This window comes from Leucopleurus acutus, assembly GCF_964270905.1.
Source record: "Leucopleurus acutus genome assembly, chromosome: 15".
Classification (NCBI taxonomy): domain Eukaryota; kingdom Metazoa; phylum Chordata; class Mammalia; order Artiodactyla; family Delphinidae; genus Leucopleurus; species Leucopleurus acutus.
The window spans coordinates 2,806,617-3,093,159 of NC_139157.1; the positions used below are offsets into that span (position 1 = coordinate 2,806,617).

Below are 286,543 nucleotides of genomic sequence, written 5' to 3' on the forward strand. Positions count from 1 at the left end.
GGGTGGCCATGCACCCGGTGAAACTCTGCCACAGTCCAACCTACATGACTTTGACGTAAACTCTGGCCTCATTCTCTTTCTTTGCTCTAGAGTTTATTCATGACATCGGGGTACCCTGTAACTCATATGAGTTTTTCTGGGGGCTTTTGTGTGTTTCGTTTTTTACTTTACCTTCCTCCCAGGCAACACCGTCCCCTCTTTGGCTGATGTATTAGTCAGGCTTCTCCCCAGAAACAGAACTAATAGGAGATACATACATATATATATATATATATATATATACACACACACACACACACACACACACACACACACAGCGAGAGAAAGAGAGAGAGAGAGAGACAGAAGGGGATTTACTACAAGAAATTGGCTCATGTGATTACGAAGGCTGACAAGTCCCATGTCTGCAGTCAGAGCTGGAGACCCAGGAGAACCAGTGGTATACGTTCCAGTCTGAAAGCTGGCAGCCTTGACACCCAGGAAGAGCCATTGTTCCTGTTTGAGTTCAAAGGCAGGAAAAGGCTGATATCCCGGCTCCAGGGCAGCCGGGCAGGTGGAAGTCTCTCATGTTTGTTGCACTCAGGCCTTCAGCTGATGGGATGAGGCCTCCCCACATTAGGGAAGGCCATCTGCTTCACCCCGTCTGCCGGTTCAGATGTTAACCTCGTGCAAAAACTTCCCCACAAACGTGCCCAGAATAACGTGTGACCAAATTCTGGGCTTCCTCTGACCCAGTCAAGTTGACACATAAAATTAACCATCCCAGGTGATTAGCAGATGGTAGGGCATTTGCTACGATAAGGAAAGATGGAGGAGCCGTTTGTGTTCCTGGCTGAGTCAGGGGAAAATGATGAGTTCAGTCTGGACGTGTTACTTGAGTCTCCAGGGAGATCGTGGAGTTACAGTTTCCAGCAGCGAGTGGATACGTTTGTCTGAAGCTTGGTAGATAAGCCTGGGACGGAGATAAGAATGGAGATACCACGTGAGTATCAGTGGTGTGTCTCTGGCTAGCCACCCTGCCAGGTCTCTGACCATCACCTTTGCCCTCTCGGCTTTGTCTGCCCGTCATCTGGCCCATCCCCAGTCCAGCTGATGCTCCCGCCGACGAGATCTCCACGGGCCTGCTGTTCACCACGCCCTGGCCCAGCCCCACCCGTCTGCTTCCTGCAGGTGTGCCCGCACCTCTTACCCTTCTTTTCCAGCTCTTCCTGGATCAGAGTCAGTTACCACACAGGGTGTAAAACCGGAGAAAAACATTCTAATTAAAGCCCCTTAGTGGCCCCTTGCACTCAGGACAGAACCTAAAGTTCTGGAGAGGAAGGCGGGCCCCCGTCCTCCCTGGAGGCCCCTTCTCACGGGCGTTGAGTACACCAGGCTGTCTCAAGCTCGGGGGCTGTTCACGTGGGGTTGGCTGTGTTTTGATCAGGACTCCGTATTCTTTGTGTGGGTGGTTCTCTTCCCTTTTTTCTTCGCCAGGATAATACCTAACTCACCCTTTGCTTTTCACTTTCCCTGGGGCTCCCCTGTCTCTCTGGCCTGGGATGAGGCCCTCCTGTTGCCTGTTCCCATGACAGCCGTACATGCACAGTTAACTATGTTGTCATTTGTTCCGTGACTGCCCCCCCACCAGAAGGCCAGCTCCGTGAAGCCAGCCTCTCCCTGTTCACCACTGCGTCTCCAGAGGTTATTTCACAAGCCTCAGGGATTAATACTGATTTCCTGAATAAATGGCTGTTGCGAGCAGAATTGCGTAAACACGTAACACACTGATCCCATTGGTAGCTAAGACCAAGCTGGAGGAAAGGTGAAGTCATGAGGTGATGGAACCAGAGTCCAGACATTCTCTCCTGACGACCATGTGTTTCAGCTGTTGACGGGGGACACACCTCAAAGCTGGGATTTTCTGAGCAGCCTGATGTGTTAATGTGAGTTAATTCACGGTATCGTCTATCTTGATAGAGAAGGAGAGTCATTAATTCCTTTCAGAAATGTTATTGCAGTATTAAACAATCCCCATAACTCTTAAATTTGCCTGTGTAACCGTAGACATGTATACACAGGCATTTCATTTCAGAAATATTTACTGAGCAGGCAGGCTACTAGTGGGCTGTGCAATCAGTGACCACTCTCACAACAGGCCCAGAAGTGTGTAAGTGGAGGCCCTCCTATCCCGTATTTTAAAACATTTAAAAGTTGTAAGTAAAACATGTTATCTGTTCCCACCTCAACAAATAGTTGCCAAACACCAAAATTTCAAAAAATAAGTTTAAAACTATGCGTTATCTAGGATTGAAAATCAATAAAATACCCATAATGACTAAATTTAAATATTCATGTCTGGTTGGTGACAGGCTAATGACAGTTGGGTGAGTAATAAAATTAAAGCATACATAATGTACAAAATATGTTATTCCATACATTTTATTTTTCTTCCCTTAAGTTCAGCAAAATTAACTAATTATGCTGTTGTAATCAGGTTTTTCACACACACTGTGCTTTATGAGCAGTAATGTCAACTTACATAACCTTTTTTGAGTCAGCATACTTAACTTTTTATTCATTTAATTTTAGAAAACTTTAATTCTGCCAAAAGCAACTGAAATCATCCATAAAATTCTTTAAGGCGTATTTAGCTTTAGATATAAACTGAGAATTTTGTATATCCTGCTCCACCTTTGTAATGAGGTCTCATAACTTTGTTATCAGAAAAAATTTTACAAAACGTTGTATTTCATCACATAAATTGATGTCACTCATATTGCTGTTTTTACCGTTTCTTAGAGGAGCCTCTGGTTCTCTTAGAGGAGCCTCTGGTTCTCTTAGAGGAGCCTCTGGTTCCACACAGTGGAGGTGAAAGAGTCAGCAGCACGTTCATGCGTGTGTACGGATGCTTAGGGGAACAGGTACACGTTCAGGAAGGATGTGAATTGTTGAATATTGTAAAGTCTTCCTCAGCTGCCCCTCGCAAGTTTTGCAGATCCCACAGTGCTTCTTAAATCGTGCATCGGCACGTGAAGAGAAGCGAGAAAACGTGCAGGTGGCACCAGTGGGAAGGACATCCACAGTGAGAGCGGGCTTGACTCGCCTTCTCTAGCTCGGTGCGGCCCGTCCACACCCGCGCCGTGGACCGTGTCCGTCTGTCTGTCTGTCTGTCTCCCCCGGGGGTGGTGATGCTGCAGGAACCCAGGGGATGCGCAGCACCCGCCGGGGGGCCGAGGCTGGCGATACAAAGATAGGGCGGAGAGACGGGTCAGTGTGGGGAAGAGAAACCACTTCCCCTTTTCTGTCCTGCGTCACTGGGTGGAGGACGTGCCGTCGCTGGGACCATGTCCTGCGCAAGCAGGGAGGGGGTGGGGAAGGAGTTCCGCGTGGATGTCCGGAACTGCGTTGCCTGCTGGACGCCCAGAGGACCTGTTCAGCGGGTGGTAGGTGCCGGGTTCTGCAGCTCAGGAGTAGGTGTCGGCTCGAGACCTCGCTTGGATCTTGCAGTCTGTGCGTGATGTTTAGAGCCGTGGGTAGAAGCCAGCCCCGCCTACCTGGGGCCTGGAATTACAGCCTCAGCGACAACAGCCAACAGTGTCCCCTGCCATTTACCCTGGCCACACACATCGCAGATAATGGGAGGTGGAGGCCCACGCGGCCAGCCTTGGCACTGGCAGTTTCAAAGATCTTTTCATTTGATCAGGAACTCCATCCTCATCTCTTCCATGTTACTGGAAATCTCTGCACAGTGCAACAGTTACCGAGTCTAGTCACCACGATGCTGACTTCACTGTACTGGAAGACGATGGGTGGACAGAGGGGTGATTCCCAGCGACATGGGAAAAAAAGCAGACGAAATTCTCCTGCTCTTCTGAGACCCAGGTGATCGCTTCACCAGGAAACAAACACGTGGTTTCTGTGTAGCTCTGATCTGCCCGGTGGAATTCTTTCCCAAGCCTTTAGTCTCCACGTGGTAGATAAACGACGTGTGGGCAGTGGAGAGCATTTGGACGGGCCTCCCTGGGAGATCTATGGGCACAAAGGTACTCTCTACCTTCTTGTTAAAGATGATCCTTGTTAAAGAAATGTCCGAGGAACAGCAAATCCAGGTAACGCACGATAGAGACATTTCTTGATTTTGTCATTCAGCAGAATGGTGAGACTCATAATTAAGTGAGGGAAGAATGTCCTCGCAGGGAGGACGGAGAGACACTTGTAACTAAGGTCATGTGAACTGAGGTTCCGGCCCCATCGCTCAGCAAACCAGGCCAGTAACCTTTGACTAAGAGGTGTGTCAGCCAGAGCGTGATGGGTGGAGTTTCTTTTGTACGAATTGCCCTTATTTTGCTACTTCCCCCCAAAGTTGCTAATCCCAATTCAGCCGCTCTTGGGAAAGCACAGAACAAAAATCGAGCGTCTGTGGCAGGGATTTGAAGTTGGTGGGCGTGCTGTACTAACGGGGAAACAGAACAACGCCGCCTCGCCGCTGTAGACTTTTTGAACGACAGCATTACAGAACTGCTGGGACCATTGTGTGAATAATCTGAGTCTACGTTAGCTACTCGTGGCTACAGATTGGGAGAGAGGTTCTGATTTAGGACCGTAAGGAGAACAGCCTGGACACGAGGAACAGAGAATCCTCTTTGTGGCTTTGTGGTCAAGCTGTGTGGCCTCGGACATAGTTCTCCCAGTGTTAAATTTCTTCCGGAGAGGACCTGCCCAGGGTGCAAGGAGGTCAGAGTTTCAAAATGACATCAACAGAGTCTCCAAGAAAAAAAACGCATAAAAACAATATCAACAATGCCGTTAAGAATCCCTTTCTCGGAGACCACTTTGCAGCCTTCCAGGTGAGCGGAGGGACCACAGCACTGCACGTGGCCGTGAGGCCGATGCCCGCGGCTCTGTGCCGCCCTGTCACCTTTTGGCTGCACGACAGTGGCTGGCTCAAGACAGGCAGGCTTGCAGCAGAACAGGTGGCCAAGCTTGGAAAGCTTGCCACCCACGGAAATAGCAGACCCTATATTAAGTAAATGACCCCAAGGCGCTCGATTAAGTCAGTTACCAAAAGTGGTTCTGACTTACCCTCGCCCCAAGGAAGCGGGGCTGTGTCCTCGCCCCCTTTTCGGGTGACGAACCTGCCCGAATGTTTACAAACTTCTCCTGGAGGTTTGCTCTCTGACACATGGATGAGTAAGAGCCTCGATGCCTGGAGAGGAAGGCTGCTTGGTTCCCCGGCCATAACTGACGTCATTTCTCATTAGGGGTCATGCTCTCCTGCCTCCACCAAGCCTTCTCCAGATTCTGTGGGGCACTGTTAGTAAGTACCTTGGCTTACGTTTCTAGAGCCCTCTGGAGTGTGCAGGGCTTTCTTTTCAACACGGTCCCCAGTCCTATGTGGAAGTCAGCTGGCCAGTCACTTAGGTAGTGATTTTTTCAAAGTCATGCATGACATTTTGTAACCCTTTCCCCCCCCCCCCCTTATTTTCGTTAATGTCAGACTTCGAGTATGATTTTTTAAACATTCACTTTTCTCATTTTTGTCTTCATTTGGGTCCCATCTCGTTCTCTTTTATTTCTGTTTGCCTTTCAGTTTGGGCTCGCAGAAGCGCCCCTTTCTGCAGAGCAGGCGCTCTTTCTCCTGTTACTTAATCTTGTTCTTGAGTTTGCTGACGTTCATGTTGCCCCGTGTGTCTCTGCACAGGTTCTGCTCGCAGGGCTGCGTGCCTACGGGGGACATCCCTGTGGTTTCTTTACAGTGAGGGATGATTTCAGTTTATCTGAAGCCTCAGTACTAGCCCGTGGGAGAGCGGTGTTTTCTTTTCTGTTTCTCTCGTACTTCTTCTCTCCATCTTTCCTTTGTCTTTTTCTCCTGATTTTATTCTACTTTCCTCCCTATACTTCCTTCCCTAAGGCAGCAGGTGCTGCTGGGAGGGTGACGGTCAGCCGGGAGGTGGGATCCTTGTCCTGGGCCTGGTCTGTGGGACTTTGTCTCAAGGACCCTCACTCCCATCTCTCTGTTACCCCTCTAGAATGTTGTCCGATTTAATTGCATCTTTGCTAATTTGTAGTTCTTTCCCCCCAACACGGGATACCCTGTCCCGTTACTGATCCCAGATAAAGGGGATGATTTTAATGGACGGACAGTGCTTCACTGAGCATCGAGAATGCTGCCGCGGCCTGTGGCCTGGGCAGCTTCCTTCCAGCCGCGGCCTGTGGCCTGGGCAGCTTCCTTCCAGCCGCGGCCTGTGGCCTGGGCAGCTTCCTTCCAGCCGCGGCCTGTGGCCTGGGCAGCTTCCTTCCAGCCTACTGTGCTTCTTGCCCTTCTTCTCTAGTCTGTGGATAAGTAAATAATTACCTGAGTAAATGCCTGAGATGTACTGAGCACTGTTCTTTGGAATGTGCCTTCGGTCCTTTTGAGGATAAGCTGTTTAGATAGGGGTCCTTAGAAACCATTCCATCCCTTGTGTGTCACGCACATGGTGGTGTGAATGGAGGGTGCAGACAGAATCCGGAGTCCGGTGTGTGCCGTGGTTAGGAAAGCCTCACGGAGAGGGTCAGGCCTCGCTGGGCCCTGCAGGGTTGAAGGCGTCCAGAGGGGACACTGGCTGAGAGCCCTGCGCCCTGGAGGCCTGGGGATGGGGGGTGCAACGTGGGAGCGATGAGTGCAGCGGGCCACGGGGAGAGGGAGGCGTCTGAGCGGCTGGCCCAGAGCAGAGGTGTCTGGGGACGTTGGCCGGGCAGGTGTCACGCTGGACCGCTCTGTGTCCCGGAGCAGGTTTGATTAGTTGCTCTGGTTACATCGTACACATTTGTGTGAGAGCCTCGGACAGAGGCCTCTGCGGCTCCAACAGTGGAGCTAACGACGGGTGTGGAGCTGGGAGGTGACCAAGGGCAGGGGCGTCCTGACCGGGACTGTTGCATCTGGGGGTCAGGGATGTACAGCTTCTCGCCTTTATCTTCCCCCCTCCACTCCCACCATGGACTTACCCTGGACAGGCCACCTCCTGGGGCCCTCGTGGGAAGGGATGTAGTCAGGACCCCTGGCTCCGCCAGCAAGATCGGGGACCTCGGAGATGCTGGTGGTCCCACTCCAACTTCCTGTCAGTCAACTTGGAGGCAGAATACCAACCTGGCGGGTGGCTTCACCGTTCACGGCCTCCTTCTGCAGTGTGGGGCGCCCTCCCAGCAAATTGCCCCGGGATCTGGGCTCAGCCCCGGGCAGTGAAGGCCCGGCAGGTGCCGGCTTCCTGAGTTAAGGTGGACAGTTTTGTTCAGAGGTGCCAAATATTTGTGTAGGGACTGTGTGGGGGGCACTTATTTAAATGAACTTATTTACAAAACAGAAAGAGACAGATGTAGAAAACAAATTTATGGTTACCAGAGGGGAAAGGGGGGAGGGATAAATTAGGAGTCTGGGATTAACATATACACATGACTGTATATAAAATAGATGAAGAACACGGACCTACTGTACAGCGCAGGGAACTCTATTCAGTATTTTGTAATACCTATAAAGGAAAAGAATCTGAAAAAGAATGGATATATGTATGTATAAATGAATCACTTTGCTGTAGATCTGAAACTCATGTGATACTGTAAATCAACTGTACTTCAGTTTAAAAAAATGGTTGTTGGATATTGTCTAATGCCTGTTAGCATCCAAGGATCTGAAAACAATAAACGCACAAGGCGGCTATAGCAGCTGAAATGGTTGCATCTACTGCCCACGCCTGTCCTGTGGGGTCCGTCCAGCTGGTCCAGGGCTGCGGCGGCAGCAGGAACGTTCTGACCCGGGAGGAGCACTCTGGGACCTAAGTGGTGGGACTGGCGCGGCTCAAACCCGACCTCCTCCCCTTGGCATCCTTTACTCGCTCATCCAAGGAGATGGTTACTGTTTTTCACATGGTGCCTGTATTTTTGCTCTTTTCGTCAGACTGGGGGGACACACGCACACATACCCGCGGCGGGGCGCTCAGAGGTCTGCGTCAGAGGTTTCCTTGAAATTGTCACCATCTCTGCTCTCAATCCCAGGTGCCCAGGTTTGAGTGTCTCTTCCTGTGAATTCGGACACGAATTCTGCTTGCAGAAGGGGAACCAGTCCTTCTACAGTAGAAGAAACAGTGTAAATTCATACAGAAGCGTGAGGGACCTGGGGTTGGGAAACCAGTGGTTTATGGCATGAGGTTTTTAGGGCAGCAGCCTTGAGTACCCAGAGTGAGGTCTGGGGGCCGGCACTGATCCCGGCTGGTCTTACACGGAGCCGAGAGGAAGGTGGCTAATTTAGAGGCTGCCTTTGGGTGGAGCCTGGTTACGTTTAAGTGGTTTCAGTTGTCTGGACTGAAGAAAGGGAAAGGTATCTCTACTCAGCTGAAGTGCTTCACTTCCATTCAGAGGACGGCCAGGCAGAGGCCCTTTCTCAGGAAATGTGGTCATTTGACAGAAACGGCCAAGGTGAAAAGCAGGCCCGTTAGGCAGCTGCGTCTTGGAGAAACAGATGCTGCCCGAGCCCCGTGGGCAAAGGGACCCTTTCTCCCCAGAAGGAGCTGAGCCCGGCGACTACTGGGGAAAGGCGGCCTGAGATAGTGATGGGAAGGGACAGCACCCCGTGGCGTCACGGACGGAGGTACACGCACCTCTGGGCTGCGTCTGCCCTCCACGTGCTGGCAAATGCGCTCCTTGTTTCCCGAGCCCGGGCTCTGCTCCCCGATGAGTGAGCTTTTCTGAGCAGGGGGGACGGTGCAGATGAGGAGAAGGGAAGGTTCCGGGCCAGGAGAGGCGGGCGCGCCATGAGTCGGGGTCTTGGGGGCAGCGGTTGGGATCTGCTGGAGGGACGGCTGCCGTCAGGGCACAGCGTGTGCTGGGGCAGGTGGACGGCCTGGGGTTCATTCCTTTCTGTGTCCCTGGAGTCGCACTCTGTCTGTACACCCCGTGGATTTGGGGGTCTTCCTTTGTCTTTGGCCTCCACCTTGAAGGGGTTCCCTTTGCACCGTGAGCCCTTACCTGCTTACTGGGGGTTACACCGAGGTTTTCTTGATGGTCATGACTTCCTGGGGCTCCGGTGTGCGTGGGTGTGCAGGTGTGTGCACATATGCATGGGGGCTGACCTGTGGCTCACACTCCCTGATCCCTGCGCTGGTCCATTTCCTCTCCACCTTTCAGCTCCGACCTTGCTCCCATAGCTGCCATGACAGATATGTTCTCACCCCGGGTCTCTCCCTAATTCACCGACTCCGTGATATTAACAAAGCCAGTCAAACTCTTTGGACCTTAGGTTTTAAATCTGGAAAGTGAAGTTGGGGTAGAATCCAGGGTCCTTATTTTTATTGATGGATCGTTGATTTAGAATATTCTGTTAGATCTGGGGGTACAGCATAGTGATTTGGGTTTTTTGCAGATTATATTCCAGTATAGGTTATTACAAGATATCAGGTATAATTCCCTGTGCTATGCAATAGGTCCTCGTTGCTTAGGGATCTAAAATTCTCACTCCCCGATTAAAAGTTTGCCAAGTGCATCCCCCCTAATAATTCATTTACTCTTCGTAATTCTTGGGGCCCCCCCCTGCACAGTTACTATCCCATTTTACAGGGGAGGAAACTGAGGTGCTTATATGTGAGTATGTTGGTGGGTATAAAGCTGCCCCAAGCTCTCCTTGCATTCAGGATCGCGTCGGGCAGCTGACCTGGGCGTTTGCTCAGCCCCGCACACACCTGTGGTTCTCCTCTGTCACCCCGGCTCCACTCGGCCAGCCTCACCCACACCTTCCCCTGCCCAGGTGTCACGTCACTGTGTGCCCTTGATTAGCTGTTTCTTCCCTAGAAATTTATCAGTGGTGATGAATTGCTTCTGCCGTTTCCTGAGTTTCCATGAGTGGACGTGGTGAGCCTACCCAAGTGCTGGCCTGGGCCGCGGGGTCCTCATCGCTGGCCTCTCCGGGAGCCCTGCCCTCCGCAGGGGTGTGGCTCGCGTGTGGGAACATGACCCCCTAGCGGGGACCTTGGGGGTGAGAGAGCAGAGCCTCCCCCCTCTGGCCCCGGGCCCCTGTGGCGTAGTGGGTCCACCAGGTGCAGACGCAGACTCAGCTCCTTTTCAGATCGCCCGGGATGTCCCAATGTGCAGCTTTTTTGGGGAGCAGGGAAGACAGGCCCAAGGTTCTGGGGGGCAGGTGGAGAAGGAGAAAGACTACACCCACCGTCTCACAGGAAACCCAGAAATCCTGCGGCATCTTCTACCTCCAGACACCCCCGCCCTGCCCGGGCCTTCCCGCCCCCAACACACAGCCTTCCCACCCAAGCCCAGGCCCAGCGGCCCCTGCTCGAATCCCGCCCCCACCTCCCCCCTTCCCCCTCCCTCCTCTCCCCTATCTCCCTGCCATCAAGTTCCCGTCCCACCCGACCGGGAAGCAGAGCTACTCTGCTTGCCCAGCTCTTCCCAAGCTGGGAGGTCCGGACTGGTGATGAACCCCTCCGGCCGACGGAACCCTCCCAGTGCAGGCCGGAGCCTTGGTCGTGAGCACACACGCAGTGCGAGAGCAGTTCTGGGGAACACGGTTACTCGCGGCTGTGCTCACTGTCTGACAAACCCTGATAGCGTCTCACACAGGGCGGTGTCCGCGAGCCACTGCCGCTTGCGCAGAGACGGTGCTGGGCCTTCTTTAAACATTCCCAAATTTAATTTGTTTGAACATTCTGTGTTTGCTGTTCAGCACAGAAAATCAAAGTCTAACAAGCTCCATCTGGGCAAATATAGATGATTGGAGACATGCAATCCAAATAATGCGGTGAGCTGTCTTCATGGAGAAACAAATACGACGGCATCAGATGGACACCAGCAGTTTTGTAAAATTTCTTAGCAAACTCTTCTTCCTCGAAACCACCTGTTGTTCTTCAGTTTTAGTGGCAGGAAATTCCACTGCCTCTGCGGGTCTGGCCCTGACTCCCAAGCCCCTGGAGGGATGCCCCAGGACAGGAAGGGGCTGCTGCCACACTTTCAGGAATGAGTATTTCAACAGCACCAATTTACCCTCCATAAGAGTGGATTATACCGTCAAGCCCTTGAGCATGTAACTGTCCAGCGCAGTTCACAGCTTCACGTTCCCCGTCTGAACGCTGGGCCTGAAGCGGGTGCCTGCCTCTCAGCCCGAGGTCAAGGTCAGGTGAGGTCAGGCAGGGCCAGCGGTCACCTCTGCTCTGCATACGGTAGGCGCTAAGCACGCGGAGCTGTTGTGATTAGGGGCTATCACGTTGTCAGAGATGGTGGAAGCAGGAGGGGGGAGGGGGGACCACGTGGCTGCGCTTCCGTTTCTCTGGCCTCGAGCCGTTGTGGGCAGAAGTGCAGGTGGCCAGAGACTTGGCCCGTTTCCCCTCCTCCACGTGGGTTGTTCCAACAGCACGGGGAAGGGCTGCTGTACCCGTGACCTGCAGCTGCATCTCGCACTGGACTTGGTCCTTCCCGGCTTGTCCTGGGGCCTGACTCTGCCACCACTGATGAAGGAGCCCCACGAAGACGAATGAGCCCCCACCGCAGAGACACGAAGATGAACACAGGGCCCCCAGCTGGACTGAAAGCATTGCCACAGGTGTTGTGGAAAGGCAGATGAAAGACGTGTAATCTAGGGCAGTCAAGGCAGGCTTCCTGGAAGAAGTGGCGAGTTCCACAGGAGAAACAGGCTGGGCCAGGGGAGGCAGAAAGGAGGGCACACAGGCTGGGGCACAAAGGGCTGGGGGTGCGCCTGAGTCTGCAGGCAGAGGACAGGCTGCAGGGCGAGGTGTGTGCTGGGCGGGGTTTATCCTGAATGACCCGAAGGTAGAGAGGAGGGCAGAGGCTGAGGGTCTTTCCACTCTGGATCCAGTAGCTGAGGCAGGAGGGGCGAGGGCACGGTGATGGAAGTGACCAGGGCGTCATCGTCCCCGCAGCCCTCAGAGTCCCTCCGTCCTCGCGCCCGTGCATTTGTGCCAGTGCTTAAAGCCTCTGTGAGCATCTTCACACTGCTGCCTGCTGCAAGGGGCTAAGCAGGAGGCCCTGGCGGGCCGGAGGCTGCTGCCCAGCACCTGCATCTCCCCGCCCCCAGTATCTTTTTTGGGAAACAAATCGAGCTGTTTGGGGGAAAGTGTTTGATAAACGTTCATGCTGAGAGGTGAAGCTGATGAGGGCTTGTGGGGTCCCTGGGCCCTCTGGGGCAGGCAGCCGCGAGACCCCAGCTCTGCCTGGGAGGGTTACACAGCTGGATGACAAGACCTCCTAATAGACTCACTCGTCCCCCTAGTTTGTTGCCGGACGTGTGGGACTGATGGTGCAAGGTGGGGTTCGGGCTCTGGAACCCTTTGCTGTGAACCCCAGTGGGCTCTGGGTCTCGGTGCAGGAGAAGCTCGCGGGGAGCAGAGGGGACATTGTGTCGCTGGATGCCTGCGGCCGGTCTGGGTCTGACCCCGAGAGGCCAGGTGGCGGCCGACGCTCCCCAGACCCCTCTCTGGCTCACAGTCTGTGGCTGGTGTGGGGACCGGCTCCGCCGTCTAAGCCGTGGGTTTCCACCCCTCAGGGTTCAAGGCTCTGGATACATTCTCCCTCTGTGCTTCTTAATCCGAGATGCTCTGGGGGCATTTCTGTGTATATAGTGATTTTCCTGACAGGGACGCACTGCCGGGAAAAGGGACCTTTATTGATTAATGGAGGGAACTGTTTTAGTCCTGGATCATCCTTCGACGAATCACTGATTTATTGCAAATGAAACTCGACATTACGTGACCACATAAGTAATTAGGTAATTACTTTAAAACTTCAAAACTAATCGTCCACACTGGGACCAGTTGAAATATTTCTGGTCTCTGGGACAGAGGGAATGTGGCCTGTAGATTGTAATGGACTCCGAGAGGCAGACGTTTTGTTGCTATTTACTTGTTGCTGGATTTGGAGAATATTGTGTCCTTTCTTGCCTTTTCAATGTTTTCTCCTAATTAAGAGAACATAAGTGCGTATCATTTCTAAATTAAAACCTTCTGAGGCTCTAGACGTCTGCAATCTGCAGTAGTGTGCCTGTGCAGAGACCCTGTGTTAACTGCGATTGAGGATGCATTGGCTTCTGTGTTCAGCTTTGCCTCTGTGGCCAGGGTGCTGACAGAGGCCCTCCTGGGAGCTCCTGCCCTGTGGGTGACGCTGGCCTTGGGGTGAGGTGGGAGTCCCTTCCGACAGGAGTGCAGCTCAGTGACCTCAGGGCTGTCTTCACCAGACCAGCGACTGGACCACATGTCCACCTGCTGCCTGACCTTCCTTCCTATCATCCCTCATTTAATTTTCTCATTTACTTTTTCACTTTTTAAATAGAGTGATGTGGCTGTAAAGAACATGATGATAAAAGTTAGGACTCGAATGACTAAAGGTCTTACAAGGAACATCAGTTACAGAGGGAATGCAAGTCTTAGGACGCCATGGAAGCACGGCTGTGTTTTTACTTCAAGTGGGAGGTCAAAGCACATTCTGAGGACAGACAGACAGACAGACAAGGCAGTGGTTTCACTGGGTGGGGGTTGGAGGCTTATTTTTGGTTTCCACTTTCGTTTCAGAGTGTCTGATGAATCATCTTGTTCTAGGTATGAAACAACCCCTGTCTCCTTTGTGTCACTGTATTTTTCTCAGCAGACTCTGGGGGAGCCTCAGAGCCTCCACCCCCTCTGGAGCTCGCCCTCCACGCCTCGTCCCCACTCTCCCAGCCTGGCCTGTACAGGGCCAGCACTTTGCGGGCTGCGGGAGCTCTGGGCTCCGATGGAGCGAGGTGAGCGGACGTGCCCTGCTTTGACGGTGTGAGCTGGGTGTCAGCCCCGAGCACTAATATTCATTGTCTTACAGTGGCCTTTCAACACCAGGGCTGAAGGAAGAGCTAAGTGGTGCATGTGCCTTTATTTATTATTTTAAATATTTTTTTATAATATTATTTTATTTATTTTTGGCTGTGTTGGGTCTTCATTGCTGCGCGTGGACTTTCTGTAGTTGCGGCAAGCAGGAACTACTCTTCGTTGCAGTGCACGGGCTTCTCTCGTTGCAGAGCACGGGCTCTAGGCACGCAGGCTTCAGTAGTTGCGGCATGCGGGCTCAGTAGTTGTGGCTCGCAGGCTCTAGAGTGCAGGCTCAGTAGTTGTGGTGCATGGGCTTAGTTGCTCCGTGGCACGTGGGATCTTCCCGGACCGGGGCTCGAACCCGTGTCTCCTGCATTGGCAGGCGGATTCTTAACCACTGAGCCACCAGGTAAGTCCCTGTGCCTTTAATTTTAATTGAGCTTTTATGTTCCCCAATTCATTAATGAAGGAAAAGGAGAAGCTGGTACATTTTATTGCCTATAATTATTCAGTGGAAGTTTATTTTGAAACGTATTCCTTGGGTAAATTGCCCACAGGTTAAATGTAAAAGCCGCCTCTGAAAACCCTCAGAACTCTCCTTAAGGATGAGCAAAATTTCACAATAAACAGTATATCGTGTAGGCCATTTTTCTTTTATAGTCTTATTTATCGTCCTAAGATTTAACCCTAAGCCCCCATCCTGAGAGAGAATGGCCTGGTGGGGGCTGAGAGACATGCAGAGGGAATTGCGTACAGGGTTCCCTCCCAGGACCGCTAGCCAGGGGCCCTGGGGGGTCGGCGGGATCAGCATCCTGGGGGATGTGTCGGGGGTGTCAGGGCCCCAGCCCCAGCTCCTGGGGGTCAAGATGGGACGTTTGTCTCTGAGAGAGAGGCCCCCAGGAGCAAATCTGGAGCAGAAACTGAGCAGAAGCGCAGTTCTGGGACCTGGGATCTCGTGAGGAGGGGACTGAGGCTGGGAGCCACCCAGGCACGGTCTCCCCTTCGATGGCCCAGAGTCCCAGGTGCAACCAGCAGAAAGAAGGCTCGGCCTTCCTGGGTTCAGGCCAGCGCCAGGAGGCAGGCGCGAGAGAAGACCCGAGGGCGGTCCTGCCGGGTGAGGGTGCCGAGCGGGCTTGCCGATAGGGTTGTCCTCTGTGTCCAGACAGAGCTTGGACCTGGGACTTGGCTTCCAGCGGGGCAGGGATTCCGTGTGTACTGTTGCCTCCCAGGCCGTCGGGTTTGCCTCATCTTGCTGGGGTGATGAGGGTCATTTGTATTAGGGATGGTGAAAGTCAAGCCCACCGTGCGGCCCACTGATCCTTTCTGCCTTGGAGTGTGGTGTCTATTTCTGGCCCTCGGATGATTCTTCAGAGTGCGGTGTTCTAAGCTGTGGAGTCTTGCTTATACGTCTTCGAGTTTTTCCGGATCTGGGTGATATTTCGTGGAAAGGAGTCTTTTGCTCCTGCTCTCACGTTCACTCCCGTTTTCCTTCTGGTTCTTTTCTTTGACTCCCCTCCTGTCTTTGGTCTTAACTGCGGAACAAAGACTTACTTAGAGCAGAAACGGAGAAGAAGAGACAGAGGAGACAAGGGACTGATGGGGAAGAGAGCACACTCCCGATTCTGGATCTGCTCAGGCGGCCCACAGGCAGGCCTCCCAGAATAAAAGACGAGAACGGCCGTGAGGCGGGAGCACTTCTGACTTAACATCTGGCTGAGACTTGACCTGCGTTGCTGGTTGCAGAATGTCTCCTTTTACATTTATGTCCTGTTTTTGACTATGTCCTGCATGTTTTCTCAGCTTTTCTTAACTTGCATTGTCTTAAATGGCAAATCTAAGTGAAAATATTTAGAGCCATCTCTCCGTATCCGCCGGAGATTGTTCCACAGCCCTCGCGGATACCAGAATTGGTGGATGCTCAAGTCCGTTATCTGAAATGGTGTAAGATTTGCACGTAACCTACATGCACCGTCTGCCATAATACTGTAAATCATCTCTAGATTGCCTATAGTACTTAATACAGTGTGAGTGCTCTGTAAATAGTCGTAAGTACAGTGTAAATGCTCTGTAAATAGTCGTAAGTACAGTGTGAATGCTATGTAAATACTGGCCAACACTCTGCAAATTCAAGTTTTGTTTTTTGGAATTTTCTGTAATTTTTTTTCAAGTATTTTTAATCCACGGTGGGTTGAATCCAAGGATGCAGAATCCGTGGATATGGAGGGTAGACTGTACTACTTTTTTGTTGTGTTGGGACTTAAAAAGCAACATCTCCCACTTACTTGTTTTTTTGTTTGCAGTTTTATTCTCAAGACTTACTATTTTCTTAGGTATTTGTGCTGCTAGTTGGTCAAGCCAGGTTTTGCGATGTGAACTAAATCCTGTAGAATTAATATTTGTGGTTAAAAAAATTATGGTTTTATGTACTAATGGAAGTGATCCAAAATTTATTCTAGTAAATAATAAATTCACTTCCGGGATACACATCTAAATCTGCACAGTTCCTAGAGTTTTAAACTCTGTTGCCACACTTTAGAAATTCATTTGCGGTCACCGAATATTTCCTATGTACTTGTGTGTTAAATATGGTGAGCAAGGTGGGCAGGGGCTGCAGCAGAAGATGCAGAAATTGGAATGATGGATAACCAGCAAGGACCTACTATATAGCACAGCGAACTATACTCAATATTTTGCAATGAGCTTTAAGGGAAAAGAATCTGAAAAAGAATTGATACGTGTATACATAACCGAATCACTTCACTGTACACCTGAAACTAACACAACATTGTAAATGAACTATACTTCAATTGAAAAAGGAAAGAAAAGAAAAAACCACACTTTGAGCCTTTTGGGCCGCTTCCCAGCTGGAGTCTGATGCAGGTCTCCTGGCCTCTTTGAAGCTCAGTCTCTCACCTTGCCTCACAGCCATCCCTCCCCTGGGTACGAGTCATGAATCACAGTAATTCCCACGTATCGGGTGAGGTATGAGAACATCTGCAGAAACGATCTTACCTGTTGGGAAAGATGTTACTGCATCATCCTCACCTTCAGTCTTAGGAGAACCAACGTTTCTTATGTGAAACAAAGGAGAGAAGAAATGAAGGCAGAAACTTGTGTCTTTGCTGAAATTGCTTTTAAGTAAAATAAACTTGGAGAAGACTTCGAGCTAACTTCTTGTGGGATTCATCTTCCTTTGTTCCGTGGACTCTCGGGGCGTCTTGAAGACTGTAGCTGTGGACGGATTTGATCCCACAGGTGGAGGCTGATGGCACATTCAAGGGGGTGAGGAGATGCTCTGAACAATGGAGCAGCCTTTCTAGGGAGCAGAGAGGATCTGAGGCCCTGAGAGCAGCCGAGTGGAGGGAAGTAAGGTGAAACGGGGGGGGGGCTGAGGACGCGGCCCCCCACGGTGGGAGACTGTGGTGAGACGTTACGGAGCCTGGCGGCCGTGTGTCCCTGAGCTGGGCTGGCCAGGGGGACACCGCACAAGTGCGGTTCAGTGTAGAAAGTTAGTTCTGTATTTGCTCAGGGTCCCAGCTACGTCTGAGCACACCGGCTTTAAAGGTGGCTTATTCCATGCTGCTCTGGGAGTGGTTTTGGTATTAGAAGCTTTTTAAAAGCCATGACCTCTACAAATAATGTACAACCACAGTCATTCGCTTGAGAGGTTAAGTCCCTTCCTGCAAGCACATATAGAAGAAAAGAGTTGAACAGACCTCCATGGATGTGTCACCACAGTTATATAATTTCAAAAATTATCAGGGAAAAGCCAGTCTTACTTTATGTATGCATCTACCCTCTCTGCCTGCCCCCACTCCAGATTATTTTGAGACAAATCGTAGTCATCATATAATTTAGTCCGACAATATCCTCCCTCAATTTTTTAAGTGGCAAAAATTAAGTAGCACCAATACGTACTTAAGGTTGGTAGATGAACTTGATGTGGACAGGTTTATTATTATTTTTAAATTCTCTACGGTGAGATCTCGTACCTCCTCCTGTGTGTGCCTCTTGCTGGTCCCCATTTCTCAGTACCAGGAGGTCCCACCTCCTGTGTGTAAAATCCAGCCGAGTTGGGTCTCCGGGGAGGGGAGCCAGCACTGACCCAGCTCCCTGGGGGAGTTGTTGAGATTTCCAGAAGTTCTGTCTTTATACATTTTCAAAATAGGCAAACAGCTACACGGAAATTCCCCTAAGTTTGGTAGCATTGAGTCCATTTGCGACAGGAGAGTCTTCCCCCAACAGTAAGTGATCGGTCAAAGCGTGGAGGCAACGGGAAAAATAGTTCATTCGTGATGATCAGCCATGACCGTGCTCGGTGGTGCAGGTAACATGCAAAGGTGTGAACTGCCGGAGTTTGAATCTGACTGGGAGTGAGCGTGTAGACTCTCAGTGGTGTTCACACCAGAAGTTCAAACGTGTTATCAGGCGGGGGTCCACAGAGTCTGCTCCCGGTGGGCATGGCACGGGGGCGCCCCCGGAGGGGCTGCGCAGAAGAAAGCAGGAACATCTGGGGCCTCTACCTGCTCGGGTGGGTGAGATCTTACCTTCATGACTGTAAATGAGAACGAGGGATTAGAAAGTGTGAGACAGATGCGGAGCCACTGAGGATTTCAGGAGCAAAAGGGCAGGGATGGAATTCACTTCAGGAGACTAATCTGCCCCGTTTTATAGGGGAGACCAGGGAAGGGCTGTTTCAGAACTTCAGGAGAGAAGAGACGGATAAGGATGGTCTGAAGCTGGTCCACCCTGGAGCTGTCATCTGTGAGCAGTAAATTCCTGTATCGAGGCAAAGCCAGTTTGCACTCGGCTTTCTGTCCTTACCTGGAGAGAAAACAAGACAGTGACCTCAGAGAAGCAAAGAGAGCTCGGGGAACAGATGAGACCTTAAAACCCGAGAGATCTGAGAACATACGGCACTAAAGCCATGACTAAACGGGATGGGATGAAGAAGGAGTAATCGAGGGAGAAGAAAGCATTCTTTTAGACTTAAAACATATTTGCTGGGCTTCCCTGGTGGCGCAGTGGTTGAGAGTCCGCCTGCCGATGCAGGGGACGCGGTTTCGTGCCCCGGTCCGGGAAGATCCCACATGCCGCGGAGCGGCTGGGCCCATGAGCCATGGCCGCTGAGCCTGCGCGTCCGGAGCCTGTGCTCCGCAACGGGAGAGGCCACAGCAGCGAGAGGCCCACGTACCACAAACAAAAACAAAAACAAAAACATATTTGCTGAAAAAAACCCCAGAAATAGTGGGGAAATGCTGACGAATTCTTCTAGTACGAAGGAAAAAGACACAGAAAATATGATTGAAAAGAGAAGAAAGTTCCTTAGATCTTCATCTGTCATGGCGGTGAGTCCGTCACGTTCTTAACTCACCAGGGAGGAAGGGACCCGGTCTGTCATTGTTCACACCCGCGGAGGGAACCACCCAGAAGGGCTGAAACCAGGACCAGGTGACACAGGGGCTTATGAACTGAGGGGAACCACAGGGTGACTCGGGAGCAGGGCTGGGAGGGATTGAAGGTGCCGGGGTTGGGGTGGGGGGTGCGGGTCCCCTCCCCTCCCCAGGGAACAAGTGAGGGGCAAGGTTCCACAGGCCTGCCCGGGGCTCTCTGCTTCCTCCTGAGTCCTTTTAAAATGAGGAGGTGGGTGCTGATACCCACCGGGCGCTTGTCTGTCTGCGAGCTGGGCGGGCCAGTGCAGAGCCCAGGCTGAGGGCCCTGGAAGCGGGAGGAGGACCTCTGGAACCTCAGGGCCTGACTTCGTTGTTGCAGCAGATACTGTTCATGTATCTGTGTTAGTGTCAGAAATATGTTGTAGAAACACGAGTTGAGACAGTTTGCTTTGGGATCATGGTGTTTATTTCTGGTTCACTTCCCACTTCTCTCAAGTAGGAGCTCTGTCTGCAAATAAGTCGTGAGCGCCTCCCTAGATTTCCTGTTCTGTGCTTCCTAATTCCCAGATGCTCAACTCAGCCGCCCCCCTGCAGAGGCATCAGCCCGTTGTTCTGTGTCCAGCGGGCTTTGCAGCCGGCTGTCCCCTCAGACCCAAGGCGCTGACAGCTGGTCATCTCCCTCCCTCCCCGGGACTGGACGGAAACGCAGTGTTCCCCTCGCTACCTGCTGCCCGCTGCCTGGCCCGGCAGGGTTCCCGCTGAGGGCCCATCCGCCTGTGTGTTCAAAGCACTGTTGTCCTTAATCAGAGGCAACAAATCTTCAAATAAGAGCTTTCCTGTTTCGCAGAGATAACTTCCTGAACGCGTTACATTGCTTTCCTTTTAAAAATAATCTGTTTATTGCCACGGATGACTATAAAAGAGGAGCTCTCGACATTTCCTGTTTTTGGACTCTGCAGGGATGTGAGAGCACTGGTACCCATGTTCTTTATCAGGAAGAAGAACTCTTTCCCCCAAGACAGCACCTCCCCTCGGTGCCCGCGGACTCTCTGCGGACAGGAGTTTTCCCAGCGCACGTCGCCAAGGGCGGGAGTCCTCGGGCTCTTTTTTGTTTATCGGATGGCAACCTTTGTGAACAAGCACATTAGGACCAGTGACAAATCAAGGCTATTTTTAGTGCAAACGGGGAGGAAACGGTGCCCGCCTCGGAAGCCTGGCTGCAGCCTGCTCACCCTGTGTGTGCCCTCGGCCAGCGCGCACCCCGCCCAGCATACCTGCAGGTGCTGCAGAGCTGGGGTCGGCTGGGGACTCAAGGAGCCCCTCCAGGAGGGTCCCTGGCGGGTGACCAGGCGGCCAGGGCACACCAGGCCGTGGGCTCCGTGCGCTGCTCGCCGGCGTCGGCAAAGGGGGACGAGGCTCCGGCTCCGGGGAGCAGTGCTCCCCAAGGCCTTTCCCAGCGCAGAGCCCAGCTCTCAGGCCAACTGCCTGGGGCCCTAGACGTGTGTGTGTGCAGAGGAGGGAGGCTGAGCACGGGGCGGGGGGCACGGAGGGGCCCAGGTCCCACGGGACTGTCCTGATAGTAAGCATGTGTCTGACGGGGAGGTGGAAGGAGGTGGGGAGGGCGGGAGGAGGGCTGTCCGGGGCTGGACCCCCTCCGGCCCCTTTCCCGTGGCTCCCAAAGCCGGGGGCACAGGAGACTGTGAGGCCTGCTTCTGCGAAGGCTTTGGCACAAGGTGAGCCTTTGTCCCTCATCCGACAAGGCTTCCCTCTTGAGAGGCAAGAACTTCCTGTCTCTACACACGGAGTCCGAAGGCTTCCCGGGACGGGAGGGGAGGCCGCGTGTCCCGAGATGCTCTGGTGTCTGACGAACTGACCCCGTCTGAGACCGTGTCCTGGTAAAATGCTCGCGACCGTCAGAATCGCAACAGACGGTTTAGAGGACTGAGCAGTTTCTGCATTTTTCTTGTCTGGGATCATGGAAAAGATGCAGAGAGATCTGATGAAAGTGAAATATCCCCCTGTCTCCACTGCACTCAAAGAACCAAGATAGAGATTTGAAAATTTCCCACCTCTTACTAGCCGAGCGTTCAAAGGGGGAATTCAGGAAATACTGGGATTTAGTACCTGTGGGTTAATTAATTGCCTGTTGTCTGGTGTGTGACACTAACAGATGAGTGTCGCCAGCTGACTGTTCTTACCTGCCCTGAATTTTGGAGGAACGTCGCTTGGGTTCCGGAGGCCTGCGGCGCTCTCGCCGGTGTGTCCCCTCTTCCGTCCTGCGCCCGCTGTGGCAGGACCTCCTTCTGCGGATCTCTGTGTGCCTTTAGTCTCCACTGATTATATCTCAAAACCATTTTCTTCTTTGTTTTTATGTATTCTCTCCAGACAGACGTCAGAATATACACACAACCTGTAATCCCTCAGCTGGTAGGACCCTCCAGAGACTCAGGGACTGTGTACGTGGCTTGTAAGTCAGGATGGGGTGGGCAGGGGCTGCGTCTGGCAGGAAGGCTGATTTCAGACCTTCAGCGTCTCCCCCTCCACCGAGCATCGACCTTTCTGATTCTGCCCCGTCTCCCTGTAAATCTGAGCCTTGGAGAACTCTCATCCCGATTCAGACCTCGGAGGCTGCTGGTTCACAGATGTGAATTAGAAAATCCAGCTCCCCCTGAGATTCCCAGCGTGGGCTGGTCCAGCCCTGACTCTGGCTTGCTGGGCAACGTCTCCCATTCAGCCTGTGTCTTCGCCCAGGCTTTGCATTTCTCCCTTCACTCGGTTGATCTCAGAGCCTAGAGGTGAAGGCGGATGCTGGTGAAGCTGACGTAGCATCCTGAGGCTGTGTGATGCCTTTTCCCAGCATGACAGCTTAGCTGGGCTGCTACCACTGAGCGTGAGTGTCTGTCTTCTGATGTTGAGGAGAGTCATGCTCTGGGGCGGCTGTCCCTCCACCGTCCACACACCACTGGGGGTGACACCACCTGCCTGGGGAATTCACATCCGGTAATCACAGCTGTTAATAAGAAATGCCTTCTACCTGATGCAGCTGCGGATTGGTGCGTTGTGTCCAGTTTTGCGTCGAGGTGGTTACCAGACACACCTGCTCTAACGCGCTCCGCTTAGGTGGGACTAGAGGGATGGATGAGATATGCTCCCTCTACCCGAGTTGTACTTCACTTAAACCTGTCTGACCTTTTACTCTGTGGTGCGCTGGCAAAAAGGGAATCAGGAAAATTGCATGTAAGTAACACTTTGGACACTTAGTGGAATTGTAGAGCAATGCCTTTCATTCCTACCGTCTGTAGGAACTATAAGTTGTCACATTTCAATGGTGACAAGTAAAATTTTGGATAAAAGGCTCTCGGAGGTGAGGATCACACTGTGACATGGTACACAGTTGCCTGGTTTACCTTGGCAAATCTTGATGAATTAGTGCATAAGATTATGCTTATGTTTAAAGAGGAATAAGCATTAGAAACTAATCATCTCAAAGTCTGGGAGTCGAGCCACGTTATCTCAGGGTTAAGTAGTATGTTTCAGCTTTTTACTCCCTGTATTAAGTACCTTTTAATGGTTAGCAATGTACCCCAAAACTTATCGGCATTAAAAAAACAAGCATTTTTTAATGCCTGTGGCCAGGGCTGTGGTCTCACCTGAAGGCCTGACTGGTGGGGAATTGCTTCCACGCTCGCTCACGAGGCTGTTGGCCTCCGTCCCTCGCTATATGGGCCGTTCCGCAGGTCTGAGTTACAGCATGGCAGCTGGCTTCCCCCAGGGCGAGCCGTCCAAGGGGTAACGAGGAAGCACCGGGACGGAAGCCACAGTCTTTCTGTAACTTACATCCCGTCACTTCCGCTGTATTCTGCGTGTTGAAAGCAAGTTACTGGGTCCAGCTGGAATTCAAGGGGAGGGGATTGTACAAGCGGGTGAATGCCAGGGGGCAAGGATCATTTGGGACATTTCGGAGGCTGCCCAGGACACTGCTTCTTAAGACAGGAATTATTCATTTCCTGGGGAAAGAGGAGAGAAAGCAAGATCACAGCTAACCTCTTCCTTCCGTATTATTTTGGTTCTTTTTGCTGGAGAAGAGGATGATTATTGCTATTATTTTGTCAGCGTTGTGAGAATCCTCAAGGGCGTGAGACTGGAAAAGAAGGATCGCTCCTGAATCACAAATTCTATAACAAAGTTCAGATCTTATGAAGGGTTAATATTCACTGTTGCCTAGATCTTTCTGTAGTCGGCATGAATTTCTTCTACAGTAATAGCATGGATATAAGAAATGCCATTTAAAAAAATCCCTTTAAACCCATTTAGTCTGCTCTGAGTCTGTTCCCCCCAAACTAGCAAAGGCGGCCCAGAAATTCAGTCCTGTCCTTGTTCTCTTCTTCTTTGCGTTTTCCCGTCCCAAGCCCCGTCAGGAAACTCCATGGCATTCTTAAACAAGCAGGAGGGCACGTGGGGAGGACTCTCGTCTCCAGTCAGACCCGGCGGAGAAGCGCAGCTCGCTTCCCCCAGGGCAGAGAGTGCGACAGGGAAGCCCCATCACACGAGTGTCACGTCAGCCAGCGGCCCACCAACCAGAGCAAGTCATGGGCCGAACTCAGCATCTCAGGGTGGAGTGGCTGCCAGTGGCGTGGCAGAGCGCAGGCTCCGTGGGCGGGCGAAGAATTGGGGCGTTGGTGCCAGTTACCCTCCTGGTTAGTGACACTGGGAAGGCCGTCCTGAGGACGGGACTTGAGCGACGGCACTGACTGGGAAAGAATATTCTCTGTTTTAAATTAAGGTGGTGGTGCTTTGCTTTGCACGTCTGTGAGCTCGGTCCGTGTGAGCCACCCGGAAGGGCTGAGGTTCTGCGCCTGCACGTGCGAGGGCAGCCCCAGACCTGGTGACGGCCGGGCCACCCTCCCAAGGAGGATGTTCTTGAGTGTCTTTAGATCTCGGTCTTTATATTAAACACTTCTTGTTAAAATAACTGGTGTGGTTTCTAGTGTCCTGATCAGCCCTGAGTCGTCCACATGCCGAGACTGTGCCCGGCTGCAAGGAAGGTCGTGTTTGGATGCTCTGTGACTTGGGGATGCAAACGGCCACAGTCAGGCTGGAAGCAGCGTGTTCTCGGTGCTGAGTCAGCCTGTGAACTTAGGGGCGAAGTTCAAAGGGCCCCTAAGCGCGGAGGAAATTCGGAGGGATTTGTGACCGTGCTTTTCCGTTCTGGGCTGTAGGCGGCCTCCTCACTCTGTTTTCTGCAGTTTGTCCAAATGCTCCAGTAACGCTTCATCATTGCTCCATGGTCTCACATTCCAGGATCAGCCCCCCAAATTTGTGTTTGCCCCTCTGGCCTTCCAGGACCCCCATGCTCCCGTGCGCTGTCTGCTTCCATCAGGGAGATTTTGTTCAGTGGGGAGGTTACTCACTTCCCGAACTTCTCCTGGGCTCCCACGAAAGATCCTGTATTGTTTATACCAAGTACTCTGGATCCCGCATCCAGATCTTCCGAATTTCGTCATATTCAAAGTATGTAACCAGTGGCGTTACAAGTGTGTTTCCCCCAAGGGTTGTTTATGATGTTCTGTTTACCCGGCCACTGTCTTCAGCATATGTTTCTGCATCTTCACAACAGGCAGGATTGCAGTGAGCTCTTTTTGACCCATCCAGGTGGTCCAGAGTGGGAAATTTTGAAAGCTGCTGTCGATAAAGAACTGTGCATTCTTCTGATACATTTTGTTGACTAAATGACATGAAACCTGGCCGGTGTGCCTGTTCTGTGAAGAGGTCTGACAGTTCAGATTTTACACAGATACATGCAACACCAAAAAGTTTCAGTATGAATTATAAATTCAACTATGGTTCGATCGTGTTAAAACAAAAGAGCAGGACAACAAGCTGTTTTCATTGAGTTTATATCTGCAGCAGTTTTTCATCCTCACATTAAAGCATTTTTAATTGTGGTAAACGACACGTAACGTAAAATTTACCGTCCTGACCACTTCTCAGTGTCCGGCTTAGCGCGATTCAGTGCGTTCGTATTGTTGTACAGGCATGATCACCACCCATCTCCTCACGCATCTCTTTCTCACGCGGACCTGAAACTCTGCACCTATTAAACAGTAACTCCCATCTCCCTCCCCCGGCCCCTGGCACCCATCCTTCTACCAATACTTTCTGTCTCTGAAGCTGGGGACTGTCAGTAATTGTCCTTTGTGACTGACTGACTTCACTGAGCATAAGGTCTGTCTTCAGGGTTCATCCATGTTGTAGCCGGTGGCAGAATGTATTTCCTTTTTAAGACTGAACAACACTCCACTGTATGCATGGACCACATTTTGTTTATCCACTCAACTGTTGATGGACGTGAGTTGCTTCCCCCTTTTGGCAATTGTCAATAATGCTGCTATGAATGTGGGTGTGCAGATGTCTCTTTGGGACTCTGCTTTCAATTCTTTGGGGTAATATATCCAGAAGTGGGATTTCTGGATCATATAATAATTCTATGTTTAATTTTTTGAGTACCTGCCATACTGTTTCCAGAGCAGCTGTACCATTTTATATCCCCACCAACTGTACACAAGAGTTCTGATTTCTCTACATCCTCACCAACACTTGTTATTTCCTGTGTTTTTTTTTTCTTTATTATAGCCATTCTAGTAGGTGTGAGGTGGTATTTTCAAAGTGGCTTTGATTTGGATTTCCCTAATGATTAACAGTGTTGAGCATCTTTTCATGTGCTTGTTAGCCATTGGTATATCTTCTTTGGAAAATTCATCCTCATGTTTGACAAATGAAAACAAAATATATTGGCATTTTAAAATGGTACTTTATAGCACTTCTACAGATGAGACAAATGTCCGATTCAGATACCTGACTGACCATTTAACCAAATGGAACATTATTGACATCAGCAGGAAGAGGGATTGGTTTAGAAACCATCAACAACATTTAAAGAGTGCCCCTGTGGCCTGTGTCCCCGGGAAGATGCCACATGACCTGCTGTCTCTCTGACATATAGGAGAACGTGCAGAGCCTAGTGGACGCGGGTGACCCAGGCGTGCCTTATAGAGCGAGTCTCCAAGTTTAGAGCTTTTGCCAAGGTCAGGAACTTCTGACAAGGGTTCAGCCTTTTTCTTCTGTCATTTCTGGATCCCTCAGCTGGAAGAAGATTGCCTTTCGGTAACTCTTCTATTTTGGGATCGCTAATCACTGCTCTTCTCAGCTCACAGGCCCACGGGAGGATGAAGTGGACGATAAGCCCCCTTGATGTTTCCCGCTTTGATGTAAGCCGTGCGCGTGTAATCTGGCTCAGCACGCTGACTCAAGGCAGATTCTCAGGACTGTGAATTTCTTCTCTGAATTTCCCCGCAGCGGCAGCTGGGCCGCGCCAGCCAAGCGGGGTCACCTGCTCTGTTCTGAGCCGCTCCTGCTTCTGCAAAGGTCCCTGATTTCTCCCTCCCTCAGCTTCCTTCTTGGTGACGTGGGGACAGGAAACCAAATTCGTCCCCAGGCGAAGCTCGGAACGAGTTCTGAGGGATGCGCTTTTCGTTCCACCCTGGGTTTTGGTCGGGGCTTTGCTTCCAGCTCGCTGGGTGATCTTAGAAAGTAACTTCCTGCCTCTGGTCTTGTTCTGAATGAGGGGTGCACCAGCTCTGGGGTCTCCCAGAGTGTAAACGTGACTCTGAGTGTTTCCGTGCTTGTGCTTGGTTTCTGTACTTGATTCTTTCCTGAACTGCGATTGTCTGCACGAATGGGGACGGCCACCTGGAGGTTTCCCAGAGGAGAGGGTGGAACTGAGCTCCCGGAGGTTTTGTCTGACCACTGCTGCAATAGAGCCTTCGTTAGGTTTGGTAGACGCACAGGAGAAAGCCCAGTGCCAGTTGCAAAAGGTTTTTTTTTTTTTTTTTTTCTTGTTTGTTTGTTTTTGCAGTACGTGGGCCTCTCACTGTTGGGGCCCCTCCCGTTGCGGAGCACAGGCTCCGCGGCCATGGCTTACGGGCCCAGCCGCTCCGCGGCATGTGAGATCTTCCCCGACCGAGGCACGAACCCGTGTCCCCTGCATCGGCAGGCGGACTGTCAACCACTGCGCCACCAGGGAAGCCCTGCAAAATGTTTTATAACATACTTTGATTCCTTTAAGCCTTTACTTTGTATTCTTAACACCAATTTAGGGACGCTGCGACTTGAGTGCCCTGGAAATTCAACCACGGTGTGTGTGCCTCACAACAGATCCCCAGGGATCTCCTTCACCTGCCTCAGCGTCATCCGGGGCCGTTTCTCTGTGCACCTGCCCTGTAGAGTTTGTTCTGTTTGCAAAGCAGAACCCACCTGAACATCTCAGCAGCTGTGAGACTGCAGGCTGGTTTTATTTAGTGTTGATCTTCTGAGTATAAATGGATGCACTTAAGAGGTGTACTGCTTTTCCTTCCTGGAGAATCCCATAAACAAATGTCTCTTTTCAGCACTCTGGTAGCTTCCACACTCCCCATGTTTCCAATGATCTAGAACTCTTCTCCTTTATTAAAAAAGAAATATTTTTGAAAGCTATTTCAAATACAGATAGATGGCTATACCAAAATTTGGTAATAGATGGTTCTATAAAATCGTTCTTACATGCATTCTTCACATTTATTAATCATGTGCTGTGGGCCAGGTAGCTAGGTATTTCGATAGACTCAGGTCTCAGTAGAGCACAACTGGGACATGCAGGCCTCGTGGGTGGACGGTTCATGGGCTAACTGCTGTGGCTTCACGTTCAATGCCGTGATAAGAAACAAATGAAGTACTTTGTGCCAGCCGGCGAGGTGCCTGTCGAGGCAGGGCACCAAACCACCCTGTGTAGATGAGTCGGGAGAACAGCAGGACAGGCGGACGTGATGGCATGAGCAAAGGCCCTGAGGCACAGAGGAGAGTGGGCCTTGGAGACGCGCACCAGTTGTTGGAGGAGGTGGTGCCGAAAACAGAAGCTAGAATGTCAGCTAAAATAATACCCACAAAGCGCCACGTGGGACATGCATGTCTGAGCCCACGGGACAGGAATCTGGGAGAGCGACGTGCTCAGACTTAGGCAGGCAGATTGGAGGGAGGAGGGTATTTAACGAGGTCACTGTGCTTTTCAGGGAAGAGCTGGAGAGCTGCAGAGGAATGCGGATGAGAATTCAAGACATTTACGGTAGTAACATTATCTTATTGGCATAAAAATATTGGGCCCTCTAGCTGACGTTTATTAAACTAAGGATTAAAATAGGGCCATTATTCTCAACAGGATATGGAATCCCATAGCCTCATTTGTGGAAACATGCTACAGGCTTGTGAGGTAGAAATGACCCCGGCTGTACCGGGGAGGAGGTGAGGGTCCAGAGGCGTCCAGAGCTTTTGCCAAGGTCGCGCCGCTGTGTGGCTGAACCACGACTGGACCTTCGTAACTGGTTATAATTTCTATTCATTTACCATCTTTTTTTTAGTATGTATGCCTGCTGTTTGATATAGAAGAAGCCAAAAAGCTAGGCTGTATTGAATTTTGTATGTGGATAGTGGGGATAGAGGGGAGAGTTCACGCTCCAGACATCCACAGGCCTGTGGAAGTTCTGCTGGAAATTCCAGCAGCTAATTTTGGGTACATACACTTTGGCCAGAAGGAACCATGCTGTAGCCTTAAGTAAAAGATTGATTTGCAAAGTTTGACACGGCCTGCTTGAATTGGTGATCAACCAATGATTAGTAAGATTTTTTTTTTTTTTTTTTGCGATATGCGGACCTCTCACTGCTGTGGCCTCTCCCGTTGCGGAGCACAGGCTCTGGACACGCAGGCCCAGCGGCCACGGCTCACGGGCCCAGCTGCTCCGTGGCACGTGGGATCTTCCCGGACCGGGGGCACGAACCCGTGTCCCCTGCATCGGCAGGTGGACTCTCAACCACTGCGCCACCAGGGAAGCCCCTAGTAAGATATTTTTAAACATCCACTTGGTCTTTACCATTTTGTTGTCATGTTGACCCAGTGCTGGTATCGGACCGTCTGGCTCTCCCCAGGTCTAAACCCAGAGCGAACACTCTCGCCTTAAAGATCTTCCTGAGGCTGATGGCTTGGATTGTTGCTGCCACTGTTCAGTCACGGGGGTGACCGTGAAGCAGTGACCCTTTCACCCTGCCTTCCCCTGCCAAGCACGGCCAGCATGACTGTGCAGCCCAGAGGAAGCAGAAACGCCAAGGTGAGCCCAGGTGCCCACCTCGTCCACCACAACCACTGGGGCACCCAGAACTCTGGAGAGCCACAGCTACTGTCTCTCTGCATTAGCCAGCCCAGCCGGGAGTTCAGAGACCTTGCCCTGCAGTCCGCATGGGACAGTCCCTCGAGGACTTCCTGTGCTTTTCCCACCCTGGTGCTGGGTCGCGAGCGCACAGCAGAGCGGAGATCAAAGCAGCATGACTGCAGTGTCGTTGATCCATACGTGGTAACACAGTCAGGACCGTCCAGCCTGAACTGATAGCCGTGGAGGGAAATGAATGGGACGCCCGTTGACAGGTGTAGGAGTCCCGTTGATACACCTGTTGGCACGGTGGGCTTCCAGAGGGGCTCCGCCATGGACAGGAAGTGTCCTCTCATCCTCCCACATCCTAAGCCTGTGTGTCCAGTTTTTCCTTACACAGCTGCGTAGGCGACAGAGAAGAGTGCGTAAGACAAGACAAGCCGGGCATCTTTGGTGATCGTGTGGCCGCGATTTGGGGTTCAGACGCTGGCTCTTGATCTCAGAAAGCAAACTGGTAGCGAGCTGTGAGGACACACCTGGAAATCGGTCCCAGCTCGAGGTTTGCTTCTGGTGCTCTTCTGCACGTGCTGTTGTGTGGATGGCATTGGACCCAAGTTCAAGAGCCTGGGCTGCGTCCCCAGATGGTCTTAAATGTACCGGGGTCCTTAAGCCTCGGGTTCCTCACGTGCAAAATAAGACATTTGACGAAAGCAGTGGGTCCCAGCCTTCTAATCATCTTTGTCCTTATGTTTCCATGTTTTCTAAGACTTTTGTATCAAAACTAATAAGCAAAATATATTTTCAGAGAACTTTTATTATTCAGACACACGACTGCCAAATTCTGATCAGGATAAGTCAACCAGCGGTACCGTGCCAAGTAGCTGTAACTGTAGCCAAAAGCGTGGAGACTTCTCTCTTTTGTCAGTTTTATCATGGGAAAAAGTTTTATAAGAGACTTTTCAAAATTTGAAAATCTGGGAGCACGATTACTGTTTAAGAAGGCCCACAGGGATCCCAAGAATAACATTCTTTGTCAGGTTTCTAAAGCTTCTTCTGGTGTCAAAATTCTATGATTGAGGGACTTCTGTGGCGGTCCGGTGGTTAAGACTCCACGCTTCCACTGTAGGGGGTGCGGGTTTGATCCCTGGTCCGGGAACTAAGATCCCACATGCCACGCAGAGCAGCCAAAAAAAAAAAAAAAAAAAAATTCTGTGATCAGTGCAAAAAAACCCAAAAGACCTTATTATTTTCAAAACAAATTTTAACACAGCAGGTTCTTGTTAGTTATCCATTTTATACATATTAGTGTATATATGTCAATCCCAAAAGGCCTTATTTTTTTGTTGTTGTTTTGTTTTTGTTTTTTTTTGAGGTACGCAGGCCTCTCACCGCTGTGACCTCTTCCGCCGCGGAGCACAGGCTCCGGACGCGCGGGCTCAGTGGCCACGGCCCACGGGCCCAGCCGCTCCGCGGCATGTGGGATCTTCCCAGACCGGGGCACGAACCCGTGTCCCCTGCATCGGCAGGCGGACTCCCAACCACTGCGCCACCAGGGAAGCCCAAAGCCCTTATTTTTTAGAGCGGTTTTAGATCACAGCAAGGCTGAGAGGAAGGTGCAGAGGTTTTCGATATGCCCACTGCCTTCAGTCATGTACAGCCTCCTCCATTGGTAGCATCCGCATCAGTGTAAGCTGATGGACTTCCATCGACACACTGTACTCACCAAAGTCCACAGTGTACCAGTTACCCAGAGTCCATAGCCCACTGGGGTTCACTCTCGGTGTTGCAGTCTATTAAAATTAGTAAAATTTTCAAGGTATAAAGATAAACTCGATGGACGAATGGGCAGAGAAGAGGTGGTACGTATGTACAGTGGCATGTTGCTCAGCTATAGAGAGGAACACAGTTGGGTCATCTGTAGAGACGTGGATGGAGCTAGAGGCTGTCATGCAGAGCGAAGTAAGTCGGAAAGAGAAAAACAAATATCATATATTAACGCATATATGTGGAACCTAGAAAAATGGTGCAGATGAACCGGTTTGCAGGGCAGAAATAGAGACACAGATGCAGAGAACAAACGTATGGACACCAAGGGGGGAAAGTGGCGGGGGGAGGTGGTGGTGGTGGGATGAACTGGGAGATTGGGATTGACACGTATACACTGATGTGTATAAAATGGATAACTAATAAGAACCTGCTGTATAAAATAAATAAAAAAAATTAAAAAAAATTAAAAAATAATAAACTCATTACTGTTATACTTTGGGGAAGGATGAAGCCAAAATGGAAAAGGAAAAGTTGACTTTTGTGTAGGCACCACTGTCTCAGGCCCAACGTTATGAAATTGGGGAATGAAGTCCTTATTCTGGAAAGTAAGGGGGTCAAATGAGGACCGCATCCCCTCATCGCATCTCTCTGCCTAACCCGTGCGCTCGGCGCCCGCGGCGGGAGGGCCTCCGTGCAGGGGACCGGACGCCAGGGCGGGCGGGGAAGCCCAGGCTGCTAGGGGTGGGTCTCGTCCAGCTGGAGACACGCCAGTGAGCGAAACCGTGGAGGTGGGAGGAACGCCGGGCGAGAAAGAGTGGAGAAAGGCGGCCGTGGACGAGGCGAGGCGAGCAGCCTCCCAGAGGAAGCTGTGCTGAGCCGAGGCTGGTGGCAGGGCCTCCAGGGAGTGGACGGGTTCCCAGGAGGTGCAGGTGGAACGTGGCGACTTGAGACCTGCGAGAACTCAGACTCCCCAGAGCGTGAGTGGTGAGGGGAGTTGAGTCTGGGAAGGAAGGTGGGATGCGGGTTTGGGAGACGCCTCCTAGATGGCAACGCAGTACAGGGTTCAGGTGGGGGCGGAGAAGAGCCGGGGCCAGGGAGGCTGGGGGCCTGGAAAGCAGACGGGGACAGCCTGTTTGCAGTCAGTGCGGGTGTCCAGAGCTGGGTATGTGTTTCGTAAGGCTCAGAGACCTCCCTGCAGAGTTACTTTCCCTTAAACCCCGGGAGAAAGTAAGGAAGGCGCCGGCCCACGGGGGCGGCTGCAGCAGCATCACCGACCAGGCTGGTGAGGCCGCCAGCTCAGGCGGGGACCAGGCCTGGCCGCGGCCGCTCTGTGCCCTCGGGCTGCGCTTGAAGGGCTCACAGAGGCCACAGCGCCGCTCTCAGGCTCCCGATGCTTCTGTCGGCAGGACCGTGGACTCAGAACACCAAGCGGCACACTTTGCAGAGGGAGGAAAGGATGGTGAGATGCCTACCCTGTGACCTGTCGGAAGGAGTGTCGTGGCTGGAGCCCAGGGCTCTCTGTGTCCCGGGAGCAGCGCCATCAGCTCCCAGCCCCGCAGGCTGGCTCACGAGGCCGTGACGGTTGGTGAAGCCCGTGGCGCGTGCCCTGTCTGTCAGGACAGACACCGCCACACAGCATCGAAGGGACACCTGCTTAGCAGCGTGATTCCGTGACCAAATCCTGGCAACTCCCCTCTTCCTGACAACCCTCTCAATCCCACCAGCTCAAAGTCTTCGATCTTTGGCTGAAATTTGGCTTTAAAATCAGATCAGGATTTGAACTCTGATTTTGTATTCGCTAACTGCGAAGTGACTTATTTGCTCTTACTCTCAACTTCCAAATCTGCGAAATGGAGCCTCTGCCCCTGGGGTGGTCATGAGGATTATGTGATTTAAGGAGAGTGAAGCCTGCCGTTTGCACCCCAGATCTAGGAGATGCTGTCAGTTGTAACGTCTCCTCTTTTTCTAGTCCAGCCACCGTGGAATAATCTCTCACAAATACCACGTAACAGGCCATTTTCTTTTTCTGTAGGTTCTAAAATATAATATACAAAATTGTAATTTTAATTTAGAAATAGACAAAATTTTGGCAATTGAATGTGACTCAGCCTAATAATTTGTTTATTATACCATTCAAGATTCTTTACCGATGGCTTTGCAATTCCTATTCTTAAACAAACAAGTAAAACACGATGAAACAAAATAAAACAAAAGGGGGTGTATGTGCGTAAGTATTTGTGTATGTGTGTGTGTGTGTGTGTGTGTGTGTGTGTGTATTAATCTCTCAAGGACAGACCCTTTAAAGCATCGTTTAAAGTTCACATTTGATACTGCGTACCTGTATGAGTGGTTCTAAGAACATTTTATTCGTAAGTGAATATCCCAGACGTTGGCCGTGACTCTTGTCTCTTAAACTGTGTTTATTTTCCATTTGCTGGTGGCACTGGGCTTTGTAGGAAGAGGCATAATGCCTTGTTTGTTGCCAAGGTTTACTCAGAGGGACGGCCAGTAGAGACAAAAACAGAAACATCATGGTGATGTTCATTATGGCCTTGGAAGCTGAACAGAACAAGGGAAATTAAATCAAGTCCAAGCGTGATGCTAAAGAGAGTGGCCTGCGCCATTTGCTACGTGCAGATGGACAAGTAAGATACTAAGAGTTCTAACGAGTTTCCTCTATAAAGAGAAAGTTTACAAAGCATTTTCACCCATTACTGAACTTTCCAGAAAACCTATGAGTTGGGTAGAGCTTGTCCTGTTTTACGGGTAATAGAACTGAGACATCTCTCGTCCGAGTAGTCTGCTTAAAGACCCACAGCTGACGGATCACCAGCTCAGAGCTTAAAGGCGGCCTGGACAGGGAATCTTCTGCCGTTCCCTGGTACTGAATTCCTCCCTTTCAGCAGTGAATGGGTACAGCGCCACATGCCGGTTTCCTGGGCGCTCAAGCCAGTCGCCGTGGCCGTGTTCCCGGTCTGTCTTCGGGGACTCTCTTCCCCCCTGCCACCCCCTCCTCCAAAGCCCTTTCAGGAGGAGGTGAGGACCTCCAGCACCTGCTTCTTATCCAGGTGCTGTTCTAGGTGATCCAGGTTCCTTGAAGGACAGTGGGAATCATTATTCTAACCATCCAGAAAAGAAGGTACTCCTTTTGGAGCAACAAAGGGGGTGCCCCTTTCATGCCCCCCATCCTTTGGGGCATCCTTGGAGCACCCCTCAACATGGTGGGGAAGCCACCTGGTCTCTGCATTTTCAGGGGTGAACTCTGGGTTTTGGGGGTGAGGTGGGCAGCAGGGGCTCTGAGCATCACAGCTGCAGACTGCAAGGCCCTCCTACTCCCCCAGAGCTGTCTTTACAGACAGCATCAGTAGCTCCCCGGTGAAGCCTAGCGTGTCAGAGGAAAGATTTCATTCTTACGGGCAAGTCCAGAGAGGACGGTTATCCATCGGTTTTTGTTTCTTGACACTGTTTCAGTTCAGATCCCTGGTGGGGAAGCAGCGGACATGCGAGTTTTCTGTTAATGTACTATTCTCCTCCGGCTGCCATAGCAAAGTGCCTCAGACTGGGCGGATAAAACAGCAGACGTTTATTTCTCGAAGTTCCAGAGGCTGCAAGTCCAAGACCAAGATGTCGGCAGGGTTGGTTTCTTCTGAGGCCTCTCTCCTCCGCTTGCCGTCGGCCACCTTCCTGTTGCCCCTCCTCATGGCCATCCCTCTGTACAACAGCATCCCTGGTGTCTGGGCCCAGATTTCCTCTTCTTATAAGGACACCGGTCAGATGGGGTCAGGGCCCACCCTCGGGGCCTCATTTTAACTTAATCACCTCTTTAAAGGCTCTATCTCCAAATACAGTCACAGTCTGAGGTCCTGAGAGTTAGAACTTCAACATCTGAATTTGAGAGATGGGTACAATTAAGCCCATAACAGTTACTTTTGTTTAATGGGTTGTGATGAAATGTTGGATTTATACGCAAAATCCGAGAGCCCAGGTATGTGCTACACGGGTCACATTTCTGTGCCCCCAACACTGTGTCTGGTTACACTCACATGCATTCAGTGATGTCGCTGTGTTCAGCTTATTTTCTGTTTGCTTCCACATTTACACTGAGTGCAGTGAGCCAGGCAGGCACAGATGGTTCTGCATGAGGATGGGCTGGTTCCAGACGGAATATTTGTTCACCTGTTGTGCTTACATTAAGAAATCAGTCTTCTCTTTTGTATTTCATTTTTGGTCTCTTTCCATATTTCTGCATGCCCGGACCTGGTGTTAATGGATTGGTGCTGATACATAAACAACCCCTCATAATGCTAAGGGACGCTTTCCAAATATGGAAACAGGGAGGTTGGGCTTGCAGGCAGAGCTGTTCCTACAGCCCCACCCCCGAAAGCAGGCAACTCACTGGAGTCCTGTCATCTGCCATCTGACGAGTCTCTGTATCCCTGGAGCCAGCCATCTCTCACCACTCCTGCATCAGATGTGGCCACTGCCTGCCAACTGAGAGCTAAATTACCTCCCCCCAAAGCCTTCACCCCAACGTTGCATCACATATTAGAATGGCAACATCCCAGAAAGAGGAGGACCAAAGAATTAAATTCATGTGAAGCATTGAATTGTACAGCAGTGATAATCTTAAAAGAGAAAAGAGTAATTTGGTAAAATCTAAGGTGTTTGTAATTTTAAGATAGTAAATAGTTAGAAATATTTGTAAGATGGTAAAGAAAACCTGTCTTCTTCACATAAGGCAGCACTATTAAGTCAGGAACAAGGCAAGGATTCCCACAAACCCCACGAAGAGGGGGGTGAGGTGCTGCACGGGGTGAAACAGCCTGAGGTAGTTCTTTAATACTTAGTGTGTAATGGAAGAATCCTCAAAATTGGGGGAGGTATATACAATCAATAAGTCATGTTGGAAAGTTGAGTATGAGTCATGAAGACCCTCACTTTATTATGTGCTCCGAAACCAACTCCAGACGGGCTATAGTTAAAGAGAAATTACTAAATCATAAAGAAATGAAAATATGGTTGAGTATTTAACTGATCTCAGAATGGGTAAGGGCTTTCAAAGCATATAATGGAAAGGGAGGAAAAAAATCTCACAAAAAGACATCATTTGATTTGACTTACTAAAATATTGAGAACTGAATAATTTGATATTATATGCTAAATTTTATAAATAAGATGATAAAGCAATAGACTAGGAAAATATATATACCCAAACTTTGATAAAGGGCTAATTCCTTAATATATAAAGAACTCTTGGAAAATAGTGAGAAAATACTAACTTGCCAATAGAAAAAATGGGCCAATGATATGCATATACTTTACAAAATAAAAAAATACAGCTGCCAAATTTTTTAAACATTACTGTACTGAAAAAAATGCAAAATAAAATAGTAAACAATTTAAAATATATTTATTTGGCTGCGTCAGGTCTTAGTTGCGGCACATGGGATCTTCGTTGCAGCACGCGGGCTTCTCTAGTTGTGGCGCACAGGCTCCAGAGCACACGGGCTCAGTAATTGCGGTGCGTGGGCTTAGTTGCCCCACGTCATGTGGGATCTTAGTTCCCTGACCAGGGATTGAACCCACGTCCCCTGCATTGGAAGGCGGATTCTTAACCCCTGGACCACCAGGGAAGTCCCAATAAACGATTTTTGACCTTGCAAATGGGCACTTTTTTAAGGGCAGTACTTACTACTGGTAGGTGTTCTCTGAGTGATGTGGTTTAACTCTGCTGCGGAGCGTGAACTGATTCAGCTTTTGGAAAACAACTTGAGATATGTATTATTAACCTCAAAATTTTTGTGATTTTTAACTCAGTATTCCAACTTGTAGGAAAATATTCTAAGAAAATAAGACGTTAATTAATGATTTATGCTCAAGAATACTCCTTGCAGTATTATTTTTAACTTAAGAAATATAACAGTGGGGAAGTGATCAAACTGCACTACCCCATATCATGATACTATGATGAAACCATTAGAAAGCCTGTGGAAATGCCTGTTACACAGTCAGGCTTGAAAACTGAATGTTCTGTAAAGCCTTAGTTTGGTGGGTGTTCTATTATACGCTCTCATGTCACCCAAATTGTTCTTTGCGACACTTGACCTTTTGTGATTAAACCATTAATTGTGAAAATAATTGTTTGTGCTTTTCCAGATAGAATTTATGCCCCTGAGGTAGGAACTGTGTTTATTTTAGTTGTACCCCCAGGAAGGATATTCCCAGCATGCTGTGTTGTGTGTTAGGCAGGCACTCAAATATTTGTTCAATAATCTCTCTCTTTCTCTCTGGCAGACACACACACACACACGCACACGCACACACAGAGTGAGATGCAGGCAGACTCACACCCACACATTGGAAGAGAATATACCAAAATAATAGTACTGTTATATAAGTAAGATTCTTTACTTTAAAAAACATGCCATTATGTTTCCATCCACTTTATGAAACAATTACCCATTATAAGTACTGTGAAGGAATTAAGAGAGTGAAATGCCTTAGTTCTCCTAGTGGGAAATACTAATGCACTGCACTTATCTAGTGCTTTCCAGTTTATAAAACCAATTTTTGAATATTCTTAATTTCCCTTGATTCCTTTGATTCACCCACTAAGAGCAAACATCCCCCCGTGTTCCCACTAAGGAGATGGGGTCCAGGAGGTGCTATCCCTGGTCACATGGTTGGTGTGGGAGCCAGAGGACAGCAGGACAGGGGCTGGAGAGTGAGGCCGCTGAGTCTGGACACTCACCCCGGTGCAGTCCCATCACTGCCTCGGGGACCAGCGGCACTGAACCACCCTCCTCCTTCCACCCAAGTCCCTGGAATTAATAATCCACTACACTTGCAGGAAGTGAAATGCACATTCATGGCCCTAGTCCCCGTTTAGGAAGAAGAAAACAAAACTTGGAAGCAAGCACTTTCTTTGCAGGGTAGTGAAGAGAAAGAAGGAAACCCACCACCCCTGAATAACCTCAGCTCTGTCCTTCTGCAGAGCCGGTGAGCTTTCTGCGGCTGGCATCACCCGGAGATGTCCTAGGACTGTCAGGGCCAGCAGGGAACAGCTGGGGGAGATTTGTAGTGCAATTAGTTTTCTCGACCAGTATTTAAAATAACGACTTAATGAGTGATCCAACATAATTTTAAATTTGATTTTTAATTCATAGGGCTGACGTTGTCTTCATATATTTACCATATTTAACTTGTTTTTCTTCCTGCTGCATTAGCACTTCCTTTCAGACATCTGTCCAATTTGTATCTTCAGCTGATGACTCCGTGGTCCCCGTGTAAGTGCCACGAAGGCCCCTGGCAGTGAAATTGCTTTATGGTCACGTGCGGTGGGGCTGAGGAGGGAAGGACAGATGGCCACATGAATGGGGGAGTTCACTGGGGGGGGCAGATATGATCCTGGAGGGGCTGGAGGTTGGTACTTGTCAGGGGGCAGATTTGGCGGTCTTCGTTCCAGGGTATTTAATTATCCGGTTAAATGTCAGGGATGTTACATCAGGGCTACGAGGCGTGTTCCCAGCACGTCCCCCCTCTTTGTCCGAGCACTCCTGTGTCACGCGCTGACACGCGTGTTGCACGGGGCAGACAGGAAACGGGGCAGAGTCGGCTGAGCTACCCTGCGTCGACGCCTCGCTGCTTCCCCGTCTCGGGCGCAGCCTCTGCTCCGAGAACACACTGCTGGTCCACGTCCAAGGACTCACGGCCGGAGTCTGTCCACTCCAGCCCCCAAGGACAAGTTCCAGCCACAGCTCCTACTCTCTTGTCTTGTCCTCTGCTGTCGGGGACGGGGAAGTCTAGGGTCTTGCGTTGCCGGGATTTACCTGGCACAGCAAGCCCCCTGGAGATGCTGGAGGTCAGGATCGCCCACGTGAAAGCCACAGCCGAAGCACGTGGGGAAGCCCGGCGGATCCCACTTTGGTGGGTTTCGTGGCTGTTTCTGTGTCTTCTGCTCCCAGAGCCCCTGGATGATTCTGTTGAGGTGTCAAGGTGCATCCTCAGGTTGATGATGGCCTCTTTGTCTAAAAGACCTTCAGCACATAATTTGAAAGTAGCCTCTGACCCAGGATGCTGACCTGCCCTGATGCGTGTCATGTCTGAAGCCAGCATAACGTGAAGAGTCCGCGAGCTGCAGCGGCAGAGGGTGTGTGATGCTGCCTGGGCGGGGCTCGGATGGAGCCTGGCCCCAAGTCTTCAGTTTAAACTCCCGCGGCCTCGGTCACCTGTGTACCACGGGCTGTCGGGAAAATTAGGGAGAATCTACATGAGCTCTTAGCAGGGTGATGGGCGCAGAGTAGACGCTCAGTGTTGACACCTGTGGTTAATCCGGGGCAACCTTCCTCATTGCTCCCCGTCTGTCACCAATGATACTCGAGTCAGAAATCAGCCCTGGCTGAGAAGAGTCAGTTCATCCCAGCTCACCTTCGGCTGAGCTGCACCTAAGTTTCCGTTCTCTGTTATAAGACGTCTCATATGTATTTGCATGGCTTCTTGCCTCAAAACCTGCTTTTCCCCATGTCCTTTAGGGACGAAACCTGCTTAAGTGTGAGGCTTTGCCGCTCTCCAGTTCCTCCCCCGACACCCTTCTGCACATCCTGGCTCGGAAAGGATGCGGCTCTGCGTGTGCTTTCCGTCGTGTGGTCCTTTGCTGGAAGCTCCACACAGCCTTCCTGCAGTTCCCCAGAGGTTAGTCTTTTGTTACAGGAAATGAGGAATATTACGGTTATGCATATTTGAGCCTCATCTATGCCATCATTTGGTGAACTTAATTTTTTTTATCATTAAAACGTATTTGTCTCTCCTAGTGTCTATTTAAAGCTTCCCTAAAGTTTTCTTTTTTTAGAAAATCAGCAACGGTGGGACAAACTATTTAGCATCTAGCATTTACCCAACACAAGGACACTTGTCCTGTCACCCAGCCTTACTCATTGTTCTGTTTCTTTAAACTGGAAGTGACACCCTCGCCCAGGTGGTGGATTTCACATCCCGTGATGACTTTTAAAAAATTTTATTGAAGTATAGTTGATTTACAATGTTGTGTTTAATTTCTGCTGAACAGCAAAATGATTCAGTTACACACACACACACACACACACACACACACACATACACACATATATATTCATTCTTGTTTATATCCTTTTCCTTTATCGTTTATCACACGATATTGAATATAGTTCCCTGTGCTATACAGTAGGACCTTGTTGTTTATCCATTCTATATATACTAGTTTGCATCTGGTAACTCCAAACTCCCACTGCATCCCTCCCCCATCCCCTCTCCCCCTTGGCAACCATTAAGTCTGTCCTCCAGGTCCGTGAGTCTGTTTTGTTTCATAGATACATTCATCTGTGTTGTATTTTAGATTCCACATATAAGCGGTATCATAAGGTATCTGTCGTTCTCTTTCTGACTTAGTTTGCTTAGAATGATAATCTCTAGGTAGATCCATGTGGCTGCAAATGCCATTGTTTCATTCTTTTTAATGGCTGAGTAATATTCCGTTGTATATAGGTACCACATCTTCTTTATCCATTCCGCTGTTGATGGACACTTAGGTCGCTTCCACGTTTCGGCTATTGTGAGCAGTGCTGCTATGAACATAGGGGTGCATATATCTTTTCAAATTACGGTTTTGTCTGGATATATGCCCAGGAGTGGGATTGCTGGATCACATGGCAACTCTATTTTTAGTTTTTTGAGGAAACTTCATGCTGTTTTCCATAGTGGCTGCACCAATTTACATTCCCACCAATAATGTATGAGAGTTCCCTTTTCGCCCCACCCTCTCCAGCATTTGTTATTTGTAGACTTTTTAAGGATGGCCATTCTGACTGGTGTGAGGGGGTACCTCGTAGTTTCAATTTGCAATTCTCTAATAATTAACGGCGATCAGCATCTTTTCATATGCCTATGGGCCATCTGTATGTCTTCTTTGGGGAAATGTCCATTTAGGTCTTCTGCCCACTGGTGATGACGTGGTTCCTGGGGCTCAGGGACCAATGACGCTGCTTTTTAGCCTCGAGCCCACCTTCCATCTCTTATCTCATTGGCTCATCCCCTCTCCCAACTAGGTGGTTATTCCCATTTTGTAGGTGAGAAAGCAGAAACTCGGAAGGCGGAAGGCTCTTGCCCAAGGCCATGAAGGGAGTTAGTGACTCAGATCCTGGTCCTAAGAACAGGGCAGCTGTCCTGTCCTCTTTTTTCGGTCAGGGTCTCACCAAACCCAGATGCTGACAAGAGTAGCTTTGTTGGTTGAGCACCGTCTGTTACCAGGACATTTACCCGAACCATCGGCTATCGGTCAACAGCTCTTGGGAGGGGCTGTATCTTCTTGGACAAAGGGGGTTGAGAGGTTCTGTAACGTTCCAGCCTGTGCCAGAGCCTGTGTTCTGGGTCAGGGCCGTCCCCCTGCACATCCTGCCTCGCTCCATGCTGAACTGAGTCCAGTGATGGGCAGAGATGACGTCTCTCTGTGGGCCTGTCATGGGCATCCTGGTGCCCATGGCCTTCAGCTTGTGGTGCAAACGCTTGTCTTCCTCTCAGCCTAAATCGAGAGCTCCTTGAAATCAGGTACCGCACCGTGCTGCCTCCTAATCTGCGTCTGAGCACGGAGGATTACGTAAGCACTGATCGAACCGCTCCGTTCCGTGCTGATCAATATACACTTGCTGATTTCAGCCGCCTGCGAGTGGCTCTATTTTAGGCAACTTGCAGTCTCTAATTCGGGAAGCACACAATGAACTAGGGGACACGCACGGTGTCTGAGTCACACCTTGTAAGGCATGTGGGGTGAGCACCCACACGGTCAACAGAGTTCCATCTGGGCTCACGGCACCTCAGACCTCGGAGGAGCCATCTGAGCTGGGCTGGGAGGAAGAGCATCTCTCATTAGTTTGAAACACAGTTCACATGCACGATGGGTGCCGGAGGACAAACATACAGCTGAAGAAATGACAAGACGCCCCACTCAGGCCGGCCAGCCCTCCTCCGCTTCCAGAGGACACAGACGCCCTGGCTCTGTTTCCTTAGAGTTTACCCCCGCAGCGTGTCCTGAGCAAGCAGTGTGTTTCCCCTGTTTCTGAAGTTCCTGTAAACAGAAGCCACCTTCGCCCTTTCTCTTGTGTCTCTCTTCTCTCGCTCATCCTTAAAGTCCCGAAGAGTCTCCGTGTCACTGCGTGTGGTTGCGGCTCCCTGTTCTCTCGGTGGAGATGCTCTCCTGCCTGCTCTGCCTCGGTGTGTGTGTTCCTTCCACCACGACAGGTCATTTCCAGCGCGAGGCGGTTTCCTGGGTGTGTCTCTGAGCACTCAGCTGCCACATTCTGTATGGTGGCTGAGGTCTGCAGTCCTGAGCCACGGGGCGTGAAGACCTGCAACCTTCCCAGATGGCTGCTTTCCAAACTGGTCACACCAGTTTACTCTCTTCCCAGCCAGCTGCTCTGCATTCTTGCCCACCTTGAGTAGCAAGCAGGATTTTCACAGCCGTCAGCTATTTCGAATTTCAACAAGAAAGGAAAATGGATCTTTTCGATACTTTAAATTTTTTATTTGCTAACTTTTGTGAAGTTAGTAACAAATAGAATCTCTCTTGTCCGACCTCCCATCACCCGCCCACCAGCCTACCCTGCTCTCAGCCCCGTCCCATGTGCAGAGCATGCAGCCCACACCCCTGGGCTGCACAGCCATGGCCATGGCCAGGGCGGAATCCTCCAGCAGGTCGGTGCGGCTCAGCTCCACCAGTGAAGTTACAAGCTTTCCAAGAACCACCTGTACTGGTTCCCTAACCTTGTCCACACCACTCTGTGCACGTGGCATCATTTACTGTAGGAGTGAACACCGTCACTGAACTCTGATGCTTCTTACAATCGTGCTGTGTCACACTGAGTGGGCAGTGTGTTTGCGTCCTGGGTGGGGTGTAAATAATAGTGCCCCTTGCAACCAGTGTTCCCTGAGGTTCACGAGGTATGATAATTAATTACTACAAACAGATGAACCTTGAGTGTGGAGTAAAGAAAGCAATATCTATGGAAGGTAAATTGAATACTTTGGAAACAATCAACATACGTGAACACGAATGAGAACTGCTACTGAAAAGCGTTGGGTGAGATACTCGTGAACATTTGGGGAGGAGAGTTACAGTTGTTCCGAGGGAGTCTGCCCTTGGGGTGCTTTGCAAAGTTAATTTAAATTCTCCCCTATTCTTCTACCTTGAGAATTCACACCTGGAAATCGTGGGGTGCTGGAAACCGCTGGGGACACCCACATCGGCTTCTCCCTCTCTTCTTCCCAGGGTGCTGCGTTTGCTCAGGTGTTCTCCCCTCATCTCTACACCCATGTGTTTCGGGACAGATTCATCTCAGCCCAGGAGTGGGTGCACAGCCCACCGCACTAAGCCCTACTCCCTGTGGCAGGCAGCATCTAACTGGCACCTGACTTCCTCTTACAGTGCTCTTGGTCTGGGGGTGAGCCTGTGACCTAAACTGGCCAATTAAACCAAGGGTAAAATTTCCTCATATCCCATTGGTGCTGAGATGTACCTTTTTTTACATGTTAATACTACTGAAAATGGAATGCATTTTAGAACGGGTAGCATCTCCGAAGAGATGAAGTACAGGATTCCGTAATGGGGGCGAGTTCTCACTTCCCAGCTGAATGGATGGAGCCCTGCTTCACTTATGACTCTGAGGAGAGACGCACTTCGCATCGGGCTGACCTTGTGGATTGCAGGGGAGAGTGGGAAGGAGCTGGGCTGAGCTGGCATTAACCCTTGGAGCCCTAGATACGGGAACAGGAATTTGTTATTACTTATGCCGTTCGAATGGCTTGCAACTGAAAATAGCCTGCTACAGCCCCGTATGCGGGGGCATGGTTTAGCCAAAGAAGAAAATGGACCCACATTCAAAGAAGCCTACCTAAAACATTTGGCAAATAAATACATGTGTTTTATGTTAAAATAGAGTGTTTGGGGAGTTGATCTCATTTTTTTCATACTTTCCTTTATTTTAACCAGAACTTCGAATTTCCTGATACATTGCTGGTAGTGACTGGTCAGGTGAGACAGTCTCTGCTGAGTCCTGGGAAGAAACAAAGGCGTAAGGGGGCGTGGAGGGGTGGTGGTGGACTCGGGGGGGGGGGGCGTGGTCTCTCCAGGGTGCCTGTGTAGGCTGCCTGTGACCCCCGGAAGCTGGATACCTTTCAAGCTGGCTTTTGGAGGCCGAGCACACCAGCTTGTATATCTGAACGCAGAATCTGTAGGCTGAATGGTCTTGTGCTTCGAGATGTGACAGCATTTAGCACCCCTGCTGCCCTGGTCCCTGGGCTATGGCGGGAGTTCCCGCCCTTTCTTGCTTATAGACAGACACTGAACCCTAGGACTTCCTGTGATGATGGAAATGTTCTGGAAATGTGGCCACTGTGACTAAGAAACTACGTTTTGTTTTGTTTTGTTCCGGCTTTTGTTTTGAAATACTTGTAGATTTACAGAAAAGTTGCTAAGATAGAGGGTCCTTGTGCGCTCCTCACTGTTTCCCTATGTTACCATCTAAACGGCATGGCCACAGTACGATTGTCAAAACTGAGAAACCAGCATCAGTGTGTTATTATTATTAACTAAACTGCAGACTTGACTTGGATTTTCATCCGTTTTTCCTTTAATGGAGCTCAGCTTCAAATTGTATTTAATCTTAGTTAATTTGAAGTTAAGGAGCCTCATGCGGCAGGTGGCTCCTGATTGGACAGCTCGGCTGTGGACTGTTTTCACGGTGACAGCCGAGGCCCCTTGGCGACTTTAGCTGGAGCTGCCCCTCCTGTTTCCCTCCCAGTGAAAACCGAGCTCTCCCCCTGCCTGCAGGCGCCCCGCACTCCCCATACTCGTGTCCCTGGACTCACCCCACCCAGCATGGCCTCTGGGAGCAGAGGGAAGCCGTGGTGCTAGTTACCAGTTTTGGTTCACATCACACAGGAAAAGACCTTCTTTCTTAGCCGTGCCGGGTCTGCGGGTGGGAGAGCGTTGGGCTCCAGAGACAGGACCACCTGATTCATTCATGGCCTCAGCACGTATGTACTGCTGGTCTTTGCCCTGCCAGGCCCTCTTCTGAGTGCTGGGAGGACCAGCGGAAGGAACAGGCGAAGTCTCCATCAGCAGGGAGCTTGCCTTACAAATCGGGAGAACCAGAAAACGAAGCGATAGACAGAGGTGTATAATAAGCCAGGGGCCGATAAGTCACATGAAGAACGTAAGGGAGACACCTAGGCGGTGCTGCTGTCACTGCAGGTGCCTCGCATCCCAGCTTCACGCCTCTCCAGCCGAGCGTTCTTTTTTTTTTAAACCCCACATTTGTTTATTTATTTCTTTTTTTGGCTGTCTTGGGTCTTCGTTTCCGCGCGAGGGCTTTCTCTAGTTGTGGCAAGCGGGGGCCACTCTTCATCGCGGTGCGCGGGCCTCTCACTATCGCAGCCTCTCTTGTTGCGGAGCACAGGCTCCAGACGCGCAGGCTCAGTAGTGTGGCTCACGGGCCTAGTTGCTCCGCGGCATGTGGGATCCTCCCAGACCAAGGCTTGAACCCGTGTCCCCTGCGTTGGCAGGCAGATTCTCAACCACTGCGCCACCAGGGAAGCCCCAGCTGAGCGTTCTTGCACAAGGAGCTCACTTTGCTGATTATCAGTGTCGTCATCGGTAGGATGGGGCTGTGCGTTCTCCTTGATCACGATGAGGATGAGGTGGGATATTCCCGAGGTGCCCAGCGGGACGCTGTACGTGCAGGCGTCCTAGTAACCTTCCTGTCTGCTCCTTCCTCCTTATTAGAACCTTTGGCCACAAGGCCGGGAGGAGGGTGCATTTACCAGGGTTTGGTTATTCATGTAAATGCGTAACTATATCGAGGGGGAAGGTTTAGAACGCACCCCCGAGAGCGTCCATTAGAAACCACGCATTATAATCCAACTGCTGAGACTTTGCCCAACAAATCGAATGTATCTTTTTCCAGTTTTCTTGGGGGATTTAGTAACTAATACGGAGAGAGAGGGGCAAAAGGTCATTATTTCTTCTGGCAATTTCCTTTACAGTTCTCCTTCAAGATGGTAAGACCGTTAGGGGAAGGTTGGTTGGGGCACAAGTTACATAATCTGAACTTGGGACACAAGTTACATAACCTGAACTATCTGTCCCGCCTATCATCCCTGTCGTGCTCATCCGTCACAAAGGGAAATGTCATCTTTACAAAGAGGAACTCACCAGGCGGAACGTGGTGACTCAGTGATGGTCACTTGGCTTCCCGGGCCTCCGGAGACAATGCAATGCCAGGTGCTCTGGTTGCCTGCGCTCTTCCTGCAAATATTCTATCCTTACCTCTAATCAAGAAGAAACAACGAAGCAAGTCCAGGCTGTGAAGCCTCCCCCAGGACAACTACCTGGGGCTTTTATCACAAATGTAAATGTCATAAAACCACACACAAATAGAGGACACTCCCGTAGATCAAAGGATACTACGCAGACGTGACAACTGAATGTAAAACTTGATCCTTGGTTGGATCTTGGATGGAGCAAAATAAGCTGTTTTAAGGGTATTTGGGGGAAAATTAGAGAAATTGAAAACGGACTGCCAATTAAATAAATCACATCGTACATGTGCTAACTCTCTAGGCCGTGTTAACGACTGTGATTGTGTCGAGTTTGTTAGGAGACGCATGCTGAAGCATTTTAGGGGTGAATGCTAGCTACAGTTTGCTTTCAAAACCACCTAGTGAAAACATGTGTAGAAATAGTTATATGCATATGCGTATGAATGAGAAAAAAACAGTAAATGTGACAAAATGTTCACAGATTGGTGCATTTAGATGAAAGGTGTGCAGGACCACTGTACTCTTTCTGTAGGTTTTCAGTTTTTCAAAAATAAAAAGAGAAAAAGAAAACATGCAATGGCAGACTAACAGGCCTTGAAGAACAAAGAAGCGTTTGAAATGACATCTAATAAAACTCTGGGGGGAAACAAGTGACGTCACCACTGGATTTCTCAGGTTCTGGGAACTCCCTTTCCAGTCCTAAGCTGGCTCCCACTGCAGGCCGATGGCCATGGAGGGAGTTGGCTCCATTGCGTTCCTTGGTCTAGTGGGTCTCTGACAACATAACCAAGTCATAGGGTGACAAGATGCAGAGCAGAAGGCGTGCAGCATCCCTTAGGCCTCTGAGGCCTCGGTGGCCTCGGGGTCCACAGCAGCTCTTCACCCTCTCAGGGGCTGATTACCCACCCCTACCCCTGCCACGTGGCTCTGGGTGATGTGGAAAGGAAATGCCATGTGGAGAAAGAAGCTCCATCAGGGAGACGTCCTGATGGGCTGCATTTCACAAATTCCCAGTAAGTTCCTCTTCCTTGAGAAAATGAGGTTCTCTGATCATAACGTGTTGGAAATTATCTGTGAGATCATCCAGTAAAACACGCTGACTTTACAGAGGACTAAAGGCTGAGAGCGATCAGCTGCCTAAGATCATAAATGCAGAACGCAGCAAACCCCACCGTAGCCTCAGCCTCACCGCCCACACCTCTTCCCCACCTCCTGTGTCTGCGCCAAGGTCTGTGTCTGTGCGAAGGTCTGCTGTAATTCACGGAGCTCACAGACGGGACCTAAGCCCTTTCATACCCAATACAGCCAGTAAGGTTGCTTGTTCCATGTTCAGTACTTGATGGAAAGTATTCGATTATCTTTATTGTGGTTCTGTAATATTATCTGCAGAAAAATACCTAATTTTCAGAAGAGTAACGTGCAGCAGTGGCTGCTTTATTTTCTAGCATTTACTCTTTTTCCTTTTAATAGTTTGGAGGCAAACACTTATTAAATAGAGGACATTAAGAATCTTTTACCCCGGAGTATGGGGAAGTGTTTTTGAAAACTTGACCAACATGGTTGAAGAATAATTCAATTTAGCTGAAAATACAACCTGCTACTAGATCTCATTCGTCTTCCTCGTCTCACAATAGATATTTTTCATACGAGGGTTCTGCTTGGCACCACAGTGAGTGGTGGGAAGGATGTCCTTGGGACACAGGTTGGGACTATTCATGACTTTGGCAAAGCGTTATAATCCACAGTAGTAAGCGTTTGAAAATGTGTTTCTATTCGGTGCCGCTCCATTGATTTCTGTTCTTATTATAAAGAGGAAGCCCCTACTTAGAGTTGCACAGCACTTCTTAGACCTGATGCCAGTTATCGTTCCTCTCTCTTTTCCATCTGTCTAGTTGATAAAATGAACCAAGGGTCACAAATAAAATGCCACCAGCTATGTTCATCAGGCCATAGGAAATCTGTGCCAGGTTGGGCTCCTCTGCACTCTGCACTCCTGGTTATTAATAGGAAGTCCAGGGAAACATCTGTGCTTTTCTAGGAAGAGAAGATGGTTCGTGCAAGGGCTTACGAGCCTTTCTAAATGCTGATGACAATGTAGATTCTGTCTTCTTGCCTGTTTCGCGAACAGAGGGGCCCAGCTTGATTGGAGCTCAGACCAAGATTGAGCCTGGTGGTTGGATGAGAATGATTTACCTCCTCAAAAAAAGACTTAGGAGAAAAGAGCGGCATAAGGAACCACATTGTGGCAGGTTCCGGAGTTCAGGGCTACTCTAGGGAACAGATCTCCCGCATCCCGACGTGCAGCGGGGGGGATGGCATGCCACGTGGGCTCGGTGTGGTTGATGGCAGGGAGAAGTTAAATACGGCGCTTGCCTGTTTAATTAAAGAGAGCGTCTCTTAGTCTACACTGACCAAGACGGGGGGCTTGAAAACCCCGGAGCAGCTCCCAGGGACCAGCAGTCCTTCCAAGCCGCTGGACATGCTCTGACCCCAACGAGGTGATTAGAGCAGCATCGGATGATGTCACCTTCTGCCACGGGGGCGGGCTGTTTATCAAGGACGTAAAGCAGCTCCTTAGGAGCAACAAAGAGGAAATAATTTGGTTCAGTCAAGAAATGGTGACTGGGTTCATGGTCACATCACCTGAAAGCCACCTCCCTGTGTCTTTGCCTAAGTTCCTCAAAGATCACAAAATGAAGAGTTAAACTTCGTCTGGTAACATTTAAAGGAAAGCAAACGGATTTCTTTTATGTTGAAGACTAAGCACTTTCAACCATGCTTCGAGTAAACCCAGTTGGTGTGAATTTCCCAAGAAAAGTTAGTTTAGCTATGTAAACTGTTTGAAGTTGGGAAGAGAATTGGAATGTAAAATGCACATAATGATAAGTTTCTGTCAAGACTTTTTTTTTTAAATAGCAAAGAGAGATGAGAGGGTGTAATACCCCAAAATGACCTTTGCCACATGTAATTTTCAGGTTTTTCCTCTTTCTGAGGCAATCTGCAGTGCTAGCCCTCCGACTTCTACTTTCTGTGTAGTGAAAATGTTCAAAGGGCGATATTCTCCTATAGCCTCTATTTTAACCTTCTCTACCATTCTTAAATTCTTTTAGCATCAGTGGTTTTGAAAACCCAATAGCAGAAATAGACGAAGGTCTAGTGAAAGTGTAGCAGTAATGAGAACATGCTTTCAAAAGGCCTCCTGCCCCCAAAATCTGTGCACTGTCAGTATTTGGGGCAGAACAGAGAGGGACTGGTCTGGCCCACAGTGACGTGGGCGCCTGAGATAATACAGAGCAGCAGCTCACACGTGGATTCCTTGGGAGAAGAGAGCACTTTGCAAATGGACCCAGGGAAAGAGCTCTCAGGATGCATTCAACTGACAGTGTGCTGTATCCATGCTTCAATTTTTTTTTTCTTTTTTTTTTTTTTTTTTGCGGTACGCGGGCCTCTCACCGCTGTGGCCTCTCCCGTTGCGGAGCACGGGCTCCGGACGCGCAGGCTCAGCGGCCATGGCTCACGGGCCCAGCCGCTCCGCGGCATGTGGGATCTTCCCGGACCGGGGCACGAACCCGTGTCCCCTGCATCGGCAGGCGGACTCTCAACCACTGCGCCACCAGGGAAGCCCTTTTTTTTTTTTTTAAGATTTATTTACTATTTATGTATTTTACTTACTTTTGGCTGCGTTGGGTCTGAGTTGCGGCATGCGGGATCTTCATTGAGGCATGCGGGACCTTTCATTGTGACTTGTGGGCTTCTCTCTAGTTGTGGCGTGCAGGTTTTCACTTCTCTAGTTGAGGCACGCAGGCTCCAGGGCACATGGGCTCTGTAGTTTGCAGCACGCGGGCTCTCTAGTTGAGGCGCGCGAGCTCAGTAGTCGTGGTGCCTGGGCTTAGTTGCCTCGCGGCATGTGGGATCTTAGTTCCCTGACCAGGGATCGAACCCGCGTCCCCTGCATTGTAAGGTGGATTCTTTACCACTGGACCACCAGGGAAGTCCCTGTATCCACGCCTCTTAAGCATACACACATCACTACCTGAATGTTACGTGTCATCCCTTGCCAGTGAGTTAGACATACTATTTAAGAATCCTGCGTAAGGGTTGTTGCCGTCTCTATGGCTTCTAAGCAAGCTTAGTAACTGGTGGCATATTTGATTGCTGTCACCAGTATTTCAAAGTGACAGCATAAAGTGCTTCAAGGACATTTTTTCTCCCTTCCTTGAGATAAAAGCAGTCATACTTTTCCTTGGGTTTCCTTTGTCATCCTGTGAAGGATTGTTTCCTATTGCTAAAGTGCTCTTGCTATGCAAGGAAATAGCCTAGTGGGTATTACAAATCCTTTGCAAGGTTGAGAAATACAACAGAAGTGAATCAACTGCACATCTCTAGTTTTACTCCTTGTAACGGCCTGTTTTTCAGGTGCACTTACATAATGCTGTGCATTGAGGTAATTGCGTAATCTGGTTAAAAAAAAATCTTTGAATCGCTGCCCACATGATACAACACTTTTCTGTACTTGCTGAGCTGCACAAATGGTTGCAGATGGTCGATTACAAGAAGATATGTTCTGCTTTTCACCAAAAAAAAAGTATAATATTAAGATGTAACCATGAGATGGAGTAGAGGAAGGACCACAGTGAAGTCGAGAGCTCTGGGTTCCAACCAAAAATGTGCTCGTGAGCAAAGCACTGGTGTTTCCTCGTGGGCAGGTGTCCCCAGCTCTCAGAGGAGGTGCTGGGTGAGGCTCTGTAATGGGGTCCCCTCGGGTACAGTTCCTGCAGACAGGGGACCTTTGCACGGAGCCGTCCGTGGGACATAGTTTTAGATGCCAGAAACAAACAAAATGGCCTGTCCAGGGGCTAGACCCAAGCCGACCTGAGCACCCGCAGCTTCCGCACCTTCTCAAACCCGAGAAGCTGCCCAACGGGGATGAGGCTTGCAGTCCTGTCCGAGGTCCCGGGGGGAACCTTTCTACAGATGGGTCTGAGGGTCGACACCACTTAGAATTTCAGCTGAGACATCAGGGAGAGAGAACGAGAAGGAGGGAAAGAGAGAGAGAGGGAACTGGGGAGTTTGAAGCCCACAAATTCAATTCTTCCCACCATGGAATGTTGCCTTTGCTTACATGCCTGAATCAGCTTACCTTTATGCCCAGCATTACAGGAATATTGATGCTTTAGGGCTTTGCGTCTGAGGCAAGCTGGAGTGCATACAGGACACGGGCGTGAAAAAAGGTCATCGTTTCTTGACGCTAAAGTGATGACAGTGGAAAGAGGACGATAAAAAGGGACCCCCACTCCCTCTGCCTCTGGATGGCAGGAGACTCTCCTCTCTTGTCAGCCTCTCCTAGTGCCTGCTGCAGTTTGGATGTCGTATGTTTCAGTGTCTGTGGGTAAGAATGCAGTGATGAAGGGCTTCCCGCGAGGACCCCAGAATAGAAAGCCCAGGAGGGCTAGTCTCACTCCCACAGAGGGAGAAAGGGAATCTGGCTCTGCAGCTTCGGGTGTAGGGAGATGGTAATTCCCAACAAAACAAATGAGCGTGATGCTGAGGGAATCTTCCTCCTGAATATAAATCTGTGCTTTTAAGGGACAAGAGCCCATCGTGTTACCCCGACTGACAGTTCAGCCTTCAGGCCTTTGTTCTTTTAAGGGCAACAACGACTTTTTTTTTTTTTTTTTTTTTTTTTGCCGTACGCGAGCCTCTCACCGCTATGGCCTCTCCCGTTGCGGAGCACAGGCTCCGGACGCGCAGGCTCAGCGGCCATGGCTCACGGGCCCAGCCGCTCCGCGGCATGTGGGATCCTCCCGGACCGGGGCACGAACCAGCGTCGCCTGCATTGGCAGGTGGACTCTCAACCACTGCGCCACCAGGGAAGCCCAACAACGACTTTTTAAATAAGAATAGTTTAAAGAAAGACCACCATCTTTCTACCCTCACGGTGACCACTACCTGTCAACTTAGGTCTGACACACGATTCCAGATTCTGTGCTAGGAGCCCATTGTTGTGAAAGGTGGCAGAGAGACAAGGCTCCAGACAGCCCTGTGCTTCCGGTAGCACCAATCATGGGAGACATCACCGTGGTCCCCCTTCACCTGCACACAAGCCCGCATGCCTGACGAGGTGCGGGGGATCCTCCGGCCTCAGCCCACCCAAGTGTCTGCAGTCCAGTCCCAAACCCTAATCTCTTACTGAACACCTGCTACATGCAAGATGCTGTCCTCAAAGTGGAGGCCGCATGGAGTAATGTAGATCCCTGCCCGTAGGGAGCATATGATTTAACAGGAAGGATCACACAAGAGCAAATACAGGCAGGCCTCGGAGACGCTGCAGGTTCGGGTCCAGACACCGCAATAAAGCAAATATCACAATAAAGCCAGTGACATGAATTTTTTGGTTTCCTAGTGCTTATAAAAGTCTGTTTACACTATACTGTAGTCTATTAAGTGTGCAGTAGCGCTATGTCTAAAAAAATAAGGATGTACAACTTTTAATTAAAAAATACTGTATTGGGCTTCCCTGGTGGCGCAGTGGTTGAGAATCTGCCTGCCAATGCAGGGGACACGGGTTCGAGCCCTGGTCTGGGAGGATCCCACATGCCGCGGAGCAACTAGGCCCGTGAGCCACAACTACTGAGCCTGCGCGTCTGGAGCCTGTGCTCCGCAACAAGAGAGGCCGCGATAGTGAGAGGCCCGTGCACCGCGATGAAGAGTGGCCCCCGCTTGCCACAACTAGAGAAAGCCCATGCACAGAAACGAAGACCCAACACAGCAAAAATAAATAAATTTAAAAAAATTACTGTATTGCTAACTTATCGAAAAATGCAAACTTATCACTCTCAGCAGGGGAGGCTGAGGGCTGCGCAGTGTAGGGGCACGAGTCTGTTAGTGATGTGTGAACTGGACTGCAGCTGAGGAAGGAGGTCGGCGAGGAGAGCCTAGACCCGGGGCAGAGATGGTCGGCGGGAAAGTGAACCTTTGAGACGCCGCACAGGTGAATTCCACGGGGCCTTGCAATTGATGGAACGCCTAAGGGGTAGCGCGAGGGAGGAGTCAACGCGCGCTAGTGCCGGGCACCCTCGTTCCGAGTCTGAGAGCTGAGTGAGCAGCGGACGGGTGATGCCGTTCTGAAGGTAAGGGCCTTGGAGGAGATGCAGGTGTGGGAATAAATCTTACAAATACAGATCGGAGCGTCCAGATGGAGCCGTCCAGCAGACAGTTATAAATACGAGATCAGAGCCATCGGGAGCTGTCGGAGCTGGAAGTACAGGGTCAGAAATTAGCTGTGTAAAGGCGGTAGATGAAAATGCTCAAATGGTGAGCCCCTGAGTGAGAATCATTGGTTCACAAATACCTGAATTCTTTCATTCAGTCAGTCAGGGAACATCTGTTAAAGGTCCCTCTGGTACCAGGTGCCTTCTTGGCAGCTGGTACACAGCTTCCACTCTCTTGGCTGTCCCGTCACAGATACAAAGGCGAGGGAGCTGTCGTGGTGGCTGTAAAGTGTGTGATGCTCGTGTGTTATCACAGCGTAGGCGCACAGGGAAAGAGCATGAACATCAGGGGTGGGGCCGTGTGTGTGGGGATGTCTGTACCAGTGTGTGCACACGTGTGTGCACGCCTGTGTGTGTGTGTAGGCAAGTTTCCCAAAAGAGGTGGTTCTAAATGAATTCTTGAAGGATCAGAGGAAATTGGACAAATGAAGATTCTATTTTTTGAAAAATAACAGAAACACTCTGGGTGATTTCAAGTAAGTCAGAACCACTGTAGTGAAGAGTTCCTGTTGTTGAGAAGCAAGGAAAGAGGTTGAAGAGGCATGTGGGCACCTTGTGGGTTCATCTAAGGGACTTGACCTTTTTCCTAAAAAGTATGGGAAATCATAGAAGTCATAGATAAAGGGGGGCTTGACCAGACTTTTAAAACATATCCAAATGGCTTGTGGAATGACCCCCAAACTCAGAAGCCCTCACCGCATACCTGAGAGGGTCCTAGGGCCACGGGAGGCAGGTGGCTTCCCACACGCCCTCCACAGCCATTTCCTGCCCTGAGCGCGGAGGCTGGCGTGCTGTGGGCACAGCGGTGCAAGTGTGTAATACCTCGACCAGCAGAGGTCAGTCCGCACAGCCGGGCTGCGGACATAAGGGAAAGCAGCTCAGACAAGGGAAGATTGAACACGGGAAGCATGGATGCCCATCCTGAGCGGGGCTGGGTCACCCCACAATCGGTACATTCCCAGAGGCCGCAGGAGAAACAAAACAAAATAAATCTTCTACCAAAAGAAGAGCTGTAGTATTCAAAGAACAAAATTAAGCCGTGGAATTGACTGCCAGCGGCATTGACGTGGAAAGGATGAGTCCTAGGAGCGGAGGAAACCCCAAGTAGCGTCGGTCTGCTCTTTTTTCCAGAGGCTGTGTCTGTGCAGAGGGAGCCCCCCGCCGGGGTGGCCTGTCCTGGGGCTCAGCCTCTATCCTGGACACGTCCTCCTGGCTCACCCGGCCCTCCCTGAAGGCGGGATCATCTTCTGGGATGCAGTGTCGGGGACCCTAATTCTTTCTACAGGGGGGCTTCTTGCACCAGCACTTCTCAAAGAAGTGACCCCCAAGGCCCCCGCCCTACCCCCGGCTCTCATGATGCTCTCCCCTTGCCAAGGCGTTGGCAGGGCTGTGCTCTCTGAAGGTGCTGGAGAATCTGTCTCCAGCTTCTGGTGCTGGCGAGTCTTGGCACGTAGACGCATCGCTCCAATCCCTGTCTCCATGGTTGCATGGTATTGCATGGTATTCTCTCTGTGATGTGTGTCTTACAAGGGCACCAGACATTAGATTTAGGGCCAGCCTTCATCCAGTTGTGACCACATCTTCACTTGATTGCATTTGCAAAGACCCTATTTCCAAATAAGGTCTCACTCACAGCTTTGTGGGTTGGGACTTCAAACTATGTTTTGGGGGACACCAACCACACCCCCAGTCATGTTAATGCTACATGAAAACGACAAATTCCCAGGTTTTTCACATTTTTAGACCGTCGTTTAAAATATTTCCAAGCTAAAATGCTTTTGCAATATGCTTTCATGTTTGCAACTTCAGTCTAATCCTTCTTGAGAAGGTTGGGAGATTTAGCTGAGGCAGTTGCTCCTGGCGGAGGGTGTCAGGATTGGAGTCTCTGACTTCCTGGAGTCACCAGACTCCCCAGCCAGTTGTCCCGGGAAGGAAGCACAGTCACAAGAATAACCGGAAGCAGTGACGTCACGGGCTGGAGAAGCAGACACAGGAGATGGGGCACGTTGGCTCAGAAATGTGGGTTGTACACAGCGTCGAACTTCAGGATGTACCATTGTGAGTCTAACATCTGTTCCCTGCAAAAGAATTCTCTTTTTTTTGGAAACTATATGTCATATGTCCTTAGCATACAGCTGATTTGGCCCTCAGTTATGGGAGGTGATGAGCTAATTACTGGCTGAAAGACAGGAAGAGGGAGGGAGAGAAGAAGAGGGTGGGCAGCTGACCTTTGCAAGTCAGTCCTCATTCTACCCTCCGTCCTGCGTCACAGAGCACATTGTGTTGAAAGCACTGGTGGCTCTCGGCCTGGCAGTCCACTGCCTGATTCGCTCACATGTCCACTCAGCAGATCTTTGCTTTGCACGTTCAAGCATCATGACAGGCAGTGTGGTTAGTGGTTTGCAAAACAGACACGATTCCTGCCCTTGTAGAGTCTCAGTCCGTTGGGAACAAGAATTAACCGAATCGTCACACGTGTACACCCGAGTATATTCCAGTCTAACGAGCTGCCGTCGCCTTAAGAGCATCTCAGGTGGGGACTGGCTGATTCTGGGGGTTCTTGGAAAGCATCTCTGAAGGACTGGTATTGGAGGTGAGAGCTAGAGGTGGAGTCTAACCTCGTGAGTGCGAGTGGGAGCACAGCATGGTCCAGCTGGGGGTAACTGGATGTGCAGTGGCCCCGAGAGAATGAGGAGGGGGCATATCTGAGAGCTGAGAGCAGGTCAGTGTAGCTGGAGCCCGGGAGCAGAAGAGTGTGGAGAGATGAGTCAGAAGGGCTGAGGTCGGTTCAGTTCTTGACATTAGGCTGTTTCCATAGATTTGGGTGCGACTGGCCGCCCTGCTTGGGTTTGTAGGGAAAGAAAGGCAGCCCAAGGCACTGATCTGGAAATAAGCTTGAGATTTGTGTCAAAACATTACGGCTGTTTCTTAAAGCCTCTGATAGAGGGAATCCTATTAAAATTGTACTTAAAATTTTTCCAATCATATGGGGTTATTAATAATGACATAAAAGTGATCCTTGCGGTATGGTAAGAAAAATCAGTCTACATGGCAACAAGCACTTGTGAGATTGTTGTTTAGATAGTTTAGATAGTTACGCCTGGGTTAAAACATGGCCAACTGTTTGTGAATATTTCACATGAACTTGGAAAGAATGCACAATCTAAAGTGGTTGGATATATATACATATTCTTTACGTCAACTTTCTTAAATGTATTGTTTAATTGTTCAACTATTTACTGATGTTTGTTCCTCTGCTTGATTTATCGTTTATTGCGAGATGTGTTGGGTATTTCCCCAAACGATAATGGATTTGTCAGTTTCTCCTCTTGATTCTGTCAATTTTTGATTAATATATTTTGAAACTTTATTATCTGGGGCATACGAGTTTGAAAATATTGTTATCTTCCTGGTGAATTTAAACTTCATCAATATGTAGTGAGTTTTGTATATCTTCAAATGCTTGTTGTGTAATTTGTATTGCATTTATATTGCTTCATCAGCTCTCCTCTCATTAGTATTTGCATGATATATCTTTTCCATTCTTTTATTTCAGATCTTCTGTGTCTCTTATTTTAGAAATGTCTCTATAACTAAATTCATTTTAAACCAGTTTGGCACTGTTTGTCTTTGAACTGGAGAGTTTAGCCCACTCACACTGATTGTAATTTTTGATATACTTTTATTTGTTCCTATGCTGTTAGTTTGTGTAAGGTCTAGGATCTGACTTTGCCTTACTTTCAAACTAACAATTAGCATGTTCCTGTTTTATGGGTGTTGCAAGAAGACATAAGCTTCCAGGATCAGAGAGAAGGGACCTTACCAGCCTAGTGACGTGAGTACCATATTTGCATTGGTGTTCTTTGCCGCCCACCACTCAGGGTGCAGCGAAGGGGAAGCAGACGGATGCTGTGCTCACAGTGAACCTGCATCCCAGTCGAGGAACACTGAGCTTGGGGACCTTGTGTTTATAGCAAGGGGTAAGCAAGCCTGCTCTTTGTCCTGGAGGAAAATGCTACCTCATCCTGCAGAGTTGCTCGCTGCAAACACAAGCCTGAGAAATGGGTTAAGAATGCTCAGTGTGCAATATGTTCCTCACACACTCGGCACGAATGGGTGACGAATGCAGAGACACGCTTGCCCCTGGTGGTTGCCACTCCCAACAGCTTGTGTTTTCCACTTATCCTCCTTTTTCTGAATTTCTTTTTTCCCTTCTTTCTTGTCTACTTCTGGAATATTTTCTTGCTCTATACTTTTGTCTCTATTAATTTAAGAATCCCAGTCAGCTCTCCCGTATCTGCAGATGCAGCATCTATGGATTCAACCAACCTTGGATCCACCAATGGTGCGACAGCATTTTATGTAAGGGACTGAGCATCTGCAGATTTTGGTGTCCGAGGGGGTCTTGGAACCAGTTCCCCATGGATACCAATGGACAGCTGTACACAGTGAATTTCTACTTTTTCATTGGTTGCTCTAGAAATTTTAGTATGTATATTTAACTTAGTCTAAAAGTAATCTGCATCTTTATTGACTTCCAGAAAAAATACAAGGACGTTAGAAGATTGTAACTCTGATCACCCTCCTTATGCATATGCTGTTTTTTCAATCAAGGTTTCATTTCTAACTTGATTTTTATTTCTTTTTATGCAGTCCATGAGCGTTTAGCTCTCCCCATATGTTTTCATTGGTAGTGAACTTTCTCAGGTTCTTGATCTGGAAGTGTCTTTCTGGTTTGCATTCTGTCAATTTTCAGCAGATCTAACTTTTCCTTTATCAGCTCTTTCTTGGACTTTGTCTAAAGTGCTATTTAATCTACCTATTTTAAAATTTACATCATTACGATTTTATTTATTTATTTATTTATTTATTACTACTATTATTTTTTGCGGTACGCGGGCCTCTCACTGCTGTGGCCTCTCCCGTTGAGGAGCACAGGCTCCGGACGCGCAGGCTCAGCGGCCATGGCTCACGGGCCCAGCCGCTCCGCGGCATGTGGGATCCTCCCGGACCGGGGCACGAACCCGCGTCCCCTGCATCAACAGGTGGACTCTCAACCACTGCGCCACCAGGGAAGCCCACGATTTTAGTTTTAAAGTTCTACTTTTGTTTACAAATCTGCTGGACCATTTTATAACCTCTAATTTCCTTGTAATGTCTTCAGGCCCCCTTTTTGGGCTTTAAACATATTAAGCAAATGCAGTCTTCACACGTCTGATTCTGCAACTTGCTGTTTCTACTCACTGTTTGCTGCCGGTGGCTTACCTCCTCGTGTATTTAGCAATTCATGATCGTGAGCCCATATTCCTGATAATTTTCTCTGTGGTTAAACTTTGAGACCCCCTCCAGAGTACTGACATTTGCTTCCATGTGGCCCTCGGGCTGCTATAAGCTGGGATGTTTAAAAAGTTGGGCTTCCCTGGTGGCGCAGTGGTTGAGAGTCCGCCTGCCGATGCAGGGGACACGGGTTCGTGCCCTGGTCCGGGAAGATGCCACATGCCGCGGAGCGGCTGGGCCCGTGAGCCATGGCCGCTGAGCCTGCGCGTCCGGAGCCTGTGCTCCGCAACGGGAGAGGCCACAGCAGTGAGAGGCCCGTGTATCACAAAAAAGAAAACGGAAAAAAAAAAGTAAATATGTGGCTTGGAGTTTTTCAGGGTGTGAATTTTGGCCTCCACTAGCATGAAGAGGAGCCACAGAAACATCGAAGGAGAATCTCCTTCTCTTTCCAGCGCTCACACCTGCATAAGCAACTCTCCTCCTGCAGGGAGAGAATTTCCCAGCCTACCTTAGGCTCTGCCCCACCAGGGTCCTGACTTTCAGGGTGGGTCTGACCTGCCCTCCTACCCTGCGCATGGGCCCCAGGCTTTCTCCAGTTCTCCCCCAACCCGCCCATTCCCCAGAGCCTGCTAAGACCTGGATCTCGACCACAGGGATTGACACTGGCTACAGGACAAATGTTGCTCAGAATGCTGCTTGCCTTTGGAGAACATCTTCTCATGCTCATCCTTTGTCTAAGTTTGTTTTCCCCCACTTACTATTGGCTCCTCCGTGCTTCAAAAAAAAGAGAGGATTTTCCCTTTGTTTTACGTATCTCAGGAAATCTGCCTCTACATACGTAACCCGCTGTATTGCCAAGAATGCCCTCACCCTGCCCCAGCCTGGTCCTGTGGCCTTCTCATGAGGATGTTGAGGGATGGACCACAGGACACTACGTGCCATGGAGCCTAAGCCCCTATGGTTTTGTTTTTAGTGTCCCTGAGTATTTTTTAATGTGCTTATCTAGTTCCCATCCCTAAAATAAATATCTAGTGCCTGAAAGGCTGTAGATGTCTATGAAATATTTTTTAAAAGATGAACATTTCCTGCTAAAAAAATTCTGGCAAGGATTCCACATTCTCCTTTGTACCCAATTCCAGGTCTTGAGAGACTTTTCTATTATAAGAGGTCTTTTTTTTTTTTTTCTTTTTAAGTTGCAAAAGCCCTTCCTGCTATAGTTGTAGCCTGTTTCCTCTTCCCGGCTAACTCCCCTCCTTTTAAAGCTCCTCTCTAATTTATGTATAGGCTCAGGTTGACAAGAAAAAGCCCTTATTTCTCTGTTCACAGGTCAGTTTCCTCACATACTGTTATTCCAGATTCTCCGTTCAGTCGTGAGCCTTCCTACTGACCTTCTTTGTCATGAAGGTTCCCTGCACATTTGTGGGATGAGAAGTGTGTTCGTGTCCACAGCAAAGGGCTGCCAACACAAAGCCCCACCAACAGGGTGTCTTAAAACAACAGAACTGTATCGTCTCATCGTTCTGAAGGCCACAAGTCCAAGATCAAGGCATCAGGGGGCCGCTGGTCCTCTGAAACCTGTAGGGAATCTTTCCTGCCTCTTCTAGCTTCCGGCCACGGCTGCATCTCTCCCTTCTCTGCCTCCGTGCACGTGGCCTCCTCCACTGTCTGCCTTCATGTGGCCTTCGTACGAGGACACCAGTCTCACTGGATTATGCCCGCCCCACTCCCGCGTGACCTCATCTTACTGTGTCTGCAATGACCCTATTTTCAAATAAGGCCACATTCTGAGGTCCTGGGGGTCAGGGTTCTAAGGGTTCTAACGTGCTTTTAGAGGGGACACAACCCAACCTGTAACAACATGTGAACAATAGTGAAGCTCAAACCCGGAAGTCCTGCGGACGCTGTCGCCTCCCGCTGACAGACTGTGGGGTTTTGCCCCTCCCCCCTTTAAAACACTGGTCATTAGAAGAGACCAAGCGAGAGCACCGGCATTAATGTTTTCAAGTGTCCTACCGCGGCATGGACGCGTCGTCAGACGCCTCACCTTGGCGTCCCTCCGCTGCATCCTGAGGAAACTGAGTTTTCACAAGGAAACCTAGGCTTTCTGCCCCCAGAGCCCAGCATTCTGCTGCCAGAGGCACTCACGCTGCCTGTCCCCAAGGCCATAATGGAGCCACTGGCGGCTGCCACCTGGACTTCTGTCTGTGAGAGGCTCTGACAGCAGACCCTTGGCCCCAGTGGCATTTCCTGGGCAAGTGCAGTTGTCTGGGGAAATGAGGACCCCAGCCTGTCACCCCTTGGTTGCCACCCCTTCTAGTGCTTTCTTTTGGTGCCCAGCCACTATTGCTTGATACACTGTGAATCTGTGAGGTCCTGGATATGCAGACCTTGTCTGAATTCTTCTCTTGTGTGTCAGTTTAGACGGTTGGTTCACATCCCTGGGCCTCAGTTTCTCCATCTCATAAGATGGGGTTCACTGTGTCTGTTTCATAGAGTTCCCAGTGTGTTACAGCGATGGAATAATAATGTAGGCCCAGATCTTCATAACCAACAACTCCCTGACAACAGTCATCACAGAATCCCTTTAAGCCAGCACGCAGAGTGCTTGCTGTAGACAGTGGCCAACCCGAGTGCTTCCAGGTGGGTAAGAGACACGCAGAAGCCAGGAGTCGTAACGCAGCGTAGTAAGTAAAACAAAGACCCCAGGGGAGGACTCCCTAGCACAGCCTGCGGGTGCAGGGATTCCATTAGGCTTCCCAGCAACAATAGTGAATCTTGAAGAAGGTGGGAAAGCGGGTGGGAAGGACGTCCAGGCAACGGCCACAGCGCAGTGGAGGCTGGACGTTCCTGTTGACACAGGTGTCCGCGCAGTGGGCCCAGGAGGGGAGGGCGCTGTGATGGAGGAGAACACGGCCTCCTGGCTCTGGGGTCGCACTTCATTCCCACAGATGCTGGAGCTATGGCGTGCTGTTTGCTTCTAAACAGATTGCTTTGGTAGTGGGATTGCAGACGGGTTGCCGGGGCGGGGCGGGGGTGGGGCAGCGTTGAGCCAGGAGTTACTGTATTCCTGCACCGATGGTTACTGATTGCGGGGCTGGAAGGAAGGGAGACAGGGACGCTACTTAGGAAGTGTCACAAGTCTGGGTCGTTACACATACGGAATGAAGGAGTGACAGAGTGGCTATTCCTCATCTTTGGTTCAGGCGGTGGGGTGACTGGCCGTGCCCTGCACAGGACAATCGAGTTTAACGGAGAGAGCTTTCAGGTTAAAATTCTAGAAAAGGGGGATCTACTCCTTTCCCAGGCATGTCATTGATTTTTCTGTGTGAAACTCCAGGATTTTAACAAGTAGCATCTTTGTTGAGCACTTTACAGTTTACAGAGCACTTCCTCATACTGGTTTACTGTGCGGAGTTGCCAGTTTTGTAGGTGACAACCTTGTGAGGAAAGTAGACAGGTTTCTCCCCTCCCCCCTCCCCTCCCCCGCTCCCCCTTCATCACACAGTGCGGGCTTTCTGGACCTCAGCGCTGACGCGTTTTGGATGGGATCGTTCTTGGTGGGGATGTCCTGGGCACTCTGGAGATTCATCGGCGTCCCTGGCCTCTGCCCACTAGATGCCAGCAGCATCCTTCCTGTCACCCCCAGTTGTGACAACCCAAAACGTCTCCAGACATTGCCAAATGTCCCCTTGACAAAGTCACCCCCAGTTCTAAAGGCTCGGAGGATTTTGGCAAAGGTGAAGTCATAATCGGAACAGTGGGTAGAAATTTAATTCAAGATGTTTCACTTTCTGACGTACGTTCCACGATGCGATGCTTCTTACCACTGTACGTTTTTAGGTATCGTTCCCCGAGCCACAGCTATATCGCATTTGCTCTTTAACAAAGAGGACATTTATGTTCAGCTACATCTATTCCATGTCCAGGACAACATCGTTTCATTTCCAGAAGTACTTTATTCATTTTTACAGTCTCTTGTTTGTTCATCACATTTTCATTTCTTCCTTTTATTTCCTTAAAACATGTTAGATTTGATAATTTTCCACTCGACGTCTGCTAAGTCCAGCAGCTGAAGTCCACGCGTCTGATTCTGTAGTCGGTTGTCTTGCTGGCTTTGCCGATACCCCGTGTCCTTGTGAACTGTGCGTTCAGTGGCTGTGAGCTTGTGCTCCTGGTAACTGTGTGCGAGGAATTCTTTGAATCCTGGGTTTAATGTGGATTTCTCTAGAGAGCATTTCTGTGTGTTTCTGCTGGTCACCTGGGCTCAGAACCATCTGAGACCACTTTAAGTTCTCAACTTGAGTTTTCGTTGTTGTTTTTGGTTACATGGAAAGTGAATTAGGTCCACAGGCCTGTGTCAGGGCTGGCTGTGCTCTTTCCCTTCCCTGCCACCCCACCCTGCGTGGCTGGGCGTCTGACCTCTGTGGCCCTTGAGGGCTAAATTTGAATCTCCAGGTTGCAACCCTGGATGGCATTCTCGACTCCGCACTGACCACTTCCATCGTAACTGGTTTGTTGCACAAACCTGGCGTGTGCTTGGATCGTCACACACCTTCCACTCTTTGTCGGAAGAGTGGACAGTGAAAGGACCCTGGCAATTTCGACGGCTTTCCTTCCCTTTCTTGAACAAGAGACAACTGCATTCACTTTAGGTTTTAAACTTGATCAGGAAGTTAGTGTTTCCAGTCCTAGGACTGATCAAACTCAGACATTCTCTTTGCCGAGCTTGAATTTCCATCACACTGGAAGCCTGCAGCATCCTTTTCAGGGTCAGAGCGGGAGGAGAGGAGAGATGAAGACGTACTTAGACTGCTCCTGGCCCAGCTGACCCCTTCTCTCATGGTCAGCTGTCTCGTCTTCTTCCAAGGTTATTGTGGCTGGAGACCCTCCCCCCGTGCCCTCCCTCCCCACTGCAGCCCACTTACAGGACAGCGCCTTTCATTTTGGGGGTTACTTAGAATTCTTCCCTCAGCCTTGGGCCTGGTGCCGGGCAGGGCCTCAGGGACCTCCAAACGTGCCCGTCTCCTGCACGGCCACGTCTCATCTGTCGGACACATTGGTATATCCTTTTCCCCACAAGCCCTGGGAACGCAGGCCACTCCGTGAGCAGTCCCTCCTGGTGCCTCCCCGGGGCCATGGCCGCCCTGCTCCCTCGTTTAGAAGCCAGGCCCCAGCACATCGCAGCTGTCGTGGTGGGGCTTGAAGTAAAGGAGGGGGCACCCCCCAACCCCGGAAGGTCCTTTGGGTGGAGGGGAGGGAAGGTGGAGCGGCGCAGATTTTGCCAGTCACCTTGCTGACGAAAGCCTCCCTCCCCTTCCTGCCCAGGGCGTCCTGTGTTCCCAGAGAAGGGGCGGCTCCAGGGCTTTGGAAGGCTGTCGGTTATCATCCTTGGAATTCTGAAATCATTAACCTCTTGTGTATCGGGGACTTTACTTTCCGTTCATCAATCATGAAATTCTGTTTGTTCCAAGTTCTCAATAATCCTGTTCTTCCGCAGCTGGGGACCGCGTCCCCTCTGTCTGTCCAGGACCCGCGTCCTTGTCCGCGGAGCTCACCCCAAATGCCGCCTCCTCGGCTTCTCCAGTTAGGATTCGCTCCTCATTTATCTCTGTTCTTGTAGCATTTTCTTACATGTTTCTTTCACATTATGTAAAACCTGCATCCGATTTGCCTATTCACTTTCCTTCTCTAACACACGGCCGTGAACTTCTGGAGGTCAGGAGCCGCGTCATAATCACGTCCGTTTCCCCTGGGCCAAGCACTGGGCCAGGTGCTCAGAAGAGCTTCATAATCGTGTGTTCAACTGAATCGAATGCACACCAGCCAGTCTGGTCCTCTCTTGGAAGCAGCATTAGCCATGGAATTCAGTCCCAGACCAATCGTGCTTAAGTCGGGGAGAAACTCAAGATGATCAGGTGTCTGCTGAGCTTTTGGTCTTCTCTCCAGGCTTCCCCACCCCATCATCTGGGCACCAGCCCAGCCTTTATTAAGCTCACTTCTTCTTTCCCAAAATTTGCTAGGGATCATTTGGACCCAAGTTAAAGTGGGCCCTGATACCTACCCCAGATTTGGTGGTCTGGAGGGTTTGGTGGTAAATGATTGCCAGAGACTTTGATATACCTCTGTTTTACTGGCAGAAGGGCAAACAGACTTGTTCTAGCAATGAAATGAATTTCTCAGTTGAAATATGGAAGCTGCTTTTTCTTTTCTTTTGAGATGTCCAAGTTCAGTAGAGCCATTTTGTAGCACTCAGCTGTGACGGATCGTGGATGTCCCATAAGACCCTGCCTTCCCAGTGCTGTTACACCAGGTCAAAATGCTCTTTTTAAAAAAAAAAAAAAAAAATTATTTATTTACTTATTTGGCTGCACCGGGTCTTCGTTGCAGCATATGGGCTCTTAGTTGCGGCATGCGGGATCTAGTTCCCTGACCAGGGATCAAACCCAGGCCCCCTGCACTGGGAGTGTGGAGTCTTAACCACTGGACCACCAGGGAAGTCTCAAAATGCTCTTGTTGGTAAAACACAAGCCTGCCCCAAGGCTATTGCTCTGAGCAGGGTGCCCCTGAGCTAGCATCACTGACAAACCATACTCCTGTCTCTGACTAGTTGTACCGTCTACCCACAGCCGGCTTCTTCCTCATTCTTGGAGCAGGTGACCAGCCCGATGTCTGATGTCCGTCAGCTGCTGTCTTTTCCAGAGAAGCAACGTGGCACAGCCCTGGCGTGTCTTTGTTTGCTTAGAGCTGGGATATCTGAGTGGTGGTGGCGGGAGACCCAGGGTGGTAGGAAGCTCATTCCCAGCGTGGGGATAATGGCCCTCCAGCAGAAGAATCCTTGCGGGAAGCAGGAACCGGTTTGGGGCATATTTTCATCTTAGGGATGCAGGTGGGAACACAGAACATGCAAGTGTGCTGAAGCTCATCAATTAAGGAAGTGGCAGTGCCAGCATCGTGATGCGAAACTGTGCTCTTCCCACCACTGAACCCCAGGGAGACTATCTGACCTCACCTCTTGACCCAGATGCAGCACGAACCGACCAGTTCTTATCTGGGAGCATCCGCTGCCTTTACACATTTCAGCAAAGATAGCCTGACACAAGTATTAATGCGACCTTTGATTAAGCCGAGGGATGATATGACATGTAGATTTTTCACAATCTGCCTAGCAAAGCGGTACTTGGCACACAGCAGCGGGTGCAAGAATGCTTCTGGACTTTTCAGGGGCTGGTGGCAGTATGCTAAAGAGATTGTTTGGCCCTGTTTTAAACATAAAAATACGTGGACAGTGCACAAGAGGAAAACAAAAGGCTGCACAGAGTCCTAAGCTCACAAATCTGGAACTGCCTACAGCCCTCTGGTGAGCATTTCTAGGAAAAAAAGAAAACCAAAGGGTGTTCCCCTTTAAGGCAAATCCGCTGCAGCCCTGCAGCTGGTTTCTGAGAGCCCTGACTCAGGACACTCTGTGTTTAGGCCCTGATAAGTCATCCGTTTGGATAATTTTCTATACATGGAGTCGGAGGTCATGGAGAACGGATGTGTCTTTGTTCTCCAAACACTGCCCTGGGAGGCTTCCCCAGCTGGCTGCCGGCGTCCCGGGCTGTGTGGGGATCCTTTCATCACCCGGGCAAGGACTGGCGGACCCCCAGGCCGGGCGCCCGGGCCGCGGGGACGGGCTCAAGAAGAGGGCCGCAGGGGCCAAGGGGCGAGGAGAGGTGCGGAGCGCACGTGGGCAGGCTCATGGTGCACCCCTCCACCCTTTTGTTCCAGGTTCTAGAAGTGTTTGCTAATCAGCAATTAAAGTTTTGTACGGCACAGAAGAGCATGATTCCAAAGTCTGTATATGGGTGCTTTAAGGAAAGAAAACATGACACCCCAAGCTAGAAAAAAGCCCAACAGGCCAACGAAGTAGAACAGAGAGCAAGCGACAGGCGCAGCTGAGCTGCCTCCCCGCCCTCCCCGCGCGGCGCAGCAGTCCTCCTCGGGCTCATCAGGCATGCGCCTCCGAGGGCGCTGATTGGCGGAGGGGGCGGTGGGCGGGGCAGAGCCGCAGAGAGCGAGTACTTGGAGGCGGGGGTGGGGGGGTGGGGTGGGGAGGAGAAGTGAGAGCCTGGGGCTGTAGGGCGGTGGGCGCTGATTGGTGGTAGTGGCTGAGAAGGAGGAGGTGGGCGTGGCTGGGCGCGCCGGCGGGCTCTGATTGGCGGTAGTGGCGGGGGCCGGCTCCTTCCTGGGCCTGAGGAGGAGGAGGAGGAGGAGGAGGGGGAGAGGGAGGGGGCGGGAGAGCCTGGGGCGGCGGACTCTGATTGGCGGTAGTGGCGGAGGGCCGGGCGGGGCGGCAGGTGCTGATTGGCAGTAGTGGCTGGGGGCGGGGCGGGGCGGGGCTGCCCGGGGCTGGTCCTCGCAGGCAGGAGGAGGAGGAGGAGGAGGAGGGAGCGCTGGGCCCCCGGCCGCCGTGGCCGGCTCGGCCTGCCCTTTGTGCCCGCAGCCCGCGCCCCGTGCCGATGGCCGCTGCGCCGGGCTTCCCGACCGCTCGCGCCCGCAGACGGACCTAACCCCGCGCGCCTGGGATGCGCCGGGGATGCGCGTCCTCCGGCCCTGCTGCTCCTCGCGGCTGGGCGCCGGGCGATGGAGCTGAGCATGAAGAAGTTCACCGTGCGCAGGTTCTTCTCCGTGTACCTGCGCAAGAAGTCGCGCTCCAAGAGCTCCAGTCTTAGCCGACTCGAGGTAAATGCCCTAGCCTCTGAGCGCGCAGGTACCCAGGTCCCCGCCGCGACCTGCAGGATGCTGCGGGTCTTGGGGCCATACATCCCGAACCCTTTCCTATTGTCACATGCACGGTCACCCTGAGATCCATGTCAGGGAGTTAAAGTTGAAAGCTGGTCCGGTTTTCCTAAAACGGAACGTTATTGTTGGGACTTACTGATAACTGGACCGGTCCTCGGGTCCTCAACAGGGACTAAACTTTGCCCCCATTGAATTTCTAACTAATTTTGTTACACGCTCTGCGCAGGGTTTGGGGTAGTCACCCTGGGTGCCCACAGGGGTGCTCCGGGTGGGGAGGGCTTTTCAGCCCGTGTCGCTCGCTGTGGCACCTCAGAAGTCCCAAGTACAGAACCTGCCTAGCCCCACCCTAGACTGGTGTTGATCGGGTTTATTTGCCTTGACCCAGAGCCACACAGATACTACCATGTAGTGTAGGTTGTTCGTGTATTTGAAATCAGTGTAGAATTGACAAAAAGGGATTTTTTTTTTTTAAAAAAAGGCAGCAACACAATTTACTTGGACCAGTCTGAAACGGTGCTCAGTAGTAAAGTGCCTGATGCAATATCTCTGCAGCTCGGGGTTTGATATAGATTCGTCCCGAAAGCCAGAGGACCCTGAAAATAGTGTCCTTTTCTCGGGTCCTGCATCATGTCATGTTCAGGTTTCCAAGTCATCTGTGGACGGTTCTCTAATGTGTTTTGTATTTCAACAATCACATCTTATTCTCTTCATCCCAGTGTCCAGAGTACATGGTTGAATCTATAGATGACCTAACTGTGAAGCATGTTTAAGTAAAAAAAAAAAAAAAAAAGAAAAAGACATTGTGGGGTTTGGGGGGAGGGGGTGGGAGGTGATGACACAGCCTAGAGATTTCTTTTGACATTGCTCTCGCCTGTGCCACAAGGCTGGCACCTATGGAGGTTTTGATGTGTTTTTTTCTAACGAAGTCAAATCAATTGGAACAATGTCACATTTTTCATCTTGAGTTTCTTTGTCCTGGCTGCCATGATATTAGATACAGGCATGGGTTCTGCAACAATTAAGAGGGCTTTAGGGAAAGCTCAGGCATAGACATGAAAGCAACAGGGAATTACTTGTTTAGAAAGTTTCTGTTATGATATCACTAAATCAGAATTTTAAGAACTAGGTTAGGTTTCTGAGGGTAAAACATATCTTTCAAACAAATACAACTATTCATTAAATTGTGGAGGAGGGCTTTCTTTAAACCTCATGCTGACAGAGATGAAGCATAAGTTCATTGAGATAAGTCATTTTCCTGGGTCTCAGGCACTCAAAAAACGAAAGTGGACAAGAATAGAAACTCAGGAAGTATTCACCTTTATACCTAGTATGTCTTTATTCATCGGAATGCCAAGTTTATTATTCAGCGCCTTGTCTCCTTCCATTTATTGTCCTTGTCAAGGCGAGGCAGTAAAGTCCCGGAGTCGTTTAAGAAGAGGGGCATAAACGCTGGCAAAGCCGTGGAGTCAGGAGTCCTCTCGGCACGATATACTCACCTCTGGTGTTCTGGTTCGGCAAGGAGAACCGGGTTGTGGAAGTGCCTCAAAAAAATATATAATAGGAACCAAGTGTTGCTTAGAAACGATGTTGCTTCAATGTGAAAATAAAATTTCTGTATACAAAATAAAACTATAAATAAACCATCAGCTATGCAGAAGGTCAAGCCGACGAGGAAGAAATGTAGTCTGTCAGCATGTGGTCAGTGAGCACTTGTCTGACCCAGGTGCTTGTGCTGGGGGCTGGACAGAAGGTCTGATAAAGATGCCCAGCACTGATAACAGTGCTCTGTTCTTTGCAGATGCTCTCAGCAGCTGCTTGCAGTTGATACTTGTGAAAATCCAGGTAGACATGTGTTACTCTCCTCATTCTACTGCTAGGGAGGAAAAACCCTGAGAACAAAACCTGAGAATCATGCTGAAAACCGAACAACGAATTCACTCTGCAAGTGTTTACTGAGAACCTCCTATGTGTGCAGCTCTTTTCTGGGCATTGTAGGCCCAAAAAATATAAGACGGAGCAGCCCTGGCCTCATGGCGCCCCCACCTAGTGGGGGATCGAATGAGTGACTGACTGACCAGTGCTTCAGTCCAGTAAATTCCATGTTCCTGCCCGGCTACCTTCCATCATTTCCCAAAGAAGCCTGTCTATTCGTTTGTATAGTCAGAGCAGATTATAGACCAAGAAGCACTCACCAAACATTGTGAAAATTAGGAGGCAGGTTTGTCAATAATTTGAGGTTGAGAAGTAGGACATATAAAGTACTTAACAGGGATATGTATGTAGTCCTCTGTTTGGACTAATGGAAAAGAGAACTCATTTTGTAAAAAGAATCGTGGTTATTTTTAAACTCTTTCTGTGAAATTTATATTTTAAAATATACACAGAGACTTTGAAAATTTTTGTTTTCTTTACATTCAAAATCTAGTGATATTAACAGGAAAGTAACAGTACTTACTTTAAGGTTGAAACAGTATCATCTTTGTCAAAAAGGCTTTTAGGGAGAGGCCTAGTGTTTCACACTCGCTTTTAAATTTGACTTGACCCTCCGATCTAGAACTCAGCATTTGGTCAACTCTAACCACCAGAGAAGCCAGGTTGTTTGATCAGATTTGGAATCAGTTTATGAATTACAGCTTAAATGTTTTTACAGTGTATCAGCATTGCAGCAGCTGAGACGGCTAGATCTTGGACTCTGACAAGGATGATTTTGGGGGTTTCTAAAGGCAACTTGGAGGTCTTGCACAGATTTCTATGCGCATGGCCTAGAGTGGTTTCAGGGCTCAGCGTCTGCCAGACCCTCACCCCCGAGAAAGCTCTGATATCAGGTCATTGACAACATTGCCTGAGAGCCATAGTACCTCTAGAAGGTGTAACCATTGCCTCATCTAACTGTCCATTTCATTCATAGATGAGAAAATGGGGCCCAGGGAAGCAAAATGACTTGCTTATGCTCCTAAAGTGTTTGACAGGGAGTTCTTTACTATAAGAGCATGCACTGTTTATTATTAATTTTAGCCATTTCAGGTTGCGTGGTTATTGGCGTTTACCAAGTATTAGATGATGCCTGAATGAAGGCTGTTACAAGCTTTAAAAGAAAACGACTCTAGGGGCTATTTTGGAATGTGCTTCGTAACCTAAAGTTATTCTAGAAAACCTTTTCTGGAAGTTAGAAAGTTCCAGGTGAATTGGGGCTTTGTGTCAGGTTTATTGAAATTGGATTCTCACTTTTACCTCTCACAGCAGGGCAGTTCCTTAAGCTCCCTAAGCCTCAGTTTTCTCCACTGTGAAATGGGGATGGTAGTAGTTCCTGCCTCTCGGGGTTAGTATGAGGGGTCTGAGCCACCATATGTAAAGGCTTAATGCGGAGCCTGGGTGATAAAATCAATAATCAGTCATTGTTAGCTATGGACACTGATAAAATCTTTCCCGGGTTCACTGATATTTTTCATGTTGTTCAGTGTCTGCTGGTTCTGTCTGAAGCTGAGGTTGCCCCTTCGGCCTGCGGAGCCCATGGCTCGTGCTGTCTCCCAGCCTGGTAATTAATTAATCGTTGAGGCGCCCTTGCTGAGTGCCTTGGGGAAGAATAGGCAGAGATCAATCCTCCCAGGCTGGATTCCAGCCTGTTTCATTCGATAGGACTGGCCCCATTTGCTAAGATGACAGCCCCAGTCCGTCTTCTGGCTGGGGTGGTGATAGTCCTTTTCCTTATCTTGCCTGTCACCCTGGGATCCGAGAATGCATTACAGTGCAGGTCCTGGAGCCGCGGCACCCAGAGCTCAGGCTGCTTCTAGAGTCAGGACCTGCGCCAGCGTCAATGTCCTGACTTCGCAGAGCTTTGGGAAGGAAGCCCGCCTCCTCATTCTTCAGTAGCCCGGGAGAACCTCCAAAGTGTGAGCCAACTCCAGAGCCTAGCCTTGGGGCTGGGGAAGGTTGAGAGAGGTTGGCCAGGAAAGGCTTGGGAGGAAATATTGGGTTTCAGCTAGTGAAAAGTGATACTGTTTACTTGGGGTAAGATTTATCTACCAATCCGCTAAACGTATCGATACTCAGTGTCGGTTCATGTATCTACCAATCTGCTAAACGTATCAGTACTCAGTGTCGGTTCATTTAGGGAACGCTTCTTTTGCTTGAGGTTATCACCGAAGACGGGAAGTTGGTTCTCTTTGTTTACCTATCATTTCATCTGGTTTTGACATTTTTACTGAAAGACAGTTGCGGGTGAGTGAGAAGGACAAAAGACAAGTCCTCTCTCTGGGGTATTGATAGTGGTAAACTGTTGAGTGGAGAGGGATTTCATCTATTTATTAGCCCAGTTATCTACACACTCAGACTTTTTAGTGTATACCATGTGCATTGTGCAAAGCAGTTGAGATATAAAGGTCTGATCCCTGCCCTCAGTGAACTTAACATCTAGTGAGAGAGAGAGGCAGAGACGTAAATGGAAGCCCGCTATGTAGGGTGTAAGTCCTGTGAAATTATTGGCATCATTGGAGTTCAGGGGTCTGATTACATCAATTGTCAATCTGTTCCGATTTCCAGCGCTTACAGATAATCAGGCATTATCTATGTGCACATGTGCACACATGAGTATATTTTAATTGCTTACCCCTTTTTAAAGGAAGCATGGTATCCTAATAAATTAAATGTTAAGGGACTCTTAGCAAATAGAGCCGTGTTGGCTCCGGTCATGAAAAAAAGAAAAAGAAAGAAAACTTCCTGGAAAGTTAAACATTCAAGCTTATTCTTGGTCCTGCACTGGTAACTTCTTGATATTGGGAGGTTTCCAGGAAAACCATTTCTAATTAAAAATAATTTACAGGTAATTTCAGTAAATGCACCCGAAGAAATCCTGTGTTAATCCTGATTTTGCTGGGCTTTTGGATAGCAATAACAACACCAAAAAGTCAGAGAAGACCACGAGAAATAGTCCATTTTAGTGAATACTTAACTTGCTTATTGTTTTGCCTATTTATGCTTTGTTCTGTTTTGAAGACACTAGACTTAATTCCTTATTGGTGGTCTGCCTTATCTTTGCAATTTCATTACATACTTTTCTCTCCTTAACATCCAAGAAAACTCCCCAAAGTACTGTTTTTTATTTAAAAATATGTGAAAAGACAACCCAAAATATTACTCACCCCCCCTTTTTTTTTTTTGCGGAACGCGGGCCTCTCGCTGCTGTGGCCTCTCCCGTTGCGGAGCGCAGGCTCCGGACGCACAGGCTCAGCGGCCACGGCTCACGGGCCCAGCCGCTCCGCGGCATGTGGGATCCTCCTGGACCGGGGCACGAACCCGTGTCCCCTGCATCGGCAGGCGGACTCCCAACAACTGCGCCACCAGGGAAGCCCATACTTCACCCCTTTTTTTAAAAAATTATTTTATTCAAGTATACTTGATTTACATTGTTGTGTTAATTTCTGCTGTACAGCAAAGTGATTCAGTTATACACATATATACATTCTTTTTCATGTTCTTTTCCATTATGGTTTATCCCAGGATATTGAGTATAGTTCCCTGTGCTCTACAGTTGGACTTCGTTGTTTATCCATTCTATATATAATCGTTTGCATCTGCTAATCCCAAACTCCCAATCCATCCCTCCCTCACCCCTTCCCCCTTGGCAACCACAAGTCTGTTCTCTCTGTCTGTGAGTCTGTTTCATAGATTCACCCTTTTTCTCTCCACCTCTTTGACCTATTCATTCTGAGAGTCTTCCACCACACACCCCGGTGCAGCAAAGACTCTTTATGTATATTTTTCATGCATTCCGAAGTACAGGAATAAACTGAAATCACACTGAGTGAAAACGGGAATATCTGATGTCCACATCATCTGACTTGCTGCTTCCCCAGGATTTCGCTCTGTTTCTTGCATGCTGGGTGGGCGATTTCCTAGCTGTGTCAAGTTTATAAGTGGGTAGGAGGCGTCGGAACCCTGAGGCAGGGAGAGAGCAGGGGCTTGGGCAGGAGGTGAAGAGTGAGCCTGTGAGCCGGGGATCAGTCAGTGCAGGGCTCCAGTGGGGAGCGCTCCTTCCAAATGGAGGGAGACTGGGGGTGAGCTTGTTCTGTATGAAATCCAGTTGGTAACCAGCAGTTTAGCCAGAAATGCTCTTCATCTTTGGTCCAAGCTTCTGTGCTTGTTAAGTAAGTGAAGCCGGTGCAGCACTAAAAGCATTGTCTAGAATGCTCTGCCTTTATTTCCGATGACGCTGGGTTCTGTTGTGTTGTATTTTTCCCCCAGCGTCATATGTTTGCTGATATATTTTCACTGGTAAAAGCTATTAAATTAAAGTCAAGTAGGAATTATCAACAAATAGTCTGTTAAGCTACAGTGTGATTTAATCAAGCAAATGGCTCAGACACAAATGTATTCAGTATAAAATATCGTTCATCGTATCTGATTTGCAGCTGTGTAGGAAGCCTTTCCTGCTGATGAGTTGGCTAAGGAGACGTAATGGCGGTGCAGCTATGCTTAAACCTGGGAACCTGCCCCCCGGGCTATGGGGGTGACTGCAGTGGCCGCATCACCGTGGTTGGTCACCGAGTGGGCAAGAGCCAGTGTTTGGAACCACCGAGATGCGCACTGACAAAGCTCTCCTCCCTCAAACTTTAGCCCGGCTCCCCGGCCCCTCTTTGCACCTCGGCCGGACCTTGGGCTTCTCTGTCATCCTTGCAGGGCCTGCAAAACCCGGTTTAGCAAGAATTCTGCTGAGTTGATTTAGAGAGCACCCCGATCCATCCTCGGCCTTTGATCACCTCTATATCTGGTCCAGTTCCCCATCCCCACATCCCCAGGTGAGATGAGATGACCCTGACCTGCCTTCAGCTCAGTTTAGAAGGAACTGCCCTCCTCCACCGCCCCGCACCTGCCCCTTGCTGCAGATCCCCACATGTCCTTCTTGTGTGGGGTCCGAGCTCCATCTCTTACCCCTGCGGCAAGCCCCGCTGCAGTGGTCCCTTGAATAAAGTCTTCCTCACCATCTTTAACAAGTGCCAGAATAATTTTTCTCGAGCAGTACCTATTATTAGTAGTAATTTGCATGTGTTCCTTGAGATCTCTTAACGGGGGTCCCAGGAACAGCACTGATCAGAGAGCCCTACTTGATTCCGACCAGCAAACAGCAGCCTATCTTTCTCCACGAGCTTTGGTTTGCAAAGGTCCCTAGGGTCTGCAGGCCGCCCTCCCCCTAAGAGCCCCAAGATTCTGTCCCCGTGGGCCAGGCAGAGGTGTTTTCCCCCTCGCCCTGCATTGGGCCCCCTTCCCCGGCCCAGGGCTCCCATGCTCCCTCCACTGGATGTGCCCGGATCTGCTGTTCTCCTGGCCCTGGGCACTTCCCTCTTCTGCTGTCAGCCCCACCAGGCCACTCCATGCTTTTGAGCTCCTGTCTCCTCAGCTACAAAACAGGGATTGCCCCGTGATAATGCTGTGTCCTCAGGTTATTAAATGCGTAGAAGGTGAAATGCGCCTGGTCAGGGAAGAGTTCGCCCTTGGCATTCTGTGATGTCACACAAATAAGCTGGCTTTGATTGGACCCCGTCTGGAAAGGGGTGTGCACTACGTTATGGGGGAAGAAGGCTTTTCCTCCTCTGCCAGCCTCCTCACCCTCACGCTTCTGAGGACTCATCTGTTTCAAGTTAGTACTGTCACCACGGAGCTAGCTTTCCTAGGTTGTAGCTACGCTGAGCTTCCTGGGAGTGACGCTCTCATCCATGTTGCTGTCACTTTAAACATAATTCATGGAAACAGCAGCTCTTGTAAAGCAGAGAGGTTCATGCTGTTCCTCGTGTCAGCCCTGTAGCCAGGGGCTGAGGAACCGGTAGAAATGACCTGGCTTCTTAGGGAGAAGAACTGCTTTTTCTTTTGGCTAGTCTACTCTCCTATGTTAAATTAATAAGATTCAAAAACACAAATCAGAGGAGTGTTTACTTTGTTGGCCTGCATGTTTCCTCCTGTTGCCCAAGAAAAGAAGGTTCTGAATAAGACTGAAAAGCTCTGAAAAATCTGCCTCACACGCTGGGGTGATCTGTGTGCCGTATCATCAGTCTTGGGGTTTTCGGGTGGATATTAGCCAGACCTCGAGTCCGGGACCTCTCTGACGTGTCTGTGCAGTCAACGTAAGCCGTGACATTCTTTGAGTCGGGACACCGAGGCCACACCAGGCTGCCCGAGGTGGCTTTTACTCCTTAAAACGTGCGGTCAGATCTTTAAGGAAAAGGGATGGAGGGATTTACTTTGAAAGACTCTCTTTTGGAATGCCTACGGTGGAAATGCTCTAGTGACTACCTAGGAAATCGCTCATTCAGGTCCCAATTTTAACACTTTTGGCCCAGGATAATTGCAAACTTTCCACGACTAAGGAAAGTTAGTTATATTATCTAATATAATATTATATTAGATATAATATTAACCTCCAGATATATATTTAACATGCAAAATATAGTGTGGACAATCAAAATACAGTGTGGACTTTCTAAGAATGAAAAATTAAGAAAGCTTCTTATTCTGAAAAGTGAGTAGAACGCAGATCGGAGAAGGTGCTCTGGAGAGCCTTGGCGGGAGGGAGGCTGGGGGTGCAGGTGGGGAGGGCAGCGGCAGAGAGGAGCTGCAAGAGCTGGGCGGCTGGGCGGGCTCTGTGTGCCCCGAGACCCCGAAGCTGAGCGTGCAAGGGGGCCACAGGGGACAGGCACTCTTGCCTTTTGACTTGCTACAGTGACACTGTTTGGTTGACTTTGAAGATAAAGTAAAGAAAAAAAACCCAGAAAAACCAGAAAGGAGCACTTCCTTTTAGAACACCTTCGGCTTCTTGCATCCTGCTTAGTTTGTAATCAGGTTAGGGAACAGGGCAGACGGGCTGCTGGAACAAGGTAGCGATTACTGCTCCCTGCCTTCACCCCAGAAAACCCCAAGAAGCAGCGTGAGGTTGGGCGTGACTTTTGTATTTCTAGATCTCAGCAAAAAAGAGAAGGCGTGAATTTTTTTTTATATATACTTATATTCTTAATAGGATTCCCCTTCTTCATTCTCTCTCTTTTTTTAAAAAATAAATTTATTTATATATTTATTTACTTTTTGGCTGTGTTGTCTTCGTTGCTGCGTGCGGGCTTTCTCTAGTTGCATTGAGTGGGGGCTACTCTTCGTTGCGGTGCGCAGGCTTCTTGTTGCGGTGGCTTCTCTTGCTGCGGAGCACGGGCTCTAGGCGCGCGGGCTTCAGTAGTTGTGGCACGTGAGCTCAGTAGTTGTGGCTCGTGGGCTCAGTAGTTGTGGCTCGTGGGCTCTAGAGCGCAGGCTCAGTAGTTGTGGTGCACGGGCTTAGTTGCTCCACGGCATGTGGGATCTCCCCAGACCAGGGCTCGAACCCGTGTCCCCTGCTTGGGCAGGCAGATTCTTAACCACTGCGCCACCAGGGAAGCCCCTGAAGGCATGAATTTTGATGTGTGACTCAATTAAGACTTTGCAGAATCCACCCCGACAGAGATGTGAATAAAAATGTTGAACCTGGTCAGAAGATGATGAAGCCCATCTGTGAAGGGTTGGCGTGCAGGACAGCTGGGGTACTTAGAGCCCGTCTTACGCCTCCATCAGCGTGTCCCACTTTCTTCTTGACTCGTTGTTGAGGTTCGCCACAGTGGAACTCCAGCAGTGGGTGTGAGGAAGTGAGGCTGATTTGTCAGAATGAACCGGCTGTAGTTGTTGTGTACGTGCACGAGGATGGGGTTTATGCTCAGCGGGGGGACGGACATTTGCCAATGCCTCCACTTCCCACCCAGCTGAGTGAGCTCGCAGAGCCCCTGTCCCCCTCCGTGAGACCCCTCCTTCCCTCCCCCCAGCCCGTTCCATCTGCGGCCGCCCCTCCGTGCCCTCCCTCCTGTGACGCCTGCCACTCAGGCACATGGCAGCCCACACCCATCCGCCTGCTTCCATTCCCAGCCTCCCCCTTGGCTCTGAGCTGACCCATGGCTTAGATTCAGGGCCATCACTTTCTTCCGAAGATTCTGGCCTGCGGCACTTGGATTTGGACGGGGGGGGGGGGTCTGTGGGAATTGGGGAGGAGTATTCATTGCCGTGTGGCCCAGGGTGGCGTGGAGCCCGCTGCCAGAGTCGGAGCCTGCCAGGGCGGTTCGTGTTCATCACACCCCATCTCCAGAGGAGGGTGCTGGGCAGAGAAGCCACTAGAAGAGTTCCTCCCGGTGGCTTGGGCTCTGTCACCCATTTCCGTCAAGTTCTGGGTTTAAGGAAGTTCACTGAATCACAGACCATCCCGCGGGGCCAGGCCGGGTCCGGGAGCTGCGCGCTGCCTCCGCTGTTGGGGAGATACCCCTGTCCTCTCTGAGGGCATCCTCAGTGTGGACACCGCCCGCACCTCTGCGCGAGCTCCGAGCCTCGCCTCGTTGCTGTGCGTGAATTTGCACGAAACCTTCTTTAGCCAGCTTGTGGCTGGTCTGGGACACGTCAGGCTTGGCTCCGGTGGCTCTGTGTCCAGGGACAGCTGTGGGTGGCTGTCGGGACCCTTGCCCTGCTGTGTCCCGCGCGCGTGTTCTCTGTGGTGCGCGCCTTCTGGGTCAACGCGTGAGAAGTCTGTGGAGGTCTTTTCGGAACTTCCGTCTTAGGTATTAACTGAACATTCACCGTGTGCCTGGCAGTTATCTGTAGGACTTGCGTTTAGAGGGTTAAAAAGTAGAAAGAAATGGCCTTGACCTAAGACTAGTTGTGGCGAACTAAAACCTCTGTAGAAGTGAAGTAACTAAGAAGCGGTTACAAAAGCTCACGCCCGCTTGAGGTAGACCCACAAACTGCAAGTCTGCTGTTTGGCATTTAAAAGCTTCCATAGAAGGAATGTCTCATCTACATTCACAGTATAGCTGAGAGAGTGTCACCTGCAGGAGAAAGTATGGAAAAGCCAAAGAAATCATTTTCCTTACTTAAAAAATTGTCAGTAAAATATCTTCGAAGGGTGAAAACTGTCAACATTTTAAAAGCAAATTCAGAAATTTCAAAATGTTTGAATACTAGCAATTTTTAAAAACTGAAAAACGGTAAAAGTCAAGGGGGCTTTTATTTTAAAAGCCGGTGCTTACAGAGGAATAGGGTTAATTCCAGGAAGATGGCTTTTATGACATCTTGAAGCAATTTCTAGTCAAATTTAAAAGCTTTTGACTTCCTAACGTTGAGTTTTGTGATGCGCGATTTCAGTTTAAAGCCTACCAGCCCACGACTGTGCCCTGGAGAGGGAGTGGAGTGCCCTCATCTCAGGAGGAGCCCGGTTCTCTGAAGGATTCCCTCTGTGCGTGGGACCTCGGACCCCTTCCTTAGGGACACAGCGGCCGGCTGGGCGCCCTCTGCTCCCAGCGCCACACCTGGGCTCGCAGCCCACGGAGCACGTGAGCCTGCGCCCCTGTAGGAAGGCCCTGGCGTGCCCCACCTGCGGCCCCCCAAACCCTGTACCTGGCGGGCCGATTGCTGTGCTCCGCTCCGCCGTCCTGGGCGTGTGGCCCAGGCCGAGGCAGGAGCAAGACAAGGCCAGCCGGCCTCCGGGGGCCCCGGGAGCAGGTGCCCGAAAGCCCAGGGTCCAGTTTGTCTTCCTGGCGTCTCCGGCCCTGAGCAGCCCCCAGCCCTGAGCAGGAGCTCCACCCACCCCGTGGGGAGTGTGGCTGAGCCGACCCCGCTCAGGAAACAGGGGTGCCTTGCTGGTCGCTGGCTGTGCAGGGGGTTAGCCTTTGCCAGTGCCGTGTGGCTATTTCTCCCACCTTGGCTTCACCCCTCACCCTGACCTGCACCACAGCCAGCTAGGTTGTTCCTGCCTGTGACACAAGCGGCCGGTGGGGTCAGAGGAGACCCCACGCTTCTGTCGCTGCTCAGCCACTTAGTACCTGTGTGACGTGGGCAGGTGGCCAGCTAACCCTTCCTGAGGCTCAGTTTCCTCCTCTGAAAATTGGTACAATACCTGCCTGCAGGGATCTAGCCAGGAATAGATGGAATGGCCTGTCCAGGGGCCCCGGCGGGCACTTAGTTAAAACAAAAACAACTCCATGTTTCCCATTACACTGCAATCTGTTTACGACACTCAGTCCTAGCTTCCTGCAGCACAGCTTCTAGTCTGTACACCAGCCTCAGGGACCCGCACGCTGGCCTCAGGGTCCCGCACGCTGGTCACTGGGTCCCACACACCAGTCTCAGGGACCGGCACACCAGTCTCAGGGACCGGCACGCCGGCCTCAGGGTCCCGCACGCCGGTCACTGGGTCCCGCACACCGGTCTCGGGTCCTGCATACCAGCGGCAGCCAGACATGCTGCAGTCAGGGGGTTTATTAAATACAACATCAGAAGCATTAGTAAAAAATTACAAATGCCACTTCAAGTGAAGGGTTCCAGGCAGAGGCACTCACATTTCAGGACTGGACTTTTTCCTGACTACTAAATCAAACTTCCCTTCCAACCTAGAAAATTCAGGTGCATGCTTTTCACTAAAGGCTTGAAATATAAGGAAGGGTTCTGAAAATTTAATACAAATGGACGGCTCCATTCCCTGTGGCTAAGCCTTCTCTCTGAGCCCTGATAACACCAAACTGCTACTTAGTTTTGAAAGGTAATAGAGGAGTGGGACTGGAGGAGAGAGAAGGGGGGAAACAGGGAAGGGAAGAGGAGGGGGAGGATGAGTGAAAGAAACAGGGAGAAGCCAGCAGCAGAGGCCATGAGGGAGCAGGGACAGGCGGGACAGACACAGAAAGGCAGATGCATTGAGGAGGAGCGGGACTGGCATTGAGGAGATTTGAGGCGGCCGCTTAGGGCAAAACACCAGAATGTGGGAAGCAGTTACATGCAAACTGTAGAGTCTGGCCGCCCTCACCCCCCGAGCGTGAGAGCAGCACACGCCTAGCCCGGTAATAGACCGAGTGTCACCTGTGGCCTCCCCGAAGTTGTTTCTGGCTAAATTAGTCATAGGGTTAGACACAGTCAAGAGGGAAGGGTCAGCGAGCTGCCAGCAGGGATCCTAGACAGAGCTCCTCCCTCTGGTGCCCTTGCCCTGTTTGTAGCTGAGGCACAAGGCGTGGGAAGTTCCAGAACATGAACCTGGGGTGAAGGCTGCATTCCTGTAGGGGACCCAGAAGCGTGTGAGAGGAGCTAGGATTCGGGATTCCGCCAATGCGCTGGTAGGGAGCAGATGACCGAGGTACCAGAAATACTGGAGTCGCGGATTCCTTGCTTATGTCATACCTGGTGGACACGGCAGGACAGGACCGGGAATCTCCAGGCCCTTCTTGGGGGACAGCCGAAGACATCCCTCCTGCCGCCCCAAGCCCTCCCTGAGACGAGTGGGCAGAGCCTGGCATCCAGGGCTGGAACAGCAAAGGGAAACTGTAGGAGAAAGCAGACAGGATTTGGAAAGGGGCCTTGGGCACAAAGTCATGTGCTTCGCGGATTCACAGTGCCTCTCGTGCAGTTAGCAAATGCAGCAGGTAGGGAGAGCAAGGTGGCCCTGCTCTCAGCGGATGCTTGTACGTAGGTGACTGGCTGCCCGTGCCAGCCCCCCACCCCCTCTCGAGATCCACGTTTGTGCCTTCCCCCCAGCCCAGCGGGGACATCCCTGGCCCACTGGTGGGGCAAGATGAGTTTTGAAAACGATGAAAGCTTTATGGAAATGTAGGAAGGTACTGTACTGTCATGCACACAACAGTGGAAAACTTTTCTTAGGAGCCCACAGGACTGATTTTAAGAGTTTTTACAATGTCTGTGATGAAAGAATCCAGAATGGCAACTTACAAGTGTTTGTTTCGCTTCCCGAATTCTTCGTAACCAGCGTATTCTATGAATGTCACTCTTTTACAGTCTTATGTCAGCATCAGCAACTCACCTTTGTGTCTGAAAAGACATGGTTATCCGTAATTACCGTTCAGGTGCATTTCATGTTTCCAAGACACACATCTGCCACTGAAGTAGTGACAGATACTCTCACTCCCAGAGCTCTTCCATCTGGGAGAAAAAAAGTAGAGACAAAATCAGGATTAAAATGACTATTATTTTTCCAGCCAATAGGTCTTTCATGCACTTTATAGGTTTTAAGGTGAAGGGGTCTGAACCATTTGAAAACTAAATAATACAAGTTTTCTTTCTCGGCAAAGACAAGTTTGAAATATTCACTTTGACAACCTGGAGATTAAAATGATCAGCTCTCTATAAATATTTAAGTTTTTATGTACATATGTTTTTAACTATATGCGTGTGTGTGTGTGTGTGTGTATGAGTGCACACACTGCATGTGGCGGTTTCCTGGCCACGGTGATTAGCTCAGAGTTGAGCGTGCGGTCCAAGACAGTCAAAATGGGATGTAACTTGGGACCTTTGCTCGTCGGCTGTGGAGGAACAAGGAGGCGTGGAGCCTGGGAGCTTTCTGAGACCAGGAGGTTACCCAGCCTACAGAGCAGCCAACACAGAGAGGAGAGCAGAGCCAAGAAAACCGTAGAGAAATGAGGTTGGAGCCTTGATCAGCCCATGCCTGAAGTCCTTATTACTTTGGGACATTTTGGTTACGTGATCGAACCACTTCCACTTATTGTTTAAGCCAGTTTGCTTTGGGTTTTCTCTTACGCAAATAGAATCGTCCCAATACACTTACTATCTAATTAACTCTTTACTAGAACCCTAAAAATTAGTACAATTATATTCTTTTCATAGATGAGGCAACTATATTAAAAGATCAAATAACTTGACTGAGGTCGTCCTGATAGTAAGTGGGGAATCAAGTATCAAACTTGGTTCTATTTGCCTCCAAACCTTGTGCCTTTAACCACTGTGATATATACTAGACCTAAAGTAACACATTTAGACCAGATAATTCTGTTCTATTCACACTGGCCAGGAAATTGCTCTCCTGAAGATGTTTTCTGTCTAAAAAAAATCACAAGGGGATTTGCTTACAGGTTATACATTGTGTTTAAGGTTCGGGCTGCCTTGTAGCAGGTGCCTGGTGTACCTAGGTGCTCAGTTAAAATAAGTGGTGAAGGAGTGAGCGTGTGAATACTTCCTGGCCCTCTCCCGGGGGACCCGAGAGCTCAGTGGGACCGGCCCCTCCAGGTCCAGGGTTCCAGATGCCATAAAACACAGTTCTGTTGTTACCTTTATAATTGCAGAAGAGGCATGTCCCCATCTTCCTTTTTGCTCACCTTTTGTGTCCCGAGGTAAAGGTCCCAGTGAGAGGCAGGATGAGGAAAGTACAAGTGAGTCTTGTACTTGTCCGCAGAGGTCGTTACAGCCTGTTGGCATCTCTGCCTGGGGGCTGGGTTCTGCTGATGCATTTGTGCTGTTGGTTCATTTGGATGAAGGGACATATGTGGTATATTTAATAGTTTTGCAAATGTAGATAGAACTCTGCCAGATGGCTGTCAGTGAAGAATAGGGACGTGTCGTCATAGGATAATAACATACATTATTTGGAAAATATAATAATACCTTTAAATTTATGTTTCAAAACATAGTAGAAAGACTTTTTTTCAGATTTTCCAGTTTAATTGAGATGGCAAATTGGGAACATTAAAATTAAATTTTTTTATTCGTTAAAAAACTGATGTGTTTTTTAAAATTGATTTTACTGAAGTATAGTTGATTTACAATGTTGTATTCATTTCTGCTGTACAGCAAAGTGATTAAGTTATAATATTATTATATGTTTGTAATTATATGTACATTATTATATATAATATATATATTATATATATTATATGTATATATATTTGTATATATATACAATCTTTTTCATATTCTTTTCCGTTATGGTTTATCACAAGGTATTGAATATAGTTCTCTGTGCTAAAAACTGAAATGTATTATTTTATGTTTGCAGTCATTCTTTCAGTGTGTTTAGTGGGTCTAAGAATACTTTTGTTCCTTTTCTGTCTACTTTTCTTTGTCACAACTATCTCCAGTCTAAAATCTAGACTATGTAAATAATAATTTAAAGAAATAAGGATTCAAAACAAGATAGAAGTGGTATTGATTCTAGAAAGAGTATTTTGTTTATTATACTTAATTTCCTGCTCTTAAAATTATTCAGCCATATAACTATGTAAAAATGGATATGCATATATTCATTTTATAGAATACATTTTGTGAAAACACTGTAACATTGTTTTCTTTGCCATTATTTTTCATATACTTTTATATCCAAATTTTTGCCAACACTACCTTTTAACTGTAGTGGTCACATTTTGATAAATTGCTAGAAAGAATTTGTTATATAAAACAATGTACAAAACTATGATATATAAGATAAAGACTCGTGAGCAGGCAGCCTTTTCTACCCTGGAAGTATCCACAAACTTTGTACTCAGTGCATTTCTAAGTGTTTGGCATCATGGAACGTGTAACCTAATTGCATAGGAGTTTATCTTTTTTAACCGTCATGAGTTCTTTCCTTTGAATTGCGTCCTTGATTTTTGCTTATAAATGATGGACAGCTAATTCCTTCAGAATTCAGGAAATTCACATTAATTTCCTGCGCCTCGCTCTGCCACCAGTGTCTGTGTTGGTTTGATTATCTTTTTATTCACAGGGATGAAAAAGAGAGAGCCTTTTCATTTTCTTCCATGGTGGTGTCATACTGCTTGATTGGAGAATAATGACTTGCTTTCATACATTTATTAAATGATAAGCCACACCCTGTAGTAGCTGCCTTCACGCTCACAGAGCCATTTCAGAAGACCTTTTTTTACGTGGTATTTACCAGTAAATATTGCTGTTTCTAGCAAGCTACTTAGTAGTGGAAGATATTGTGTTGAAATAAATAGCAAGAGATATAGTAAGGAGAAGGGAGTGGAGAAGTAAATTAAAACAAGAAAAAAAAGAGTAAGAAGGATAGAAAAAGAGAACAAGAATAAGTGATTTAAAGCTACTAAATTCTCTTTATCTTGAAAGAGTGTAGACGGATATTATCTGATTACATGAGTATTCTAGTTTGTGAATTCCCCATTTCCAAGTAAGTACAAATTAACAAAATATACTTGGCAGTAAAACTTCTCTGAATAAAATTAAGCTTTTGATCATTCAGAATGTACTTTATGATGTTTCCATATTCCTAGGTCATCAATATAAATATCCAACATTGTGGTCCAGCACCGTAGCTATAACCATACCGTAGTATCATAGAAAAACGATGGAATCATTTGATCTAACGGTCAAGCAGCTCAGCGGTCCTTTCTGTAATTACCCTGATAGTAAATTTGAATCAAGGTTTTCCCATTTGTCTATTACACTGGAACGCTGTTTTCAAACAGCGTTTGAACTGCAGTACATGAAACAGATTTTGAAGAAGAGCCACTTTGGTTGCAAGGGGATGAGAGGGTCTTGGCCTCCCTGTGGCCTCCCCCCTCCCCCATCGATCTGTGGCCAGATCACAGGACCCCAGGGTCCCAGAGAACCCCAGTTTGAAAAGCAACCAGTCTAGACAAGCAACTAGATAGCAGCCTTGTCCCCTTTATTGTCTCTGCACATTAGTCCTAGAGCGAAGTTGACAGAACAGCCTGCTCTCTTCTCTCCAAATGTCAGCAGAGGCCAGGTTGGCTTTGGGCTGACCCTACTGTATATTCCTGAAGTTGTGCTTCAGAGTCAGTCCCCCATCCTAAATTGTTTAGTTATTCACGTTTAGTTCATTTTTCTCTTTCATAAAAGTTCTGTTTTTAAAAAATGTCCTTAGCGTCCTGGTTGTTTGGATCTGGGAATAAACATGACTTTACGTCTAACTGTGTATCAGCTGTGGAAGACACAGAATAAACACCCCCATCCGAGAGAGGGGCCACAACTGAGAAGGTCTCTGCTCACAGAGCAGGGCTGGAAAGGGGTCAGGGAGCCTTCTGTCAGGCTCGTGGGGAGAAGTCCTCAGACCCTTTTACCAAGCTCTGCAGGGTGGCCTCTATCTGTGCGGGATCCAGGGACAATGCTTTCATATATGCCTTTTAGATCTAAACGGTAAGCAAAACGTTATGTTTTCCCCGAGACTCAAAAGTTACTCCCGCTTTCATCTCCCTCACAGACGGAAATAATTCCGCATCTGTAGCTGGAAATTCTGGATGGGGATTTTTTTTCTTCCGTGTACTGATAGACTGTTAAATTAGATGTAAGAATTTTGAGCCAAACATTTTTGTATTTTTGTAGAACCCAATTGGATTAAGTTTTCTTGGATATAGAGATACTTCTTGTTACCACATACAATTAAAGTTATCCAACTTCTAAACTGTGTGGTTGCTTTATACCATTGTTAAGGGAGGGTTGTCTATACCCTGGAAACTCTGTTTCCAAAATGTGTTAAATGCCCATCCTAAATTCTCTTGCACTGTCAGTAAGCAAATATCCTGGGAGACAGCCCATCATACATTCAGCCGATATCTCCTGGGTGTGTGTGGGGGGGCTGTCTTTGTGAAAAATTCCAAAAATTTTCCTGAGAACTGACGCAGAATTAAAATCAGATACATGAGAAGCGTGGACGCTGCTTTGTTTCTTAATGTGCACTTTCATCGAAGGTACCAAGAAAGTTCTCCTTTGAATCACCTCAGTAGTTGTTCTGTCCTAAGTTCCCTTGAATACTATGACTTTTTTCTTGTTTCTGTAAACAGCTTTATGAGATCTAGTTCACATACCACGCAATTCACCCCTTTGAAGCGTACAGTGCCAAGGTGTATTCACAGAGCTGTACAACCATCAGCACAATCTCGAACTTTTTCATCACCCCAACATAAACTCTGGACCCATTGCCCATGACCCTCCATTTCTCCATCCACTGCCCCTCCTTCCAACAGCCCAAGCTAACTGCTAATCGCTTTTAATCGCTATAGGTTGGCCTGTTCTGCACATTTTATATAAATGGAATCATAGAATAGGTGGTGTTTTGTGACTGGCTTCATTCATTTATCACAGTGTGTCCACGGTTCATCCGTGCTGTAGCAGATATTTCTCTTGAGCACCAAATACTCCACTGCGTGGACATAGCACATATTATTATCCAGGAATCAGCTGATAGACATTTAGGTTGTTTCCACTATTTGGCTATTGTGACGAAAGCTGGTGTGAACATTTGTGAACAGGTTTTTGTGTGGACATATGTTTTCATTTCTCTTGGGTAGATACCTAGGACTGGAATTGCCGGGTCACATGGTAACTCTATGTTTAAGCTTTTGAGGAACCTCCAGACTTTTCCAGAGTGGTTGCAGCACTTTACGTTCCCAGCAGCAGTGATCGAGGGGTCCAGTTTCTCACCAGCACTCGTTACTGCTCACCTTTTTGATTAGAGCCATCCTGGTGGGTGTGAAGTGGTGTCTCACTGTGGTTTTGGGTTGTGTTGCCTGATGACTAGTGGTATTGGCATCTTTTCATGTGTTTATTGGCCACATCTTCCTTGGAGAAATATCTATTCAGATCACCTTTTTTAAATAGTAGGTGATTTTTGAATTATTGAGTTGTAAGAGTTGTTTTTTTATATTCTGGATACAAGTCCCTTACCAGCTATATTATTTGCAAATATTTTCCCCCATTTTGTGGGTTGTGTTTTCGTTTTCTTGATGGTATCATTTGCGGCATAAGTGCCATGACTTCTTTGTTAACCCCATCATCCCACCATGATTTGCAGTCACTTTCAAGGCCCTTTCCAACCCTGCTTGGACATCCAGATTTCCAGATGGGTGTTGTGTCCAGGATATATCTTTTTTTTTTAACCTCTTTATCGAAGTATAATTGCTTTACAGTGGTGTGTTCGTTTCTGCTTTATAACTAAGTGAATCAGTTATACATATACATATGTTCCCATATCTCTTCCCTCTTGCGTCTCCCTCCCTCCCACCCTCCCTGTCCCATCCCTCTAGGTGGTCACAGAGCACCAAGCTGATCTCCCTGTGCTATGCGGCTGCTTCCCACTAGCTATCGGTTTTACATTTGGTAGTGTATATATGTCCATGTCACTCTCTCACTTTGTCCCAGCTTACCCTCCCCACTCCCCGTGTCCTCAAGTCCGTTCTCTAGAAGGTCTGCGTCCCTATTCCCGTCCCGCCCCTATGGGACATATCTTTGAAGAATTGAATTCACAGGGCCACTTGATTTTCTCATGTGATAAAGCAAGGAAGGCAAGGGAGACCCTTAGCTTGGGTTCCCCACTGTGAACAGGTAGGCGTATTTCAAAGGAATCCATTTTAACTCCTACAAGTACTCAGGTCTATGGGTCTCAAAAGAAATCGGGTACAGTTGGCTGAAATCTGATCTATTTATTCTTGTACTGCATCCACCATCTTGTTTTCCAATGGGCAGGAATTGCTGAAACCACAACCCAGGGCTGTAGCTATAACAAAAGAGGATTGAAGAATCTCATGTGTGGAGTCTGCCTCGCTCCCGTCCCATCCCAGTGCAAGGGTAGCCTTGCACTGGCTTTGCTTTCTTGTAAACGCTAATCAAGGTTTTGAACCTGCAGTAGGGAATCAGGACCCAGAGGCCAATGATCTGATAACAGGTGGTGATTTTGCGCCTTAGGCTAAATTCGTATCAGCCTGCAAAGTAAAAAGCTTTCTATTTGGGTTGTCATGTCTTTGGCAGGATAAAGCCTTTATATCTCACCCATTGATCATATATTTTCATTTCAGGCCTTATTACCACAGAAAGCAATCTTTGGGTTTGCTCTTTTCAGTAAAATGTGTATGCTATTTTTATTTTATGTCACCTTTAGAACATCTCAGCTGAATGCATAACAGGGAGTGTATGGGTGTTTCTGCCTGCATTTCTATCTCAAACGCCTACCCCACAGCCCTTTCACAGTTAGAATCATAGCCTGCATGTTCATTTGTTGCTATAATGTCATATCAAATTTTAAGTGCCTAGAGAGAAAGCATGATATTTTAAAACTTAAATAGGAAAATCTACTAGAAACTTACAAAGATAAATTCTGATATTTTAATTGGATTAAGCCTAAACAAGCAAGTTTAAGTTCCAAGCCAGAACTTTAGGACCCCGCATTTCATCTTGTTTTCAAGGCTAAGTGATGACCCAAGGGTTGCCTTTTAAGTGGCGTATAATCGAATTAAGGAGACAAGAGTAATATTCTTGCAGTAATTATGAATGCTGTAAGATTTTGTCACATGCATGGCATAAATTACCTGTCATAAATCCACTATTGTAAATCAACCGTAAGACCTTAGGGTTTGCGAAGAAAGAGAAGTCTCTGCGGGCGGAGCTCTTCATTGATGTAATGAACTCATGTCCGTTGACCCTGGGCACCAGGACCCGAATGCAGATGACTTGTTGCAGGTTGCAGCTTCCACCCAGCCGGAATCTCTAGAGAACGTCTGATTGGGGGGAGGTTTTAGGAGAGGCACAGAGGGGGTAGGATGGCGAATGTGAGAGTGGACGGGTGCTCCGAGGGAGGACACCACGCCGGTGAAGCCCCTGGTGGAGCTGGTAGGGGAGCAGCCGCGGGGAGCCTGTGTGCACAGCCCCGGCCGGCGCCCGTTAGGTGGGGCGGGCTTGCGCGGGCCTCTTTGTGGTCTGGAGTAACGTGAACCATTGCTTTGCTGAAGGAATCTCCGCGTTTCTTAGTGGTTGGCTTCCTCAGGCCCCAGATGCACTGTGCTCTAAGCAGCCTCCATATTTATGGGGTTTTTTTACATCTTTATTGGAGTATAATTGCTTTACAATGGTGTTAGTTTCTGCTTTATAACAAAGTGAATCAGTTATACATATACAAATGTTCCCATATCTCTTCCCTCTTGCGTCTCCCTCCCTCCCACCCTCCCTATCCCACCCCTCCAGGTGGTCACAGAGCACCGAGCTCATCTCCCTGTGCTATGTGGCTGCTTCCCACTCATATTTATGTTTGATCCTCACGACAGCCCCGCGATGTAAGTGCTTTTATTCACTTGCCCTGCAGGTGAGGCCGTGAAGGTATCAAATGATTCCGTGACTGGCTGAAGGTCCGCGGGACCACGCGTGCGTCCCAGCCTCACCTGCAGCTCAGCTGGCGCCAGCCCAGAAGGCCTTCCCACCCTGTCTGACAGAAGTCTGCTGTTTGCACGCTAGTTGAGGTAGCTCAGGACGAGTTCAGCCCCTCTCGCAGGGAGCCGTGGGCCCCTGTGGACAGTATTAAATGTGGAGTTCGTCCCTTTATTTTCTGCTGGCTTTTTCCTTTTTCCTTTTTTTTTTTTTTTTTTTGAGTTTTCCACAAGCTCATTCCAACACCCCCAGATAGGTCACATAAGCAAACCTCTGTTGGGGGAAAGTTTTAAGAAGAAAGTAAGACATTTTTCTACTTTTTATTAGTGCACTGTGATGTTCCCATTTAAGTAAACTCTGAAACTTCGAAACACTGATTTTAAAGCCGTTGTCTCCTAGACCATTTGTCCGAATCTCACCTCGATGCCACAGTGTCTGCAGGGGAAAGTATCAGTACACGTGTCTTCTGAAACACTGTTGCTCACAGTGAAAACTTTAAATTGGAACAGTCTCCTGCTTGGGAATGTTTCCATGGAGGGTTAGTAAGAACAGAGCTTTTAGAAATGTTTTCATTATCACTTGTTTTTAAATATTTTGGCGTCTCATTCCTCTTACTCTGCAGGCCTTCGCCTTTTTCCTTAGTGACCTTTAGGAGGGGCAGGCGTGGGCCCGGCTGGAGAAGTTCTCAGCTACGGCCGCACCCCATCCCGCGTGGACACGTGGCGCTCGCCCAGTCTCTGCCGGCAGCAGCATCGGCTGCCAGCTTGGTGGCTGTTGGGGGAGGGGTCTTTGCATCCTCCACCAGCCCTGACCTTCCGCCCTGCTGCTCAGGACCGGGGGGCTCATTTGGTGCACCTGGGCCCGCCCCCTCCAAGGCTCTGCGCTACTGAGGGTCCTTTGTGATGCCTGTGACTTTGCTCACCTGGCACCTGGGTCAGCTTGAACTTGCCATCTTTCCTGGCACTCTGCCAGGGAAAGTGGGGAAAACCACCGTTCAAATCCTCCCCACGACCTCTCAGGAACCCCAGTGTCTCACAGGAGAGCTCTCTACCCAGGCGTCCTCGGGACGCCCCAACGCCGATCCCATTTCGAGCCAGAAGCAGCATCGCAGAGCCCACGTGTGACCCAGCCCCGTGTTCCTGGCGGATGACGGACTGGAAGGAGGGCGTCACCCCGCTCCCATAGCTGTGCCGCCGCCCCGCCCCACCCCACCCCGTGCTCCTAGAGTGCATTCAGTTCCTGAGTGAACTAAGGAGCACAGTGCTTTTTGTAAGTGCCACGCCCATCGAGGCAAGAATGCACCTGGCGGATTCCAGCACAGCTTCCCTCCCTCAGCAGCCGTGGTGGGTCACGTGGCTCTCAGAGAGGCAGGAGTTGGCAGAAGGAGAGGTCTTTCTGGATCTAGAAGATTCAGTCCTTGACCTCCCTTTTACACTGAGGGCTTATATCGTCATTTCAGAAGAACATGACGTCAGCAGCCTATGTGGATTTAAGTGAATGTTCGCATTGACAACCACTGAGCTTTGAGTCTCTGAACAAACTCATTCAGAGGGTGAAAGCCACGTCTTTCCACATTTCGCGACTGCGTACGTAGCCTATTGCTATGCAGAAAAGGGCCTCAATTCAATAAACAGAAATATTGACTTAACTCCTTTCTCATTTTTATTATGAGATATTTCAGACATAAATGCAAATAAAAAATACCGTAACAGACTCCTACATACCCATAATTCAGCGTAGGAAATAAACATGATCAATACAGCTCCCCGACCTCATTCCTGTCCTTCTCATCCAGAAGTTACCGTTCCCGGATTCTATGCCATCATCCGTCTTAATTTCTTCTGATTTTTCCCATGTATATATCCTAGACACTATCATAGTTTTTCATGATGTACATGCTTTATAAATGGAATCACATTGCATATATTTTAATGCACTGTGATATTGTTGGGATACATTCATGTTGATCCAATAGCTCGGTTCCTTATGTTTGCATCTGTGTGGTGTTTGCTATCTACTCTATGAATATTCATCATCAGTCCTCCTGTGGGTGGACGCCTGCAGGCTCCTTCTGTCTTTACTGTGAGCAGTGCTGCTTGTACGCATGGGGGACATATTCCTGGGAGTGAGGTTGCTGGGCTGTGGAGCACAAGGTCTTCAACTTTACGAAATGTTACCAAATTTCCCTCCAGAGTGGGTGGTATAACCCATACCCCCAGGAGCAATAGACGCGGTCCCGGTCTCCGCATTCTCACTGTCAGCGGGCGTCGGAAGTTAGGTGTCTGCCCTGTGATGCCTGTGGGGTGATGTCTCGTGGTTCTAACTCACTCTGCCCACGACGGGTGCGGTTGGCCCTCTTTCACGTGTCACTGGTCATTTGCATTTACAGTTGCACTGCCCCTTTGTGTAACTGTTTTTAATTCTCCTTTTCTCTGGCTCTTTAATTGTTTTCTGGGAGTTGTTTATGTATTCTGAATAAGAATTCTTCATCAGTTAGATGTAAGGTAGACAGCTTCTAGTGCGTGACCCATCTCTTACCCTTTTTATGCAGAAGTCTTTAGTTTTTATGACGCTGAATCTCTCAGTCTTTTTCTTTATGGTTGGCACTTTCTGCGTTAAATCCGTCCTCACTCTGAAATCATAAAGACAGTCTGTTTTCATCTAAAAGTTATAAAGTTTATTTTGGCCTTTAACTACTGGCCATGAATTCTTTTTACAGCCTTTGTATATGGAACTAATTTTGTTTCCTGTCTTTGTAAATAATGTAACCGTTTTCTCAGCCCCACTTGTTGAATTGTCCATCTTTTCTCCACCGCACGGCCACTCTGCCACATCGCGGGGTTCCCAGAAGGACTGGGTCCGTTTCTGTCCCATTTGTCTAACCTGTGCTGAAACCACCTTCACTTCCTGTTGATTTAAAATAAATCTTGGTATCAAATTCAGCAAGGCTTTCCTACCTCCGCATTGTTTTTCTTCAGTATTATCTTGGCTTTCATGGCAGTTGAGCGTCGACACAAATCTTGAACCTACCTGGAGTAACTTATTTCCAGGTTAACTAGGATGTTTTCTGTGGAAGTGTTTTGTAAGCAGTGGGGAGCTACACAGATTTAAGTCGTGGGTATTTATGTCACAAAAGCGTTGTGATTTCTGTGGATTTAAGAAAATTTTGTGTATTCCGTGGATCAGCTAGTATGTAACTTGCTTACAAGTAAAGAAATATGGCCTGATTTTCATTGTTTTCTCTTTATAATGTCATGTAGCCTCTAGGTGCTCAGTAAATATTGTCTGAATGGAACCATCAGTCAGTCAGGCTCAAGGTCGCTGAGTTAGCTCTTCGGTTGGTTGGGTTTTTTTTTTCTTTTTAGTATTTCTAACTCTTCCTTCCTTTATTCACATCTTTTTGAGGTGAGGGCAGGAGGTTTTTTTTTTTTCTTTTAAGAGGTACTAGATACACAAGGTATTTCAATAAATTGCTCCCTTTGTCTACTAGGCAAAAGCAAAACAAATTTAATAGGAATATTATAATAAAAATGGCTTCAAGTTTAAAATTTAATTTCCTACTGATTTTGATAAGACCATTTGCCATTGTATTCACTTTGTGAACTAAAGAGCTTTTTTCACTGATTTCTACACATTCAGAATTTCATTTCACTTAAAAAAATTCTACATGCGGCTTTATTATTTAGTCAGCAACTTTTATATTAAAAGAATTATCGTTTCTTCTCCCGTCATTTATTCAACCAGCCTTTGGGCGTGATACTCTCACAGGTGCTTGTTCAAAGATGAATTAGGGGGCTTCCCTGGTGGCGCAGTGGTTGAGAGTCCGCCTGCCGATGCAGGGGACACGGGTTCGTGCCCCGGTCTGGGAGGATCCCACATGCCGCGGAGCGGCTGGGCCCGTGAGCCATGGCCGCTGAGCCTGCGCGTCCGGAGCCTGTGCTCCGCAACGGGAGAGGCCACAACAGTGAGAGGCCCATGTACCACAAAAAAAAAAAAAAAAAAAAAAAAGATGAATTAGGCACACTCCTTGCACTGCAGGATCTTAAATCCATCAAGAGTAAGAGATGTCCCTGAATTCCCCAGGAGTATGTCAGAGAGGACAGGTTAGATGAATTCGGATAGGAAAGCCACATCTGACGGAATGACTCGTTCATTTCTTCGTGAACACGTCCGTATGGAATTTCGACAACATGCCAGGCGCCGCCTTGGGAAAACCTCCAAGAATGAGACAGAGACCGTCTCTGCCCTCGGAGCCCGTGGTCTGCTTGGGAAGACAGACATTGGAGCAGCAGTTTTAGCGTCCTGAGTGGAGTTGTAGAGAGTGCCGTGGTGCACGTAACTGAAGGGTCTAGTCTGGGAGGGGAGGACAGAGAGACCAGCACAGGCCGAAGCCCAAGAGTGTGTCTGGGAGCAAGTGTGGCAGGGCCCCACTGGACGTGATCTGACCCGCCCAGAGAAGACTTACGCTGTCATCTCCCTGTTGCGTGTAGAGCTCATCCCATCCGTGTTACCATCACATGGTGAACTCATGTTGGGCTAAAACCTGTCGCTAGTCTGGCTCCTCTAGTCTGTGGCTTATTATTCGTTTTTTGTTTGACAAGAGTAAGACCTTACGTTTATTTTTGTTACTTTAGCTTGTTGGTAAGTTCAGCCTCGCAATTTATCGGTACTTTTGGTGACATGTATTCTGTCTTCTTGCAAAGGACAGGAAGCGTCCTGCGTCACACAGGCACCCGGACAAACGCTGCCCAGAAGAAGGCACGGCTGCCCGGCAGAAGCTTTCCTGGTTGACGTGGGTTGATTAATTACTCTGTGCTGGTTAAGGCAGTCAGGCAGCTATTACTCCATCGGTCATTATTTCTTCGTTTTATTCAGTGTACCAATGAGAAACGTCATAAAACGTCTTCCCATGTTTACCATCTCCCTCACCTACCTGTCAGGTAACCTCAACGACGTAGAAAAGGAAGTCCGCCTACCTTTAGTATAACCCTCTGATTATGGTTGATCCCAGCTTTCTATCTCACATGTTCTCAACTGCCCTCAAGTCTCCTGGCCTGTAGTTTACAGAACGCACCTTTCTAAAAACCTTTGCATGTCTTCAGTTCTTGCTATCAGTTCAGCCTCTTCAAAAATCCCCAAGAGCAGGTCTTCAAGTCGCAGTCACTGGGCTGTGACACAGGTATAAGCCCAGGTGAGCAGTTACAACGTGTTAGATGTACAGGTGACCTGCTTCCCAGCCATCCCTCCCCTCCTGGGTCGTGAGGGACCGGCGATCCATCCCATCCTCTGAGAGTGGCCCAGGTGTCTGATGGGGCTGAGTCCTAATCCACTGGGAAGGGGACAGAGATGGAGGGAAGAAAGAAGAGAGGCAGAAAAGAGAGATGCTGGGTGCTTAGACAAAGAAAACCCTCTTTGTTTCCTGGATCGTGACAGAATCGGGACACGATTTCTCTTCCCCGCCTCCATTCTCCCAAAGAAAACAGGCTTCCTTTTCCTGACACAAGAGGAAAGAATGTTGTATAAACAGAGGCACTTAGAACCAAAATGTTTAGAGCTTTTACCCAGACACACCACACAGGATTTAGTTCGTGATGAGCAGATTCCAGGTTGTTTAACCAAAAGTCTTGACGTTCAAAGGGTCATCTTTTTCCAACTTCTCTCTCCAGAGCTCGCTCTGAAGTTGCATCAGCCCTGAATGTGGGTGGCTTCTTAGTCGCTCCGTTTGCCCTGCCCGTCTCCACTGTGGAGTCCAGTGTTAATTCTGCAAACCATTTCATCCATCCATAAGCCTCTTTAAATCGTTCCTGTAAGAGCATACATGCCCACGAGAAAATAAAATGAGGTATGTCTGCCCCACTGCCTCCGGCAGGGACCCCTGCCCACCAGGCTAGGGAGGAGGGCAGGGGGGTGAGGCCCCAGGAAGCCGAAGCCGTCAGCAGGGGCAGCTCCTGTGCTCCCACTGCCCCCCACGCCTTCTCTCCCCTCCCTCCTGAGAAGTGTCCTGTGTGCTTTCTGCCTGAGAGGTGGACAGTAAGGGGAAATCATAGCAACAGTGATGGCTGTTGGGAGCCCCTGGAAGAGCAAACCGTGTCCCAGTGGGGCTGGAGGTGTCTCCTGAGCCATTTGGGTGGGACCAGAGTGGCACGTTTTAACAGAGGAAGGAGAACGCCATTTGCACAAAAGCTCTGATGCATGACTGCGGTGCTTCTAGGAGGCGGGCAAGCACTCCCGATGCAGCCGGAGATGCTGGTGGAGAAAAGCCCAGCCCAGGCCAGGTGCAGCAGCCGGCAGAGTGGAGGGCAGAGCCGGGCAGCTGGACCACTCTCACCATCTCAGGCTCTGGACCTGTTTCTCCTCTCCTCTGCCCTCCACGGGGTCGTGCCCCTTGGGTACTGCTTGTCTCTTTATGTTTAATTATTTGAAAGGTCCATGTGGATGCTACTGTTAAATCCAAAGAAAAAATCATGAACATTTTGCTTTTGCCTGTGTTATCGATCAGATCAACAGTTTTGTGTATCATCAAAATCATTTCATTTCCTTTCTAACATCCCTGATATTTTCGTCGAACTTTCCCTTATCTACTGAATATCTTTATCTGCACACCAGTCTCTCCCCATCTTTTGTTCCGGAAGAAGAGAAATTCTTCCTTCTTTTCTGACAAATTCTCCCTTGGCTTCCAGACCCCTGTCTCCTCTGGCTGCAGGCCTCCCTCCCTGGAAACGCTTCACCTCCTGCATCGACAGCTGCTCCTGCGCTGGGAGGATGCGCAGGTCCCTGGGCCGTACCGGCTGCCAGCCCGTCTTCCGTCTTCTTCCTCTGCCCTCTTCTCAGACCAGGGCTACCTCACCTGCTCACCCACCTCTCTCCCCCTCACCGGCCGCGTTCCAGCTTCAGCCCTGGAGCTGCGCTTTCTAGAGCTTCGTGCCAGCCAGCCCCTCTGAAGACCCCGCTTTTCTCCACGGTTGCACAGCCTTTATCTGGTGCCACCTCCCCCCCCTCCCGCCGTGTGGCAGCCTGTCTTGTTTCTCCTCCTTTCTCCCTGAGCTCCCACGCTGTGAGGTGTTCGTTGATTTCTCCTTTCCCCAGCAAATGCAGCGGACTCCACAGTTAGGTGCTTAGAGTCCGGTTCTCAGCCCTTTCCCTGCGCCAGCTGCACACCCCTCACCCGGTCCCCCGTCTCTAGCTGCACAGCTGCGGAGGTAGACCACGTGCCCCTCCAAAGCTCCCTTCTCCGTATCTCTGTGTGTTGGTTTTGTAACCTCTCTCCTAGTCACAGTGAAAATCTCAGTGGTGGAAACCCTCCAGCCTCTCACCTCCCACGTCCAGGTCACCTTTTCCTTCCTTCACTCTCGTCCTTACCCTGTCCCCTCCCCACGGTGACTGGTGACCACGCCTTCCAGACTTTTCCTGCATGTCACCTGCAGAGCAGCGTCCCTGGCATCCGAGTGCAGTTCACAGATTTTAAACCCATCGAAACGCTTTCCCTTCCTGCAAGGTCAGATACCAGTAAGTGTTCAGAGATGTCTATATCCAGACCCGGCTCTAGACTTCCACGCTATCTTATTTTAAGCTTGTTAAAGCTGACTGAATACCATTCCCACAAATTCTAAGAGGCGTTCCACGTCTAGAGGTCTTGATCTGTGATTGGCTTGGATTGGTCATCAGGCCGGCCAGTAAGGGATCCAGTTCGTTGATTCGGTAATAATCAGTTGAATTCGTTGTAAGCTCTTCTGTCGTTCTTTTCTATCCTTTACCCATCTTTGTCAGAGTAGATCAGGTCGGCACAGAATGTCTCTGAAGGTCAACGCACATTAGATGAGTCTCTAAAACGTGTGGGCTGGGTTTCCTAACAAGACAGCTTCTTAGCAGTGTGGGTCTCAGTGTTGTTACATAGGGTTTTTGTGAAGTTATTACGATTTCTAGAGGTTACTAATGTGTAAAAATATGTGCTTACGCCTCGCTGGCAAAATAGAACCAGCTGTGACTGTCGCCCAGCTGTGACTTTTCTATTTTTCAGAGTGGAAGAGGGGCTTACGATTAAAGAGTTATCTGAGGAGGGAAGTCCCAGTGGATGGGCCTCGTCTGGGGGGACCTGGGGCCCAGCCCGCCTCCCTGAGCTTTCCTGTTGTTGAGCCCCGGGTTTTGGAGTTACGACGCAGCATCGTAGACTTTCAGAGGACAGGGTTGCATTAGGAATTATATGATGGTATAACCTTTACAGTATTTTTCTTCCAAACACTTAGAATTCTTTTTTCAGGATCCAAAAATCCACATTGAGATTTCAGGATCCCCAGATACACGTAATTGGAGCTCTGCAATTGCTCTCCTGCAAACCAGCACTTTTGTCACAGAGGCTGCGGGGTGATCAGCTCCGAGGCCTTGAATAACTACAATACCTTTGTTTTGCCCTCTCGTGTGATTAGTACTGGGATAGATGTTGACTTCGAGGTTCAAGATCCTTCCCCTCCAGGATTCATGCTGATGATTTTGTTCTCAGATGTCTAAGGATCCCTTGTTATTGATTCATACTCATGAATAAATGAATGTAATTAGGAGAGGTTGCTGGTATGATCTGTTCCCTCCACAAGCCTCTTCTGTAAATAAGAGAGGACAAGTCCGAGGGCAGTGTTCCCGTCAGGCAGCAGGTGGGCTGGGACCCCGCAGGTTGCCAGGTAAGGATGCTTCACTGGAAGAAGTGCTCCAGGCAGCCCTCTCCTCCCGGGCTGCCTGCCTGCTCTCCCCACTCCGACCCCGCCCCTCCGTGCCTCTCTCTTTTATCCCCCGGGGTCTGATGTGGGACAGGCATCAATTAACTCAAGTTCCGACTCACTTCTTTCCATGTATCTTGCGCTGTAGTAGGTAGAGTGGTCGGAAACCTTGACTCTGGGTCCTGGCCTCAGACTCCACTTGCTAGTCGGGTGAGGAACTAGTCAGTTACTTTGTCTCCCTTATGTAAAGTGAGCTTATTAATAAGCAGGGCCTAACTCGTAAGGTCGTGTTAATCCGTTAGCGCACGTGGCGCTCTGAGGACAGGGCCTGGCACGTGGTAGCCACTAAGGGTCAGCGGTCACTGTCAGTGTGCGCAGTGCCCACGCCAGGCCCCTTCTTTCCCTGGAGAGCAGTCCTCTGGTTTTAGTTGGAGACAACACCCAGCTGATGCGCTGGAGGCCAGCTCTTCCCGGTGCAGTAGCTCCTCAGTTACCCTATTGATTTCCTCGTGACTCCCACCTACTATTTATAGTTTTTGACCCTGCAGTTCCCTTGAGAAATAGTTTTCTTTCTGCTGATTTGTAACATCAGTTTCCTCTTCCCCACCTTTCAGGCTTTCTGCAAACTTTCCCATCCATTGCTGCATCCTGACAGGTTGTCCAGCAAGGTTGTAGGGTGATTTTTTTTTTATTAAGTAAATCTTCCATCATTTTCTCATTTTCTAAGCTCTGATCAAGTTCTCTGTCACGGATGTTCTCTATTCCTTGAAGATACGAAAGATTCATCAGTCCTTTGGGTTGGGGCTGGTTCAGGTTTGGTCGCTGTTATTATAAAATTTGTGATACTGATTTTGCACGGTGTAGTAGGCAAACTCGGAAGGGGTCACGGTGGGTCACTGTGGGCCGTTGGTGTCCTGGTGATGGTTTAGGAAAAGTCGCGGTGCTGGCTACATGCTGGGTTCGTTTCCTGTGGCTGTCAGAACAGACTACCACAAACCGGTGGGCGCATCAGCAGAAATCCGTGCTCTCACAGCTCTGGAGCCCAGAAGTCTGAAGTCAAAGTGTGAGGAGGGCCGTGCTCTCTTCAAGCCCCTCGGCGGGGGGGGGGTCCTGCCTGCCTTCTCCAGCTTCTGGTGGCTCCAGGTGCTTGTGGCTTGGAGTTGTGTCACTCTAACCTCTGCCGTCACCTGGCTCTCCTCCGTGTGTCAGTCTTCACGTGGCCTTCTTACAAGTACAGACTGCATTAGGCCACCCTACTGCAGCCTGACCTCGTCCTAACTGAGTACCTTTGCAGTGACCCCATTTCCAGACGAGGGCACATGCTCAGGGACTGGGGGCTGGGACTTCAACATATATTTTTGGAGGAGACACAATTCAACCCATAACACATGCCAATGACCATTTTGACCAGAGCAGTCCCACCACTGCCCGTCTAAAACCATACTGCTAATGCCACGTGGAAGTTTTCCACCGGCCAGCTTTTAGCTTTGTTCCATATCTTGACGTCACTCAGATACGCTTTCAGTACTTTCTGGAAGAAGACGGCCTGGTCGGTATCTTTGCTGAGGCCTTCAGATCGGCTCTGTTTCCATTCCCTGCATCTATTAAAAATTAAAGCAGTACGTCTCATGTGCTCCATGCCCTGAAATAGGATCTTCTCTCTCCCAAATCTGAGGGAGATCTGAGGTCACGTCCGATAATCTGTAAATTAATTTTAAGTTGATGTTTTATCTGCCAGACCCTGGTGCCTCTCACACCTCCCAGATCTTGGGGCGTCCTTGCTCCTCTTGGCCTGTTGACGTGGAAACTAGTAACTTGCTATTCTGATCTTGTTTCCGACTATTTCCAAGTTTTATGTAAAAAGTAAAAAACAAAACAAAACAATGGCAGACGTAGTCGCTATTGTTCGAATGGCGCCAGTGCCAGCCCCTGTGTCTCTCACTTGGGCTGCTTTGTCTCTCCTGCAATGCCCTGCCCCACCGTAAGCTTCGGTCCCTCCCGGAAGCGGGCCCCAGCCACACCAGCCCGTCCCCGCTCCTGTGACCTCTCCTGCTGTCATCATTCGTGCATCTCACGTTGCACGTCCATGATCTTGGACATCTGTGTTTGGGGATAGATGATCTGCCTCTCCAGTTAGATTACAAGTTTCTCTCCATTCTGTTCATTTTACCAGAGTTCACTTTGTATCGTATGCAAAGTAAGGGAGTTAGACATTTTGAAAATGTTTCTAACAGTTACCACGTTGGGCCCGAATAGTCCATGAGAGTCTTTTTACGAGACTGACATTGCACGCCCTGTTTTAATGAAAAGCTGTGTCTCTAAAGCGCAGCCCTACTCTGCACTGCATTTCCTCTAGAAATCGGTGTTGAAGCGAAGCTGCAAGTCCGGAGGTCCCGGTCTGCTAATGCACTTTTTGAGCTGCGTTAGAAATTCTTATTAATAAAATGGAATGGAAGGAAAAAAATAAAATAAGGATAAAACAGAAGACCTAAGGGCAGAATGGCATCGTGAGTGAAGTTTTTCTACAAATCATGGCTCATTTCAACTGATTTCCGGTTGGAAGTTACAGCCCCTCCTGCCACGAGGAGAATCGATTCTGATCACGGGGGCAAGGTCGTTGGGCCAGTGAGTCAGGCTGGCTGACCCTCCAGTTCCAGGGTGGATAGTAAGGGTGGTAATTTAGAACATGTGTTTGCAAAACCTCCCACCTAGTCCAGTAGTTCTGCAGACGAATTCCGCCCGTCCCTTTTCTTTCTTCCCTTGAAAGTGAGCAAAGGTGCCCACGAGGACTTCCGGCTTCTGCGGGTGGCAGGAGGCAACCGGCCCCTTGGCCAGTGTTTTCATTTTCAACCTGACCATCTGTTTCCAGAACATCTGGGCTCTTTTGTAAAGCACTTAATTTTTGAAAGAGGGGCGACACCCCGATGTCCTTGGGAGGCATGTTACTAATTTCAGTCATGATTCATCAAGGGCTGAGAGCTTTTTCCTCCTGTTCTGCAGCAGGCTGACCCTGGCCAGCCACCTCCTAGGTTCCCTGACCCACTCACTCTTCCTTGCCCATTTGCAAATAAGCCCTGCGGGAGCGACCCCACCCCTTCCACAGCCGGAGGGGCGGCACCCGGGATTCTGTGCAGAGTCTCCTGGTCCTGTGGACACGGAACAAGGGCGTGTGTCTGGCCCTGGGCTGAATGTGCAGCAGCGTTTTCCTGGGCGCTGCTACCTCTCCTGTGCTCTCGGGTCCCCGGGCCTCCAGGAACGCCTGGGTCCATCATCAGGGCCACAGTAGAAACCCTGGGCCGCAGGTGTTCCTCAGTCACCCCGGCCACCAAGTCGACAGCTGTGGGAACTGAGGTCAGGGTCCACGCTGCCTCTGATGGTTTTCCTGTGGGAATATGAACCATGCTCGTGCAGAGCTAAAATCAGCCCTGGAAACCGCTCCCAGGCTAAGTGCCCTCAGCCTGGCCGGGCTGAGGGGTGGAGGCTGCAGAACTTCCCGGCCCTGTGCTGGGGGGCCCTCCCTGGAGAGAAGGCAGTGAGGCGCGTCTGTGCCAGCAACGGGGAGGCGTCCCCTGAGCCCCGGAGCCCCAGCAGCCACGTGCCCTGGGTCCACGCGCGCCTGGGTGCCCTGCTCACCCACCCAGCAGCGACTTACTCCTTCCCCGCCTGAAAATAGTGACTCATTTTTTTTGAGCAACTTTCGTGTGGCAAGCCTATTAAATGGTGCTTTGAATATTTCTTTAAAACTTAGAATTTTTTATCTGATGCTCAGAACGATCTTCCCATAAATATTATCTTCCACGTCGTCCTGATGAGGAAGAAAGTAGGTTCATGGAGGGTAACAAAGGTCCACAGCTGTTAAATGGTGGAGGTGATGGAATTTAGCGCAGATTCATTTGATCCAAAGACCGGTGCACACACACGCATGCACATACACTCACATGCATGCACACACACTCACATGCATGCACATACACTCACATGCATGCACACACACTCACATGCATGCACACACACTCACATGCATGCACATACACTCACATGCATGCACACACACACATACTGCTTCCGGGAAAACATTTGATTATGCTGCCCGCATCCCCTCTGAATGTGGAGCAGACTCCTTGGAGGTCTCTGACCCTTTTTTCAAACCTCACGCCAAAAGCAGCCGAGGGTGGAGGGTGAGCGGGGGGTGGGGGGCTGAGCTCCCACCTTCTCCTTGGGCGCAGCTGGGTTACTTCAGATCTCGACTCAGGCTTTTAAATTGGGTAGCAAAATGGAGGAACCCCCTGTATCTTTAGGAGAAGTCCAGGTTTAGTTCCTGGTCCTAAAATTCTTGCACTGTCACAAGTGAGGGGGAACTCACATCTATGCAGGGCAGGGGGCCAGGCCCTCCCAACGCTACAGGGAAGCAAGTGTTAGTGAAATCGTGCCGTATGTGCCACTGTCACCACCATGAGAGCCAGGAGGAAATCACACTGCTGAAAATTTCAGCAAGACCAAACCTTTGGTTTTATCATCTCAAGATGTATTTTCTTCAGAGATTCAGGCTTTCCATCTTATGCTTCCAAATGTGTTTATATATCATGTTTATTTTGTGATGGTTTGCTTTCTTGATCTTTTACTACAGAAGCACGAACTTTTTCAAGGAAGGTGTTGTGTCACCGTATCAGATATTCAGGAATCATCATCATAATGTCTCATGACAAGCAGTATTTTGAGGGCCTGCCATGTGCAGGTACTGTGACGAGTGTTTTGCATGCGTTACCTCATTTATTTCTCACTTCAGCCAATCAAGGTAGGATTGTCCCATTCGGCGGAGGAGGGGACGGAAATAAAGAGTCAGGTGCCTGCCTAGAATGACAGTGACTGGAATTGGCTTGGGTGGGCGGCTCCCCAGCTTGTGCTCATTTATTCTGCAGTCACTTTGTCCTGACCCACAGTGTGTGAGCTTAGAAGACGTCCGCTAAGCCAGCGTTTCTCGGGCTGCAGCGTCACCCCGGGGCTCTGGACTTTACTGCTGTTTTGGTGCCGTGCCCTGTGTGATACTGCAGTGAGGTACCAAAAGCAAGACTCGTGTCTTGCTCAAGTATCAGCCAAATGTCAGTGTTCCTGGTCGGTGGGCAGTTTTCTTCTGCACCCAGTTAGGGCTCCAGGCTCCTTCATCTTACAGCTCCACCCCTGCCAGGGCCTGGAAAGCTCTGCATTCCCAGCAGAGGGGGAGACTGAAGGAGAAGGCAGCTGCTTCTGAAAGGTCCACCCCTGCTCCCCTTCCATTGGCCAGGGCTTGTCACGTGACCACACCTGGCCGCAAGGAGCTCTGGGAAATGTAGTTTGGGCTGGGAGGCCCTCATCGTGCAGCCCACCTATGAGGGGAGAAGGTGGATTGCTGTTGGCAGTGGTATTCAGGAAATGGGACTCCACGTGTAACTGATTTACATTGTCTGTCACTACTTCAGAATAAACCTTGGTAATTCTATGGAGTAGTTCCTAAGCATTATTAAAAAATCTTTTGATAGCGTGTTTGAGTTTTTCCCTTTAATGTTATAAAATCATCCTGGGCAATTGCATACAGTTATAAATAAATTTCAAAATTAGGTCTGTACTTAGGTTGACAGCCAGCCATAATGGAGAGCTGTTAGCTAATCAATACAAATATGTGAGCACACCTCAGTTCCTCACTTCCCAAAGGGAAACACTTATAATTCAGAAGCTGTAGTTGAGTGTGTGAGAATGAAATGATACCCCAGTGGGGTGTCTTGATTTCCCAGCCCTTGTACTCACTACCACCTACACGTAGCCAGTGTCATATCTACTTGTATCTATTTTGGGACATTCTGGGGGGAAAGGAAAATATGGAGAGAACCTAGGCTTCCAGAGCCCCCGTCCTTGCAGGCACTTGTCTGTACGCACGCGGCCTCCAGAGGGGCAGAGACGCCGAGAAGCATGCAGGTCCCCGCGTCAGTTGCCATAGTAGAAATCTGCTGTGTGTTTCTCAGACACTCTGACGTGCCACCGCCTCCGATGACGTTAAAATATCCCTCGATGAATCTTTAGTTGCTGTTGTTCATTTAAACCCCCTGAGTTCTGCCAAATGTTCCTGAGTTTCTGGACCAGTATCTCATTGCAAATAGATCATTCACGATCTGCTCAATGGGAGATGATTCCTTTTGGAATGATCTTTGTGTCCACAGCTCTTCCCTGAATTTATTGACTGAAAACTTGGCATGGCAGCCTAACTGCTTTGTCTCATTAAACTTTCAGTTGGACCCACTGTAAATTAAGGTTGGAAACATGACAGATGTGATCACAATCACAGATAAAAGTGAGCCAATTGGGTGCGCTGTATGACTCAGTATGTTGCATACTGTAGGGCTGTGTGCTAGGCAGAGAGTGCCTAAGCATTTTTCATTTCTTGACAGTATTTCATGGCATGACTGCATGGTATATCCTGTCCATAAAATAGATTTTAAGATGTAAATTTTTATTGGCCCTTAATTGGAGTGTCTCTCTCACCGCTGGGTGAGCTTATGAGATTGCTCTAAATAAATGGATTGACTGTTGCGCTGTTAGCTATGTCACCATTAAATAGAACCTGTGGTACGTTTATGGAAATATAATGCCGTAGAAAAATACGAGAACCAGCAAACGTGCACATTTCTTTTTGAACAGATTCATTTCTCACTTTGTACAGTGCTTCCTCGGTGGAGATGAACCTAAACAGAGACATCCAAGGCCCCTTAGAGTGGGGAGCCAGGAATCTGGTGACAGTTGTCATTTCTTTGGGCTTTTAATAAACATCCAAAAGGAGTTTGACGGGCTTGGCCTAAGTTTCCTATGTCATACTGTCACGTGCAAACCTTCCGCAGGGGTGTGAGGTGGATGGTCACAAAGGTGTGGGGCGAGCAGAATCAAGGGAGTCATTCCCACAGGACAAAGGGGACAGTGTGATGGTCCTGCCAGGACGCGGTCATTTAGACCCTGGTCACTGACACTGGACATCCCACAGATGAGGGCCATGTGCTTTCTTTCTTTTTTTTTTTTTAACATCTTTATTGGAGTATAATTGCTTTACAATGGTGTGTTAGTTTCTGCTGTATAACAAAGTGAATCAGCTATACATATACATATATCCCCATATCTCCTCCTCCTTGTGTCTCCCTCCCACCCTCCCTATCCCACCCCTCTAGGTGGTCACAAAGCACCGAGCTGATCTCCCTGTGCTATGCGGCTGCTTCCCACTAGCAATCTGTTTTACATTTGGTAGTGTATGTATGTCCATGCCACTCTGTCACTTCGTCCCAGCTTACCCTTCCCCCTCCCCGTGTCCTCAAGTCCATTCTCTACATCTGTGTCTTTATTCCTGTCCTGCCCCTAGGTTCCTCAGAACCATTTTTTTTTTTTTTTAGATTCCGTATATATGTGTTAGCATACGGTATTTGCTTTTCTCTTTCTGACTTACTTCACTCTGTATGACAGTCTCTAGGTCCATCCACCTCACTACAGATACCTCAATTTTGTTTCTTTTTATGGCTGAGCAATATTCCATTGTATATATGTGCCACATCTTCTTTATCCATTCATCTGTTGATGGACACTTAGGTTGCTTCTGTGTCCTGGCTATTGTAAATAGTGCTACAGTGAACATTGGGGTCCATGTGTCTTTTTGAATTATGGTTTTCTCAGGGTATATGCCCAGTAGTGGGATTGCTGGATCGTATGGTAGTTCTACTTTTAGTTTTTTAAGGAACCTCCATACTGTTCTCCACAGTGGCTGTATCAATTTACATTCCCACCAACAGTGCAAGAGGGTTCCCGTTTCTCCACACCCTCTCCAGCATTTACTGTTTCTAGATTTTTTGATGATGGCCATTCTGACCGGTGTGAGGTGATACCTCATTGTAGTTTTTTTTTTTTTTGCTCTACGCGGGCCCCTCACTGATGTGGCCTCTCCCGTTGCGGAGCACAGGCTCCGGACGCGCAGGCTCAGCGGCCATGGCTCACGGGCCCAGCCGCTCCGCGGCATGTGGATCCTCCCGGACCGGGGCACGAGCCCGCGTCCCCCGCATCGGCAGGCGGACTCCCAGCCACTGCGCCGCCAGGGGCGCCCTCACTGTGGTTTGGGTTTGCATGTCTCTGGTGGCTAGTGATGTTGGGCGCCCTTTCATGTGTCTGTTGGCCGTCTGTGTGTCTTTTTCTGAGAAATGTCTGTTTAGATCTTCTGCCCGTTTTGGATTGGCCATGTGCCTTCTCAACAAGCACAAATTCACTGCTTGTAGCTCATAAATAGTAATTTGGTAGTTTCCAGGAACTAATTTATGTGTAATATGATACTTTGGAAAAAAACACCCAAAGTTAGAGTAAAACTTATCAATTGAAAGAGAAATAAAGAAAACCATCCCACTTACAGTGGCACCAGAAATAATAAAATGCCCATAAATAAATTTAACCACGGAAGTGAAAGACCTATATGCTGAAAACTGTAAGACATTAGTGAAAGAACTTGAAGGCACAAATAAATGGAAAGATAGTCTGTTCACATGGATTGCAAGACAAGCTCACAGACACAGAGAACAGACAGGTGGTTGCCAGCAGCAGAGGGTGGGGATGGGAGAAATGGATTTTAAAATTGCTATATCTTAATGAGAATTGATGCTGGAATAACTATTTTGTTTTCCAAGTTCAATATTTATATGTGCTTTAATTCTGTTTTCCGCAAATGATTTTTTTGTGAATAAACAAAATTAAATTGAATGTATTTGAAAGTAGGTTCTGAGAAAGCATGGAGGATAAAAATATACTGAGGTGTTTTTCCTTCAAAGTACTGTCCACATCAAATTACAAAAAATATTTATAGCTTTTACTGTTCGACTTTTTTTTTTTTTCCCCACTTGGTAAATTGGATGCATAATAATGTTCCTTACATAAAACTCTAAAAGTTTCTTTCAAAGTATTCTGGCTTTTTCAATTAAGATGGAAATCACAACTAACATTTTTAATAGTGGAAATTTTATTACTGTCTGTTTATTTTTTGGCACTTTTTCCATAGAGAAAATAAATGCCTATTAAATTTTGTATGCATTTCTGTTATGCTATGAATTTGGTAAAAATTAATTGATGCTATAAAACTTGTGATTAAAAAAAGAACTCTCACAGTTCCGTGACACATTTGAGTTGTGAAATATAATTTGTGCTTCTAAGGTTACTGCACGTTCATGGACACCGGTTAATGAGGTCACTGGTGCCAGGCCGCTGGGAATGGTCCATGCGATGGGTCAGTAATGGTCATTTAAACATCTTTCACTTTCCGTAGAAGTTTGGTTTTACTGGATGTGTCCCTGTTCAAACACAAAGGCTTTATTTCAAAGAGTTCGTGTCCCTGGAAGCCAGCCTAGCAGATCCAGATAACGCTTGATGACCCGTAGTTGAGATGGGCCCTGGCCTGCATTCCCCCGGGTCCTTTGTCTCGGCCCTCCTACCCCTCCTACCTGCTCAGACAAGGTGAGATGCAAGTGATGATTTCTAAGGGCTTTTCAAGTCATGTGTCTGGGCCCACGTCCACGTAATGCAACGGGAAGGGTACAGTGGAAGAGAGGTTCTCAATGACACCAGCCACCCAACCAGCTAGAAGCTGACCCCTCATCTACAGCCTGACCTTCTGCTCGGGCCTCTCCCTGGGCTCGTGGGAAATACTGAATCCCTTCTCGGGGGACGGAAAGCTGCCAGGAGGGGACATCAGCTCCCTCGCTGGGGTTGGGCGGGGGTCAAGGTGGACCCAGGCGCCCAGGTGGGGGTGGGCCTGTGGCGGGGCTGGTGGAGAAGGCCTGGCAGTCAGAGAGGCCCAGGGGCCGTCAGGCTGGGCACCTAGGCAGGCTCGGCCTCCTGTGTCCATGTTCCTGGCACATGTGTCCCAGGGAAAGTGTTTGTAGTGGGAAAAGTAGACGATATCAAAGGTGGACTGCATATTTGAATTTTCAAACAGAGAGTTATAGGCAATATGGATATACAGTGGGGGTGATTTAATTGCTGTGTTTTGTGTCTTTCTCCAGGTAAAGGTTTAACATCCCCACTCATTCTCCCTCCATCAGACCCAATGTCCAGTCCTCCCCCGGCGGCTTTGGTCTCCCCCAGGGGCAGGCAGCCCCAGGAGGGAGGGGGCTGGGCTGAACTCTCACCCCGGGTGGGAAGTTCCCCCGGCAAGTGTGACCTTGACCTGTGCTACCCTTGGTGGGAATTAATCAATAAACAATCTATAAAAGGAATAGAAAAGAGTTTTATTTGAGCCAAACAGTATGAGACTCCTGGTGGAAGTTCACGTAGCTGAACCAGAGGTCTGATTCAGCAGGCGGGCCTGCACCCTGCATTTCAGCATCCCTACAGGTTCAGATGCCGTCTGTCCCGGAGGACCAGTTTTGCAAACCCTCACCTCCACATTTGAGCCAAGAGGGAGTGTTTAAGCCAGGAGAGAAGCAAGGAGTGGTTACAGTGGGAGCCAAGATTCCTCACATGCTCGCTTTGCTCTGAATAACGTAATGTGCTTAGACCTCACTGGTGAAGCCCCCGTCTCTGCTTTGCAGAAGAGAGAAGTGAGTAAGGTGCAGAATGGCCACGGTACTTGCCGGGGTCACGCGACCCATGATACTGGTGCCAGGACCTGGACCCAGGCAGCCCCCCGACACCAGCATCCTCCAGGCTCAGTGCTCGTGGGCTACCGTGCTCTCCTAAGGTGTATCTTTCAGACTCACTGTTTCAGAAGCCTTTTATTTCATAAGATTTCCGAGTGTAAACTCATTTTACGGAACGGCTGTACATCTGTGTGTGTGGCAGCCACGTATTCGGGGCAGGGATGAAGGGCCACGGCAGGTGCTTCCCGATAGAAGGAGCACAAGGTGAGCGTTGGGGTCACAGGACCCCGGGTTCCAGCCCTGCCTTGTGCTGTTAGTGACTCCAGGTCATTTCACTGTCGAATTAAGAATCATTTCTTCATCTGAAATGATGGGTGTCCTGACGAGTTCCCTTTTGCCTGAAAATTTTATTCTTCCAACTCAATCCAAGAAGGGATTTCTGTTTTAAAAAGACATGGTGATCTTTATTGGTAAAGAGACAACAACCCATGAGGTTTTTTTTTTTTTTTGTTCTTTGTTTTTCGGTTCATCTAGGGGGTGGGTGTTGTTCTGAGCTCTTAACTCTATTCAGATAAACTGTTTAGTAACAAAGAACCTGCAAAAGAAGTTAAGTGGTGAGATATTTCCAGACGTAGAGAGAATAAACAAAAAGTAACACCAAACTCATTGGCAAATCAGTGTATCATCAATAAAAACAGAAATTCCCTTTTTCCTCTGAAAAGCTCCGCTTCTCCCGTAAACTAAACGGGAAATGAACTCTCGCTCCTACGAAGTGCTTTTCGTCTTGGCAAGTAAGGTACCCACTCTTGCTGGATTTGGTAAGTCTGGACTCCACGCCGAAGCCAGCGCTGGAAATAGCTCTTCTCAGGACGTTTGGGAGAAGCCCTACCTGCTTCCCCAACCCCGATCAGGCATGTGACCTGGGGTCACGCTTCTGACTTTTTAATGTAAAGACAAAAAGATTCACAGAAGCCATTATAATTCTTCACAGTTTAACTTCACCATTTTATATTTAAAAAAATCTACCCTCCAATGTGGTATGAGACGTCGTAAAGCATTTAGCAACGTGCAGCTTGTAGAAGCGAAGCCGTGCGCGAGGAGCTTGGTGATGTATGTTTATAGTTTTGGCCGCGGCAATAACTCCGGTTGTTGGGAAATGAACAACGTTAGTGTAGCAACCGTGGGTTTTTAAGTATTTGCTACATCGTGGTTTGTTAGTTTAAAATCATTCTTGTCTGTTGGTAAAAATAGGACCCCCTCGGAACTCTTCCTGATTGTCTTAATAAGACTATTATATTTTAAAGAAATAAAAGCTTTATTTTTATGAAGGCCATTACTCAGATATTCTACTCCTTCGAAAGTCCTGCTTTTCAAGCCGCCTGCTGAATTAACAGGGTTTTCCTGCAGTTATTTGTATGGTTCCTGTTTCCGTTTTACCATCATATCGATGTCCAGTTACGTGACATACTCTTGTGGGCCGCCGTGAGTCCGTGCGTCAGGATGTATGGATGGAAAGCGTGTGGAGTCCGTGTGTTACCTGTCTGTGGGATAGAGAGGTGTATAATTACCTGTGATGTTGCCTAACTGCATCTTGATCGGACTGCATAGAAATGGGTTTATTAGAACTGAAAATTTTTTGCCTTTGAACTCTTTAAGGTTTTTTTTGAGATATCTATAACTTTATTTCAAAGTTGGCAAAATCCCAGACCACTTCACTCCCCAGCTTATCGATTCTAGGTTGGACTCCCTCCCTCTGCAGCTCTAATGACCATGGGAATCTCAGGAAGAACTTATCCCAGGACAGTCGATACAATAAGCCCGTGGGACCTTTACGGTTTGTAAACAGAGTGATTGCCCTGGATGCTCCCGGGGCGGGGTGCACGGAGACACCTGGCCACCTCCCCGGCAGGTGTCTGTCGCTCCACCCTCCGGGTGAGAAGCAGCAGCCCGCTGGTGGATGTGCGCACGGCGCGCTGCCCTCGACCCCGAGAAGGACGGATGCACCCTGCAGGCCTCGCCCTTCTCCTCCGCCGCAGATCGCAGGGTGATGTCTGCGTCCGTGCGCACAGAGCATGCGGTTCAAGGGCGCTAACCAGACGTCAGGGCGGCTTCTCCGGGGCGTGTAAGGCCCGGAGCTGGTGAGGCGTGGCTGGGCTTCGCGGGGCTCGCCTGGTCTCTGAAACAGCCTTTCCGCGTCTGGTGCAGCGTCACAGATGGAGGATAAGGCCAGAGGCTGCCCCCGCCAGAGAGGGAGGGGCACTTCCTAGTGGTTCCTGACAGCCCCGGGCACCCGCCGGCACCGCCGTCCCCTGGTGGGGGAGGGGTCTCCCCACCCCACGGCCTCTGTGCCCGACCCCGAGTGGGCTCCTCTCCCAGACTGTAGGGACCCTGGGGCCCTGGGAGCTCTGGTCTCGCATCCTCCGTGTAGGGGGCACCCATGGTGTCCTTAGTGACCGGCCCAGGTGTGGGTCCTGCTGCCCCTCGGGACCCGGGCAGCCGGAGGGACAGGAGCACTGGCAGGTCCGGCTCCACACCCAGCGTCCCAGGTACGAAACCCTGCCCAGGGGCCCCGAGGTCTCAGCCGGGAGCCTTTGACGAGGGGCCGGCCACCGGGAGAGCCGATCAGGGACTTGTTTCATTCGTGACCCGTAGAAAGCATCTCAGTCCTCTAGGGAGCTGCTCCCAGTGCAGAGCTGGAGGGGTCCTTCCCGTGAAACCTGAGGAGTGAGCATCGCTCCGCGCTCAGGAGCGCCAGGCGACGGCCACGGCCACCGGCTGCTACCGGGAGGACGGTCCTCTTACACTGATCAGTTTTTAATTAATTTAGCTTTACAAGAGGTTTTTGTTCTTTTCCTAATATAAAATTAGTAATTGTGTATGCTTATGTCAGAAACTGGAAACACTTTCCTTCTTTTTACCAGTATTTATTAGCTACTATATGGAAGACACTACACCAGCGTGCAGAAAATGATCAAGAAGGTTAGAATCCTTATAAATCCCACCACTCAGACCTAAACAGATGACATTCGGGGACGTTTTCATTCTTTCTGAAGTGCGTGCCTGCATAATTTTGCTATAATTCTGAACACAGAATTTTGTATCCCTTAAAATAACTGAATATTATAGTATGTTTCCATGTCACTAAATATTATCATAAATGAATTTTATTTTATATGTAAAGATCTGTTGTATGTCTTTAATGTATTTAAACAACACAGAATATTCAGTGCTTTTCTTTTCCCTCATGTGTTTCACTGTAATTAATGCTAAAATGGCATCCGTACATCCTTACATGTATTTGTCCCTCCCTCCGATTATTTCCAAAAATTTTGAAAGTGAAATCATTTGTTTCAAGATTAAGGTTTTTGGTACAAAGGTGCCGACTTGCTTTCCGGAACAAGTGTTTAATCTCAGTTTGCCCTGACAGTTGCCAGCAGGTGATCACTACAATTTGGCAAACATTGGATATTTTTATTTTCAGCATCTTGGCTGGTTAGGTAGACAAAAAAGTCTCATCTATTTAATGGTATAGGGAGTCTGTGACTTTAATGGTATAGAATCTGTGATAACTGGTGAGGTACTTTAAAAAATAATTTTCTTGGAGATTTAATTTCCTTACATGTAAACCCTCTCCTCTTTCCATTGACCACTTTTTCATTTTGTAGTGCCGGCACCTGCACGCAGACACACACACACACCACATCACAGACATACACACACATCACACCATAGACACAAACCACACAAGTCATGCCACAGACACACACACACACACACACACACTGTTGCTTTGGTTCCGGTATTTTTCCCTGTTTGACACTGGCCTTTTTGTGTTGTTTATGGGCTCTTAACATCTAGAACTTTTCCCGTAGTTCCATCTCTTTCTGCTTTGCCCCTGCCTCTCCCTCCTGTCCTCCCATCCTGAAAGCAGGAGGCCTTCATGTCTGCATTTCCTAGTTTTCCACGGTGTGTGTGCCTTGACCTTAAACCAGCCGGAAGGTGTTTTGGTAGCTGACGTTGGCTGGAGAGGGGCTGGGTTCCCCCGATACCAGGCTGTTCTCCCCGTCACCGAGTGCCGGCTCTCCACCCCAGGTCAGCCTCTGTGTCCAGCGGGTCTGCCCACCAAGCTGGCAGCTCCCGCACCTGCTCCACACTTGGTACCTATTCCAGACTTACAATGTAAGTCAGCGCTTGACAGGGCAAACTCCCCTGGAATGCTTTCCATTTCCCCCAGATTTCTATCCTACTCTTTATTATTTCATGTAAAATTTAGAGAAATCATGTCTTTAAAAAATCTCTAAAGAAGCCCCTTAAAATTTGAATTTAAACAGCGTCATAAATATGTGAAGTGGTGGATGTTAATTACCTCGACGGGGGGAATCCTTTCACGATGTACACGCAGATCAAACCACCACGATGTACTCTCAAAATATCTTACAATTTTATTTGTCAGTTATACCTCAATTAAGCTGAAACTTTAGAAAATTTAAAATAACAGAAAAACTGAGCTAAACATCCATTACATTGGAAAGAATTAACAGCATCGTCTTCCCAGCTTTTCCTTCTACTCATTCAAATCCACTTTCGTGTCTCTGTAATGTTTTGGTCTACTTTTCTATATACCATTTAGTTGTTAATTTTAATATTTTATTACTCCTTTGAATGTTATCTAGTTTCCCTGTTGCATTCACTATCTTGATAATTTTGAGTTATAAGGATGGAATTGAGTTTTGTATTTTGTTTTGCATCCAAACCTCCTATCATTAGATCTAATATATTTCTTTTGGTTTATGCTAAACATACTCGCTACTGCCTTTGACTTACATTTGTAGTTCTTATTTCTATTTCTGTGCTTATTGCATTTTCTAGAATTTCCAAGGGACTGTTAAATAATGATGGTAATTATGTGTGTTTTGCAAGCCCTGTAGTTTGCGGGGGGGGAGGGTTGTTTCTGTTTTTGCAGATGAAATACGAGAAAGAAAAATGAAAGCGTTGTCATTGGCGACGTTAATCTCTGACTGTGGACCGGTTATAGCTGTCCAGGTAACTTCCTATCAGGTCGGTGGGCAGAAGGCAGCTGAGACCAGATTGCGTGACCCCTTTGTGTCCTTGGATGGCTCTTGGGAATTCTGGACATCCTGTGACACGTGTCCTGCATGTGTGCCCTTGTGTGATTTTCTGGGAAGAAGAGGCCAAGGATTCTGTCACATTCTCAAGGATTTCTGTCACCCCAGGAAAGTTGAGATCTGCTGCATGCAACGAAGTTCCCTTTGGTGGTTACAGGGGGCGGGGAGCAGCAGATGGGGGACAGGGTGATTCCTGGACCCGCAGGTGAGGGCGCTCTGGGCAGTGGGCGTCTGTCCTCATCCTCCAGACCAGAGATGAGACCCAGCCCTTGGGTTTCCCGGGAGCAGGGTTGCCCTGGCGTGGGTGCTGGGAATTCCACTTCCGTGCTGCTCTTTCCGCAGTCGAGTTGGCTTTTAGATTAAGACAAAGGAGATGGGTTTCTCTGGGCCATTTTTTAGCAGACGCTTGATGAATTTAAGTTGATCCCGGATTACCTGAGAGAGGTGTACGCTCCTGTGTTCTGCTGGTCTGAGCAGGTCTCCCTGTCGCATTGCAGCACCCTGGGTTTCCTCTGAGCAGACTTTCCAGTGCAGACGGGCTGGGTCTCAGTCGCGGCTCCATTTCAGCGATGCAGTGAATCGCACATCCTGTTATAATCACCTGCTGGTGTGGCTCTCTCTGCTTGGAGCTAGCCTCCCGGTCAAAAATTATTTTCTTGGATACCTAGTACTGTTAACACGTCAGCATTTCTGTGTAGTTCATCTGTCCAAGTCTACACTCTTATATTAAATTGGAGCCCTGGGAAATGGACCAAAATTAGTTCTCTTCTTCTTATTTCCCCTCTGGGTGTTGCCCATCTCTTACTGTCCCTCTAACTTGGCCGCCCATTTTTCATTCGGGTTTTTGAGTCACTGCTCTGAATCTTCTGGTTGCAGCTTCTGTTAATCACTCATGCCCAGCCCCATGTATGGAAAACATATACCAAGATCAGGTCCAGGTTTGCAGGCCAGCAGCCAAGGACCCGGGCCGTCACTAGCAGGTCCCTGGAGCACCACTTCTCAAGTCATGGTTGACCTGTAGTCAACCCAATTTAAGAGTCTGTTTTTAGCAAAAAAGGTATTTGCAGAAGAGTGTTAAGAGGAACCCTGATGTTTTAATGTCTTCCTAATTTACCTCAGTAGCTCATCATGGATCTCTTTATCCATTAATTCATCTGACCCTGTTCTAGAAGCTGTTTTCTGCATACCCCCAACTCTCTGGGCCTTCACTTTACATTTGCCGTCTGCTGTGTAACTAGGACTTTTCTTTTGTGAGTCAGTAGAACCTGAGGGAAGATCCCTTTTGCTCAGTTCACCCTCTGTGACATGATGGCCTGTGCTCCTCTGGCCCTAGGCCTCTGGGTGGCTGCTGTGTGACCTTGAGCCATCATTGAGCCTCTCTGGGCCCAGGTGGGTGCAGGTGTGAGGAGGGAGCACTCTCCCTCCAGCCTCTCAGCAGGTGGAGCCCCTCGCCCAGAGGCCTGAGGGCCAGAAGTGAACAGAAAGGCTTGGGGAGACTCCAGGCCAGCGCCGGGCAATGCTCAGAAACTGAGGAGACCAGACGCAGGGGAGGCCTTGGGGAAGACGACAGCGTTTTGCACAAACGCCGCTGTCCCCACCTGGTGAGTTCTACCCCAACGGGACCCCCAGGGCCGATGCGTCCGAGTCATCCAGAGATGAACCTCTGGCCGTACCTGGGGGCAGAAGCTCCACACCCACAGGGACGTCGTCAATCAAGGCGACAGAGGATAGGCAGCATGGTTCCCCCCTCAGGAGGCTGGGCAGGGGAGCAGGGGGAAGCGGGGGCTGGGCACACTCGTCAGGCTGCGACCCGGCACGAGTGAGGGTCCCTTTGCAGATGCTGAGAAACAGCCGGTGGGCACTTTCAGGAACATTCAGAAATGACGCTGATGTAGGCCCCTCCTACAGAGGAAGGTAGCCTCGTCCTACAGTGCTGGCAGTGAGAGGTTGGGTTTGGACATTGGGTTTGGGAGTGGAAGAATCTCGTGCCCACCTGACGATAAGTAGTCACGTATTCAGGCGTCACTTATAGGCGAAGCCCTAAATTCTAGTCTGGGTTGATGTGAAAACCTTTCATTCTTTATCGCTTCCCGGCTTCCAGGTGTCTCTCTTGAGAAGTAGTTATCAGAGCGACGTGGCAGCTTTACACCGGACAGGTGGCCTTCCTCCTGGCCTCCTGGCTGCAGAATTCATGGACAGTGTCTCCTGAGATGGCCCGAGGTGACTCTGGACCCACTTAGGATCCTGTGTGCCTGCACGCGGCTCAGAGCTTGCCGTCTTCAGGGATGCTGTCTGGGGGCGGGAGTCCACCCTGGTCCATGCTGGCTCTCCACAGGCTGCACACCACCTGTCCGGGCTGGCGCTGGGCTCCCCCAGCTGGTAGTTCACGAGCTCAGGGCATCCACTACTGATTATGGTTTAAACCATCTGGGCCTGGCTCTGCTCTGCTGCCAGCTCCCGGCACAGCTGAGGAGCAGAGAGCTGACAGCACTTGGGGACCAGGCAGGCCCACTTGGGGAGCCGCTACTGGGCCACGTGTGCAGCTGAGGGGCCGAGCACACTCAGGGAAGCCCTCTGGGCTGGCGGCGGGGCAGGACCACTGAGACGCTGACCGTCACCGACGTCGCCCAGGGTCGCTGCCAGCCCTGACATTTGGATCCAGGGCCTGGTGAGCTAGAATAAAACACACATCGAGAGCCTCCTGGGGGCGCTGGAGAAAAGACAAGCGTAGGCTGTGAAAGCGAGGACCCAGCACCTGGATTTTTAAGATCGCTTCGCTTCTCGTCGTCGTGGCTGACTCTCAGCTTAAGGGGTGGGCCTGTCCCCTGAGTTTAATGATTTGGAACTGGTTGTAAACTAAATTATTCGGAGGGGGGAGGTGCAGGGGAGCCAGAACCCCTCAGCAGGTGGCCTAGCAGGAGTCGTTCTCACCCTGCTCTCGTGTCACAGGCCAGGATGCGCGGGACCAGTCTTAGGATTGTTGAGCTTTTATGAGAGCCCCGTGCGAGCCGTTAACCTAGATTCACTGCTTAGATTGGAGAATACAGTTGGCTTCTCTGAAGCACATCTGCATCGTTTAAAACAATTTTATACCGTAGAACACGAAGTGTGGCTTTGGGCGAGATGTTTGTAGAAGACCCATTTTCCTTTTCTCTTTTAAGTGTTAGGGGTTTACTTCATGAGCCTCTGAGAGGAGACAAGCTGTTTCTATTTCTTAAGCCCCGTGGTAATGAAGTCCCGTTGGATGAGGGGGCTCTTCTCACTCACATGAACTTGGAGCAGGAAGCACCCTTCCCACCTCACCCGGCAGCCGCTGGTCGCCTGCTCTGCTCTCTGCTGCACCTCTTAGGGGTAGTTAAGTCAAAGCCTCTCAGCACTGCCAGGTCATGGCCCCAGGTGGACGGCTCCGACACGGGGCGTCCCGTATCCTAAGACCTCCGTCCCCTCCTGGACACCCGGGTCTGCTGAGACGAGGCTCCGCTGAGGAAAGGCTGTCCTCCGCCACAGTGGACGGACACTCTAGTGGTGGCCAGGATCAGGTGACCTCGAGGAGAGCAGGTATGCACACCCCAACCTGGAGGAAGGTCCATTTAAATTATCGTTACTACTGCTGAAAGAATAGCCCTGGGTTTCTTTCCTTTTTGAAAGGGTCGGTAGGTTGAACACACTTCCCTCAGGGTGGTAGCGAGGGCTTGCACCCCAGATGCACACGCTGGTGAGAGGCCAGGAGCCCCGGGGAAAAAAACACCACGTTGGGCTGAGAAGCGCTCCCAAAGGACCACAGGACAGGCCACCTGCATGGGGATGAGTGACCACTGGTGGCATTTCTTGGGACCTACGCTCGGGGAAGGGTCAGGGAAGAAGAAAAGAGAAAAAATAAGACAATTCTGAGGATGGCGCAGGCTCGGACCAGGAAGCTGGTCTTTCCCTTCGCGGGGGAGCGATGGGGGGGAAGGTGCGCCCGAACCCGTCTCCCCTGCAGCGCTTGGTCCCCCGTGCCCAGCGCCCAGGATGTTGGTGACAACTCCGTTCTCTTCTTCTGCTACTACTTACCTGTCCCTGTGGACGTGGGTTCTGTGCCCCTACCCAATGGTACATTCCCTCTGGGCATGTCAGGACCCTGAGCCCCATCTGAACTCTGATCACATATCTCAAGGGGCGGGCATGGAAGACGTTGCTCCTTACGCTGCCTTGTGACACATGCCTTAGGAGAGTCATTTCTTCAGGAGGACAAAGCAGGTAATGTATTAACTTTGTATCTTCCTTCGTTGTGCTTGGTTACTGTTTATTGTAAGGTGCTTGTTAAGACCTTTAAAGAGATGCTGAGACTAGTTTTTCTTTGAAATAAAAATCTATTTCATTGAAGCACATTGAAATATGTGCTTACGGTCCCAGGAATCGGACAGTAGATCCAGACCCATAAGGTAGGAAGGTGTGGGGCACGGTGTGCGTCGGTGTCACGGCTCACGGCCTGTGTCCAGGTGTGGCAGGGGGTGTGCAGTCTGAACGGAGCACACGTCTGCGTAAACAGCTCTGCTCTGCACCTTGCAGCACTAGTGACCAGGAAGCTTCCTGTGGTGTGACTCCATGTCAGCTCACACCCGCATCTTCTCCAGTGTCTTCCTGAACACCATAAGAAATGATTGATAGTTCTTGGAAAATTGGGCCATTGGTCCTAGCATAGGTGTCCTCTTTTTGGCAGCATTTAAGAGAACACGGTGCCCGTTTTTACTCAGACATGTACTGAACCTCAGCAAAGCCTCAGCAAAGCCTACTAGTGGTATTTTAGGCCTAGGATGTGTGTATTGACTACAGTGTAGTCATTAACTAGTGTTTAATAAGGAAAGTGTTCATCACTTAGCACGATGCTTTTCCACGCATTCTGACCGAAGGTCTCAGCGTTCAGAAACTGTTTGAGGACTTGCATGTTTGGCCGATGGATACACGTTTGGGAAATGAGGTGGTACCAGTGAAACTCATACGTCATTACTCCTGCCCCAGTATTTGCTCCTAAGTTATATACTTGGAGCTCTCTGTGTGTTGAAAAAGAAAACACAAGCTCTCCTGACCCCCTGCTCTCCGCACTCCACACATCAGGAGATGGCAGTGCCTGGAGGGTCACACTCCAGTCCCAAAGGCCTCCAGCTCCACCCAGATCTAATCCTCTGGTGAGGACTTGGATATCCTAACAATATTCATTTTTGAACGTCAGGATCCTATATTCCCTCATTCTAAATGGCAAACGTTATAATGTGTCCCCAGCTCCACCAACTCAAAGGCATAATCCTTTTCCGCGAATATTGCTAAAACTCTCTGAAACTCCAACAGGATCATCACCCCAGGATTCCTGCCTGACTCAAAGCACAGGAGACCCAGGCTGGCTGTCCCCGTGTTCACGGTGGGGTCCGTCTCGGACGAGCCACGGCTGACATCCAACTGCACAAGCTCACCTCTCGCGCGTCCTGACTTTGAACTTCCTCATGCTGGGCAGGCTTCTAGGCCCCTTAGACTCACCCACTTCCTTCATGGGGTTTTCCATCATCTTAGAGGACATTTCCTTTCCCCAGGTGGGGCAGACGACAGTGACACCCCACACCTGTGACACCTTGGGCACGGCCCCCATCCTGTGGTTGGAGAGCAGCCTCTCCCACCCTCTCATCAGTCCTGAGGGCTGTCGCTGGGGCACACGTGTGGTTCAGGCTGTCCCAGACTTCCTGCATGGCGGGTGAACTGGGGGGAAAACGTCCTGCAGGTCATTATAGGGAATATTGGGAAAGTGCGGGTTCAGAGACGGGGATTCCGTATATAAATTAGAGCCCAGAATGATTTCAAGTTTTATTCTGATCTCTTGATACTTGCCTGGGAGTAACTTGACTGTCTCATAATTTATCTCTATTACTTCCTTACGTTATAGAAAACCCTAGTTGTTTTAGTACGTGGCATTATATCTTCATTAACACTTTGTTTTACACAGCCATGCAAACCCAAAACCAATTTTTCTCCTTTCAGCTTGGGTGACAGAAAAACTCTCTCAGTTAGGATGTTGGGTAGAGGAGATATTGGCGTAATTCAGTCCGTTCATTTTCCCCAAGCTCCGCAACAGAACTTCAAGTTAACTTGAACTGAGTCACAGCCAGGCGCTAGGAGACACCACTCAGCGTGAGAATAGTCCAGTTCCCGGGTGACCCGAGCTGCCCGCTGTCAAAAGTCTACAGGCGCTTGGTTCCCAGGACCCCATTTATGTTGGTCAGAGAGGCTTCAGGGCTTCATCTCTGCAGGCGAGCCTGGGAAGGACGCCCTGCAGCCAGGAGTGTGTCCCTGTGCACTCAGGCCTCCGTCGTGTCTGCTGCCGCCCAGCTCACTGCGCAGACAGGCTGAGGGCGTACTCACCGTGGGCTCTCCCCCGTGCACAGTCAGCGCCGTTGGACGACCGGAAAAGACAGCATATTTGGTAAAGCAGGGTATGATTCGTAGGCACTGGTTAGTGCCCCTGGCATCTGGGTGTTGGCATTTGGCTTCTTGGCACTGGTCTAACTGGGAAGGTGTGGAGCTGTTGGGACAACGGACACCAGTGATACACCCAGTTCATGCCCGTCACCCCAAGCCTCCAACAGGCTCTTAAGGTGGCCTTGGTAAGAGGATGGAACACGTTTCTTAGAGCAGTGTGCTCTTACCAAGAGTACCCAGACAAGCCTTCGGGTTTGGTTTGGTGTCTGGTAGAACTTTCTGGAAAACTGTAGATCCTTTACCTGGAATAATGATGCTCAGTTCAGACAGCTGGACGCGGAAGCGCGCGTTCTGCATGAGAACAGCAACTTCAGATTCTCTCTTGACAATGGTCCTCTGTTTAAAGGAAGGTATGTGTTGTTTCCTGGTTCACCTGGCCTCACCATGTGCCACCTGCCCACACGTGTCTGTTCCAGGCCATTCCCGACGGTGTTCCTTCCTGGGCGTGGGATTCTCCTGCCCTCTAAGTACTAAGTGATCTTCAACCGCAGCTCTTACGGAAGTTCACGTTCCTTCTAAGATGAAGGACCAGTTTGCTGAAAAAGACCCATTGATTCAGAGGGGAAATGAGCATATTTAGGTGCTTTTCAATGGGCGTAGGAATAGTCTTTCCCATAATGTCGGGTATTAAGAGGAAAGCCCTCAGGGGCTCACAGGTCAGGAAGAATGAAAATGCGATGATAATGACACAGAGGGACCCATTCGGGTGAACTGAGCACCTCCTGTGCAGGGCCAGGTCCCTCAAACGGCCGTTCACATCGCGGCAGGCAGGCGACACAGCTGCTTAGGAGCTGGAGTGGGGTCTCCTGTGGAAGGGAGGCTTCCTGATGACCTAGAACTTGGGAGAAGGAGCGAAGAATGGCCCGGGAACAGACTGCTTGCTGAATCCCCAGAGATTAGCTCTGGATGAAGGACGTGCTGATCATTCCTGGCTCATCAGAGACAGAGAATCAGAAATCACCTTCTTCCCCCAGATTTCCAGACACGGCCCCTCCGTTTGGCGCTCACTGTCGCCAACGCTCTGCCCCCTCAAGAGCCGCACACACGTACTTCCATGCTTGTCGTGGTGCATTCAGGCTCCTGTTACACAGTTCCACAGACTGAGTGGCTGATGGACAGCAGACATTTACTTATTGAGGTCCTGGAGGCTGAACGTCCAATTCAGTGTCGGGTGAGGACCCGCTTCCTGGTTCATGGATGCCGTCTTCTTGCTGCGTTCTCACGTGGCAGAGGGGCGAGGAAGCTCTCTGGGTCTCTTGCAAGTAAGGGCAGTAATCCCATTCCTGAGGGCTCCACCGTCCTGACCAATCACCTCCCAAAGGCCCAGCTCCTGTTACCATCACATTGGGGTTAGGGCTTCAGTCTTTGAATCGCGGGGGACACATTCAGTTCAAGGCAGTGTCCTGGGACATCCCTGTCACCTTCACCCTTAGTGGTCCCTGTCTAGAGGCCAGCGTCCCTCAATCCCTTTCCTTTCCTCAAAAAGGACGCTCTTGATCGATGATGACTCTGTGTCCTCTGTCAGAATGAAGAAATCTCAGATTTTTTTTTTTTTTTTTTTTGCCGTATGCGGGCCTCTCACTGTTGTGGCCTCTCCCGCTGCGGAGCACAGGCTCCGGACGCGCAGGCTCAGCGGCCATGGCTCACGGGCCCAGCCGCTCCGCGGCATGTGGGATCCTCCCAGACCGGGGCACGAACCCGCGTCCCCTGCATCGGCAGGCGGACTCTCAACCACTGAGCCACCAGGGAAGCCCGAAATCTCAGATATTGAAGCTGATAGGAGTGTGTCATAAAGAGAGGTGTGAAAAGCCATGATGTGGAGACGGACCCCGTCGTGTCCGTCGTGTCGATCCTGCCACGTACCTGCGAGGAAAGCAGGTTTGTTTGTTTAGGCGCAGTGTCGCAGGTTCAAGCTGTTTCAGTACATCTGAGTCCAAACTGCTGAAGAAATGGGTCATTTTTACATGGTGTTCATTGAATGGATGTTTTCTGTCATCACTTGGACAGTATTCTAGCTACACAGGGAAAAGGTCAAGGAATGAAAAATCCCTAAACTCATTTCAAAATCAGGTTTTTAAAATTACCGATTAATTCATCTTTGTAAAACTCATGACTGCCTTTCGTTTGCTGGGCCCTGAGTGTACGTGCAATTTGAGTATTTTTAAGACTTTCGATAGAGTTGCTGGTGGTGTCGTCCAGAGTGTCTCCTCAGCTTTACCCAGGGTGGAAGGTCACACTGTTTTCTCAAAAAACCAAAAAAAGAAACCCGCAACTCTTTCCGACAGCGCGTTGACTTGCTTGCTTGATCTCATGTCTGATGGGCCAGTGTGTGTCCTTTGGGGACCGTGTCCTCACTGCCACCAGCACCTCTGCCTCTGTCTTCTCGTCCAGGGAAGGCTCGAGTCACAGGCATTATTCCTGAGCCTTTCTGTCCGCCCCCTCCAAACAGCGTGCGCATCCAGGGAGAGGCGGGCACGGAAGCTCCCCTGGGCTTTTTATTCAGTCAGCAGCTCGCAGTCCAGTGTTTTCACAACAAAAGAGACAGGTTAAGCTTTGTCTCACATCCACCTTATAAAGCGGGCCTGGCGATCTGGGAATATTGTAGTCACGAGGCTTGAGACAGAAGTTGAGATGTGCACAAACTAGTGAAAATTTGCAGAGCTCGCACTTAGGGAAAGGGGTAGGAGTAATTTCCCAGGGAATCATTATTTGAAAAGTTCGAAGGATAATGAGAAAACTATGTCACTCTGTGGGAAGAAGTAGCTGAAAGCTGAACTTATGAACTGTGTCAGCTGTGTCACCAATCATTCCAAGAGCTCTTCGCTCCAAGAGCTGCTTGAGATCATTCCCTGGAGTCCCCCTGTGCGTGCACACACACACACACACGCACACGCACACGTGCACACGCGCACGCACACGCACACGCACACGGAGGGCTGGGTGCAATTTCAGCCACCACTTTGGGGCAGCCTGCTGGCGAGAGCCCCTTCCTAGACACAGATGCTCTTTTCCCATGGACAGTCTCTGACCTAAACCTGTGATTTTTCCGGTGGGGCTCAGTTCTGGGTAAGATCCAAGAGGACGCTGGAAATCTCAGTGGGATTTGCACTGGAGTTCCAAAGCCATCATTCTGGGAAAGAAGAGCAACTTGGAAACATTCAGAAACAGATGACAGCAGGCTGGTTGTCCTTCTTCAGTCTCTCAGCGTGTAGCTGCCGACAGAAAACAGCCAGGTCCATTAAAGCCGCGCCACGTGTGGCTCAGGAACAAAGTCATGGACAGGGAAATGCGCCACACGTGCAATACTGGGACAGCTGAGTCAGGGCAGGACACAGCGGGGAGAGGGAGGAGAGGGCATTGGGAGGGAGGGTCTTTGCTACTCTGCCCGGGATGCTTGCTACTCACGACATCACCAGTGGTCGCCAGTCTGTTTAAATGAATCCTGCTCCTTGTAAGCATTGCTTGTATCAAGGAGTTTAACCAAAAAAATAGTGTGAAAAAAACATGCGTAAGTGGCCAAGGTACTTGATACCTACAGCGTACGAGCTCAGCCTACCGCGAGAATTTTAAATCCAGCAGTATTATATGAGTGTGCTCATATGCTAATGATTATGGAACCATTCAGAGTGAACGCTGTTGACCTAGCCTGGTAGACGGCGTGTCACAGCTTGACCGCAGAAGTGACAGAGCACCTGCAGCTGTCGCCAGGCTCCCAGCCTGCATCTGAGGTTCAGGGCATAGGTGTAATGGTTGGTTCATCACTGCTGTAGCACCAAGTAAAGAATTAGTTGTCTTTGTAGGAAATGATAGAACTTTTACTCAGCAGTTTGGAATAATAGCGTCAGCAGAAGGGGTTTTCTAAACACATTTTCAAATCACTTTTTCTGGTATAAATAGTTAATTTTTGACATACTACTACCAGAGTCTCAGAAAAGTCTCAGGATTTTCTCCACCATCACTTAAGCCTGTTGTAGACAAAGGGTGTGATCTTGAAGTACAGCAAGATATCTCGAATTGCCGGAAAGGGCTGAAGCATTTTGGCAAAACCCAAGCTAGGATAGACTTTTACAAACTTTTATAATATGATTTCTTTGAATTTCAAAATCGTATATAATGCAGATCTTGACTCCACGCATGTGGGACGTTCCCAAGCCCGTGTCTTACGCCATGAATCAGGTTGCGCCTCAGCAGGTTGGCTCGGTCGTGCTGCAGGCCTTGTTCAGCAGACGTACTCTGGACCAAGCATCCCATGGGATAACAGACGTGAGGGCGTTCAGTGCACCTTGTTTAAAGCACCCACAAGGTCTTCATTTATTCCTATACAAACACGTATCGAGTAAATGCTGTGTGCTGGGCGCTTTGAGGTAGGAGGGTAGCACCGAGAACGAAGCAGGTATTTGCACAGAGGGGCCAGGCCGATGGGGGATTCAACTGATAATGACAGTGATGTTGTATTTACCCTGCGTGTAATCCCTGATTTCTCCAATAAGTGTTTGCAGGTCAGCTGCTTCTCTCAAACAGCTTCACAGGTCATTGGGTAACAATCAGCTTGAGTCTACTGTGGAGTAAAATTTCAATTGTCCAGACCCCTCGGTGGCCCTGCAGGGGGGCCTTGGATTCTCAGTCTCTGGTGCTTTGGGAACCGTGGCCATGCTGGTCGCAGGGAGCTGCATGGCAACAAGGCCACTGTACCCTCTAAACCAAATCAGTTTGTCACCTCACTTGACGTGCTTCATCTGTGCTCGTGCCTGTTTGGAAATCTGCATCTTTGGCTTGTAGTGGCAAGAGCTTACACATGTGTGGAGTTCACCAGTTAGCTTCATTGCACTTGAGGGGTCACTTGGGGCCGAGTTCTCGCAGCTCTGACAGGTCCACCCTCGGGGTTGGAGGGCAGTGTGATGTGGATGGGCTGATGGGGGCATTTGAAAACTTTAACACGTATCTGATTTTTTTAGCAGAATGTTTTATAATTTTTTTAAAGGTCAACTAAGTTGGTTTTAAAAAGAGGAAGAGGGGTGATTATTCAGCTAACTTCTTTGAGGTTTTTGGTCAAAAGTTTCATCTTTTCAAAAGTTTGGAAACCTGATAAAAGCACATTATCACTGAAATTGTTTAAGCTTAATTCTGAAGGTCATGACTGTTCTCTGTCTGAATTCTGTGTGTAAGAATCTTCGGGATAAGAAAGGGGATACGGCCAGGGCTAGCTCCATGTCATGTGTGTTCTGAGACTCTGATAGCCAAATTGGCAGTCTTCTCTAAGGATATTTGGGACGATCTACTTTTAGCAGGAAAAAATGGCTGGGACCAGAGTATTGACAGTAGTTCTAGTCTGTTGCCCTAAGCATTGCCCTCATGCATTGGCCCTATATGGAGGATGCCACTTACGTGGAAGCTCCCCTCGAAGGTTTAGGGATTATTGGTCCGACGCACACACACATTACAAAAGTGACTACAGTTGATTTTGCTTAGATTGCTACTCATGACTGTTGAAGAAAAAAAATTTAAACCCTTCATATTTATATCTGTGAAACTATTTAAGAGAAATAAATTTATCACACAAGTCATTTTGTCTAATACGCCATAGCAGACAGTCATCTCTAATTTCACTTTTAAACCTTTTTTCCTCATTTTTCAGTTTCCAGTAAATTCATACCACCCACCTCCCAGGAAAAAATTCTATTAACTCCCTGGCCGCCCGCCAGGCTGGGAAGTTTGTGTTGGTCTCTGCGTTGCACATTCTTGTGTTTACCATCTGTGCCCTGATTGGAAATACTGTATTCGTCCAAGATGAACCTTGCATGTTGAGTTTAAAAATTTTAATAGCTTTAAAAATATCGAGCCTTTCTTTTTCACCAAATGGTAGGTTTATTCTTTGCATCCAGAAAAGGTATCCAAATTCTTTCATGTTGGCTTCCATCTTTTTGTATTCTTGCAGCAAGTTATTTGATCTTATCTGCTTTTCAAAACTCACAGTTCATTTTGCATAAACTTACCATTGTATTTCAGTTTAGCTGGATGTGATAGCAGTGGGTGAGTATAGGAATCCCACATCTGTGGTTAACAAGGTGACTTTATTGATTTAAATTTCCTTATATGGAAGCCTGAGTCTTCTTGCTTACGTTTACATTTCTATATAAAAGATTTAGAAAACAAAGGAAAGAAAATTAACCACTTTTACTTCTCTAACACTGTCACTGTTAACTTCTTGATGTATTTCCCATTAACGTTTCTCCGACAGCTCTTTTAAATGTCAGTATAGTCATCATGTACATAAAATTTATTTACTGCCTTCTTTAATTTAAAATCTTATAACAAGTCTCCTTCAACATTGCAAGTAGACTTCAAAATCACTTTTTAAAAATATTTTATTCTGAAATAATTATAAAACAGCAGAAAGTTTTAGAAACTAGTACAGAGGTCCTATCTGCCCTTCCCCCAATTCCTCCACTGGTAGTATCTTGTATAACCATAGTACAGTATAAAAACTAGGAGTCTGACACTTGATGCAATCAACAGAACTTATGCAGATTTCACCAGTTTTACATGTGCTCTTTTGTGTGTGTGTGTGGTTCTATGCAGTTTCATCACACGTGTAGATTCATGTAACCGGCACCACAATCAAGGCAGAATTTTTCCATCTCCACAAAGATCCCTCCTGTTACTCTTTTATGCAACACACACACATGCACACCTGCACACGCGCACACAATCCCTTACCTCTGGCAACCACTAATCTCTTCTTTTTCTCTAAGATTTTGTCATTTCAAGATGTTATACGGCTTCCCTGGTGGCGCAGTGGTTGAGAGTCTGCCTGCCGATGCAGGGGACACAGGTTCGAGCCTTGGTCTGGGAAGATCCCACATGCTGCGGAGCAACTGGGCCCGTGAGCCACAACTACTGAGCCCGCGTGTCTGGAGCCTGTGCTCTGCAACAGGAGAGGCCGCGACAGTGAGAGGCCCGCGCACCGCGATGAAGAGTGGCCCCCGCTCCCCGCAACTGGAGAAAGCCCTGGCGCAGAAGCGAAGACCCAACACAGCCAAAAATAAATAAATTAATTAACTAATTTAAAAAAAAAAAGATGTTATAAAGGGCTTCCCTGGTGACGCAGTGGTTAAGAATCCGCCTGCCAATGCAGGGGACATGGGTTCGAGCCCTGGTCTGGGAAGATCCCACATGCCGTGGAGCAATTAAGCCTGTGCGCCACAACTACTGAAGCCCGTGCGCCTAGAGCCTGTGCTCTGCAACAAGAGAAGCCACCGCAGTGAGAAGCCCGCGCACCACAATGAAGAGTGGCCCACAGCAACTAGAGAAGAGTGCACGCTCAGCAACAAAGACCCAAGGCGGCCAAAAAAAAAAAAAAAAAAAGATGTTATACAAATGGGAATCATATTGTTGATGAAAAATTAATCAATAGTCAGTCTAAGAAAGAAATAGGAATTTTAATTTGAGCCAATCTGAGCATTATAACCCTAGAAACAGTCTCTTAGAGAGCTCTGAGGACTGAAGAGTAAGGGGGAGGCCAGTGTATATGTGATTTTGACAGGGGGGGTACAGGCAATCAAGCACACATCTTGATGGAAGGTTACTGCTATGTGCAAGGAAAAGACATCTTAGTTAATGGTTTTAGTGCTTTTATAAGTATGGGAAGATGCAAGAATCCAGGTTCATAAAAAACTTCTCCTGAGAATATCTAACTCTCTGAGGGCCGGTTCTGCCCGTTTTCCCAGAGCACAGAGGGCTTCATCCTTATCTTTGTTCTGAATTCCATTCAGGGTGTGTTGTAGGTCCGCAACTGCAGTGGCTAATGATTTGATTCTTGTAGAACTGGATGGTGGGCAACAGTCTTTATTTTGCAGTCCCTTCCCTTTCAATCTTAGTTTTGACCAAGGTTTGGGAGGCGTTTCCTGACCCATTTGCCCCAAGGCGCCAGGAATGCTCATCCCCAGGTCAGGGGAGGATTTTATCGAGAGGTCACTCCAAGTGCTGTTACTGGACTAGGCCCTGTTAACAGCAGCCAGAAGCCTGTGGACCACCTGTCTTACTGGTCTGTTGTGGTCCAGGAAAGAGTTCCCTCTTGTGGCTTCTTCCCAAATCTAGAGTCACACTATTACAATCCTTGATCTTACAGGAGATATATTTCATCAATCCTTTCAGATCGCCTAATCATCATTAATTTTATCTGAGGCTTAGTCACACAATTGGTAATGCAAGAACCAATAACCTTGTAAAAGGGGGGCAGAATACAAGTAATGTAACTGGCGACATTAATTAGGTCGTAAGTAGGTATTTAAGCTAAGACCTTCCCTTAGGTGTGGCTCAGTATCTCCCCAGGTGGTTCTACCCGACTGCTCAGTACCTCACTATCTATAAAGGAATCCATGTATTGGCGTTGGACGTAAGGCTTGTCTGCACGGCTAGTGGTGGGTGATCGTGACCCCTTACAGGATTGAGGAGGGAATGCTGTCTTCTAAGGAGTTGTGTGGCTGACACAGAAGGAGAAAATTGGATCTTCATGGCTGAGCTGGTATTACTGCCATTGGGAAAGTCTGGTTAATGTATAATGCAGACACACAGAGCAAACTAGAGGGGAGGGAGGAGGCCCAAACAGGCAGAGAAGACGCTTTATGTTTACATTTTTCTTGTCTTGCCTCCAAGTAGGAAGTTTTATTTCATCAGGATAAATATAATCTTTTGAGATTGGCTTTTTTCACTCAGCATCATTCTGCGGAGACTCACTCGTGTCGTGTGTATCCTTAGTTTGTCCCTTTTTATTGTTGCCGATGATGTGTCCCAGTTTGCTTAAGCATTTAAGTTAGAGGACGTCTGGGTTGTTTCCTGTTTGGGTATAAGGCTGCTGTGAACTATCACATTCAGGTTTTTGTGTGAACGTACTCTTCATTTCTCTGGGATGAATGTGCGAGAATGCAATTACTGGGTTGTACGGTAAGTTCGTGTTTCATTTTGTAAGAAGCTACCTGACTGTTTTCCAGCAGCTGATCCATTTTCCATTCCCACCAGCAATGGATGAGAGATCCAGTTTCCCTGCATCCTCACCGGCATTTGATGTTATCGCTGTATTTTCTATTTTAGCCACTGATAGGTGTGTGGTGATATCTTACGGTGGATTTGCCTTTCTCTCGTGGCTAATGATGTTGAATGTATTTTCAGGCGCTTCTTTGCCATTTGTATATCTTCTTTGGTGAAATGACTGTTTATCTCTTTTACCCATTTTCTAATTGGATTATTTGTTTTTTTGTTGAGTTTTGAGAATTTTTATTTGTTATAGCTACAAGACCTTTGTTGCATAAGTGGTTTGCAGGTGTTTTCTTCCAGGCTATAGCTTCTCTTTTCATCTTCTTAGCAGAGACTTTGCAGAACAAAAGTTTTAAACATTGATTAAGCTCAGTTTACTGATGGCTCATGCTTTGGAGATCATATCTAAGAATTTTCCCCTTATTCCTAGGTCCTGAAGCTTTTCTCCTAAAAGTTTTATAGTTTTATGTTTTACATTTAAGTCTGTGATCCATTTTCAGTTCATTGTATAAAACGGGATTTAGGTCTGTTTTGTTTTTTTTTTTTCGCCTTGGAGGTCCAGTGCTCCAACACCGTTTGTTGAAAAGACTCTCCTTCCTCCACTGAATTTCTTCTTCAACCCTCTCAAAAATCAGTTGGGTGTATTTGAATGGGATGGGTTCATGCCCAGGCTCTCTGTTCTGTTCCATTAGTCTGTGTGTCTGTCCTTCCACCAGTATCTCACCGTCTTGATTACTGTAGCTACGTTGTAAGCCTTAACATCAGTAGAGTGATTCCTCCCACTTTATTATTCTTTTTGAAAATTGTTTTTAGGGATTCTAGGTCATTTGCGTTTCCATATAAATTTTTTTTTAAGAAGATGTTGGGGGTTGGAGTTTATTAATTTATTAATTTATTTTTGCTGTGTTGGGTCTTCGTTTCTGTGCGAGGGCTTTCTCTAGTTGTGGCAAGCGGGGGCCACTCTTCATCGCGGTGCGCGGGCCTCTCACTATCGCGGCCTCTCTTCTTGTGGAGCACAGACTCCAGACGTGGAGGCTCAGTAGTTGTGGCTCACGGGCCTAGTTGCTCCGCGGCATGTGGGATCCTCCCAGACCAGGGCTCGAACCCGTGTCCCCTGCATTAGCAGGCAGATTCTCAACCACTGCGCCACCAGGGAAGTCCCTCCATATAAATTTTATTTTTATTTTTTTATACATCTTTATTGGAGTATAATTGTTTCACAATGCTGTGTTAGTTTCTGCTGTACAACAAAGTGAATCAGCCCTATGCATACATATATCCTATGGAGGTTCCTTAAAAAAACTAAAATAGAACTACCATATGACCCAGCAATCCCACTACTGGGCATATACCCTGAGAAAGCCATAATTCAGAAAGACACATGTACCAATGTTCATCGCAGGACTATTTACAATAGCCAGGACATGGAAGCAACCTAAGTGTCCATCGACAGATGAACGGATAAAGAAGATGTGGCACATATATACAATGGAATACTACTCAGCCATAGAAAGAAACAAAATTGAGTTATTTGTAGTGAGGTGGATGGACCTAGAGACTGTCATACAGAGTGAAGTACGTCAGAAAGAGAAAAACAAATACTGTATGCGAATGCGTATATATGTAATCCATATAAATTTCAGAGCCAGCCTATCTGTATCCACAAAAAGCCTTGTTCAGACTTTGACGGGAATTGCGTTATGCCTGCAGATCAGTGTTTGGAGAACTATACTCTACTGAGTCTTCCAGTCTGTGGACATGAATGTCCCTTCATATTTTTACCTCTTCTCTGATGGTTCTCAGTCGCGTTCGGGAATTTTCAGCGCACAGATACTGTACGTGTTTTGTTAGTTTTCTCCTAAGTATTTCATTTTTCTGGGAGCAACTGTAAATGGTGTAATCACTTTTAATGCCTTTGTAAAATTTCATTTGGTGGATGTCATCATTTACTTAATTCTTCCACTGTTGGCTGGACATTGAAATTGTTTCTCATTTCTTCACTCTTATTTAAAAAAACATTGTAACAAACGGCTTTCCATATTCAGATTGTTGATAAAGTCTGAGGAGTGAGATCCCTGGGTCAGGCGGTGTGAACGTGTGTGCCTCTTGGTGACCGTGGAATTGGTGTGTGAATGAAAGCAGGCTTCCCACTCAGTGCCCACCAGTCTGCCCAGCTGTCCGGTAAGCCCGATGGCTTTCTGTTCATAGCGGCATATACTTTTCCAAGGCGTGGACTCGGTGGCTTTCAGATCCTGTCCTGCCTGGTGACTGATGACTCTCCGTCAAAACATAAAGTGCTTTGCAGGGCACAGTCATCGCTTTCCCAAACACATGACCTCATCCTGCACACGCGCCCGCATGTTAAATTGTGCTGCCGTCGTTCCACTCACCCAAGCGGCAGCTTATGATCCTTTTGCAAGTTATTCCCGTTTGCTAAGATGTTACCGGTTTGAATAATTCCTCCTTATCTACACCCCACGGATTCTGCTTTGTCCACCCTCATGAGGATCACAGACATGCTTGCTAATGAGAGGGGCACCAACGGCACTTTTTTTTTTTTAATAAATTTATTCATTTATTTTTATTTTTGGCTGCGTTGGGTCTTCATTGCTGCGTGCGGGCTTTCTCTAGTTGCGGCGAGCGGGGGCTACTCTTGGTTGTGGTGCGTGGGCTTCTCATTGTGGTGGCTTCTCTTGTTGCAGAGCACGGGCTCTAGGTGCACAGGCTTCAGTAGTTGTGGCACACGGGACCAGTAGTTGTGGCTCACAGGCTCTAGAGCACAGGCTCAGTAGTTGTGGCGCACGGGCTTAGATGCTCCGTGGCATGTGGGATCTTCCTGGACCAGGGCTCGAACCCGTGTCCCCTGCATTGGCAGGCGGATTCTTTGAAGAAGTGATCTCTACTTTGAGGAAGGGCTATAAATATAGACATTCCAGCATAAGACTTTCCCAATCGTAGCGATCAGTTTTAGTAACTGTTGCTGTGTGTTTTTTGCACCATTAAAAAAAGCCTGTTACTTTAGCAGTGTTTTCTTTGCAGAAACCAAATGGCCCTTCTCCACATAAGTGTTGCTTAGAGATGCCCAATCAGTGCCTGCTCACTGGACAGGAGGGTGCAGTGTACTGGTCTGTGGTACCCGAGTCAGGTGTCTTCAGAGGATGTCTGAGTGATTGGATGGATACAGCCCAGAGCTTTTGCTATAGTTTGGTGTTTACCCTTGAGTCACTGTTTATGTCTAGTGTGCCAGTGGGTGCTGGCGGACCTGTACTTTCATTACAATTTGTACCTTTGGCTTAAATGTTCCCATGCACAAATGTACAGTGATACTCTTCCCAGTAGAGCAAGAAAAACACGAACAATCCAGTAGACGTTGAATTTTCACATTATCTTTGAGAATATTCTTGCCCTTTTGAACATTGCAACCTACCATCTGACGACCAGCTTCGAATGCAAAGAAATTCTTACGGATGGTTCTGGAGGACCTTTGGTTTCATACCTGAAGAGAAAAATAAGTGAAACCTTTGTAATGATGCTGGTAGATGTTCTCCGCTAGTTACGTGTCCCTATGAGTCTGTCACCTTTTACTAGAGAAGGAGCACGAGCTGGCCTCATGGAATAGTGAGAATTGACGTCCAGCTGTCGGTACAGGTGTCTCAGCCCGTTTCTGTTGTGGAGAGAGCACAGTTGTGAGCGGGGAATGCTGGGCCTTCCGTTGACAATAGATACAGAGACTTGGAACAGAAAACAGCCTGGCAGGAGGGACGCGTCCCACGGGCACAGAGTCCCTGACACCAGCTGACTCAGCATGTCCTTACCTCTATCAGAAACATCACAGTTACCAACAACTTGTTCTGATAGAGATATTTACCGAAATGTTGATTTTGAAAAAAAAAAAGGGATATCAAGTCAGAAATATGTAAATAATTAAGTCCTGGAGATGATGACATTCAGATAAGTGAAATTTTCCCTTTTCTGGAAAAAACCGTGAAGCTGTCCCAGTCGATCTCACTGGGATGAGACTATAGTTACACTGATAGTGGGTGATCGTCGCGGAGGTTTTTCGTTTGGGAATTTCAAGCCCACGTTGTCAGCTTTTCTCGACTCTCAGCGCAGCCTCTCTCTCTTTCACACCACACATCTCAGATCCGAAGTGACAGTGTTCTGAGTATGTGGACGGATGGGAAACGGTGATAATTGCCTGTTCGGTGCACGGCAGGCAGGCAGCCTGGTATCATTTTATCACCCTCTTTACTCGGCACTATTTTTAAAGTTGTACTAAAGAATAAAGACTTAGCCCCGTCAGCACACATCCCGCTGCCCCAGGACAGACACTGTCCCCATACGGAGCTGTGTGTTCCGTAAGGAAACTTCTCTGCTTCCGGACCTATAGCGACATACGTTTCCATCCCCAGTTTTGAGGCCCTTTGGCGATTCCTCAGTGCCTCTTGACGAATGCAGATAACGACTTCCTCATCCGTGTGCAAAGTGACTCTTTACAAAGCACGTCCTTGAAGGTGGCTTTCCAGGTGAGATGGAAATTGTCCATGGCCACTAGAACCTGCGCCTGAAACACCACACCCAGGTTCCGGGACCTCTGTCACTTCACAGCTCATGTTCCACAGAGCGTTGCTTTCTCCGGGGGCTCAAGGATTGATGGAACTTACTAGAACTAACCCACCTGAGGGGCGTCGAGGTGTCAGAACCTGGGAGCCTGCAGCGCGTACGTTGTGGGCGCCTGTGTCCTCCTCTCTCTGTGCAAGGAGGCCCCTGCAGGAACGCGGCTCTGTCTGCCCGTCACCGCTATAATCACAGCTTCCAGGGCGTCCAATTTGCATAGACTGTGATTTATAAAAATACCAGCAGACCGAGAGGCTTTCAGAAGGATGGAAGGGGAGATAATTCGAGGGAAAGACAGGCAACGAGGGCAAAGAAAGACAGAAGCCGTGAGGGGTGGCACTTTAATTTAAAAACAGAGGGAAAAGTCCACCTTGCCTTTAATAACAAAATTAATAAAAGGGAGGTAGAGGGCAAAAGTCTGGATGGGAAGGAAAAGGCAGAGAATAAAAATGAGACGTGTCTTGGTGGTTTCTCCTCCCCTCCCCTCTGAGTTTCTTCACTTCCCCCTGCTGTGATGTCTGAGTCCCAAGTTCGGCCCAGTTCAGTCCCTGAGGGGCTTCCGAAGCAGCTCAAGGTTTCTTTCTGAAGGCGGACACGCCCGGCTGGTTGTCCCTGTGCGTGAGTTACTGCCGTGACTGCCCTGGGGGCTGGGTCACTTTCTTTGGTAAAAAAAGGGAAAACGCCATTCCAAGATGCATGAGAAAAGAGTGCCCTGCGTGCACTGCACGATCTGTCCCTCGGGGAGTTGCAACATCCAGGCGGGCATTGCACCAGGTGGGTCTGCGGTTCAGGCCCTGGACCACACCCGGTGGACCCCAGGCAGGGGCCACCGCTCCGCGCATCGTCCTTCTCCTGCGTCTCGGAGCCGCTGCCCCCGGCCTCTGGTTTCCTCCAGCATTTTCCTTTCTCGTTCCCTTGCTCCTGTGCCTTCACGCAGGGTTTTGTTTTTCTTCAGTGGGCCGTCCTTGTTCTGTCTAGAGGCCAGCAAGTGCCCGTAGAGCCAGCTGGAGTCCCACTCTCGTTGGGGGAGTGTCGCCATCCTAAATGCCTTAGCTTATATTTAGCCCTTTGGAAACGGAGTGGAAACTTTCAGTAGAAATAGTTTCCCGAGGAACCGATTGGACCAGTGCAGCTGGTCCTGTAATTTCATCTCACATTTGCTCACGCCAGCGGGAGCAGACACATTGGCGGAGACGTGTGAAGGGCAATTTAAAGAGCAGAGAAGAGTCTGCAGTGCATGAGCCACTGCGTCTCAGAAGCTTCCTCGGGCGGGTGGGAGAGGAAGCCGCGCTGCCCGGAGCCTGCATCCCATCCGGGCCCCGGGAGGTCGGGATCCGCTTGTGGCTCGGCCCCTGGGTTCCCTTGGAGAAGCCACCGGACCGGCCTAGAAGGAGGAGGTTCCTTCTGGCTCTGAGTCTGAGGCTCACGCCTGGTCCTTCTACCTTGTGTTATAGCGTGTGCACAGCCGTCTCCTCGGGGGTCTTTGTAGTGAACGGCCTGTGTCGTTGATTCTGGACGCTTTACTGGGGGTGGGGTGCGCCTCCCCGAGGGACTTTTCAAGGGTCCCCTGTCTTCACTCCCTGGAAGAGACAGATGAGCTACTCGGTGACTTCTCTCCACTTTCAAAGCATTTCTGAACTTTGTTCCTAGCGGTACGGTGGGCTAGGTGTGGTGAGCTCTCTGTCTAAAAACAATTGAAAGTATGGATAAAATATCTCTTTGAAACAGTTAAATGGATTGATGAGCTGGGAAGTGGTAGGAAGTACTCAGAGGCCAGGCCCCAGGTCAGAGCAGCTGACAGGGCAGAGGGCCAGCGACAAATGCCAGGTTTGCCCCGTAGCCCTCTCCCCTGCCCGCATGGAGCGGAGGCCCCGGGAGGCTCCCGGCCCCTGAGGTCTCCCCGACTACACGCGCACACTCAGGACCTCACCGGGGATGAGCCTCACGTCTGGAGTTCTGGGCGCAGGTCCAGACCTGAGAGCTGTCGGTGTTCAGACGGTAACACAAAGCCCCGAGACAGGACTAGGTCCCGAGGGGGTGATGACGGGGAAGAAGAGCCCATGTCCAGGGGATGTTGGGAGACAGGGAGATAAGGAGACGGGAGAGAGGGGGTGTCGGGAGACCCGGGGGGCGTGATGTCCCGGAATCCAAGTGAGGGAAGCGTTTCGAGGAAGATGGGGTGATGGGTGGTGCCCAGTGCGCGGACTCTGAGGTCTGAGCCCTGGGGTGAGCCCTGTGGAGGGTTTTAATGACTTGATGAGGTGAAGAGAGTGGGTGGCAGTGGGTGTGAGAGAGGAGAGGAGGGAGGTGGGGCAGCGAGTGTGGAAATCCCTTCAAAGAGCTGGTGGGCGGCGGTGGGACCACGCAGTCTGTGTTTCCTGAGAAGCATGCGGACAGGACAGCCTGTTTGTGTGCTGCAGGGAACCACCCAGCAGGACGGGGAGTGGGGCTCGAGGTGAAGCCCCGCCCTTCGCAGAGATTCCAGGCTCCGTAGTCCCGCCCCGGGCCTGGAATCTGCATTTTTAACGAGTTCCCTGGTGGTTCTGATGCAGGGGCACCACGGCCACAGCCTCTGGAACAAGATGTCATTCCCTGGCGAGGACGTCCTGTTTTGGGGTCTAGAAGAGGGAGCCGTGGTGCCCTGATGGGAGATGCCTCGAGATGTCGGCCTCTGCCGACCTGAGCTCCCAGCGGGACCCCCGAAAGCCAGGCTGCAGTTCTCCGGCCACCGCTGCGTTAACCGCGCCCGGAGTGGGACGGGGTTAGCGTGGCAGGACTTGCCCAAAGAGAGTCAGCGTTTCAGTGATTTCCTTGTTCTTTTCTGCACTTTCACGAGTCACCTGTTCAATAACTTATTCTTTGCTCTTTCTGAGAAGTGATATTCTGCGTGCAGATCAGTGATTTGTAGAATGACCTTGTCCCCCTTTTTTGGAGACAAAGCTAACACTTGCCCGATTCTTATTTTCTACGTCTTTGTCATTAATATTTCACAACGTGTTTTTTTAAACCTCTTTATGGGAGTATAATTGCTTTACAATGGTGTGTTAGTTTCTGCTGTATAACAAAGTGAATCAGCTATACACATACATATATCCCCATATCCCCTCCTTCTTGTGTCTCCCTCCCTCCCACCCTCCCTATCCCACCCCTCTAGGTGGTCACAAAGCACCGAGCTGATCTCCCTGTGCTATGCGGCTGCTTCCCACTAGCTATCTATTTTACGTTTGGTAGTGTATATATGTCCATGCCACTCTCTCGCTTCGTCCCAGCTTACCCTTCCCCCTCCCCGTGTCTTCAAGTCCATTCTCTACGTCTGCATCTTTATTCCTGTCCTGCCCCTAGGTTCATTAGAACCTCTTTTTTTTTAGATTCCATATATATGTGTTAGCATACAGTATTTGTTTTTCTCTTTCTGACTTACTTCACTCGGTATGACAGACTCTAGGTCCATCCACCTCACTACAAATAACCCAATTTCGTTTCTTTTTATGGCTGAGTAATATTCCATTGTATATATGTGCCACATCTTCTTTATCCATTCATCTGTCGATGGACACTTAGGTTGCTTCCATGTCCTGGCTATTGTAAATAGAGCTGCAATGAACATTGAATATTTCACAACTTTTAATCTGCGTTTACTTTTCATAAATATTCTCCCTTTAATGACATGAAAAGCGGATGATTCAGAACAGAGGAAATTACCTTCCAGGGTGACTTCGGTGCGGGCAGAGCACGGAGGGCACCGCGACGGGTCCCCTCCGGCCGTTTCCATCACTGCCCCTGTGTCTCTAATACCTGCACAGGAATTTCCTCCATCTGTCAGAATTTCAACAGGGAGTCTAAAATTCACTGTCATAAATTATTTTGTCCTATGTTGATGTCATTTCTCTAGTTTTCCTCTCTCGCATTAGAACATTTTTGAAATCCTTGCTTACAGAGCAAGGGCCTGACCATGACACCAGGTTCTCCCCACAGATTTCTCGAGTTATTTAAAAAAATACTCTTTCATAGGAGTTATGCTACAAACCAAATTTTTAGTGCTATATGTAGAGGGAACAGACTTTATTTTCTTAAGGGAATGGCATTAAAATCCACATAGAATTCTAGAAAAAATGACCTGCCTCATAAAAGGGAAAAGCATTTATTCCAAAATGAAGCACAGACACTGTTTTATATCTGGTTGCCCTTTAAGGCAATAGTCACAAAATGATTCAGAAGATATCACTGTCCAGTCTGGAAACAGTTAGAAGCAGACAAGCCCGGGCACGTTCCCCGTGCTCCCATCTGGGTGTTTCCTGTGCACACAGCAATCAGCGTTGGATTCCAGACCTTTTCTCTTTGTTTTCTTTCTTTCTTTTTTTTTTTTTAATTCTTGGGAAAGAGGAAAGCAAAATATCTCAGGCAAGTTCAAGGCAAAATGTCGCTATGAGTGCAGAGCCCTAAAATCGAAAGTGTGAAACGCTTGGGTCCTTTTTCTGTGGGTAGTTGAGTCTTTGCTGTTCAAGACCTTACTGATTTTAAATGGGACATTAACTGCGTTGCAGCGTTATCAGGGAGCAGCCTGAGGTTTTAACGCCCGTCCCGAGGAGGGGGTTAGGTATGTGCTTTGAGTGCGTTTGCTGTAAATACTTGGACAGCAAGAATCTACACAAAGTGAAATGTTAAGAGAGATCTGCTTCTAAGCCTTTGAGTCGACATGTTCGGGCAGTGGTGACTCAGGAAGGCGAATGCTGACGTGTTGGTGGGATGCGCTGGGCTGGGGAGACCTGATGGCCTGGGTGCTGGGCTGCTTGTTCACAGGAGGGGTGAAGCGGGGCCCTGGGCGGGAATCCTGGGGTCCGGGGCACGGACCCCTCCGGGGATGCTGCACTGCAGGAGCTGGGTCACCTGCCTGCCGAGGGGGTCACAGCAGGTCGAGTGACCTCATGCACCTCCCCACGGAAAGACACCTACTTTCCAGTTTTTCCACGTCAAATAGCTGGTGGTGGATAGGTGGCTTACCCCCTTACAGGGGAAGCAGTACGTCTCTGGGGACAGGTAGTTCTCTGATGAGAATTTGTAGTGATTACTGCCAGTGTTTTAATTTAAAGATCAAGGCCTTTTTTTTTCCTACTGGGAAGGCTTCTGGACTGGCAGGAAATCCTATCTGACTGCTTCTTCTGAAATATAAGCTCTGGGATGGCAATGAATCATTCTTTGCATTAGCTCTGGCAAAAATATAAGGGAGAGTAGAATTATAAGAAGGAGGAGGAAAAAAACTGCATTCACAGATTACTTCTGCCTGTGGATCCCTATTGGTGACCTTTTTTTTTTTTTTTTTTTGCGGTTCGCGGGCCTCTCACTGTCGTGGCCTCTCCCGTTGCGGAGCACAGGCTCCGGACGCGCAGGCTCAGCGGCCACGGCTCACGGGCCCAGCCGCTCCGCGGCACGTGGGATCTTCCCGGACCAGGGCACGAACCCGCGTCCCCTGCATCGGCAGGCGGACTCCCAACCACTGCGCCACCAGGGAAGCCCCTGATAACCTTTTTGACCACAGCAGTGTAGACGTTAAGACAGATTCTCAGAGGTTCGTTTTGTTCCATGGTTCCCGCATTCCTCCCTGTCCAAAATTTTGCCCAAACTGATAAGAAGCAGAATGGATTTCACTGAGATATTGGTAAGACCACGTGACACAACTCCATGGGGAAAGGAAGCAGTTACAGGCTCACGAGTGGAATCCTTGGTGTAAAAAGCAGGTTGATTTTGTAAAGCTCTGTGGTGTCACCGCTTTAAGCTCCTATCCTGAAAATCCGTAACGTACCCGACTTGTTGTACCTTCAGAGGACGAATCCAGAGGAACCCCTTGATTTGTATTGTTGTCATTTTTCTCTTGCAGGAAGAGGGCATCGTGAAGGAGATTGACATCAGTCATCATGTGAAAGCAGGCTTTGAAAAGGCCGACCCTTCCCAGTTTGAACTGTTAAAAGTTTTGGGACAAGGGTCCTATGGAAAGGTAAGTTAGGTCCATGGTTCCCTCCAAGTGGGTCGCATTCCACTGGGTGGGGCTGGTCCCGCACGTCAGGGCGAAGCACTTGAATGTCTGGTGAAGGAGACGGCAGAGGTGCCTCCTGAGCCCAAGGGAGAGGCGGCCCCAAGCTGAGGGAATGAGAAGTACAGGCAGCGCCCACATGGTGGGCCCCGTGGTGGCTGAAGCCCGTGACCATGGAGCTGAGCTTAGGGACACCACACACCTTCCCTCTCCTGTAGCTTCCGTGGGCCTTTAGCGTATCACCGTGCTGGCTAGGGTCCTTGAACTTGAGCCGTGCATCTTCTTAGAAGTGCATACCCCACAAGTATTTCTCAAAAAGAAGGAAAAAGTAGGAGAACAAGGAAGAAAGGAACAGAGAAGGCAGCGCCCTTCGGGACCGGTTCATGTGACCGTCACCAAGGAGTCAAGGAGGCTGGGACTGCAGGCTGGCTCCCCTCACCCTCCGTGTAAACTGTGCAGATACTCTGCCTGTCCAAGCCTCAGTTCCCCCATCTATGAAAGGGACATCGTGTGAACTACTTTCTATAATTATTCTATGGATTAAATAAGACATGACTCCTAGACGTCTAGCAATCGTCTGCGATGAATCTGTGCACTAGAATTTTTCGTTTCCTTTCTTTTTCACCTTCAAATTAAAATGAAAACTGATTTCTCTCAGGAGATGAGAAATAGTTGTCTCTTTATATAGGGCCACATCCACATACGGCACGATGTCAATACATCTTTCACGAGGATAAGTGAGTTATTCCAGGGCAGTGCTAATATCTCTACGTCCTTGGTGTAACTGTTAGAAATTATACAGACTTACGATTTCTAGAACATGAGGGCCTGAGGTAAACCACGAAGCCAACCTTTCCTAGAGTTTAAGCAGAACAGAGTCCTGGCTTTTTAAAGTAACTATTTTTGTATATGTGGTATGTGGACATTCACCAAATTTCCCCAGTCTTCATAGGACTTTGTGCCAAGATGAAGTCCAGTGCATGTCGATTTCACGTAGGATTAATAGTTTGTTAGTGATGTTCTAGATAATCTCTTACAGACCACGAAAATTTGATTGTTTGTGAAACCTCTCTTTTGCCATTCTTAAAAGGGAGAATGTTTTTTTATTTTATTTTTTCTTTTGCACACAATGTGGTATGGAACATGTGTTTATACTAATGGATCTACAGACATGTTCGTTTGAACCATATGAAATTACCAGCGTTCAAAATGTTGTGGCCTCCAAAAATGGCTATTCATATGGTTTATAAGGCATTTATGAAAGTAGGGAGATGAAGATTTCAGGCTCTCAGGGTGAAAAGCTGTTACTAAAACATAGGGACATAGCAACACCTATTTATGTGGTAATGGACTGTCTTCCCATTAACTAGAAATGTTGGAAAAAGATGAAGCGGCATAAGTCTTTCTCTAAGAACCATGACGTGGAAATAGGGACGAGCAGGGTGCCCCTTGCTCCCTTTCAGAGACGCTGCCCACGAGTTGCTTCTTGAGGACACACAAGACCAGTGCAGCTGAATCACCTCTGTCCCCAGCGATGGAGATGGGGACCCACCTCGCAGGCGGGGCCCAGCGTTGCTGGGTGGGCACTGGCTGATGCCCTGGCCTATTTCAGGACCCTGATTTCACTGAGCGCCCTCCCGCCAGGGTGTCTGGAAGCAGCAGAGGTGGAAAATGCCTTCTGAGCTCAAGGAAAATGGATCTGAGCCTGTCCGTGCAAAACTCGACTGAACAAAAGCTACGTTGACGATGCGCTGCTCAGAGATCTGGGCGTTAAAAATGAAAGGAGAAAAGAATTGTTCCAATTCCCTGCAAAGTTTGAATTTCAATTTTGATTTAAAAAAAAAATCTTTGGGAAACCAGCGAAATCCTGGTGTTGGGCGGAATCCCCTTGGAATGATAAGCTTCGTAACACTCCACACTTTTCCTTCCCAGCCATCATTGTATGAGGCATAAAAAAGTAAAGTTTAAAAGATTAATATCTTCTGATATTAATAAATAAAGAGATAAATTAAGAGATTAAAATTCAAGTAAGTAAGTGAAGAGAAATAAAGGGAAGAGGAGTGGCAATGCCCACAGATGTTTAACCTCCATTAACTACTGACTCACGAGCTCAACCACTGCCCGTGTGTTGGACCTGGTCACCGGACCAGGACCGTCGCGGACACTGGAGGTGAGGTTCAGGGCTCCCGGTGGACGAGGCTGCTGTGCCGACCCAGCAGGGCTCTGGAAAGCGCCACCCGGAGGTCCCCTGGGAACGGTGGGCACTAGAGAACCACGATGACAAATCTTTTGTGTCCACACAGCAGTGTTTGTTATGAATGTTTTATAAAAGCCGAACTAACGACAAGAGGGGAAATCCATATGTCCTACCGCCCATATTATTTTATTCTTCATCTCTAAATGGAAATCACATGTCCTTATGCAGGAGTGTCTTCCTTTTGCTCTCGGTAAGAGAGAAGAAGGGCACGACTACGTGTTTGCATCCTGCAGGAAGCTCCTGTTACACAGACGTCTCTTGCAGAGACTCCAGAGAGTAGGGAGCTGGCGTGAACCTGGGCTCCGGGCTCACGTTCGCCCCCCACCGGGTCCCTGTGTTCTTTCTGTCACCTCTTCAGTGACTGCAGCCGTTGGAGACGCGGAAATGGATAAAACGCCACCAAGACCTCCTCGCTCGTGCCTGCTGCTGGGAATCCCCCAAGTGACTGTCCTCCGCCCGCACCCTTCACCCCCCTTCCTCAGCCCCCGCTCTCCCCTTGTGCAGCCGGAAGATCGTTGCTGGAAAGGAGCAGCGCTCAACCCCAAGGGGGGCCCCGGCTTCGGGTTAGGGTCTGTCACAGGGATGTTGGAGGCTGGCGGCCTCAGGACTGTCCCCAGACGGGACCACACAAGGGGCAGCGTGCACTGCCATCCCCACGCTCCGCCCTGCAGAGCCCAGGGAGCCAAGTAGCCCGTTTGCCGAAGGAACTTGCTGGGAATAATGGGGACAGTTTCTGGCCATTAGTAATTTGGTCAGACCATGATTATTTCAGTGATGGCCGGCGAGCAGGGGGTCGGTAGTGCTTGGGAGCAGAGGAAGACAGTATCCTTATCGGTCAAGCAGGCGGTGGGAAGGCAGTGAAACACGCTGAGGAATGGGGCAGAGGGTGTCCGAGTGTTAAAATGCGTGGCGCTGCCCAGATGTTCCCCGAGACCTTCAAGGAAGGTGGAACCAACGCCTTTGCCCCCTCCCTGGCTCGTCTCCCGCCCCTCGGTCTCCCCAGGCAGATAAGGACCGGACTGTGATCCCGTGTTCTGAGGTGGGATCAAACCCCAATGAGAAACGTCCTTGCTCCCCCGTGACTATCTGTAAATGTCTTCCTCTGGGGGGAAGGTTGGTACCCTGGCGTCCTCTGGAAGCGCATGGCCGCCATGCACTTGGGTCGTGCGCTGGGAGGACACTGCAGACCAGTTGCCAGGCTCGTGTGTTGAGGGGACGCTGCAGACCAGTTGCCAGGCTGGTGTGTTGAGGGGACGCTGCAGACCAGTTGCCAGGCTGGTGTGTTGAGGGGACGCTGCAGACCAGTTGCCAGGTTCCAGTTCTGAGACAGAGTTGAAAATCTTCCTCAGAGAATGAGGTAGTGATTGGGCTGATCGCGGTAATACACGGAGACTAGGGCAGCTTCGGGTGACACGCATCTGTCGCCACGTGTGCTCACGGAAGGGCTTTGCAGGGTCCCGGCTGAGCTGCTGAAGAAGCAGCTCTAAAAATAAAACGCGGGAGCATGTGAGAAGTCCCCGGGGTTAAGTGTCAGAGATTCGGCAGCTGTCTTTGCTGAAATGGTCCGGTCGTTTGGGAACTTATCTCACTACATTAGCATGTGTTCCTGAATCACATAAGGATGAAGAGGCGAGAGGTACGGGATGCCTCGGACGGGAGGGCTCTCCCCGGGCAGACAGAGACAAGCTCTTCACTCGTATTAAATCCACTTTTAAGTCAATTGTTACCGTATTTTTGTTGTTTCTCTCGAAATGCGTTTGTCTCCTGTTGGGTGCTCTGCTTGCTGTAGGGCGTTTCTTGCAGGACCTGGCGTGTGGCAGGAGCCTGACAAATATTGGTAGTGTGGAGGTTTTTTTCCTGTTCTTTTGAAAATCAAAGTAGAACTCCTTTTTAAAACAGATGAATATAGATAGCCATTATTATCCATCATCTCATTTTTATTAATAAAACCTGAGTTGCAATAAAAGAAAACAGGTTCATGAGAAGCGATCCATGCAAGATTTGCATCCTTGAAACTGAACCATCATGGTCAGATGCCATGTGAGCACGCCCTTCCGTGTGGACTTGAGTGGACAGTCTTCCCTACTTCTGAATCCACGCATGTACCTCATATACATATTCATGTGTGAGTTCCTACGGACGCCCCTTATATTGTGGGGAAGAGGCGGAGAAAGGAATGAAAAGGGGGACAGAGAAGACCGACTCTGGGTATTCCAAAGGCTCGACCTTCTGAACGCACATCCTGCATATACCTGTCCTCATTTTTCTCCGTTGTCCCCTTGTTTTGAAAGAAGGGTTTTACTCTCGTCACTAGCGTTCCCATGACGAATGCCTCGTCTTGGGGCTAATGAGTCGTCTTCACTGCAGTACGGTGGGTAGATCACTCTGTCCCGCAGCCCCTGTGGGTTTGAACGCGATCCGTGGCGACTGCACGCGGTGAAGCTGCAAGCACACGCGCGGCAGCACCTGTGCCTCTGGACACACATGTCGTCTGCACCCGCGTCTCTGTCATGATAGCAGATTTTTGCATCTATGGTAAATACTGTTAGGAAAAGCAAATACTGTTGTTTCGTCTGCGTGAAAGGTGTTCTGTTCGTAACGGATACCCCAGGTTGGTTGGTCGGTTTTTTTACTAATTTTGTTCAACAACTATGAATGTGTCTTTTAAGCTCAGCCTCTCCAACAATTGTCTTTTCCTCCACGATACACGTCACAATGTATCCCAGCAGATGTTGTGTCCACATGAGATTATGTAAGAGCCATTTAGAAACCAACTCCAGCTGTAAACTTAAGCTACTCAAAGCTGAAATTTGGGTGAAGAAAGCTCAAAATAAGAGAGCCCGGCTCATCTTGAGAGTCAGAGTGTCCTGTGTGGTTGGCAGTGACTCTCAGGGTGGCCTTTGCCTTGGGGATTTACTGGGCATATTTACAATAAACCAAATGACCTCCCTGAAAACTTCTGAATAGTGTTTGTTTTTCTGTACAACTGGTCTTTTTTCCAAAGGAGGGTGCTATTCCCTCTGATCTAAAATGTTTCGTAGAAAGTGAGTGGTGCCGAAAACAAATGTGATTCTTCATACGAACACGTAACACGGCTTCTCACAGGGTTGTAATAAGTTAGATGAACTTTTCCTGACATCCCAGATGTTGGAGAAGATTTTACAGTTAGGTTTTTCCTACAGTGTATTCATTTTATTGGAGTTTCCTAAGCTCCCTGTGTATCCCCGTGTCAAATCAAATAAGGAAAGTGAATTTACAGTCGTATCAACTGCAGGTGTTCTGTGTGCTCTTTCTCACCAGGTGTTCCTGGTGAGGAAGGTCAAGGGGTCGGATGCTGGGCAGCTCTACGCAATGAAGGTTCTGAAGAAGGCCACCTTGAAAGGTGAGAGGTCACAGAGGGGGAGCCACGTAACTGTTGTTATTGGGGGAAATAGACATTCCGTTTAGTATTGCATGATTTCTGTATGTCGACGTGTTACTCTCTGATCGATAATACACAATACAAGCATACCCCTGAGTATTTAACAGAGCCCTGCACGATTTCCACGCTCTTCAGAGGGAAGGCCATATTGTGTAAATACCATCCTCCACATATGCTCTGCTGTAACGTACCATTTGGGGAAAAGAGCACTGAGGAGGAAAGCAAAAGAGGTTGTTTTGGCTGTATTGGGCAACAAATCAGCCTAAATTCATCCTTCAGACTGGATTGCTCAGTTTTAAACAAAATGTAATTCACGGCTGTATTATTTCCCTTTCTTCCCCCGGACTGGGTTTTAGAAATTCAGTCCCACACCTGATTCCCTGCTTCTATACTCCTCCCTTCCAGAAAAGTATACGCACATAACGCAGGTCAAGGTAAGCTATTATCTAAAATCTCTATTCTAAGCTCAGGGTCATTTAGCCAGCAGTACGTATGGTGAGCACCAACTACATCAGCTCTGACCACCTCCTATTCACCCATTGGTGAGGGAGGGACCCGTGTCCTAAATAGTGCTAGAGGCTGGGCACGCAACACCTCTCCCGGGCAGGTGAGACGACAGAGTTTATCAGTCACCTGTACTCATCACTGGGGGAGGAGGGCACCGCACAGCATGCTGGGCCACGAGGGGCTGCACAGGAGCAGAGTGGGTTGCAGGGACTGTGAGATTCAGGCTTTGTAGTAACAAGAGGGAGGGGTGGCCCCTGGTTCCAGGGAAGATGTGATGGGCTTGTTCGAATAGTTCTGTGAGCTGGCAGGGAACTGAACATGTTAGGTTAAAGACCAGATGGGGTACAGCTGGTCTGGCTTACAGGGAACCAGCAGGGTGGGGAGCCTTTCCTGCTAGATGGGGGGCTTATCTGTCAAGGGCAGGGGAACTCATGGTTAAGCCTTTGGGGCCCATGAAACTCAGAGATGTCAAGGCAGCTGTCGAATTTTTAGGTCTTATATCATAGTGTCTTCAGCACCTACATGCAGGGGACAGCACAAAAATATGTCATTCTCTGCCTTCAAGTCACTTACTGTCCAGCTGGTAAATAAGATCTATTTTGAACCACATAGAACCAATAATATAGAACAGTAAATGCATAGACCAAATATATATAGACCTAAACATTTTAGATACAAGGGAAGAAAGAGTTCTTCCACATGAGGCCATTCAAAAAGGGTTTAGAGGGCTTCCCTGGTGGCGCAGTGGTTGGGAGTCCGCCTGCCGATGCAGGGGACACGGGTTTGTGCCCCGGTCCGGGAAGATCCCACATGCCGCGGAGCGGCTGGGCCCGTGAGCCATGGCCGCTGAGCCTGCGCGTCCGGAGCCTGTGCTCCGTCCGCGATGGGAGAGGCCACAGCAGTGAGAGGCCCGCGTACCGCAAAAAAAAAAAAAAAAAAAAAAAAAAAAAAGGATTTAGAAGGTGAGCAAGACAATTCTTAAAGGATGGGTAAATATTTCTATAGAAAACAGCAATCAAGTTGACATTGTCAGCACAGCCCGTGAAAGAAAATACAAAAACTGCCCACTTTGGCCAGACTGGAGCCTACATCAGAATCACCTACGTGTGTTTGGGGAAAGTTGTTAAAAATAGATCCCAAGGCCCCACTTCTGGCCTACTGGATTGTAGTCTCTTGGGGCAGAGCCTAGAATTTGAGTTTTCTAACAAACTGTCCCAGTAATTCTTCTGTACACAAAAGTTTTGGGTTTTATGAAATAGTTTTGGTTTTATAGTTTATTGTTGACACTGGAGTTTTAAATTCAACAACATAATTTAAACCGTGCTATTTATAGTGAACTTTTTTTATTGTAGCTATAATAATATTTCTAAAATTGTTTGTCGATTGATCGTGGCCAAATAGTCCAAGATCCTCATAATAATATAATTTTAAAGAATTGTTCGTTAAAAGATGTATAGGAAACAAAGCAGGTTTTGACTTTCTATCCCCAACATTGAATAAAATAATCTCTTCACTAAACAGTAGTTCCATAGCAATAGAAAATCACATTAAACATATGTTAGTTCAAGGTCATCGGACTGTCTAAAAAAGTGAACAGCTTCTCTGGTACTGCCTCAGAAGTTAAATAGAGCTACCACATGACGCAACTGTTCTAGCCTAGGTATAACCAAGAGAAGCAAAAGCATACGTCTACACAAAAACGTGTACATGAATGTTCATAGCAGCACTAGCTAATTCACAGCAGCCAAAAAGTGGAAAAGCCCCAAATATCCATGAACTCATGGATAAAGTATGGTACATGCATACAGCGGAATATTATTTGGCAATAAAACGAAATGAAATATTGATGCATGCCACAGCCTGGAGGAGCCTTGAAAACATTACGCTGGGTACAAAGAAGCCAAAGTCTCCCATACTGTGGACTCCATTTATGTGAAAATCCAGAAGAGGAGAATCCAGAGACGGAAAGCAGCTGAGTGGCTGCCGGGGCCTGGGGCGTTAGGGAGATGGGGTGGCTTAGTGACTATGGGGTTTCTTTTGGGGGTGATGAAGATGTTTTCTAACTGACTGTGGTGATGGTTGCACAGCTCTGAATATTCCAGAAACTATCGAATTGTGCACGTTGGGTGGATTGAGTGGTACATGAATTAAATCTCGGTAAAGCTGTTATTTTTAAAATGAACAGCTGGTACGTAACATGGCCATTTGCTAAAACCCACTCTTTCATCCTCAAAGCATGGAGGTTTACTCTCTCAGACACAGAGCGGGCAGCTCCCTGTGGTTGAAGATGAGGCAGGTCGAAGCAGAAGCCATGTCAGCTCATCCTCTGACCAGATTGTTCCTGGTGAGATCCCCCGCCCATCTCACCTTCCATCAGCACATCTGATAACCTCACCAGCACGTGCTCAGTGCCCTTAAATTGTCCCCTTTCTCCTCAAGTTGTAACTGTTCCTTCTTTCCCATCAAATACCATCTCACCCTCTCCTGCCCCCAAAGGAGGAAGAGGGAGAAGTGGGAGAGAAATTGGAACCGTGGGGGAACTTGTGTGTTCACCCTGCTCTGGAGGCGTGAGAGAGAGCCAGGAGCTGGGCCGGCGCTGCCCTTGTTCAGCCCGTCCATCGGCCTCAGCCTTGACCTCTTAGCGCGTGTGAAAACCCTCATCTCGGTGATCTCAGCTCCCACGGGAACGCAAGTCTCCACGGTTGTTTATGATCCAATCCAGTGTCCTTGAGAAAGTGCTCCTGATACAAGGTTACATGGATTAGGCGGGATATAAAGCTGTGTTACAGAACGACAGTGATGTTGTTAAATGCACGCATGCCTCCACGTGTACAGGTAGATGCCTGTGTGTGTGCGAATACTGAATATATGTCATGCATGTAGGAAATAGGCCAAAACGAAAACACTCACAGGATTATTGGGAGCTTTTATTTTCTTCTCTGTGTTCTGTATTTCAACTTTTAAACAAACAGAACATGTTTGACTTTGTATAATATAGTTTTTTGTGTAGCATTCCAGAACAATACGCTTGACTATGTAAAATCATTTTTACGTTGTGAGAACGAGCCATATAAGCGTAGAACTTAGAAGCGTGAAGTCAGAAGAATTTCCCACTTCCGAGCGCTCCTTACAAGCCAGCTTTTGAACCAAACGTTATTTTGTATCATCTACTATTTTAGCTTTTCAAAATGGTCCATCACTAAAGAACAGATTTTTTTCCCCAGACGTGCAGTCAGAACTTATTTCCCTAAGAGAAGATATAGAAGATTTACAAAACAGTCCTTTGTGTGAGGTGGTGCTTGGACCCACGATAGGAGGACCAAGGACGTCCAGCACGGAGGCCAGGTCTCTGAGCCACGGGGGGGGCCTTCGGAGCTTTCTAGACCTTCTTTTCTCCTCCCTTGTGAAAGAAGCCAGTTGTTTAGATTTGTTTTGTCTCCAACACCTCTGCATTCTGTTAGCCTGAGAGATTCGAATATTCGTAAGCCATTCTCCATCCTCAAAGCATCACCAGTTTTTAGGCTCATTAGTGAATCAGAAGAACGGGTTAGAAAAGAAATGTGGGTGAGAGCGGCGCCCTCCAGGAGTGCAGACCAGGAACTTCAATAGTGAAATTATTTTGAAGAGGGGAAAACGGAGAGGGGGGCAGAGGACCCACAGCAATGACTGCAAACCTCCGGATGGTTTCTCAGAAACTTGATGGCTGTCCCGTGTACAGAAGGGAGCGTCGTCGTCATTTGGATTCCAAATAACTTGGCAAACGGATAATGGTCTCTGACAGCTCTGTTTCTCCTTTAAATGGGTTTGGAGGGGTCAGGGGCCTGCCCCCGCCTTTCTTTAAAGAGGTGGCACGCCATTTCTAAGGCAAGTGTCAACGGCGGAAGCAGCTGACAGTGTGACGAGCAGGCAGGCGTGAGCCACCCCCAGCCTGACCCGCAGCCCCCCTCGCGAGCATGGATGGCGCTGCTTGTGCCCCCGTCGCTTAAGGACCCTTTCAGAGTGTTCAGTGTCTCTGATTCACAAAGTTTCTGTATTCGTGACTCAGCACTGAATTATCGCAGGTGACAGTTCTCCGTAAGGAATTCCAAACATCATGAATTCCAAAGGGTGACGCCCCACTTTGTGTTGTAGAGGAATTTGGTTTAAAAGACTGTCAGCGTGGGGCTTCCCTGGTGGTGCAGTGGTTGGGAGTCTGCCTGCCGATGCAGGGGACACGGGTTCGTGCCCCGGTCCGGGAGGATCCCACATGCCGCAGAGCGGCTGGGCCCGCGAGCCATGGCCGCTGGGCCTGCGCGTCCGGAGCCTGTGCTCCGCAATGGGAGAGGCCACAGCAGTGAGAGGCCCGCGTACCGCAAAAAAAAAAAAACAAAAAAAAAAACCAAAAAACACAAGCCTGATCTCCATCCCCTGTTTAGTGAGCTGGTAAGTGGGGACTGTCACCCACGTTAATAAGGTGGTTTCCAGCCTGGGCCACAAGCTGGAATGGCCTGCAGGACTTTCACAAAATGCTGGGGTCACTTCAGGTCAACTCCTCGAACCCCTGGTCTGGATGTGGTCTGGGCATGAGTATCCGGGTGTCTCTAGGGTATTGCCAGCAAGAGGACCCTGATGCAGTGGCTGGGAGCACAGACACTGGACCCTGGGACCCCATCCGGCTTAGACTCCACTGGCCGTGTCACCTTGGGGAACCTCTCCTGGCCTCTGTTTCCTCCTACTTAAATGAGATGATGTCAGTAATAGTATCTACCTCACAGCCTTGTTGATGTGAGGATTAGATCCGTCAGTGCACATGAGGTGCTGCTGGTACAAGGTTCACCGTCAGCTGTATTCATTTCTGGTCATTTTCTCCATGAAAACTGGCATTGGAGGTGTGTTAGGACTCTTCTGGTCTAGGTTTGGCTTAGGTCTGATTAAGTGGGGGGCAGGGGGGCGGCGAGGATGAGGGTTGAGCGTTAATTGCCATCTGGTTAGAAAGACTTACGTCTCTGTTCGGCCCTGGTTCCTCCCGCTACGTGAAGAGCCTGTGATCGTGTTAGTTACCAAGGATGCCTGGCACCTGCTGGGGACCACAAACATCACCCCAGGATGGCTCCTTGTGTAGAATTCTCGTTTCAGTGAGGATTGAAACACTGCTCCACGATGTGGAGAGAGCTTCTATGTGAAATATGTCTTCGCAATGAAAACTTCCTGGTAGGACTTCATCTGTGTTCTCATGCCTAACTAATTTTTCAGCCGTTTTCCTTATAAGTCAACTTTCTAAGCCCAAAGGTAATACATGCTCCTTTCTTTGAAGGGAGGAAGTTGTGTCCTGTTGATTCTAAAGGAAGAAAATATTATTCTGGCAAAATCTCTTTGTTTAGTAAGGAACTAATAGACAGTTAACGGTCACTTCACGGGTGTTTCTGGCCAGCTGTGTGTGGGTCACTGCCAGAGCCTGGCTGGGAGAGAAGACGCAAATGGTCCCGAATGGTGCTTTCTGAGCCTGTCGGATTGTCCTTTGGAGCCCAGTTTCTGTCACTCCTCTGTCCTTTCTTTAAGTAGAGCTCTGATTCCATCACTCGAATGTCAGCAGATACAGGAGGGAATGCGGGAGCGTGCGGGGTGACCGGGACAGAAATGCATGGATTACGTTCACGCTGATTACAACGTTTTGAAATAGCCCCTGGTCAGAGTTAGCCTGGTTGGTTTCAAACCTCAGAATGTGGCTTCCAGCCCCACTTTATTTCCTTTCCTCTTACACCAAGATGCTTTGTCTGAAAAACACTGACTTAGAAACTAAGCTGTAATCGGTGCCTTAGCTTGAACAGCTGTTATTTCCAGGCTGCTGCATTTATGTCATTTGATTCACGTTGGGATGATTACAGATTCCTGGAGGGGAGGTAAGACAAATTCACGTTGGGATGATTACAAATTCCTGGAGGGGAGGTTTTAAGTGCCCTTATCCTCATTTTACAAATGAGGAAACTGAGTCACAATGCAGTGAAGCCACACACTCAGAATCACATGATTTGGAGGTGGCGAGGTCTCCATCCCGTGTTTCTCCCCTCCCAGGAGGGGGGCACCTGGGACCAGCCGTGCCCCCCACTCCCAGGGCATCATTTCCTCATCAGGAAGCCTCATCCAGCTGTCCCTGGGATATTTACTATTCAGGGGAGCTGTTTTCCCAGTAGATGATCTAAGACAAAAAGTAACATGTAAACATCATCCTTAAGTAATAGCTCTCCGGTTTGTTGTAATACACCGGCTGTGTGCCTTGGCGTCCTTTATATGTTCATTTCTACCAGAATTGCATTTCTTACATTGTAGAGAAAAAGTAGGAAATAGATTTTTTTTTCACTACTTGCATCTGTAATGCCTGTAAATATGAAAGCATAATGGGCTGAAGATTTACCCACAGAAGGATTCTCTGGTAAAGAAGTTAGTTAAGTAACCATGTCAGTCTTGGGGTTTTTTTTTTGCGGTACGTGGGCCTCTCACTGCTGTGGCCTCTCCCACTGCGGAGCACAGGCTCCGGACGCGCAGGCTCAGCAGCCATGGCTCACGGGCCCAGCCGCTCCGCGGCATGTGGGATCTTCCCGGACCGGGGCACAAACCCGAGTCCCCTGCATCGGCAGGCGGACTCTCAACCACTGCGCCACCAGGGAAGCCCCAGTCTTGGTTTAAATAATCTAGTGTAGCAACAAATCTTGGGGAATTGTGCCTGATATGATCATCAATGTGGCTAACGTTTTAATTTTCATCATTCATGGTTTTCTTCCTTTTTTCTCTGAAGTGATGAGCAGTACAAAGTTTTGGTCACCAAATGTTTAGCAACACAACTTCCCACGGGAGGCCCCTCTTTGCTATGAATTAGACCTTTGAAGGTTCAAAGATATTGTGTGAAGGTGGATTTTTATTCTGCATCCAGGAGACCGCTTGGGATATAACTGCAGACCTGGCAGGTTTTTGTGGACAGAGGCAGGAGGCAGTAAGCATGGTCACTCAGCCGGGCAGAGCCTGAGTTCTTCACCAGCCTGGTGTCCGGCTCCAGTTAAAAGGCTCAGGCCTCCCTGTGACCGCGGCCACCTGCAGATGCACGGCTGCATGCAGCGCGTGCGGTCCCGCGCCCACGCGGTCCCTGAGGGATGTCGCAGCCCCGTCCACAGCGACCCCGGGCTTTTCTAAGGTGTACCTCCTACCTGGCCATCTCTCATCTTCACCGTGACCGATAGGACTTGTTTTTATCTTACGCTTCATTTTCTTTTCAAATACAGTCTCTATATAGTAGAATATAATGTAATGTAACGTAATGTAACATGATATGACATGATATATAATGTAGCGTAAAAGTAATGTGTATTGATGGAGGTCATTTAAAAACAGGCAAATACAGGCAATGATGTCCAACTCTAGCGAGAGGATTTTGGTCCCAGCCTCGCTGCAGGTGGAGCTCTCCTAAGTGAATCCATCCTCCACAGTAGGTTAATTATTCTTACCAGGGGTTCTTACGCAGCTTGCAGTTGCCACGCACTTCAAGATCAGTTTCATGAGCATTTCCCGACTGGCTCTGGGAGATCGTATGGACCATTTTTCTGAGAGTTGTGGTGACTCGCAGAGGGTGGGGATGCAGGAACTCCCAGGAGGCCTCAAGGCTCAAATCCGCTCAGGGCGCCAAGCCGTCGGCTGGCCGGCAAAAGGCACCTGCGTGCATTGTGGTTTGTCACTTGCTACAGATGTTGAGACCTTTTGTTAGGGCACAAGGGGCATTAGCCAACTTTTTAACTCCACAAGTCCAGAACAGGCCACGTGGTTGAGGAAAGAAAATCAACAGGGTAGCATGTCCTGCACCTTCAGTTCCACAGGAGCACCTGGGAGCAGGTGCCCCTGAAGTTGTCTGATGGAGAGGGGGGCGTGGAAGCCTTGGGGACGTGGGCCTGATCCGAAAAATGTGGGGGGGGGTTCCAGAAAGCAGCTCTGGTTTTGTGTTGTGTGTCACGTCCAGCAGGGTAATCCCACAGTGGGCTTCATCCTCTACTTTCCTGGGAAGGAAACTGTGCCCTTCAGGTAGGACGAATTTACAGGCGCTCCCGCCTTCATGTCAGCCCCAGGGGCAGCCCCGGGCCCGGAAGGCTGAAGGACGCGGGAAGGTCACAGCCGGCACCTGGAGCTGCAGGTTTCCGTACAGAGCAAAGCAACCATGGAAAGCACGTCACTCTAATCCTTCGCGTCGCGAGTCAGCCACAAGTACAGGGTTGATGTGAAGTATAACAGATGTTAATTTATCACCGACATCTACGGTTTATTAGTGAATCTCAGAATAGTCTAGGACATCTGGGTTTTTCCATCTATACGGTCAAGCCCCGCTCGATTCCAGACTCACATGTCTCATGCCAGAGAGTAAATATCACGGGGAGGCAGTGGCCTGGCCCCAGACCCTGCGCCGGTCCAGAACACCCAGCGGCAGACTACTGGGGACGTTTCGCCTCAGGCTGGCGTGTCTCACCATTTCTGTAACTCGTTGGCACGGCAGCAATGGAAGGATGTAGGAAGCATCTCTCTGGGCTTTTTTTTTTTTATGCATCTGAGTCTTGGGACTCAAAACCCCTTGGAATCCTTAGCCTCCAGAGGCAGCTTGAAGTGCTCAGCGTCAGAAATGAAGCACTTGCTCTCACGTCGATTTTCTTTCTTGGTGGAGGGACCGCTCTGCAGCTGCCCGTCAGATGGCTGAGGCACCGTTCAGGGCCTTTCCCTCCATCCCTGGTGGCCCGAGTGACTGCCACCACCCAGAGCGGGCGGTGGTGAGGTCGGGTGCCGGTTCAGCCCGGCAAAGCGAGAACTCGCAGGCCCGGAGATGCCCAGTCACCTTTGCAGAGCTGGCCTCACGCCTGCTGTTCCACATCTGAAGGGCATTGCCTGTGTGACAGCTGTCCTTCCGCATCGTGTTAGCTTGGCCCCGGTCACTTCCCCCGTGGGCCATCTGCAGTGATAAAATCCTGCCCCTGCATGAACACAGCCTTTCCCTTTTCCTGCCACCTTGGACCCAGTATGCTTGTGTTTCAGCAGTTTATGCGCCGGGGGTCAGTCTTACCAAACATGGTTGTGAAAGCATCTTCCCCAAACCGATGTGTCTTATCTGTGCTCCATTAGGTTCACTGTTGGGGCTGGAGTCTTGGTTTCTCCTCTGTTACTTTAGACAGAATAAGAGTGTTTAGATAGCGTGTGCACTTAGGCTCCTGGCCCTTTTTCTGTTTGTTTCAGATAATCTCTGAATTTTTTGTCTGCCTTTTAATTTTATGGCCTTTTGGATGGGAAATCTGTTTGGTAACTCAGTCTATCACTCTCTCCTGTGTTATTTCTTCCATTGCTTTTATTTAAAAAGAAGATTCCCACCCAGACATCAGATGAGTGTTCATCTTTGTTACCATTTTTACAGCTTGTTTTTTTTAACACTTACCTCTTTAATCGATCTTGGATTTATTGTTCTGTAAAATGTAGGGGAGAAATATATATTTATTTTACCCCTATAACCGGACAGCCCCTTGGAAATTTGAATGTAAGCATCTTTTCCTAATTTTGTCACCAGGTTTATTATGGCCTTTGCTTTCCATTACAAATACTATCTTCAGGTATGTAAGTAACACTAAGCAGTGTTCCTCATTCCAAAGAGGTCTGAACTCAATGATAATAACATCAATCCCGTTTAGAGGATTTTTAGATTTTCTTAACCAAAGTCAAAGAGTGAGCTTTGCAAGGAGATGGCAAGACGGGGGGTAGGAACACAGTGTTCCGGTCCTCTGCCACCTGCTTCACCAGATCACGTCATGGGGGTGGGAGTGGGCCAGGGCTTCTCCCCAGAGGAGGACGTGCCTGGGGGTGGCAGTACATGGGGGTCACAGAAGACTGTCTCCCACCGGCTCCGCTCCCTGAGGCAAAGGACGCAGGAGGCTGAGATGCGTCGGATGAGGTCCCCACCGTGAGGAGCCCATGGGTCCGCACAGCAGCTGCTCAGAGAGCCGCCTTGTCAGCCAGGGTTGAGAGGGGCGGCCCCAGGCCCCGTGTCACTGACGCATCCCCCCTTCCTTCCTGTGACCCTGTCCCACCCAAGGTCTCCTTCTCAGCCTGCGCACGTGCTTGGAGGGACGTCTTTCGGATCGCACTGCTTACGTGGGATCCCTTTCTTCCTTCAGGGTCTTTAGCTGGCGTCCTCTGCGCCTTTTATTGAATGAATGGGTTTCAGCTCTTGCTTCTGTTGACTCTCCTGAAAGCCTTTCTCTGCTGTTCTCCCTGGCAGAGCCACTGGAACCTGTAACTCGGGATAGACAGGAAATGGAGAGATTCCTTGTGCCGTCTGCCTGGGAATGGTCTGCTTCTGCCCCCTTTGTGCATTCTCCTAAGTGGCGGCCGTGCTGGGGTGTCCATGGCAAGAACGACCAAGGGAGGAGCTTGTGTTGGGAACGTGTCCTGATGGAGCCGCACGGATGCTGCCATAAAACCTTCTCTCTGTAGCTGCAGTCGTGTTCAATAACAGACCGTCTTATTTTTACCTGTACCAGAAACTACTTTTTTAAAGAATGAATAGATGAAATGTGTTTTAATTAAGAAGCATGTCAAAACTTCTTAAAACCACACCAAAAAAAGCCACCCAGAGACACCGACCTCTCCTCGGGTCTTGCCCAGTGACCCCATCACACACCCGGCGTCTCGCCTCCCTCCAGAGGGGTGGACGCGGTCATGGCTGCGTCCCCAGCGGAGGAGCTGCTGCCCTCCCGGGGCCCCTGAAGGTGGCACCCATGGAGACTTCCCCGGGCCCCCGGCCCCCGCTCCCCCGGCCACACAGCCCTCGGGAGGCTCCCCTGCTTCCCTCTTCACACTGTGGCCCCCAGACTCCCACTTGCTGGGGCAGCTCTGCGTCCTGTGTGCCGGCGCTCGGCCCTTCCAGCGTCTCAGGGCGATTCGGGGCCACTGCGGTCATAGGGGTCTGTATCGGACCGGGCACAGCCAAGCATCAGAGCAGAGAGAAAGATGAGGGACAAGCCCTTGCCTCTTATCATGCAGTGAAGCCGACTCCACGTACTAGGCAGCAAAGTGACCCCAGCGCAGGCGTGGCCTGGGCTGTGGGACCAGCACCGTCGTGCTCACACGCTACCCGTTGGTCTCGCCGTGACCCCGTGAGGCAGGTACCATCGTCACCCCAGGTTACAGACGAGGAAGCTGAACGGAGCCACCCGTGCGCTGGGAGAGACGGGGCCCGGCTGTGTGTGCTCCAGGCCGCGGGCCCCAGGCTGTCAGCCACAGACCCCCCGGGAAGGCGGGCGGCCAGGGCGCCAAAGCAGAGGTGGCCTGAGCTCCTGAGTGTGAGAGAGGAAACCGGTCGTGGAGCAAAACGCAGGAGACTGTCCTGGGGCCCAGGGACAGGAAGGACTTCTGTTCTCTTTAATTGTGGTCAAATGTGCGCAATAGGATACCCCTCATTTTAAGCATCTGTAAGTGGTGTTAGTAAATACATTTGCAGCATCGTGTAACATCACCGCTGTCTCTACCCCAGACTTACTCACCATCCCAAGCAGAAGCTCTGTCCCCATTAAACAATTCCCCGCTTCCCTCCTCCAGCCCCTGGCACCTACCCTTCTGCTTTCTGTCTCTATGAATTTGACTTCTCCAGGGACCTCGTCTAAGTAGAATTATATGGTATTCGTCCTTTTCTGTCTGGCTTACTGTGCTTGGTGTAGTGTTTCTAAGGCTGAGCCCTGCTGTGGTGCGTGTCAGGATTTTCTTTTTAGGGCTGAGTGGTAGTTCATGGCGCGGACAGACTCCCTTTTGCTTACTCAGGCGTCCATCAGTGGACCCTTGGGTTGCTGCCGTATTTTTGCTGTTGTGAATAATACTGCTGTAAATGTGGGTGTCCAGTATCTGTTGGAATTCCTGTTTTCAGTTCTTTGGGGAATGGAATTGCTGGGTCATATGGTATTTCTGTGTTTTCTACAGTGGCTGCACCATTTTACATTCCCACCAACTTCACATCCTCACTCACGCTTGTTATTTTCCATTTTTTGTGGGTTTTTTTTTTTTTATTATTATTATAGCCATCCTTTGGGAAGGACTTTTTTTTTTTTTCTTTTTTTTTGCGGTTCGCGGGCCTCTCGCTGCTGTGGCCTCTCCCGTTGCGGAGCACAGGCTCCGGACGTGCAGGCTCAGCGACCATGGCTCACGGGCCCAGCCGCTCCGCGGCATGTGGGATCTTCCCGGACTGGGGCACGAACCCGTGTCCCCTGCATCGGCAGGCGGACTCTCAACCACTGCGCCACCAAGGAAGCCCATGGGAAGGACTTTTTAAATAAAACTTTAAAAGTACATAAGACCAAAGTATCACAACTTAAATACCTGGTCCATACGGTGATATTCATCATGCTTGTCACGCTTAGAAATATTTGAGGAAAGTTTCTGCCTTCACACACGCGGGGCTGTAGGACGTCACTTGGACATTGCCCTGGGTGTACCAATTTGCTTGTGGAATCTTGGAGTTGTTCTTATTCTCAAGTGGTGATTTTGTTTGTTTTTTTGTTTATTTTTTCCTCAAAACGAATCCCATCTGTATTCCCAGATGGCTAAACTTCAGGCAATGTCAGCACTGAAAAGAATAATATTGTAATTGGTTATAACACACTCATTTTTTTAAAAATTCCATAATCCATAGTTATCCTCAGGAAGAGGAAGAGAAGGGATTTTCCTCTTGATTTCTAGTCCCATCAGAAATGAGAACATTGCCATTTTGTAACCCTAAATGACTCAAGCATCCTTGATCCGTATAAGCAAGGATATATACGTAAGCTAACGCATGAAGGATTGTAAGGGAACCCACAGGTCATTCCCTACCAAAATATCACCCCTCACGTTACTTGTTACTTACAAGGGGATGTACGCATCTTTGCAGTGAGAGGCTGGTGACTTGCCACCTTGACCCAGTGGAATGTAGCATCACTGAGCAAGGGTAACGCGGCACCCCTCCCCCCATCTGCTGCACCTTGAGGCCTGCAGCATCACCCGGGAGGTATTTTTGCCAAAAATGTTTAGCCTCAACCTTATAAAGCCTCCAGACCTAACCTCGGTTTATAATAAATATAGGAGTTAGAGCAACCAGTAAAGAAACAATCAGACACACGTAGGAACAACCTACAAGAAAACTGACCTGGACTTAACCAAAAAGCCCAGGGGAAAAAAAAGATGCAGGACCATTGTATTCTAGAAGCAAAAGGAATCAGGAAATAGAACAACCAGATCTAACGTGGGAACCTTGACCGAATCCGAGGTTGGAAAAAATAACAGCTATAAGTGACATGGCAGGGCGGGCAGGATTGGAATATGGGTCAGATATTAGATGATGTTGTGGAATGATGGTGAATGTTCAGGGCGACAGTCGCGTTAGGGTTATGTAAGAGATTACCCTGTCCTTAGGGAATGCTGCGTGTAAATGCACCTTGGCGTTGAATGTCACAGTGTCGACAAGTTATTGTCAGATTTGTGGCTAAAATGTGTGCATGTGTGCGGAAAGAGAGGGAGATAGAGAGAGGGGGAGAGAAAATGTATCGAAATGTAAGCAGCTGTTGAATCTAGGTGGAGGACTTAGGGGTGGTCATTCAACCTACTCTTTCAACTTTTGTATATGTTTGAAAAGTTTGTAACAAAAGTCGGGGGAAATTATTTACATCTGATGTCTTGTGTTCACGTCCTGCCTTTGAAAGCCTTCGATTTTTCTGTCTTGCAGTTCGGGACCGAGTCAGATCGAAGATGGAGAGAGACATTTTGGCAGAAGTGAATCACCCTTTCATCGTAAAGCTTCATTACGGTAAAGGGAGGAAAAACAATTCCCTACTGTTGAGAGGAGGACCTAGACCAACCCTCCCCCAAATCAGAGGAAATCGGCGTAGATTCCTTGTCTTACCTCCGGCCCTGTCTGGGGTGGAGCTCTCTCCCCCCGGGTTCCTGAGCCTCAGATTCTCCTTCTCTGGGGGAGGAAGACGCCCTCTTTTCATCTCGAAAAACCGAATCTGAGGGAGCGAGAGGTTACCCTTAATTAAATCATCATCATGGAGAAAGTGGTTTTAAAAAGAGGTCTCGACCTAGGTGGGGTGAATCTATGACATATTTTTGTGTTGTTTCAGAGTAGAGTGCCTATGACCCCATAGTTTCTTTAAACCAGAGTGGTAACATCTCCTGCTCTTTAAGTAAAGACGATGTTTTAGGCATTTGAAAGACGGTAGCGCCTTGCCTTGCAAGGTAGGCTATTGTTTCCAGTTTTCAGAAGAGAAAACTGAGACTCAGACGGAATCATTCTGATTTCTGAGGCCACGTATCTGCGACGCCACACAAGGCTTCTTCATTTGCTTTCTGCCTTTTTATCTCCTCGGAGAAGCAGTAAGTGAAACCTTCAGCTGAAAAATAATGAGATGGTGGCGCCAGAGTCATGGCAGACTGCATCACAGCTTTGTGCCCTAATCGAGTAAGTCGTGTGGGCGAAGCGCTGGGCAGAATAAGGACAAATCGCGTGCCCTGTGGGCACAGGGGCTCGGGGGCGGGCAGGGTTGTAGGAGGCCGTCCGTGACTTTTACCGACGTCGGGAGTGAAGGCATGAACACACGCAGAGCCAGGAGGACGGGGCTCTTTGCTCGTGAACTTCTGAGATTCCTAAGAAGACAGTGTAGAAAGTCCTGTTTGGAAAGCACATGGCCTCTCCTTTCAGAAATAATAAGAGCCAACATGGATGTGACCTTGCGGGCAGCCGCGTGGTGACCAGATCCCTCGGGCCACGGGCAGGTGCCGTTAGATCCCAGCGGTGGCGGCAGGCTGACCCCCCTTTATCACACGGCCGCCTCAGCGCTGCTGATTCGCTGGTGTCAGATCCGATCCAGGTGTCATTTCGGTTGGTTTCCCAGGTGTTTTTCTGAAGAAGTTGAGAACTGGGGTCTTGCAGAGATTTTTAAAGGCATCCTCCACGTTACCTCTGTGATTGATCAAAAGATACTCGTCGGGCTTCCCTGGTGGCGCAGTGGTTGAGAGTCCGCCTGCCGATGCAGGGGACGCGGGTTCTGTGCCCCGGTCCGGGAAGATCCCACATGCCGCGGAGCGGCTGGGCCCGTGAGCCATGGCCGCTGAGCCTGCGCGTCCGGAGCCTGTGCTCCGTCCGCGACGGGAGAGGCCACAGCAGTGAGAGGCCCGCGTACCGCGAAAAAAAAAAAAAAAAAAGATTCCTGTCCTCTATCTGCCCGTCAAGCCCTAGGACAGAGCATTCATCCACGCTGCAGTTTACACAGTTCTGACAAAGGGGTTTCTAGTTATAGGCTTTATGTTTCTAAAACCCCAACATTTATAATGCTTCTGGCATTGACTTCTAGGAAATGAAAAGTTCCCAAGTGTGTGGGGATGTCAGCACCCCTTCCAGCCATGCTTCCTTTGTGTGTAGAACAGATGCCACGTGCCAGGCCAGCGGGAACGTTGAACTGACCATCCAGTAGCCACGGTGGTTAGTTTCTCTTGAGCCTCTCGCGCATGCACCGTCCCCCCCTTTGACCAAGGCGTGCCCTTGCTAGTGGCGGGCGGGGGCTGAACCGTGAACTCCATGCCCATAACTGTGGCCCTCGGGGACCAAACTGAGAGCACACGAGCGCTGCTGCCACCAGGTGCAGGTAGCTGGGCCGACCCGTCCCCAGCGCAGCCGTAAAAGAAGGAGCAGATGGTGGATATCCTTGAGCCCCGAGTTGTACCGAACACAACTCCATAGGAAGGGGAGGGGACTCGTCCCAAACGCTCACTACGATCGCCCTGCTCCTTACCAGACACCTGCCAGCAAAGCCAAGTCTCTAAGAAGACACGGTTGTGCCCAAAGCCGCACGTCAGTAGTGGTGATGAGAGCAGGTGGAACCTACACATACTTTTCTCCATGTGTCTTTCAGTCCCTTTGTGATTAAAAAAAGGCAGGAAGAAGGAGAGAGGGAGGGAAGGAAGGAAGGAAGGAGGCGGGGAAGGGGTGGGGAAGGGGTGGGGAGAGGAGGAGAAATAACCTCCAGACCATGAGTGAAAGTGAGACAGAACTCATCACCGTCCACTCCCTTCCCCAAGTCCTGCCCTCTCCGCTGTGCGGTCTCCAGCCCGGCCCCAGTCCTGTTTCTGAAATGACCCAGGGTTACAGGCTACACAGTATTGTTTGAGCCAACGAGAGACGGGCTTTTTGCACTCAGAGCCTGGACCCAGGGGAATGATGTCCACCGCAGGGGACCGTGACGCCGAAATGCTCTCAACTCTCTCCTTCCGCAGCCTTCCAGACGGAGGGAAAACTCTATCTGATTCTGGACTTCCTGCGCGGAGGAGACCTCTTCACCAGGCTCTCCAAAGAGGTACACGGAGTGCAGGCTGTGGGTTTCTGCCTAGAATTCGAGGGACAGGAGAGCAGGGGGCGGGGGGTGTGTGTGTACGTGCGTGTGTGTGTGGTGTGTGTGCAAGGGAATGTGTGAACGTGCGTGTACATGCACGCACGTGTGTGTGGTGTGTGTGTGTGTACGTATTTGGTGTGAGGGTATATGGTGTGTGGTGTGTGCGCGTGTTTTAAAGATGTCTCACGAGTCACACAGAGAAGAAATCTGTTGTCCTCGAAAGATCTTAAGAAAACGGACTCTTCCCAAGACCCCCGTGGAGCTCTAGAACCTTCCCTGTGTAGAGCAGATGGAAACTTGATTTATGTTACGTAGGGAAGACTTTATTTCACAACGTTTCACTTTCCACTGTAGGAAGACGCTATTAACACGCTGACCACACATCTGGGGAGGGGCGTCGGGAGTGTCTAATTAGGGCTTCACCCATGAGCGCTCCGCGCCCCCCAGGGCTTGTCCTTGACCCCCACTACCTGACTTAGGAGCTTTCCGGGATGTCTTGCAGCGCAACGTGAAAGCTCTCTGCCCCCTGCGCACCCTGCTCGAGGCAGTGATAATGCCAGGCTTTTAATCCTGTTGATTCTGTGCAGTTTCCTTTATACAGAAGAGCATGATGAAGGTGACAGCGTGTTGACGCGATGCACAGAACAGGTTCCCGGCCCTTCTGACGCAACCTCACCCGGCACTGGGGTTCTTACTGGGCTGTAACAGGGGGTTCGGGCTGGCCTCCCCCTTTCCTCACTGCCCACTTTTACAGCAGGAGATCCCTCCATCCTGTGTGAAACTCCGAAGTGCTGTCAGTCAAGGTGAAGCGGCAGTGGGCTCCCCGAGACCTCGCGCTGCTCTCTCCCTCTGTTTCCTGACGGTCCCTCGGGCAATGGCACAATTGATGTATTGGACGCTTGGCGATGCAGGCTGAAAGCACGGGCTGGAGGATTCAGATCCAAGTTCTCCAAAGCCCTTTGGGATCCGGTCTCTGGTCCCTTAACCTGCCTCCCAGCTGAGCTCTCGTTTCCAAAGATGGCGAATCACTGACCTCGGCCAGTGTCTCATCTGATGCCTAGTGATTTGCTCCCTTCCCACCCCGGCCGAAGGAAGTCAGGCCACTGGGGGTTGGTCTGTCCAGCATCCAGGGTGACACACCCTGTTGTTGGGCTTCTTGACCAAAAAGGCAACACGCAGGGTACCCATAGGACCCTTTATTTCAGAGTAGAAGTGAAGTTGTCCAGCCTGGGCTCAAGAGGGTCTCAGTTCACAGAAACACAGGAAATGAATGATACCCTAACCCTAACCCTATGAAAAAAAGTACTTCCCTTCCATCCTCTTCACCGAGTCCACTAGACAACATCCTTGTGTGTGTCGGTCTCCGTACTGACTGCCTTCAAGAGCTCACATCCAGGGGTGTTTCATTCCCATAGAGAAACCCTTTGTCGTTTGCACTTGGAGGCCACGCAGATCTGTGCCCTAAGCGCGGCCAAGGAGAGTCATACGGCCGCCCCTGAGCACTGAGCTGTAGATGGGCCTGTGTGGTTATGGACAGAGATGGAGAAAGTCGGGCCGAAGAGAATTCGACAGCCAGCAGGATCTCCTACAGGGAAATCCTTCTCACAGGGAAGCCCACTGAGTATGCTAACCAATGTAGAAAAGAAATACCCAACCAGGAAAGGTGCCGGCCGAGTGTGGAAGGCAGAACAGGAGATTCCAGAGGCCGGAGGGGCAACGAGGGTTGGTGGTACCCAAATGTCATCCAGGACTTGGGGTGCACGTCCTCCCCACTGGGAGGCATCCCTTTTGTGAAATGGATGTGCTCCGCCGTCATTAGCCTGATGTAGTCACTGTTCAATTCCCCAAATTGCCCTTATCCTGAGCTTTCCAGGCAACCTTCTGATCATGTATTGATTTTTCACACGTCTGCCTTCAGAGAGAATTCAGTCATGACATGGGTTTCTAGTCTCTGTGACATTCATTTCTCATGGTGCAGGTAAAGAATGGTTTCTGATACCATCTGGCTTGCTGGTAAGGTGACTACCAAATTACATGCGGTTCTCACAACTGCAGGGACAGGGAAACAGTAGGAGACAATGACCTTGAGGTGTGCTGGGCGCCATGGCCTCGTGTGTGTTTTAGCTAGACCAGCGTCCCTCTCCCACCAGCCTCTCCGGCAAGGGGCGCCCACCCATGCTCCACGGGCGGGTTGTATTTGGTGGGACTTGTCCCACTTTGGGGAGACGGCAGTTCCTAGTTTGCATAAACCCAAAAGGGGGGAAGAGGTGAACTTGAAGGGAGGAGGGATGAAATTTGAGACATATTTTCAGTAAATCCTTCAGGCCTGTTTGTAATCAGACCTCCACAGTGTGGTTTAGTTTTTTGTATTAAAGTGTTACATTAGAAGCACACATATTAAAACATAAACCCAGAAACACACTCCAGAGCTGCATGGTTTGTGGGGCAGGAAAGGTCGGGGGAGGAAACTCTGCCCGGGGCTCCGCCCACAAGGCCGAGCGGCTTGGTGAGGAGTGCCCCCTCCCCTTCACTGGTCCTAAAACTTTGCTGAGAACTCATGTTTCCACTGTAGGAGTCGAAGAGCCTTGTCTGGGGGCCGCGGTCTGCAGAGCGGAGCGGAGTCTTCGTGGGGCTGAGTGCCTCTGTCTTTAAAGCCAGCAGCCACAGAGCAGGCTGAAGTCTTGTTCTCTCTCCTGCCAGGTGATGTTCACGGAGGAGGATGTCAAGTTCTACCTGGCTGAGCTGGCCTTGGCTCTAGACCACCTGCACAGCCTGGGCATCATCTACAGAGACCTGAAGCCAGAAAAGTGAGTGAGGACGAGGCAGGGCAGGGCCCTCTGCTGCCCACGTCGCCTTGTCCCTGTACTTAATTCCCCAGGGAGGGCATAGCCTGGGGACATTCCGGTGCCAGCACCCCACAGGCAGGGATTCCACCTGCCCGCCCCTGGAAAGGTGCCCAGACATAGGTGTGGCTTGTGCTGGTTTGTGTGGGATGGTCCCAGCCCATTCTCACCTGACCCTCGTAACACCCTCCGAGGGAGGCAGGGCCGGGCCTGCATCCCTGTGGTCCAGGGGAGGCTGGGCAGGTAGAGGAGGCTGGGCAGGTGGAGAGGCTGGGCAGGTAGAGGAGGCTGGGCAGGTGGAGAGGCTGGGCAGGTAGAGGAGGCTGGGCAGATGGGAAGGCTGGGCAGGTAGAGGAGGCTGGGCAGGTAGTGGAGGCTGGTCAGGTAGAGGAGGCTGGGCAGGTGGAGAGGCTGGGCAGGTGGAGGAGGCTGGGCAGATGGGAAGGCTGGGCAGGTAGAGGAGGCTGGGCAGGTGGAGAGGCTGGGCAGGTGGAGGAGGCTGGGCAGATGGGAAGGCTGGGCAGGTAGAGGAGGCTGGGCAGGTAGAGGAGGCTGGGCAGGTGGAGGAGGCTGGGCAGATGGGAAGGCTGGGCAGGTGGAGAGGCTGGGCAGGTAGAGGAGGCTGGGCAGGTAGGCAGCCCACCATTCCTCCTCCCACAGCCCCTGCCCTCCCTCCTTAGGTGGGACCCATCCTGCACTGGGAATGTCTCACACGCCACCCCCTCACTAGTGTGTGTCTTCTGTGCCGGTCTCTTCCCCATCTCCACCTCCACCTTGGAAAGCCCTTTCAGCTGTCTCAACAGGCCCATTTCTAGGTGACGGGTCAGATGAGCCTTTCTGAGTTTTTCTAAAAGACAGTGGCACCGGATTCCCAGCCCAAATTCCAATAAGATTTGTGTATCTTTGGCAATGATCATCTGTAATACTATTTCTAGGATATTTTGCTAATCCAGTCTAAATCTTTTTTTAAAGTCCCTCCAGATAATAATGTTCTTACTTCAGGTTCTTTTCCTGCTGTTTTCTGTGTAGAGCTGCACAAACTAGGAGGATCCACTTGAAAAGGAAGGATCTAGCGGATGCTGTTTTAAGTTCATTTGGTTGACCTGACAGTGGTCCCTGCAGCGAAGTTGATGATTTTCTCCCTCTGGCCTGTGACGTGGTTGATAACAGCCCCCTCTCCCCCTGTAGACTGAGGTCCATGCCTGTCCCTGGATATGTGGGGCCTGGTGGGACCCCAAGGCTTGGAGCACAAGGCAGCCCAGGCCCTGAGGGCACAGGAAGTAGATCCCAGCCCTTGTTCCTGGTCCCTTCTTCACCTGCAGGGAACTGAGAAAAATGCAAACTCTGCTCTGAGAAGTGGCAGTCGTTTAAGGGAAATGCCTGGGTTTGCCTAGAGACCAGGAACGTTGTGTATGTCCCTGATGCAAAGCGTATTTGCCTGTGACCAGAGGGAAGTGCTCCCCACGCACGGCATCAGCTTAACCACCAGCTGGGTACAGCCTCACTGGCTGCACGTGTAAATGATGTTTAAATAACCGTGAAAGGCTCTTTCCTGAGTATCCCCATAAGAGCCGTGTCCTGCAAACTCAGCCTCGCCTTCGGAAAACAGGCGCTGAGGCCGCTGTCACAGCCAGCTCTGCTGACCTGCTCCCCTCCGCTGTGAGCTCTGCCCCATGAAGGCAGCACCCCGATTCTCCCTCGTTAAAGGTCAAAGGGATCTTTATAGTTAAAACTAGTAACATGGAATTGCAGGATTGAAGAGAAAGGACTTTGTTTCCATTAGAATTAGTAGGGAGTTAATCATGAAAGTTGCCCACTTCTGGGCAAAGATTAAGTATAACTGAAAAGCAGAGATAGGAACATTCGCTTCTTTCATTATAAATTGTCATCTTAATTATACACTGTGACTTCTCCCTTCCCATTTCTATAAAACAGTAGGTATGATTTTTATTCCCATGGCAGCGTTTTAAAAATTGTGGTAAGATAAACATGGCATAAAATTTACCACCTTGACTATTTTCAAGTGCACAGTTCAGTCGTGTTAAGAGCATTCACACCATCTGTGCGATCGTCTCCACCATCCATCTTCCAGACTTCTTTCATCCCACAAAACTGACGCCCTGTCCCCATGAAACACTAACTCCCCACCGCCCTCCCCTGCCCCGGCACCCTCCCTTCTGTTTTCTGCCTCTGTGGATCTCGCTGCTCCGGGGACCGCACGTAAGGGGGGTCACACAGTATTTGTCCTTTTGTGGCTGGCTTATTGCCCTCGGCGTGGTGTCCTCGAGGTCCATCCATGTGGTAGCCTGTGTCAGAACTTCCTTCCTTTCCCACATGTGTTTAACGTACCACATATTAATCCTCACAGCCCACGTCCTGGTCTCTTTAGATCCGGGCTGGTGCCTCCCAGGAGCTGGTGGAACAGAGTTTAATTACAGCAAAGAAAGAAACAGGGCAAGCCAGGAGCCCCGGGGGCCTGTGGGCTGATGGGCTGGAGAAGGGCCTCGTGGAAGGCTCGCCTGCGTCCATCCCCTCAGACGTTCCCTCCGCCCTCCCGTGGGCGTCAGCCTCGCCGTACTGCAGAGAGCTGGGAGGAACAGGACAGCGCTCCCCGTGGGGCATCCGGATGTCAGATGCCGGCACGCTGAGAGCTTGGTCCAGGGCACCAGGAGGGACCCCGTGGGACCGGCTCCCACAAAATGGCTCCCGGGGGCTGAGGTCTGAGGTGTCACAGACTCCCCCAGAGGTCGCGGTGGTTCCCAGGGTCAGGCGGGGCTCGTGGAGGGGTCTGGCTAGAAGAGCAGGCTCTAGCCGTCGAGGGCCCGCCTGGGTTCAGGAAGTCCCCTCCGAGCAGCTCTGCGTCTGCACAAGCCAGGGCACTTGTGGACCCTCTCAGGCCCATTCATGCAGGACAGACAGCCTGGGGGGTCCCCAGACCTTCCCCTGGGCTTGAGAGGGTCTCACACCTGCAGTCCCCGTGTGAGCCTGCTGAGCCAGGCACAAGAACATGGGGGTGCCCTTTGCCCCCCACACACCGCGGATGTGCCTGTGCTCCTGACCCAGCAGAAGCTGCCGACTAGGAAGCAGTGGTCTAAAGGCCACGTCTGCGAACAGCAGGTGACCTGCCGCCCCCCAGCCAGCGTGGAGAGTGCTGCCCAAGGGCCTGGGCGGCTCCCCTGGGGTCTCCGTGCCCTTCCGTGTGTCTCGTCTCTTTTAAAGCATCTGTTTCCCCCCCTTTCTTTCAGCATCCTCCTGGACGAAGAGGGACATATTAAGATCACAGGTTTGTAAAATTCCACCCACCACCGAGCGGTGACGTCACCCCGGCGCCCCTGGTACCTGGGGGCCGACCCAGAGCTCAAGCCCTCTCTCATCACACCGGCGTGTGCACACAGGGCTGCCTTCCCCGTGGCCGTGGCTTAGTTCTGTTGGTGTGTGTCTTCCCGGGGACGCTCGCGCTTCCCAGGTCGGCCCTCCTTCCTTCTCTCCCCCTGACTTAAGACCCTTCTAGTGCCTTCCTGCTGACGCTCAGCGTCACTGGATGTTTCGTTCAAGAATCTCATCTTAGCATGTCTGCGGGGCCAATCTCCCCACTGAAACCTCAAACCCGTCCCACTGCCGTCGGTTCAGCCAGAACGAGCACCGCCCCCCCTTGTTCCGTGACACCCGCTTGTGCTAGTTTCCTCTTGTTGTGTCACAATTACCAACCTCGGTGGCTCAAAACAGCATCAGCTCATCATCTTAACAGCCCTGGTGGCCACAAGTCCAAAACAGGTCTCACAGGGCTAAGATCAAAAGGGGTGCGCTCCTTTGTGGAGGCTCCAGGGGAGGAAGGTCCTGTCGCCTCTCCGGCTGCCCACTTCCCTGGGCTCACGGCCCCATCCTTCTCCTTCAGAGCCAGGGGGCAGCACCCCAGTCTCTCTCTGACTCTGGCCTCTGCCCCCAAGTCCACGTAAGGACCTTGTACTTACTGTGCGTCATCCTGGCACCCCAGGATAACCTCCCTTCTCGAGATACAGCAGGGCCCCCTCTGCCAGAAAAGGTGACCTATTCATAGATTCCAGGGTTGGGGCGTGGACGTCTCTGGGGGCCATTCCGCTGGCCCCCCACTGGCCGGGTCCTGGCCTGGTCTCCACTCACACCCACTCCCCGTGTCCACCAGCGGGCTGTCCCTGCGCAAATGCTCCCCCCTCGCCTCCAGGGGCAGCTGTCTCTGCTTAGGCGGGACACCTGCTCTACCCCTGTTCTGTCTTCAGAGCCTCCTGTCCTCTGCTTCTCAGCCCCACGCCATGTGGTCTCCCTGCTGCCTGTTCCCTTCTCTGGGCTGGTTGACCCCGTTCTTGATGGACCCCCAGTCCCAGCAGAGTGCACAGAGCGATTGACAGTTACTGCTCGTTAATGTCAGACAGTGAGACTTCTTAAATTTCTCATGAATTACGCACAAGAGCACGGCACTCACCTGACGACCCTTTAGACGGCGACCTCCTGCCAGGGGCTGCACAGGTCCAAGGGCGTCCGCAGTGTCTGCTGGTGGGACCTGCCCCCCGCAACGAGTCCAGTTTGACCTGCTGGGGCCTTCTGTGCCTTCCCACGTGTAGAACAGCAGAAGAAATTAACCCTTAACAAGCTGAGAAAGTAAACCTGACTTGACTTCTACAACTGGTTAAGGCGTTCAAAAGTGCCCGTGTGGCATTTTGTGGAGACTGAAGGTTCTGCTAGTACCTGACCGGTTTTCTGTGCTGAGTGAGGAGCTGCACGTGTATTATATAGATCTCACGTGTACAGAGGTAGCTGGAATAAGTATGAGCTACCACGTTGAATTTATGTGTCATATTACAGAGGTTTGGCTTCCTCTGTTTAGTCATTGTGGTCAAACAAGCCCCGAGACTCTGAGGTGCTGAGTGCGTCACCTCGGCAGGGAGCGAGCAGCCCCACGGGGGCGCTGGGGACTCTCACCTAGCCGTGAGCTCGCTTGGTCCTCACGCGGCCCCAGGAAGAAGGGATGTCAACCTTAAACTCACAGATGGTGAACGTGGAGGGCTCTGTAACCTTAGAACCAGCATGTTCACTGTGTCCTTCATCCACTGGCTGCAGTAACGCGGGCACTGGAGGATGACGGCCTTGGCGGAAGGTTTTGTGGACAAGGTCCAGGGGAGGATACCCCATGGCAAATGCTCTGAAGCCCCGCCCACCTTGTCTGCCTTCCCCTTCGTGCCTCACCAGCCGGGGACCTCCTTCCCGAGTGGCCTCCTGCTTGTAACCCCTTTCCCGCCCTTTCCTTCAGAACAAACGCCGTCTTCCTGCTCCTCCTTTGGAGTAGCCCCGCAGGCCTCTCCGCTGGGGCCGCTGACGTCCAGGGTGTCCTGCTAAAAACAGGCTCCCGGGGAATTGGTGTCAGGCGTCAGGAATGCAGTTTCTAGGCGCCCTCGGGAGCACTCCTGAATGTGTGGGTCCCTATAGAAGCTGACCCGGAGGTGTCGGGTTTGGTTCAGCGTCTGTGGGCAGCCTGGCCCCAAGAGGACAGCGGTGGGAGGTGGGCCGGCCGGGCAACAGGGGCTCCAGGTGCCGCCCAGAGACTGAGCACTGTGTGCTCTTTCTCTTTTAGACTTCGGGCTGAGTAAGGAGGCCATCGACCACGACAAGAGAGCCTATTCGTTCTGCGGGACGATCGAGTACATGGCGCCCGAGGTGGTGAACCGGCGGGGCCACACGCAGAGCGCAGACTGGTGGTCCTTTGGCGTGCTCATGGTATGGTGGGCTCGTGGTACGGCGTGCTCATGGTATGGTGTGCTCGTGGTATGGTATGCTTGGGGTATGATGTGCTCATGGTAATATGTGCTCGTGGCTTGACGTGCTTGCAGCGTGGCATCTGCGGTCCCCAAGGTGCCCGCGTGGCTGTCCCCTGAGCGCCCGCCCACGGGGGGGCCACCAATTCCTGACCCTAGCATTTCCTGGCAGCCTCCTCTCTGTCCCCCCTCCAGACTCCCACCATCAGGAAACAGAGCTGGGATTCAAGTTAGGATGGAAATGTGTTAAGAGTCAAACCTTTATCCTTAACGCTCTTACGGGTTTAGCAGGAGGATTTGAAGGGATGCAGCTATCTCCAGATTAAACATATTTTTCTTATTTCAAACACAGAATCCCTCCACTTAGTCATCAAAATCACCATGAACCAAAATACACGTAGAGTGAAGCATTTTTACATCTGCATCTAGAAACTTGGATTTTCTTTGGGTCACGTGTTCGCAGACAGAGCGTGCAGCAAACGCCAGGGCGGTCTGTAGTCACAACAGAAGCGGGCTTGGCTGCCGTCCCCCCGCCTCACGCGGTCCTTCCTCTCCTCCCTTCCCCCTCCCCCCACCCATCCCCCGCAGCCGGGCCCGCCGGGCCCTCGGCGTGGGCCAGACTTCCGAGGCTGTGAGTCTCACACTGACTGGATGGGAGGAGCACCGTGGCACTCCCGGCTTGTCAGCCCCCTCCTTGTGCATTCCACAAACGAGGAAACTGAGGCGCGCCGCTCGGCCAGCACTGGCAGAGCCTCCTTCCCACACGCATGCCTCTCGCCCCCGGACCTCTGGGCTGGGTCCTGCTCACGGTGCAGGGCATCAGCTGGGTGCCCCTAGGCTGGTACCCAGGAGGCCACGCTCAGTCTCTCGGTTCTGGTCCCCGGCCCCGGGGGCTCGGAAGCGCTGGCTGTGTTGGATTTGTCGGCGCGGACGGCTGACCCTTGTCTGTGGGGGGCAGACACGTCAAACCAGCTCGGGAGGCAGTTCCCACGGCTCCGGCCGGGATGCCAGCTCACGGGCGTACAGTAGGTGACGTCACACCACGCGGGGCGGTGCCCCCGTCTCCAGGGTCAGTGCGTTCTCCCCCCGTCAGCCACCTACGATGGAAGTCAGGCTGTAATGAGAAGACTGCTCCCAAGACAGAATCACAACAAATTAAGCACATTAATACAGGCAAGTGATGGGCCCAGGCTCGCGTCCTGACAAGGGCTCCGTGAGCGTCGGCTGCCAGGGCGCTGGTGGCGCTTGCCGTGTTCGTGGTTATACAGACCTTGAATAGCCTCTGCTGGGGTGCAGTCCGTCTCCACGCCAGAAGCCACGGGGACGTCCCGCTCTGCTTACCTTCCCACCGATCACCTCTCTTTAGATATGTTGGTGAGACCGTCAGGGTAGCCTCTTCCTGTGCAGGGTAACTTTGCATCCTCGGCTCTGCTCCTGTCCACGTGGGTGCTTCCCCGTCACCCTGTCTGGAGGGTGTGTACTGGGGGGCGGGCACGGGGGCCTCGGCACCCTCGCTGCGGATTTTACTGGAAGTTTGATGTTGTCTTCCCGACACCGGCTCCCAGGTCCGAGGTTACAGCTCTGCGTCTTTGGGAGTGATTCCAATTCTTAAGTCCGCATCCGCCTGAGAAGCACGTTCCTCTGGAGGGTGGGGTGGGCTCCCAGAGGGAGACCACAGGCTTCATCCTGTCCCTGGATCCCAGGGATACTCGCGAAGCCCTTAAAGATGTAGGCTGGGGGCTTCCCTGGTGGCGCAGTGGTTGGGAGTCCGCCTGCCGATGCAGGGGACGCGGGTTCGTGCCCCGGTCCGGGAGGGTCCCACATGCCACGGAGCGGCTGGGCCCGTGAGCCATGGCCGCTGAGCCTGCGCGTCTGGAGCCTGTGCTCTGCAACGGGAGAGGCCACAGCAGTGAGAGGCCCGCGTACTGCAAAAAACAAACAAAAAAAAGGTAGCGAAGGAGGAGGGACAAGAAAGGGAGGAGGAAAGTGACCTGCTCTGAGCTGATGCCCGCAGTCAGGCTTCTCCCCACTTGTTTCCTCCACGTCTTCCCAGGCTCCCCACACTCACTTCTGGAACCTCCTCTGGTTCCCCAGCTGTCGATGTCTGGTGCTTTGCCGTGACGCTCTTACGGGCCCTGTCATCTTGTGTTGCGAACACGCGTCTCTGTGAGGGTCTCCCGGGCACAGGGCATGACCTTCACGCATCCCTAGCTCAGGTGGCGGTGCCCGTGCCCAGGAAGGTCTGTGCCCCGAGGGTCCACAGGCAGTGAGAGCAGAGCGGGCCTGGGCTCCCCGGGTCCCTGCACCTCCTGCCCCCATGAGACGGGAAATGCCCCTGGACTTTGGAGAAGGTGACCGGAGAGGTTGGCCCCTCGCCTCTTCCAGGAGAGGCCCAGCCTCTGCTGTCTGCCACGGTCCACGTGCCGGGAACGGTCCCGCCACCTTGCTCTCGGGCACAGGACATTCCGCCCTGAATTGCTCACTCCTTTGACAGACTCGTCCCCTCCACTTTCGGTGTCTCGTAACAGCTGGGGAGGTGGGTCACAGCAGCCTGAAGGAGGAGGGTCGTCACGGTGATGAGTCTGCAGGGCACTCAGGGTCCGCAGAGCACCCTCCCATTCCACCTGGACCCGGAGCGCTCTCTCCCCACCCCTGTCCTCCCCTCCCCGCTCAGCCCCCCCCCACGGCGCCCTCCAGAGAAGGCCGGGCCCTCAGTCGACCCCGTGGAAGGTGTGTGGCCATGGCTGCAGGTCCCCACCCCGCGCCACGGCACTGAGTGCCTTCTCACGGCCGCAGAGCTGAGCGTCTGCTGTGTCCATCATCCATCCGTCTCCCCACTGCATGCCAAGGTCCACAATGCAGTTCTGTTCGCTGCTGTACACCAAGCATGTAGGCCAGCGCCTGCCCTTAACTGACCAGATTTTGAGTGGGTGCGTGCACTTGGGCTGCATTTTGCCCGTCTGGGTCTCGCCACCGTGAAGTTCGTGGGTTCTGAACTCTTGCTTCTGTTCTGTGTTGGTCCGCAGTTCGAGATGCTCACGGGGTCACTGCCATTCCAGGGGAAGGACAGGAAGGAGACCATGGCCCTCATCCTCAAGTGAGTAAGACACCCACCTTGGGACCCACCCCAGTACGCGTTAGCGCCTTCTGATGTCGAGAGCTTCGGTCTTCAAAGCGGGACTGTTCAGTGGGCAGTAACGGTAATGAGCGTTCGTGGCATTTTCATGTCAGTGGGTGAAGCCAGTGGCATCTCTCAGTGACTGATGAAATCTCCTACCAAAGGTAAAGTTTTCCATCAGTAAAAATCATCTAAGTTGTCCAACGGCAAGGTCTTTAGACATGATGGTTGGTGACCTTCAAAAGTGCAGGCTCAGGGGGCAGAGGGCCGCAGGGGCTCCTGAGAGAGCCTTCCCTTCTCTGCCCGTTGACCCGTTCGTGCACGTGCCTGAGCTCTCCTGCCTGACATCAGCAGGAATCATACGGCCCGAGTCACTGAGTATGAACATAATTTTCTCCTTAATTCTCATGAAGAATCTTTTAACACAAAAATGGGTTTTGCTCTTAGAACCCTAGAAAGAAGTCTAAACCCAGAGCCAGTCTTGCTGTAATAGCTTTTAAGAAACAAACAAAAGAAAAAACGAACAAAAAAACCACATCGTTTTATTTTTTTGGCCATGCTGCTCAGTATGCAGGACTTTAGTTCCCTGAGCAGAGATCGAACCCATGCCACCTGCAGTGGAAGCGCAGAGCCCTAACCACTGGACCGCCAGGGAAGTCCCTTGCTGTAACACCTTCATCAGAGCAGGCTTCCTCTGAGCGAGATGTCAGAGGGCAAGCTCTGGGAGAGAGAAGCTGACGGAGGGCGGACGGGGTGAGGAAGTGGCCCTGGAATCAGGCAGGCTCCAAGTTACTGTCTCCCTGCTCAGTGAGAGGCTGGGCCCACCGCACCTGCAGGAGAATCCACGAAGGTGCTTGGCCTCACGACCAGCTCTCAGACTCTGCTTGCAGGTGGACACGCCACGCTTGTAGATCCAGGAGGCACCTGCAAAGCTTACGGTTTTGTAGATACATCATTATATAAATAGAAGGAGAGCAGTTCATGGAAGACACCCCGTAGAGAGGATGTAAACGATGTTTCCCTGTATCACGTGACCTTACACTATGGATGACATGCGTAACTACAGTCTACTCGGGGTTTTTTTGTTTTTTGTTTTTGATGGCCTCTGTTCCTTTTGATTTTAAGAGGGAACAAGACCTTTTTTTCTAAAGCAAGAATAATTCCCTCCAGCAAATCCCAGGTGTGAACTTGTAACCTGTCGTTGGGAGTGACAGCATTTCTGAAGGGGCAGCAGCAAACTGTGGACACGTGGTTCCCAAAGCGAGGTCCTGCAAGGCCCTCCTTTCCCAGATGTTGCCGCAGACCACACCAGAGGCAGAGGAGAGAATCCAGCTGTCTCCTCAAGCCAAGAGGAGAGTCCTAAAATGTCAACCATGCTGGCATCTCTCCAAAGCCTTTTTTGTTGTTGTCTTGGAAACCATAGTTAATTTCCATTTAAAATGTTCTGTATGTTCGTGGGCTCATTCTTGTTTATTTTTAGCGGCCTTGTTATTTTTAGTGAATCATTATGTGGCTGTTGTAAACAGCTGCTCTGGGTCACGTGGATGTGATTGGATTTGTCTGTGAACGCTGACTGCAGAGCCGCAGAGCCCTGAAGAAAACCCTGCTCCCTTTGGGGCTCATCCTTCTCACCCGAAAATACGACTGTGCTTTTCAGAGCCAAGCTGGGCATGCCGCAGTTCCTCAGCATGGAGGCTCAGAGTCTTCTGAGAGCCCTCTTCAAACGGAACCCCTGCAACCGGCTGGGTAAGACTCGCTGAGCCCCCGGGCCCGCCCCGGGCCGCCCACATGCTCACACTCTGCTCTGGTCTGGCCCCGCATTTCACCACGTTCTCTGACAGCAGAAGGCCCTGACGCAGGGGGGAAAGTTCTGTCACGTGTTGTCCGAGCTCTGAGGATTTCAAAAACACACGGTTGCTGCCCAAGTATTGTGCTAACAGTCACCGTTTTTACACAAAATGGTGGTACTTTAGAACTCCGTAAACTAAAGACAACCCTGGAAAAGCCACCCCATCTAATTTGTCTTTGAATGTTACAGAGAGATCATAATGGTTTGCCCAGTTCTGATTTGCATCATGAATTAATTGAGTACTTTTCGTTAATGTCTCCATCAGTTCAAGAGAGACACTGAAATGATCTCTGCTAGTCTAAGGCCAACTTGTCGTGCAGCTCAGCAGATCTTAACCCGATTTAGAACACACCTGCCTCAGAATCCGGTTTGCAGAGCTGTGAAACATCAAAGTGCACATAAACATCTTTGCACATCATTTCTGCTCCTGTCTGAACGCCTGAGCCTGCCCAGTCTAGCGCCCCGCCCCAGTCTGGTATCATCAGTCTTTTAATGTTTGATCCCAACAATTAACTTTGGGTTAATTACCCCTTTATTTTGATTCTGTGACTCCTTCCTGGTGCTCTACCCCCATCCAGTGTAGACACAGGCTCTCCGTACAGCACTGAGAGGCCAGGGGTGCTGGGCAAGGCAGGCACACGGCCTCTCACATCCTCTGCCGATTGGTTCTTTCACAAACCAGGTAAATAAGTCATTTCTCTTCCTGAGCCTCTGGTTCCTCTCGGGATGACAATGATACACATGGAATTCTGCACTAATAAAATTATTATCTGATTCAAATCCTCACAAAACTACAAAGTAGATAAAAGGAGAAATGTTAGATTCACTTACGAAAAGAGGTATATCCCTAAGAACTGCTTTTAGCTGCAGAGTAAAGAACTCTTAAATAATTTAAAATTATTTAACCCGGCTAATTTAATGTTTCAATCTGCAGTTTATTCTTCTCACATTACAAGCCGGGTTGCAGTAGAGGTTGCAAGCGTTGGCTGGGCAGCTGAACTTTTGCTCTCAAAAGCCCAGATAGGTCTGTCTTCTTCGTTTACCATCCTCAGTGTATTGCCTTTTCATCCTCACACATGGTGCCTTACGATCACAAAACAGCTGCTGCAGCTCCAGGCATCACATTCATGTTGAAGGGAGCACGAGGTGGCTCCTGACCAGAGCCTCCCAGCTCTGTGGGCACAGGGTCCCACGTGTGCCCCCCACGCCCCCGGGATCCCGGGCCCCCCTCACCTCATCATGCATCCTAGGAAACCGGCCCCATCATAACTCATCTTCTGGTCCCTGTGGTTGACGGACTGTGCAGGTCTGGGGCACCACGTCCCTCTGGTGTTTCAGAAATGCCTGCTTTTTAGGCAACTGGGGGAATACTGGTGCTCCGTACTGATGGTCTCAGGCTGACCGTCCACCTTTGGGAGGTAACTAATTAAAAACAGTCCCCCCCAGTTTGACTGACTCTCTGATGGGAGTGATGGAGAATGGCTCGGTGTTTCGTGTAAAATAGGATATGGGGGTCTCTCGCCCTCCGCCCTCCTTTTCTCTCCCAGTCTCAACCCTCACCCTCCCTCGAACTATCTTTAGCTCACAACTTGATTCTTTTTTACTTTAATTTGAGCTGAGGATATAATTCTTCTCCCTTCGCCTGTAGCGAACTCCCTGAAATTTCACTGTAATTGGATTTAATGAATTGTGTGAAAATCTCAACTTGTTTTCATTTTATATGGAATTTTCTTTCTGCGGAAAAATTGGACAAAAAGTATCAAGATTTAGAAAAACACAAGAAAGATAATACATAAAATCACAGTCCTGAGGAATAAAATGGTGTATTTATCAGACCCAAGCATGAGGTGAGGGTCTCGGTGTTTACCTAAAGACCTCCCTGTGCCGCAAAGCGGCTGCAGCCGGAGCAGTTTTTCTCCTGCTTTTCATAATCGCTGTGCTTTTTAACCAGCAAGCGCCTGTACAGGTCTTTGTGATATCCCCCTCCTGTCTTTCCCAATTGTGGTAAATACACATGGCAAAAAGTGTATCATCTTAACCGTTTTTTAAGGGCACAGGTCAGTAGTCAAGTACATTTGCAGTGTTGGGCAGCGTCAGCACCGTGCATCCACAGAACTCTTTTCATCTTGCAAAACTGAAGCTCTGTCCCCATGAAACGAGAAACCCCCATTCGCACTCCCCCAGCCCCTGGCCCCCACCCTCCTGCTTTCTGTCTCTGTGTTTTGACTCCCCTTGGGGCCTCATGTCGGTGGAAGCGTACAGAATTTGGTTTTTCGTGTCTGGCTTATTTCACTTAGCATGATGTCCACAAGATTTATCTGTATTGTAGCAGATGTCAGAATTTCCCTAATTTTTAAGTTGAATAATATTCCGTGGAACGGGTGTACCGCGCTTTGCTCATCCGTCCTCCATCGTGGACATTTGGGTTGACCCGCATTTTGGCTGTTGTAAATAACGCTGCTACGAACATGGGTGTGCAAATAGCTCTTCAAGACCCTGAGTTCCAGAAGGGGGAATTCCTGGATCCCGTGGTAATTCTATTCTTAATTTATTGAGGAGCCACCTGACCATCTTCCACAGGGGCTGTGCCCTCTTCCTAACTGTAGAAACGTTCTGGACCATTTTAGCCTCTCGAGCCGGCATGGCGGCCCATGTCTGGAACCATCCACTGTGGTGAGGTGTGAGGACAGAGGAACCCTCGGCAGGAGGTGCTTTTGCCCCGATCTTTCCATACATCAGTTGAAAATGTCTGTCAAAGTAAAGCACGTACTCTTCATCCAAGTAATTCCACTTCTGGGACGTTTCCTAGGACGTAGTCGCACAAGTACCCAGAGGCATACGGGATGTTGTTAGTGCAGGAAGGAGGGGAAGAAAGGAGCCCACGTTCCCACCACCGACGGACGGTTCAGGGAAGCGGGGTCCATCTACCCGGGAGGTGAGGCAGGTCTGCACCACTGGCTCGCAGATGCGTCTCAGCCAGAAACGAAGAGTTAAGGAAAAATAGCAAATGTCCAGAATGATCCTATTTTTAGAAGAGAGGGAGGGAGGTGAGCAAAGAAAATTTCTGGAAACACACAAGTAGCTGTTAGCAGCCAGTGTGGAGGGCCGGGTGGGGAGGTGAGCTTTTCCTTTCACCCCAGATACGTCAATAGTCTGATTCTTTAATCAATAACACACACTCACTTTATGATGAAAAGCCTAGTTTTGTAAAATTTGGTTTTGAGAGAAACACGGGATATTCAGAGACTCCTGTGTGGTGCAGGAACCCATCCTTGGCCTCGGAGCTGCCCAGACGGGCAGATGGCAAGAGTGTGGACTCGTCGGGGGCTTGGGGCCTGGCCTGCCTTCCTGTCGGCAGATACTAAGGGCCCTTTAATTAGGAAGGAGAGGGACGATGTATATGTGACCCAGAAACACACACACCTTCACCGGTTCCCTGATACTTTCCAGGCTCTGGCGCTGGGGAAACAGTGGAGCAAAACTGTGGCCCTCGTTCTCATGGGGCCTCTAGGATGGTAAAAGATGGGGCACACAAACACCCCTCGGCTGCCATGAGAAAGAGCGGGGAAGACCTCAAGGGACAGGAGCCGGGGGGCTGCTGGAACGTGGAGGGAGCACAGACGTGAGCCGGGGTGGGAGCTAGCGAGGAGCCCTGAGTGGCAGCACCAAGCAGAGGGGCGGGGATCCACCCCCCCAGCAGGTACTTGCTGGGCGACCTTGAGCAGATGGCTGCCCCTCTCTGTGCCTGCTTTCCCGCCCTGTGAACTGAGGGTGATAGCAGAACCTCTTCAGAGGGTTGTTAGGAAGACGTAAAGAGCTGGACCAGTGCCTGACACGTAGGAAACACTCTAGTGTGTTTGACAAATAAATGCATAAAAAAGCAGAGCTAGGGCTTCCCTGGTGGTGCAGTGGTTGAGAGTCCACCTGCCGATGCAGGGGACACGGGTTCGTGCCCCGGTCCGGGAAGATCCCACGTGCCGCGGAGCGGCTGGGCCCGTGAGCCATGGCCGCTGAGCCTGCGCGTCCAGAGCCTGTGCTCCGCAGCGGGAGTGGCCACAACAGTGAGAGGCCCGCGTACCGCAAAAAAAAAAAAAGATACTAGCCCAGTGGAGCCCACAGAAGCATGGAAAATGGCCCATCGACGACCAAAGATTGCCCTTCAGATAATTTCTAAAGTGAATTATCCTAAAGCTTTCCAGGAGTTATGGACCATCCTGCAGCAGTATTTCATATCCAAGATGTCCAGACTCACATAAGAAGAAATTATAGTCGGAATTATTACTCACCCAACTTGACCCGGGTCAGCTACTAAATTTAATTGCCTGAAAATCTTTAGCCTTAAGGTAGGGAAATTATGTCGAGTAGATTAATCTTGGTCTGCACAGGGAGCTAGACTGGGAGGCTGGGACTCTTCCCCTTCTGATCGCCTTGAGCCTTGTTCTTGACTCCCCCCCGAAAAGTCCACTGGCCATTTGAGGAGTTCGTCAGTATCAGAAGGCCTCACCCAAACCCCGGTTCCTCACGTAGATCTGTGGTTTAACCACGTTACCTTCAAATCAGCCCAGATCTCTGTCTCTTGACACTTGAACTGTTGAAGAGACCTGTCTGTCCAGATTTCCCCTCTTGATCAGGACAGCGGTCATACTGGATCCGGGGCCACCCTGCCCCAGTGTGGCCTCATCCTCTCTAATCACATCTGCAACGACCTCGTTTCCAAGTAAGGTCACATGCTGAGGTTCTGGGGTTAGAACTTCACCGTCTGAATTTGGAGGATCACAGTTCAGCACCTCTGAGAGGGTGTCCATAGCATCTGCAGTGGAAGAAACGGCAGAGGTTCTCACTGATCACATCTGCGACGACCTCATTTCCAAGTAAGGTCACGTGCTGAGGTTCTGGGGTTAGGACTTCACCGTCTGAATTTGGAGGATCCCAGTTCAGCGCCTCTGAGAGGGTGTCCACAGCATCTGCAGTGGAAGAAACGGCAGAGGTTCTTCTGCTTGATGTCACACGCTCGGCAGGTGACGAGACCGAGGTCCTCGCCCCAGATCACCTGCCAGAGGTGGCATGGCTGCCGGGGCTAGAGCTGGCGTTTCCCCCCCGTTGTCCCCTTAAGATGCATTGCCCTCACCCAAAGCGTCCGAGTCTAGGTCTCCAGCCCACCGCTGACTGCAGTGTGCACTGCTCAGTGAGGTGCCCCACGCACCTGTGGCAGGTGCTGGTGACACACAGGTAGAGGATGCTGCCGCGTGGGAAACACAGCCGTGTGGGCAAAGAGGCCAGAAATCTCGGGTAGAGATCCCCCCGCCTTTCCCCTGCAGACCTGAGACACCTGAGGAGCAAGCCAGAGGGAGGCCCCTCCTCCGGGCAGGACACCGGGGCTGAGGGGCGGGGCAGGGCCAGGGCGGTGCTGGAGGGACAGACAGATGGAGAAGGCAGACAGGCCCCCACCCGGGCCGGGCCTGGCAGGGCTGGGCAGTCAGTGGAGGGGAGGGAGGGAACGGGTGGTTTTCCATGCCATGAGTGGAGAGATTTTACTCTTGTCAAAAATGGAGTCAAATTTGAGTTTATTTCCACCACGGTGGCGTGTGGACCCGGCAGCTGGAAAACTGGATTATTTGGGTTTCGCACTTGATGGAAGCAGGTGCAAAATGCCCCCCCGGCAGGGCTGCCTGGGACCCTTGGGCGGCATCTGCAGGCTTGTGCGTGTGCTGGGGAGGGGGCAGTGGGGGGCGTGAGCTCTGGGCCCGAGAAACGTCACAGGCGCAGTTGCAGAAGCGGAGAAGACTAGCACGTGAGAGCACGCGTGCCCTCCAGGCGGCCTGGGTGGGGGGCTGGGAGGGCAGGGCCGGCGGAGCGGCCTGGGCCAGGCGGGGGCTGCGACGTCCCCCGGTCGGGACCCTCGGAAGGACGCGGCAGGCGGAGCGCGGCAGTCTTGTTTCTCAGAGGATCGACCGTTCTAGTCGTGAATTAGAGAAAGACCCTCTTCGGGCGTCTCTGGCTCACCCCTGTGAGCATCTGTAACTTAAGTCCTGGACATGCTGGACTCCTGGGGGCACACGGGGCAGAGGTTAGAAAGGCGTTAGACGTGCCCGTGAGCATAAAAGAGCGCAGCCGGTAAACTACTGCTGGAGTTTACACGTGACTGGAGCACACGTGTGGGCAGGGCCCGTCCACCCGCCCAGGGCTTCTGTTTCTCGTGTTTCCATTTTCCGTTCCGGACTCGATCTCCAGAGGGTGTGCTCTCCTGATCTGACTTCAAACACAGTCCGCTCTGGGCTCCAACCATCTCATTCCAGTCCCACGGGCATCGCTGTGACCTCTTTGAAAGGGCCAGCCTTTGACGGCTTGGTCAAGGCTGAGCGAACGCCCCAGCCCCTGGCTTGGAGCTGCTGGTCCCAAGCCAGCCCTGAGGGTGCTGCCGGGGCCCCGCCTCAGCCAGCAGGTCCCAGAAGACACAAGCTACGCCAAGAAAGATTTTAAACAGTAAATGAAATTTCAAGCTGACCGACAATACTTTAAGACTAAAAATGTGTAGATGATCTATAAGTGATTGAGAAGTGAAAAAGCAGACCTGGTGTTCAAATACTGGGTGGTTATGGACTGGCCTTTAGGAGTGTGCGGGTCTGGTAGACCAGACCCACACCAAGTATGCAAGGAAAAGAGCCAGACGTGAGTTTATTCTGAACATGCCCAAAAGAATTAGAGAGGGACTCTGTGTGACTCTCAAACGACAAAAACAAATATTTCAACAGAGTCACAAAGGGTCCAGGGATTAAACATTTCCCAAAGCTATCTGTGGACAGGAAGATTCAAGCAAAACATGTTTGGCCAATCCCCAAACCTTTTGGGGATGATTTACTGTGAAAGTGGAAGCCCGTTGATGATTAAGCCCAGGAGGAAAGGAACGGGGTCGCCTCGTTAAAAATGTGAGGTGGAAGGGCTGCAGGTACCCAGGGCCATAGAACAGGTCCCAGCCTCAGGCACAGCGCTGCGTTTTCCAGCCACGTGCCGGTGGAAGACAGTTGCAGTGGGATGCAAAGCTACCCCTCGACCAACGCGGAGAAATCGAGACGGGGGTCCAGATACAGAGGTTCAGGAAGGCAGCCCAAAAGCGTTTGGAGCAAAAGTAATTAAATGTTCCTACACCAGAGGATAAGCATGAATTCTTGAATCTGCTGCCCCAGTGAACTCTTTCTGTGCATTTGCCAGGCATTGGGGATCTTAATCGAGACTCGCCAAACTGCGTAGAGAGAATGCTGTTCTTCCGTTCTCCGCGTTTCTGTCCATAAGTACCTGTTCTTGTCAATTCTTCGTGAGCCCTCCTCTTGGGGACAGAGTGAGACTTGAGTGCATTTGGTGATGATCCCACAGCAAGTCAGCCGAGACTCAGAGACAGACACAGACACAATCTCTGGACTGTCCCAGCTCGAACCTCTGCTCGCTGCCGTTTGTCAACTGTATTAAACAAAAAGGAATTGTCCAGCACAAAGTGGACTCTTTTAACATGTTTCAGGAGAGGATAAATAGAACTAGAATCCAATAATGACCCCGTGTGCCCTAGGAAGGTTGACAGAGGCTTTAGAGAACTCTGTGCAGAAATTCTTTCTCTTTTACGTTTTCGCCTCTGGAACACCTGGAATTTTTGAGTAACAACCAACGTGTTAATTCGCTCTCGAGTGTTTGTTGAGGCCTCGAAGCACGAACGTGGTGCAAAATCTCACTGCAGTGGAAGAACGAAGATGCAGATAAAAACGTTCTGAGTAGGCGCCCGAGACAGCCCAGCTGGAACCAGCAAACAACTGTGGCTACACCAACACCTGTATTTCCTTTCTGTTTTACTTCATTTTGATTCTCGCAGAGCATTCTTGCAAATGACGCATGAGCATGAAATGCAGTGGGTACAAAATGCAAAGTAGATGTTTCAAAGCCACACAGTCAGCGAGTCACTGTACAGGTGCCTCTCCCTGGGCTCAGCGTGTGAGCAGCAGCCTGCCACCTTCGACTAACCCGCAGAGCTTCTGGCAACGCAACCCGCGTTCACCAAAAAGAGCGGGAAGAGGTACAAATCAGAGGCGGGTTTTCGTTTCTCTTTAATCGTCGTGGCCAGAAGGCTTTTTCAGTCCCGAGCTCTGGTCTCCATTAAAGGAGGGCTGCACGCAGGTGGGAGCGAAGCCAGACTGTTCATTCTCGACATCTTGTTCCAGCAGCCGCTTGGGCACCTGTGGAGGGCCTCTAGCTGGGGATGCCCAGGCTGAGACCAGATCTCCGGACTCAGGTCAGGGGTTTACACAGCAAGGGATGGACACGGACATCCGGAGGGTCCTCAGCGTGAGGTCCTCAATAAAACTGTTTCTCTCTACTCATAACAACACTCCTGACACCAGACGTGTGGGGTTTTCCACACCAACTGATCCTCCACTTCGCTGCAGACGACTGTGTGTCCTACGATTCAGCTCAGTTCCGGCACTGACCACCCAGAGTTATCTCGGACCCCAGGGTCAGGGTCACTCCCACCAGACACCCCATCTCCGATGCCAGTCCCAAGTGCCAGGTTGTCCATGTGCTTCCGGCCCACCAGCTGTAAACCCAGGGTTCCCAAGACCCCCTCCTCAGCTGTGATAGTTCACGAGAACAGACCACAGAACTCAGGAAAGTGCTTTAGTGAGTTACTGTTACCAATGTATTACAAAGGATGTTCTACAAGATCAGATGAACCGCCAGATGAAGAGGTGCATAGGGCGAGGTCCAGAAGGGTCCCCAGCCCAGCCGCTTCTGTCCCTTTGGGGTTTGGGGGGAGCCACCCTCCTGGTTGTTCACCAGCCCAGAAACTCCCCTAACCCTGGTGTTCGGGTTTTGTTGGAGGTTCCATTATGTAGGTGTGATTGATTCAATCCCTGGCTGTTGGCGACTGGACTCAGTCTCGGCCCTTCTCTTCTCCCTGCGGTTGGGGCGTGTGGGCGAGTTCGTCAGACGTGGATGAAAGTTCCAGGCCTCGTCACGGGGTTGGCTCCGTCTGTAGGGTCTTTCCACAAGTCACCGCATTAAGACAAATTCAGGTGTGCTTGAGAGGGGCTTACTATGAATAACAAGAGATGCCTCTTTCATGCCTGGAGCCATTCCAGGAGCCAGTGACCAAAGCCAGACATCAAAATAGGAGATGCGGGCTTCCCTGGTGGCACAGTGGTTGAGAGTCCGCCTGCCGATGCAGGGGACACGGGTTCGTGCCCCGGTCCAGGAGGATCCCACATGCCGCGGAGCAGCTGGGCCCGTGAGCCATGGCCGCTGAGCCTGCGCATCCGGAGCCTGTGCTCCGCAACAGGAGAGGCCACAGCAGTGAGAGGCCTGCGTACCGCCAAAAAAAAAAAAAAAAAAACAGGAGATGCTTCCATCATTCTTACCACTCAGGAAATTACGAGCGTCTTAGGAGCTCTGGCCAGGAGCCCGAGACAAAGACCAAAATATATATTTCTTATTATATCCTAATGTCTCAGGAGAAAGGCCAAATTGGATACACACGTCGGGGTGGGGTTCTGGGCCGGGGAGCGGAATCTGTCTTCCGGTTCCGCTCCTAAACTCCGGTTTGGTCCTGGGCATGCTACCCAGCCTCCTTCAGGCTGGTTCCTTATCTAGAGCGTAGGGATGGTGCCCAGGGCACTGGGTGTTGGCGGCATTTAGCGGGGGAAACGCCTGTGGTGTGTCAGCCCCGCGCCACCTCCCCGTGTCCCTAGAGGGGGAAATTCCGGGGCTGACAGCTTCCTCCCCTTGTCCGTCCATTTGCGTACCAAAGTGACAATCACCAGGTCACCGGAGTCCAGCGTGGTGACGAGGCCAGGGGCTCCTCTTTCCCAGGGTGCTGGCCTGGCCAGGCTTCCCCAGGGAGTGGGAGCTAGCTGGGCCCTCATCCACCTAGAGGTGACCCCAATGCCACGGGCAGCTTCGCGCCTCCTTTTCTGCCCATGTCACGGCTTTGACCAGGAAACAGGGCTGGAGATGACAACAGGAAGCCATGAGCCCACAGCGGGCTGTGTCTCCCGGGACCCCCGGCGTCCGGGGAGAGGGTCCTCCCGCTTCTCAGGCTGGACGGCGAGGCCGGTCAGGGGGGCTCTGCGGTGACCACAGCGGCTCGGGGGGCCTCGCGCTGTCCTCCACACCTTCCTGCTTCCGGCCTCCCAGCCGCCTGCCTCCTTCCCGGGGATGAGGGGGGGCGGCTCAGCCTAGTGGGGCAGACGCGGGCCGAGCCTCTGAACGGGGCGGGGCTGGGCCCCAGCGCTCGGGGTGCAGAACCGGGAAGCCTGTGTGGGCCTCACGCACGACCTGGTCGATTGAGACGCAGGACCTGTTTCCCCAGACAAAGCCGGAGCAGGAGTCGCCCGGCCCGAGGCCGCCTGCCACCCCTTCCCGCATCTGCGCTGCTTCCCGGCCCCTCCCTGACTCACCTTCCCATCCTGGAGAAAACGCAGACCTCGTGGGGCCTTAGGGCTTGGCTGTTTGATTTTTGGTTTGGGTTTTTTTTTTAATTAATAGAGTTATTTTTAGAGCCATTTTAAGTTTGCAGAAAAAATGGAAGAGAAGGTACAGCGAGTCCCACATGCTCCGTCACCCCCTGCACGCAGTGTCCCCTGGCGTCAGCTTTTGCTGATTTGATGCGCTTGTTAGAAGTGGTGAAGCAGTATCGGCACGTCGTTACTACCTGAAACCCGCGGTTCACATCAGGGTTCACTCTGGGAGGGGTAGCTGCGGGCTTCAGCAAGTGCATGACGACATGTGTCTACCATTAGGTGTCCGAAGTCCTCTGCACGCCCTCACCCATCCCTCCTCCCTTGGGGCTCAAGACTTCACATAAGCAACAAGCCAGGGAGAGATTAGGCAGAAGGAGCCGGCGAAGCAGCACTGTTTGTACACAGTGTCCAGGTGACAAGAAACCTCTGTCTCGCTCAGGCCCAGGTGGACACAGGCCACCTCCGTCTCTCTCCAGGTTCCCGTCCTGCTAGAAACGGCCTCTCCAGGCCCTGGCTTCCTTCCCCTTCCCTGTAAGCCCCAGAGCAGCCGTACAAGGCTCTCTGCACTGTAGCCTCCACCCTGCCCTCACTGACGTTTTTGCATCCTCTGGAAGACCCGGCCTGATGCTGGCTCTGATGGAGGCTGGGATGGGCCTCCACTTCCTTGCCCGGATGCCCGGGCGTCCCCACACCTGCAGCAGGAGGTTCTAGCCTGCCCGCCCCCCTCTCTGCCACCTCACCTGGTCACAGCTCTGCAGGGCTGAGTGGTGGCCTCTATGGGCTGTGAGGGGGCAGCTGGCAGGAGAGGTCGCAACTGGGGGCTCCTTCCCCCTGGAGAGCATCAGGACCCCAGCCCCCTCCCTGCTGCGTCAGAACTGCAGTCACGGGTTTGCTCTGATGCTCATCTCTGCTCTGTGGTCACGGCAGGTGCTGGCCTGGACGGCGTGGAGGAGATCAAGCGCCACCCTTTCTTTGTCACCATCGACTGGAACGTAAGTTGCAGGCCAGGGTCCCGACTGCACAGAAAGCACAGGGAGGTGGGGCGGGGGAGTCGACAGCTGCTGGGTGCAAACCCGAGGTCAGTATAGACCCGTCACCTGGGGGAGCACGCTCCCTCGGGGGTTCTGAACGCGCAGGCATTTCCCCGGCGCAGACCAGGGACCGCCACCCCTTCCCTGCGGCTCCAGGCCTGGAGCCCCTTCCACACTTTCCCTGTCAGAGACCGGCCGGCCTAAGGGGCCCTGCAGCCGGGCCACCTCCCTGAGGGCAGAGCAGAGGCCACCCTGGGCCCAGCAGAAGGCTGAAGGGGCCCCTCGGCCGCTCCCGGGATGCACAGAGCTTTCAGTTTGGGGCCTCTGGGCGCCCAGATTCGGTGCTGCTCCCTGCCTCTAACGGAATCACGCCGCAGTCAGCAGTCCTGTAGATGCTGCTGCAGAAAAGCATTGTCCCGACCAGAAAAGACAAAGCCGTTCGGGACGCTTGTTAAAGACACAAAGAAGACTTTGCTCGGGGGGCTGTCGAGATGGCGTGGGGACCACTGCAGGCGGGTAGGGGGTCCAGCCGTCGGGAGAGAGATGGGGCTCAACTCCGAATACAACAAGGAAGGAGGGGGCGTGTCAGGGGCCAGAAAGGGACTGAGAGGAAGCACCAGGGTAAGGGGCCTCCGGCTAAACCCGCCGACCAGGATTCTTGCTGAGCCGGGTCAGGGTCAGGCCTGCTGGGGAGAGCTCAGGGGCCCGGGCAGGTCGGGTCAGAGCCAGGGGACGTCGCCGGCTCCGCGCTGCCGGATGGATGTGGACTGCGCCCCCCCCCCCCACCAAGGAGGACCCCGGGTCCAGCGCTCCCAGCCGCCCGACTGGACGCGGCGTGGAGCTGGACGCCGGCTCAGAAGTTCCCGACTCTCACCGCCCCGGCGCCCGGCTGCTGGCTCTGCGGGGGAGGGTCAGGGCGGGCGACTCCCGGCGCGCCAGCCGACCACCGGGCCAGGCTCCCCGTCTGGAGGCGGCAGGCCTCCTCTGGGAGCAGGTCCTCGGTCCTTTCCCACTGGGTAAGCACAGCTCTTCGCTTTGGGGTTTTCTTTTCCTGAGCTAGGATTTGACCAGAATGTTTACAGAGTGAAGGTCTCTCTATGCTGCAGAGGGCAGCGCCCGTGTCTGCCCGCCCCCCTCCCCGCGGAGTGTGGGGTGTCCGCGGCCTCGGGAAGGGGTGGCGCCTCGGCTCCGGTGGGTGGGCAGGCCCCGCCCCAGGTCTCACCTCTGGGGACATTTTCGCACAAACGGCACGCAAAACCCGCTGCTCGCCGAGCTTCCCAGCCTCACCCCTGCAGCCTCTCCTCCGCTCCCCACCTCGGCCCAGGAAGCACTCCGACTGGCAGCAGTTTGCTAACCTACTGTTAGATGCCGGTGGTAGAATATGTGCACACACTTAGACTCGGTGTCAGAGGTAAGAGTAGAGAGAAACCTGGTGACGTGAGGCGCCTGGGAAATAGGGACAGCATCGCTGGGGCAGGGGCTGCAGTGGGAAGGGACCAGCACAGAAGGGGAAGGAGGGGGTCCCGGCGGCCACACCGCTCAACACTAGAGCCTGGCTGGAAGGGGGGCCGTGGGCAGGTGCTGGGGAGATGCTCACCCCAGGACGGCGCCGAAGAAGGGGCTTGTCACGGGGGGATCCAAGTCAGCTTCGTGAGGTGCGTGGGATTTTCACAGCGCAGTGGCCCTGGAACGCTGCAGGCCGGGTTCCCGTGCGTTCCAGAAAGCCCAGGTCTGCGTGAGCTCTGAGCACGAGCTGAGGCGCCCGGGCATTTAGAGCCGCCCTGGTGCACGGCTGGGCCTGGCTCTGTGGTCGGCGCAAAGCCCCTGGCTTCCTGTACCAAGAAGGTGGTACTTCTGCGTCATGTCAGAGCAATCAGGCTGGAGTTAGGTTGGGAAGTTTCTTCCATTGCTTTTAGCGTTTCGTTTCATTTCTTGTTGGTTTGGTTTGGTTTTTGAGAGAGACCCTTCTGACGCACTCAGACAGCCTTACCTCCTTTCATTTCCATTCCCCGAGGATGACCAGGCAGGGCCAGAGGCGTGCGAGGATCCCATTGCATCCCTCGCTCTGGATGAAGCAGCCAGAGATAGGGAGGACTGAGACCACTTTTGTGTGCGTTGGTGTATTTAATGACTACTTGGGGCTCGCCCGTGTCAAGGTGAGCAGGTGTCCGGGACATAACGATGCAAAGACACAGCTGTCCTCAAGCTGCTTCAGGTCCCGGGGGTGCAGGCATGCCGTCATCCAGCCGCGGAAGACGCATGCGGTGGGGCTGTCCCGTCTGGGAGGGGGTGACGCCGCAGAGATTTGAGGAGGATTGACAAGGGGGGGAGGGAGTCCTCCCAGCAAAGATCTCCTGGGACCGCAGCCTCGCTCCAGCCGCTCGGGCCCTTCCCGGGATGATGAGCTGTCCTCTCCAGCCCCGGCACGAGCTGGTCAGCCCTGTAGGGGCCGCTGGGTCCCGGCCAGTGACCGGCCCCGGCTTTAGAAGGACGTGCACGGGATAGATTTGTCCAGATGTGCTTGTTCTGCTTTCGGCAGCTTAGATAACTGGAAACCACAGGGGAGGGAGACGCATTTGCAAAAACCGTTAGTACCAACGGGCCTTCCCACTGCCAGGCAGATGCTCAGAGGGACAGTGACAAGGCATCTCCTTGACTATCCGACTCTACCCCAGAGCCAGCCTCAGGAACCAGCCTGGAACATATAAGGATGTGACTTCACCTCTGCTTCCTTCTGTGACCCAGAACTGCCAGCAGAAGTTTCTGGTTTTTTTAAGTAAATACCTGTCGTCCAGCGCTTCTCCCTGGGGTGTTCGGGTTTCCTGCTGGGGCAGAGGGGGGCACTGCCCCGTTTGTCCTGCTCTGCCATCACCTTGTCCTCAGAGCCTAGCAATTAGCACCTGCCCAGGAGGCATCCTCCCTGAAAGCTCGCTCCCTGCGATAAGAGAAATGAAAAATTACAAGTTAATTATAGACTGAAAGCCTCTGCAGCCGGTGATGGGAGATTCAGGCACAGAAGCTGCGTTTACTTTTCCCCTGTGGCGGGAGCGGTGCCGAGAACACAAAAATGAGCACAGACCCCAAATAAGCTTCGTCCAAGTTAATCACCCCGGGCCCCGTGAGCCGGGCTCCCCTCACAGTGGGAATAACGCTCCCACAGCCAAGGCCCGCCCTGGAACTATGACGACTCTTTCTTCCAGTCACTTTTATTAACGCTGGGAGTGTGCTTGTACTGTTCTTTTTACTTTCTGAAACCCTTCCAAGCACATCACCGGTTGGTGGGTGTGAGATGGGAGGGATTCCCCGGGGGGAACTGAACCCAAGGCAGTGAGAGGAGTGCACCCCGTCCCTGGGCGACCTGGCATCGTGTGCAGAGCCCCCAGATCGCCGGCCGTGTGGGCTGGCAGGAGGAGAGTGGGGCTCCGGGCCGCAGAGGGGGGACCCCTCCGGTTTGGGTCCCGGGAGCTACCCGCTGCTGCTTGGCATCTCACCGTGCGTGGGCCCCTTCCACAGCCCACTGGAAGATTGCTGTCGATCTACTTCCATGTTAAGTACACCAGGAGAACTCACCCTTCCAAGGAGCCAACAGGTGTCTGTTCAAAGACTTAATCGCCCTTTGGCTCGGGGGTTTTGTAAATCCAGATACTGGGGTTGGAGCAGCTCACGGTGGGGTCACCAGTGGAAGCAGAGCTCTGCACCTCGTGGACCAGACACCCCAGCTCTGCCCACGGCATGCTGCAGTCATTGAAATTCTTCCTGTTCCTCCTCCTGTCCTGCCGTCGCTCTGCATCTGGATCTGCATCATTTCTGCGTTGCTATTTCAGGAATCATCTCTAACGGTGCCCTTTGCCTAATTGGAGCGTGTTGATTTTGAAATGCCCGGAGCCAAAAGTGCCGGCAGAAAACAGACGTTAGGTCTGTGACCCCGAACTAGAATCAGTCTTCTCTTCATTATCCAGTTGCTATTTTTATTTTGCTCCCTCTGTCCTTCCCGAGTCACCTGAAGGTCTTTTAGGTATAAGTAGAATTCGGATGCACCTGCAAAGAGCATCCCAGCCTGTACACGTGCGATGTGAAATCCGTTCCAGCGTTGCTACAACTTGCAACTTGAGATCATCATCCCGAGATCCTGGGACAAATGCCACGATTTAAAGTGCTGCCTGGTGCATTTGGTCATGAGCTCCCACTTTCTTTCCATCAGTGTGGGGTAAATTGTTCCAGAGGCTCAGAAAGGGGAATCTAGGTCAGAACTATGCCTGCGTCTCGTCAAGCTCAAAGTCCACAGGATACATCTGCCTGTTCATTCTCCATTTGACCCCGTGCACAGCAGCGGACATTACAGAATGAGAAGCAAGGTCACCTTTTCCCTAAATCCTCAAACCCACTCCTAGGTTTGGACACCTGGAAAGAAAGAAAAAACATGTATAAGAATAACACATATTAGCACTTTCCAAAATGTTTATCCAGTAACAGGAATACATTGGCAGGCCTTTAAGACTGCAGCAAACACAAGGGTGTATCCGAAGGGCAGGGTGACCAAACACCCCAGGTGGCCTACACAGCTCTGTGCTGCCCACTTGAAACCAGGATGAAACCGCAACAACCTCCGGAGACAGAGAGGGTGGAGGTCTGGGGGCCGGTGGGCAGGTGACGCTCACAGGCTCTGTCTCTGCAGGGACCAGTGTCGGGGTGAAGAGGGGTCTTCGAGAGGACTTCCTGCTGCCCTCCTGCAAGCCTTGGGAAGCTTTCTTCCACGCTGTGCCTCGGGTCAGTCAGGCTGTCCGTAGCTGAGGCACAGGCTTACAGAGGCAGTTTGGAAAATGCAAGGAAACACAGACATGTGCTTGCACACGTTGCCACGTGAAGCCAGAGGTTGTACCCGCTGCACACCGGGTTCTGGGACTGGCTTGGTGGGCGTCTGGAGTTGGGATTCTGCACAGGGCAGGGGCGGGGGGCAAGCGTGAGCCGAGCACCGTCCTGGGCGGGGAACCCCGGGTACCACGTCCTCTCTTGCTTCCCGAGTCATCACTAGATACCTCAGTTAGAAGGGTGCGATGCTCTCCACCCAAACCAAGTCCACAGCAGCTCACTGCCAGGGGACAGTCTGATTCCGACGAACTCTTCTCCTTATGGCTGAGGACTTGGAAGTCAGGGGCTGCGTCTTCTCCCAAGGGGTCAGCCTCCCAGCCAGGACCAGTGAGCTGCAGTCAACGGAGGCAAGCAGAAGGATCAGCCTGGGAGTTGGGGTGGGGAGAGGAACTGAAATGTATGAGCTTCAGCCTTCAGATGCAAAATGTCTCTCATTTGCATGAAATGACAACCAGTTCTGTGTGTGTGTGTGTGTGCGTGTGTGTGTATTGAGATACAGTTGACATATAACATTATGTTAGGTTCACGGTTTGCAAGGCAGAAATAGAGACACAGATGTAGAGAACAAACATATGGACATCAAGGGGGGAAAGCGGGTGGTGGGATGAACTGGGAGATTGGGATTGACATATATACACTAGTAGGTATAAAATAGATAACTAATAAGAACCTGCTGTATAAATAAATTAATTAAATTTTAGAAAAAGAGACAGCATGGGCTGTAAAAAACAAACTCCCCCCAAAAAAACTTGGTCATTTGTAAGCTAAACAACAAATAAACTGTTTGAAAAAGAAAAATAAAAAGTAAAAAAATAAATTAAAATTAAAAAACCATCATGTTAGGTCCAGGTGTACAACGTAATGATTTGATCTTTGCATTGTGAAGTGATCACCCCAGTAAGCCTAGTTAAAATCTATCACCGCACAGTTATGAGGGTTTCCTGGGAACTTGCAGCACACTCTTGCGAACTGTGGCCACCAGGCTGTCCCGTGCATCCCCAGGACTTATTTATTTTATAACAGAAAATTTGCACCTTTCGATCCTCTTCCTTTCATTGGGCCCATTTCAGCCGCTCCAACCCCCCTCCCCAAACTCTCCCAAGCCCCACCCCACCTCTGGCAGCCACACGTGTGTTTTTATAATGGAAATCTCTCCTGTAAACAAAACACCCCTCGTCATAGAAGCGGGAGTCCTGCTGCTGTGGAGATTCCCGTCCCTCCCCCTTCTCTGGGAAGTTACAGGAGGACTCGTGAAGGCAGAGGGAGAGGATGTGATTTTTACTGGATCAGGACAAATATTTATTTGATAACCCAGCTCAAATATCGCTGGTGGGAGGGGAGAGCCGAGCCCCGCAGGCCAGGCTGGGCAGCGTTTGAATCGGGGTGCCGAGCTCGCCCCTGCTTATTAGACTTCCCCTGACAAGTGCATGCATCAGGGAGGTGCATTCCCACCCTACTGGTGTGTCCGCGTGGAAGGCATCCTCTTTCTATCTGGAAAGGGTTTATAGAGTAACTCAATTCGTAATGACATCTCTTCACCCAGGGCAGGAAATGACCGAATAATGCTCCACTGAATTAACTCGTTTTTTCTCCTCCGGTGGCTCCCAAGTGCACTGCACGCCCGCCCCCCCCCCCCCAGCTCCACATATGCACCTGCAGCCACGGCTGCTCTGAGCCCTGGGAGGGAGCCAGCGGCCACCGGTCAGTGCAGCTGTTTGACGGCGCCTTCTGGAAGGGTGGGCTCTGGGCGGGGTCTCCCCTGGGATGGGAAGAGTCTGGAGACCCAGGCCCTCCTCCCGTCTGCCCCTTCGTCGCCCTTGACCCTGGAGGGGGTCTTACCTAATCTTAGCCTATTTCCTCGTCTGGAAACTCGGGTGACAAAATCTGCTTTACTGTGTTATTGAAAGATTGAGAGCGGATCTCCACAAGTCACTGGCTCCATTTCCAGACTCCCCCGACGGGGGGCGGGGGGGGGGTCCTGAGTCCAGACCTGGTGAAACAGGAGCTCCGAAAAGTGCCTGAGCCTGGTGTTTCCAGCCGGGACACAGTCCTGGATCAGGACCCCTTCCAGCAGAAGGGGTCCTTGCTGGGCCTGCGAGGCTTGGAACAGTGTCCGTGAGGGTGTGGCCTCTGCATCCCACCGAAGGCAGCGCCACACGTGGCCAGTTCTCTGGCTGGTGCCCATCAGGCCCTTAAAGTGCACAAAAATGTGTAACGAAACCCAAGAGCCCGACGCAGCCCCTCGACTTGAGCAGAGGGGTCTGGACGCCCAAATTTGGTGGCAGCCGGAGTAGGTGCCCCAGGGAGGTGCACAGGCATTGGGGTGTGGGTGAGGAAGGACCCGGATGGGGTCTGTGTCCCCGCAGAGCAGGGTCCCGGGTGCTGGCTCTGAGGTCGCCGGGGCGGGAAGCACTTGCCAAGGAGCAGGGCTCTTCCTGCCGTTACCTGGGCGTGGGGCAGGGCGTAGCTGTCCTGTCAGATTTTACTTGAAGAAGAAGATGCTGCTGCCCGAAAGAGGTTGAAAGCCATTGCCCTAAAATCAAGGACACTTAGGTGTCCCCAGACCCTTTTCCCTCGAGCTGTGGCTTTATGCCTCTTTGTAAACTATGCAACTGTACCCCAGACCCTTTTCCCTCGAGCTGTGGCTTTATGCCTCTTTGTAAACTATGCAACTGTACCCCAGACCCTTTTCCCTCGAGCTGTGGCTTTATGCCTCTTTGTAAACTATGCAACTGTACCCCAGACCCTTTTCCCTCGAGCTGTGGCTTTATGCCTCTTTGTAAACTATGCAACTGTACCCCAGACCCTTTTCCCTCGAGCTGTGGCTTTATGCCTCTTTGTAAACTATGCAACTGTACCCCAGACCCTTTTCCCTCGAGCTGTGGCTTTTATGCCTCTTTGTAAACTATGTAACTGTATTCTGTGTCGTATACGATAGATACCGTATTTTATGTGCGATACTGAACGTGTCAGAGCTCTGGGAGGGGCTGCCGTGTGCTAGCACCTGACTGGCAGGTGGCACAGATGGGTTTCCCGCCCGCATTCTCCCTGCTGGCCCTCAGCGCCCTGTCTTGCTGTCCACGCAGAAGCTGTACAGGAAGGAGATCAAGCCGCCCTTCAAGCCGGCGGTGGGCAGGCCAGAGGACACCTTCCACTTCGACCCCGAGTTCACGGCGAGGACGCCCACAGGTGCGTGCAGGCAGGGAGAGGGGGGCAGGCCTGTGTGTCTTTCCCATGGCGGGTCCTCCAGCCTGGCCAGGTAGGGACAGGCATCCGGGAGCCAGAGAGCGCCATGTTCAAGGGCCCTTCCATGGGATACAGTCCTCAGTCCTCTTGTTCCTCTGCTCGTAGTAAAGGCTTACGTGATAGAAACACTTATCAGTTAGCCCCCAGGTAACACCCAGCTGGGAAATTTCCCAGGTGTTCTGTATCCCCCGCCCACCTCATGCTGCCTCTTGGCCTAAGTTGTCAATCCAGTGACTACCTGTCAGAGGGACACACCCGGGCAAGCTCCAGAAAAGAACCTCAAGACAATGAAAATCTCTTGTTTAATTAGGGAGGTTTTATGGGAGGAGGGAGCCTGTCTGTTAAGTCTGTTAATGTGTGGACTATTGTTCTTATTCGTACAAAAACAAACACCTGTTTGAAAAGTTGCATCAGCTACTGTATCTCGGCACGGCAGATGGACTTGCGTACTTAGCCTCTATGATACGTCTTAAATTACTCCTAAGGTCTACCAAATTCAATCAGAACTGGTCAGCTCCCTTTAAAATTTGTCATTTTGTGATATGGATAAATTAATACTAACCTTTTTTAGATATGGTAATTGTCCTAGTCTACCCAGGCGGCCATAAGAAAATACCACAGACTGGACGGCTTCAACTAGAGAAATTTATCTTGGTTTCCCGTGAGAGCTCTCTTCTGGGCTTGCAGACGGCCTCCTCTCTGTGTCTTCACATGGCCTTACTTTGTGCTCGAGGAGAAGGAGAGAGAAGTCCCTGGTGTCCCTTCTTCTTATAAAGACATCAGTCTTGCTGAATCAGAGTCCCACCCTCATCACCTCATTTAACCTTACCTACCCTCCGCAAGACTCCTTCTCCAAATACTGCCACATTGGGCTTCAACACGTGAATTTTGTGGGGCACGGTTCAGTTCATCCCAGTGAAGGTATGGTGATTTTGTCTAAAAAACAAATCAACATGCCCCTTCTGGAGATGTGGGTGGGAAAAGTTCAGCCAGTTGGTAGCTCTTGGGGCTGTGTGATGTGCCCATGGGGGGTTCCCATGCTTTTCTCACTGTTATTGCATCTAAAATTTTCTGTGATTAAAAAAGGATCATGAAACAAATAGATGGTCAGATAGAAAACATCAAGTAGATAAAGTTGCAACAGAGAGTCCACTGGGCGCCCTCTGGTTTAAGCTGCTGGTGAGAGCCTGTGTCCCACATGCCGGGGGCGGGCACATTAGGGGTGTGAGCTCTGTGCAAACACAGAGGGTTGGGGGCATCCGTGGGGCCGCTGGTGGTCCCAGGGCATCTGCTGACCCACACAGCAGGGGCTCCAGGACCGAGAAAGAAGCAATTCTGGGGGCTACCAATGAGGGAGTCAGGACGCAGACGCTCACTCATTTCTCTCGGGTCCTCCTGCAGCCCCCAGATGAAACTAAGACTGTCCTCAGGGACAGAGCTGGGGTGATGCCTGCTGTCACAGTCTGGGGTAGTCGCTGCTGCGAGATCTACCGTGGCTGCCGAGGAGGTGGAGATCTAGGTCTGTCCTCTCTATTAGAGACGGTCCAATGTTTCTCCAGTTCTCAACGGCCTCAGAAGGTTCTTGGGTGTTGGGGTCGGTCCTTCCTGTTGACAAAATTGACCACTTCACAGAATCAGATTACTGTTTAGCTTCAGAGTTTGGAAAGACGGGGAAGGATTGGGGATTCCATCCCGGGTGTGCCCGCAGCTCACCTGAGCAGGTCGCTTTCTTTCTCCTCCTGTGGTTTACCTGAATGTAAAGGAACACAGAAACGATTAACCCTGACAAAGGACACGGCCTGTGACCACCACCCACACGACCTCCCGGTCCGTAATGAAATGTGCACTGTTCCACCGAGGGTTTCCGTCATTCGGACTCTGTGCTTAAAATACTGAAATAAAGACCACGTTTGTGCGGCCTAGCAAGAAAATGCTCATACAGCCAACTCGAAATTATTCGCCTTTACCTGCTTTCTGTGTTATCCGTGAAGAATTTAAACTCCGACCTAGTCGGCCTGTGAGATTAGCAGGCTTTTTTTTTTAGCACCTCATGAACGTTTTGTGCACAGAGAATTCAAATTTATTTTATTATTAGCCGAAGGAAAACGTAATTAGACACCATGCATTTTAATGACGTCCAGAAATGGCTTTTTTACTCCTTACTATTTGGATTTCTCCAATCAATTGTACTTAAAGTCAACTTATTGCAGGACACAGTTTGCCTTTGAGGAGGTAGTCATTCTCTCTCTATATTTATAAGAGAGTAGAATTTTCTAAGCACATGAGCTGAGCGCACGGCTCTTAAAGGGCAGCAGAGGTGACGTGATTCTGAAACAGCGGGTAATCCACATCCTGCGTTAGACTCGGATGCTGCCTGTCGGAATTCTTTGTAGTGGCCTTAAAGTCTTTCTTTTTTAACTTCAACCGATGCTGAAGCTGGTGGATGTTCCCTGAAGACACACCAGCTGCCCATCAGAGCCTGCTGACCGATGGGAGATGCCACTCTAAGATTTAAAGACCCAGAAACGTATTGCACAAGTCAGAACTCACTCCTAGGATCAACGAAGGTTGACTGTACTCAGCTTTAAATTTCCTTTCATCCAACTCACATCTTTGCTCTTCTCTTAGTACCGAGCTAAGAGTCGGCGTTCCCTAGCCACTTATAAAGCGTGTTAAATGCCGTTGATACCACGTACCACGTGGTCACCATCTACCTACACGGACCCAGTGTTGGCTGTGACAACCTCCCGTGAAGTACGTGTGAACCTCAGCTGATCTCTTGGTCTGAGCAGGGAGAGGCAGCCCGGACACAGCAGGCATGGCCCTGGGCTTCACGCCTCCTTGGTGGTTGAAAGTCCTTCCTTATTTGATCTACAGACTTTCCATTCACTAGGGAAGGTGTATCAGTTCAAGTTCAGCGGACAGTACCTCCCCACCACGCGCACACTCCCAGGTGCTGTAACTGAGCCTCCATGCACTCGGCCCTCAGCCTTTGCACAGCTCACACTAGTTCCTGGGACGGGCTCCAGTTCTTGCATCTAAAACCTGCGCCTCGGGGCTTGACGGTGGCTGAATCGATGCTATATCCCTGTGCTTGTGCAGACCTAGGGCAGGACACGGTAGTCTGGGGGATTTTTAAGAGCAGGCAGACCTCAAAGCCAGGGTTCTCTGCAGGGCGAAGCAAGGCAAAGCGCAAAGCCAGCCCGGGAGCAAAGCCCAGCATCTTCAGAGGACACTTGCTGCCTCTGCTGTCCTGCGGTGCATCATTTCCAGATTCTAAAAACGAGTCAGCCGAGCCTTGTGCTTTTTAATTAAGCTTCTCTAGCCGCGCAGCTTATTTCCAAACACAGTCAGCTCTGATCTCATTAACTCCGGGGTGACTCTGGAGCTCTTTGCTAGGTAACAGGTACGGGGCTGAGACCCGAGTCCTCTCCCTCGTGGTCCAAGATGCTGAAGGTGCGGTGGGCCAGGCACGTGAAGCCCCCTGTCACCTGGCAAGGTCTTCCTGGAAGAGCCGTGTGGGCCAGCGGGTCGGCCGCTTATCTGCAGGGAGAGATCCCACATCACGCAGCTCGTGGTGTAGCTCCCAGCTGTGGAAGGAGCGCCCCAGTCGCCTTTCCCTCAAAATAAAATGCTCAGGAGTAAAACCCACATTCTCTGCAGCAGCTCACCCTCCAAGCCCCCAGCCGCCTGCCCCACCATGGAAGCTTTAGTGTACGGTTTCCACATCAAAGTGAAGTATCGAGACCAAGCAAAAAGGTAGCAGAAAAGCAAACCCACCCCTATGGCCTTTCCAGTCGCACTCGCCGGAGTTTTCTATATAATATGGATTTAAATGTTACATACGTACATTGTAAGAAACGTTTAAATCCACATTATATGCTTTATGTATTATTATAGATTTGTGTATATATATATATATATAATGCCTAAGTGATAGAATTTATGTTATCATATTGTTATAGATTGCTTATGAGTTTATTGTAATGTGTTTTAGTACATATATAGCTGATTTCACCTTGTTATACAGCAGAAACTAACACACCATTGTAAAGCAATTATACTCCAATAAAGATGTAAAAAAAGTTTTTAAAAAATTTTTTAAAAAATTTTTCCTACAGTGTGTACGTTCTACAGCTTGTTTTCTCTTTTTTGACTTGACAGACTATTGTGTCAGTTCACACAGCCGTGTCTCATCCCGGGTATCGTAGTCTTAACTAGTGTTACCTGCACGCATGAACGTTGTTGGTCTTGTGCATGGTTTCCTCAGTGGTGAATATTTAGGTTGTCTCCAGTTTTTGTTTGTTTGTTTGTTTGTTTTGCTATTACAAATATTGCTAAGACAAACATTTTCTTTTTTTCTCTTTTTTTAGAGTTTTTAAAGATCACATTTTGTTTGTTTTTAAATTTTATTGACATGTAGTTGATTTACAGTGTTGTGTTAATTTCTGCTGTACAGCAAAGTTACTCAGCTATACATATGTATATATTCTTTATCATGTTCTATTCCATCATGGTTTATCACAGGATATTGAATATAGTTCCCTGTGCTATACAGTAGGACCTTGTTGTTTATCCATTCTACGTACTATAGTTTGCATCTGCCGACCCCAAACTCCCAGTAATTCTGTTCCCCACCCCGCCTTCCCCTTGGCAACCATAAGTCTGTTCTCTGTGTCTGTGAGTCTGTTTCTGTTGCGTAGATAGGTTCATTTGTGTCGTATTTTAGATTCCACATATAGGTGATATCATATGGTATTTGTCTTTCTCTTTCTGACTTACTTCGCTTAGTATAATAATCTCTAGGTCCACCATGTAGCTGCAAGTGGCACTATTTTATTCTTTTTAAAGGCTGAGTAACATGCCATTAAATCAGTATATATCTACACCAAGACAAACATTTTCTACATTTATTTCTAAGCATTTTTGAAAGTAATTCTGTCAGATAAATTCATAAAAGTCTAGTTGCTCTTCAAAAGACAGGTGTATTTTATACTTTGGTAGATAACTCCACTTCTACCTTGCAAAGATCATGCCAGCTTAGGCTCCCACCTACCACCGCAATGTCCAGCCCCAGCCAGACCTACGTGCAACTGGTTACTTTACATTTTGCTAATTTGTTAGGCAAAGTGTTACCCCGGTTAAATGTGTGCGTGCCCCCATTAGAGGGGCTGAGCACCTTCTCAGGTAGGAGAGCAGTCGGTATCTGAGTCCTGCCCCCATTTTTCTTCTGGGCATGTTCCTTTTTTCTCATTGACCTCTGGGAGCTCTTTGCATAGTAGAGAGTTTGGTCCCTTGTCTGTTGTATATGATGCAAATATTTTCTCTCCACCAATCTGTTATCCTTTTGTTTTCCTTAATGACAAACTTGAACTGGGACCCGTCCCAACAGCAGTCAGGCCTTCAAACAAATGGACAGAGCTTAGAGGGTCACGATTGAAGGGCTCCCTGAGGCTCCCTGGGAGCAGAGCACCCTGCGTGCTGCCCTCGAGCTCCTCAGGCCTGGGGCAGGGGGGACAGAAGAGTCACCAATGCCCGGGCCTGCGTCCCTGTGCCCGGTTCCTGCTGACCTGAGAAACTCAGAGGGTGGCCTCCTCTGCCCTGGCCCAGGAGTGACAGCTCACCCCGAGGCTGCTGGTGGCTCTGGGCTCGGTCTGGAGTGTGCAGGGCAGAGGGTTGCCACTGAGAAAGAATATCTAGTAAGTGATGATCAACGATTACCCTCGAGTTTTTGCTCTGGGTATTTTTGCCGGGTATCAAACCACTGGCACCGCCCAGAATAAAGTGTGGTTTCATATGGTTCAGCCTGTCTGATCTCTGTTTCACCCCATTCTCCAACACACACACTCACCGCATACACACACCTCACACCTGACACACACACACGTGTGCACACACTTGACACACCGAACACACACGTGCACAACCTGACACACACCTGACACATACACACATCTGACACACATACACCTCACACGTGACACACATCTGACACACACCTCACACCTGACACACATCTGACACACACCTCACACCTGACACACACACCTCACACCTGACAAACACACGCGTGCGCACGCACCCGACACACACACCCCGAACACACGCATGCACAACCTGACACACACACACCTCACACCTGACACATACACTTGACACATGCACACACACACGCACACATCACACAGATGCACATGTGCGCACACACCTGGCACACACACCTCACACCTGACACACACATGCACACACACATCACATAGATGCACACACGCACACACCTGGCACACACACACCTCACACCTTACACACACATGCACACACATCACACAGATGCACATGTGCACACACACCAAACACACCACGCACACATGCACGCACCTAACACACGCACACCTCACACACACCTGACACACACACCGAACACACACGTGCACAACCTGACACATACACACCTCACACCTGACACATACATCCGACACAAACACATGCACACACACCTAACACACATGCACATACCTCACACCTGACACATGCACACACACCACACGCACCGAACACACACCACGCACACATGCACACACCTAACACACCTGCACACCTCACACACCTGACACACACACATCACAGAGATGCACATGTGCGTGTGCACACATGCACACACACACCACACACCCACAGGGTTACCTCACCACGTCGTGGCTGTTGACTCTCTGGTTGTTACCTGCAGACTCACCTGGCGTCCCCCCCAGTGCCAACGCTCACCATCTGTTTAGAGGATTCAGTTTTGTGGCCTCCAGCTTGGCGCAGGAGCCCTCACAGCAGGATCTGCACAAAGCCGCGGTTCACCCCATCGTGCAGGTAATCAGCCCCCCGTGGTGCAGGGCACCCCGTACAGCCCGGCTCCGCTCGCCCCCAGCAGGCTGGGGCAAGGAGGTGGCCGCACGGAGGCGACCCGTGGACTGAGCTGTCTCAGCCGAGTTGGGGTGCACTTCCTTCACGAACTCCTCCCCCCGCCTCCCCGGGGTCATTGAGATGGTGATCTGAGCCGTGCTTCACGTTCGTCCTCAAGACAGAAAGAGTCCTGAGAATGATGTCATCGTGGTGTGGCTGTGGCTGGAGCCCCAGCAGGGCTCACGCTTGGGGGTCTCTGCTGTGCAGAGTCGAGCCAGCACCGCGAGAGAGTGGCTGGGTTTGTGGGCACCAATCCCCATCGCGAAATGTAGTCTTCGGGGCTCAGTGAAGGTGCTGTTTTTATAAGGAGTTTCCCACCGTATTAATATGAGCAGAGGTAGAGAATTTTAGAAGGGATCATGACCGCGTTTCCTTGAAGAGCCGAGGCAGGGCACAGCAGATGGCGCTGGGCTTCCATGCTTCTCTCCCCAAGGGCCTCCGGGGAGACACGGCGTGTCTAGAGTGGACACTTGCTGTGGCAGCGTCCACTGTAATGGGTGACGCTCTCTGCGCCCTTAGTCAGTAGGGTGAGGGTGGCGAGGGGGCGTCAGGGGGTCAGATTCCCAATCAGACGTCGGCATCCGGACACCACTCTGGACACCAGCGTCAGAGCTGCACCCAGTCTCGGGGACGTCTGACCTCTCACCTCTCTTGGACCTTTGTGGGGAAGCAGGCAGGTCAGCCGACACAGGGTGCTGGGTGTCTGAGAACAGGGTCCTGACCCGACAGATGGGGAAGCTGGGCTGAGATCTGGAACCACGGCCAGCTAGCTCCGTGACTGTGGTCCGAGGACGCCACCACCTCCTGGCCTCCGTGTCCCCACGTGCAAGGGCTGAAGCCTCCTTTGCACCACATTCGGTGCCCTTGCACGAGAGACCCCTGATCGCGCTCTCTGCCCGCCCGCTCTCTCTGCAGCAGTTACACGGGAACAACACCCGCTTCACCGATGGCTATGAGGTCAAGGAGGACATCGGGGTGGGCGCCTACTCCGTATGCAAGCGCTGTGTGCACATGGCCACAGACGCCGAGTACGCCGTGAAGGTAAGAGTGGGGCACGCGGCGGCCGCGTCTGCAGCTGCCCGGGCCCCAGGCCCCGGCGGGCACGCCCAGCCTCGCAGACACTCTCCCTCGGCCTCTTCTAAGCTCTGATGCGGGGCCGTTCTGTTGACTTTGATATTAGGTCACCTGTTTAAAAACTATTTTGCAAATCATGAATATGTTCTGCTCCAGCCGACGTGTAGGTACTGACCACCTTTAGTAACTTTCTACATAAAACACTGGAACAAAAGCTCTGGGCACTCAGCATTTTGGAAAATATAGAGTTGGGGGCCAGGCAGAACATTTGGGGAAGGAGGGGGGGGGGAGGAGGAAAGGAGAAGGGAAAGGAAGCTACAGTCACCAAAACTTAAATCAAAGAAATAAATAGAATCAAATCTTTTGTAATATTTGCAAAACCTTAAGGAGAGAGCTGGTAGTTTTACCCTGAATCATCAAGAACAGAAAACAGTAACAGGGAACTTCTCTGGTGGTCCAGTGGGTAAGACTCTGCGCTCCCAATGCAGGGGGCTGGGGTTTGATCCCTGGTCGGGGAACTAGATCCCACATGCGTGCCACAACGAAGAAGCCCGCATGCCAAAACTAAAGGATCCCACATGCCGCAACTAAGACCTAGTGCAGCCTAAATAAATAAGTAAATACATAGGAAAAGAATAACAACTACAGCCCAGTTCGGCACTCTCTCCATCCTGCCTTTGGCTTCTATAATCGTTGCTAAATTAAATATTTGATCTGGAAATCCAAGTTACTAGTTTCTTGCGTTTCCTGGTGTGTAACAGCTGAAGCATTCTGCTAAAGTCATGATCTAATTTTTGTAAAAAGCATAAATTGTACATTCTCCCTCCAAGGGAGCGAGAGCTGGTCTGTCCACCACTCACCCACTCAGCTGACCTGGAGGCGCTTGAGGACCCAGGTCCAGCCGGTGTCATGGTGACCAGACCATCCTGGCTTATCCCAAACTCATCTGGAGCACATGACACTACCCTGCTCTTCAAAGAACTTTTGGGGACAGATGGAGCCTGTCCAGCAAGCAGCCGTGTAAGAGGAGTCATTCCGTCCGTTGTGATTTTCCTAAGCTCTGAGAAAATTGTTCAAAACAGTGACGATGAAGCGATGGCCTCGTTCCACCTCACCCATGGCTCACGGCCGCTCTGTGGAAGCAGATACACCCTCGTATCTGCTGGGATGTCTGCACAGTGCTTCTGGCCCTGAGGAAATGCTCTGCCCTGTCCGAAAAGTCACCAGCCCCCAAAAAACGCAGGCCCGTTGGTTTACTTTGGGGTTGGGAATTTGCGGCTTTTTGGCGAGTTTATCTTGAATTCCTCAAACAAAAAAGAATGTTTACATTGGAGGAAGGCTCAGTGTGTGGGTCCTTTGGGTCCATGGTCATCAGCCTGCCCAGTGTCTTGAACATGCTGAGGAGTGGGTGACGGGAGGAAACATCGCATGATTTAAAATTCCTGGGAGAGGGGGCTGGAGACTGCACGGGAGCCACTGGCATGTGGGCCTGATGTATTTCGGGATTTGGATCGTTGAGGAATTTTATTTTTCCCCATCCTTGGGAGAGTTTGTAGGGGAGCTCGGGTGATGCCGTTCCCGTATCCAGACGAGCCAGTGATGGAGAGGAGACCCTAGTCCTACCTCAGACGAGAGAATTTCATTCTTACTTTAAATATATTTCACATACTTCGTAAGCGTGCATAGGCATCTTAAAATTCTTTCTGCGTGTGTCATTTCTCGCAGAATTTCTTTAGACAGTTTATCAGGTGACCAGCAGCAGTCCTAGAAACAATGGCGGCTTCCATTGAGTGCAAAGAAACCCGTCTAGTGTTTGGCAAGCTCGCTGACCCTGATGCCTTTCTAGAAAACAGCCTGATGCTGGGACGTGTCTGAAAATAAATCCCCAGACAAAGGCAATAGTGTCTTATGTCCCCATACCCAGCTCTCACAAAAAGACACCATCCGAATCAGCTTTGGCAACAAGTGGCTTATAGCTCGATCCCCGAAGATCAGACCCCGCGATGGGAATTTCTGGGGAATTTCAGCCCCGGCCTCTCTGGCAGCAAAGCCAGGAGCTGAGGCTGCAACTGATGGAGAAAGAAAGAGCCAGGCGTCCTGTTTCTGTTTTACAAGCCTTGAAGTTCCCGGGGTGAACTGGGCAGGTGGACGTTACAAGACTTTCCCTCATCCTCTCCGAGACTCTGGTGGGTCATAATTCATTGTCTGGAAGATGCTTGAACTACCCGAGCACAGGAAGAAGCAGAGACTTTCCAGTGAGATGAGTGCCCGGGACCCAGGGCTGTTTCGGGGCACGTTTTAAGCCGCGCGCTGCAGGTCGGTTCCTCCATCCGAGGGCAGATTTCCTTCAAAGATGGAAGAGCTGGCAGGAGTGCCATGGCAAAGAGTGTTTAGAATGAGCCCGTTTGCGACCCAAACTGCTGTAACCCACCTAGGGTCACTATTCTGTTCCCTTTCCAGCGTTTTCCAGGTAGAACGTAGCTGAAATGTGTTCGGGCTTTTTTCTTCTCTGTATCTTGATGGGCAGCAGTACCCCACTTACTGCTGGAGGAACTAAGAAACCGCATGGCTCAGCGTGTTCTCGAATATGACATGGAACCAGGGGTGCCATTCAGTGACTTGGACCCGCAAAAGCCCTGTTGAGATTCAGCCGCTAGAGTTTAGCGTCACCTCTCTGGGCCACCACAGTTTGCAAACCCAGCTCTGCAGATGCTTGGATGGAAAACGGTGTCCGTTTCATTTTGAGAGACAATCCCGTCGGGGCCTCCATCCAGCTACAGGGAGGGTTCGGGAACTTCCCCACTGAGTACAGAGCACCGGGAAGAGAGCAGGTCCCCAGGGGACTATAGCCCTGTGGCCCGAGTACACGGACTTTGCCTGAGGCCGTCGTATCGGGGTGATTCTGCCCCCCACCCCGGGGACGCTGGCAGTGTCTGGATACCTCTGACTGTCACACCTGGGGCGGGAGTCGCTCCTGGTATGTGGTGAACAGAGGCCAGGGTGCTGCCCTGCCTCCTGCCTAGGACACCCGCCCACATACCCCAGAGACTCACCCAGCCAAAATGTCTGGGTGCCGAAGCTGGGAACCCCAGCCGAAAGCAGAGAGTTAAAGGGGTGTCTTATGTAGATACGTTCCAGCAGCTGGTATCCGGAGACGAGGGAGGGTTTTCCCTCTGCTGAGCCTCCGCTCACTGTTCTGGCAGCAGGAAGGTGATGGACCAAGAGCACAGCAGCTCCCACCCTCTGCAGGGGCGGGAACCAAGGGCGGTTCTGAGGGGACGGCAGTGCCAGCCCGTAACGGTCAGCCTCCAAACTCAAGAGTGGGATACAGCGGGTCTCACATCCTTGGAAATACCATTGTGTCTTGCTTTAAGTTTATGTCTGTCTTATAAGTACCTAATTTTGCACAATAATTATTCTGTCATCATATTAACCGCATTTGAGTTAAACTTAACCGATATACGTAAAGCAACCTGCCCCAGCGTACCCCAGGCAACAAGCGACCTGCCCCAGCGTACCCCAGGCAACAAGCGACCTGCCCCAGCGTACCCCAGGCAACAAGCGACCTGCCCCAGCGTACCCCAGGCAACAAGCGACCTGCCCCAGCGTACCCCAGGCAACAAGCGACCTGCCCCAGCGTACCCCAGGCAACAAGCGACCTGCCCCAGCGTACCCCAGGCAACAAGCGACCTGCCCCAGCGTACCCCAGGCAACAAGCGACCTGCCCCAGCGTACCCCAGGCAACAAGCGACCTGCCCCAGTGTACCCCAGGCAACAAGCGACCTGCCCCAGTGTACCCCAGGCAACAAGCGACCTGCCCCAGTGTACCCCAGGCAACAAGCAACCTGCCCCAGTGTACCCCAGCCAACAAGATCTCTGGTTTTGCATTTGCTCTTAGCTGCATACTTGTGCGCAGGCCCTAAATTAGTGAGACCAATTCTAGCTCCCACTTAACAAAACCTTTAGGGCAGTGCCTACATGGAATAGCGACTCAGTGGGTTCACTCAGAGTCTGGGTCCCTAGGCTTGGTCCCTCCCTTCTGCTGTGGCAAAACACCATCAGGCTGCCCGGGATCCTCCACCGGGAGAATCTGGCCTCAGAGGACAGGGTGCTGATGCCCTCCACCTGCTGGGGGTGTCCTCCCAGTGCACCTGCCTTGGGCTAGGATGGCTCAGTGAGAAAAACCGTGACGTCCTCTCAGACACATCCCAGTGAACAGACGTGCCCTACTTTCTAGGATCTCGGAGCTATTTCTTTTTTTTTTTTTTAATTTTTTTTTACATCTTGATTGGAGTATAATTGCTTTACAATGGTGTGTCGGTTTCTGCTTTATAACAAAGTGAATCAGTTATACATATGTTCCATATCTCTTCCCTCTTGCGTTTCCCTCCCACCCTCCCTATCCCACCCCTCTAGGTGGTCACAAAGCACCGAGCTGATCTCCCTGTGCTATGCGGCTGCTTCCCACTAGCTCTCTGTTTTACGTTTGGTAGTGTATATATGTCCATGCCTCTCTCTCGCTTTGTCACAGCTCACCCTTCCCCCTCCCCATATCCTCAAGTCCGTCTGGCTGCGACATCTGTCACCCCATTGATCGCCAGGCTTGATTCAGCTGATCTGGCTGGCTAGGCGGGTGTCCCCTTCCTCCCTCACCACTCCACATGCGTCCCTCCCAAAGCTGTGCGCTCGGTCGAAGAGGAAGACCTTCCCCGATAGAGGAGACCGTTCTTCGGTCAAGGGTATACGAGTAGCTGCGCTCCCCTGCTAGAACCTCCAAACAAGCTCTCAGAGCTACTTCCATGGGACAAAATAGCTCAGGAGTCTGATGTGAAACTCAGGTCCACCTTTGTCTTCATAGCCAGCCCCAGAGGCTAGTGGTAGGAGGTGAAAGTGTATAGGACTTTGAAATAAGCATGACATAATACTGCATAGATGCCGAGGCATTAATGCACCTGTCATTTAAAATAAGACTGAAATGGAATCAGCGATGAACTGCAGAAAGTAACTGTGATAGGGTAGGATTCAAAGGGGAGAGGTGTATTTGGAAGGAAAAGATAATATTCTTATTTCATGAAAGGTTCTGTACTCACTTTACAAAAATTGCACAAGGTTTCATTTTTACTTCGGTTTTAGGTCTTTGTGGCTTGACATGACCCAGGATCTGGACACTGCCATTTGCACAAACCCCCCTCTCCAGTGGTTTCCGTCTCACTCACATGGAGCCCAGATCCTTGCAGTGGCCAGCACAACGGGGCCTCACAGCCCCGTTCCTGGAGCTCCTCAGGCCCCTCCTCTGTCCCCAGCCCTCTCCCGCAAGGGCGACACACTCTTCCCTGAGCCCAGCGGTTTCCTCCCCAGCCTGGGTGCTGACCTCTGACCCCGATGTGGTCCTCCCCCATCGTCCTCGCCTTCAGTACCTTCTTTAGGGCTTTTGTAACCCCTGACATGCTTCGCAGCTCATTTCCTGTCTCCACACCCCCGTCATGGTGCTTGGTGGTGTCGAGGACCAATGTTATTTAAGAGAGAAAGATACCGGAAGTTCCCTGGTGGTCTGGTGGTTAGGACCCCGCGCTTTCACTGCCGGGACCTGGGTTCAGTGCCTGCTCGAGGAACTAAGATCCCACAAGCTGAGTGGTGTGGCCCCCCAAAAAAAAGAAGAGAGAGAGAGAGAGAGAAATATAAATCAGGAGCTTTTCTTCAAATTCGAAATCACCTCATCCCCTTCTTTGGCTTTTTTATTGTCGAGTGGGCAGTACGACTGCTGCAAAGAACATTTCTTGTCTCTAGAACGCATTTCATTCTGCAGGGACTCCCCTGTTCAGTAACCAGTTCCTTTCATTCGTTTTTACAAATTTTTTATTAACGCTTTTTCCAAGGCAGACGCAGTGCTAGGTTCCAGGCAAAAACAAACCTGTTCTCAGGGAACTCACAATCCAGCCATGGAGGGATTTTACTGATCACAGAACCAGAAGCCATAGCAAAAAGGGGAATGTCACTGAAGAATCAGAAGCTAAGGGAGCTTTTCTGTCGCTGTAGCCTTTCCTGTTGGCCTGTTTTATCTTCCAACATGCAGACACACGCTTCTCTTCATTCAAAGCTCCACTTGCACATTTGCCCCCTTCTTTGTCTGAGAGGCTCACTCAGGGATGGATGGATGTCACCAGCCATGGCCACGTTTTCCTGGAGGGAAGCACAGCTGCATGTCCTTTCAGGAGCAGATTTTTGTGTTATTAAAGTAGCAATAGAATCAGGTGAAAATAAAGTGAGATCCTTGAAATTGTACAGGAGTCTGTGTCACGCAGTCCTTAATTCTAGTGAAGTGCGGCTGACACACTCAGGGCTGAAGCTGGGCTGGCTCTCTCCAGAAGGAGCCCCAATTGGTATTCACAGCAGACCGTTGACAATTACATCGCGTTTCTGGGCTCATTTTCCTACTGTGTATGTAATTTGTCAGCCAGAAAAAGCAATGGAATTGACAGATGCCTGACGTGAATAGAGCTTATTTTTAGAGGGAAAACTGATTGGCATGGAAATTTTAATTTTTTCCGGCAGGAAAACTTGGAGTCCTTTCTCTGTGTCATTTGTTTAAAGTAGTTGAACAGGAGAGGGTATCTGTTGAATTTTACAAGGGGTTCCGTGCTCTACTCCTCCCGTGTCAAACGTATGGATCCTCTCAACACGTCAGCAGAAACGCCCACCTCCGGAGGCGCTCGGCCGGCCTGTGAGCTCAGGCCGCCTCTTGTCCACCTCAAAGCCCCACGCCATTCAGTGTCCAGGAGGGGAGCCTGTGCTGGAGAGAGATGGGCAAGAGGCAGATGGGGAAACGCAGAGACCAAAAGGCAGAGGGGAGAGTGCGTGGATGGTAGTGAAGCCTGGACCAGTCCTGCCCCCGCCTGCAGCCACCAGGAGTAAGGATGTACCGATACCCGCCTGCACGCTTCACCTGCTGAGGAGAATCACATTGTCTGCCATCCTTTGTTGGGGCCAGCCTCGCTCCACGGACTGTGGAAATATACAGCTTGTCAAACAGCGGCCCCGTGAGAGTCTGGTTTGCCAGGCCCGTTGGGTGCTGAGCTGTGGGTGGCCTCCTGCTGCGGGTGAGGACAGATCCACCGTTCCTCCCCGCTCGTGGTCCGTCAGCATCATTTGAGCATCGGCATGGAGAGAGGAGGCCTTGCGGGTGAACGTGTTTGCTGAGAACGCCTCCCTCGGTTTTGCTGCATAAGCAAGATTATGAAACAATACTGTTCTCAAGATACAGGACTCGATTAGCCAGGGCTCGCTTGAACTAGAAGCCAGCCCCACAATAGCAATCCCGACAGGTGAACCCCACGGAGAAGGAATCCCTTCCTGGGTGCGTCTGAACGATGTGCTCAAGCCGCCCCTCCCCCAGGCCCCGCTGTGCCCCACAGACCTGGGCTTTGTGCCCAGGGCCAGTCACCACGCCTCGCTGCCCTGTGCCTCTTCTTCCTGACCTTTCTCCCGAAGACGTCCCGGGAAAAGATTTGTGGGCGAAGCTGCCAGCCTTTGCTGACAGCGATCAGGATGGCAGCGCTGGGTCTGAACAGAACTTGCTGCCGTGTGTCGGTCCCATGTTGCCCAGACTATAGGAGAGGCAGCGGCCGGCTGGGCAGGTGCAGGAGCCCGTGCTTGCCTCCACTCCCCGGGGGCCTCCCTTCCAGGCAGGCACTCACCCTCTCCTCCGTGCCCGCTGGGGACCCCATCGCCGCACCCTGCCTGCCCTCTGCCCTCTGCCTTCCAGTCGGTTCCGCCGGGGTGGACGCCACAGGAGGGAGGAGGGTAGAGCCCCCAGCCCCTGTGGGTGCCCTGTTCGTGCAGCCGCCCCTCTGGTCCGGTAATTGCTCCCTCCTCCCCCTGCTCTGGGCCATCGGCATAGAGAAAAGGCTTCCTCTTTCTTGTTTATCTTGCATCCTATTCTATTGTGATTTGTGCTAAAAATACATTTCCTTTATCATGAAATTTTATTTGAAACAATAGGAATCTCCCACTAACTTTTTAAAAAAACCACTAGTGATTTTAACCTTCTCAAATTGCAAAGGGATCGCAGCCCAGGGATTGAATGGCCCGGCAGGCAGCTGGGGCAGAGACGGTCCTAGAACCCTGTTGGTCAACATGTGATCCAGGCAGTGTAAGGGTCTGCCCCGTGGCTGCCTGGGCACCCACATGTGAAGGCATCCCGTCCATCACCCACTGAACGAGCCTTTAAAAACATCTCCTCTAGAAGGATGCATGCGTGTTGGCTTCTGCCAATAACAGAAGTGATCCCAGTGTCCGAGCTAGAACTTTAGGAACAAGAGGAGGGAAACTGTGTCAAGAAAGGAAGCTGGGGCTTCCCTGGTGGTGCAGTGGTTGAGAATCCGCCTGCCGATGCCGGGGGCACGGGTTCGAGCCCTGGTCCGGGAAGATCCCACATCCTGCGGAGCAGCTAAGCCCGTGTGCCACAGCTACTGAGCCGGCGCTCTAGAGCCCGCGTGCCGCAACTACTGAGCTCACGAGCGACAACTACTGAGCCCACGTGCCACAACTACTGAAGCCGTGCGCCTAGAGCCCGTGCTCCGCATCAAGAGAAGCCACTGCCATGAGAAACCCGCGCACCGCAGTGAAGAGTAGCCCCGCTCGCCACAACTAGAGAAAGCCCGTGCGCAGCAACGAACACCCAATGCAGCCAAAAATAAACAAAAAGTAAATAAATTTATTTTTTTAAAAAAAAAAAAGAAGCTTGGGTTTTTCCTTGTTGAAAAACATGTGTCATGGGGCTCATGGTCCTGGGCGCCAATGTCGTCAGAGCCTGACAGTGGGTTTAAAACTGAGAGAAGCGCGGGCACCATGACCGTCTTCCACTGCAGCGAAAGGGCGGCAGAGCGTCGGGCAGGCAGAGCTCCAACGCTGGGTCCTGTGCCACCTGAGCATTTAGTTCATCTAAAGAAGAAAGTGAGTTTCACGCAAGCCTCCGCTCAGAGCCTCAGACGTGATAGAGAGTGGAAGTGAACTTCCCTCACACTCTAGCAGCGAAATGACTGCACGTCGTCCACATGGCGAATGTTTTGAACTTGGGTGAAGCTAATGCACAAAAACCATCCTCCTCTTCTGAGTGTCGTTTCCCACACACGGGCTGTAGCCTTCGCCTGAGTGGGGTCCCCTCCCCAGCCAGCTGCATCCCCGTAAGAAGCAGGAGCTGGGGCCCAGGAAGCTGTCCCCAGAGGTTTGAGTGACTGTCCACCAACAGGTGACCCCTTGTTTCCAGCTGGGCTTTCATTCATGACACCCTGTGATCGGAAGCCATCTGTTTTCATGGGGTAAGAGGATTTTATCTGCCATCCTAAGGCCAGGGGGAGGAGATAGGAGCCAGAAGGAGCGTCCGTATGTGTAAGTCACAGCGCAGCCTCGGCACGCACGCCGCCGTGGCGTCTCTTGGTGAGAACCACACTGGGTCTCACTTTGTTGCCGGCGTGTGACCACCAAACAGGGAGAGAGATGCACGGCAGCCGGAGGCCCACTTTGGATGGGGCAGGGGGCACAGGCCGCCAGCCCAGAGCCTGCGCTGCGAGTGGTGGAAGAGCGCCTTCTGTTGTCGGTGGTGCCTGTGTGGGCGCCCCGAACCCGCCCTTCTCCACCCAGCCCTGTCATAGCTTAACATTAGCGTGTGGAGGCAGGGGCTCTCTTTGTCACGCCAGTCTCTTCTGCTCAGTGGGGAGCAAGGATTGCCGTGAATTCCTAGGCAGTTGCGGGCTATCTTGGTTGAGCTTGAGCCGGAGGGGAGGAGGGGCAGAAAGGGTCGCAGCCGCAGGCGCCAGCTGGAAGCCTCACGTCCACCTCTGTTTGTTTCAGATCATCGATAAGAGTAAAAGGGACCCCTCGGAAGAGATTGAGATCCTCCTGCGGTACGGCCAGCACCCCAACATCATCACCCTCAAAGACGTAAGCGCCTTCGTGCAACAGTGGTGTCGCTTGCGCTCTGTGTCCCTCCGGCCGGCGCCAGAAGCCACCGCTGATCTGGTGCAAGCCGGCTGCTCGGCTCACCAGCTGTCCCTGGCGCCCAGGAGCTTGGAGCCGGAGGGGCTCCTGCCCGGACAGCTCGGGGACACCCGGCAGCTGGGTAGCCCGACCTGCCGGGCCGTTTATTCACACCCCATTGACGGCACCCCACTCCTCCCAAATCACAGAATGCGTACGTGCGTAAAGGAGAGAGAGCTGGTGTGGATTCTAATCCAGGTGTGTTTCACTTCGCCGTCATGGAGAGCGTGGGGCCCATGAGATGGGCTCCAGCTCTGAGACTCCAGACCCGGAGCCCCTCCCAGCTCCCTTCGCTTTCCCGATTGAGCGATCTGTGGCGCTTGTCCCTGAAAGAGGGGAAGGGAGCAGGGCCCAGTCACACTGGAGCCAGTTGGGTGCACCTGACGGCCTAGGGCTGGGCCTCTGGGGTCAGGCAGGGGAGAGAGCCTTGTCTTCCTCTCCAACTCCAGAGTGATCCCAGCGTCGCGAACCCAAAACCTCAAAATACTGGGGCCACCTCAGTTTCCTTTGGGCCCCATGGATGCCTGGAGTAAGAGGCCTTCCAAATGCCAATTCAGTTCTGAGGAAAGCGTGGAACAGGCCTTGTGTGAGCAAAGCTTAAAGTGCAGCCCAGCTGCGTCCCTGCGGGTCACGGTCAGCTCCCCTGCACGAGATCAGTCCCCTTGCTCTTGCCTTTGTCGTGTGTGTGCAGAGATCCACAAACAGAAATCAGCGAGTTTGAAAAGTCCCGAAGAGCCCTGACTGTGTTTGGGATGAGTGACGTCACCCTGGGCACATTTGCGAAAGCAGAGCGTTTGCTCATAAACTCAGAAGTAAATACAACAAGATGAACTTTACGTCCTTTACTGAGCTCCGTGCCAGCCAGATTGTTTTAGTGATTTGTTCCGAAATCACTGGCTCGGAAGCTCCGTCTCTCTCTGGCTCTTCTCAGCACTTGGGCGGCCCCTCTGCTGGGCCATCGGCCTGACAGAGACCCAGAGCTTGTTGGTTTGGTTTGTCTTTTACGTTCAGGAGATTAACGCTAGTATGACTAAAGCTCTCTTCCTCTACTGCTTTTCTGAAATAAAAGCTGACCAGCCCTCCTGTCTCCTCTCCTCCTGGACTCCCAGGGCTTGTCCCCCACACAGGGCACAGCAGCGTAGAGGGCCCCCGGGGTCAGGCTCCCCACCAACCACCTGCTCGGTAAGGTTTGAAAAGCGCGGCCCTGGAGAACGCCGCCACCTGGGGCTGGGCCAGCATCGCGTTGTCCGTCTCTGAACATCGCTCTCCCGGAGGCGGGGCAGTACCAGGGTTCACTGCAGCTAAATCCATCCATGCAGCTCTCAGCACTGCTGACCCATGCCCTGCCCAGCAGCAGATCATTAAAGCTGTTTTTTTCCCAAGAAGAGCCTCGTCTGGCATGACTAGAAAATCCTCACTCATTTTCTACAGAAGTCTTGTGTCTGCTCCCAGGGGAGTACTGGGACTCCAGGCTCTATGCACTGACGCACCCCCTACCCCTGCCGGGGTGGCCCCTCCTTCCCAGTGGCCAGCAGGCCCGCGAGGGTGACCGCGAGGTCCCTGAGGCCTGTGTGCTCTCCCGCCCCACCCCCAGGTCTACGACGACGGGAAGTTCGTGTACCTGGTGATGGAGCTGATGCGGGGTGGGGAGCTGCTGGACCGTATCCTGCGGCAGAGGTACTTCTCGGAGCGGGAGGCCAGCGATGTGCTGTGCACCATCACCAAGACCATGGACTACCTCCACTCCCAGGGGGTAAGGCCACGCCCCACCCCCACCCTGGGCAGCCCCGCGGGGAGGACAGAGGAAGAGCGGGACCCGGGGGCGCTCAGAGGCCACAGGCTCAAGAGCTGGGAACTCAGGTGTCCTCGTCTCCCTTGTGAATCACAACCGTCCCTCTTGGGTCTAAATGATTTTAGACACACACGCTGTGTGTCCAGGAGCTAGGTCAAGAAATTAAATTCACCGAGACCAGCAAAAAAGTAGTGTGGGCTTGATAAAGGGAAATTTGGAATGTTCATCAGTTGCCCTGTTTAGAATTGAATTCCTCCACCAATGCCAAGGAATATGGTGGTAAAATGACCAGCGACCGCTGAGGGTTCCAGGTGCTGCTCTGAGCTCTTCGTCTGGGCAGTTCTAGACTCTGGATCACACCCATTTCACAGATGAGGAGACCACAGCGCAGAAGGGTTGCGTATCGCGCCCAAAGCTGCACACACAGCCGGGTTCTAACCCAGCACCATGCTTCTAGACCCCTTGCCCTCAGCCCCAGACCCCCACCTTCTCAGCACCTCCCAGGAAGCAGCAGTGCTTCCCTGGCCAGCCGTGCACGTGTGGCTGTCAGCTTTTAAAATGCAGCCCCGTCTGACCAGGACGTTCCTCCAGGGCTACACGATGGTCATTTCCCAGGACGGTCAGACTGTAGAAGCAGCCCTGCAGATGATGGTTTTGCAGATTGGCTTCTGTTGCACGAGGGGGGGCAATAGACCTGGCACCGAAGTCTTTTGTTTCCCGGCCATCGGAGCCCCTGTAAGCCGGCTGCCGGCCGTGGCCCTTTAATCTCCCTTCTCTGTCCTCTCCCTGGGTATTAGCAGGACAATGAGACACGTGGGCCCCAAGCCACATGCAGACACACCACATGTTCTTACAATCGGCCTCTGTCCCCTTCAGAAGAAACCGCTTTGTGCCCTAAATAGCTAAATGGCCGCTGTGCTTTGAGGCGCCGCCGGCCCTGTCCTTGGTGCTCAGAGCGCCGTGCGGCTCCCTCCGCACAGATGCGGCTCTCGGATTTCTGTCCACTGGCCACGTGCACATGACAGAGGCTCCTTGTCTGCATCACCCGCTGGGTGCCCGACACCTGCCCGCTGGAACGTGGCGTCACACAGCAGATGTTTATCTTTAGAAATCTTCCATCCGGGTTACTGAGCTCACCACCAGTGTCTCTCTGTGTGATGGCCCCCGCGGGCATCCCTGATCTTGGGCACAGGCTTACTTATCTCTTCATCCAAATACTCACCATCCGAGGGGCTTAGGTGGGGTCCTCGATTTTTGAGTGTCAGTGTGAGAGAAAGAGAGGGGGGAGGACCTACAGAGATCGGAGCATCCCAGCCGATTGCTTCCTGCCTCAGGACCCGCCCAGAATAAAGGACTCCAAATAAGCCCTTATCTCCTGAGTGCGTCCCCGCTTCTGTCCCCTGCTCCAGCCTGGGCCCCAGCTCAGGCGCACTTCCTCCTGCCTCTCTAGGTCGTTCATCGAGACCTGAAGCCGAGCAACATTCTGTACATGGACGAGTCCGGAAACCCCGAGTCCATCCGGATCTGTGACTTCGGGTTCGCCAAGCAGCTGCGAGCCGAGAACGGGCTGCTGATGACCCCCTGCTACACAGCCAACTTCGTTGCCCCGGAGGTGAGAGGGCCGCTGAGCCGGCGGGAGGACGGCCCTTTCCTACTTTCAGGGTCACTGCGCGGTTCAGTGTACTGGCGTCGGCAGTAACTCTAGAGGGCAGAAGTGAGGACCTTCGGTCTCTCTTTGCTCAAACACAGTTATTTTATCATTTTATTTCCTATTCGTAAAATCTGTAGTGGTGAGGTTTGCATGTGGAATTGTCATTGTGCTCTAGACGACTTCGATCAAATCCGCCTGTCTGTTAGGAGTTGCGGTGAGAAATAATGCGTCGGTCTCTCCTACAACCGGGCAGGGAGCCAGTGGGTCACCTGGGATCAGCAATCTGCCCAGCGGCTGCACCAGGAGGGAGTGCACGTGCGTGGACTTGGTGCCAGAGCTCTTGATCTAGGTTGTTTCCCAGAGCTCCAGGAGCGAGTCAGGTGCTGTGGGACCGAACGCTGGGGTTCCGCCGAGACTTGCGGATGAGAACGCACGTGAATCCTGCGGCCCCCCCCCCCCGCCCCCTCGTCTCAGGGCACCAGAGGCCTCGGCAGCACATCTCGTACGTGCTGCGCCCTTTTCGGGCTCTGGGGATCATTTCCGGTAGGTCCTGAACTCACTGATGGGTTTGTGGAGACAAATCCAGTTTCTTGCTTTTTAGAAAAGCAACCAAACCCAAGATGCTGGTGAGAGCAGAGCTGGAAACAGAAGAGGCTGACGTTGCCGATGGGGGCGGGGTGGGGGGGGAGATCAGGAATGAAAACAGACGTTAGGTTCTGCATGGATCCCTCTGGTGGTTGGTGAAGCCGCTCCAGGGTGGCCCTGGTGGGTGCAGTGACAAGTACAGAAAGTCCTAAGAGAGAGGCATGCTGGCCCCTAGTGGCCAGTCTGTGAGCTGAGAGGTGACCCAGGTGGGGTCCACGAGGTGACCACGGCCAGTGGTCCACGAGGAAGACGTCCACGTGCCTGCCAGGATACGGATGGATACGCAGCTGGGGCCATCATTAGGCTGTCCAGATGCTACCTGTAGCCCCTTTAAGAACAATCTGGTTCTATTTGAGCAATATTATTGCCTTATTTGATCGCTACTAATGTTAATAGTATTGGTTTTAGTGATTAGAGACTACCTTACGTTGGTATATTACTTTACCATTTACTGAGCACTTTTACCTGTATTTTTTGCTTTTATCCTCCTATGCCACATGGAGTGGGCAGGGTAGATACTGTTAGCCACAAACAGCTCACAGATTAAAAAAAAAAACAGACCCCATGTGTTGAAGGAACTGAAGATCACTCAGCTAGTGAACATGGGCAAGGGCTTGAACCCCGAACGCTTGGTGTGTTCACACGCCTCGGTGACCTGCCATGCTGCAGACACCACGCCTGAGGTGCAAAGATCCCGGCCCTCGTGTCTAAGGAAATTGAACACGGCTCTCCTGACTTCACGTTCAATGTCAGTCCAGTGACCTGCAGTCGCCCGGAGTACTCGCGCTGCTTTTCTTTATTGTTATTCAACTGTAGACGTATCAGAGGATCGCCCTCCCCTGAAGTGTGTAACCCCGGGACACGAACACTCTCCCGTGTTAACTAGTCCTCAGAAACTCAAACACAGAACTACCAGGTGACCAAGCAACTCCACCTCTGGGTACAAACCCAGAAGAGTTCAAAGCAGAGGCAAGAACAGATATCTGTCCACCCGTGTTCACAGCAGCGAAAAGGTGGAAACAACCCACGTGTCCATCGACGGATGGACGGTACAGTGGAATATTAGCCTTAAGAAAGAGGGAAATCCTGTCCTACGCCACAACATGGACGAACCTTGAGGACACTGTGTTGAGTGTGATACGCCAGGAAGAAAAGGACAATTTTGTGATTCCTCTTACATGAGGGACCTACAGTTGGCAAATTCATAGAGACAGAAAGTTAAATGGTAGTTCCCAGGGGCTGGGGCGAGGGGAGGGGGAGTTGTTGTTTCATGGGGACAGAGCTTCAGTTTTGCAAAAGGAAAAGAGTTGTGGGGATGGGTGATGCTGACAGCTGCCCAGCAATATGAATGTACCTAGTATCACTCAACCGTACGCCTAAAAACGGCAAAGATGGGAAATGTTATGCTAAGTATATTTTACCAGAGTAAAAAAAATTCTGTTTTGTTTTGGTTTTGCTTTTGTTTGGTTTTGGTTTTTGCCACACCGCACGGCTTGCAGGATCTCAGTTCCCCGACCAAGGATTAAACCTGGGCCACTGCAGTGAAAGCCTGGAATCCTAACCACTAGGCCGCCAGGGAACTCCCAAAATTCTTCTGCCTTAAAAATTAACTGTTTCCTCTTCAGTCTGTCGTGTATCTGGCAAGAGCCAGGGCTCCCTGTGTGCGAGGGTCTTTGGGGAATCCTACTGCAAGGAATTAGGGTTGGCTTTGCGGCGATAAGCGACAGTTCCACTGAAGTCACCCCGCATCCCCAGCCATCCCCCCGACCCCCGCCGGGGTTATGACCCATCACAGCTTGAATTTTCCCTGCCAAGTGCTTATCCGTCGTCTGCTTTTCCCCTGGCAGGTCCTGAAGCGGCAAGGCTATGACGCGGCTTGTGACATCTGGAGTCTGGGGATCCTGCTGTACACCATGCTGGCGGGGTAACGCAAACCCTCACGTGGGTGTCGGCGCTCAGGGCGCCCCTGCCGGGGCTGCTGGCCCTTGTGGGCCTGTCCCTGTGCACGGTGTGGGCCCATACCTACAGACCTTGAGTTCAGTCTCCTGAGGCCCCTGCAGGACGACCAGAGAGCAAGGGCAGAAAGTCATGCCTTGTCGTTCAAGTGTGTCTCTGGAATTAGGGAACTGGGGCTCCACAGCTCAGCCCAGCTCATCAACAAAAACCCAAGCCTCTGACCGCGGGTCCACGTTCTCGCCTCTGCACCACGCATCCTCTGCGCAGAGGTCACAGCATCTTTCCTTACAGACATCTTCTCGAGCCAGGAAGCAGCCACGTCTCGAAGAGGCAGGCAGCCCAGGCTCCGGGTCATAGATTCACCCTCACTAGCTCTGCTCCCGGGTGAATCACAGGAGTGACTGAGAATGCCCTGCTTTTTGCGTGGCCTCAGTGAGGTATTTCCTAGTCAATCAGTGACTAGTGTCGCAGTGGAGGGGGGAGCCCCGGTGAGCCTGGGGCCGTGCCCTGAGGGCTGCAATAGCAAAGGAGGCCCTGCAGTTTCTTCCCAATACCACGCTTTGTGATTCTTCTGCTGCTTACTTTGCCAATACATAAACTAGGAGTACAAACCCTGCCACTGAAGGAAGTGCGTTAGGATTACATATAATTCTCTTTCTGGGGAGGCTACACTGACCCACCCTGGTTTATGTGAAGGGGTGACAGTAAACATCTGTCACACACTTACAGTAGGGCAAGAACCGTTTGCATTTTGTGTGTGTTTGTGCGTACCTGCGAGTGTATTATTCTGCCCATTTTGCAATTGAGGTTCAAAAAATTCATTTGTCAGAGAAGCCAGAGTTGGTAATAGATCGACCATGGGTCTCTCAGACTTCAAATCCCAGTCTCCCATCCACTATATACCACACTGTCACCATGGAAACCGCATCACCGGGCAAACCACTGTACCACACTGTCACCAGGGAAGCCAGAAACGGTCCAGAAAGGCTCATCCTTGGGTCCACAGAACTTTCTTCACTGGCTGAGTAAGGAAAAGAGACACAGCAGTAAGAAATAAATTACACTTTACCATGAATCCTGGATTTGGGGCATGATGGGAAAGAAAATATTATTCTTTTTACAACAAAGAGGCGAAATGAACTTTATCTCAGATTATAAAATGGAAGCTCATTACCACAAATTCTCTCATCACACAGATTTACCCCTTTTGCAAACGGACCAGATGATACCCCTGAGGATATCTTGGCAAGGATTGGCAGCGGGAAGTACGCCCTTTCCGGGGGAAACTGGGATTCCATATCTGATGCGGCAAAGGTGAGTACATTGCCCAGTGCTCTTCTCAGGTATGGAGATTCTGCAGTAAGCATTTTATCTTTGAGAATACTAGAGGATACTTTTCGTGTAAATCATATAGATATTTTATGCTCATAGATTTTTTTAAGAAACACAGCTAAAAAAAAGAAATTTTGCAAAAATATTTCAGCGCACTTTTCACATTTTCTACAGCCTTGGTGTATTAGGGTTCTCCAGAGATACAGAACCAATAGGATGTGTATGTATAGAGACAGAGGCTGAGAGAGACTAAGACAGAGGATGAGCTATTTATTTTTATGGAATTGTGGAGGCAAGTCCAAAATCTATAGGTCAGGCCAGAAGCCTGGAGACTCAGGAAAGAGTAGATGTTGTGGCTCTAGTCCAAAGGCCGTCTTCTGGCAGAATTCCCTTTTCCTCGGGGACTTCAGTCTTTTTTCACTTAAGACCTTCAACTGATTGGATGAGGCCCACGCACATTATGGAGAAGTTGACAGATTTAATTGTTAATGTCACCTTCACAGAAACATCTAGATCACTATTGGTTCTTTTTTTTTGGGATGGGGGGGTTGGCCTCACCACACGGCCTGTGGGATCTTACTTCCCCAACCAGGAATTGAACCTGCACCCTCGGCAGTGAAAGGGCAGAGTCCTAACCACTGGACCACCAGGGAGTTCTCTAGACGAGTGTCTTTTGTTTTGTTTTTCTTTTTTTTCATTGAAGTATGGTTCATTATGTAAGTTGCAGGTGTACAACATAGTGATTCACGAGTTTTAAAGATTGTACTCCATTTATAATTATTATAAAACAGACAGGTGTTTGACCAAACACTGGGTACCATGGCCTAACCAAGTTGACACAGAAAATTAACCGTCACACTTTTAGGGATGTTGCAAAATGATAGCCCTGAGTGTTCACAGACTGATCAAGTAAAACTCTGGTACAGGGGTGTATTTCTGTTATTAAAAAATACTTTGAATTGGGGCTTCTCTGCATCTGCACCATTTGTGACCAGCCCTGTTTCTCTGTCCATCAGACTTGGAATTCCTCTCTAATCAAATAGTAAATTATAGTCCAACCACAGTAAGAAACAGCATCAACAGTCTATTTCCTGTGTTTCTATAAAATGACCAGAGGAGGAGAAATTCTGGGGTTCTGATTCCAGCTCTGCCATTACCGTCTCTGTGTGACCTCATACAGTGATGGTGGAGGAGATGATGGAGGTGATGAAGGTGGTGAAGAGGATGGTGGAGATGGCAGAGGAGACGATGGAGGTGATGGTGGATGTGATGGTGAAGGTCATGGTGGAGGAGATGGTGGAGGTCATGGTGGAGAAGATGGTGGATGTGGTGGTGAAGGTCATGGTGGAGATGATGGGAATGGTGAAGGTCATGGTGGAGGAAGTGGTGGAGCTGGTGGTGAAGGTCATGGTGGAGGAGATGGTGGATGTAGTGGTGAAGGTCATGATGGAAGAAGTGGTGGAGGTGTTGTGAAGGTCATGGTGGAGGAGATGGTGGAGGTCATGGTGGAGGAGATGGTGAAGGTCATGGTGGAGGAGATGGTGGAGGTCATGGTGGAGCAGATGGTGGAGGAGATGGTGAAGGTCATGGTGGAGGAAGTGGTGGAGGTGATGTGAAGGTCATGGTGGAGGAGATGGTGGAGGTCATGGTGGAGGTAATGGCAGCTGGCATTTAGTGAGCACCTCCCCTGTGTCGCACCCTGACACCCACATTGCTCCTTCCATCCACTCTGTTTTGAATGAGTATGGGAATTGTCTTAGTTCCGGTTCCCACAGTAGAGCCACAGACCAGGACTTGGGTGCTGGTGGTTTCTTTGAGAGGTGATTTCAAGCAGGAGTGAGGGGCAGGGAAAAGGTGGCAGGAAAGGAGTTCGTCAGGTACAGGACACGTTACCAAGGTCACAGCTGCAGGGAAGAGGGCTTCGCTGCCTCCCAGGACCTTCTGCCGGCTTCTCCCTGCTCCTTCCCTGCCATATCTTCCCCTCGCTCGTTCCCCTGTGCCTTTCCCCCCTCTGTGCTCGCCACACAACAAAACCTCCAATCCTCCGAAAACAGGCAAAGCCTACGGATTTGTATGTTATGATACTTTATCTGCCTCCTGCATGCACTGTGTAAAAACACACTGCTTTACTGTGAGTTATTATTTTTTTTTTTGGCCTCGCCACGCAGCTTGCAGGATCTTAGTTCCCCAACCAAAGACTGAACCCCTGCCCTCGGCAGTGACACTGCAGAGTCCTAACCACTGGACCGCCAGGGAATTCCCTACTGTGAGGTCTTGATCAAGTCAATAAAGGTCTCCCTGCTTTCATTTTCCACACGTAGAAATGGGGAGAACCGTCCTTCCAGGAGATTTTTGTTTCAAGAAGTTACCAAGATTAATGTTATCAAATATCAAAAGGCATTGTATTTCTCTGTAGAAGAAGGATATTTTATTAGTGTATAATATTTCTTTGTTGCGGTTGATGACCACAAATTCTGTCGAGTGATGCAACTTCACATTAAACAGATACTCTAACTGATTTCATTTCATTTTGGAATGTGATGGGAACAGTGAAAGGAGGAGAGGAGGCTGGCAGAAAAGCACGGATTCTCGCCGAGGCTCTTCCTTGGGCACTTGGTGAAGAACTATACACATCACGTCTTCACCTACAAAACAGGGATGTAATATTCACCTTCTTTCCCCCAAGGACAGCCCTGATGACCACAAGAGCAGGTGCCTCAAGCGTGTGAAGACAGTCTCATGAATTCCATGCAGATGCAGCTCACAGTTCTAATTGTACGTGTGTGTAGATGTAGGTACACACATTTGCATGTATTGCCACATGTAAATCTGAAGTGGAGCTCAGTCTTTAAACCCATTGTAGGAGTTTTTGTTGCTATTACATTACAATCAAATAAGAAAATCAGGGCTTCCCTGGTGGCGCAGTGGTTGGGAGTCCGCCTGCCGATGCAGGGGACACGGGTTCGTGCCCCGGTCCAGGAAGATCCCACATGCCGCGGAGCGGCTGGGCCCATGAGCCATGGCCACTGAGCCTGCGCGTCCGGAGCCTGTGCTCCGCAACGGGAGAGGCCACGGTGGTGAGAGGCCCGCGTACCGCAAAAAAAAAAAAAAAACAAAAAACGAACAAACTCAAATAAGAAAATCACCTCTATGGAACATGAGCCCCTTTGGACACAAGTAACAGCAGCAGATTACTAATTCCACAGTTGGTGATTATTTGCAGCAAACACTTGTGGATTTGAGGCTAGTAATATTTATTATATGTGATAAAATGTAACTGAGGACATTGTTATGATTGGTTTATATCTGTGGGATAGTCATTTTTTCAGCTTCTCCCTTTGGAAGATTATCGTTTTTACTCAAACGATATTTCAGTAACTTACACCCGCTATTGAACGTTTCCACATTTGATTTCTCTTCAGACATAAAATCTTTAATACTGTATGAACCTGGGGTGATCCACCAAGTTGACGACGGTTAAAACTTTAAAAAAAATCACATGTGTATAAACCTGGGGGTAAACGTTCGGCCCCAGGCGCGGAGCCTCACTGTCAGCACGGCGGCCGGGTGTCGCCGTGAGCAGGGGAGGACTGTGGCTGGGAGCCCTGAGAAGCAGCGGCACCCACTGCCCTCCCCCCACAGGATGTCGTGTCCAAGATGCTCCACGTGGACCCTCAGCAGCGCCTGACAGCCGTCCAGGTCCTCAGACACCCGTGGATCGTGAATAGAGAGTACCTGTCCCCAAACCAGCTCCGCAGACAGGACGTCCACTTGGTGAAGGTACCGACCACTGGTCCCCACGGCAGAACGGTGGGAGCGGGGACTCCGGAGAGCTGCCCCGATACCCGCACGGCTAACCCCAGGGGTCACGGGGTGCCGGCAGGGAACCTGCAACAGCCCAGATAGGCATCCCGGATGTATTTACGGCTACTTGGTTCATCCCATGCGTGCAGTCACATGCCGGACTCTGAGCAAGTGACAACTTCTGTTACCACAGAAGGGGCGGCCCCTCTTCTGGGAGGGGTGCACGGCTGGGGTTCTCCTGCTGGGAGCCGCCCGTTCAAGACCCCCCGAGGGTTTAGAGCTGCTCCAGGAGGGGCCCAGTCACCCAGGTTGGTCCCGGATCCTCAAGATTGGCAGAGCTGGGGTGCCGTTGCCAGGAGGGCACCCCAGGGACCCCGCAGCCGCAGAGCGGATCGGGGGCCGGGAGAACCTCACCCCGGGGCTCCCCGGGAGCCCAGAGCGTCTACCCCCAGTCACCGCACGGTTCACAGATGGGGTCCGGGGGGCGGGTGGACACGGCAATCAGAGCAACACCCTGATGTTTGAGAGCCGGTGCTCCGTGGCCCTGAAGGAAGGCCTCCAGTAGCCCGGGCTCGGCAAGGCCCAGGCCGGGTCGGGGGCCGGCACAGCGTCACCGCCGCTCCCTTGTGTTGCAGGGAGCGATGGCTGCCACCTACTTCGCTCTGAACAGAGCCCCCCAGGCCCCGCGGCTGGAGCCCGTGTTGTCCTCCAGCCTGGCGCAGCGCCGGGGCATGAAGAGACTCACGTCTACGCGGCTGTAGCCGAGCCTGGCGCCCGCTCATCCTGCACCTTCTCGGGCAGCCAGAGGGGATCCAGGCGGGACCTCCCGACGCCTGGCTGTGCTGACCTTGCCATCTCCGCCCCCAGCCGACCAGCCGGGGCCCTTCCACTGCGGACCTGCCGAGTGCCTGGAGGGTCCCCCAGCCCGTGGGTCTTGCGCAGTCGTGGCCTGTGTTTCCGTGGAGACGTGTGTTTCCCAGTTATAAAGTCAGTGACCTGGTCTGATTTCCGGCACACACAGCCCAGGTGTCACGGTGCGAAGGTGACAGTTAACGGCAGAGCCCTGGGGGCCTGGCTTCTGTGCCTCTGCCCTTGCCCACGGCTGAGTGACCGGCGGGCACAGGGCACCTAGGAGCAGATGCCTGGTCCCTCCAGATGATCCAAAGAGCCCTCGTCTCATTGCCCCCCACTTGGGACTGAGGCCCCCGTGTTCTCTCCCGTTGCAGATCTGATGGGGCGAGGCCACCCCGGCCCCGGGAGCAGCAACTTCGCCTCGGTGGCCACGCTTCCCAAGAATCGCTTGCGTCCCCGGGAGGGAGCCAGCCCAACCTGTGCCCATGTTTTCGCGTTCTCCTGAGGACCGGGGTCTGCAGGAGCAGCTCAAGGGTCGCCACGGCCGCCCCGAGCTTCCGAGAGGGCCTGGGCTTCCCTGAGTGCTGGCCTTCCCCTTTCATGGAAACCCTGTGGCCCGTGGGAACCCTCAGTTGGGTTGCCTCTCGTCAGTCCCTTCTCGGTTCCCCTGGAGACCCCTGCCCCCGCCCGGGGCCAGAGGGGAGCAGAGGATGTGTTGCTGAGAGCAGGGGTGCCCTTTGTGGAAGCTGTGCTTTTGTGTCGTGCTTTGTGTTTCTGTTGCACAGGTCTGTCCTCACCTGACATGTCAGGGATATTTAATGTTTCCCCCGGGGCGTGTGAACACAGGAGTGGGTGTGATGCAGGGCGAGCCACCGCCGGGGCCTGGAGGACAGAGGCCTGTGTCCTCCCAGCTGGCCCCAAACCAGGGGGCCACCAGCCGGCTGACTGGAGGGCCCTTGCCCACCATGCTGTGACTGGCCAGCATCACTGGGCACCCGCTGCCCTTGGGGGGCGGGGGGGCACCTGTTGGTCTCAGCCGGGTTTTCACCAAGAAGACAGTTTCTGAAAGTCCCTCCATTTTAACTCACTCTGGTACCCAACTCGACCGACAAAAACAAAAACAATGCCGCCTTCTAAGAATTAGCTCCCTAGCTCGGTCTAATGGTTTTCAGACCTGAAAATATAAACGTATCGCAGAAGCTTTAACTATCCCGTGAGCCTTTTTTTTTCTTTTCCTCAGAACCACAGGGAATAAAAGGATGGGGACAGGTTCATGGCCCTGTTTTCCCACAAAGCCCTCTTGGCCACTTGGCATATTCCTCAATTCTTTTCCCAAGGCTCAAAAGACGTCCACCCACAAGAGTTTTGTTTTGGGTCAGAACTATTTCGTCTGTTATTAGAAACTTAGGAACACCTGGGTGGCCCCAGCTCACAGATTTTGCCCTCCCAGAAATCGACAGTGGTCCTTGTATCTTGTGTTTGCCGCACAGGCAACGGCCGGTCCGTCAGCCGCCTGGGCCTCTGTCCTGGGCTCGTCGGCACGTTGCTGGTTTGCTTGAAGTCCGTGTGTTGTGATGGAAGGGGACAGAAAGGAGAGACAGAGATGCAGCACGGCTGGGAGAGCGGCCAGCGCGTGTTTTCTGTGCGTCACACCAGCCCCCTTACGTGTGCAGCCTTAGTTCTGACCGTTCAGAGCCCCGCGGGGACCCCGGGACTCACCCCGCATCGGACCCCGCCCGTGGCAGGGGCACCCCGGCTCTTCCCCACTCTCTCCTGAACCAACTCGAATGCCCTGAGATACCTCCACTCCCTCGCCCTTCTGCAAAACAAAGTGGTACTTGAAACCCTTCTGCAGAGAGGCAGCCTAGAGAAGCTGAGAGCCTGTGTTTAATTGAACTGGCTTAAGTCTCAAGTAGCCAGTGGCTGGGCTTCCTAACCGGCAGTCGGTATGTGAATGAAGGTGTGATCACCGCGTTATTCACCTGAACGGGGCACCTCCACCATTCACGCAAGGCCTTGCGGGATTTGCACACGTGGTGTGACAGCCCAGCAGGTTAACTGGCTGCCCTGCCCTCCTGTAGAGTCAGACCCCCTCTGGATCACCAGAACCAGACTTGGTTGTGATAAACCCGAGCCCGGGGTCTCAGGCCTTTGGCCCTGCCGGTCCCCCTCCGTGGTACCCACTGTGGTCCCATCCACCCCGGCGCCTGCCCACTTTAAGAGAAACACCTGACGCCCCCCGGAGGGAGAGCTTCGCCCAGTGCTGCCCCCCACGTCACACTGGGCAAGAGTGAGGTTTCACTTGTTCCCCAGGGGCCGTGGGGCGTGATTTCAGACTACCCGCGTGTGTGTTACTGCGCGGACGGCTGTCAGGGCTCGAGTGGCCACGGCTCCGATGCGAGCCGGCCCTGCTCACTAGTGGCGTGACCCAGCGCCGCTCTGGGGTGGTGGCCTTGCTTCACTGGGCGCTTCCAGCACGGGAGGGGTCTGATCCGCACTCGTCCTCTCCCACGTGGTTTGGTGGCCCTCACCGCTCCGAGAGCCGTGGGATTCTAGAATGGAAAGGACGCCGCAGGCCCTGAGTGACGAGGAGAAGCCACCCGCAGGCTCAGGGCGTCCCCGGGAAGGGACCCGCCAGCTGCAGCCAAGCCCGCGCTCCCCCGAGGACGCCGCCAGCACTTTGTGTCCCTGCCCGCGTCCGTGTTTACAGGGGACTCTCGTGTTCACGCTTTATATTTTATGTTGGAGATGGGCGGCCACTCTACGATATTTATTACGCTTTCCAGACTTTCTGAATAGATTTTTTTAATAAACATGGGTTTTATGAAGTGTACTATTTTTCTAGCATAACTGTGATATTGGACTTTCTATACCGTCCCGAATAACAGTCTGCAGGTGAGCTGCTTACCAGGCCCTCCCCCTCCCCTTGCACCGCCTTCCGGCAGCCCCAGCCTCTGCTGCCACCAGCTGGCCTCTTCGTGGGGGCAGGCGGCACGGCCGTCCCCCACCCTGAGAGCTGTGTGTGCACGGGGCCGCGCGTGCGTGCACGTGTGGGTGTGTAAGCGCGTGCCCAAGTGCATTGTGCGATGCGCGTGTGTGTGCGTTTGCACGTGTGAGCACATGTGAGCACGTGTGTGTGCGTCCGCTCCCCGTGCAACCCGGCAGGAGACGGGGTGGTCATGTTGGTAACGAAGCAGGTGGCCCGGGTGGGCTGCTGGGCGCCAGCCCCGCGGTCTCTCGCGGGTGTGCCACCTGCCACCTCACGCCCAGCTTTTCTTCGTACAGTAATAAAACAAGAAGCTACGCTGTCGGTCGTGAGCTCTGCAACCTAATTTCTTCTTCCCTCTTGGTCAGTTCCTAACCTGCGTGTGTCAGCCGGTGGGACCCCCCCACGCACACATCTCTGCCATCGTTTTGGGGCTGCTTCCCCAGCAGGTGAGGGATCTTCCCGAGATCCTACAGCCTCACGGTGCAGGTGGAGCGCTGAATTTCAGGGCCAACGATAACGCCCAAGGAATTCTTTCTCCTGCTGCCCCAGAGCGTGCTCAGAAAACGCCAAGTGGAAGAGACTGAACTGGAGAAAGCGTCTCTTGCATCCGACGTGTGTCCTCTGTTGCCGCTGTGATAAAGTCCCTTAACCTGGTGGTGCTGAGCAATTCGTTATGTGGTAGTTCTGGAGGTCACAAGTCCGAGATGGGTCCCATGGGGTGAAATCAGGGTGTGGGCAGGGCTGCATTCCTTCTGGGGGCTCCAGGGGAGACCTTTCCAGCCCTTTCCCAGTGTCCCTCCAGCCTCAGAGCCAGCCGCAGGGGCCGAAGCTACGGTCCTCACATCTGTCACCCACCTGGAGCACCCAGGACACGCTCCCTTCTGTAAGGCCAGCTGGTTAGCAGCCTGAATTCCCCTTGCCACCTCAGCTCCCCTTTGCCCCGGCACCAGCACGTGACATCTTTGCGGGGCCCGTCACTCTGTCTGCCGGGCCAGCGAAGATCTGGCCACACGTTGCAGCCTGTGTGTGGTTCACAGGGGGACGAGATTCAGGAACTGTGTTGCTTTGGGGCTTTGCTTTCTCAGAAGCTGACAAGTTACCTGCCACAGTCTCGTGGATGCCGGACCGAGACACGAGACTCTGGGTCAGAGCCCAGCCACCCCCATAGCAAACAGCGAGACCCCGTGTGTGTCAGTCCCCTGGCCCCCCGGTCTCACGGGGGTGGTGGAGTGTGGCCCAGGCCGAGGGTTACCCAGAGGGCTGTGTGACAGCCGGGGCCCGACTTGGGAAACACCAGTCATTTATAAAGGGCTGCAGGCAAACAGCCATCCTTTGCCCGGGACGGGGACGCAGTCCTGTCTCCCCGGCTGTGCAGTGTCTCAGGGGACGTCCCGCTAACTCAACCGCAAGCACACACATCCGTCTTTTGCAGGATGTAACCTAGTCCTCCAGGTGCCTTTCATGCAGAGCGTTGTATCTATACTTGCAAATCCAGCTTGCCACTTGTCCTAAGTAATGCCATCCCAGACCACTGGCCGTATTTGCTTCCCAAGATGCTGGAAACATGGGGCGGGTAAGGGAGCCTCGAGCCTGGGCTTCTGGTTTCCAAGGCAGCCCCCGGGTCACCCAGTTATGCCGCCCACCAAATCCCTGGTGTTTTATCCGGCCTGTGACCTCCTAGGTAAAATGAGTAAATCTCGTGTACGAGGGCAGATGGCAGGGCAGCTTGGGACTCAGGATCCCGAGTCAGAGGCTGGGCATGGGGTCGGGCTCTGCTGCCAGTGTGGTGCGGACACGTCCCCATCCCAGGGCTCGGATTCCTTGGCCGCACAAGGGTCAGGGCACCTCCACTGACGGGAGGACAACCGCCCCAGCTGTTTCAGCTTGTCAGTGCTTTCACATAGTGACAGTCATTTCATCACTGGCATGTGGAAACTCAGACTAAACAGATGATCCCTCGCAGCAGAGATTCGCTCAATCAAAACACATTTCTTGAGCTTGGACCACACTCCCATCGCTGTCCTAAGAGGTTCCTCAGCCACCGGGCAGGGCCCTCCTCTGGTGACGCTAAGCTTCCAGCAGGGGAGGAAAAGCAAACCAGTAACAGCACGTAAACGGTAGATGCCAAGGTGGCGAGCGCTCTGAGGGAAAAGCAGAGCGGACCGAGGGGACTTGCCGTTTTATTCAGGAAGGGAATTCAGAACGTGCACTGATCCTTACGATTTGCTGGTTCTCCTCAGCAACAGATGTTACCAACCTTTCAATGTTGAGCCCATGACTTCTGAATTTTATTTAATTGATTCCCCGATAATGGCTACAATTCAGGATCCAAAATCAAGAACACTTGTTTACGACGTACGTCCAGTGTGGGCACGTGTGTGTCCTTTACCGTGGTGAGGAGAGACATCAAATAAATGTTTGGCAGAGGAACCAGCTTCACTATGCTGTTTTCATCACACCTGAGCTTGGGCGAGAGAGCCACGATTTCCAAACCGCAGCTGTGGTTTCAGCTCCGAAACGTCATTGTTGGCAGCAAGTTCCATTTATTTCGGTGTTTTCCCCCAATTGTATCACACGGGGTTTTCTCTCCTGAGGGAATAGGAAGCCAGTTTGGCCCCTGACCTCAGCTCTCCTGGGTTCTGCTTTGGGCTGAGGGACAGATTGTGAAATTGGAAACTTTGATCACGCAGAGACACGTCAAAACCCACAGACTTTCAAACCCTGCTTCTTCATGGACTTGGAAACTGGATCGATCAGGTTTGTTTTTAGTCCTAAATAACAGTTGAATAAGTAAGTGTTCAGACTAAAGAAAAGATTTTCTTAAGAGAAATTGAGAGCAGAGTCAAGCTCTTCACATAACTTTAAAACACATTTTTAGAGCCTAAGGTTTTGCTAACAATGTAAACTCTCGCCTAGTTACAAAATATCCCCAGTGAAACCTGGAAAGCGTCCAAGGAAACCCAGACTCACATAGAACTCGATCTAAAAGCCTTTGATATGAACAGTAGTGAAAGTTTAATGTCTAAGCCCTTGAGAAGATTAATGATAAAATAATAAACATTGGCCTCACAGGAACCGGACAAGCGACTGTCCCTGACATTTTAGGCAAAAGGAAGCCAGAGGTCAGTACGCCTCCCAGACTACAGTTCACAGGCTGGGACTCAGGCTCCCACATCCTCCGAACATTCTAGTGACTCCAGACTTCCGTTTCCTCCCACAAAACCTTTCAGGACCCCCTGTGGAAATGGGAGAAGGCAGTGACCCCTGGGCGGGGGTCTCAGCCTCCTGACGGCTGATGGAGGCGCTGAAAGGGGAGGGCCCACTGCACGGGGTGTCCAGTGCTGTCCAGGAAGGGCAGAGCCCTGAGCCACTGTCCGGGAGGTTCTCCGTCGGACGGCTCTCGATCTACTGGTTCATTCACACAAACATTTCCTGACACCAGCTCTTCGCCAGGCACCAGGGAAGCAGACAAATCTCTCTGCCCTCCATCAGCCTTTTTCCTAGTGAGGGGAAACAGAAGAAACAAATCACACAGAGGATGTGGCTCTCAAACGGTACTGAGCACTGTGGGAGAAACAGAGGACAAGGTGGTCAGCGCTGGGCAAATTCAAACAGGGTCGGAGAAGGCGTCACCGGTGGGTCAGCACGCGGCAGTGGGGGGCAGGTGCTGCAGGGCAGGGAGGGTCACATGAGTTCATTCCCTCTCCCCAAAGCTTCACTACAGCCTCGGGCACAGAGCAAGGGCTTTCTGTGAGTTTGCAATTGTCACAATGTGCCACTAGAGCGCAGTGTTGAAAGTGTCCCCTCCCTCCCCGGCACCCCTCCCAGATCGCAGCTTCCCTGGGACGGTGCGGGGATGGCAGCTGTCCCCAGTCCTGCCCCTGGTTCCTTATACCCGGTCAGGGACTGCCAGCCTGAGCTCTCGGCAGATCTGGGCGTCTGAGGTCTATGTCAACGTTGCCAAAAGCTGTGTGAGAGGCACAGATTGACACCCCAGGAACCTACACGGCAACACGTCAGGCTCCTCTGGCTTCGGTTGGTTTTATATTAACTTTAATTATCTCACATATAGGGGAAATTTTACAATTTCACTTTTAAAATGCTCCTGGAGAGGAGCAGAAAAGTTACTTAACAAATATATCTTTATTAGACAGTCTTTCTTAAAACAGGTCTATAGGAAAAACAATTTCTAAAAAGGTCTTTGATGGTGAAAATGGCTGTGAATCAGTGACTCTGGTAACCACCAAGGAGAGACGCTCAGACAATGGATTTGGACACACCTGTAGCTTTAAACAACCCTGTGACTTCACGGATCGGCCCTGTTGGAGAAGCAGAACACCATGTGTGGCTCTAAGTTCCAAAAACAACCAGGTCCTACCCTGGCTGGACACCCGAGCTGCTGGCCACTACAGGCTGCTCGTCGCCACGCGGACATTTGCCAAGCACTTCATCCTGGTTCATCAGTCCTGAACCTGCGTCTTCACCCCAGCCTCCCAAAACCTGCCGCTCCTTCCTGATCCCCGAACTCAGTGGAGACACTTTGACTCACACCATTTCCAGAGGATCCATCCAGAGATGGACCCATCCTTTGGTCCAGAGCCTCTCCCCCAGCCCCTCCCGCATCATCAACCTTCAGATCCCGCTGGTTCGCCTCCTGAGCCGGGGCTTCCTTTCATTCCCGTTATCCCCGCTTCTCTCTGCTCACCTGGGCAGCCACAGTGACCTCCTGACTGGGCTCCCCGCTGCAGCACTGCCCCCCAAGCCCATTGTCCACGCTGAGGCTTAAAATTCTATCAACAGACAGTGGCGCCCGTAACCCTTCGCTGTGTTAAAGGAAAAGCTTCAGCAGCTCTGGTTCTTCTGGAGAAAGTCCAGCCTACTTATCTGGTATTTGACCCCCATGACCTTGGCCGGTGTGTTCTCAGCTAATCTCGAGGCGCACCCTACCTTAAGTTGATAATTCCGTGCCGTCCAACAGGGTGTGCTCCCATCACTGCTGTCTATTTAAATTTAAATTGCTTAAAATTAAATAAAAGTCCAAATTCGGTTCTGTGGCCGCACCGGCCACATTTCAAGTGCTCCACGGCCGCAGGAGGCCAGGGCTCCCGGGTTGGACAGCCCAGATTCTAGAACATTTCCATGAAGGCAGAAGGTTCCACTGGATGGCACTGTTCTAGTACATTCGTCAGGAGTCTTAGTTACAAACAAGAGGATCCACTTTAGCAAGTTTAAGCAGAAAGGGAATTACTATAGAGGAGTAAGTACCTTGCAGAACTTTCCGGAGAGCAGGCCTGGAAGCTGCACGGCCAGAGACAGCGCACTCTACCCCCTCGTCCCAAGGCTGCTGGCAGAGCCCTGGTGGCTCCCTGGCCACCTGCTGCGGCCAACGCCCTCCCTCACCAGCATCTGAACTGGCTGGGACTCTGTCTTCCTTTTCGTCCGGGCCTGTGTCTGGCGTTCTCTGCCTCTGGCAGCTCTCACTGTGTGGTCCCCGGTCCCCCATCAATATTCCCCACTGCGCGAGCTGTGCATGGGGGCCTCCTCCCTCCCCACTGTAGCAGGAGCCCTCGTCCACCGCCGGCTCCTCAGGAGAGGTCACCACGCGGCGACAGCTCTTGGCCTGCGACGCAGCCTGGCAGCATCTGACGGACCGGCTTGATAGAGCCGCATTTGTGTCCCCGGGGAAACACTCTCCCCTCGCTCCCCACTTGCAGCACCCGAAGGCACAGGCAAAGCCAAGACACCGGTTGCTCATGGCCCACTGGGTCCCACCAGCACCTGCGCCCCTCCTTCTCCAGCCCCTGGGGCCCGACAGAGAAAAGCCCCAGAACTGCGGTGTCTCAGTGCCCACCGCCTGGGCCGGGACCACACCCCAGTCCCCGCACGGTGACCTCTCCGCGGGCGGCCCCGGCGCTGTCCTACCCTGACACCGGCACAGGCCTTAAGGAAGCTGGGCAGGACCCTGAATCCCGGAGGCATGAGCCTTCAGGCAGAATTCCTCGGGCTGGGGGCTGAAGCAGCAGACAGTTCAGGGGGCCGGGGGTCTAAGGTCGGGGCGCCTGCCCCCTCGGTGTCTGGTGGGGACCCGCTTCCTGGTTCAGAGAAGGCTCTGGTCCCTTCATCTTGTAAGAGCCCCTCCCCGCATGATCCCGTCTAACCCTAAGCCCCTCCCAGAGGCCCCCCTGCACATGCCATCACACGGGGGTTAGGGTTCACCATATGGATGGGAGGGGATGCGGCATTCAGCTCCCCGCACCCCCTTTGCTCTGAGCCCCTTGGGCAGAAACGACACTGGGCGGGCCATGGTGACGGGCGCTCGGTGAGCCCACGGCTGTTGTGTGAAGAAGCCTGATGGGGGCCGTCTGATCGCACAGGGCTGTCTAGGAGCTGGGCTCACTCAGCCAGTCCAAGGGGCCTCCCTGGAGGCCATGCAGAAGGTGCCAGGGGGCGGAGACACCAGCTGCCACGACACACCTGTGCTGGGTGACCCGCCCTGTCCCTCACCCCGACTCCCAGCTGTTTCTCTAACAGAAGGAGTTTTGGTCCTCTCTGCCATCTCCTCTGCCCCGACACCCTTCCCGAGCGGCTCCTGCTGGGGACTCAGGCCTCAGCTTCTCAGAGACGCTTTCTCCCACGATCCCACCCAAAGCAGCAGCGGGCCGCCTAGCCCGCCCTGTCCACGGCCTGCTCTATCTCATCACCCTGCCTCCTCCTCCTGGCGCTTGGCAGAAGCACATTAACTCGTTCTCTCTGTCTCCGTGTCTGTCTGTCTGTCTGTCTCTCTGCTGGAATGTGAGCAGAATCCTCATCTGTCTGAGTTTCCCTGAACCTCAGGTGTGCCACCTGGCATCTCCCGGGCTCTCAGGCAGCACCCGTGGGACGGATGGAGACTGGAGGGAGACCAGCATGGGAGCAGCGCAGAGACGGTGGGGGGGGGGGGGCGCCATGTAAGATCTGGGGTCACTAGATAGAGAAAACCTCCCCCTTCCGCTCCCCACCCCACCCAAAGTCACTGGAAGACTTCATGTCCACAGCCGGTACCAGCGTGTGTGAAAATAGAAAAGCACGTTCCCTCTGGCACCTGGAAGTCACAGGCTCAAACCCTGGGCTATTCTGAGCTGCGTGAGGACCTGTCCTGTCCCAGGGGCTTCGGTGAAGGGAATGTGGAGTGAAGTTGGGGCCGTCCTGTTTCTCCCCCCAGGAGGGGAGCTGCGTGACACGTGGGGACCACGGGAGGTGCCTCACGGGTTCCCTCTCTCTCTCGGTGGAAACGTCCAGAGTAACTCTTATTGCTGTTGCAGGCAACGCCTCCTTCAGCTAAATGACCCGAGGACACTGGCGTTTGCTTGATAGCATAGACTCCTGTAAGGCTGCATCTTCTCTTTTGAAGTGTAGACCTAGGCCGAGGATAACAGGCGAGGACAGAGCAAATATTAGCTTTTAGATTCGCCACTCAGAACTGCAATCCAGACCACAGGACATGGCCCATGTGGAAGTGTCTTTGAGGTCAAGTCAATAGACTTAACCCAGTCAAACTTTAACCCATTTTGTGGGTGAAAGATTTCTGAAGAAATTGATTGATCTTATCCTGGGTTTCAGTGTTTGTGACTAATCTGTGTAACCACATTATACTGATAGGGTATGCACTTCAACTATGCCCCAATGCCACCAGCTATTTTCATCTCTGTCCTTTTTCCCATTTTGAAGATGTGTTAACTGAGGCCTAGTTGGAGCCATTAGAATCCAAGCTCCCAGCCCACTGGCTTCAGGCTGAGATGAGGCACCGCTGTGGAAAGCTGGCAAAGTTTGTGGGGTGTTCTGCAGGTAAAACAAGGAGAAACCAGGATGGGGCATCAGAGGAAATGATCTGTAATGTGTCTTGAAGAAACTAGCAACCGACACAGCAGGGTGGGCGCTGCATGTTATGATAAAGAAAATTCATATTCATGAAAAATTGGTGACAAGTTGCCAATATTATGTATTCAGAATACACCCATCTTTCAATTGCTCGAAACATCATTTAGGTTTTCAAAATGTAATAATAATAAACGGATCTAAAACGCACCTAAACATGTCGAATATGGAACGAGATATGAAATGAAGGAAGATGGCATGGGCTGGTCCAAGGCTGAAGCCACGTACCAGGCCAGCAGCTGACTTGCAAAGGTAGAAAGAAATGTTGCCAATTCGTGGCCTGGAAAATAGAGCCCAAGGCGGGCATTTTGGGGCCTTTTAGAGCGTCAGCTACAGGTGAAAAAAACGGGTGTAATTTCTAACACAATGGATGGCGCTCCAACTATGTTAGCGGAAATCAGGAATTTGGGGGAATTGTTTATTTATTTATTTCGGCTGCACTGGGTCTTCGTTGCTGAGTGTGGACTTTCTCTAGTTGCGGCGAGCGGGGGCTACTCTTCGTTGCGATGTGTAGCCTTCTTATTGCAGTGGCTTCTCTTGTTGCGGAGCACGGGCTCTAGGCCCACGGGCTTCAGTAGTTGTGGCACGTGGGCTCAGTAGTTGTGGCACACGGGCTTAGTTGCTCCACAGCATGCGGGATCTTCCCGGACCAGGGCTTGAACCTGTGTGCCCTGCATTGGCAGGCGGATTCTCAACCACTGTGCCACCAGGGAAGGCCCTGGAATTTTAAAACATGACACTGATGTTTCTCTTATTGCTTTGTTCCGTTGCGTGATGCGTATTGAAAATATTCGCATCCGGTTTTCTGAAGCAGACACTGCAAAGAGTGTCATAAATAGTTTTTCTTTTAATTGTTCCTTAAATGTGTGCCAATGCTATGACTCATCCTCAGTTTAATGGATTTGTTGAAAGAACCCATTAAGGACGAGGAATGTAATGATGTGTGCCAACGCTCACTGGCAGAGTTTTACTCCTACTTTACCTCCAGTTCAAGGATTTCTTGAAATAAAGGGACTGTTTGCCAAATATTCAGTAATCAAAGGCAACAAACAGCTGTGTGATTTGGGTTTTCTCCCCAGCATCACACTGCATATGAATGAGCTAAACCTGAAGCTTAAAAACTTCACTTAAAATGTGAATTTAGGGGGGACTTCCCTGGTGGCGCAGTGGTTAAGACTCCGCGCTCCCAATGCAGGGGGCCCGGGTTCGATCCCACGTGCATGCTGCAACTAAGAGTTTGCATGCTGCAACTAAGGGTTTGCATGCCGCAACGAAGACCCAGCACAACCAAATAAATAAAAAAATATTTCTTTAAAAAAAAGTGAACTTTTTCACATTTGTGTCCTAGCTAGACAGGTATGAGAATTTATTTGCAATTGAAATTTTTGGACTACAGATCAATAATAATGATTTTACAAAGCTTTCCTAACATGAATACATAGGCAGAACATTTTAATAGCAATAAACAGCATTATGTAGCAAAACTACCCTCAAACTAAAGAGATGCTTTTCCATTTAGGCAATAACCTTTTTTTAAAAAATTAATTTACTTACATTTTATTTTTGGCTGTGTTGGGTCTTTGCTGCTGCACGCAGGCTTTCTCTGGTTGTGGTGCACGGGCTTCTCATTGCGGTGGCTTCTCTTGTTGCGGAGCACGGGCTCTAGGCGCAGGCTTCAGTAGTTGCAGCACATAGGTTCAGTAGTTGTGGCTCACGGGCTCCAGAGCACAATAACACAAGTCGGGCAATAACTAACCTTTGACGTTAAGGTTAACACGACTGAGCTGAAACAAGAGTAGGTGAATTTAAATTGAGCTGATGTAATTTTGAATTGTCAATGCAAATGCAAATGTTAAAGGAAAATGATTTCTTCTCTTTTTTGGTTCAGTTTTGGAAATTTTTTCAGTATGTTTGGAACAACTTGGGTGTGTAAATATACTTTTTTAAACTGTAAATGCTATGAAATTTAAATACAGATCAAATATTGCCAATGAAAATTTAGCATCTGAATTAAGATTAATTATAAGTGTAAAATACACACCAGATGTTGAAGACAGTACAAAAGAAGAGAATAAAATATTTCAGTGATATATGTTATTGATTATATATTGAAATAATATTTTGGATATATTGGGCTAAATAGATGCATTATCAAAACTAACTTTATCTGTTTCTTTTTACGTTTTTAATGTGGCTACTGAAATACTCAGAGCTTGGGTTGTGGTTCCTGTTACACTTCTACGGGGCACTGCTGATCTGGACCGTCCTCCTTCCTCAGGCCAGGGAAGAGAGGGCTTCCGTTGTCCTGTTGTCCTACTAAAATGTTCCACTTACTGGAGAAGCTGGGTCACTCCCTCACTAGTTTCCCTTGACTAGTTCTTCTAGCACCTTCACTTCCTGGGAACTCGAAGGTGGACCCACATGCCTAATCGGATTCAGGTTCAAGATGTGGGGTTGGGGTGTGGGGGTACTGTAGGCCAGGTGCTGCCGGGAAGCACTTAAGAGTCAGCTGTGATGCTGAGTAGGTCCAGCTGCATCCCTCCTTGCAAATTTGCATTTTCCCCTTTCAGACCAGCAAATAATCCCCGGGATAACACTGCTGCCCTGCGAGCCCCAGTTCCCGTTCCTTTACTGAACAGGGTTAGCGCCCTTGATGATCTTTGTCTGAATCAATATTTCACTTGGGATTACAGACTGATGTTCTTTTAATTCTGCCATTCCTTCATATTTATTAGCTGGACTCATTCTGAAAAGAAGAGCTTTCCTTCATGACTAGGGCTGTCTGAAATAGTTCATACAGATAAATGCTTCTTCCCCTTTAATTACCAAGAGTTGGTGTACTGATTATGACAAAGGGGTTTCAGGATTTTTGCTGTTTGCTTTTCTGTGCATCTTTTTAAAGATTTTTTTTCTGTTAAGTTTTAAAAAATAACTTCATTGGGATATAATTCACATATCCTACAATTCATCCCTTAAAAGTATACAAGTCCATGGTTTCTAGCATAGTCACAGATGTGCAACCATCACTACAACCAATGTTGGACCATTTTCATCACCCCAAGAGGAGAGCGTAGACCCATTAGCATTTCTGTTTCCCCAACCCTCCCAGCCGGAGGCAGCCACCAGGCAACTTACTGTCTCTACAGATTTGCCTACTCTTCACGTAAGTGGAATCACAGGACATGTGTTCCTTTGTGTCTGGCTTCTTGTACTTTAGCAGTGTTTACAAGATCTGTCCATGTTGTAGCACCTGTCAGAACTTCATTTCTTTTTATTGCTGGACAATATTCCATCTTATGGATATTCCATATTTACCTACTCACAGCTGATTAGACATCTGAGTCGTTTTCACTTTTTTGCTATTATTTACAGGGTTGCTATGAGCATTCGTACACAAGTTTTTATGAGGATGTATGTCTTCACTTCTCTTGGGTGTATACCTAGGAGTGGAATTGCTGGGTCACATGGTAACTCTGTGTTTAATCATTCGAAGACCTGCTAGACTGTTTTTCAAAGCAGATGCACCATTTTCCTTTCCCACCAGCTGTGCACAAGGGTATTTCTCTACATCCTTACCATTTTCCATTTTTTTGATTGTAGCTATACTGGAGAGTGTGAAGTGGTATCTCATTATGGTTTTGATTATCATTTCCGTGATTGCTAATGATGTTGAATATCTTTTCATGCGTTTATTGAGCATTTTTCCATCTTCTTCAGAGAAATGTCTATTCTGATCCTTTGCTTATTATTTAATGGGGTTCTTTGTCTTTGTATTATTGAGTTCTAAAAGTTCTTTAAATATTTTAGATACAAGTCGCTTGTCAGGTGTATGATTTACAAAAATCTCCCATTCTGTGGTGTATCTATCTTTTTGTTTTTCCTTGACAATCGTGAACTCACAAAATTGCATGCATGTTTCCATTGTCTGTAGTCATTCTTTTCAATACTCAGCCTGTCTGTGTTTAGCCAGGGGGAGACCCTCCAAGGACGGCTTCCTGTTCTGTCAATACAACACCGACTGTCTTCAAGAGCGTCCTCACAGAGGTAGAATTTCAGGTCAGTGTTAGCTGGAGATGAGAGAGGACTTCCCAGGCCCCTGTAACCACTACCCCAGACTCCCTCACAGGGCTCAGGGCCAGCTCCCCCTGCAGGCTCCTACCACCAGCTAAGCCTGGGTCGGAGCTGGGAGCTACCCTTTGGGTGGACCTGGTTTTCCCCTAACCTGATTTTCCGCATATACGGAACCAAATGATCGTGCAGGAGAAGCAGAGATGAGCACCCCCCCACCCCACCCCCACAGGCGAGCTCTGACCCCTCCGACCTTCCTCCAAGGACAGAAATCCACACAGATAACCTCTTGCCACCTTTGTCCTTCAGGACAGTAGATAATGCTCAGAGGATTAAAGGGTGGTGCAAGGTACAACCTCTCCCTAATAATAATAATAAAAAAACAAACAACCCAGTAGCAAAAGACAGGAGGGCAGGCGGGAGCCCTTCCCAAGGGGGACGCAGGGAAGGAGAACTGGACATCCCCGCCCTTCTACAGCACAAGCACTGCCGTTGCACACACCGTATGTAAACACAGTCCGTACTAACAGAGCTGGCCATGAGAGTGCTCTGAACCCGGGGCCAGCCTCCCTCCAACCTCTGGCTTCAGCAATCTGTCAAAGCTCACAGTCTGTCCTCAGCCAGCAGGGAAGCTCTGAGCGCAGCCTCGGCGGTGACTGCCTTTCCTGGACTCGGATGGGCATGCGGGTTCCCATTCACTGCTAGGCCTTTGCAGTCACTTTCGCAAACCTGGGATTCAAAGTAGCCAGTGATGTCTGCATCTTCACCTCCCATACTCTGTCCGTGCAGGGACCACGGAGGGTTGGGCCTTTCTGAAGATTTAGGAAATAATGTAGCTGGGTTTCTTATCTACTGTTATGTTTTCTTATACATTAGCCCACACTGCCTGCTCCATATTTAAAGCAGCAAAGATACTATTACATGAAATCCTCTTTGTCCCAACATCTGAAATAGTGGAGAAAGTATGGCTCTCAGAGTAAGAGAACTGGGTTCAGATCCCAGGTTAGCTACTTAGTAGGACATTTATATATTCCTTTATCCAGTATATTCCTATACTTAAATACTCCAGTTGACATTCCTCCACACAATGGGAAACCAATGGAAAGCTCAAAGGCCCAGCTGAGGCCCAAATGGGAAAGCTGAGTCTTCGAGGCCAGCCGAGAGAGGACAGCAGGAATTGGGACAGATGACCTCAGCAGCCTTTCTCCAAGTGCTGTCACTTGACAGTGAGGCTCAGGGCTCCACTCTGGACCTCCTGAGGCTTTGAGGTTGGGGGGGTCTTCTGACAGCTCAAGTTTCAGAACCACTGCTCATGAGGGAAAGAAAAATATTAGGGGATAAGACTGAACCACTGAGATCCAGGAGCCCCTTCTCACATGGCAGGGGGCAGACACAGTTTGGTTTTATTTAAAAAGCCCTTCAGTTTCCTTACACCCACCTTCTGGGTTGATGTGAGGAGGAGAAATTACATTTGAAAAGTGCCTCTTGGGACCTCCCTGGTGGCGCAGTGGTTAAGAATCCGCCTGCCAAAGCAGGGGACACGGGTTCGAGCCCTGGTCCGGGAAGATCCCACATGCTGCAGAGCAATTAAGCCCGTGCGCCACAACTACTGCAGCCCGCGTGCCTAGAGCCTGTGCTCCGCAAGGAGAAGCCAGCCCAATGAGAAGCCCGCGCACCGCAACGAAGAGTAGCCCCCGCTTGACAGAACTAGAGAAAGCCCACACGCAGCAACAAAGACCCAACACAGCCAAAAATAAACAAAGTGCCTCTTGGTCAACAAATGGGAGGTATTAATAATATTATGAATAATAAAGACCGCTTTGGTCCTTCTAGGTCGTACATTCCTCTCTCCATCATAAAGCACCAGTGGAATCTAACGGCCTTCCTGGTGTTATTATGGGATTGCAACATTGTGTATTAAGATATACTTTCACAGAAGATCAAGGTTAGGTGTGACCCATAGACAGCCTAACAGGAAATAAATCTGATTCAATGAAACGATTGCTATTTTAACTCTCAAAGGCATTTTGTTTCTTCTTTAATGCTTTTTATTTTGAATAGACAGCATATGTTCATTTTACACGCTTCAAAAGGAACAAGGGTATACAGTGAAGTTTCCCTCCCTCCCTCACCCCCTTAGCCCTCCCTACAGGTAGACACTAACATTTCTCCTCTATCTTTGGAGACAAATTTATACTTTCTTTGTCCCTATGTACAAATGACTGGCATACTTCACACAGGATTCTGCACCTTGATTTTTTTCCCTATAAATTTTAAAGATCTTTCCATATCAGCACACATAGTTCCCTTATTCTTTTAAACTACCGTATAGTATTCGATGATGGAATGGATGCACCACGATTTATTTGACTCTGTCCCTTTGGTGGATATGTAACTCATTTCCAATCCTTCCATATCAAAAATAATGGTGTTTACATTCCAAATGAAGTCCTTGCTAGAGATGCCCAAGGGTCTCTGCCCCCATGCTCTCATCCGGGGCATTTTAGATGACACGGCCGTCTACAGTTTTGGCCAGGGTAAAACATTTACAATAAACAAAAACAAAACAAAGCCCTTAACAGCCGGTGCCTCCCACGTCTCCCTCTCCACGCGGTGCGCCCCACACGTGGCGCTGCGGTTCCCGCGCTGGTCCAGAGCTAGCGGACCTGCTCTCCGGCACGTGTAGCGGCAACTGCGGACGCAGCCCGCGCGCCGCTGCTGCGCTCCGCCCGGCGCCCACCTCCAGTCTGGAGCCTGCAGGCCCGGGCGGCCGCGGGGGCTCGCGGACGCTGCAAAGGCCCACGAGATGCGCGCAGCGGCTAGTCCCGCGCGCCCTCGGACAATCATCTGCCCGCCCGGAGCGCGCCAGCGCGGATGCCTGGCAACCGCCAGCCAATCGCCGCCGGACCCCGGCCGTTTTACGGCAGCAAGCCTCGCCCCCACGCGCTGCCGAGGGGCGGGGAGGAGGTGTGCGGCGAGCGCGAGCCAATCCGTGCCGCCGCCTCCCGCCCTGCGCCCTCCCATTGGCCCAGAGTCAGGTGGCGGGCCGCGACCGTACGGTGGGGCCGAGCTGTCGTGAGGCACGCCGGCGAGCGGTTGCGGTGTCCGCGCTGTCCGCTCCGCCGGGTGTCACTGGGCTCCGAGGAGCGGCGCCGAGGGCACCGCGGGCGGCCTGGTGTCTGGCACGGCCATGGCGGGCGCGCTGGTGCGGAAGGCGGCGGACTATGTCCGGAGCAAGGACTTCCGGGACTACCTCATGAGGTGACGAGTCCTCGGGGCCGGACCCACCGAGGGGTCCAGGGTGCGGAACCGACGCCGCCGGGACGAGGGGCCGCGAGGGTGCGGGCAGCGGGGTGGGCTCCGCGCAGCGGGGCGGGGATTCCGGGGCGGCGGGGCGGTGGGTTGCGGACAGCGGGGTTGGGGCTCCCGGCCGCGGGGCGGGAGTCCAGGCAGCCGGGCAGGGTCCCGGGGTAGTGGCGCCTGGGGCTCCGGACAGTGGGGCAGCGGGGCGGGCCGGAGCCCCGGCGGGGGGACCCGCACCCCGGCGCGGGCGGGCGCCGAGAGCGGGCCCGGTCCGGCGAGTGGGGCCGGGGCTCCGGCTCGCTGCACCTGCTCAGCAGGTGTGTGCCCAGGTGTGCGGCGGACCTGCCCCGGGCGCGGGCTGGGAGGGCGCGTCCCGGCATCGCTCGGTGGAAGGTGAGCCGCAGGTGCTCCTTTTCCGCGACAAGGGCACTGAGCCTGCCCGGTCGACCTCGCCCTTCGGATTTCGCAGCTTCAGGACGTCAAGCGTGGGACGGAATCAAATCTAACATACGAATATTCTGCCAACCAAGGGCATACTTTTTAATATTCTGCTTTCCATTAAGTCTTTATTTTCAATGAGAAAGAAAGGGCAGTGGCGGGATGAAAAGCCTACTTCCTATGTTTTATTTTATTTTTTGGCTCCGCCGCTCGTCAGGCGGGGTCCTAATCCCGCCCCCCCACAGGGGCCACCTGCGGCCCCTGCATTGGAAGCGCTAGTCTTAACCACTGGACCTCCAGGGAAGTCCCACTTTCTGTATTTTATTTTCGCCTGTAATCTTGAGATGCTTGCTTTTTATTTCATTTATTTAATATAACTTTAAAACCGTTTGATATAGTTTATTTAGGTGTATACATTTTAGTTTTTCTTTGTGATTTTTTTTTTAAACCTAGGTAAGTGTAGGGCTGCAGTATTTTTCAACAGGTTAGTGTAGTAAAGAGGTGAAGTGATGACAGCTGAGGAGAAATAAGTATCCATAGGGTACAGTATGAAGGCAGCTTCATTTTACCAGTAAAAGAAAAAAAAAGGATTTTTTTTTAATTCTGAATTTTATTGCAAATACTGTTTGCTTGTAATTTTAAGGGCAGTAGGGTAAGAAAAATAATTGTCTGCCACGTGGTAAATTTGGAAACAGAAGCTTCACTCTTGACTTTCCAAAAATGAACTTTGTGTACTTGCATAGGACCATTATTAATTAGGACAGATGTTTAGTACTGTGGAGCAGAGTATTTATCAGAGTAATGTGCTGGGGAGATGGGAGGAAAGTAGTCATGGAAGCCTGTGTTATTAGTCCCTGCAGTCAGGTTTCTCTGTGACTTCAAATATTACCTTAGGTTTCACTAATGTTTCTCCTTTGTATGAGCCTTCCTAATAGTTAAGTACAGCTAAGGGTAAAACTGTATGATGTAATTAAGAATAAAGTCTTATCCATATTAGAAATATGCTGATGATTACCTAACGTTCTGTTACACAAGAAGAATTTGTAAAATATATGTATTTTCAATGAAGAGAGTTAGCCCTGCTTTTCTAAATGTATGTTTTTTTTTTTACTAGACAGGTGTCTGTGAGCCAGATATTTCAATTGAATACTTTGATATATGGTCTAACCTTTTTTCAAAGATTAAGTTCATGTAGCTTTAATGTTTACATGCCTTTTCTAGTATTGCTTTTATTGTATCAAGCTCTGACTAAATGAGGAAAAAAAGAGAATTGCAGTGTCCAGGAAAGTGCTGCCTGGTAGGACATCCAGCTAGGATTCTGAAGAATGACTTCTAGCCAAGGGATCCCCAGCAGTCAATCCCAGTGGACTTTTGTTACCCTGTCTGTGAGATGGGTTTAATGACAGTGCCCTATCTGGTTGGGTTGTTGAGAAAAGTAAACCAGATGAGGGATGTGAAAATACTTGGAAACCCCAAATCACTACGTATTTCTATTATATCTTGCTATTTTTGTAGCAGAAACAGTTTAAAAAGTGTACTGATATGGGAAAAGTTAAAATCTTAAGTGTGAGTGTTACTGAACAGAACTTGAGTCTGTGCACCCGACGCACAGCAAAGCCGGTCTCCTGACACTGGTTGTGGGGAAGGGAAGTGCAGCGTTTACTGCAGGGCGCCTGCCAACCAAGGAGAAGGGGCAACTCATGCTCAAACTCCCAGATGGCTTTCGGGGAGGGGTTTTTAAAGACACATTAGGAGTGAGGGTTGCAGGGTGCGTGATCAGTTTGTGGACTTTCTTCTGACTGGTAGGTGGTGAGGTAACAGGGTGATATTTTGGGAATCTTTATGTCAACCTTCTAGTTCCAACTAGTCTGAAGGCTACCTCTTGTGGTGGGAATGTAGTGACCATCCTCCACCTGGCTGGGAGCCTTAGTTCCTGCAGAACACCTCAAAGATATGTGTTAGATTGATATGTGTATCCCTTCAGGAGGAACTAGGGCTCTGTTTTATCGCTGAACTATTGTTTAAGCTATCATTACTTTTCTTGCTTAACTGCTTTTCCTTCTTCCTGCATTCCCTCACTTCCCTCCTTAGCAACTGCTTGAGTCCGCCCTTGGGAACTTGGGGAAGGCCTGGAAGACTAAAGCCTTTTTCTACAACAAGAAACGGGGGACACAGAGGGGCATTTGTACTCAGGAAGGCCCTGCAGGGTCCTGCTCAGTTTCATGAGGCGTAAAGCTCTGCGATTTTGACTTGGAAATCCTTCTGTGGACTGAACAGGTGAAGTGAGATGTCCACTGGCCTTGTCTTCCCTGCTGCTCCTGGCAGCAGTAGGATTTCATGCCAGCCTGCAGAGCAGTGATTGGGCTGATATCAAAATGCTCAGCAGCAGCTCATTTATTAGCTTTTGCTCCAGAAAGGAGTCACTTCTCCCCAGCATTTATTAGAGGAACGTTTCCCCTGTTTGGTCCTCTAGTCTTCTTGCTTACGGCCCCTGCTTTGCTTTGGCAAATAAATAAAGCCATAAGGAGACAATTTCATATTCTCTTCCAATCAGAGACGGGGCCCTGTGCCTTCTCGCCTTGTCAATCATTTGTACTCCTGAACAACTCAAGCTCTCTAGCGTTGTTTTTACAGCCTGCCGAAGGGGTGTAGAGGTTTTCCAAACTAAAGCTGCTCTAGAATTTTTAAAGTCATTTTATTAACAACATAGTTGAAGTTTTTAGCAAAAATTTAAAGTCATATTTTACATAGATTATAACCTCCTGTCAATTACATTTTATGGATAAGACTGAAATGTCTTTCTTACTAAAGTGAATTTCCAAGTGTATTTTAAAATGTTGATTTTTTTTTTTCATTGAGGAACACGAGTTAGAACAGGCTGTAACCAAAGGCAGTGTGTGGACTTTGATTGGATCTGATATGGGAAAAAACAGCTATAAACGGCATTACTGGGACAACTGGGGCATTTAACTTGGGTCTTAGTATTAAACTGTTAAGTAATTCCTGACAGTTTTTGTTGGAAGCGATGGCAGTAGTATTACACCTATAGGTGATGGGTTTGATGATGGGTTTGCAACCCAGCCCGTTTGCTTTCCAGCTGTGTAGTCTTGGACAAATTGCTTGGTGTTGGGGCTTTGGTAGCTGTTTGACAACACAGCACAGTGCTGTGTATATTACAAAAGTAAATGTTCTCTTGTTATTGTTATCAGTATTCCATGTTTAATCCCTGGGCTCCCAGTGCTCCTTCTGATGCCTTCCATCCTTCCTTTCACTGATTTCTTCTTACTTACTTTAATGAAAATCTTGAATCAAGAACTTCCTGGATCTCTATTATCGTTTTGTTTTGTTTTTTTAAATAAACTATTTCCTCACATACGTTATTGGTGGAGTAAAAGAAGATAGCTGTCTCTTTTTTGCTCTTATTCTCCCTCCTGAATTTTGGTTAAGAAAAATAAATTAGATGAGCAACTAAGTTTTGAGGTAGGATGTGTGTTCTAGTGACTGAGTCGGTCAAGGTCTGTGTATATTTATACTAGAGATTTACTCCCCTCCCTCAGAGAAGTGAACAGAGGTATACGTGCACATATGTATTTGGATATATGTGCAAAGAATGCTTTCTTAGGTAGAACCTAGATCACGAGTATTTGAAAATCAGTTAATCAGTCAGCATGCTCTTGTAAATCTGAAGTGAGTTGGCTGTTGGCAGTGAATATTCTCCAGTTAATGAGGTTATCTATTCTAAGTTATTTTAACTTCTTAGTTTCCAGGAGAGCTTTAAGAATTTATATTTACTACCCAAGTGAGAAGTTGCAGTGGAAAACAGGGAGTCTTTCACAAGTTATAGGATATTAGAGCTGGAATAGACTTCAGACATCAGGTAGTCCAACACTTCACCTGCCATATGGAAAAACAGATCCAAACCAGGCGGAAAAGTTGAGACCCTCTGGACGCCAAACCTGTGAAACCAAAACAGGAATGTCATTAAGATGACATTAAGATTTAAAGGGAAATGGTTATGCACAAAAACAGTTTTGAAAAGAAGGTTTCAGGTACTTTCTTTGCACCTACTTTTCCTGTGTCTGCCTCCCTTCTCTGCCATGCTGCTTGCATACCCGCCCCTGGCCTTACTTCCCTGCCATGTAAATGACCTTCAGAAAGTTACTGAGGCTGAAAGTGTTGAAGCAGAACTGGCCACAGGAATCTCTTTTCTGCCGTCCAGTTTAGTTTTGACCATCTAAATACAGTTGAATATCACACATTCTGATTGTTAAAACTCCCTCTCATTTTAACTTGGACTAGAAAATGAGGTACAAGTTGCTGAGCGTAACTGAAATGGCAGTGAGCGTTTTCAGCCTGTAGGAGAACTGCAGGCTCGAACGTCTCCAAGCCTTACCCCGCTCTCAGTGATGACATAAACAGACTATGCTAGGCTGCCACCTAGATCCTTTTAGTATTGTGTAAGCAAGTTATAAATTACTCACAGTACTTTCAGAGAAAGCTAACAGTTACTGTCAGTAATTTTAGGAAAGGAAGAAACAGATTGGCAATGCCGAGAAGACATTAAGAAAATAAAAATGAGCTTAGAAGAAACCTGGAGCCAAACAAACAGCATTCCAAATTAAGGAGAAACAGAGGATAAAGTTTATGCAGGGTAGTCATCCTCTGTCACCTCCATCATCATTCTTAACGGGGGAGATCGGTTTTTCCTCCGCAAGAATTCAAGGTCATAAGTGAACCAAGAAAACCCTTATGCATTTTGAGGTTGTTTTAACCTTCACTGAAACAAAATACAGGCAACATACCGAATAAAGAGAAAGTCAAGGGTATTTTCCACACAGTTTTAACATTATTGTCCGCCAACTGCAGTTTGTGTTGCTTATAAGTTTACCTTTCTTTGGAACAGAAGCTAATACATACTAGGAAGCTTTTCTTGTCCAGTTTGGCTCTGCGCAAATATGCTTCTCAGATTTTTTGCCTGAGTACTTGATGCATGTTTTGGACAGTTCTGACATAGAATTAAGGGATGCTGAGTTGTGGCTTTTTGTATTTCCCAGGGATGTTTAGAATAAATTTATTCTCAGATTGGCTTATCGTCATTAAACCACTATTAAAGTGATGTGATCAACTTTATTTTTGTGGTCACTTTCACGTAGGACTTTGGGATTGAGCAGAGTATGATGGCAGAAGTTATTCCTCCTTCACACTCCCTTATAACCTGCCTGTTGTAAAATAGGGTAGAGTTTGAACTAGTGCACAACTCAAGGAAAGGGTCCTGAATTGAAAACTCAATTATCTCCGAGCTGACAATTTAGATTTTAAGAAACACATCTTTTAAAATATTTTTGTAGGAAAAAAATGTGCCGTTGGTAATTTACAGATAAATAAAAGGCCTGTGTTCAGATCCTGAACAAAGGAGAGTGACACCACAGGTGACTATAGTCCATAAACTACTGGATCCTGCCCTCTGACCTGATAAGGGACTCACCCTCTCTGCCGTCCAAACACTGTGCTCAGCTTGGACTTGCTGTGAAATACAATCTTGGCAACGTAATTTGTTACCGCAGCTGAAACATTATCTATTAAAACAGTGCACTTAACATTGAAAGACGGACTCTTTCTAGGCTGTTCGTATTTCATAACAGAACCTATTTGAAGTATATTATTAGCATCGTCAACAACTACTCTCATGCTGGAGATTAGAACCTCCTTGACCTCTGCATCAAAACAACTAGCGGAGCTGTTTGGACGAGACAGTGTGTATAGAGGATTTTATCATTTTATTTCAGTAATTCTTTCAGGAGCTACACTTTCAAGAGTTTGCCTTGTCAGAACAATTAAGCTATATCCTGAAAAGAAGAAATGCCATCTCAGAAGTAAAAGTAATTCGACGTATTTCTGAATGGTATTAATTTTAGCATTCAGGAAAACAATTCACTTAACATTAGAAGACCTTTCTCTTCATTCGTTCAGCAAACATTTTCTGAGTGCCTTGTGAATTCTGGGCACACTTGGGCCAGAGTTTCAGCTGTGAACAGAATATGGAATTACACGCCTATTTTTAGGAGCTTACGTTCTGGTGAGAGGCTGTTGGTAAGTAAAAACGGAAAGTCCGTTGCTGGTAGAATTCTGCAGCATTGTGCTTCTCTCCAACTTGTCATTTTCAAAGAAATGCCCCCTATAAGCCCGTGCTGTCCAGTCTGAGAGCCACAAGCCCCAGGTGGCAGGGGAGCTCGTGGAGGGTGGCCAGTCCAAGCTGAGCTGTGTCGACACCCACCGGATCTCGGAGGCTCAGTGCCGAAAAAGAATGTAAAATACGTCATCAATAGGTTGTTATTGATTACGTGTTCAAATTAAAATATTTAGAAATGTTGGAATAAATAATAAAATTAACTCCTGTTGTTTTTCACTTTTGTTAACATGACTTCTAGAAATTTTTAAATTTCATGTGACTCCTGTTCGTGACTTGCATTATATTCCTGTTGGATAGCTCCACTCTAAGGATTAAGTTTACGTTTCATAAAATTAAGGTTTACTTTCATTAGGTCAAAGTTATTGACCTAATATCACTAGATCTTCTCAAGAAAAAAAAAAAGAATATGTGCTCCTAGTGTTGTAGTTCTGTTACTGAAACTTGAACACATGTATGAGGTTAAAGTAACCGAAATCTTACAAAGCATCTGATCTTTTTTTTTTTTCCCCTCATGTCTCTCCTGTCTGAACCTCGGTGACTCCTCACAAAATAGTACGGTAAGAACCTGTCGCTACTTCATATCAGGCTTCTGCAGACTTTCTGCATTAACAGAGTATGGACAGGAGACAGCTATCATGCCACATCCTGGGACCTTGTGGGTCCCGGGCTAAGGGCACCTCCAGTGACCCCTTGGTCCACCGGTTCCACTCTGGACACTAACTTCTCTGCAGGACCAGTGCATTGACTGATGAATATCTGACAGAGCACAGACCAAACATGTATTCCAGGAAAGGGAAGTGAGAACTAGAGTCTTGTACTCGATAGAAAAGATGTATTATTAACTTTCTGTGGTTAGATATTTTAGTAACTAGTGTTGAAATTATCTTTACCTTTTATGTTCTTTTTATGAAATATCTCAAGTATATCTCAATGCTTATAATCGCAAGTGTATATATAGCCCTTAACTTGCAGAACGCTGCTTCATATAACCCTACACTCACCACAGTAAAACTTTGAATACTGTCTTGTGACCAGAAGTCCCCCGGGCTGCCTCAGGTTTCAGATTTATGCCGTGGCCTCTTACTACCTGGCCGCAGCTGTGAGCGCAGGCGCCTGGCCTGGCTGAGCCCCTCAGGGCAGCCCTGAGTGTGTGCATAATGCGGGGATCTGGGGGCCACCGTGCAGAGTAGAGCAGAGCGTGGAAAGTGATTAAACAGGCAAGCGATGGGAATAGACTGACGTGGTCAAAAAAAGGAGGAGAGAAACATCACTGGAGTAACAGAGAGTTAAAAGTGAAGGGACACAAAGGGAAGGACAGGAAGGGAAACAGGCGGGTAGGTGAGGAGGGATAGATACTCCATCACCAGAGGTCTGGAGGATGAGGAAGGAGGAAAATGGCCAGGCTTCATCTAGGCACAAGAAGCATTAGAGTGTCAGCAATGAGTAGCTGAGCCAAAATCCAGTCTGAAAGCAGGAGGACTAAATAGCCCCCCGGAACCCCAAAGGCTCTTCTACCAGCTGCGCCTGAGGTGCGGCGCCCGCGACTCAGGTGTGAGATCGTGCAGCGCTCACCATGCTGGCAGTAGAACAGCTCTGACAGTTTTATGGCTATTTAAGGCAGAGGCCTCGTGCTTACATTAAACACGTTATGTAAATGTTTCAAAATATTCTTAAATCATGACGAAGGTAATTCTCACTTATTTTTCTTGCATTTCCTTGTTTCTCATTCTTACGAAGTTTTTGGATTTTAATGACTCTTGGTCAGTATTAGAAGTGCAGGTCTAGAAACGTATTTTGCAGTCTGCGTTTATCTTAAATGCTCTGATAGGCAGAAATAAAGCACTGCTTAATGTTCTGATAACTGAAAAGGGTCTTTACCCAACAGCGTGTGGTTTCCTTCATATTCTATTTTATTTTTTGTTTTTCACTTTTTTTGGGCCGTGCTGCACTGCTTTCGGGATCTTAGTTCCCCATCCAGGGATGGAACCCGGGCCAGGGCAGTGAAAGCACCAAGTCCTAACCGTTGGACCGCCAGGGAACTCTCTCCTTCATATTTTAAAGCATTATTTGCAAATCGTACATAAATAAAACAATTTTTAATTTAATGGGGAAAGCCCCTGGACTTATTTCAACCTCAGAAGTTAAATTAAATTGCATGTTGCTACTGTTCAACGTGGACAACTTCATTTCGGTACCCTGGGATGGCCATGGTCGTACATGAGAAACTCCTGATCCATTTCTTAAATATAGGCTGTTCCTATTACTTCAAAATTAATTTTCAGTTTAATTTCTCATTATCTGGGGGTCTGAGTGTAGATTTTTAGGTTCTCTGATCTTCATATAGCTCGTATGGGCTGAAAAGCAATTTCTTCCCTTATTAAGTTACTTTCTTCAGAAAAAGTATCCAACTTAGGGTCTGCATTTTAAGAGATGTTGACAAATAAATACCTTAATGAAAATTTGAAAAAAGTTTGATAGATTTAAACGTTACATTACGAGAATGGTTGTAACAGGTTTAAGTTGTAGCAAGAGTGACTTGTGTAAGAATTTAATCTCATTTGAAAATTCTCTAAACGGGACAGTCTGAGATTACTTAGTTGTGATCTGGAAGCTGGTAGGGACCTTGGTAAAGTGCCCGATCCCTTCTGGTTTGGGGCTCTCACCTTGTGAGAACTGCTGATTCATAGGCACATGCTTGCACACTGAACGCCTGCACGGTAGCCTTCCCCAGTTAACCGCATACTTCACGTCACTGTTTAAGAGAAGTTGTAGCTGTTCACGCTCTGTCTTCACTTTTCCTCTTCTTTCTCCCCTCATTTTTTAACAGCACTTTTGGGGCCCAGTAGCCAACTGGGGTCTTCCCATTGCCGCCATCAATGACATGAAGAAGTCTCCGGAGATCATCAGCGGGCGGATGACATTTGGTAAGGATGCAGATTGGAATAACTGGGAGGCTCTTTACATATAAAATCATAGCATAATACAGCTCCTGCTTACGTTTCAAGTTCGTAGCACCAGACACTACAGTCACTATTAGAAAGTAACGTAAAGCGCCTGACGTCATTGATGGGTGTTACTCCTCATGGTAAGGAAGGAAAAGGGTTACTGTAGTTGGAAGTATTTGTTAAGGTCCCGTTTGCCTTTCAGATGTAGTCCCCCTAGTTAAGGAGTGTGTCCTCTTGAACTTTATGTGGAAAAAGGATCTTAAAGTTTACTTGAAGTCCTGATATTTGAACATAAAACTCGTTGAGGGGATTAAATAGCAGTTCTTTCAGATAAGGGACTATAAACCACTCTAGGGGACAGAAAAGGAGGCTAGAACTGATGTCAGTTTACTGACATTATGTTCTTTAACTGTTTAAGTAATAAGTAACAATACGTAACGGGAGCAAACCATCTGATGAGTTTCCCATTCATGGAAGCATCTAAGCAATAGCTTTTATCATCTGTAAAGGTTTTAGCAGAAAAGGTTATTTTTTTGAGGCAGTTGAGCCCTGTCAGCCCTCAGCTGGAGGCTGTAGGTCACTGTCCTGCGTGTCCCCGGCAGCCCTCAGCTGGAGGCTGCAGGTCACTGTCCTGCATGTCCCCGGCAGCCCTCAGCTGGAGGCTGCAGGTCACTGTCCTGCGTGTCCCCGGCAGCCCTCAGCTGGAGGCTGCAGGTCACTGTCCTGCGTGTCCCCGCAGCCCTCTGCTGTTACTCGCTGGCGTTCATGAGATTCGCCTACAAGGTGCAGCCTCGCAACTGGCTGCTGTTCGCCTGCCACGCCACCAACGAGGTAGCCCAGCTCACCCAGGGCGGACGGCTGCTCCGGCACGAGTAAGTAGGTCCCGCTGAGCTTTGTGTTCTGAGGAGCTGGGGAGGCCTGTGTCTGTCGTGGGGCGGGCTGTGACTGTGCGGCTGGGGAGACTCGATGCAGGGCAGAAATACGCTGAGAAGCGACTGCGCCGTTGAGACAGTGCGATGAGAATCCACTTATCAAACATGAAAATTAGCATGAAATAGGGTATTACTGTTCTTATGACATCGTGAGTTGAAATACATGTTAACGTAAAGGTGTCTTCTTAAAGCCCTCCAAGGCCTTCGAGGCTGGCGGTGAAGTTTTGTCTCTCATTGCGTTTGCCTTTGTGCTCCTTCCCAGGATGTCTAAAAATGCCTCAGCATAACAATGGAAAATGAAGAACCGGCTTCTTGAAGGGGTGGCACTGCCAGCTGCTGCTGCTGAGTCACACATTCCACCCTAGTGAATAGTCTTGCTAAGAGAAATATGCAGAATGCTATTTTTACTAACCAGACGATTCTTCTAGAAATAGCAGGGAGTTCCCAAAGCCACTCTCGGCTGCCTTACAAGTACTGAATGTTTTACTTCTCTTCAGAAAGCATAGCTCAAATATGCGATCAATGTAATGATTCCCAGTGATGGTTTTATCTGCAGTAATATGTATGTTATCTGTTAGAAGTTACCTTATGAAAAACCGAAGAGAACAAAATTTGTAACCATCAGCATTTAAGTACTCAGAAATCCTGACCTTTCGTTTAATGACCATGAGACAGCTGGCAGCTGGCCACATAGCTAAAATCACATTGCCAGTGTTTGAAAAGGTATTTGTATTTCCATGCAGTGTGTATATTGAAATGCTGTAAATTAATGGCAATAAATGATTTAAATATTTGTCAAATGAGCATGATTAAATGCCTTATTAAGAAACTGAAGAACTATATCCCTAAAAGGTCAATTACAGGTGAAAAGTGGAACTCCTTGAAAATGATTCAGATGGCTAGGGAAGTGACAAGCTGGGGGCCAGTTTCGGGAAAGCGTCCACATTCCCAGCTATTCATAATGCGCTCTTGCAATGGGCAGATATTAGAAAAGGCACCCAAGCACTGCGCCTAAAACTGCCCCGCACTAGCTGACTGCAGGCTGCCCGGAAGCATCCTGGGCTTGAGTTTCCCCCCGAGGCAGGTCAGCTAACGTCTGTGCTGTTTCCAGGGAAGCCGTGGGGCTTGCAGGCCCACAGCACGTGTCGACGGCCTGGTGGCCAGCGCCGCGCTGGGCCCCGGGAGTGGAGGCTGACCTCTGGGCAGGGAGCCAGCTCTGCGGGGCAGGGGTGGACCCGCGGCCCGAGAGCGTCCTGAGAGCACAGTCCTCACGCCTCAGGTCACATCACGCACTTAGTTGGAGTTTTTCAACCTTCACCGTGAACGTGAGCACGGTTTCCCATCTCCTGGCAATAGTGGACGAGAGCGGCAGGCGCAGGGCTGACGTCGGCGGGTCTGTGTCCCAGCACCTCCTCAGCTAGCCTGTCCCCTCTGAATCATTTCTGTCACTTTTTCTTTCCTTCAGAGGCGTTACACCGCTTTCAAAGCGCTTTCGGATGCGTTCTTTGAGCCACACGCAGCCCTGTGAAGCCAGACTGGTGCGCTTCCACACGGGGTACAAGGGGGTGTGCGTGGCGGGGCCTCCTGACTCGCGGCTGCGTCTGCCCCGCCACCCGGGGCTGGGGGCCCTCAGGCTCATTCCTCCACAGCTCACTGGAGTTGAGGGTGGTTGAAAGCAGCTGGCGATAAGAGCCCAGATGGGTTTAATTCAGTTAAAACCGTGCGTCCTGCTTAATCTGACATACAAGTAATATAACTGGTAAGAAATTCAAACTATACAGATGCATATAAAGGAGCCACCGCAGGCTCGTGCCTTTCTTCCTGTCCCGTCTGTCCGGAGTCACCACTGTTAGCTTTTGTGGTTTTGGATCTTCCGCTTCCCTTTTCACCTTGGGAAACTCGTCCTACCTACCTGTCTCTAGTGCTAAGTGAGGAGCAGGGATAGCCCGCGGGGGTCAGCCGGGCTGGAAACCGAGATGCCGCCCCAGGCCCGGGAGAGATGCCGCCCCAGGCCCGGGAGAGATGCTGCCCCAGGCCCGGGACAGATGCCGCCCCAGGCCCGGGAGAGATGCTGCAGAGATGGGAGCAGGAGAGGGCCCGATAACGTCAGTCAACGGTCTGCTTCCCTGAGCTGCTCTCACACCTGGTGAGGAAATGGGGCAGAGGCCAGCAAAGTCACTAATGCTCTGAATGAACACGGATGAGCAGGGCGTGTGCGCAGGCAGAAGGTGTGCGGGGAAGGGGTCCCGTGGGAGCCGCAAGGTGGACGGCCCACATCAGAGAGGGTCCTGAGGGGCCCAGACAGAGGACACGGGTCTCGTACCCTGGCAGCTCCCTGATGGGGTCTCGGGAAGCCCCCAGCTGTCCTCTTTCTCTGAGCACAGTGTCCCGAGTACTGGCAAGGACAGAGGCAAGGATTCCAAGTGAACAATGAGAAAAGGTGGGGCAGGGTGTGCAGTGTTCCACGGCTGGCATCTGACCCCTAATTTCCTACAGCGTCGACACCAACAGGAAAAACTGTGCTCTGGAACAAGATTTTGTAAAGGTTCTTGGTTCCTTTAAAGTGACCAGTGTCTCATTAGCAAACAGGACACTTAAAACAAGTGGGCGTTCCATTTATAAGTGAAACCCTCTTCAAGCAGACTGACCAAAGGACATGAAAACTTCGTTGCCGTGGGGACTGGACAGGAGCCCTCCTGGGAGCACCGACTCCAGGGCCTGGGCAAGCTCGGTGCTCTTCCTGGGAACTTACAGAGCTCTGTCTTGTGGAGACATCTGAAGTGTGTCATCACAGCATGGTGGTCAACACTGTGCATCAACTATACTCCAATAAAGTTAAAAGAAAAAATGTGGCTCTTTGGTCTACACTGTGAGAGCAGCGCCTGCTCCCTTCAGGGTGTCCTCAGGGCATCATACCTGGGCATTGGGGGTGTATTAGTAGAGAACACTGCCAGCAATGTCAATACGTAAATACGTTAACAATGAACAGGAGTTCACATTTACAGTGACAACAGCTGCACAGCTAAAACGTGAAAACACAAGGACTGGGTTGATGCAAAATGTAATTACTCTAAAGGCCCAATGATCCTGTAACCGAGCAGGACCCGATGGGGCCTTCCTGGGACAGGCCCCTCCCCCAGGTCCTCTTCAGCAGCTCCGCTCTGAAGTACCCAGATCATAGTATCTGATGCACCTTTCCCGAGTTGTTTTACAGATGCTAAAACCGCCACCAAATGGAAGAAATTAACTACTTGACGACCATGGGCACGTAGCCCCCAGCCCTACTGGCACCTAAGGATTGATCATGTGGACCCCCGTGACCCCGCCCTGTGACCTCACCATCAACCAATCAGAACTGTGCACGAGCTGATCACACACCCTGGGAGCCCCCTGCTCCCTCAGCTGGCCTTTGAAAATGCTTTCCTGAAATGCGTCGGGGAGTTCGGGTGTTTTGAGCACAGCTGTCTGGACTCCTTGCTCGGCGCCGGCAGTAAACGCTGCACTTTCCTTCCCCACAGCCCGGGGTCAGTGGCTTGGCTTTACCGTGCGGGCAAGTGGACCCAAATTTGGGTCGGTAAAAATACATTTCCAGATTTTTAAATTACCACATGTAACGTCTCTAAAAATACTCAAGATCTCAAAATATTTTTCATTTCAAATAATAAAATACAGAGAGAATTTGAAGCTACGAATACACTATGCCACCTCCATGATAAGGGACACTGACTGTCAGGGCCAAAGTGCCACGAGGGCTTCAGCCAAGGAGCATTTCCTTTCTCTGACAAGTCACGGGACAGAGGTGACCATCGTGAAGTACGTCCTGCACTGCCCCATCTTTCCCACCCACAGCGTGGGTCCTGGGCTGGGACGTGTACCTCCCCGGGAGCAAAGGGTGATAAGCGTCGGTGGTGACAGTTGCCACACGCCTCCCTGCAGAGCTCAGTGACTCCTTTTGTCTTTCTGCATTTTCATTCAGGATTTCTTAGTCGTTTTCTCAGGTGCATGTGTAGGGAAGGTTTGCAGACGGTAGCAGGAAAGCAGCAAGAGTTGTTACAACATCTGAGGTCCTGACACCCACATTACATCAGAGTTCTTCCCCGTCATTTTGAGGCTGGAGATAGATGGGCTCCAGGCGGGGCACTTACAACCAGCCTCCTGGTTACATTTCCTGAGGCGGGAGGCAAGTGGGCTCCAGGCTAGATATTTACAACCAGCCCTCCATCTGTGCTTCGAGGTAGAAATAACAGCAGGACCAGGGTAAATAGTTGGAGTTTGCCTCCGGAGGACACTTTAAGATAACAGTCGCGGCAGGAACAGAGAGGAGCTAACCCTTGTTTGAGTAACAGATCCACAGGCCACGTATCTCCCATCCTTGGGGCAAGGGAGACACTGCGCATGTGCAGAAAGGCTCCTTGGGGGTCAGAAAGGAGGGGGCAGCACCCCATAATATGTGACGCCAAGGCCCCCCATAGGCCTCTGGGCTGGAATCCATCTTGGAAAAAAGTTGCACACGCACGGTGGGGAGGGTCCTAGGGGAGGTCGGGTGTGGAGCAAGATACCAGATAATTGGCCTAAGGCAAACAAAGACCTGGAAGGAGTGTCCTGTCAATGACTTAACCGCCTCTACCTCGCTCCTCCTGGTTGGCGGGGGACACCCACACCCTTTCCCTCCAGGGGTGCGTCTCTGCCCTGCTTCTGCCTTAACTGAACAAACTGCTTCTCTGTGAGCTCCCCCACTTGTTGTGCCGCGTCTCTAAGGAGCCATGGGGGGTGGGAGGAGGGCGGAGGATGGCCTGGGGGGAGGTGGCGGCCAAGGGGTGGCCACGGGGCTCCCAGGATTGTGATGGAGCTCCCAGCTCCACAGAAAAGCTGCGTGAGAATCAGCTACCCTCCCTGAGAGCTTTACTACAAACGCTGATCTCAGAGCCAAGACCTGCTTGCTGGCAGGCACCTCGGGCAAACGTTCCTTAGGCGGCGGGCACAAAACGGGCTGTTGGTCTATATTCCCGATGGAGCCCGGCTCTGATTCCTCTCAGTTGCTCTGAAGGTCCAGCTGAGGCCATCGAGACAATATTTCAGCCCCAACTAGTATTCCTCACCTAATCATTCATGAGGGCCGCTAGACAGTGGTGTTCTATGTCCAGTTATCAGAGGGCCTTCTATAAACTAGGGCTTTACTCCTTTAACTAAGACTATACCCTAACCTGGACATGGGCCCTACTGAAAAGGCAGGATAAATACTCAATTCTTTCCTTTTCTGCCCAATTTTTAAAGTATAATTGGTTCAATAGCTGTTTCAGTTGTAACACATTATTTTGAATTAATTTTTCTGGCGTTTTCCCTTTTGAGCATAACAGACTCACGAATTTTCACAGATTGAAAGTGTTTTTATCAGCAGTGTTTATTATCATTTTTTGGCTCAATTGTCGTAACTTTGGCCACTGGGAGCCCCCCTCCAGGTCTCTTGGGCTTTGATCCCTCCTGCCCACTCTGAATGTTCGCTTCCCCACCACGAAGACATTTCTACGTGTATGGCGAGCGCGGGCTCCATGTATATGGGAAGTGGGGTTTGCGCCCTACACACGGGCTCTCGGTACCCACTTGCTGCTAGAGGTACAGGGCTTCTTGGCCAGTTCAGCGCACAGTACTCAAAAGGACTTTAAAAAGAAATCATGCATTCATACTGATACTTCCCTGTCAATTCTACTGTAGTACCTCTACTTAATTTCTTTCACTTTCGTAATTGAATCTTTTATACTGAATTGCATTATTTCTAACACAAACATTTCATTGCTTACTTGCTTTACCCAACAATATAAAGAAAAATGGTTTCTCAGTCACACCGTTATTACTTTAAACAATGAAACTACTGAATACAAGCCCGAAATTTCCCTTATTCTTTGTCCTTGGAATGAACGTCCGAAGTATGTAGATTCCAAGTAATCGTTCTAAATTCACTTAAAATAATCTTTTGTCTCTGCTACGCAAGCACTTCCCCAATGTAGAGTTCAACACAGTTGTTCATATTTATTTTCAATGTGAAGGCTCTTGCATTCTAGCGGCTGCTAGTTCTTAGAAGGTGGCAGCTCCTGGCTCGTGTTCCTAGTACAGGAATTGGAGGCCAAGCTAACAGTTAAATGACTATCCGGGAACTTCCATCTCTATGATCGCTTCAATTCTCCAGTGTAGACGGTGAAGTCTGTCTACACTCATGGGTTCTGGCTGAACAAATCAACTCTACCTTTTCCTACTTAATTTCTAGTACTGTTACAACCTACATAGTTTAATTTTTTAATCTTGTACTGACGTGCAAGTTTTATCTTGTGCCCTTTTTGAGCTATCACTTTTCTCTTTAAATAGAAATAATAATATCCAAATTTTCTGCATACCACGCTCTGTATTTTCACACCAAGGCTTACATTATATACATTCAAATAATTCTCAGTTAATATTTTCTTAACCGCATGCAGTCAGTGTTTAATTTTCTTGTACGGAGATTTTGAGGAGACACATGGTCCCAAGATTCCACAGGGTAAGCAAAGGCAACACATGTAAAAACAAGCTCTCTTTATTTTTTAAATTTTTGTCTGAAATCCTCTCTTCACTCAGAAGTCAGAATGTAGGGTTTGCTTTCTTAATATATTTTCTAGCACAATCAAATACCCTCTAAGTAGTTCACCCACCTCAAACCTTATAGTGACTATAGTTATGTCCTTTAAAATACAAATAAAACACAAGAGTTTAGCCAGACCACATGTGCTTAGTTTGCAAGAGCAGCACCACTTTTGACACAATTTTTGCCAAAAGTCAGGGTAAAGGTCCAAGCGAGCCAGCTGGAAGTCTAATGTGTGCAGCAGTGACTTTCGCTGCAATATCTTTGCTTCTGGCCAAGAGTGAAACAAGAGCACGGGGTGAAACACGTTCAAACAGGCTCCAGTCACCTGCCCTGGGCCTGCCGAAGTCCTTCCTCTGTATTTTTAAACCAGCACTACAGATATAATAATCTGCATTATTATATAGATGATAATAACAGTCTATAATGGATGGATCCAGTCTTTCAAGTTTTGCTTCATTTAAATCCAACCACATTCCATTTTCTTCTAAAAGTCTTTCTAATTAAGCCTCCCTGGCAGCCGGGAGGCTTGGAGGGCTCCCTCTGTGCCACACAGCCTCCCAGGTGACCCTGCGTTTGGAAGCGAGCATCCCAGGAAGCAGGCTCTCCACACAGCGTCCACTTTGCGGGTCCACGTGCAGCTTCCGTCACTGAGAAGGGGCGTCAGTTCCAGCAGCAGATGCCCAGGCTTTAATCAGGTGGAGGCCGCTTTCTCACTTGTCCAGTCGCATCGCACGGTCCAGGTGTTGGTCCTGGAAACATAGTCTTAAAACTCATTTCCATTCTGCACGATTCCGTGGTGGACCTCAAAGCATTTAGTAAATCCCTTTTCTGCTTAAACTGGTCCAAGTAGATTCCACTGTTTGCAATCAGCAGCTCTAACCATCCTGAGACAAGGAACGTGTCGTCTTCGGCTTCATGTCCACAATTCCTGATGAGACATCAGTGGAGCCGTGGGCATCTGGAAATATCCTTTACGATTAGCCCAGTGTAATGTCATCCACAGGGGATGGGGCTCCTGACTCCGCAGGCCCAGAGTGCCTAAGGCTGTGAAAGCACTCAAAAATTAAAATGTACTGGAGACAGAGGTGCAAAACAAAATCCTTTTTAAAAATTTGCAGTAATAAATATACGTCTCACATAGACTGAAAGAGCTCCTGTTGGCAGGATAAGTTACTCTCTGCATTTGACTACAATGAAGAGTCTGGGAGTGAAAGAAATTACAGCAGGAGTCACTGGGACATAGATGGAGGAAGGGAAGGGAGGGAAGGAAGGAAGGGAGGGAAGGAAGGAAGGAAGGAAAGAAGGGAGGGAGGGAGGGAGGGAGGAAGATATGGCACAAATGGAAAGAATTCATAGAAGACCAAGTAGGGGACAACAGAAAATCCACACCTAGGGACTTCCCTGGTGGTTCAGTGGTTAAGAATCTGCCTTCCAATGTAGGGGACACGGTTTGATCCCTGGTCGGGGAACTAAGAGCCTGCATGCCTCAGGGCAACTAAGCCCCCGTGCCACAACCCCCGAGCACATGGGTCACAACTACTGAGCACGCGGGCCACAGCAGAGGATCCTGCCTGCTGCAGCTAAGACCCAACACAGCCAAAAATATAAATAAATAAATATTTTAAAAAAGAGAAAACCACACCTAAAAGTGTTACAGCAAAACCCAAGAATATCAAATGAAAGAAAATTCTAAAAGCTTCCAGAGAGAAAGAAGTAATCATCTATAAGTGGGGTGACTAAACCACCTGTAAGTAAGCAGAGTATTATGTCTCAGTTTACGCGGGATCATCCTGGTTTACACCGACCGCCCAAGCTTAATTACTGGTAGTGCCCTCTTCACTCTCAAATGTGTCCTGGTTGAACGATAAATTTTATCTTCACCCTAACCTATAAAGGAGTAAGAGACAGACTGGTAGGGAAATGGTACAAGGGGATACTGGTGTAATGGTTTTAAAGTAGTAAAAGTAAAGAACTTTGAATGTCAGATTTTTTAATCCAAATTGTCACTCAGATGTGAGGATATAAGGATTCTCACTCATATAAAGCCTTAAAAATGTTATCACACAGTGGAAACGCTGTTGAAGGAAGGATTCAGACAAGAAAAGAGACAAATTCAGGAGACTGCTATAAGAGGTGTGGAATTAAGGATAATCAAATGCTTAGGTAAAGTCCACTATAAGACCCAAGTGGGAAACAGACTGTCCGTAACAGTCTAGAACTAAAATCTCAGCACTATGGGGCTGAGGGAAGAGGGAGACCAAGGGACATGATCGTGGGCAGAAAATCCTGACTTATAAGGGCACAATAAGATATTTCTACGTTTACTACTACAGGTAAATATGCATAATTATAGGTTTTAAGTAGAGGGTAGCCACAGTAAGAACGAAAATATAATGTTTAACTTTTTAAACTGGCAGAATACTCAAAATGACCAAGGAAAACAGGAAAAGAGAATAAAGGAAGCCAAAAAAAATTCAATAAAAGCAAAATATGAAATAAGATGAATCCTAGTATATGGTCACCATAATAATTATAAATAGATAAAACTTACAAATATAAAAGATAAAGACTCTCAGATTGACTATTAAAAAAATCAATGTCCAATAATATGATGTCTAGAAGAGACATAATTAAAACAGAAAGATACCGAAAAATTGCATATAATGGATGATAAAAATACAAATAAGATGTTAGCAAGTGGAAGTCAATACCACATTAAGAAAATAATTCCCCATGACCAAGTGTGACTTATTCCAGGAAAGCAAAGTTGGTTCAATATTTGCAAATCCATTAATATTATTCACCTATTTACAGATCCAGGAAGACATCATATAATTACAGTATCTCCACATCATATAATTACATCATATAATTACAGACATCATATAATTACAGATGCTGTAAAAGTCTTGGAACAAAATTCAGAACACGTTCCTGATCAAAATCACTCAATGGATTTGAAAGACGGTTTCTTTTGTTGTTGTTGTTAATAAATTGATTGATTGGTTGACTGATTGATTTTTGGCTGCATTGGGTCTTCGTTGCTGGGTGCGGGCTTTCTCTAGTTGTGACGAGCGGGGGCTACTCTTCATTGTGGTGCGCGGGCTCTAGGTGCGCAGCTTCAGTAGCTGTGGTGCATGAGCTCAGTAGTTGTGGCGCATGAGCTCAGTAGTTGTGGCTCATGAGCTCAGTAGTTGTGGCTCGCGGGCTCTAGAGCACAGCCTCAGTAGTTGTAGTGCACGGGCTTAGTTCCTCTGCAGCACATGGGATCTTCCCAGACCAGGTATCGAACCTGGGTCCCCTGCATTGGCAGGCGGATTCTTAACCACTGTGCCACCAGGGAAGTCCCCAGATGCTTTCTTAATATGATAATAATAAAGATAACATACATATTCCTTGGTCCTGAAGCCAGCATCTTACTTAATGGAGAAACATTAGAGGCATTTTTACTAAGATCAAGAACAAGGTTAAGGATGCCCAGTATCTCCTCAACTGTTCAACACTGTATGGGGATACTAGGCAATGCAATTAGAGTAGGGTAATCAAGTACAGGTGTAAGGATTGGTAAAGAAGAAGTAAAAACTCTCTCTTTGGGCTTCCCTGGTGGCGCAGTGGTTGAGAGTCCGCCTGCCGATGCAGGGGATACGGGTTCGTGCCCCGGTCTGGGAGGATCCCACATGCCGCAGAGCAGCTGGGCCCGTGAGCCATGGCCACTGAGCCTGCGCATCCGGAGCCTGTGCTCTGCAACGGGAGAGGCCACAACAGTGAGAGGCCCGCGTACCGCAAAAAAAAAAACAACTCTATATATGATATGAAAATATACCAGGAAAACCCTAGAAAATCAATGACAAAACTAACTCAATAAAATAATTTAATGTAGTAGCAAGATATAGACCTCACATACAGAAATCAAGAGTTCTTTTACACAAACAATAACCAATTGGAGGACACGGTAGTAGAGAAAACCCTATTTACAAAAGCAACAAAGGAGATGAAATACTTAGGAATAAACAGAAGATGAAATACTTAGGAATAAAAAAAAACATGAAATATGCAAAAACTATAGGAGGAAAACTTTAAAGTCCTCTGGAAAGACACAAAAATAGACTTGAACAAATGGAAAGACACCACCTGTTCTTGGATAGGATGACTCAAACTTAGAAAAATGTCAGTTCTCCCTAGATTAACTTATGAATGCAATAAAACCCCAATAGAAATAAAAATATCCATAGGCTTTTTTTTTATGGAGTTAGACAAGTTAATATTAAAGTTCATTTCGGGGACTTCCCTGGTGGAGCAGTAGTTAAGAATCCGCCTGCCAATGCAGGGGACACGGGTTCGAGCCCTGGTCCGGGAAGATCCCACATGCAGCGGAGCAACTAAGCCCGTGCACCACAACTACTGAGCCTGTGCTCTACAGCCCGGGAGCCACAACTACTGAGCCCACAAGCCACAACTACTGAAGCCCGCGCGCCTAGAGCCCATGCTCTGCAACAAGAGAAGCCACCGCAATGAGAAGCCCGCGCACCGCAACAAAGAGTAGCCCCCGCTCACCGCAATTAAAGAAAGTCCGCGCGCAGCAACAAAAACCCAATGCAGCCAAAAATAAATTTAAAAAAATTTTTACAGTTCATTTGGAAAATTAAACATGTAAATATAGCTAGGAAAATACTAAAAAAGAAAAACTATGAGGGTGGCTTATCTCTGCCAGAAACCTTTTAAGTTACAATACTGTGGTGCAGGGGAATGAGCAGACAGAGACCAGTGGCAGAGAAAAGGAAGCCCAGGGATAGATACAAGCACATATGAAAATTTAATATACTCAGGTCACTGGGGCAAAGAATAAGTCAGATTGAAGTGGATTCTCAATAGCAAAACAGGACACCAGAGGACTCTGATAAAGTGAGAGAGTGGCAAGGACATATATACACTACCAAACGTAAAATAGAGAGCTAGTGGAAAGCATCTGCATAGCACAGGGAGATCAGCTCGGTGCTCTGTGACCACCTAGAGGGGTGGGATAGGGAGGGTGGGAAGGAGACACAAGAGGGAGGAGATATGGGGATATATGTAAATGTATAGCTGATTCACTTTGTTATAAAGCAGAAACTAACACGCCACTGTAAATCAATTATACTCCAATAAAGATGTTAAAAATGAAAAAAAGAAGAAGACAGTCAAAACTCTAAAAAAAAGAGGACTTTGATAAATGTTGCTGGGACAACTGGGTAGCCATTTGCAAATAGACATTGTCACAGTCCTACGTCACACCATACACGAGGATAAACACCAAATGAAACAAGGACATAAGTGGAAAAGGAAACCATTCAAACACTAGAAGAAACCATGGGTGAATTCCTCTTTAACATTAGTGGACAGAAAGGCTTTTTAACTATGAGTCAAAGTTCAGAAGTAATACAAAAAAAGGTGATAAATTTGACTTACCAAAATAATTTAAAAATTTTGCATGGAAAAAGCACTATATGCAAAGTCAAAAGGCAGCTGTCAAGCTGGGAGACAACATTTGCAACTCATGTTACAGAGAAAGGCTAATAACTATGATATATAAAAAACTCTTCAAAATTGAAGAACAAAAAACAAAATTGTGATACAAACATAGGAAAATACACCGTCAGACAATTCACCTAAAAGATATTAAAATGGTACTTAAATGTATGAAAAACATGTTCACACTCACTCATAATTAAAGAAATCAAAATAAAACAACATTGAAATATTTTTTACCTGTCAAATTGGTCAAAATAGAAATGCCCAATGATGCATCGTGTTGTCCAGGCTGTGGGCAAACACACTCGTACCTGTGACTGGTGGGAATGCAAATCTGTGTAACCTACCTTGCGGGGGAATTCAGTGATGCCCAGCAAACCTACACACACGGACTCTGGCCCAGCAATCCTCTGCTTTACCCTGAAGATTCATTCTGTGACAGGCAGGCTCTGAAACGGCTCCCCGGCATCCCACCGCCTGGAATTCAGGCCCCCGTGCACTCCCCTTCTTCGAGTGTTACCTGGACCTACTGACTCACCTCTAATGAACAGAATGTGGCAAAGGGATGGCATGCCACGTCTGACATTAGGCTGCAAAAAGCCTGTAACTTGGGTCTTGTTCTGTCTTGCTCGCTTGCGCGGATGGAAGCCAGCTTCCCGTGGATGACCCGGGAGCGGAGAGCAGCCTGCAGCCAGCAAGGCTCTCAGCCCGGCGCCACCACGTGACTGCATCCTACCAACAGCCGCGTTAGTGAGCCTGCACCTGGGTCCTCTCAGCTGAGACCGCCGCCCTGCTGGAACCTCGACGGCGCTCTGGGACAGACCCGAGACAGATGACCCAGAGAAGCCGTGCGTAGATTCCTGACCCCCGGATTCCGTGAGGTGATAAATGTTCGTTGTTTTAAGATATTATATTTGGAGGGAATTTGTTATGCAGCAGTAGATAGCTCATAACTCCACATACACATATGTATATATGTATGTGTATGTATGTGTATATAGTATGTGTATCTATATATGTATGCATTGTTATTCATTGTAACATTATTTGTTATGGAAAAAAATGTAGAAAGAACCTAAGTAGTCATTAAGAAAACTGCAGAACACAATGTAGCATTATGCAGCTGTAAAAAGAAAAAAATGACCTCTAAGAACCGATATGGATATTCCAGAATATAGTGCTAAGTGACAAAAGTGAAATACAAAAGGGTACCTTAGTATACCAGCCTCATGTAAGAGAGGAGGGTGATGCAGGAAGATACGCATGTATCTGCTCTTTGTGCAAAAGAAATGCAGAAGCACAAACTAGAAATTAATGAGATTAGTCACCAGCCAGGGAGGTATGGGAATGGGGTGGAGACAGTGAAGGGAAGGGAATGAGGAAAAGGAGGTGAGGGGAGAGAGACACCTCTGTGTGCCTTTGGTTCTAGAACAACTCCCTCAAATAAGTAAGTACTTAAAATCAGCCAGGATGTGGGGTAGCCCGGATGTAGTGCACTGGTTCCAGATGAACCTGGCTGTGGGGAGACTGGATGACACAGGCAATGAAGCGAGTGGGGAAGAAAATCACGAACCTGTTACGTTTGGAAAACGGTATATTGACTACACGGTGACGCTCAGGACAAAACGATCCACATTCAAATATCTCACTCTCGTTCGGAAATGTGTTTCCCAAGGAGTGAGGGTAAGAAATTGTGAACTGAATTACGTTTAATCTAGGATTGAGCAAATATGTAAATACACCAGGGATGATAAAAGCCAGGTTTCTCACTGTCAGAAAAAGACAGTTATGAGCCAGGCAAAGGGGAGGACAGGATGAATGGGAGGTGTAAGAATCAACTCATGGTGTCTATATATTGATCCAGTTCTGTCTGCTTGGCTGGCTGAGAGTCAAGGACAGCCAGGGGCAGCACAACCTAGAGGTCAGATACCCGTTTCTAAGTATGAGTTTCCAATAAAAGAAACAGTACTCCTTGGAAAATGGTCAACTCCAGCGTGGGGTTAGGAAAACACACGATGAGCTTGGAACGTTTTTATGGTGCCAGAAATTAAGGAAGTGCTGAAAAAATCACGAGGGCATATGTTGAAAGAACACAGGAGCCTGCTTGAAGAGCCCCAGTGGCCAAATCTGGGACAATTTTGGCAATAAAATAATGATAGTAATTACTAACCCATAGAATAAAATCAATACCCATAAGTCCATAGTCATATCAATGAAGAACGAATGAATGAATGGATGAATGAATGAATACACACACACACATACACACATACATATATACACACATACATACATACATGCATACAGCAGAGAAGGGACAGTTCTTCCTTACAGTAGAATTACAAAGGTAAATGTAAATGATGGAAATAGAAAATTTCCCTTAGGCTGACACCACAGTAATAATGGGCCTAGGCCAGAACCATCTACTGGTGCTAAACGTGGTGGGTGTGGGCATGATGAGGAATCATAGCTGCAGTCTCAATGTATCTCCTCCAAGGTGTGTACCAATTACAGATGGGAAAACAGTGACTCTACGGCGAGGACACGCGGCTGACGCCACTGGAATAAAGTTAACAGAAGAGTCGCCCTCATTATCCGAGGCTGATTGGTTCCAGGACCCCCCTGGGACACCAAAATCCACAGGTGCTCAAGTCCCTTGTATACAATGGTGCAGTATTTGCATATAACCCATGCACATCCTCCTATACTTTTTTTTTTTTTTTTTTTTTTTGATAATAGAAGAAGTTAATTTTATTTCTTCCTTTAATCTGTACATCATAGAATATATAATAAGAAAAATCAGGTTTTGAACATGTCAAACTTATTAGAATGAAGTTGTAATAAATGTGCTCCAAGTTTCATTTTCTATACTTAAGAAATATTCAGGAGGTAGGGAAATCATTTAGGTCAATACCACCTGAATATTTAAATTAAATCTTCAAAATTTGCATTTTCTTTATAGAAAAGCTAACAGCAACCATAATTTATACCTTATCTGCAAATCAAATATTTTTCACAGTGCACTCCCTCAGAGAATAAATGTATGAGAATAGTATGTCAATATACACTTAAACAGAGAAATAGAAAAAATACATCTCTATAAAAAGTAGCAGCATAAATAATTCAGCAATTCCCTTATCATGTTCTTATGCTTAAAATTATATAGCACTTTTTAACTGAAAAATGTTAAATTGTTCAACATGAAAGAACAGAGTGGATAGGAAAAGCTAATTAAAATTTCTGTTATTTACAATGTGATTGCATTGGTCACAGTGCTGGGATATAAATTCAAGTCTCACTGTTTGGTTCTCTTTTCTCCCTATGTCCCTGCATCCATCTTTCCATCTTTTCCCTCTATTCAATCTATGAAATTCTGTGGTTTCTACCTTGGAAGTACATCTTGGCCTCATCTACTTTAATCCATTTCCAAAGAAGCCACCATGAATGTATGTATACGTGTGTATATATATATACACACATACACACACACACAAATATGCATATACATATTTGTGTGTGTGCACATCCTCCTATACTTTAAATCGTCTCTGGATAACTTACAATGCCTATTAAAATGCCAATGCCGTGTAGTTGTACGTATGATGTAAATACTATGTAAATATTTGCTGACACCTGAAACTTAAGGTTTGCTTCTTGGAACTTTCTGGAAAAATTTATTTTTAATGTTTTCATTCAACCTCAGTTGGTTGAATCCACCAGATTGGGAACCCATGGATACGGAGGACCGACTGTGTCCGTAATAAAACATATCAACACACGTCCTTCCGGACAGGATGCACTGAGAGTTCTGCGGTACTCTGGCCCCAGAATGCGCAAGCTCAGTGTGACTGTGAGGCAATATCAGACGAGCCCAAAGCAAGGGACATCCTGCAGAATCACTTGCCAGGAGTCTCCCCAAGTGCTCGTGTTGTGGAAGAGGAAGGAAGCCCGCAGACCCGCTAGGGGCTGAGGGCCGTGGCCGCTGAACCCATTGGGACCGGGCCCCGGACGCAAAGCAGCACGTCAGGGGGACAGTTGGAGAAACACGAGTAGAGTCCACAGCTTAGTTAATGGTGTTGCATCCACGTTAATCTCCTGGTCTTATCCCTGCGGTCTGGTGATGTAAGATGTCAACATTAGGGAGAATTAGGTGAAGGGTATGAGCAAACTCTACTATAAACATTATGACATTATAATAACAAGTGTATAGGAAGCACTTAAGACACTCTGGGTACTTTACATGCCACTATGTTCCCTCTTCCACAGATGGAGACTGGACACAAAGGGGTTAGATAGCTTGTCTGAGATCAGTCACACAGCACGGGGCTCAGGGTTTGAACCCAGGTCTTTAAGACCAGAACCCACCACCCAACCACTAAGCAACACGGTCAGCCTCAGTCCCCAGTAATCGTGGAACCTAAGACAAGTTCTGACGTGTTAATTGCCGGTAGTCGCAGCAGCAAAGACGTCTGTCTTACTTTACCTGATCTCAGCTCAAGTTCCATAAGAAGAGTACGGGCATCTGCCGTCCAGCTGGAGTTTTCCTAACTGGAACTCAGATAACACACAACAGTCAGAGAAAATAATTTTCATCCTGTGGAAGCAACACAACCAGTACGAGAAGAAGTCCTTCCAGAAAGCCTGGAGCACAGAGCTGCCTTCCCAGGTGCAGGCCTAACCCTCTGCGCTTTCCCCTGTTTACACTGGCACTTGTGGGCTGGTCCCCAGGCAGAGGTGCAAGATCAGGGCCAAAAGAAATAAAGGGGTTGGGGCTTCCCTGGTGGCGCAGTGGTTGAGAGTCCGCCTGCCGATGCAGGGGACGCGGGTTCGTGTCCTGGTCCGTGGAGGATCCAACATGCCACGGAGTGGCTGGGCCCGTGAGCCATGGCCGCTGAGCCTGCGCGTCCGGAGCCTGTGCTCCGTGACGGGGGAGGCCACGGCAGTGAGAGGCCCGCGTACCGCAAAAAGAAATAAAGGGGATGGAGTCTCCTAAATATGAGTTAGAAAGAAAGAAAGAAAGAAAGAGAAGGGCGGGGGGCGGGGCGGGGTGGGGGGAGGAATTTGTATGTCGTCAGTTTTAGCAGCCAATGAAATATTTGGGGTTTTCAATAAAATACACAAATCATTAAGATCTCCTAAGGCCTCCACCTGTCTGCAGGGAGGACCCTGCTCTTCCTGTGTTACGTTGCGATGCCCCAGGGACACAGTCGCTGGGTTGGGCTGGAAGAGACTCTGCCCCCGGCTTTGGGAGCATGGAGCACCTGAGGGAGAAGGTGGAAAGCGCAGACACCTGCTTCTCCCGGATGCAGGTGGTTCCCAAAGCGGCTTTGCCCTCCTCGGCTCTCTCCAGGCTTGAGACTCTTTTGTGGCCAAATTACGCCCCCTTGTGTCCTCACAAGATTCAAACCCTGAGGTCATGGAGTTGTGATTGTGTTCAGCTAATGTTTGTTGTAAGGAATACGACAACACTTTTAAAAACACAGACATCCTCCTTATTAGAATCTCCCTTTCGCCTCCTAACATACACATGAAAACCTAGGACAAAAAGCTCACACGTTTCTGAGATTTAGCGTCTGGGCCAGTTCAGGCAGGGCCAAGACTGTCTGAAAACAAAGTGCTTTAGATTGTACAACTTCTATTTTTTTGTTTGTTCGTAACCAACCCTTCTGCAAGAGTGATTAACAATGAAATTGATGCAAAAACAAATCTACCCCTTAACCACCTTCTGCTTCCATAAATATCTCTGGACAGGAAACGCAAGTGGTGAGTGAAGAAGACCCTGCATGTCAGGAAGGATGTCTGGGAACCATCCTCATGACCTCTCTCCCACTCAGGCCGAGCAAAATGAGCCAGTCTCGTCACCAACGGCCTGTTGATGTGGGTGACATTTGCTCAGCTCTTAACCAGCTGTAAGACTGCAAGAATGTTACTGAATGAGGATGCTTGCCTTATTTATTTAAAAAGGAGGAAAGATGAGATAATTTCTAGTGAACAGTTGGAGTTATAACTTTCTGTTCGTTCATTCATGCAAAAAATATTTATGGAACATTTACTATGTTCCATGACTCTGACAGACTCTGGGAATACATAAAGAAGGAAACGAACAGAATGACATCGATGCGGTACCTGAGTTCAACAAGCTTACCCTGAGGGGAGCTGTTCCCCCTCTTCGCTGGGAAGAGTGTACAGTGTCATGGGCAGGGATACCACAATCACAAGTCCAGACTCTGATCCTAGGAAAACCATGCAAAGAGCTGAGGAAATCACCTTGTACCTGCTCAAACACCTTATAGTTTATGGAAAAATGACCCTCTACTTACTGCAATACACCAACCGCCGGGTAAAGCTGGAGAGCCCCCGTGGACATTTAATCCAGGTATACAGGTGTGCTCCCATGGCAAAGGTTCTAGAAGGATTATTGAAAGGCTAGTTAGAAAACTAGTGCACACATCTCTGGGTTACCCTGGCTTTTATAATAATTGTCACAAATCATCACATTTACATCAACAGAAACTCATATAAGCACCTAGAATGGACAGTTTGCCGTTTAACTTTTTAGGCACTTTTATCAGCAACAGTTATATTTCCTGCACTTGCAAGAGCTTTTTATACAACGTATGAAGTCCTTGCCTAAATTCCTGTAAAATACATTCACTGTTCCGATGACAGGAAAACAAAGACAGACTTGACAATCGTGACAGACGTCTAATACATTTTCTGAAGTTGAAATATGCATTATTTTGGCGTAAAGATAGCTTGCGATGCAGTCAGCCCACGTAATGGAGTACCAAGAAAGAGAGTGCTGGGTGCTAAGTGAGACCCCAGCTCATGCATCTTGGATGTTAATATTCTTTGTAGCAGCACAAAACAGATGTTTCCTTTTAATCTTTGCTTATCTTAACACAAATTTGCAATTCATTTTCTTAACCAGGGAATAGAATTTCCAAAAGATGCAATCAACGAAAAGTGCATGAAATAATGTTATTTCTAAGCAGAGACATGAAGTAAAAAAACAGCAACAGAAAACCTGCACAAGGTCACAGCACCTAAGAGGCCAGGCTGGAATATAATTACAGGTTTATCCAAATAAATGATGCTAATAGCCATCATCACTGAGCCAGCGTTCAGTGTGTAGCAGGCGCAGTCCAAGATCACTACTTCACAACATCCCTATCGTGTAGGTACTATTATGATTCCCAATTTACAGAGAAGAAAAAGGAGACAGAGACAAATATGAAGTGAACGGGTCATATAAGTGACAGGATTCAGAGACCCAACATTGGTATAAGCGGTGCCCAAGCTGTCTGTAAACTGACTTCCTCTTCAGCCAAACCAGCTTCAAGGACTCAGGGGTATGGGTCTAACTCAGCGCTCTCCATTCCCACATGAGTCCCCCTGTGGCCAATAGCCTTTTCTGGCCACGGTGGCTGTAGCTGCATCTCCCCGCCCCACTCACACTGGCCGGCTGGCCATGGCTGCTGCTGACGGTGGCTTAGCTCCTGACACTGACCTTGCAGTTGGCCCCACGGTGGTGCTCACTTCTCCTTGGTTCCCAGGCTGACCGCCCCTCTCACACGTAACCTCGGTGAAGCCACTCGAGTGCTGGCTGAGTCCTCTTGGGGAATGGCCGCCTCACACCAGGTCACGCCTGTCCCCAGGGGCAGTCCTGTCCAGTGACAGATGGACGCAGAAGTGGAGGCCCGGACCTTTGCCCTCATGATGGGTTGCCTCGCGGGATGGGCTCGAAGCCTCTGCCTAGACTCTATGCCATCGTCTGGGTGCACACCTGCTCCTGTCACGCCCCTGCCGGGGCTGGTCCTGCGTCCTGCACACAGACACCTGCCGCACTGTCTCCGTGGGAACCCAGTCGGGGCAGGTGGTAAGGACCTGACCTGTCTGTAAGGGAGCCGCACGCAGGCGTGAAAGCCGAGGGGCTGTCACCTGCGTTTCGCGGGTCAGCGGGATGGGAGCCGCATCAGAGTAGGAGAAGGGATGCCCGCCGAGGGGGGCCGAGGCTTGGGCTCTGCAGAGAGAGTTGAGATGGAGAGAGAAGAACGGAATCGATACAGATTTGGAAAGTAAGGTCTCTGGAGTTCGGCAGCAAATCCTTGTTTTTATACAAGTATCCCTCCAAATCCGCCTCCTGAATGAGGCTGCCTCGGGATCTCCCTGTTTCCCTAGTGGAGGCCAGCGCTTGCACACTTCGCTGTGCATATTCATCACCCGAGGGGCCCGGTAGCGGGAAGCCCTCACTCCAGGGCCTGAGGCTCTACGCTTCCAAAACAGTCCCAGGTGCTGCCTTCAGGGGCCACGAATGTCCAAAGTTAAAATTCACCCTGTGCTGTCTTGCTTGTGTTCATTTATGATTAAATATCATTTCAAAAATTAATTTGTAACTTCTTCAAGGGTGAGATAGTATCTTTTTCTTCTCTGAACAAAATAACAAGTACACAACAAATGCACGTTAATCTACTAGTTCCTTAAAAGGCAGATTGGGTTATTTTTAATTGGATTGTCATTTAGTTGCACTGATACACACTCTTTTTCTATAGATTGCATCCTGGTCGCAGTTACCATGGGAACATATTTTAACCATTCGTGTAATACTGCAGTCATGTTTCCATCATCCAGGAGGGATACAGCAAATGGAGCGGGAGAAATAAATGATCAAAATGCTGGATTTACCTTTGCTTTTAAGCAAGCAACATCCAAAACTCGTTTATAGCTGGTTCACTCATTCAAAGTCGTGTGAGGGTCCCTTGCTTTGAGGAACTAGTAAAGGAGTTTCCTGAAGACCTCAAATGGACATTAATAGGGTGACTGGAAGCTCCATTTACAGCAGAGCTGTGACCTCAGCAGGGATTTTATGGCTGACACCACCACCTGTTGACAGAAAGACAGAAAGAGCAGAGTTCTGTTCTTACCTACCAGGCTCTGCTCTCTCTCAGGAAACAGGATTTGGGGGTGGCATTTTCTCTCGTCAAGGGGTTTGAGTTGCAAAAACTTTTCCCCTGGGGAATTCCCTGGAGGTCCGGTGGTGGTTAAGACTTGGCCTTTCAATACAGGAGGTGCGGGTTCAATCTCTGGTTGGGGAGCTAAGATCCCACATGCCTCGGGTCCAAAACCGCCAAAACATTAAAAAAAAAAAGAGAAGAAGTAATATTGTAACAAATTCAATAAAGACTTTAAAAATGGTTTACATCAAAAAATCTTAAGAAAAACAAAAGAAACCTTCTCCCCTGGAAAGATATAATGCCCAACAGATAATCATAAAAAGAATCACCTTTGTGTCTTTCTTTGGAATAACACATTTGAGCAAAATTAAGAAGCAGGATATTTTCCAAAAGAGCAGATCTTTGGGGGACACACCCCTTCACTCAGCACTCAGTGGTTCATGCGGCTCAGTGTGTGAGAAGGGAGCCTGAGGGTCAAAGCACACTGCACACCACTTAGTTCACACATGGCCAAGGTTCGGACCTTCTCCTCCTCAGTAGTGGAGTGAGGCCCCGTGAGCACCCACGGCGGAAGAAATGCCTGGCTTATCTGGGCCGTTTGAACGCTCAGCTGTATCTTTCTAGACCTCACCAGCCAGCTGAAGGGACAGCTACACACAGAACGTGCTCAACACATAATTGTTCATTTATTGACACCTAGATTTACTTTCACCCCTACAATGAACTTTAGACGTCGTATTGAGGCAAATTGTCTCAGATTCTTTAAACATGCTCTCGTTACTTTTGCTCATGTATTCATTCTATAAACATCCTCTGAGCTTCCATCACGGGGTGGGGTCTGGACACGAGGCAGTCTAGTGGGATGACCGACCTCGGCCAGGCAAAGCTGGGGAGAGACTGGTGACCCCGCTTAGGGCTGGACAGAGCATGAGGAGGGCTCTGGGCTCGGACCCCTGGCCACGTCGTAAAAGGTCCGGGAGGGCTCCCCCGAGGAGGAGACCCAGAGGTCAAGTGGGCATTGGCCAAGAAAGGAAGTTTGGAGGAGTTGGGGGTGGGCCTTGGGGGACACGGGAGGCAAGATTTCAAACAACGAGAACAGGCCTGAGGGTGCTGCAGACGCTGAGCACGGAGGCCTGGCTAAACAGGTGGGTCTCCACGTGTGTTTACACGGTGTGCGTGCAGGCATGCACGTACGTGTGCCCCTGTATGTGTTGTGGAAAGAAAGATGTGGTGATGTGTGAGGCTGGAGAGAAGAGCCGGGGCTGGGTCAGGACCAGCTCTGTGCGCTTCTCTAACCTACCCTGCCCTTTGTTATCACCATAGTGCCCTTTACTCTGAGGCTGGAGTGGAGTCCTTGGAGGTTTTTCAGCAGAGGAGTGAGATGAATAGATTTACAATGACCTCCACGCCACGTGTGGAGAACGGCCGGCTGCGGGGCCAGACGAGGGATTGGCTGGAGCTGACGTCGGCCACTTCTGTGCCGTGTGTGTCCTGGGACAGTGGCGTTGCCAAACCACATGCTGTTTGTCTGCCCGCCCGTCTGCCTTCCCCTGGGTGCGGGAGCGGTCTGGCGATCATCTCAGGGTCCCTGCTGACCCGGGAGCGTGGCGACGGCGCCCACCTCCTGTTCCAGCGGGACACTCTGAGTGTCGCCCTTATGGCAGGGCTTGTCAGGGCGCCCCGCTTTGTTTCCAGGGGTGTGGTCGGGAGGCAGAAAGGGATGAAGGTCTCTCCATCCCCACCCCTGCACGATGACAGCTGGTCCCCACCCTCTGCCTGGGGCAGCCTCACGGCCTTAACGGGCAACCGACTTGGTTCACTCACAAAGCATTCTGGGGCCTCAGTCCTCGAGGAAGAAAAGCTATTGTGTTACATTTTGTGCCCAGCTTTGCTATCAAGTCCAGAGAAGGGATTAAGGCAAGTTTATGAGACAGAGTCAAGGGCCAGTGATGAACTGTCACCAGCTCTCTCCCAACTCATGGCTGCTGCACTCTAAGGCCCTTCTAGCCGCTCAGGGGCTCAGATTCAAGTGTAATTTCCTACCTGAATTGTCACTGGAGAGTGTCTGATACATTTTTCTACAAAGTACTGTATGAAACTTAAGAAATGGGAATAGGAAACTTGAGATGTTTTGTATTGTCTTTGTTTCAAAATGCTTAAAATGTTTCCATGGGGAAGGGTTCCCGCAAAGGCTCACCAGGTGTTACCTCTCCTAAGGCCCCTCTGGGAACCCAGCCTCTTTCACCAGTCAGCTGGTGAAAGGGTGCTGGTTTGTGCGTGGGGCCCCTTGGGGGCAGAGGTCTTGACGTGGGATGGAGTGGCCTCTGGGGGTGGGCTGGCCCTGGGCTTGCCTCTGGAAAGGACCACACGTCTCCCAGGGGGGACCTCAGCTTCCCTGACCGAGGGCTCTGCTGGAACTTGTTGTTGCTTCCTTCACTCAGGCTCCCCTGCGGGCTGGCGAAGGGACAGAGGGAGGGTGGGTGGAGGGAGGAGGGAGGAGGGACCATGGCAGGTGCGGAGACACCCTCTGGCGGGCCTGGAAGGAAGCGGGGACTCTCATCTCGGGGCCCAGGAAAGATGTTCTCAAGCTTTGCATCTCACCACTTGGAACTGCCTCCTGCTTGTCCGGCTGCCTCATGTTTGGATAGGCCATTGCCTCTGGAAAGCTCTGTGGCTGAGAAGCAGGAAGAGGAAGGAAGGAGGAAGCTCCCGGCTTTTGTTCTAGGATTCTGGGCACGAAGTACAAGCTAACTTCGGGCTTCCTTACAGACTGTTCACTAGGATGTGTAAGACAAAAAAAAAAAAAAAAAAAAAATGCAGGGTGCAAATAGGAAGAATCTATTTGGGGTCCTAAGAACTGCAGTCTGGGAGACAGATTCAGGGCAACCCCAAAGAAGTGTTCCAAGGAAGAGAAAGGATCAGGGGCTTCTGAAGACACAAAGCCAGGAAAAAAGAAAACAAGCCAGGAGGCTGTTAAAGGTTGCCTGGCAAGAACCGTGATTGACAGTCGCAAGTGAGAGAAGATTTGTCCTTAAGGCATCGTCAGTTGTTTTAGGGCAGGGGTCCAATAAGTAGATAGACTGTCTCAAGTTATTTTAGGGTAAGGGTCCGATAAGTATCTTGCGTTTCTGGCAGGTGCTCTGGACAACTTCATCAGGTCAAAAGGTCAGAGTCCATCCAGGCTGAGGCATGCATGTCACCTTCCTACGTGGCTTCCTGGTTCCAGGTCACAGAGCTCTCTGAGCAATAATGACTCCGTTTAGATTTTCCTTTCACAGATGGGAAGGGAGACAGGGACCCAGAGCAGACATTAGACACGATGAAACAACAGTAATGGTTAGAATCACAAAACCCAGCATTTGTTCAGCACTTGGCATGTGGTAGGCCCCGTCTCTACACCTATAGTCAATCCTTGTCATCTGCAGGTTACGTTTGATAAAGTCGCTGCAACACTGGTTTACGAAGACTGAGGCCCCACTCCTGCAGACACGGGTCAGGGTCCTGCGAGCCTCTGACTGCGCGTTCCTCAACTGATCACCCCATAACCTTGTCTGAAGTGATTCTGTTTAAAAACTTCGTATTCAGTATGTATTATTCATTAATGTGGAACTCACAGACATCAGCATACAACAGCCTGAATGAAGCTTCTCTAACACATACTTTTTTTCCATAAGCCTTCTTGTGCTTAGGACCCTAGACAGCACTTCAGCACTAGGCTTGGGGGCTATTTTAAACAGTGAGATCACCAAGAAAAGGCACAAGTAGGTGAAAAAATGTAGCACTAAGCAGACCGCAAAACGGCGCCTGTTTGCAGTATGAGTTGAAACAAGAAGGCACATCACGGCCTTATTCCACCCCAGCCGTGATGGTGAGTGTTGAGTGACTAACTTTTCACTGTTCTGCACATGTCCTGAGTGACTGCGAAAGTGCTTGCAAGTACTGATCTCGGGGTTACAAATAAATTTTGGCATGTAGGTGAATTTGTAATATAGAACCCTTGAATGATGAGGGTCGATTGATGTATTATTTAATCCTCATAACAACCCTGCAAGGTAGGCACTATTATCACCTTGATTTTCGCATATCAGAAAGTGAAACAGGAGTTTAGGCTGACTTGCCCCAAACGTCACAGCTACAAAACGGGGGAGCCAGGATTCTAACCCAGGCAGTCTATGAAGCCTAGACTCTTATTCAATTATCTCCATTGGCTTATGGCTTCAGTACATTTTATGTGGTATTTTTTAGGAAACGAAGCTTGGCTCATAGGGCATGAGAAGTGAAAAGGCCCAAATCACATTCTTAAATCTTCAATATTCTTTTCTAAGTAAAATTTCTTACACCCAGGTACAGGTTGAAAATTATGAAATTGCCCTTTTTAGGTTAAACACAATTGGACACTGGCAAATTCCATGGCTCAACCTCACATATCCTTGGAAAGCTTTCTCCCCATTAGTAGAGGTATCAGTTTGTTTCGTCTTCTTGCATACGCAAAACTAAAGTTACTATACTTCAAAAGGAAAAAATTTAGAGAATGTATACATGTACTCTTATTATAGAAGCACACAGGTTTATTATTTCATAGCATTTTTTCCGCTCTATTTTCTGATCTTTTTAAGATAAGGACAAAAGAATAGGATCTCACACTTCAGTATAAACAGGCCAAATATAAGTATTTTCCACCTAAAAGATGCTGAACATTGGACTGTTTTATCAGAGCAAGTGTATCATCTGTGTTTCTAGGGGTCTTACCATGTGTTTTCTATCTCATTGAGATTAGATAAAATTCTACTGAAGGCAGTAAGGATGGGCAATAAAAGCCTTTGGGGCTCCACCTTTTAATTGTTACATTTTAGGGAAGGAACGGAGTAGGTGATGTAATAAAACAAAACAGCAGGCATTTCATCACGATCACACCAAACTGGAAAGCAGGAGTGTATTTATGGAAAACTCCTGGATTCTCTGGAATTCACACTGTACAGGAAGCCCTAGTTTCTCATCTCTCCTTAGCAAGGTAGAGAATAAGAGAGAAAATAAGTCACTACCGGCAGACTGAGGAGACGGCTGACTAGTGTCTCCGATAAACCACCTTATCGGGGTTTGGATGCCAGCTTCTTTTATAGCACAGAAAGGGGTTAGAGACGAGGAAGCAAAGTAAAAAGCCCATACGTTTTGCAAATATTCCCTGGAACTGCCAGCCTGAGTGAGGGGATGTGTTAATGTCTTTTTTTTCTTTTCTTTTTGGCAGCCATCTACAGGTGGGCGGGGTGAGACTGTCTCCCTGGGAAACGAAGAGAGGCTCTTTAGTTTAACATTCAGGCAGAGGGGCAGGGTTCCCTGGGGCAGGCCATAATATATGTATATGATTACACCAACAAAAGCGACGAAAAGCAAAGGCTGAAATCAAAGAAACAGACGGAACAGGGAGTCGGATTTAGCTCTTCCCTGTTACACCACCAGCGCCCAAAGCCTGCCCCTTGTCCCCGGACTCCCTTCGAGCGGAGATACTCGGCGAAAAGCAGTTTAGAACGGAATCCCTGCCAGTATTGGCACAAGGGCCCCAGCCTTCTTCTGTCGGGCCTGGAAGCGGGTCTAGGGCACGGGGCCTCAGTACTGGACCCGAGTCTGCAGACCTAGACTTCTAGTCCCGGCACTGGAGCCCGGGTCCGCAGGCCTGGACGTGGGCCCAAGGCACGCGGCTTCGAGGACACTCGTGAGGATCCGCGTTCGTGGGTCTGTTCATCCAACAAGCAATGGCTGTGCGCACCTCTGGGTCCCGACTCCCGGAGGTCGGAGGCAGCGACTGCTGAACCCGAGCGCGGGAGACCGCGGCTCTCCGCGTCCTTCCCTGACAGCTTCCGCCCCGCGGGCCGGCGAGCAGCTAGCACAACGTGGACGCCATACCCCACGCACCCCCGCCCGCGGCCACAGGGCCCACACAGGCCAGCGGCGGAACCCGACGCGCATGCGCACGCTGCTACGGAGGCCGCAAGGGCCGCGCCGACGTGCCGGAAGCGGGCTACCCGGACTTCCGGTCGACCCCAAGAGTTTCCGGTTCCGGGTTTCTCGGCGGGCGAGAAGGGCCGTTGCGGCCCAGGAGCAGGGCCATGGATAAGCTTCGGCGAGTCCTGAGCGGCCAGGACGACGAGGAGCAGGGCCTGACTGCACAGGTAGGGAGCCTGCCTCCGGCCTCTGGGGTGAACGTGTGTTGGGGCGGGGCCGCGGAGCGTGGGCAGCGGGTCGCTTCTACCTGCAGAGGTGATGCGGGAGGGCGCCACGGGCCTCCCGGGAAGAACTTGGGGCGCTTTCCAGGTTTCCATGTAGTCTACAGAAGCTCACTTTGAGACCCCCCCCCCCCCAATTTGGCCTTGCGACTCTCAGGAACGTACTTCGCTGCATGTCTTCCTTTCCCAAATAACCCATTTGCCCCCACGCTGCTCTCCCCCAGCCTCCGCTTGGTTTTCTGCGCCTGGTGTGGACTTTGAACTCGGGCTGGCAGCGCAGTAGCTGTGCGGGTACTCGTCCTGCCAGCTGCATAAGCTGAAATCTTAAAGCTTCGTTGCATCTGTTAGACGCTGGAATTAAGTGAGGTGTTGTGAGTGTATGTTTTTTGGAAGGAGGGAGACTGGAGGGAGAAAAAAAAAAAAAACCCAGGTCATTGAGAAGTGAAATAATACTGAATGAAAAGTTGTCAGTTGAGCCCTCATAAGCGGTTTTTTTAAAAAACAATCCTTGTCTGCGTACTTTACCCACGAGACTTGAAAAGGGTTACTTCCTTTAAAAAGAGGGATAAAAATAGTGCAGGAGGAACTGCTTTGTAAGTATCTTTGTCATTTGCATGCCTCCCTGTCACAGAAGTGGAACATTTAAAATGAAACGGTATTACATAAGGACCTTTTATTTGTCCCTTCTCTTGTCCTAACTTCCTTCCTTGTTATAAACAGCACCTCTTGTGAACAGGATTCTGGACTAGTCTGTGAGGGTTCAGAGACTGAAAGCCAGGCATCTGCTCTAACCAGTTTGGCGAATCGTAATGGTAATACAAGAACCCATAAATGGTAATATGAGAAACGTCCATTAGGCAGCAATGGCTTACCCAGCTCATTTATTTATTTTATTTTATTTTAATTGTTTTATAAATTTATTTATTTTATTTTATTTTTGGCTGCGTGGGGTCTTCTTTGCCGCGCACGGGCTTTCTCTAGTTGTGGCGAGTGGGACTACTCCTCTTTGCAGTGTGCGGGCTCCTCATTGTGGTGGTTTCTCTTGTTGAGCATGGGCTCTAGGCGCGTGGGCTTCCGTAGTTGTGGCACGTGGGCTTAGTAGTTGTGGTGTGCGGGCTCATTAGTTGTGGCTCGCGGGCTCAGTAGTTGTGGCTCACGGGTTCTAGAGCGCAGGCTCAGTAGTTGTGGTGCACGGGCTTAGTTGCTCTGTGGCATGTGGGATCTTCCCAGACCAGGGATCGAAGCTGTGTCCCCTGCATTGGCAGGCGGATTCTTAACCACTGTGCCACCAGGGAAGCCCCCAGCTCATTTATTAAACCACTGTTTTATGCTTCACGTTATGCTTTAGGTCTGTGCTATACAAACAGTAGCCCTAGCGACATGCGGCTATTTAAATTTAAGTTAAATAAAATTTAAAATTCCTTTCTCAGCCATACCAACCACGTTTTAGGTGCTGGGTGGGCAAGTAAGTTAGTGGCTGATGCATAGGACAGTACATGCTTGGGGCATTCCATTGCAGAAAGTCCTGTTAGACGGAGCTGCTCTAAACCTTGGGGGCGTGAAGGTGGTGGTGCCACTTCTCTTGAGCCCACTCTCTAGAGGGGAGAAAACTTATGTAGAGAAGTCATTGACCAAAGATTGGAGTGATTGACTGGAATGGACAAGTGCATTGAGTTCAGAAGAGGTGATCATTTATTCATTCAACAAATATTTTGGCGCCTGCATATGTTTGGCTCTGTTCAAGATGCTGGTGTTATAACAGTGACCAAAAGAAAGGCCTCCCCTATATGGAACTTACATTTTAATTGGAGAAAACAGTTAATAAACAAGTAAATATAAAAGTATGTCAGCCAGTGATAAGTGCCATGGAAGAAGGTAAAGTAGGTGGATGAGGTTGGGATCATCTTGTTGTGTTGGATGGTCAGGGAAGATGTGTCTGTTAGGGTGACATTACAGCATAGATCTGAAGAGCACTGGGATATCTGGGTAACCTGTACAAGTAAATATCTCCCAACTCATGCAAATATAGATCCTGAGAACAGGCTCAGCACGTTCAAGACCCGTAAAGAGGCCTCAGGGTGTCTGGAGCCAAGGGCCAGGGAAGCGGGAAGGTGGGAGGTGGGCTCCAGGTCATGTGGGGTGTTGCAGGACACAGTAAGGACTTCAGCCTTTACTCTGAGTGTGCTGAGGAGCTGTTGGGTTTTGAGCAGAGCGGGCATGTGACTGCCTTGGATTTTAAAGGGTCGCCCTGGCTGGTCTGTGGAGAACAGACTGCAGGGGCAAGAGTGGCAGCTGGAGCCTGGTCAGAGGACTAGGGTAGTGGTCCTGGGAAGAGACCTGGGTCAGGGAGGTGGGAGTGACGGTGGCTTAAAGTGAGAGTGGCCAGGCTCTGTAAATGGTCCGAGTGCAGAGCTGACGGGTTGGGTGTGAGAGTGCTGCTGGAGGGGCCCGGGTGCCTCTGGTTTTGACCTGAGCCGCTGGAGAGATGGAGTTGCCCTTGACTGGGACATGGAAGGCGCACGTTGGGGGATCATCTGGATGTTGAGTGAGATGCCAGCTAGCATCTGAGTGCAGGTTCTAGAGCTCATGGGAGGAAGTACTTGAGATAACCAAGGGATTGTGGGTAAGTAGAAAAGGGAGAAGGCCCAGGGTTTGACCTCTGGAGCTTTCAGGGAGGAGCTCAGGAGACTGGGAACCTGGAGAGGGCCAGGTCCTGGCAGAGACGAGCTCAGCAGCTCAAGCAGAGCCACAAATGAAGGGGCTAATTCAGCCGCAGATCACTTCCTGCGATGTAACCAGCCCGGGGCTAAAACCAGGGACGGGGTGGTGATCTGGGGTCTCATGGGGCAGCGAAGGCCTGGGGTCAGGCAGTTTTATGGACTCTGAGGTCGGGGGAGGAGGGTGATTGGGAGGGCTGAGGGGGATGACTCAGGAGGAGTGTGTCCCCTGTTGGACAGGGAGCTCTCCTAAGGGCCTCAGACAAAGAGCCTCGGGGCTGGGGGTGCAGGGAGGTGAAAGGGCAGGACCAGCCGCTGTCCTTGCCTGCAGCTCCTCTCAGGGGCTGTGGGCCCGGCAGCTTCCCCCACATGCCTTTTTTTTTTTTTTTTGCGGTACGCGGGCCTCTCACTGCTGTGGTCTCTCCTGTTGCGGAGCACAGGCTCCGGACGCGCAGGCTCAGCGGCCATGGCTCACGGGCCCAGCCGCTCCGCGGCATGTGGGATCTTCCCGGACCGGGGCACGAACCCGTGTCCCCTGCATCGGCAGGCGGACTCCCAACCACTGCGCCACCAGGGAAGGCCCCCCCCCCCGCGCCTTTTAACGAAGAGCCAGGCCCTCACCCCGCACTTAGCACCCAGGAGCACCCAGTAGGTATTTGTTGAGTGAATCAGTGAATGACTGACTGAGCAGAGGCTGGAGGGTGAAGTCAGGCTTTTTGTCTGTTTAAGATGGAAGAGGCTTACGCGTGTTCACAGGTTGATGGAAGGGGGTCTCCGCAAGAATGTGGTTCACTGTTGTACACGGGGAGAAAAGCCAGCTGTGTCGGTTCCCTGGGACGTCAGGGGGCTTGGCCTCTGAAGCAGGGCGGCCACGTTGGCCTTTGCCCCTGTGCTGTGGTCCGGGGCCAGGAGGGGAGGGTGAGTGTTCCTAGGGTGAGCTTGGTGTTTGGCAACAGCAAGCGGTGCAGGGCATCCCCACGGGGCTTCCGTGTTCTGTGGGAAATAGAGGCAGTGTGTCTGCTGACTGGGGAGGTGCCAGGGCAGGAACTGGAGGTTGAAATGGAGGTGGGTTGGCAGGGTCAGGGGGTGACAGTGAGAAGGCAGGTCCGTGTGACTCCACCCAGAGGAAGAGGAAGGAGGGCTTGAGTCATGCCAGGGTTTTGCTGGTGGATAGAGCAGAAAGGGAACTTGCGCTTTTGTATTGAAGTAAAGGAGGGGATAAAGGGGCCCGAGAGGCTGCGAAGCATCCAGGCAGGAGCCCTTGAATCAGTGCCCTGGGGAAGATGTCGCAGCTGGAGAGCAGTGTGGCCTGGACTTGGAGTGATTTCGGGGAGTGCGAGTCCCAGGGTCTCTGAGTG

At 50.1% G+C, this 286,543-nt stretch overlaps 3 protein-coding genes across 4 annotated transcripts in view; all 3 read left to right on the plus strand.

The window, feature by feature from the left end:
- Positions 1–67,690: 67,690 nt before the first annotated feature.
- RPS6KA2 (ribosomal protein S6 kinase A2) lies at positions 67,691–226,299 on the plus strand (the record flags this gene model as incomplete). Its single annotated transcript, XM_082855962.1, has 21 exons — positions 67,691–67,817; positions 140,317–140,433; positions 146,027–146,108; positions 160,396–160,476; positions 162,942–163,021; positions 165,758–165,864; positions 169,146–169,183; positions 171,506–171,648; positions 174,713–174,783; positions 176,462–176,550; positions 188,080–188,144; positions 196,139–196,241; positions 203,026–203,156; positions 204,165–204,290; positions 214,173–214,262; positions 215,953–216,111; positions 217,601–217,762; positions 220,294–220,370; positions 221,599–221,716; positions 225,377–225,514; positions 226,174–226,299. Exons 1-21 carry the CDS (start codon positions 67,719–67,721, stop codon positions 226,297–226,299), a joined length of 2,202 nt encoding a protein of 733 aa, XP_082712088.1. The 5' UTR covers positions 67,691–67,718.
- An 18,134-nt stretch (positions 226,300–244,433) lies between these two features.
- On the plus strand, positions 244,434–255,969 carry MPC1 (mitochondrial pyruvate carrier 1). The gene is made up of 5 exons (XM_082855503.1): positions 244,434–244,622; positions 251,846–251,849; positions 254,120–254,216; positions 254,977–255,109; positions 255,432–255,969. The coding sequence occupies exons 1-5, from the start codon at positions 244,552–244,554 to the stop codon at positions 255,454–255,456; spliced, it is 330 nt and encodes a 109-aa protein (XP_082711629.1). The 5' UTR covers positions 244,434–244,551; the 3' UTR covers positions 255,457–255,969.
- Positions 255,970–282,310: 26,341 nt separating this feature from the next.
- Positions 282,311–286,543, plus strand: part of SFT2D1 (SFT2 domain containing 1) — a 15,370-nt gene continuing 11,137 nt past the window's right edge. The window contains exon 1 of one of the 2 annotated variants that reach the window (XM_082855504.1): positions 282,311–282,414. In XM_082855504.1, coding sequence (XP_082711630.1) covers positions 282,352–282,414 — 63 coding nt within the window. In that variant the 5' untranslated portion in view covers positions 282,311–282,351. The remainder of the gene's footprint in view (positions 282,415–286,543) is intronic. The other variant, XM_082855505.1, reaches the window with a different exon arrangement.

Coding starts and splice junctions, on each gene's coding strand:
- MPC1 (XM_082855503.1), top strand. CDS start 244,552: ATGGCGGGCGCGCTGGTGCGGAAGGCGGCGGACTATGTCCGGAGCAAG. Junction 254,217..254,976: donor CAGCGGGCGGATGACATTTG/GTAAGGATGCAG, acceptor GTGTCCCCGCAG/CCCTCTGCTGTTACTCGCTG. Junction 255,110..255,431: donor GGACGGCTGCTCCGGCACGA/GTAAGTAGGTCC, acceptor GCTCCTTCCCAG/GATGTCTAAAAATGCCTCAG.